General features: G+C 39.7%; 3 protein-coding genes and 1 pseudogene across 5 annotated transcripts; 2 read left to right on the top strand and 2 right to left on the bottom strand.

The window, feature by feature from the left end:
- Positions 1 to 9,336: 9,336 nt before the first annotated feature.
- Positions 9,337 to 39,524, bottom strand: MRPS31 (mitochondrial ribosomal protein S31). 2 transcript variants are annotated; one of them, XM_027591169.2, is made up of 7 exons: positions 39,322 to 39,524; positions 35,222 to 35,506; positions 25,994 to 26,152; positions 25,084 to 25,221; positions 21,946 to 22,025; positions 19,539 to 19,682; positions 9,337 to 9,637 (listed from the first exon to the last, which is right to left on the bottom strand). In XM_027591169.2, exons 1-7 carry the CDS (start codon positions 39,444 to 39,446, stop codon positions 9,408 to 9,410), a joined length of 1,161 nt encoding a protein of 386 aa, XP_027446970.2. In that variant the 5' UTR covers positions 39,447 to 39,524; the 3' UTR covers positions 9,337 to 9,407. The 2 variants fall into 2 exon arrangements, with proteins under 2 accessions (XP_027446970.2, XP_027446971.2); XM_027591170.2 differs by lacking the exon at positions 25,994 to 26,152.
- Positions 35,530 to 36,653, top strand: LOC113920817 (annotated as a pseudogene).
- A 33,308-nt stretch (positions 39,525 to 72,832) lies between the features above and the next one.
- Positions 72,833 to 99,840, top strand: SLC25A15 (solute carrier family 25 member 15). Of its 2 annotated transcripts, none has more exons than XM_027590612.2 (7): positions 72,833 to 73,014; positions 75,780 to 75,903; positions 88,073 to 88,331; positions 92,321 to 92,458; positions 95,272 to 95,441; positions 96,356 to 96,514; positions 97,615 to 99,840. In XM_027590612.2, exons 2-7 carry the CDS (start codon positions 75,849 to 75,851, stop codon positions 97,737 to 97,739), a joined length of 906 nt encoding a protein of 301 aa, XP_027446413.2. In that variant the 5' UTR covers positions 72,833 to 73,014; positions 75,780 to 75,848; the 3' UTR covers positions 97,740 to 99,840. The 2 variants fall into 2 exon arrangements, with proteins under 2 accessions (XP_027446413.2, XP_027446414.2); XM_027590613.2 differs by lacking the exon at positions 72,833 to 73,014 and adding an exon at positions 73,418 to 73,559.
- Positions 99,841 to 101,378: 1,538 nt separating this feature from the next.
- Positions 101,379 to 243,210, bottom strand: LOC113920286 (phosphatidylinositol 3,4,5-trisphosphate 3-phosphatase TPTE2-like). Its single transcript, XM_035726869.1, has 24 exons — positions 243,021 to 243,210; positions 242,090 to 242,185; positions 237,720 to 237,770; positions 231,010 to 231,066; positions 221,638 to 221,691; positions 219,762 to 219,815; positions 219,053 to 219,106; positions 218,348 to 218,401; positions 217,648 to 217,698; positions 176,200 to 176,361; positions 174,817 to 174,936; positions 172,732 to 172,831; positions 172,527 to 172,590; positions 171,738 to 171,802; positions 156,728 to 156,788; positions 155,842 to 155,923; positions 155,650 to 155,738; positions 117,679 to 117,740; positions 116,289 to 116,369; positions 112,908 to 113,013; positions 107,370 to 107,461; positions 104,546 to 104,641; positions 103,057 to 103,127; positions 101,379 to 101,556 (listed from the first exon to the last, which is right to left on the bottom strand). Exons 2-24 carry the CDS (start codon positions 242,146 to 242,148, stop codon positions 101,442 to 101,444), a joined length of 1,800 nt encoding a protein of 599 aa, XP_035582762.1. The 5' UTR covers positions 242,149 to 242,185; positions 243,021 to 243,210; the 3' UTR covers positions 101,379 to 101,441.
- Between the last annotated feature and the right edge of the window lie 45,148 nt (positions 243,211 to 288,358).

Here is a 288,358-nt window from a genome sequence, read left to right as displayed (position 1 = left end):
GGTCATGATCTCAGGGTCGTGAGATCAAGCCCCACGTTGGACTCTGCACTGAATGCAGAGCCTGCTTAAGATTCTGTCTCCCTCTCTGCCCCCCCCAGCCCACCCGGTTCCTGCTTTCTCTCTCTCTCTCTCAGAAAAAAAAATTGGTAAAGGTAAACCACTATCAGATACACGAAATGCTCCCTTTTAGGGATACTGTGCCAGAGACCATGACTAAGTGTTTTCACATTCTGTACTACATTCAACAGGAGCACCCATATTTCATTCTCCATAAAGATGCTACTGAGATCTTGGAAAACATTAGTCCTTCCATTCTTGTACAGCGAACAGGATTTGTTTAAGAGGCTCTAAAGCACAAGCATATTCTAGCAGCTGTCTGCTTTTCCTAATACAAGCTACTTCCCCTTCTCTGCCACCATTACCAATATTCTGGTTCAAGGAGATATTAAGAGACACGGTAAATTATTCACTTTTCAGAACTTGCTTAGTCCTTGAAATAATGTATTTTAGAAAGCAGGTTTGCTTCAGCCCCTTATGCCTCTGTTACTTAGAATGAAATCTTCCTAATTTAATAGTCAATTTGCATACATGTATAAATGCATGGATTTTAAAAGCAACTTTGGGATTAAGAGGATTTGGTTGTCATTATTTGCATAACTTAAAGCTGATTACTTCAAGGAATTTTGGATCAATTTTAAGAATGGTAACAAGGCAAGCATTTAAAGATAACGCATTCTTTAGAACCAAGAATCTAAGGATAATAAATACATTCTTTAAAATCAAGTCTGTAAATGGCCAGATAAAGAATGTTTTTAACATCATGCCTCAGCTGTGGACATATCATCTCTATCATCTGTCGAAACTACGGCTAAACAATGCCTGTCTTCCAGTTATTTATCCATTTCCATTCATTCCTTAATATTAGGAAATGTTGTTACATACAAAAGAATATCTGTAATATAATGTAAATAAAAATAATATAAATAATCTAAAGCATGATAATAAAATGACCACCTGCGAACCTACCATCCAACTTAAGACATTGTTAGTATTATTGAAGCTCCCTGTGTCCCTCCTCAACCACATGGTCATATCTCCTGAAATACAGTGTTGTGTTCATCATTCCCACTCTTTTCTTTAGGTTTCATCAAATTTATCGCACAAGGCAATATATTCAAAATTTGGCTTTTGAATTGTATGGACATGGTATTATATTACATGCATTCTTCTGCAACTTATTTTCCATGCAACATTGTTTCTGAAATCATCTGTGTTGATGTGTATAGCTAGCTCCATTTTAATGATTTTCACTTGGGCAGTGTTGCATTGGCATCAATAAGCCACAATCAGTCAGTTCTCTGGGTGATGGGCACTTTCTCCCCCGATTTATACCACTTCAGTTTTTTTTTCCACTTTTTTTTTTTAAGATTTTATTTATTTATTTGACAGAGAGAGACACAGCGAGAGAGGGAACACAAGCAGGGGGAGTGGGAGAGGGAGAAGCAGGCTTCCTGCCCAGCAGGGAGCCTTATGCGGGGCTCGATCCCAGGACACTGGTGGGATCATGACCTGAGCCGAAGGCAGACGCTTAACGACTGAGCCACCCAGGCGCCCCTCACATTTTTTTTTTAAGTAAGTTCTATGCCTAACGTGGGGCTTGAACTCACGACCTTGAGATCAAGAGTCACACTCTCTATTGACGGAGCCAGCCAGGTGCCCCTGCTTTGAACAGTTTTATACATGCCTCTCAGCACATATTTGCAAGGGTTTCTTTGGGCGTATACTCCAGGAGCAGGATTGATTGGTTATAAGGTTCTATAATTATATATGTAAAAAATATTTATGTACACAAAATTATATGTATTTATATTATATATTTATATATACATTTACATCTGTATAAATGTATAATTAAATGTTACATGTATAATTATGTTATATATTTACATATGTATATTATGTATTATAAATATATAATTATGTAATTCCAAAAGTGGTTGCCAGTTTACACTCCCACCAAGTGTATGAATGATATTGCCTTTTAATTGTTCACCCATGTAAAGAATATACAAATGTTATCATAATATGGTTTTAATTTGCATTTCCCTGAACATTCTTTCATATGTTTATTAAATATTTATATATTTTCTCCTATGAAATGAAATGTCTGTCTTTGTCTTTTGACTATATCCTTTCAGCTGGTTTATTTCCCTCTATTTGATTTTTAGGAGTTCTTTACATATTATATATACAAATTATTTGGTGATTATATGTAAAGCATTTATCTTCATGTTTGCTGCTTATCTTTGCACTCTTGGCACTGCCTTTTTAAATTAAAAGTTCTAAATTTGGGGGCACCTGGGTGGCTCAGTCAGTTAACATTTGAGCTTCCAAGTATTTGGTCAAAACCACTTGTGGCACTCAAGATGTAGATAGCATACCTAATCAACTGTAATGTTTGTAAGAATATTAGTAGTATAGGGTGATTGCTGGTGCACTTTGTAAGTTATTGTAAGAAACAGATGACCTCCAGAGAACAAAATTGCCTGCCTTATAAGCACAAGAGTTCAGAAATTTGGGGCCATCAGAAGCAGCATAGGAATCTTAAGTTTTACCATTAGAAGGTCTGTTAAAGGGGCACCTGGGTGGCTCAGTCGTTAAGCATCTGCCTTCGGCTCAGGTCATGATCCAGGGTCCTGGGATCGAGCCCCGCATCGGGCTCCCTGCTCAGTGGGGAGCTTGCTTCCCCTGCTTGTGTTCCCTCTCTCGCTGTGTGTCTCTCTCTGTCAAATAAACAAATAAAATCTTAGAAAATAATAATAAAGTTTAAAAAATTTTTAAAAAGTTCTAAATTTTAACAAATTTATGAATCTTTTCCTTAGAGATTGTGCTTTTTGATATTTTAAATCCTTATCTATGCCAGAGCTGTAAAGATATTTTTGTTTTAAATGTTTTAAATTTTACCTTTCTCACTGAATAATTGAATTGGATTTTTCTGTATAGCATGAAGTAAAGAATTCCCTCTTTTCCTTCATATGGATAACCCATTGTCCTGACACCATTCGTGGAATATCTCTTTTCCCATTGACTGGCAATGCCAACTTTGTCATGCATCTGGTTTCCATAAACTGTTGGCTCTATTTCTGTGTTCTCTATTCTATTCCACAAATTTATTTAGCTATCCCTGTGAGCAATGGCCTGCTGTCTAGTAATTATAGCTTTATAATAAGTCTCGTTAGCTTTCAAATCGAGGCAACTCCCTCACCTCATCTTGTGTTCTTTTTCAAGAGCATTTTGGCTCTTCTTGTTGCTTCCCCCAATAATTTTATCATAAATTTGTGAAGCTCTATGAAAAACCTTGGGACTCTGAATGAAATTGCATTAAATCTATAGATAAATTTGGAAAGAATCAAATCTTTATAATATCGAGTCTTCTTAACCATGAACTTTTTATCCATCTACTTACTTAAATCTTTTTATTATTATTATTATTATTTTAACTTAAGTAGGTTCCATGCACAATGTGGGGCTCAAACTCCCAACCCTGAGATCAAGAATCTCATGCTCTACTGACTGAGCCAGCCAGGTGTCCCTTTTTTCATTACTTTTTATTTCTTACTATGTTTCATTAAACTTTTAAGAGGTTTTCTTCACAAATATCCTAAATATCTTCCATTAAGATTTTGTTCGGTTATATTTTTGATGCTACTATGAACAGTATTTTATAAATCATCCTTTATCTGTCACTGGTGTACAGAAATGCAGTTGCAAACTTGCTAAATTCTCTCCCATTCTTGTAATTTATAGATTTTTTTTTTCTACATAATCATAGACTCTAAAAACAACAATTTTGTTTCTCTCTTTCTGTATCAGTTTTCTACTGATGTCTAACAAATAACCTCAAACTTAGTGGCTTAAAACAGCATGCACATTATCTCGCAGTTTCTGTGGGTCACTTAACTGGGTCCCCTCTTCAAGGTCTCATAAGGCTGCAATCAAGGAGTCCGCTAGGCTATGTGACTTTCCAGAGCTTGGGGTCCTCTTCCAAGGTTGGTGGTAGAATTCAGTTATTTGAGGCTGTAGAACTGAGATCTCCATTTTGTTGCAGGCTGTCAAACAGGAGTTGCTTTTAGCTCCTGGAGACCCTGCAGTTCCCTGCCATGTGGCCCATTCATAGGCCTTTTCAAGACATGGCAGCTTCCTCAAAGGCAGTAGAATTCTCACCCCGTTGGCTAACAAGGAGTCTTACATGATGTAATGTAATCACAAGCGGGATTAATTTCATCACTTTTGCTATAGAGCATAACTCAATTGAGGGAGTGACTACCCCATCACCTTTGCCATATTCTATTTGCTAGAAGCAAATCTCAGGTTCTGTCCATACTCAAGGAGAGGATGTGATTCACTGAGGATTACTTTAGGATGAATTTCTAATCCTAATAGCTTTTATATATGTTTTTTCTTGCTACACTACATAGGTTAGGCCCCCAGGATAGTTTTTTTTTTTTTTTTTTTAAGATTTTTATTTGTTTATTTGAGAGAGACAGAGAGAGCATGAGCAGAGAGAGGGAGAAGCAGAATCCCCGCTGAGCTGGGAGCCTGATGCGGGGCTCAATCCCAGGACCCTGAGATCATGACCTGAGCTGAAGACAGACGCTTAACCCACTGAGCCACCCAGGTGCCCCCCTTTTTCAAGATTTTGAGAGCGAGCGAGAGAGTGAGCATGCACGTGCGTGTGTGAGCGAGGGGAGGAGCAGGGGGGAGGGAGAGTGAGAGGGGGAGATTCCCAAGCAGACTCGTGCTGAGCAGGGAGCCCAAGTGGGACTCCCAACTCATGACCCTGACATCATGACCTGAGCTGGAACCAAGAGTCAGATGCTTAACCCAGGCGTGTCTCCACCCCAACCCCCGCCAGTATAATGTTGAAAAGAAATGTGGTCTACTTACCATCTTAAAGGAAATGGCACCATGATTCACCAAAGTAAGACGTTTGCTATAGGTTTTTTGTAAATGCCATTTATCAGGTTAAGGGGGCTTTACTCCAAGTTTTCCGAGATTTTTTTAAATTATTATAAATGGCTGCTGAATTTTATCAAAACTTTTTTCTGCCCCCCCCTTTTTTTGAGAGAGAGAGAGAGAGAGCATGCGTGCACAAGCGTGGTAGGAGGAGCAAAGGGTGAGAGACTCTTAAGAAGGCTCCCATGTGGGGCTCGATTTCACGACCCTGAGATCGTGACCCGAGCCAAAACCAAGAGTCAGAAGTTTAACCAGCTGAGCTACCCAGGCACGGCTGCATTCTTTAATTCTCTTTTCTCCATTGTTAAACCTCCCTTGCATTCTAGGAATAAACTCAGTTTGACTGTGGTTTCTTTCCTATTCGTTGCTGGATTTAGTTTGCTATGTTGTTTTGCATTTTTCAAATGTCCCTTCATGATTACGATTAACCTTTGTTAATTCTAGTCTCTTGAAATTAATTTGGGGTTTGTTTGCTCTTTTTCTGTGCTTTAGAATAATTTGTATAAGATTAGAATTACTTTCCTTCTGAATGCTTAGAACTCACCTGACAAATAGTCTGAAATTATTGCTTTCTTTCTGAGTTTTTTTTTTTTTTTTTTTTTTAAAGTTACCTCTGCGCTGGAACTCCCGACCCCTGAGATCAAGAGTTGCACGCTCTACCAATTGAGCCAGTCAGGTGCCCCTTTCTGGGAAGATTTTTATTTTTTATTTTTTTATTCTTTTAAAGATTTATTTATTTGACAGAGAGAGACACAGCAAGGGAGGGAACACAAGCCGGGGGAGTGGGAGAGGGAGAAGCAGTCTTCTCGCTGAGCAGGGAGCCGATGTGGCGCTCGATCCCAGGACGCTGGGATCATGACCTGAGCTGAAGGCAGATGCTTAACGACTGAGCCACCCAGGCACCCCTCTGGGAAGATTTTTAAAATAGAGATCTGATTTCTTTAAGTTATTAAATTATCATTTAAACAAATCTCTAATAATGTCTTTCAGACTATTTTTTTCTGATATGAATATAGCCACAACCGGATTAACACTTGTCCATTTTTTCCCTTTACTTCCAAACTTCTGGTATTCCTGTTTTAGCTGTGCCTCTGCCAAACAGCATTATCACTTGACGTTTTAAAAAATTCATCCTTGGGGCACCTGGGTGGCTCAGTTAAGCGACTGCCTTTGGCTCAGGTCATCATGATCCTGGAGTCCCTGGATCGAGTCCTGCATCGGGCTCCCTGCTCAGCAGGGAGTCTGCTTCTCCCTCTGACCCTCCCCCATCTCATGCTCTCCCTCTCTCATTCTCTCTCTCTCTCAAATAAATAAATTAAATATTAAAAAAAAAAAAGACAAGACTTGGTTTGAAAAAAAAAAAATTCACCCTGGGTCCCTGGGTGGCTCAGTCGGTTAAGCATCTGCCTTCGGCTCAGGTCATGATCCCAGGGTCCTGGCATGGAGCCCCGTGTCCAGCTCTCTGCTCATCGGGGAGTCTGTTTCTCCCTCTTCTCTCCCCCCGCCCTGCTCGTGATCTCTCTCTCTCAGATAAAATCTTTAAAAATAAATAAAAATCGGGGTGCCTGGATGGCTCAGTTGAGCATCTGCCCTCAGCTCAGATCACGATCCCAGGGTCCTGGGATCAAGTCCTACATCAGGCTCCCTGCTCAGCGGGGAGTCTGCTTCTCCCTCTCCCTCTGCCCCTGCCCCCTACTCATGCTCCCTCTTTCTCAAAATCTTAAAAAAAATAACAAAAAATGCATCCTCACATATCCTATTATTGTCATATATTTTAATCACTCCTATAAGACATTTTATTATTTATAATTGACTTACATATTTACCGCTTTCTTTGCTCACTATTTCTTCTTATATTTCATACCTTAAATTTGTGATTTGTCCTTTTCGCTTAAAGCACATTTTTAGGATTGTAATGGTCAGCTGCTAGCCAATTACTTTTATCTGACAAATGTATTTAACCCTCATTTTTTTTAATTTTCTTTTTTTAAAGATTTTATTTATTTATTTATTTGAGAGAGAGAGAGAGAGAAACAGCATGAGAGAGGGTCAGAGGGAGAAGCAGGCTTCCCACCGAGCCAGAGGCCTGATGTGGGACTCGATCCCAGGACTCTGGGATCATGACCAGAGCCGAAGGCAGTCGCTTAACAGACTGAGCCACCCAGGCGTCCCACCCTCATTTTTTTTTAAAGATTTTATTTATTTGAGAGACAGAGAGAGCGAGCGAGAGAGAGAGCATGAGTGGGGGCAGGGAGGGGCAGAGGGAGAGGGAGAAGCAGGCTCCCTGCTGAGCGAGAAGTCAGATGTGGGGCTCGATCCCAGGACCCTGAGATCATGACCTGAGCCAAAGGCAGATGCTTAACCGACTGAGCCACCCTGGCACCCCCAAATCCTCGTTTTAAAGCTATTTTATGTTTTATTCCCCTCTTCCACTAGTATGACATGAGAAAAAGTAACCAAAAAGAAAGCAACAAAGCATACAAAAGGATACACAAAAAAAGCTAGTAAAAAGAAATCCAAATATATCAGTAACTATGATCAAAATAAGTGAACTAAATACTCAAAAAAGTTTAGGTGCCCCAGTGTACTAGTAAAGAATGTATTTTGTTGTTGGATGCAGCTTCTATATATGGCCAAGAGATTACTGTCTGTGACTTGATGTCTTTCATAAATCATAAAAAATCCTCACCCATCAAGAATCCACAGATAGCTTCTGACCCATTTCTTCTTTTCTCTCCTTCTGGAAATCTGATTGCACAAATGTTATATTCTTCTTTAAAAAAAAAATTTCTTTTAAGTGGTTCTCCATGCCCAACATGGGGCTTGAACTCATGACTCTGAGATGAAGAGTCAATGCTCTACCAACTGAGCCAGCCAGGTGCCTAACAAATGCTACCTTCTTGTATCAATCTTTACCTCTCTTTCATATTTTTCTGTTTTCTTCTCTGCACTATGTATGGATTAAGTAGGGTTCACCAGGCATTTTTTCTTAAGTAGGTTCAACACTCTCGACCCTGAGATCAAGACCTGAGCTTAGATCAAGAGTTGGATGCTTAATTGACTGAGCCACCCAAGTGCCCCATATGGATTTCTTTAGCTCTACTTTCGTGTCTAATCTGTTGTTACACTCCCTAAATTTTTTTTCCAAAATCTAGTCACTTTTATTGTCTCCTGCTGTATATTTTACTCTATCTTACATATAGTTCATAGTATATGATAAGCCCAATATTTGAGAGAGAGAGAGAGAGGGAATCTCAAGCAGGCTCCACACTCAGGGCAGAGACAGACACAGGGCTTGATCTCACGACCCCAAGATGATGACCTGTGCCAAAATCAAGACTCAGATGCTTAACTGAGCCACCCAGATGCCCCAAGCCCAATATTTAAAGGCTTTACGAGTCTGCTCCTGTCCAATCACACTATTTCCTCATGTGTTTTGTAATTTGAATTCTGAGTTGATGGTAGGTTCCTTCATATGATTTTCATTTGCTTATGCCAGGGGCCCAAAACACTACTAGCCTACGGCCACTGTAAACTAAATTCGTTTTTTGAGTTTTTTAGAATCTTCATTCCTTTGAGTTGTATGAATTCGAGTCACATTGCTAAGCACCATAATAGAAAATAAATAGTTCTAACTTTGGCACGAAGACCTAAAGGACTAGAGGGGTTAGAATAAGCCGTTTTTTTTTTTTTAAGATTTTATTTATTTATTTGACAGAGAGACACAGCGAGAGAGGGAACACAAGCAGGGGGAGTCGGAGAGGGAGAAGCAGGCTTCCCGTGGAGCAGAGAGCCTGATGCAGGGTTCGATCCCAGGACCCTGGGATCATGACCTGAGCCAAAGGCAGATGCTTAACAAACTGAGCCACCCAGGCGCCCTAAGCCACTTATTTCTACAAGGTTACTTCTCGTTGGTGACCCAGACTTAGACAAGGGTAGTTAATTTAGGGTGAAATATATAAAGATATATAAATATGTATATATACAAATATATAAAAATATATGTGTATAATATAGTCAGTACATACAAACCTGTCTATAAATCATATCAACTGTTACAGCGCTCTGATGTCATCAGATATGTGGCTAATAATTATATTTCAAAGAAGTATAGTCACTGAAAAGAAAGATTAGAGGAAGTTGTCTTAAACTTATTACTAACTCTAAAATATTCTTCTTAAGAATTACTAGTTGAATCTGTGAATGTTGACAACTTTTCTCCATGCAAGAATATTCTTCAGTTACCATTATATACTTTTAAGCAATTTAACATTTATACCATTCAAATCAGATGTAATAATTAACACAGCATAAGAAAACTTCTAGTAAAATTATTTTATTTAGTTATAATATCCATCACCAACAGCTTGAAATAAAAATTTTCATGGTCTTCAATTGAACTGTATGCCACTTTCTTTTAGAATGTCTTGTTTTTCATTAAAATAATTTCTAAACCACTCTATGTGTTCAATCTTCTGTTTAACACTCAGGTATGGGTTTTTGGAAAGGCCACAGGTCACCAGCTCCATGAAGTGGCGAATGGGTCCTTGTTTTGGAAAATCTTTCAGGTGTTTATCCAGAAATACATGTTCATGAAATTCTGAACCATCATCATCAAAACCTAGGAAATGAGATAAAATACATTACAATTTTGATGTAAAACCTCTATTGTAAAATTAACATTAATGAGTATTACGGTTAAAGCCATGAACTTCGGAGTTAGATCTAGGTTTGCCCACCAATTTAATAATTGTCTGATTGGGCAAATTAATTAACCTGAGCATCAGGTATAAAATGAGGCTTCATGGGGTTTCTGTAAAGATTACAAAGACACAAAACTTATAAAATTCTTGTAATACTTAGCACATTATAAATGTTCAAAGTGTAGCAGCAGTTACTGCTAATGAAAACTTCAATTCTAAAGCAACCACTAAGAAAACTATACAAAATACACTAAAAAAAATTATATAAATAAAACAAAATAGAATCTTAAAACATGTTCAAGCAGCCCACAGGAAGCCAAAGGGGGAAAAAAAGGAATGAGAAATGGAGAAAATGAACAGAAAACAAGTAATAAAATAGGTGCTTTAAGTCCTAATAAATCAGTAATTGCTTCAAATGTAAATGGTCTAAATATACCAATCAAAAGACAGAGACTGCAGAGTGAATATAAAAACACGCATCCAACTATATGCTTTCTATATGAAACTCAGTTCAAATACAACATAGGAAGGTTGAAAATAAAAGGATGGAGAAAAATATATCTTGTTAACATTAATTAAAAAAAAAGAAAGCATGAGTGGTTATATGACAGACTTCAGAGCAAAAAAAATTACTAGGGAGAAAGAAAAACATTACATAATAAAAGGGTCAATCCACCAAGAAGACATAGTGATGTGAATTACGTATGCAACGAACAATAGAGTTTCTAAATACATGAAGAAAAAAATGATAGAAATAAAAGAGAAATAGAAAAACCCATAATTATAGTGGGGATTTCAACAGTCCATTGTCAGCAATTTCAAGAACTACCAGGTAGAAAATTAGCCAAGATAAAGAAGAACTGAACAACATCAACAAACGTTATCAAACTAACGTCTAGAGAACACTCCACCAAACTATTTCAGAATACAAATTCTTTTCAAGCATTCATGGAACATTCACCTAGCTGGACCACATCCTGGGTCACAAACTGCAATACATTTAAAATAACTGGAGTAACACATAGTACATTCTCAGATCACATTGGAATCAAACTAGAAATCGGTAACAGAAAGACAATAGGAAACAGTTAAAAATTAAACAATATACTTAAAAAACACTCAGAATTGCCATGAAAATGAAAACACAACAAATCAAAATTCATGGCTAAAGCAGTGCTAAGAGGGATACATACAGTACTAAATGAATATGTAAGAGGAAAAGTCTCAAATCAATAATCTAAGTTCCCAGCTCAAGAACCTAGCAAAAGAGCAAAATAATCCTAAAGCAAGCAAAGTAAGGAAATAATAAAGATAACATCCAAAGTCAGTAAAATTGAAAATAGAAAAATAGAGAAAAATCAATGAAACCAATACCAGTTCTTTAAAAAAAAAAATCAGTGAAATCAATAAATCTCTATTAAGTCTGATAAAGAAAAAAGGACAGGAATGAAACAGGAATGAAAAGGGGGTTATCGCTATGAATCCTCAAACCATCAGAGGCATCATAAGGGAATACCGCAAACAACTATACACTAAAATACTCAACAACTTAAAAAAGGGGGAAAAAAAGGACAACTTAAAGAAAATCCACTAAAGGACCAAAATTCAAATTAAAATAAAATAGATAACTTGAATTGTCTCGTAACTATTAAAGAAAAGGATTTTGTAGTTTAAAAGGTCTCAAAATAGAAATCCCTCAGCCCAGATGGCTTCACTTGAGAATTTTATATAACACTGAAAGAAAACAAACACCAGCTTTACACAATCTCTTCTGGAAACTGGAAGAAAGAATACTCCTCACTCATTTTATAAGGCCAGTATTACCTTGTTACCAAATCAGGCAGAGACAAAAAACCTCAAAACAAATAAATTGAGAGAGAACCACGACCCATGATCTCTCATGAACTTAGAGGCGAAAACTTTAAACAAAATTAGCAAACAAACCCAACAATGTATAAAAAGATTTATATATCAAGATCAAGTGGGACTTAGACCAGGTGTGCAGGGATGGTGCAACATTTGAAAATCAATGTAATCCGCCATATCAACAGGTTGAAGAAGAAAAGTCCTGTGATACAACACCCATTTTTTTTTTTAAAGATTTTATTGATTTATTTGAGAGAGAGAGAGCACAAGAAGGGAGAGGGGCAGAGAAGGACTCCCAGACGAGCAGGGAGCCTGACTCGGGGTCCAGTCATAGGACCCTGGGATCATGACCTGAGCCAAAGGCAGACACTTAACTGACTGAGTCACCCAGGCACCCCACAACACCCATTTTTGATAAAAATTCTCACCAAGTTAGAAAAAAAGAAAAACTACTTCAACCTCATAAAGAGCATCTAAAAAAATCTATAGCCAGTATCATACTTCATGGTGAAAGACTGAAGGCTTTTTCCCTAAGTTCCTGAACACGACAACAATGTCAGCTCCTACTTACCACTTTTACTCAACACAGTACTAAAAATTTTAGCCACTGCAATGAGGGAGGAAGAAAAGGCATACAGATGGCAAAGGAAGAAACAGAACTATCCCTATTTGTAGATGACATGTTTGTCTACATAGAAAATCCCAAAGACTCTACAAAAAACACCCCTCCTAGAGCCAACTAGTCAGTTCAGTAAGGTTACATGATACAAGATCAACACAAAAAAATCAGTCATATTTCTAATTACATTTAAACTGGAAAACTCAACACACTAAGATATTCTCTCCAAACTGATCTATATGTTTAATGTACTTCCTATCAAAATCTCAGTAAAGTTTTGCCACCAACAAGTTTATGCTAAAATTTACATGGAAAGGCACAATTTGTAGAATATAACAATCTTGGAAGAGAAAAACAAAATGGGAGCAATAATGCTAAGATTTACTGAAATAGCTACACTCATCAAAAGTGTGGTATTGGCAGAGGGACAGACACCCAGATAGATGGGACAAAAGGGAGGGCCCAGAAATAGACCCTGTTAGGGACCCCCTCAAAATCGATAGGTTGAAGTCCTAACCCCAATGTGACTATATTTAGAGACAGAACCTTTAAGGAGGTAATTAAGGTTAAATGAAGTTGCAACAGTGGAGTCCTGATGGACTGGTGTCCTTATAAGAAGAGGAAGAAACACAAGGAGCACCCAGAGAAAAGATCACATGAAGACACAACAAGAAGGCAAACATCCGCAAACCACGAAGAGAGGCCTCAGGAAAAATAAAACCTGCTGGCACCTTGATCTTGGACTTCAAGCCTCCAGAACTGTCAGAAAATTAATCTGTTTAAGCCACCCAGTCTGTGGTATTTTGTGATGGCAGCCCTAGCAGAGTAATACAGACCCACACAAATGTGCCCAATTTTTTAAAAATATTTTTTCTTTGACACAGAGAGAGAGACAGAGAAGGAACACAAGCAGGCGGAGCGGCAGAGGGAAAGGCAGGCTCCCCACTGAGCAGGGAGCCCAATGCGGGGCTCAATCCCAGGACCCCGGGATCATGAGCCAAAGGCAGACACTCAACCGACTGAGCTACCCAGGCGCCCCAAATGTGCCCAAATTTTGAACAAAGGTGCAAAGACAATTCAATGAAGAAAGGATAGTCTCTGACAAATCATGCCAGAGCAAGTGGGTATCTATTGACACATACACAGAAAGAACTTCAACCTAAACCTCATACCTCAAATAAATTAACCCCAAATGGATCATTAATTTAAATGTAAAACTATAGGGGCGCCTGGGTGGCTCAGTCAGTTAAACGTCTGCTTTCGGTTCAGGTCATGATCCCAGGGTCCTGGGACTGAGCCCCGCACTGGGCTCCCTGCTCAGCAGGAAGCCTGCTTCTCCCTTTCTCACTCCCCCTGCTTGTGTTCCCTCTCTCGCTGTGTCTCTCTCTGTCAAATAAATAAAATCTTAAAAAAAAAATTAAAGATTAAAAAAAATAAATGTAAAACTATAGATCTTATAGAAAAAAACACAGCGGAGTGGCACTTGGCTGGCTCAGTCAGTAGAGCATGGGACTCCTGATCTTGGGGTTGTGAGTTCAAGCCCATGCTGGGTGTAAAGAATGCTTAAAAATAAAATCTTAAAAAAGAAAAAAAAAGCAAAAGAAAAAAAACAGGAAAATATTCTAGTTCAAAGCTGGCAAAGAACTTGACACTAAAAGTACCATCCATAAAAGGAAAAACTGGACCCCACCAAAATTAAAAACTTTTGCTCTGTGAAAGACTCTATTAAGAGGATGAAAAGAAACTACAGACTGGGAGAAAATATCTGCAAACTAAATTTTTTTTTCCTTTTCTTTTTTTTTTTAGAGAAAGAGAGCCAGGGAGGAGCACAGGGAGAGGGAGAGAGAGAGAGAATCTTAAGCAGGCTCCATGCCCAGCACAGAGCCCAACTTGGGGCTCCATCTCACAACCAAGATCAAGACCTGAGCCGCAACCAAGCGTCGGATACTTAACCAACTGAGCCGCTCAGACACCCCAATGCAAACCAAATATTCAATAAAGGTCTAGTGTCCGGAATATATTAAAAAAAACTCTCAAAGCTCTACAGTAAGAAACCATACAATCCAATTAGAGAATGGGAAAAAATAGTGCGGAGGATCATAGGGAAGGGAGGGAAACCTGAAGGGGGAGAAATCAGAGAGGGAGACGAACTATGAGACGCTACGGACCCTGGAAAACAAACTGAGGATTTCAGAGGGGAGGGGGTAACAGGGTGACTGGTATTAAGGAGGGCACATGTTGTGATGAGCACTGGGTATTATACCTAACGAATGAATCGTTGAACACTACATCAAAAACTTAATGATGTACTATACAGTGGCTAACTGAACATATTAAAAAAAAAAAGAGAATAGGCAAAAAAAAAAAAACAAGAACAGACATTTCATTGAAGATATACAGATGGCAAACACACACAAGAAAAACAAGGTCAACCTCTCTAGCCATTAGGGAAATGCAGATTAAAACCACAATGAGCTATCAATACACATCTATCAGAATGTAAACACATCTAAAAGAAAAATAGTGACAACATCAAATGCTGGTGACAATGAGAAGCTAGATGATTCACACATTGCTGGTGGGAATACAAAATGGCACAGCCACTCTAGAAAACAGTTTGGAAGTTTCTTTAAGAAACTAAACATGCAGGGGATGCCTGGGTGGCTCAGCTGGTTAAATGTCCGACTTCAGCTCATGTCATCATCTCAGAGTCCAGGGATAAAACCCAACAGGCTCCCCCCACCACCCCGTTCCGTGGGGAGTCTGCTTCTCCCTTTCTCTCTCCCTCTGCCCCTCCCCCTGCTCATACATGCGCTCTCTTTCTCTCTCTCTCAAATGAATAAATAAATAAAATCTTAAAAAAAACCACTAAAACTAAATATGCAGGGCACCTGGCTGGCTCATTTTAAAAATAAAACAACACAAAACAAACCACAAACATACTGATACATGCAACAACATGGATAAATCTCCAGCTAATTAATCAGGCTGAGTGAAAAAAAAGTTAATTCCCAAAGCTTACACACTGTATGATTCTATTTGTATATATTTCTTGAAATGAAAAAATTATAGAAATGGTGACTGAATTTAGTGATTGCCAGGGATTCAGGACTAAGAAGGGGAAGCAGTGGAAGGCAAGCAGATGTGGTCATAAAAGGGCTCTAAGGGGACTCTTTGAGGTGATGGAACTCTGTATCTTGGCTGTGGTGGTGGTCATGTGAGTCTACACATGTGATAAAATTGCACAGAACTAAATACGTATGTATAAAGGAGTACTTGTAAAGTTGGTGACATCTGAACATGTTTGAAGAATTGTATCAATGCCAATTGCCTGGTTGTAATATTGTACTATGGTTTTGGAGGAAGCAACTATTGAGAGAAAATGGGTAGAAGCGGGAGAAAATGGGTAGAAGCTATCCAGGGTATTCATTCCCTCTTCAAAGGCGAGTGAATCTACAATTATCTCAAAATAAAAGGCTTAAATGCTTTCTACTCACACTTGGAGTTAGTTTACTGAAAGAGATTTTTTTTAAATTGGACATTTAAAGATCTATACATTATTTTTATTAAAACTAAAGTAAATAAAATCAAGGTGGTGGACAAATGGCCACGTATCATATCACTCCTATGCTTCTAGACATGCCCCTTCACAATGTGATTTTGTCATTCTTCCCATAAATGGAGTCTGTTTCTCAAACCCTCAAATTCAGGGTTGGTCAAGTGACCTGCTTTGGTCAATGGGATATTACTCAGAACAGTGCAAACAAAGGCTTGAAAAGTACTTACACATCAATCCTTGCTCTTCCTTGCCATTAGGAACTCTACTACAGTCATGTGAGGAAGCCCAAGCTAGTTTGTGAGATGATGAGTGATATATAACCCAGTTACCTCCATCTCCCCTGACAAGAGTCAGCACCCACAACCAGACATGTGAGACAAGCCACTCTAGAGGGAACCACCCTCAGCTAAGCTGCCAAAACTAACCAGAAAACCCATAAATTCAGGAGCAGTTATAACTTAGTTGTTGTCTTACTAAGTTTTGGGGGTAGCATGTTATGCATCAAAAACTGATACATTTCAAAACTTATTGCACTTACACTTTTTTGGTGGCATATATATGGCTAAAGAATATTCAAGAGCCAAGACTCTGTTAACTGGGTAGTGGTAAAAACATGATTAAATTTAAAGTCAAAGCTAAAATAAAAATGTTTTATCAATCCAATATATAATAACTACTGTAAAATCTAAGTGGGAATAATGCCACTTAACTGCTCTTATAAATCTCTATGCCGGCAAAGCAAAACAGAAGGGACAAACCAGTTCTTAAAAAAAAAAAAAAACTGGAAAAAAGCTACCTCAAATTGGAAAATAATTTACATGTTTTATGTGTTAAAACAACAAACTGTAATTTTTTATATAAATGAAAAACATAACACTGGAAAGTAAAGTTGTCAACAGAGGACACGTCATTTTGTCATTTTCAGTATTACGTTCAGACACTGGCATGGCTCACCCCTAAAAATAAAACACCTTTCCCCAAAAGCATCAAAGTAAATCTTCATGAAGCTAACTATTAGAGAGAGCATGACATTTTATTAATCTTAAAATTTAAAAATAAGAAATATAGAAGAATATTATTGAACTGTTAAGGTTCCAAATTCTAATGCTAGTCTCTTAAAGTATTCTGAAGTTCCTAAGTGTATATTGAGGAGAGTGATCAAAGTGAGAAAGTTTCCACAGTTCCTTTCCTGTTTTTCATTCAGATAACAATTGCCTCAAGGAGCTGGAAATGAGATACCTCCCTTTCCCACCCCGAAGCATCAATAATATGTACAGTGTATATGGAAACTTGTCACATTTATCTCCCTAACCTGACCAAAAGACATTGTTTTTTTTCCCTTTTGTAAAAATTAAACTTTCTCAAAACCCAGGTCAAATTTAAGATAAATTTCTTTGGAGTTTGGACATTCAAGATTTTGATGAACTGTTTTATTGTTGACGACAATGTACACTAACCCTTACTTTTTGGTTACCCTATTTGGTGGTTCCTAGAAAATACATATCTTCACTAATAGTTTAAGATTTAAGATCCTTGCAGCATAGTAAAACCCTCTCATAATATTGTTGTTGTAGGAACAGGGATGATGACGGTTGATGATGCTTTACTTGTATAACCTCACTTGTTTTTCAGAAGAATCCCATAAAATAAATCCTATATTCATCCCCATCATTTCGTAGACAGGGGAAGTGAGGCTTAGTGAGATTAAGCATACAACTCATTCAAAACTTGAACCCCTAGCCACTGTTTCTCCTAAATAAAGTCACATGTTGGGGCACCTGGGTAGTTCAGTTGGTTAAGCATCTGCCTTCAGCTCAGGTCATAATCCCGGAGTTCTGGGATCAAGCCCAGCATCGGGCTCCCTGCTCAGCAGGGAGTCTGCTTCTCCCTCTGCCCCTCACCCAACTCATCATGCTCTCTCTCTCAAATAAATAATCTTAAAAAAAAAACACAACAAAGTCACATGTTATTCTACCTCAATATTGGGTTTTAGAACCATGTTTTTAATTATGAGGACTTAGAACACTCAAGTTTCATCAAATAAGGAAATCTTCCCTTAATATTCTGTATTACACTGTATTCTGTTAACTTTTTCTCCTTTTAAAATTCTGTCTTCATATAAAGGGAAATGAAACAGCATTTATTTACATGTATTATATGCCAAGAACTGTGCTGAGCAACTCAAATAACTTTGTCTTAGTTCTTACATTCTTCCAATGAGGTATCTTTAATTTTATAGATGAGGAAACTCATCTGGTTTTTTAACTTCTAGAGGTTAGTTTCCTCAAAGGCAAATGGCTAATCACCAAGAGAACTGGATCTGTACTCTGGTTTGCACAACTGAAAAATCCTTGGGCTTTTTTTCCACCTTTCTCTGATACCTACTAGAGTATGGAAAGCATAATACTTTGAGAAATATACATGTTATGTAACAGATAAAACAACACAGCATCCTTTATTACTGCATATACTGTACAAAAACACAAAATATTCAGATTTTATTAAAGGAATTATCAGTCTCCAAAGTTTTCCTATACAAAGTAATACTATATGAAGATATAAGACAAAATATTTCTGATATTTAAGCTTCCATTCCACGTATTAATCCAAACAAATGAAAGATTATAAAAAAATAAAATGTTACAGTGACATCATAATACTACAAAGGTTAAAATGTGGACTACATTTTCCTAAGACTTACTGAGGTGTTTACAATTCCTAGCTAACTGTACCATAAAAGTAAGTGAATCTAACTGAAAATACACCTAAAATGTTTAGCTAATGATAACATTTAAAAAAGCATAAAAATAAATAGCATAGTAATACTGTTTTCCTCTTGAGTGAGGAAGAAGTAACATCTCCAGAATAATCTTCAGGAAAGTAGATAATAGCATCTAATAGTTCGAAGAACCTAGGTATGCAGCCGGAGGTCCAAAAAATTTTGAAGGGCTTCTAACATTTTTGCTTTGAATAGCTTTCAACTCCAAGAACCTTTCATCTCATTAATGCAATAGTTTTATGAGTAAAAGATAACCGGCATAAAACTTTCAGAGTTGTAATGTTCTCCAAAACTGAAATATAATCTCATACCCAGGATTTAATATATAAGAAGATTTTCCAGCTAATCTGCTTAGCAATTAGTAAACTCTCATTTGCAGTCAACACTTTCATGTCACATAGAAATTCATGATGCATTTCTGCCATATAACTTTACTTCCTTTTAAAATTTTTATTATTTTTAAGTAGACTCCATGCCCAGCACAGAGCCCAACACGGGCCTGAACTCATGACCATGAGGTCAAGACCTGAGCTGAGATCGAGTTGGACACTTAGGGTTGCCTACGTGGCTCAGTTGGTTAAGTGTCTGCCTTTGGCTCAGGTCATGATCTCAGGGTCCTGGAATCGAGCCCCATGGCAGGCTCCCTGTTCAGCAGGGAATCTGCTTCTCCCTCTCCCTCTGCCCCTCCCCTCACACTCATGTTCTCTCTTAAATAAATAAGTAAAATCTTAAAAAAAAAAAAAAAAAAGAGTTGGACACTTAACCAACAGAGCCCCCAGGCGCCCCTAATTTTACTTCACTTTCCTTATCAAAAACCCAGAATTAAATGAAATCCTAACTTTAAAAAAAAAAAAAAACACCGTCAAATTTCTCTTCAGACACCACCAAGATATTTATACCAAGTTTTGAAATTCATGTAAATATCTAGACTCTATGAACACCCGCCAGATTTGATCTCCACACTGACTTTTATAAACCTCTGAAATTAAGACTTACCTGCTTCATTGTTAATTGGAAACTCCCACAGTTTGCCCTCACTCGTCCACTGGATCATCTCTGCAAAGCCATTCTGAAGGGACTGCTCATTTACTGTGGCTAACTGCTTAGCAAATTCCACTTCCCAAAGTGAAGGTGCTGTCTCTATGATAAAAACATTTCAAGTAATCACAAGTCAATGTATGTATCTTTATTTTTAAAAATTTTATCAACTCCAAATTGTTAATACATTTCCGGCCCTGAGGCTTATAAATAAACAGTATATAATGAAAGGTCACTGTCTGGGAGCTAAAACTAAAGGAAGGCGACATAAAAAGCCCACCACAATTACTGCCCGCCTTGGCTTTTGTTTTACTACACAGCTAGGCAAGCAACAAGTCTCACTGCCCCCTCTACTGGAAAGCAAAAAGGAATGTGTGTTTTGTTTAAAAACGTTTTCATGAATGTGAATATTTATTTTATTGTTTTCTTTAAGATTTTATTTATTTGAGAGAGAACACGAGAGAGAGCATGAAGGGGGAGGGGGGAGAGAGAGAGAGAACGAGCATGCACACAAGTGGGGGGAGGGGCAGAGGGAGAAGCAGACTCCCCACTGAGCAGGGAGCCCATTGTGGGGCTCGATCCCAGGACTCCAAGACCACAACCCGAGCGGAAGGCAGACGTTCAACCGACTAAGCCACCCAGGTACCCCGTGAATATTTTTTTTAAAGATTTATTTATTTGAGAGAGAGAGAGCGCGCACAAGCAAAGAAAGGGGGGAGGGAGAGAATCTTAAGCAGACTCCCCCCCAACCCCCAGCACAGAGCCCGCCAACACAGGGCTGGATCTCATGACCCTGAGAACATGACCTGAGCCAAAATCAAGAGTCAGACACTTAACCAACTGAGCCACCCAGATGCTGGGTAAATTTTTATAAATCTGTGTATTATTTTCCTTATTAGAGTATAATCACTTTATATTTTTTATAAAACTTCAGTGCTTCATTGCCAGCTAATTCCAGTTTTAAGGAAGAGGGTTTCTGATTTAAAAGAGCAAGCTGGCTCCTTCAAGAATCCAAGTGCCTCCGCTGGCTGTTCAGTAGGTGGACAATGGCAGCTGCCCTGACAATAAATGCCCTTTTTGAGGCAAGTTTAACAGCTGCCACATCAACAGGGGAGAGGTGACCCATTCCCCATGACTGCACGTTTTAGTTTGCTTTTTTTCATCTGTGTGTGTGCGCGCGCGCACATTTTGTAATTCCTTTTTTTTTTTTTAAGGTAATCTTGACAACCAACGTGGGGCTTGAACCCAATGACCCCGAGATCCAAAGTTACATGCTCTGAGGACTGAGCCAGCCAGGTGCCCCTTGTATTTCCTGTCCATTATGTAGGACAGAGAGCAGTTTTTAAGTAAGAGAAGGCGAGCTGTTCTCTTAGCTTCCCCTTTAGTTTAAATGAACAAACACTGATTGAATTAACTCCTTTCCTCTATGGACAGATATTTCATAGTTCAATTTGTTCAAAAAAAGCATTTATGATTTAAGATAACTAATTCCTATGATCTGTCAGCCACTGGCTAGGTGCTGCTGGGTATACAAAAATCAGGGAAACCCAGGCCCTAGTATCTAGGAGTTTACTGAATAGTGTGGGAAAATCAGATATTTATATAAGTAACTGATAGATTAAATGAGCCACTGGAGGCTGGCTTCGGAACTTAAATATCAATTATAAATTTATTTTTATCAAGTCTAAAAAGCTAACTTACAATCTTTGGAAATTAAAGTCACTTGTAAGCTGAAGACCATTCGTATTGAGTTTCCTCGTTTAAGTTATCAGTAAACGATACTTAATGTCAAGCAAGAGGACATGCTCGTATCTCTTTTAATTAGATTTAAAATGGTGAATATGAAAGATCTGACCTCTTACCCAAAGATGAAAGGGGTAAGTACAGGGAACAAGGACGGTGTGTTAAAAAAAAAAATTAAAAAAACCCTACAAGTCTGCTAAATGTATTTCCTGAATGCTCTTCTTCCTAGCTCCTAAACAAACACAAAATCACTTCATTAAGTTACTTCTACAAATGCTATCTCCTCTCCTAGATAGCAAGCTGCCTTAGGGCAGAATCTTTTGTAATAGCACAGTTTCAAATGGAGTGTGATGTTAATGTTCTAACCCAAATCAGTAGCCAACTGATAGCTCTGGATTCAGGAAGACGGTAGTATTTACCTCCCACTGTCTCCCAGAATGAAACATTTCAAGGGAGGAATCTGACCAAGACTAGCAATGGTAACAACTACACTCATAAGCAGGATCCAAGTCAGTGACAGGATGGATTATTAAAACACCTGACATTGTGCAATCAAAACATTAAGGACCTTTTTTGAAAGAAGGAGTGTTTCTACATCTCAGAAATAGTGTTTGTAACAAACCTGTTTCAGGTGCCTCTTCAGTAACTGCCTTAAGGTCAAAAATATTAAGTCTTTTCCCTTTGAGCATATTTTTCCTAAGACTGAAAAAGAAAAAACAATTTAATTTAATATTTTTATACATGGTGAACAAAAAATTATTTGAGAAAACAACTTTATATTAAATATTCAATGTAGAAATTAAAAATAATTCCACTGACCCACACCAGACATTTTAACTAAATTGCCACATTGTTAGAACTGATAACTAAAACTGGAACAAATGCACTTGTATTTTTGCATCATGATACAATAAAGCAGTTTAAGTAGTTTAATTTCCAAAATATTTAATTGAAAAGATTAGTTTAATTTGCCATAATTTTATGTGATCCATTTCATATTAAGGTTTTAGAAACCTCAACATTAGAAAGCTATTAAAATATGCTAAATTAAAAGTTGTTAAAGTCAACAGCTGTCTTAGTTCAAGGGCAGAAAACACTGCATGTTTAATTACAAATTATAATTATAAAAGATGGCACAGATAAATCAAAACATTCCCACTTAAAAAGCAATCATTCTGTAATTTTAACATAATGATTAACTTTCTTTACATAACATTTTAAATTAACCATTGAAATTAGTCAGATAGTTAATAGGTAACTTTTCCTTGTATATTTAAATCAACTGTTTTATGCATCAATTCACATTCATACTTGAATAAATTTACTGGCAGATTAAAAACCAGTTCAAAACTGGAGAGTGAGTTTTAAAATAATTTTGAATTCTTGGGGAGTCTGGGCGCCTCAGCTGATTAAGGGTCTGCCTTTGGCTCAGGTTATGATCCTGGGGTCCTGGGATCAAGCCCCACATCGGGCTCCCTGCTCAGTGAGGAGCCTGTTTCTCTCTCTCTCTCAAATAAATAAATAAAATCTTTAAAAAAAATTCTTTTCTGAATCAAATTACTTTTTTCCTATGAAATTACATTAACTGAAAAAATTCAAATACCATATTAAAATTAGATAAAGTAATCTCAAATCACTTAAGTTTTCCTTTAGCAGGTCCCTAAGTATTCTTAAACAAAGGTATTTATGCTCCCCAACTATTCTCAGTGCTTTTGCATCCTTCTCCCCATCTGCAGTCCCTAACTGTGCATCAGGTTAACAGGATGATGGATTAAGGTAACTCACAGTAAAGAGGGAATGATTTGGTAAAGTATGGAATTTTAGAAGGTACTAAAGAGGAAGGGAAGGGAACAGACATTTGCTGTGCATCTACTATATACAGTTGGCACATTCCTTTCCTATTTCTCAAGAAAGCCATTTAAGTTAGGCTTCAATTTCAGCATTTTATAGATGAGGAAATAGACCAACGAGGCTATAAAAGTTGCCCCAGTCCCAGAATTAGTCAGTGGCACAATGCCAAGATTCTGAGGCAGGCCAGAATGACTCCCAAGCCATGACTCCTCTCTGTCTCTTACTGATGGGATCAGCCCAGGGTATACCTCTGGTGATCAGTCTAGGCCTGGATTGTCTCAGGCTGTCCCATGACAGAGCAGGGTGAACAACTTGGTATCTCACCACTGCTTCCCCTTACTCTAGAGTCCTTCAGTCAGCTTTTTCACACAATCATTATATGCACAGAAACGACTGTCCTACTTTTTTTAGCTTCTCCCTTGCCACTTTCTAATTTCTAAGAGTTTGTTTTGTTTTGGTTTTTTTGTGAGTGAAGCAATAGAAGTTTATTAAGTGAAGATAGAGAAAAAGGTCTCAAGAGTGAGAGGGGTCCCAACAGGGTTGCCCTAACAATTTTTTTTGACACGTGTGCGGGGGTGGGGCGGTGGCTGCAGGAGAAGGAGCAGAGGGAGAGAGAGAGAGAGAATCCTAAGCAGGCTCCATCTCCCAACCCTGAGATCATGACCTGAGCCGAAATCAAAAGTCAGACACTTAACCAAATGAGCCACCCAGGTGCCCCGCCACCTTCTAATTTTCAAGGACAGCTAATATCATTAAGAATCAAACTATGATATAGCATTCTGCTGTAGTCACATGGAATCATTTCAAGGAAGACTGATTCAAATAAGACTAAAATTAAATATTCTTTTTTTTAAAGTAAGCTCTACGCCCAACACGGGGCTTGAACTCACAACCCCCAGATCGAGTTGCATGTTCTACTGACTGACCCAAGCCAGGCGCCCCTGAAATTAAATATTCTTGAGGAATCTTAAGTAAAACTCCAAGTACACATTCTATTTTATTCAATAGTATGTCATAGGTACAAAATCACTTTAAATTAGTAATTCAAAGAATCTCCCTAAGTCACTGTAACTTCTTGAACTTCCTTTGTTAACTGTTGACTATCTTTTACAATTTTCCTGTACAAATTAGTAGTTTAACTTCTGAAAGGAGCTAACTCAAGTTGCTGGGATTCTACTTAAAAGAAAATCCAAAGAATACATAACACATCAAAAATACTCCAACTCTAAATACCCCCTTCTATGAAGATCGTTAGTTTTTGTTAGAGCATACTAAATATCTGGTTCCCCCTCCCCAACTATCACTTCATGGGCTTGAAGGAGAGAAAACAGAAACTTTCTGTAAACTTTCTGTAAATACAGATAGCTTTTTGTTATAAAATAACTACATAAGGCATGGCTTAACATCTTTAAGTCTGCAAATTACCAAATTCAAATTGCCACAAATAATCTACCACCTTAAGGTATTATAATGGATCTTCCTTTCTTTTTTTGATGGTGGATTATTTCTCTAAGGTATGAATAATGATAATTATATAGACAGATATAAAGATTATATAAATATACATTGTTATGTACATATCAGAATGAAAAATAATGCTTTTCACAAAATGTTCGTTTGTTCAGAATTCAATAAGCTCCACTTACCCTAAATCAGGAGACCTCTATTCATCATTCATCATGGATAAATGGGAGGCAGGGCCCAATTTGATTAATGGTATAGAAAAGCATAAGACTGCTAAACCCAGAACACTTTTTCCTCTATAGGAAATGGTACATGGAGAGAAGACAGATATAAATGCACCTATAATGCTCAAATACCTATCAGCAATAACATGCACAGAATAAAGTAAATCTACAGAGAAACAAACAAAACCAGCAAAACCAAACAAACTGCAAAGCCTGAGTACCTTTTCTTAAGATCATCAGTCTCTTGTCCCAGGTAATTGTCAGTTCCTTCATCAAACTGAATCTGATGCACTGGTCTTGTGCTAACTCTAGCTGTGGCAGATTTGGCAACTTTCATATCTGATATTATGTTACTGACACTGAAATAAGAAAAAGGTCAAGTGTATTAGAAACTCTAGCTACAGGACAGTAATAAACTTTCTTACCCATGAAATTCATATCGTTTAATTCATATTTCACCTCCATGTACTAAAACAGCATAAAGCATTATGTTTAAATGAAAGATATGTCACATGTTAACATTCAACATTCACATGCCACAGACCACTAAGATTTATGTTTCCTTTTGAAACATAACTTTTGAAGGTGTTCTTCAGAAATGCTCATTTAAAACATAAAAGTGTCACTTATAAAAAAACTGTCACTTATGAAAAAGTATCAAACATTTGAGGTTGTATATCAACCTCAAACCTGGCATAAAGCAATGAGATGAGATGAGATGAGAGGCTGAGTGAGAAGGTGTCAGCTAAAACATAAGAGCAAAAGTGAAGGAAACAGACCTGAAGATGATCATATTGTACATAAGACCAGCAAATTATTTAACAGGAAATAATTAATCTTCTCAGAGAAACTTATTCTGTTACTTGTTTTTAGTAACATTACTGAATTTACTGTTTGTTTTTCAGGGACAAGAAATCATGTAACTTTGCAAAAGACAATTTTAACCATTCCATTGATCTTTTAAAAACTGCAATCTTACTTAAGACGTGAATCTTAAAAAAAAATTATTAATATTCCACTTATAATATTTAATATATAAATTGATACATTGTGTACATTACTAACCAGTCACATGAAAACAGCCTATTTTGAAAAACCAGCATTACCGACAGAACTATTTGATTCACTAACCTAATTTTAGCTCTTTCTCCATCTTTCTGTGCATTTGAGACTTCCTCATGCTGCTGGAGCTGCCTAAGCAGCTCTGACTTGGTTGTCTGCTTATCAAAAGGGAGAAAATCTGCAACAGCAGATGCAGCTGCTACCAACTCAGGACTCAGGGACTTGGTTCTAACAAAGAAAATGGAAAACAAGTAAGAAAAAAAAAGGCATTACTTATTATGCCATTAGTTTAATGGAAAGTAAAATGATTCTTTTTCAGAGAAAACTTTTTTGTCATTCAAAAAAAAATCCATTTCTGACAAAATCAATTATTTTTAAATATTAGGCATTTTTTTTAAGTAGGCACCATGCCCAACATGGAGCCCAAAGTGGGGCTCAAACTCACGACCCTGAGACCTGAGCCAAGATAAAGAGTTGCATGCTCAACACAACCCATTGAGCCACCCAGATGCCTTAGGTACTGGTTTTATACAAACTTTAAAATGTTAAAAGTTGAAGTTAATGGATACTTGTTGAAGCATAATACTAACTCAGAACAATATACTAAAGTAGAGGGGTAAGGAGAAGAAAAAAAAGAGTGGCGGTTATAATTTACTGGATTTTTTAATTAGATGCCAATTTATTTCAGAAACTATATACACTGCAAGCAAATATTAAAGTAGCTAAATGTATTCACATATCATGATAAATTTGTATGATGGAAAGTACTCAGCTCACGCCAATAACATGAATGAAACAATGAAAAGCTGGAAAAAAAAAAAGAGTATGCTCTATATAATTCCATTTATACCAACTTCTAGAACAGGCAAAATTAACCTAGGGTGAAAAAACCCCTAATAGTGGTTGCCTCAGGAAAACGCTACTGACGGGAAAATGGAAATGAGAAATGCTCTGTCTTGATAAGCATGTGGGCTACATGGGCATGTCGATTTGCCAAAATCCTACAGCTAAAATGTGTATGCTTCAAAGTATGTAAATTTTACCTGGGAAAAACAAAGAACCATAAATCATCATCATGATCTAGTAGGAGATGGAAAGTAGGTGAAGATATAGACAACACAAGAATGGCAAACATGTTGATTACTGAAACTGTGTGACAGGTACAAAGGGGTTCATTACATGATTGGAGCATGCATGTGTGAGTCGGGGAGGGGCAGAGGGGAAGAGAGAATGAGCTTGCCATGGGGCTCCTCACAACCCTTAGATCATGACCTGAGCCAGAATCAGGAGTGGGGTGCTGGGGTGCCTGGGTGGCTCAGTCGTTAAGTGTCTGCCTTCGGCTCAGGTCATGATCCCAGGGTCCAGGGATCGAGCCCCACATAAGGCTCCCTGCTCCACGGAAAGCCTGCTTCTCCCTCTCCCACTCCTCCTGCTTGTGTTCCCTCCCCCTCTCGCTCTGTCAAATAAATAAATAAAATCTTAAAAAAAAAAAAAAAAAAGGCATGCGCTAAACCAACTGAGGTAGCCCGGTGATGCTTAGGCTATTGAGATATGTCATCAAATTGCCAAAAATTGCCAAAAATTATGGTAATTTCTATGTCCCCTTAATAGTGTCCTTCCCCTTATTAGAATTTCTTTTCTGAAATTGTGTATGTCATACAGTTCATTTTAAATAAATTTAGGAAGTACAGAATGGTATAAAGTATGTTTTCCTGAAATAGTCTAAGTTATAGGATAGAATAGGTTGTTGTAAAAGATATTTTAACAAGTTCTCATCACCTTTTTAAAATCTATGCAGAAAGATCTTGGTATGTAAAGATTATCTTATTTCAATGATAGAAACTTCCTGACAATTTTATTAACTAGAACATTTCGGATTATAAAGCCAGAAGCTATGAATATAAAGAACACCATTGTGACAAAATGCATGGTTCTAGAAAATGAATACTCATTTATATTCTTTGTATACTCTGATCAAATACATATATGAAAATTTGAAAACAAACCTCTCAAGTAGTTTAGGAAAGTGATTTGGGATAAAGTTCAGACCTTATTCATAGGTAACAGTTTTGAAAGTAGCTCATTTCTTTTTAACTAACTATAATATTCCCTCTTTTATTCTGTTTTTCTTCCTTGGCAGTCTGATTTTAGAGCTCTCATATCTTAAAGTCCTTAAATCTTTATCCAACAACATCGGGGATTTGGGAATTTTGATTTGCGTATTAGACAACGGATCATTATGTAGAAAGTCTAATATAGTAAAACATTAACTTGGATCCCACTCACTGAGACAGCAATTCTTAGTGAGTTAATATGTAAATAATGTAGACAATTTCTTTTTATGTCTGGCACATTTTCCCATTAACTTACCCTAATTTACTGAGAAGTAGCTTTTTTTTTAAGCTTTTTCTTTTTTTTTTTTATATTTTATTTATTTATTTGACAGAGAGAGACATAGTGAGAGAGGGAACACAAGCAGGGGGAGTGGGAGAGGGAGAAGCAGGCTTCCCGCAGAGCAGGGAGCCCGATGCGGGGCTCAATCCCAGGACCCTGGGATCATGACCTGAGCCAAAGAGACGCTTAACGACTGAGCCACCCAGGCGCCCCTTTAAGCTTTTTCTTAAGGAAAATTTAAAACATAAAATCATGTAATGAACCCCTTTGTACCTGTCACACAGTTTCAGTAATCAACATGTTTGCCATTCTTGTGTTGTCTATATCTTCACCTACTTTCCATCTCCTACTAGATCATGATGATGATTTATGGTTCTTTGTTTTTCCCAGGTAAAATTTACATACTTTGAAGCATACACATTTTAGCTGTAGGATTTTGGCAAATCGACATGCCCATGTAGCCCACATGCTTATCAAGACAGAGCATTTCTCATTTCCATCTTAAAGCCCAAAATATATGCAAATCCTTTTACCTAGCAATTCCACTTCCAGGAATTATTTGTCTAAAGAAAATAAGAAGATACATACATGGAATTTGAGGGATACTACATACTCCAAATTCAAGGCCTAGGCCTGAATTTGCAAATCATCTCTCAGATATCTGCGTAGCTTTATATATAACTTTATTTCAGGCCTTTTTTTTTTTTTTTTTGAGAGAGAGCGAGCAAGCAAATGGGGGCCGGAAGGAGAGGCAGAGGGAGAAGGAACGAGAAAAATCTCAAGCAGGCTCCATGCTCAGTGCAGAGCCTGACGCAGGGCTCAATCTTACCACACCAAGATCATGACCTGAGCTGAAATCAAGAGCCAGACGCCCAGCCGACTAAGCCACTCAGGCACCCCTTTATTTCAGGTCTTTGTTCAATCATTAGTCTTCCACAATCTCTTTTAAAAAAACAGCATCTCTCCAGCCTATCTTATTTTTCTTCATCTTTCATCACCTGACATATTAATGTGTCTATGTGGTGTGAATATATATACTCTCTCCCACCCCGACTCCCTCACCATTACGTAAGGAGTAGAGACTTTTTTTTGAGACTTTTGTTTACTGTTCTACCTCCATCTCATTGGACACTGCCTGAGATATAATGACAATCTAAAGTTGCTGAATGCAGGAAGTTAACCATAGCATTATTTTATACTAATGAAAAACTAGAAATAATCTAAATTTCAACTCATAGATTCATTAATTAATAAGTAACTGAAACCTTATTGGATGATCAGAGCAAGTAGTTGCTTAGTTAAGTTAAAGTAGGAGCTAGAAATTTTGGTTATTGCTATGCTCACCAGGGGTCTTGTCAGGTTCCACAATACATTCAGACTCATGAGACTACCACAAACGTGCTTGGCCCAGTCTATTCAGAAAGATAAAGGACAGAACCACAATAGGTTGGCAGGGCAGCCTCAGGTGTCCCTCTTGGTGGCAATCCTTGCAGCACTCATATGGATGACACCTCACACGCCATCCAAAAGTTAGGACAGGAGACCCATATCATGCAGGTGCAGGAGCTGCTTCGCTTAGTGCCCCACAGGAACTTGTTATCTCGTGTAACAAGGCCACAGAGTTCCCAGGGTCCCCACAACGGACATGCAGTTACAAGAGCAACTGCACTTAAGGAAGCCCTAAGTATATATGGTGAACCATAAGGTACCGATAGTTCTCCCAATCCAAATGCAATCAATCAGGGGTCAATTTCATCATGGTACTGTTCCCTTTAGTACAACAGACATCAATAGTTACCAGGTTAACGGGTGTGGCGGATTATATTTTTAGAAAACAGAGACAACAATATTTCTGGTCCCACAAACTCTTCCAAAACCTTGCCACATCCCCATCGAGAGAGGGAATCCATGTTCCCTCCCCTTGAAACCAGGGGAAACTCTCACTGCCTCGATGAACACAATGATAGAGATGACACACTGTGACTTGTGAGCCTAGGTCATATAAGATGACCTTGTTTGGCTCTTCTTGAGATGTCTGTCTGTGGAACTCAGCTAGCAGGTTATGGAGAGGCCTTGGTTCAGTGTTCTGGCAAAGAGCCCCAAATATAGTCTCAGCCAATAGCCAGCAGCAGCTGTTGGAATGTAGGTGAGGAAACCTTCGCCTTGCGCTGGCCCTCACTAGTGCTAAGTGGGGCAGACACGGCTACCTCTACCATGTTCTGCCCAAGCTTTGGGATGGTTTGTTAACGCAGCAACACGTAACTGGGGCAGATTTTGGTGTCTGGAAGTTGGGTGCTACTGTAACAAAAAACCTAAAATGTACGGGAAAGGTTTGGGTATTAGGCAGTGGGTGGAAATGGGAAAGACCTTGAGGCAAGTATTCATGAGAGACTAGGGCCTCAAAGAGACTTAGAGCCTGAGGGCCCTCAAAGCCGCTATGAGGGAGAACTTTAGGAAAATCGTTACTGGAAGCTGCGAGAAAGGGGACTTCTGTTTAGCAACACTGTTGCTTGTAGTAATGTGGAAAATAGGAAATACACCCAGTGAATTGGGTGAGCCAGTCTAAGGAGACTTCCAGTGTAGAAGGTGCCTCCTGGCTTCTTAGTTGCCGATGATAAAATGTAAGACGGAGATAAGAAAGAACTGTACCATATAAAGGAACCAAGACTTGCTGGAGTCAAAATAAAACATTTCTCCTTCTCAGCCCCTCCAGGCAGCAAATGATGCTAAAATTTAAAAATGGCTTCTGATATGATATCAGTGATATGTGGAATTTAAAACAAGGCAGAGGATCATAGGGGAAGAGAGGAAAAAATGAAACAAGACGAAACCAGAGAAGAAGACAAACTATAAGAGAGTCTTAATCATAGGAAACAAACTGAGGGCTGCCGGAGGGGAGGGGGGTAGAGGGATGGGGTGCCTGGGTGGGGGGCATTGGGGAGGGTATGTGTTGTAATGAGCACTGGGTATTATATTAACACTTATGAATCATAGACCTATACCCCTGAAACAAATAATACATTATATGTTAATTAATTGAATTTAAATAAAATTAAAGAAAAAGAAATGGCTTCTGAACAGAGATCAAATTCAGTGCAGTGTCAGGAAAAAATGGTTTAATGATAAAGCAAAAGGCATCACTACAAAACCCTTTGTTAAAACCTTAGATTTATTTTTTTTCAAAGATTTTATTTTTAAGTAATCTCTACACCCAACCTGGTGCTTGAATTCACAACCCCAAGATCAAGAATTGCATGCTCGGGGCACCTGGGTGGCTCAGACAGTTAAGCATCTGCCTTTGACTCAGATCATGATCCCAGGGTCCTGGGATCGAGCCCTGCTTCTCCCTCTCCCTCTGCTGCTCCCCCTGCTTGTGCTCTCTCACCATCAAATAAACAATAAAATCTTAAAAAAAAAAAAAAGAATTGCATGCTCTAGCAACTGAGCCAGTCAGGCAACCCAAGATCTTAGATTTAAAATGGTGCCTCAGAGTGCCTATAAACAGACAACAGGAATTCTAAGAAACTTATGGGTGTGGTCCAACAGCCTTGCACTGGGAGCTCAAAGTAGAATAGGACTTAGGTTCCCAAACAATGCCCTAAGGCACCCTGGACCACCACAGGGAAATACAGCCATTTGTCAGTGACTGTGTAAACCACTAAGTCAAGGTGGTTCCCAGTTTTAATGTTAGACTACTCCATTTCTTTTGATGACATCATGTCTTTGTGAAGATGGTTCTCTGTCAGTTGCTATGATAAAAGGACCCCCCAAAATCAGTATGAAAAAGGAAAGTATCCAATGTTATCCAATATGATTCCCAGGCTACATCATAAAAACAATAAATTCCTTCTGGCTCACCTTCTCTTGGGACACTTGCCTTTGGAACCCAGACACCATTCAGTGAGAAAGCCCAGGCCACACAGTTCTGTACTAAGGTCTTAGCTAACAGGCAGCTTCAGCTGTCAGAGCTATGAATGAGCAAACCTTCCGAGTGAGGACAGCATTGAACAGAGATTAGCCTTCTCCACTGTGTTCTGTTCAAACTGCTTGACCCACAGAACCCATGAGCATAAAAAATAGTTGTTTTATGCCGCTAAATTTTGGGATAATTGCTATGCAGCCACCCTAACTATATCAATGGCTGCTCAATATTTATACAAATAAAAAACTAAAATCAGGTCATACGTGGAGCCATGACAGTCATCATGAATCAAAGATGATTAACCCAAATCTGTGCATCTAGGATCCCTTAAAAAAAGAGGGTGGAGAACAAAATCATTAAAACATACATTTAAAAACTTGTTTTAATTAAGTAAACTCTATGCCCAATGTGGGGTTCAAATTCATGACCCCAAGATCAAGCGTTGCATGCTCTACTGACTGAGCCAGCCAAGTGCCCCTAAAAGATATTTTTAAAAAAGATTTGTTTTTTAAAGATTTTTATTAATTTATTTGACAGAGAGAGAGCCAGTGAGAGAGGGAACACAAGCAGGGGGAGTGGGAGAGAGAGAAGCAGGTTTCCCGCTGGGCAGGGATTTATTTATTTATTTTAGAGAGAGAGAGAGAAAGCACAGAGAAGAAAGCAGAGGGAGAGGAACAAGAAGACTCCATGCTGAGCATAGAGCCCAGCGCGGGGCTCAGTCTCACGACCTCCTAGATCATGACCCCAGCCCAAACCAAGAGTCCGATGTTCAACCAACTGTGCCACCTAGGAGTCCCTAAAAGATAAAAATTTTTTTTTTAAGATTTTATTTCTTTCTTTGACAGAGAGACACAGCGAAAGAGGGAACACAAGCAGGGGGAGTGGGAGAGGGAGAAGCAGGCCTCCTGCAGAGCAGGAAGCCCGACGCGGGGCTCGATCCCAGGACCCTGGGATCATGACCTGAGCTGAAGGCAGACACTCAACCATCTGAGTCACCCAGGCGCCCCAAAACATAAATTTTTTAAAACAAATGTATCTCTTGTCAGTCATTGAGCCTTCAGCTCAGGTCATGGTCCCAGGTCCTGGGATAGAGACCCACATCGGGCTCCCCGCTCGGCGGGAAGCCTGCTTCTCCCTCTCCCACTCCCCCCGCTCTCACTGTCTCTCTCTCTGTCAAAGAAATAAATAAAATCTTCAAAAAAAAAAAAACTTTCTTTAAAATAAATAAATAAATAAATAAAACAAATGTATCTCATTCACCAATCTTTTGATGCAGGACCAAAACCCTTCTTTGAATAGAAATTCCAGCGTGTATCTTTTATATATACACTGCACTCATAGTACATCCTCCAAGAGTTCCAATTTTGGTTTCTTTAAAGTGGAAACTCAGATCAAGAATTTAAAAATGTTTACAAAGCATTCTGAGTGCAGAATTTTCTTACATTTTTCTGCTTGTCTCATTCATACCTAATTGGAAAAGAATTTTAAAAGTTTCCTTTTCTGAGTCTTTGCAAAGCATTCAATTCATTTTAACCATTTCTATAATAGATAATTAAATTATATAATTATAATAAAAACCACAGTTGGTCACAAACAGGTCTGGAAGCTTAAAAAAAAACTCTTGACAAATATATACATATATGTATATGTGTGTGTGTGTCTGTATCATCTAATTCTATATACTTTTATATTTTTGTTTTATTTTGTTTCTATAAAGGAGGAGGAAGATGGGGCACCTGGCTGGTTCAGTCAGTAGAGCATGTGACTCTTGATCTCAGGGTTGTGGGTTTGAGATCCACATTGGGTGTAGAGATTCTTAAAAATAAATAAATAAATAAATAGAGAAGAAGGAAGTACCTATGATGGGCATGCACTGAATTAGCTTATTCTCTACCACCCAATTATGCTTTCCAGGGGTAGTTTTGATACAATATAGAAACCAAGAAGTTTCATAAAAATATTGTCATTCTAAAAATAGAAATCTACATTAGCTGCTGATTCTGCTAAGAGAAGTCAGAGATGGGGATGTTTAAGCCACATACCTTATTATTTGAATCAATGACATCATCTGTGTAAGACTCACCATTATTTAAGTATCATTAAAACGAAACACTGCCATTTAAACTACAAGACAATGCTAAAATATTATTGATTGCATTTAGAATCAGTGAAATATAATACTCTTTTCACAAGCACAAGTAATTACAATATTTTGAAGAAACCACATAAGCTGAGAACACTGATAATTACTGGTCAAAGGAAGTCATAAAACAGCTGTAATCAATATGCTTAAATTCTATCCTAAGTGGAACTTTTAAAACGGAAATTTCAAAAACCAGTCCTTCCTTCAGAGACATGAGGCTACCTCCAAATCAGGATATAAACGATTTGGTAATTAACAGTTTAAAGAGGCAATTAAATGGCAGTTAATAACAGATGAATATGTAAGAAAACATGTGGAATTCTCAATTAGATCATGACTCTTTTCCTCTCTAGATTGTATGCGGATGTCCCCTTCTTATTTATTTATTTAAAAGATTTTTTCCCCCTTTTTAAAAATTTCTAAGTAGGCCCCCCGCCCAGCATGGAGCCCATCACGGGGCTTGAAGTCACGATCCTGAGATCAAGACCTGAGCTGAAATCAAAAGTCAGATGCTTAACCAACTGAGACACCCAGGCTCCCCTTAAAGATTTTATTTTTAAGTAACCTCTAAACCCAACATGGGGCTTGAACTCACAACCCCAACATCAAGAGTCACATGCTCTACCCATTGAGCCAGCCAGGTGCCTCTCTCCTTCCTATTTAAATATAGAAGGGTAACAGTATCTCTCATGTAAGTGTTAAGAGTCTCTGTGTTTATAGACTGATAGTCTACATGTAGCATCTCCCAGGTCCTCTGATTTCAATTTTTTTTTTTCCCTAAAAGAAAGAGGAGTTTCAAAAATTACTTTCAATGTAATTGAAATTCAATTCAATTTACCTCTTCTTTGGGACATCCTCCGGAGCCTTTTGAAGCCTGCCAATTGTAGCTTCCACACTCTTAAGTTGTCTTCTGCTGGATGGCCTTGCTGTTTGCACATTTACTGAGCTTAATTCAATTTTCATGCCCTTAATAATACCTAACAAGTCTTTTTTTCTATTCTCCTTTACACTCTCTTGGCTCTCTGTTTCTTTGGAAATCTCAGGTGTTGGAGCAGACTGCTCATCTTTCTTGCTATAGATCACATTGTTAGTGCCAAAATATCTTTGGGCATTATTTTTTGTCCTGGAAAGAAGCATTAAAGGAAAAAAAAAGAAAAATACAATGCAAAATAATAAAACAAGGATTCAAAACACTGCTTCTGTGTATTTTTAAAATTTTCTAATTCAAACCCTTCCCTTTTGCTTTTTATTATTATTGTCAGTGACCATAACAACAGCAATGTAATATTTATTGAATATATACTATGTGCTTCGTCTGGTGCAACATATTTACTACATTTCCTCATACCCACAACAACTCCACAAGTATTATCCCCATTCTGCAGATAAGGAAACTAGAAACCAGAGAAGTGAAGTGATTTACCCAAGGTCATGTAGCTCAGGGCTCACTAAGGCCTAAGACACACTGATGAGTCACAAATGGGTTACAGGTGTGCTGAGACTGACTGATCACCTGGTCCCTGGGGTAGCTGGGTGAAGTGCGGCGCTGCTGGTGCTCCTATCTGTTGTCTCCCTCCATTTACCTCAAGGTTTGATACAAAGATCATTTTTTATGCGTTCCATAACATTTTAAAAAGGAGACAACTTTCTGATCCACCATCTGCGGTGGAAACGTCACCAAAATGCAGATTTTCATGAAAAACCTTATGGGGAAAAACCACTCTCCAGGATGAACCCTCGGATATAACAAACTGTGAAGGCCAAGATCCAGGATAAGGAAGGAATTCCTCCTGATCAGCAGAGACTGATCTTCACTGGCAAGCAACTGCAAGATGGACCTACTTTGTCCGACACAACATTCAAAAGGAGTCCACTTTTCTTCTTTGGTTGAGACTTCCTGGTGGTGCTAAGAAAAGGAAGAAGTCTTACACCACTCCCAAGTATTACACCACTCCCAAGAAGAATAAGTATAAGAGAAAGGTTAAGTTAGCTGTCCTGAAATACTATAAAGTGGATGAGAATGGCAAAATCAGTCACCTTCATTAGAAGTGACCTTCAGATGAATGCGGTGCTGGAGTTTTTATGGCTAGCCACTTTGACAGACATTATTGTGACAAATGTTGTCTGACCTATTGCTTCAACAAAGTGGAAAACAAGTAACTCTATATGGGTTGATAAAAGACATGAACTAACATTAAAAAAAAAAAAAACAGGTTGCATGGGGTGCCTGGGTGGCTCAGTTAAACATCTGCCTTCGGCTCAGGTCATGATCCCAGTGTCCTGGGATCGAGCCTGCATCCTCCACATCGGGCTCCCTGCTCAGTGGAGAGCCTGCTTCTCCTTCTCCCTCTCCCTCTGCCCCTCCCCCCTGCTTGTGCACGCTCTCTAACCCAAATAAATAAATAAAAAATCTTAAAAAAAGAAAAAACATTAAAAAAAGAATTAAAAAGCTAATGAATGTGTGTTAGATTAGGAAAGTAAAATGTATAAAAAGTCATTCATTAAATACAATGAATATCTACTCTGTGCTGGACAGTGTACTGTGCATTGACGATACAATAGTAAATGTGAATTTCATGGTCCCTATCTTTCTGAAGCTAACAGGCTAGAACAAGTTCCTCAAACTTCAATATGCATAAGAATTACCTAGGGGACTTTAAAACAATAGGTTCTGTGTTCCCACCAAGGAATTCTGATTCAGTAGCTTTGAGGAGGGACTCAAAGTGTTTGCATTTCTAATAAGTTTCCAAGTAATGCTGATACTACCCATCAGAGGACCCCATTTGAGGAGCTATGTTACATATGTCATTTAATCCTTACAAACTTATAGGACAGGTTTTACTACTTCTGTTTTAACAGAAGAAGAAGCTGATGTCCAAAGAGGTTAAATCAGTGGGTCTTAACCTTTAGGGATCATATGAATTATGTAGGGAGCTTATTTAAAACATATTCCTGAGATTCTTAGTTGCTAAGTTTGGAATGAGGCCCAAGGACCTGCATTTGACCAAGATGCCAGGTGATTCTGATACAACTCATCTCAAGACCCCACGTCAGACCCTGGGCTCGTATGGTATCAAGTTCTCAAAGCTAGCCAATAGCAGTACCAGATTAGGGACCCTTTAATGAAAGACAAAATGGCTATTTCCAAGAATTCTGGGGGTGCCTGGGTGGCTCAGTCCGTTAAGCATCTGCCTTCAGCTCAGGTCATGATCCCAAGGTCTTGGGATCAAGTCCCACATCGGGTTCCCTGCTCAGCAGGAAGCCTGCTTCTCCCTCTGCTGCTCCCCCTGCTTCTGCGCTCGCTCTAATAAATAAATAAATAAATAAATAAATAAATAAATAATCTTAAAAAAAAACCTATCAAAAAAAGCATTCTGAAACAAACCATTTGATCTGCTTATAAAAATGTCAGAGGCTATCAAATCAGGCACTTAACAATTAGAATGCAAAACCAGCTGCGTAACTAATATCTTTATAATCAGTACACAGGACCTTCATCATATCATTCAATTTATGGTACAATTCAATTTAGGAAAATACTCTATTATTTTGCATGTGAAAGTTAAATTAATATTAAAGGTATAACAAAAGGTGGCAATCAGGAGAATGAATCTCACATATAACCTCCCATCCTTCAATGTTTCCTTCCAAGACTGCTATGGGGCCACAGAAAGTAATCTATATTTAGTACAGGAAAATCATGTATAGGCAGTAACTCCGTAACACTAAAATAATAAAACTTCGGTCATAACTTCCCACCTGGGCTTGTTTCTACTGAGAGCATCTCATCAGCACTTCAAATACAACACATCCAAAACCACATTCAAGAGCTCCCCTCTCAAAAAAAAAAAAAAAAAAGGGCTCCCTTCTCATACTATCCATTTTTCACCCTTCTGTATTGAAGGGGCTTTTTACCATAATAGATATTTTGAATTCTAAAAACTATGACATATTTTAAAAGCTTTCTCAAAGCTGCTTCTCAATCTTCTATTAACACTAATGATACACTGGTCCTCTAGGGTAGCATGCTGAAATCCTTTCTCTACCTTATCCTTATTTCATATATCACACGATATCAACTCTACCTGTGCAAATTTTCTTCTCCATCCAGCTACTTCCTCCCATCCCCATTGCTACTAACCTGCTTAGAGCTACACTTAACCATACTGGCCCCAAATCGTTCTGCATGGGCTATCTGCAGTAGAATTAAGATTCCATAATGATGAGGGTTCTCAGAGAATAAATACCAACATGAAGTATACATAACTACTTTTCTTGCCTGGCTAGTTCCAACCCTGGGTCCCCCTTTAGATTTTATCAGATTTCTTTTCCAGAAAGGACACTCTGAACCTCTCCTGCAATAGTCAGCTGTCCCGACTTGCTCACCCAGCCATTACTGGAATTAATAAAGCATTCTGTTCTACCTACACCATCTCAGCTTTACTCCACTAAACTTGAATTGCATGCTTGGCAAACTATAAGCTCGGGGATGGCAGGATTGTTGTTATTCGGGGCTTAACACCAGTATTGGTACACTGTAAATACTTTCAATAATGAACCAAAGAATAAATGGAGGCAGGAATGAGGCCGTTATAGGCTGGGGAAGTAAAAAATAAAGTAAGACCACTTTGCTACTGGAGCCTGGACAGAACGAGGGGAGGAGCGGCAAGAGGTAGGGGGCGCGGTGTGTAGCAGAGCGCTCGGGACAGCAGCCAACCCTGTAACCGTAGCTCTTGTTTCTCACTCACGTTATGACCTTGGGCAAGTCATTTTACCTTTCTGGGAGTTCCCTTTCCTCAGATTTAAAGCAACGGCCTCTAAGATCCCGCGGGCCAGAACATCGACCCCAGGAAGCCGGAGAATGATCACTGAATGCACCGGAGGGAGGCCGGGGGTTGCCTGAAGACCTGCAGGACCAACAGCGCCAAAATGCGGTACCTGACCGTTCCGTGCGGAGCACCGAGTAGCACAATCGCAGCCGCCGGGGCCTCTGAGCCTCCAGAGCATGAGGGAAAGCGGGAGAGGGGGCGAAGAGCTAGGATCGCGGAGACCCTTGGAAACATCGCCAAGACACAAACTAAACCGAGAGCACAGCGGAACACCGCGTCCCTCTGCCAAACACGTCCCTCGCTCTCTCTTCCGTTCCCCGGCCTGGCGCGTTCCTTCCCTTCAACGTTCCGGTGAGCAACAGGGGCTGGAAACTGAGTTCCGGGCTCGCCCTCGGCCCGGCCCAGTCGGCTGCCTCCAGGCGAGTCTAGTGGCCTAAGTGGAGTGGATCCCCGAGTTCAGCTAAGATGTGCTGGTTGAGGCACGACCCAGACGGGAGAGGGAGAGAGTGGAGGGAGTGATCTGCTGTGCAAATACTACTTTGGGGAGGCCAGTAAAATGAGGCGGAGAACTGACCCTACTGGTTGGTGTTTGGGGTGAGGAAGCACAGCGTTCATCACATTCTCAGAACGATCCGTGGCCACGGCGTTAAAAAAGAAAAATTACCATAGGACACGCTGCCCGATAAATTAGTATTTCTTTTCAGTCTCTGTTCTTGATGTAGAGTCAAAACATGAGACATATATGTTTCATTTTTTTTTTCAAAGATGGTTTTAGAGATAAAAATCAGCACGAGAAAGGCGTGGCTTCTTCCTGCCCTCCACGAAGGCCGTGAGCAGTGGATGAGGGGTGGTCAAACCTGGAAGTGCAGGAGCATAAACCCCGGGGAGAATGCCAGCTGATAGGTCACATGGGACCCTCTAGCTTAGAATTGCACGCTGGCAGTTGAATGCTGACATCAACTTTTCCCCTACCATTTCAAAAGACAATCGAGATTGGTGGGGAATTTTTTTGTAAACGGAAATACAGAAAAGCGTATGAGTCATAAACATGTTGAGGAAAATGACCTTAATGAATTAGTAGGGACTGAAATTTAGCCTAGTTCAACTCTCTCTCTTTTGTTTTTTAATTTTTAAATAAATTTTTTAAAGATTTATTTATTTATTTTAGAAAGACAGACAGAGAATACGAGCAGGGAAAGGGGCAGAGGGAGAGAATAGCTAAGCCGACTCCTGCTGAGTGCACAGCCAAAGACGGGACTCCATCCCGACCCATGAGATCAGGACCTCAGTCGAAACCAAGAGTACAAGGCTCAAGCGACTGAGCCACCCAGGCGCCCCCGACTCTCAAATACCTATTTCCAAAAGAGGCCTTCTCTAATTACCCTAGGTAAAATAGCCTCCTGCACCATCCAGTCATACTCTCTGACAGGGATTGCTGTTGTCTACCAATTCCCATTTGCCTCTTCCTCTGGAGTTTTATCGCCAGGTGGCCACGGCAGAAACTACATTTCCCAGTCTCCCTTGCAGACAGGTACCTCTGCATCTTATCAATAGAATGTGAATAGAAGTGATGTGCCCCTAAAAAAATGGGCACAGATTCCCCCCAAACTTTTCCTTCTTCCTCCTAGTTGGAATACAGACAAGATTACAGGAGCTGAAGCAGCTAGGGAATGGAGAGATGAAGGATTTCAGAGATGAAGATGACAGCCATCCTACCTCTGTCCCTAACCACCTCCTCCAGACAGTCACGAAGAAGGGCCGGGGGCGGGACCACTTCCTTCTAGTTTAAAGGTATTTTTGAGTTTCTTTGTGACAAGTAGTCTAGATCGTATCTTAACTAAGGTACCCTCTATGTCAAAACTTTGTTTCATTTTCTACAGAGTATCACTAAGTGAAATTTATCTCATATTTATGTGCTTTTGTTATCTCACTCTGACAGAATGTGTGTTCCATGAAGGAATGGACTTTTTCTTATTCACTGCTGCAATTCTAGTTCCTAGAACCATGCCTGTCATATGATAGATGCTCAAAAATATTTGGTGAATAAATTAATTATTTCCAAGTACAAAGGAAGAAATAGGTGCAGAGAGTTTAGGTAATTTGCCCAACTTCTTGCAGCTAATCAATGGCAGGGCTAAATTTAAACTCAGAAGCATTTAACTCTGATATTCTTGTTCATCCTGGAATACCTGAGGGTTTATGATTTTACTTATGCATAAAAGTCATGTGGGGGCACTTACTAATACACATTACTGAGTAGCTCGGAAGATCTGAATCTGAGATTCTAGCAAGCACGTCAAGTGATTCTGGTGCAGGTGGTCTTCAGACAAAACTTTGAGATACACTGCAATGACAATATGGCCTATTTAGCTATTCACAGCTCTGCATACACTTAGGATACACATAAAGAAAAAAATGTTGTAATTGGTGCAGTATTAAAAGTAATCAGACTATTACTTCTGATGAACATCAAAGTCATTATGCTCAGTGAACAGAGCCAGACCTAAGAGACCCCACACTATATGATTCTGCTTCCATAACAATGTGAAGAAAACAAAGCTAAAGGGACAGAAATCAGATAAAAAGTTACCAGGAAGTGGGGATGGAAGGAGGTGATTGAGTACGACAGAACATGAGGGAACTTTTGAACTTACTGAAATACTCTGTATCTTGATTCTGGTGGGGGGTCATGGCCTTTCACACTTGCCAAAACTCATAGACTTATACACCTAATATGTGTGAATTTTACTGTATATAAATGATATCTCAGCAAAGCTGAATTTAACAAAAAAGATAACTAAAGCAACTAGAAATTTGCAATTAGAAAAATGGCCACAAATTATACCACAGGAGGATTTCAATACATCCGAAGAAAAAGAAAAGGAAAACCTGTCCTTTGAAAAAACATAACTTGTGCAATTGTCCAAAGCAATCATTTATAAAAGCAACAAAAATGTAGCCTGAAAGTAGAAAATGTTTTCCCTTCCTTCTTCTATTCTGGCATAGACTTACTAGTCATTTTATTCTCAGTACTCCCTTGAAATGCACTTTCTAGAACAATGTGCTTTTGGCAAGAGGCAGCAAATCAACTGAAATAGGTCCTGATATATACATCAGTGACTTTGTCCTAAATGTCTCATGAAATTCTACACTAATGAACTTGACAATCCTTCTATGAACAGAAAAAGCAAAATCATTCTATATTCCAGTTATCAATTGCTGCCTAACACACCACCCCAAAACTTAGTGGCTTAAAACACTTTATTCTCTCTCACAGTTCTGTGGTTCAGTGGGCACAGCTGGGCGGTTCCCACTTAGGGTCTGTCATGTGGCTGCAGTCAATAGCAGCTGGTCTGGATCGGATGTCCCAGACGTTTTTCTCATTCACATATCTAACGGCACAGCCCAGATGGCTGGAAAAAACGGGGCCTGGCTGAGTAATATTCTCTCTCTCTCTCTCTTGCTTGCTCTCTCTCCACATGGCCTCTGAAGGGTAGCAGAATATGCCACCCTAAAATATACCACTTTGGTAATAAAGATCATTTTGAGCCGTGGACATTTAAGATGCAAATACAAGGGGTGCCTGGGTGGCTCAGTCATTAGGCACCTGCCTTCGGCTCAGGTCATTATCCCAGGGTCCTGGGATCGAGCCCCGCATCAGACTCCCTGCTCAGTAGGAAGCCTACTTCTACCTCTCCCTCTGCCTGCTGCTCCCCTTGCTTGTGTTCTCTCTCTCTAATAAATAAATAAAATCTTAAAAAAAAATTTAAGGTGCAAATACAAGTCGAGTTCTCTGCCCTCCCCCTATTTGCCTAAAAGCAGGACATAAATTTGTGAAGGTGTCTCCCTCCCCTCTCTACCAGGAAAGACAAGTTAAGCACTGGATACAACTCCAGACCCTCGTCAGCCCAGAGATGGCACTAAAGGAATCGACATAACCAACTTTACTAACTAGCCCTTAGTTTACATCAGTTCCTCCATATATTTGCCTTTTTACAATTTGCTGTCCTAGAAGCTGAAAATCCTTGCCTTGGTCTTGTCACTTCCCTGAAAATTTACCACTGTTTTGTTCAGATGCTATATAAGCCCAAATTCTAACCACCCCTTTGAATTACTCATCTCTGAAAGCTCTCATGTGTCTGTGTGGTATATGCGTTAATAAACTTCTATTTGTTTTTCTCTTGTTAACCTGTCTTTTGTTCTGTCTAATTTACAGGGTCCTAGCCATTGAACCTAAGATGGGTAGAAGGAAAAGAGATCTTTTTCCTCCCCTGCACCTCTCTATCTGGCTAGCTTGGGCTTCCTTACAGTGTGGCATCTTAGAGTATTTGAATTTTTCACATAGATACCAGCTTACCTTATAGACTTATAGTGAGTGTTCCATAAGGTCCAGGCTAACGCTGCACAGGTTTTTAGGACCTAGCACTGGAAATCACAGAGTATCATTTCCATGGCATTCCACTGTTAAAAAATGAGTTGCAAGGCCAGCCCAGCTCTAAGGAAGGGAACTATACCTCCCCTGGAATACTAGGAGGAGTGGCTCATTGGGATGACCTTTGGAGACTTGCTACCACCTCCTAGCAAACTTAATTAAGTCCATTCACTGTATCAGCCACTCTGTTGTCCTGTTTTGTCTTTTTTTTTTTAATTTCCAACCATTTGATGATAGTTCAAGAACTTCATATTTCAGTTTATATAAAATATTACAAAGAACTGTCACAAACTTTAATTTGATCACTGTGATAACAATTGAGGTAGGCAGGGCAAGGATTTTTATTTTTATTTTTTATTTCTTAAAGATTTTATTTATTTATTTGAGAGAGAGAGAGAGAGCACACAGAGGTAGAGGGAGAAGCAAACTCCCTGCTGAGCAGGGAGCCTGATGCGGGACTCTATCCAAGGACCCTGGGATCATGACCTGAGCCGAAGGCAGACGCTTAACCAACTGAGCCACCCAGGCGCCCCAGGGCAAGGATTTTTATTCCCATTGTACTAATAAGAAAAATGAGCCTCAGAGAAGTTCGCTGAGTCACCCGAAGTCACATGACTAGTAAGTGCCAGCCCACAGCCTGCTGACTCCTAACCAGGGCTTTTCACTGGTTCTCATGCCTGCTCAATGGCATGTTTGTGTTTCATTGGCATCATTCCAGCCTGAATGTCGAAGTTCACTTGACAACATCCAAGTGCTGGTGTCGGCAAAACCATGCTTCTGAGATTAGTGTGGTAAGACAAATTAAGAAAAAGGAAAGAAAGATTTAGGGAGCTATCCACTAGAGAGATTTTAATGAGACTGTATCTCAGATGAAGATTATAGGTATTTATTGTACTATTTTATTTTTAAGATTTTTTATTTATTTACTTGAGAGAGAGAGAGAATGAGAGATAGAGAGCACGAGAGGGAAGAGAGTCAGAGGGAGAAGCAGACTCCCTGCTGTGCAGGGAGCCCGATGTGGGACTCGATCCCAGGACTCCAGGACCATGACCTGAGCCGAAGGCAGTCGCTTAACCAACTGAGCCACCCAGGCGCCCATTTATTGTACTATTTAAAAGAAAGGGCTTCTTCAAACTGATTTTGATTTTGTAAAATATGAGATAACCCTTTTGAATAAAGTAGTAATAAATTTAGGGGTGCCTGGGTGGCTCAGTTGGTTAAGTGTGCCTTCAGCTCAGGTCATGATCTCAGCGTCCTTGGATAGAGCCCCGCATCAGGCCCCCCGCCCCGCTTCTTCCTCTGACCCTCCCCCCTGTTTGTGCTCTCTCCCTCTTTCTCTCTCTCTCTCAAATAAATAAATAAAATCTTTTTTAAAAAAGTAGTAATTAGGGGCTCCTGGGTGGCTCAGTTGTTAGGTGTCTGCCTTCAGCTCAGGTCATGATCCCAGGGTCCTGGGGTCGAGCCCCGCATTGGGCTCCCTATTCGGGGGGAAGCCTGCCTCTCCCTCTCCCACTCCCCCTGCTTGTGTTCCCTCTCTCGCTGTGTCTCTCTCTGTCAAATAAATAAATAAAATCTTTAAAAAAAAAGTAGCAATTAATTTGCCATGATGCAATAATGTTAGAGATGATGCCAAGGAAACCTAAAACAATACATAGACAAGTCATGAATGTTCAAAGGATTGTGAAGAAAATATTCAGGTCTCAAGTATTTATTTTTATTTATTTATTTATTATTTATTTAGAGAGCAGGGGGAGGGGCAGAGGGAGAGGGAGCAGACTCCTCACTGAACGGAGAGCCAGACACGGGGCTTGATCCCAGGACCCTGAGATCGTGACCTGAGCGGAAATCAAGAGTTGGGCGCTTAACCACTGAGTCACCCAGGCGCCCCAGGTCTCAAATATTTATATTGATGACATTGTTTAGCATTGGTTCACAATGGCAAGCAGATGTCGAAGTCAACAAAAAAAGAAAGATAAGCTGCTACATGTTAGAGAGTCAACTACATGGGTCTCCTTACTGCCTTAATACCTGGAGAAACACTGAGACAGGGCCCAGTACTATAAGCAGACAAAACTATTGGAAGTTTGCCATGTGACATAGACCACCCACAAAATTCACGTAATTAAAGAAAAATAAACTCTAACATATGGTTTTTAAACTATTTATAATTTTTCCAAGAAATTGAAAGCAAAGAAATAAAGAATAAAACAATCACACTAAAACTCTATAGCTCAGGGGGCACCTGGCTGGCTCAGTTGGTAGAGCACACAACTCCTGATCTTGGGGCTGTAAGTTCAAGTCCCACATTGGGTGTCGAGATTACTTAAAAATAAAATCTTAAACAACAACAACTCTATAGCAGGTATAATAGAGCAGAATGTGGTTGTTCTAGGATAGGCTGAGTGAAGGACCAGGCTCTGCCCAAGAAACCTTGGGCAAGTTTTCTTACCCTCTTTAGGTCTCAGATGCCTTATGTGTGGAAAGGGAATAATAATGGCACCTATCTTGAAGGTGGCTATGAGGATTAAGTGGGTTAAGGTGTGTATAAGTGCTTAGAATAGTGCCTAGCACATAGTAAGCACTATAGAAGTGTTCGCTACTCTTAGAGTAAAAATTGAAAGGTGAGTGGTAATATGCTTTGAAAATTTAAAAATCACAGAAGCTGTACAGAAGACAATTTTGTTTTTGTAGTGTTTAAATAATTGTAGACATACAGAAAGTTGCAAAAGTAGTACAAATATTTCCCAGATTACCCAAATGTTAACATTTTATCACATTTGTTTTTATCATTTTCATTATCTTACCTGTTATTTTGTCACAAAACACTTGAAAATAAGTTGCAGAGATAATTCCCTTTACCTCTAAATAATGTGGGGTATATTTCCTTAAAAAGGGACATTCTCTTATATAAGTACAGTGCAATTATAAAATTAGGAAATTAACATCGATACAATACTATAATTCAATCTATGGACCTTATTCAAATTCCACCAACTGTCACAGTGATGTCCTTTATAGCAAAAGCTAAAGAAACTTCCTCGTCCAGGTCAGAGATCACAGGTTGCTTTTAATTCCATGCCTCTTCATCTGCTTTAGCTCAGTTGAGGTCCTCAGTCCATCTTTGTCCTTCATGACCTTGGGTTGTTTTTTTTTTTAAGTTGAAGTATAGTTGACGCACAATGTTACATTTAGTTTCAGGTGTTTGACCTTGAGGTTTTTGAAGAGTTCAGGCCAGTTATTTTGTAGCACAACCTCACTATTTTTTCCTGTTTCCTAGTGATTAGACTGAAGTTATTCGTTTTTTTACCAGGAGAACCACAGAAGTGAAGTTATATTCTTCACTGTGCCCCATATCCAAAAAGCATTAGTGTTCATCTGTCCCATTACTAGTGGTGTCAAAAACGAACAGCTAGATAAGCGAAATAAGTCAATCAGAGAAAGACAAGTATTATATGATCTTACTGATAGGTAGAATTTAAGAAACAAGGCAGAGGATCATAGGGGAAGAGAGGAAAAATTGAAACAAGACGAAACCAGAGAGGGAGACAAACCATAAGAGACTCTTAATCACAGGAAACAAACCGAGGGTTGCTGGAGGGGAGGGGGGGAAGGGATGGGGTGGCTGGGTGGGGGGCATTGGGGAGGGTATGTGATATAATGAGCACTGGGTGTTATATAAGACTGATGAATCACAGACCTGTCCCCCTGAAACAAATAATACATTATATGTTAATTAATTGAATTTAAATTTTAAAAAAGAAAAAAATGAACAGCTAGATTAAGAGGTACATCGGGCAAGGTCTAGAAGGGTTGTAGGCACAGGAGCTTCTGTCCCATTGACTTGGGGTGTACCCATCCTCCTGGCACATAGATGTATTTGCCAAGTTTGAAGCTTCGGCAGAAAACCATTTTGGTTGAGGATGTTAAACTATCTAGAAGGCTAGGAAGCACTGTCCTTTATAAGGATGTCTTCTGATTTCAAATGTAGCACTCCTAGAGAACACCAAAGCCAATTTTTTCAGCAGTTACCACTCCTGGACCTAACAGTGATCTTTCGTCAGTCAACTCTTACTAGATAGTCTGGAAGAGTGTATTGTTATTGTTAAGAATTTTTTTTAAAGATTTATTTATTTATTTGAGAGAGAGAGAGAGAGCGCACACAGAGGGGCAGAGGGAGAGGGAGAGAGGCAGACACCCCACTGAGTGTGGAGCCCTACACAGGACTCAACCCTGGGACCCTGAGATCATAACCTGAGCCAAAATCATGAGTCAGAGCTTAGTTGACTGAGCCACCCAGGCACCCCTGTTGTTAAAAATTTTAATATATTTCTACATGCAGCTGCTGAAGAAAATGAAAGAATTTTAAAAATTAAGGAGAACATTGTTTCTAGCCAACTCATGGTGCTGCAGATCTCTGGAATCTATGATTCAAAGGCAGAAATCTAAAAGTAAAAATATTATTGATGTCACATTCAGTTGTATTTAAAGCAGCAGATACATTTAGTATTGGATGTTGAGAGGAGTTTTTCAAATATTCTGAATTATAGCACATCTTCGGACAAGGCCAGCCTGAGAGTTTAGGAAGGGTCATATCCTGAGGTATAGACAGGCATTCTTGGTTCTCTGAAATAGGATGGGCAGACAGGAAGGTCCAGGGTTGAGAACTGCACCTTGCTCAGGTGTCACAGTGGTGCACAAGGGAAAGGATTGGCCCAGCTACCAGAATGCAGTATTTGAAGCCTTTGCTGACAGCTATCTAGAGTACAGTATAATTATATTTATTGCCCTAACACACATGCACACACACATCCAATTATATATATATATATATATTACTCTGATTCCAAAGCACTCTATGAATAAATGATCATTTAAAATTTTTTCACTGAGTTAGAGGTGGGATTCAATGACTAATGGCTTACTAAGCTGAAAAATGATGTCGGATGTACATTAATAATAAAAATATTAGAAACAGGCAAAATTACACAAAGTTACAGAATAGCAGCAAAGATGTTAAGATAGCAGGTTAGCTTAATGGTAAAAGCAATTTCACTTCATCTTAATGCACTTCCCGTAATACTGAGTCTACCCCACATTTATTTTGTACATTATTTAACTACTATGCTGATTCGAAGAAACACCTTAGATCTAAGTAAATAATACATCTAGGGAAAAGCTAGAAATATTCTGCCAATCTCCCATTTGCTGCCGATCTGTTCATACTAGTGGACACAACAGAGCAAATAGAGATGCCACTTCTCTCTGATGGCAGGTGGGTGGAGCACAAATGTCACCACCCAAGTGAGTTTTGCAGCTTCTGTGGCTGCTTGCTTATGCATTCATTGAAGTGTTTGCTGCTTGTTTTATCCTGTTTTCCATCACACTTGCTCTGTCTATATTCACTTCATATGCAACCACATTTAATTTATATTATGAATTACTTTTCAGTCGCTAGCATCTCCTGTATATGTGATTCATTTTCCAATAAATATGCTGCTTTGTTTACTATGTACCACTATTTTCTGATACCAATACATTTATTTTTAGCTATAGATTTTATATATATATATGTATATTTAAAGATTTTATTTATTTATTTGGGAGAGAGAGAGTATGAGCCGGGAAGGGAGGGGCAGAGGGAGAGGGAGAAGCAGACCCTCTGCTAAGCAGGGAGCCCGATACGGGGCTTGATCCCAGGATCCCGGGATCATGACCTGAGCCAAAGGCAGATGCTTAACCGACTGAGCCACCCAGGTGCCCTTATATATATTTTTTTAAAGATTTACTTATGAGATAGAGAGAGAGCAGGGGGAGGGGCAAAGGGAGAGGGAGCAGACTCCCCCACCGAGCGTGGAGCTGGACACAAGGCTTGATCCTAGGACCCGAAGATCATGACCTGACCTGAAATCAAGAGTCGGATGCTCAACCAAATGAACCACCCAGGCGCTCCCATAGATCTTATATTTTATCTTCAGATTTGGTCAACATTACTGAATATCCAGATTTTATGATTTCATATGTAAATAAAAGGAAGTTATTTTATGTGCAAAATAATTCCTTCTCTAAAATCAACTCTAAATTAAATTTCAATGCTTTTGTGTAAAAGAGTGCATAAACTTTTTGCAGCAAAACTGGGAGGTACCATATATACCTGCAACACAAAAATTAATTAGTGATAATGGGGCGCGTGGGTGGGTCAGTCGGTTAAGTGTCTGACTCCTGATTTCGGCTCAGGGCATGATCTCAGGGTCGCGAGATCAAGCTCTACTTTGGACTTCACGCTGAGCATGGAATCTGCTTAAGATTCTCCCTCTCCCTCTAACCCTCGCTCCCCATTTGTACGCTCTCTCTCTCAGAAAAAAAAAAATTAAATAAATAAATAATTAGTGACAGTAACAACACTGACTGCCACTGTTGAGCACTAAACAATCTATAGCGGCTATCTCATTTACTTTTCTGAATGACATCAGGATTATCCAATGCAAGGTCATTGCATGTCACGGCGGATGGATGACAGCATGTAAGAAGTCCAAGAACAGTCAATATTTGGAAATCCAACTAGCCAGCCCACCAGTGGCCTTGGTACACTGAGGTTTGTTCCTTGTGAAATATGCCTGCAGCGTAAGTTCCCTTATCCAGCACTTTTAGCTAGTCATTTCAATTTACTTGTGACCTCACCAGCAAAAGTATCAAATTATCATGCACATTCTTCCCCAGGCAGTGCACTGGCTGAAGGCACAGAGAGGACGAATGAGGCTAGGCTAGCTGGGCTCATTTGGGGCCTAGTTAGGCACCAGGTTTCCTGATTTGGGTGGGGGATGGGGTGTGTGTGTGGCAGAATGTCAGAGGTAATATTTCCCTACCTTTTTCACAGGTGTCTCCACACCATCCACAACTGGAAATGTTTATCTTCCTCCGTAGATATAGATGTATTTCCAGGCAATCTAGGCTATAAACCTAGTCCAACAAGAGTATCAAACAGCCTGAAATAGATGTAGATACCTGGAATTAGCATAAATATGTAACACGTATTATGTGAAAGTACAGTTTTGGTCCCCTTGGAATACAGAGATGAGTAAGACTTCATCCCTGCTTCCAGGGGGCTGGTGATCTGGTCGGGGTCACAGGTTAACAGGTGATGCAACAAGATATACGAGGCAATGTGGTCGAAGTGGCATGGTCACACGCTCCTGTGGGGGTGCAGGTGGAGGAGCCTCCTGGGTCCTAGGGTAGGCTCTGCATTGGTCCCCAGTGCCCAGAGCCAAAGGGCAGCATCAGGTGGGGGTGGGGGGTGGGTAGAAGGCCTGCAGCAGCGGCCCATCTCCGGGCCGGAAGAGGAAGTGGCTTTGTGCCCTTCAGATCAGACTGTCTAGGTGCTCGCTTCTCTGCCTCAATGTTAAATGACTCATTCTCGGTCGATTTATATGTAAAATGGCTCTGGTTTTTAAGTTTCTCAAAGAGCAGGATCACGTCATTCTAACGTGTGTTGCACAGCCTAAGACACAGCAAATGATTTCTGGAGCTGATAGAGATGTTTCCAGGCAGAACTGTCCTCAGCCCAAATTCTCAAGTATCTGAAAGTTCCCTGGTCACCCCACCCCCACCCCTTGCCTTTTCATACTCATGCTCTGCCCCTGGGGCCTGCCTCTATGCCTCCCGATGCTTCTCAGAGCCTCCCTGCTTTGGGCCTCACCCAGGCCTGGCACCCTTGCCAGATCTTCTCTAGAAATTAGGCTTCTCCTCCCCTCACCTGCCTGTCAAACTGCCTCTCTCTCTCTTTCTCTCTTTCTCTTGGGGCACCTGGGTGGCTCAGTCGTTAAGCTTCTGCCTTCGGCTTAGGTCATGGTCCCAGAGTCCGGGGATCGAGCCCCACATTGGGCTCCCTGCTCAGCGGGAAGCCTGCTTCTCCCTCTGCCACTCCCCCTGCTTGTGTTCCCTCTCTCGCTATCTCTCTCTGTCCAATAAATAAATAAAATCTTAAAAAAAACAAACAAACAACAAACTGCCTCTCTCTCATCTATTCACCAGGAGGACGGCTGGATAATTCAACTAACTTAGGCTAACGTGCGCAAAAGCCCAAATTGCTGGCTTATTTAACATTTATTTAACAAGCCATTGCAAGAAAATCTGGTTTTTAAAAGAAGAGCTTTTAAAAATTCCAATAACCAAAGACTATAGCTCCAGTTGAGATTGTTTTGTTTTTGCTTTCCTGGCCCTCTTAAATGATGCCCTGGGGAAACCGCTTCTCTGCCTAAGAGTCAACTCGCTTTGCCCCTGGGATGTATTTGTAAGGCTCAAGTGCCCCCTGGAGGCAGAAATAATCCCATGTTACATAAAACATTTATACCATGGTATTGGGGGGGGCGGTATGTGGTGTTCCTATAGTGTGTGTGTGGGGTGTATGTGTGTGATATGTAGTATGTGTGTGGGGGTGTGGGGGGTTTGGGAGTATATGTATGGTGTGTGTGTGTAATAGGGTATGTGTGGTGTAGTGTGTGGTCTGTGTGTGTGTGTATGTGGTATGCAGTGTATGTGTGGTATAGTGTGTGTGTGTGTGTGTGTGTGTGTGTGTGTGTGTGGTGTGTGTATGTGGTATATAGTGTATGTGTGATATAGTGTGTGTGTGGTGTGTGGTCTGTGGTGTGTGTATGTAGTATGTAGGGTATGTGTGGTGTGATGCACAGTATGTGTGTGTGTGCATGTGCATTCCTGCCAAAAGACTACAAATGATCGGAACCTGATCTGGGGGTTCCCTCATTCCTCTGCCCCTCATTCTAGACCCCTAGTCCAAGCCACCATTGTCCTGGGCTTTGACTATTTCAATGGTCAACTAACTGGCCCCCTTCCTGTCATTCCCACTCTCTTGCAATTTCTTCCCTACCCAGCCACCAAAGCTCTCATTAATAACTTAATTCAGACCATCTTTTTCACCTGCTTAAAATCTTAAACTGGTTCCCCATTGCACTTCGAATTTTTTCCCCCAGAGAGTAAGATTTCATTTTATTGTTACATCAATCTCACAAATCAACACAGCCAGAGGGGCGCCTGGGTGGCTCAGTCGTTAAGCGTCTGCCTTCAGCTCAGGTCATGATCTCAGGGTCCTGGGATCGAGCCCCATATCGGGCTCCCTGCTCGGCGGGAAACCTGCTTCTCCCTCTCCCACTCCCCCTGCTTGTGTTCCCTCTCTCAGTGTCTCTACCTGTCAAATAAATAAATAAAAAATCTTAAAAAAAAAATCAACACAGCCAGAAACACTGAGCAGGTAAAGCGCAGTGCAGAGTCCTGGCAACTGGAGAGAGGAATCCAGTCTGTCTCCAGGTCCCCAGCCTGGAAAGGTAATGCTATTATACAAGAGCAAGGGCAGCCGACAAACAAAGCAATCCACTCTATAGACATTCTGAGCCGAGGAATAGAAAAACTTCCCAGGCGGGTTCTGTGCAGGGCAAGGAAATGGACCTAAATGCCCTACATGCCCAGAGCTTGCCTGAGGCTCCCACCTCCTCCCCTGACCTCCCTTCCCATTGCTCACTGTAGTTCCAGCCACTCGGGTCTGCTTTCTGTTCTTCACAAACACAACCCTGCTTTGCTCTTGGACTTTCAGCTTTGGCATACAATACCCTCTTTCTTGGACTATTCTTCTCAAAGATCGTCCCATGATTGCCTCCCTCACCTCTTTCTAACTTAGCTCAACAGCCACCTTCTTAGCCATGCCACAACTGGTAAAGCCAAACTTCTCCCTCCATCGTGTTGCCCAGTTTCTTTGCCTTGCTAGCACACATCACCGTCTGAAATGATCTCCTTTCATCCACTCAACACATTCACTGAGTGCCTACAGTAGGCACTGTCTCATGCACTTGGGCTATATCAGGGTACAAACAGATAAGCTCCCTGCCTCCTGGAGCTTACAGATCTTGTCAACCCTTTTGTTTACTTATTTATTGTTGGCCTCCCCCACTAGAATACAAGCTGTCTGAGAACAGGGACCTTGGTCAGTCTTGTTCACTGCTTTATTCTCAGAGTCTAAAACTGCCTAGCACATCATTCATGGTCAATTTTTGTTAAGTGAATAAAATGTTTAGGGGTGCCTGGGTGGCTCAGTTGTTAAGCATCTGCCTTCGGCTCAGGTCATGATCCCAGGGTCCTGAGATTGAGCCCCGCATCGGGCTCCCTGCTCCATGGGAGCCCTGCTTCTCCCTCTCCCACTCCCCCTGCTTGCGTTCCCTCCCTCGCTGTGTCTCTCTCTGTCAAATAAATAAATAAAATCTTAAAAAAAAGTTTATATTTTTATTAGGGTACACAGATAACATTTTAAATTCCATCACTGTGACGAAGTTAATTCATTCAATTAGTATTTACTATAAAAATAAGGCAAACAAGAAACTGAATTACTACTTATTCCAGTGATCTATAATAACAATTGTTAGCACTTATTGACCACTTACCATATGTCAGGGTCTATAATGAGTGCTTTATATATGTTACCTCATCTTACCGACACAAAATTCCATGACACAGGCAGGATTATTCTCCCCTTTTTAAGATGAGGAATTTGGGGCTTTAAGAAGTCCACCATCACAAAGCCATCAAATGGTAGAGCCGGTCTTCAAGGACAGGACAGTCCGGCTCTAGAGTCCACGCTTTCAACCTCCTCTCTGTGCTACCTCTCCACCTGTCCACATTCATATCACAAAGAACGCCTACTCACCAGCTCCCTATCACCCTCTGAATGAACTCAACCCTCTTAGCAGGTCCTGTGGGACTCTGGAGGCCTCCAGCCCCGCTCCTTGCTAGCCTCTTCTATTACACTCATCTCTCCTGCACTGAACTCTGGGGGCTCCTAGACTGTCAAGCTTCTTTCTCCTTTCTTCTTGTGCAATTGCACAGTTTGTTTCCTCCTTTCTAACTCCCACTCACAACTCCTTCTCATACTTCAAGACTCAGCCATTATCTCCTCCAGATGCCCTTCCTGGTTCCTTGGGCTTGGTCCCGTGCCCTTTCCCTTCTGTTCCGCAGCATCCCAAACATGCCTCTGCAATACTCAGTGAACTCCTTCCCTTGCTGCAGTCCCAGCTATTTGGGAGACGAGGCTTTGCATTTCATCTCCAAATTCCCAATGTTTAGCACAAAGCTTGGAAAGGAGATTGTTGACTAACTGCATTGAATGATGGATATTCATTTGGGGATTGGCTGCATGCCGTGTTTTAGTATTTTGCACACAGAGGGCAAAGAATCCTATTATTAAGAGAGGGTTAGAATGTGGCATGTGGAAGTCTTCATTGGTGAGATCACCTGGGCATTGGGGGTAGTGGGGATGGGGATGGTACACAGAGCACCAGTTGGCAAAAACATATCTTTCCCTCATTCTCACCCCAGAAGACTATTCTAATCACCCAGCTAGAAAAATAGATGCTGGGATTTTCCCCTCAAGCCATCTGACTCCAGAGCCTGCAATAATCTCTAGGCTATGTTGCCTCAAATATACTGGACCTTCCAAAGAACGGATGCATCCCTTTATTCGTATACACTTTCAGTGGCTGTATCTGCATTTTTCCAAAATAATCAATTTTCTAAAAACACTTTTTAAATGTTAATAAATGGCTAATGTCTCGTGATGGGTGCGCAGAAAGATTAAGTAATTTACCCAAGTTCACACACTACTAATAATAGAGCAATTTGCCTCTAGATCCTGTTCTCTTAACCAATAGACTATCTTGTCTTAAAAACAACTCGGTCACTCAATTACTCATTTTATGAATATTTACTGAGTGCCACAGCATGCAAGCTATTGTTCTAGATCAGCAATTTTGATAAAACTTTTAGTGAGGGGTGCCTGGATGGCTCAGTCAGTTAACCATCGGACTCGATCTCAGCTCAGGTCTTGATCTCAGGGTTGTGAATTCAAGCCCTATTTTGGGCTCCATGGAGCCTACTTAAAAACAAACAAAGAAACAAAAAACTTTCAGTGATATTGGAATGTTCCATATCTGTCCTGCCCCATATGGGAGCCACTAGCCACATGTGGGTATTAAGTACTTAAATGTGTCTAGGGCAACTGAAGCAATGAATTTATTTTATTTCATTGTAAGCTCAAGTTAAGCAGCCACATGTAGTGATGAGCTACCAAAATGGACAGTATCATTCCAGATGCTAGGGAAACATCAATTAAGAGCAAAGATCCTTGATCTTGCCGAGTTTACATACTGGGATGAAGATAGAGGTGAGGGGAAAAGAGAAAGACAGTAAATAAGAGACGTAATACGTAAGTAAATTACATAGCTTGTGATATGCTACAGAAAATTAAAAAGTACAGCACAGTCAATAGGGGCTGACGTGCATTTTAAAATAGAGTGGTCACACCAATCTTAGAACTTTCTCATGCTTTGGTTAGGATAATTCGATCTGATCAATTCCAACTCCAATTTCTCTCCTTCTCTCCTCCCTTTCCTCTTCTGAGTTCAGCTCCTCAAAGCTGGGGAAGGAAGGGGATAGGAAAGGCAGGCTTGCCTTTGGCGCTGGCCTTGCTCTGGGTGCATCTGATGCTGGTCGTCTCTGCAGAGATGAGGGCTCTTCAGAGACTGTGCTGTGGGGTTCTCTAGGGCATAGTGTGCAGGTTTGCCTTGACCCCCTTCATGGTGGAGTGCCCCTCAGACAAGGGCAGTGGTTTCTGCTGCAGTTAGCCTACCCCCATGGCCCTTTTCAGGTGATTGATCTCTCCTTTGGCTCCTTGGGCAGCCCCCAGGCTCCTCCCCTTCCTGTAACAATATTTTCCTTCATGTGGAGCCATGGAAATGGCTGAGAGCCCTGATGTCCTTCACCAGGCCACTGTACTTTCAAACCAGCTGGATAAGCCTCTCCACCTTCAGAAATCTCTCTATGAGAAATACGCCTCAGTCCTTAGATCCATGAGACCTCTGTACTCTGGCTGCCCCCAAGACACACACCAAGCCCTCCACAGACCCCCTTATCATGCTTGACTCTGCTTGGACAGTTACTGCACTGTGGAGGATGCACTCTTGACAGCTCACAATTTGCCAGCTGGGGAGAGAGCCAAACATATTCCCTTCAATTTAAAAAATAATTTTTATCATCGAAGTGTAGTTGACATACAATGTTATATTAGTTCCAGGCATACAACATAGAGATTTGGCAACGTTATACATCACACAACACTCACCGTGGTTAAGTGTGGTCACCATCTGTCACCATACAACGTTATTACCACATTATTGACTATATTTCCTATGCTGTACTTTTCATCTCCGTGACTTATTTATTTTATAAAACTGGAAGTTTGTACCTCTCAAACCCCTTCCCCTATTTCTCCCACCCTCCCTCTTCAATCTTTTGGTGACCAGATGATTTTGTGAAGGGGAGGATAGGCATCTTGATAAGAGCCCTGAACTCTCCCTGCCTTTTACAGTCTGCCTAGGTCTAATGCAAACATGTCCCTGCCACCTAATCAGTTTCTCTCCCACTGCATTCTGTGACAGTGGAGCCTGGAGAAGGAGGGCTGGGCTCATGGATGAGAAGGCAGCAGGCTGTGCCATCCCTGTTTAACCCTACAAGGAGGTGTGGTTGTCCACTCGTGGCAGCTCTGTCTGGAATGTATGGGGCTTACCACCACTTCCCTTAAGCTTTGAGTCTTAGTGCCAGTTTAGGATGAGAGGAATCAGCCTCCTCTTACACTTTCTGGTGTTAAATCACAAATATAATTGTTAACAGGGACAAGTGGGTGGCTCGGTCGATTAAGTGCCCAACTCTTGATCTCAGCTCAGGTCTTGATCTCAGGTTTGTGAGTTCAAGCCCTGTGTTGGGTTCCACGCTGGGTGTGGATCCTACTTTTAAAAAAAACTTAAAAAATAAAAACCAGTGCAATGTTTTAAAAAAGATTTTATTTATTTATTTGACAGAGGGAGACACAGTGAGAGCGGGGACACAAGCAGGGGGAGTGGGAGAGGGAGAAGCAGGCTTCTCGCCAAGCAGGGAGCCCAATGCAGGGCTTGATCCCAGGACCCTGGGATCATGACCTGAGCTGAAGGCAGACACTTAATGACCGAGCCACCCAGGCACCCCAACAAGTGCAATTTTAAACCATATATTAAATGATCGGTCTACATCACATCCCTGGGGGTACAATATAAAGACTTCCTTTTTTGGTTGTCTTGTTTGGTTCACTAAAAGGGATCCTCCCCAAGAGAATAAACTTCAAATCTCCCACTGACCACAGTGACCAAAATATATAAGAGAAGAAGAAAGATCTAAGAGCCGTAGGGTTTAGTCTAGCATCATAGTTGCCAAGACAACTGTTCTGCCACAATTTGTGTCACCTGACCTGCTGCTTCATAGTGATCAAAGGAGGAACTGTTCCTCCTGATTTTATGGAGAAGTTATACATTAAGTACCCCCTCCCCCAAAGAGCAATTGTTCAAGCTGAATAAGTGCTCATTGACTCTGAAAATTTGAAGGGCTATATCTGATTGGTGTCAGATGTGAACGTAAGAAATGAAAAGAACCTGAAGGAGAAAATTTATTCATGTATTTCTGATAAGTTTGCACTTCTAAGAAAATAGGACCAATTATAAATAGATTTTGCAGCTTCTAATAAGCACAAAAGAAAAAAGAAGGCAAAGAGAACTGGCCTTTACAATTCGTATTTTAAAAAACATTTATAAAATGCTTGTAATGCTTATTATGATGAATTTGGTAAGTGTAAAAGATGTGCAAAGTTGGTAATGCTTTTATTTGTTTTACCATTGGACAGATTATTGTTCATTCTGGCTCTCAAGCCATATTTTATAACTATTTTCAAAAATGGTTTTGATCTTGCATCTAAAGGGAAGCCTCATCCAAGAATGGGGATGTGGCTCTAAGAATTAGTAACTGAATACTTTCATATCTAAAGCAAATTAGCCTTTAGAAAACTCTCCGTTGCAGATAGGCCCAGTCGTGGGGAAAGAAGACCATAGACACCCACAATGTTCATACCGGTTAATTGTAAGACAATGATGCAATCCAACAAATTTATTGCAATGATTCTTTTTTTTTAAAGATTTTATTTATTTATTTGAGAAAGAGAGAGAGCACATGAGCAGGGGGGAGGGGCAGAGGGAGAGGGAGAAGCAGACGCCTCGCTGAGCAGGGAGCCCAAAGTGGGGCTTGATCCCAGGGCCTCGAGTTCATGACCTGAGCCGAAGGCAGACGCCTAATGACTGAGCCACCCAGGTGTCCCTTGTCTGTTCTTCTTATCACTTAAAAAAAATAGATAAAAGTAATATGATGATATTTGAGGAATATACTATTTTCTCTTCGTTTTTTTTTAAAGATTTTATTTATTTATTTGAGAAAGAGAGCACAGGAGTAGGTGGGCGGAGCAGAGGGAGAGGGAGAAGCAGACGCCTCACTGAGCAGGGAGCCCAGCGTGGGGCTGGATCCCAGGACCTCGAGATCATGACCTGAGCCAAAGACAGATGCTTAACCAACTGAGCCACCCAATCGCCCTCAGTGATTCATTTTTTTAAAAAGATTTCATTTATTTATTTTAGAAAGAGAGAATGTGCACCCACTAGAGGGAGGCAGAGGGGCAGAGGGAGAGGAAGAGAATCTCAAGCAGACAGTTATGGGAAAGAAGACTGTAGATACCTATAATGTTCATACTGATAAATTGTAAGACAACAATGCAATCCAACAAGTTTATTGCGATGACTCATTCTTTTTTAAGAGTTTATTTATTTGAGAGAGAGAGCACTTGTGCACCAGAGTGGTGGGGTTGGGGGTTGGGTGGGTGAGGGGCTGTAGACAAGGGAAAGAATCTCAAGCAGACTCTGAGCACAGAGCCGGAAGGAGGGCTCCATCTCATGACCCTGAGATTATGACCTGAGCTGAAATTAAGAGTTTGACACTTAGCGGACTGAGCTACCCAGGCACCCCTCACAATGATTCATTTTGATAGCACCTAAAACCCACCATGGGCAAAGCTGGGGCCAGGGGAGGAGTAAGTCACAGTTCTTGTGCCTTAGCAGGATATACAGTGTAGATTCTGTGACAGGGGCCCTGAGGGCTCAGCAGGTGGCTCCTCCCACCCACCCAGCGGAATCCTCCAGCACTCCTGCTTTATTACCGCCCCTCGCCCCCTGCAGAGCCAGACTGCTACAGTTCCCCAAATGAGTTGTACCTTTGCACATGCAGTCTTCTCTGTTTAAAAAAAAGCCCAAATTGGAACCATTTGATCCGCCCCCCCACAGCAAACCCAGACTTAATTACAGTTTCAACTTATCCCAGGAATGTGATCTTTTAACAGTCAATATGAAATTTCCTGATCAGCACTAGTGAAGTTATCTCCATGATAAACCCTGCTGTTCTCTTTCCCTATAAAAGAAGCTGACCTGGCCTGAAACAATCCTTTCTCTTCTTTTGCAAATAACGTCTTGTTCCATCCTCCTTCCTCTGAAAACTTTCCATTTTGCACAGCTCCTCTCAGCTTCCCTCTACTTGCTAGATGGAATGCTGCCCAATTCATGAATTACTTAATAAAGCCAATTAGATCATCAAATTCACTTGGTCGAATTTTGTTTTGTAAACATCCCTGATGGGAATGCTCAGCCTGCCCGGAGTGGACATGTGTCGTGTTTTCTGGCTGCTTGGCGTTGTTTTAAAGCCCTGCCTACATTTAGGGAGTTTCCTACCCAGTGATTCCTTCAAGACAAGCCAGAAATCTCATGTTCCCAGCCCCCTCTGCAGATCGGGGTACAGGTACATGACCCAGGCTCCTTCTATCAGCTGCCTCTATGTGATTTATCAATTTGGAAATGAGCAATACAAGGCAGTGGACACGGTGTGGCAGGGACTTCTCAGGCAAGGCTGGTAACAAAGGTGCCCAGCTTTGAAAGAGCAGCAGTTACGATGCAGAGGCCCTGGTACGAAAGGGACAGTGGTAAATACTATAACATCTAGAAGCTCTGAAGGAGTTGCAGCATGGTTTCCATGGCTCAACAGTTCTGCAGTGGGCTTTGGGACCATTGCAAGAAGTGTTTCAGGGTGTTCCATCTCCTCATTCAGAGAATGCGAAAGTCACCCAGCATCCTTGTAATCTTTTGTTTTTGTGCTCCAGAGCTGGCTTCTACTGATTGCAACTAAGAGTTCTCAGGCTTTCCTCCTCATAAGAAAGGGCCACTTGTCTTAGAAAACCCACCCTGATATGTGGGCCCCTGGGGGCTAAAACTCGCTTTTCTGTCCTTTATTCATTCCCTTCTCTGGGATGCCACACTACCCACATCCCTCTTGCTGCAGGTCCTCACCAAATTTTAGTTATTTGTTTCTTCCTACTTTACTTGGACTGAAGTTTCTCTGAGGCTAGCCATTGTGTCTTTCATTTCTGTATTTCCACATTTAGTGTGGGTTAATGCAGAGCCGAACAGTGCTAAATGAAAGTTTGTTATTGATAGGAAGCAGTGAACAGACATGTTTAGGAGAACTATGGATCATGAAAAGGCTTTTGAGGTGCCTGTGTCTAATATAGGTCTTGGTAAATAGCAGGGGGATTTCAACAGGCAGAAATGGTTGGGACTGTCCAATTGCAGTCCATATTGACATGCAATCTGCTTTTTATTTTACTTATTTATTTTTTTAAATTTTTATTGTTATGTTAATCACCATACATCATTAGTTTTTAATATAGTGTTCCATGATTCATTGTTTGTGCATAATACCCAGTGCTCCACGCAGAACGTGCCCTCCTTAATACCCATCACCAGGCTAACCCATGCCCCCACCCCCTCCCCTCTAGAACCCTCAGTTTGTTTTTCAGAGTCCATCATCTCTCATGGTTCGTCTCCCCCTCCGATTTCCCCCCCTTCATTCTTCCCCTCCTGCTATCTTCTTTTTTTTTCTTAACATATATTGCATTATTTGTTTCAGAGGTACAGATCTGTGATTCAACAGTCTTCCACAATTCACAGCGCTCACCATAGCACATACCCTCCCCAATGTCTATCACCCAGCCAACCCCTCGCTCCCACCCCCCAGCATCCCAGCAACCCTCAGTTTGTTTCCTGAGATTAAGAATTCCTCATATCAGTGAGGTCATATGATACATGTCTTTCTCTGATTGACTTATTTCACTCAGCATAACACCCTCCAGTTCCATCCACATTGTTGCAAATGGCAGGATCTCATTCCTTTTGATGGCTGCGTAATATTCCATTGTGTATATATACCACCTCTTCTGTATCCATTCATCTGTTGATGGACATCTTGGCTCTTTCCACAGTTTGGCTATTGTGGACATTGCTGCTATAAATATTGGGGTGCACATACCCCTTCGGATCCCTACATTTGTATTTTTGGGGTAAATACCCAGTAGTGCAATTGCTGGATTGTATGGTAGCTCTATTTTCAACTGTTTGAGGAACCTCCATACTGTTTTCCAGAGTGGTTGCACCAGTTTGCATTCCCACCAACAGTGTAGGAGGGTTCCCCTTTCTCCACATCCCCGCCAACATCTGTCGTTTCCTGACTTGTTAATTTTAGCCATTCTGACTGGTGTGAGGTGGTATCTCATTGAGGTTTTGATTTGGATTTCCCTGATGCCGAGCAACGTTGAGCACTTTTTCATGTGTCTGTTGGCCATTTGGATGTCTTCTTTGGAAAAATGTCTGCTCATGTCTTCTGCCCATTTCTTGATTGGATTATTTGTTCTTTGGGTTTTGAGTTTGATAAGTTCTTTATAGATTTTGGATACTAGCCCTTTATCTGATATGTCATTTGCAAATATCTTCTCCCATTCTGTCGGTTGTCTTTTGGTTTTGTGGACTATTTCTTTTGCTGTGCAAAAGCTTTTTATCTTGATGAAATCCCAATAGTTCATTTTTGCCCTTGCTTCCCTTGCCTTTGGCGATGTTTCTAGGAAGAAGTTGCTGCGGCTGAGGTCGAAGAGGTTGCTGCCTATGTTCTCCTTTAGGATTTTGGTGGACTCCTGTCTCACGTTTAGGTCTTTCAACCATTTGGAGTCTATTTTTGTGTGTGGTGTAAGGAAATGGTCCAGTTTCATTCTTCTGCATGTGGCTGTCCAATTTTCCCAACACCATTTGTTGAAGAGACTTTTTTTCCATCGGACATTCTTTCCTGCTTTGTCAAAGATTGATTGACTATAGAGGTGAGGGTCCATTTCTGGGCTCTCTATTCTGTTCCATTGATCTATGTGTCTGTTTTCGTACCAGTACCGTATGGTCTTGATGATGACAGCTTTGTAATAGAGCTGGAAGTCCGGAATTGTGATGCCGCCAGCTTTGCTTTTCTTTTTCAACATTCCTCTGGTTATTCGGGGTCTTTTCTGGTTCCATACAAATTTTAAGATTATTTGTTCCATTTCTTTGAAAAAAGTGGATGGTATTTTGATGGGGATTGCATTGAATGTGTAGATTGCTCTAGGTAGCATTGACATCTTCACAATGTTTGTTCTTCCAATCCATGAGCATGGAACGTTTTTCCATTTCTTTGTGTCTTCCTCAATTTCTTTCATGAGTATTTTATAGTTTTCTGAGTACAGATCCTTTGCCCCTTTGGTTAGATTTATTCCTAGGTATCTTATGGTTTTGGGTGCAATTGTAAGTGGGATTGACTACTTAATTTCTCTCTTTTCTGTCTTGTTGTTGGTGTATAGGAATGCCACTGATTTCTGTGCATTGATTTTATATACTGCCACTTTACTGAATTCCTGTATGAGTTCTAGCAGTTTTGGGGTGGAGTCTTTAGGGTTTTCCACATAAAGTATCATATCATCTGCAAAGAATGAGAGTTTGACTTCCTCCTTGCCAATTTGGATGCCTTTGATTTTTTTTTGTTGTCTGATTGCTGTGGCTAGGACTTCTAATACTATGTTGAATAGCAGTGGTGATAGTGGACATCCCTGCTGCATTCCTGACCTCAGGGGGAAAGCTCTCAGTTTTTCCCCATTGAGAATGATATTCACTGTAGGTTTTTCATAGATGGCTTTTATGATATTGAGGTAGGTACCCTCTATCCCTATACTCTGAAGAGTTTTGATCAAGAAAGGATGCTGTACTTTGTCAAATGCTTTCTCTGCATCTATTGAGAGGATCATATGATACTTGTTCTTTCTTTTGTTAATATATTGTATCACGTTGATTGATTTCCAGATGTTGAATCAACCTTGCAGCCCAGGGATAAATCCCACTTGGTCATGGTGAATAATCCTTTTAATGTACTGTTGGATCCTACTGGCTAGTATTTTGGTGAGAATTTTTGCATCCATGTTCATCAACAATATTGGTCTGTAATTCTCCTCTTTGTTGGGGTCTTTGTCTGTTTTGGGGATCAACGTAATGGTGACCTCATAAAATGAGTTTGGAAGTTTTCCTTCCATTTATATTTTGTGGAACAGTTTCAGGAGAATAGGTATTAATTCTTCTTTAAATGTTTGGTAGAATTCCCCTGGGAAGCCATCTGGCCCTGGGCTTTTGTTTGTTGGGAGATTTTTGAGGACTGCTTCAATTTCCTTAGTGGTTATAGGTCTGTTCAGGTTTTCTATTTCTTCCTGGTTCAGTTTTGGTAGTTGCTACATCTCTAGGATGCATCTCTAAGAAATGCATCCATTTCTTCCAGGTTATCTAATTTGCTGGCATAGAGTTGCTCATAATATGTTCTTGTAATTGTATTTCTTTAGTGTTGGTTGTGATCTCTCCTCTTTCATTCATGATTTTGTTGATTTGGGTCATTTCTCTTTTCTTTTTGATCAGTCTGGCCAGGGGTTTATCAATCTTGTTAATTCTTTCAAAGAATCAGCTCCTAGTTTCACTGATCTGTTCTACTGTTCTTTTGGTTTCTATTTCATGGATTTCTGCTCTGATCTTTATTATTTCTCTTCTCCTGCTGGGTTTAGGCTTTATTTGCTGTTTTTTCTCTAGCTCCTTTAGGTGTAGGGTTAGGTTGTGTATTTGAGACCTTTCTTGTTTCTTGAGAAAGGCTTGTATTGCTATATACTTTCCTCTCAGGACTGCCTTTGCTGTATCCCAAAGATTTTGAACAGTTGTGTTTTCATTTTCATTGGTTTCCATGAATTTTTTTAATTCTTCTTTAATTTCCTGGTTGACCCATTCATTCTTCAGTAGGATGCTCTTTAGCCTCCATGTATTTGAGTTCTTTCCGACTTTCCTCTTGTGACTGAGTTCTAGTTTCAAAGCATTGTGGTCTGAAAATATGCAGGGAATAATCCCAATCTTTTGGTACAGGTTGAGACCTGATTTGTGACCTAGGATGTGATCTATTCTGGAGAATGTTCCATGGGCACTAGAGAAGAATGTGTATTCCGTTGCTTTGGGATGGAGTGTTCTGAATATGTCTGTGAAGTCCATTTGGTGCAGTGTGTCATTTAAAGTCTTTATTTCCTTGTTGATCTTTTGCTTAGATGATCTGTCCATTTCAGTTAGGGGGGTGTTAAAGTCCCCCACTATTATTGTATTGTTGTCAATGTGTTTCTTTGCTTTTGTTATTAATTGCCTTATATAATTTGGCTGCTCCCATGTTAGGGGCATAGGTATTTACAATTGTTAGATCTTCTTGTTGGATAGACCCTTTAAGTAGGATATAGTGTCCTTCCTCATCTCTTATTACAGTCTTTGTTTTAAAATCTAATTTGTCTGATATAAGGATTGCCACCCCAGCTTTCTTTTGGTGTCCATTAGCATGGTAAATGGTTTTCCACCCCTTCACTTTCAATGTGGGGATGTCTTTGGGTCTAAAATGAGTCTTTTGCAGACAGCATATCAATGGGTCTTGTTTTTTAATCCAATCTGATAGCCTGTGTCTTTTGATTGGGGCATTTAGCCCATTTACATTCAGGGTAACTATTGAAAGATATGAATTTAGTGCCATTGTATTGCCTGTAAAGTGACTGTTACTGTATATTGTCTGTATTCCTTTCTGGTCCATGCTGCTTTTAGGCTCTCTCTTTGCTTAGAGGACCTGTATTCAGTATTTCTTGGAGGGCTGGTTTTGTGTTTGCAAATTCCTTTAGTTTTTGTTTGTCCTGGAAGATTTTTATCTCTCCTTCTATTTTCAATGACAACCTCGCTGGATATAGTATTCTTGGCTGCATATTTTTCTCGTTTAGTGCTCTGAATATATCATGCCAGTCCTTTCTGGCCTGCCAGGTCTCTGTGGATAGGTCTGTTGCCAATCTAATGTTTCTACCATTATAGGTTACATATCTCTTCTCCCGAGCTGCTTTCAGGATTTTCTCTTTGTCTCTGAGACTCGTAAGTTTTACTATTAGATGTTGGGGTGTTGACCTATTTTTATTGATTTTGAGAGGGGTTCTCTGTGCCTCCTGGATTTTGATGCCTGTTTCCTTCCCCACATTAGGGAAGTTCTCTGCTATAATTTGCTCCAATATACCTCTGCCCCTCTCTCTCTTTCTTCTTCTTCTGGGATCCCAATTATTCTAATGTTTCATCTTATCGTATCGTTTATCTCTCGAATTCTGCCCTCATGATCCAGTAGTTGTTTATCTCTCTTTTTCTCAGCTTCTTTATTTTCCATCATTTGGTCTTCTATATCACTGATTCTCTCTTCTGCCTCATTTATTCCAGCAGTTAGTGCCCCCATTTTTTATTGCACTTCATTAATAGCCTTTTTGATTTCGACTTGGTTAGATTTGTTCTTTTATTTCTCTAGAAAGGGTTTCTCTAATAACTTCCATGCGTTTTTCAAGCCCAGGTAGTATCTTTAAAATCATGATTCTGAACTCTAGGCCCGACATCACACTAATGTCCATATTGAGTAGGTCCCTGGCAGACGGTACTACCTCTTGTTCTTTTTGTTGAGGTTATTTTTTTCATCTTGTCATTTTGTCCAGAGGAGAATAGATGAATGAGAGAACAAAATGCTAACAGGTTAACAACGTCCCCAGATAATATATTCTAATCAAAGCAGAAAAGACCTGAAACCAGGGGAAAAGAAAGGGAAAGAAAGCAAAAAGAAAGAAAAAAGAAAGAGAAAAAGATAAAAACAAACAAAAACAGAACAAAACAAAACAAAAAAACAGAATATGATCAAATATGATCAGGCTCGTGCATACATCAGTGCCACACACTAGATTTTGGGTGTATTTTAGTCTGTTGGAAGAAAGTGCCTCCTAAAATTTTAATGAAAGAAAGACTTATATATGTACAATATAAGGGTTGATATGATGAAGGGTTGGAATATGAGTGTAAAGATGAAAATTATAAAAAATTTTAAAAAAGGAATTGATAAGATATTTGAAAAAAGAAAGAAGAGGATTAAAAAAAAGGAAAGAAAGAAAGAAAAAAAAGGGGGGGAGAAAATGTGATCAGGCAGGAGACTAGAACAAAACCATACACTAGAGATTTAGTGTATATTTTGATATGTTAGAAGAAACTGTATCTCAAAATTTTAAAGAGAGAACAACTTATATATGTATCTGCCAAAAATAAGGGTAACTACTATGAAGGGATAGAATATGGATTAGAATATGACTCTAAAGATGAAAAATAAAAAATGTTTTTTAAAAAAGGGATTGATACGATGTTGGTTGAAAAAGGCAAAAATAAAAAAAAGTTAAAAAAATTAACTTTGAAAGACTAATGAAACATGGTAAAAAAGCCATGAATTCTATGTGCAGTATTCCCCTAGCGCTGGAGTTCTCCCGTTCTCCTTGATCGGTAAACTTGGTCTTGGCTGGCTGTATGTGCTGATCTTCTGGGGGAGGGGCCTGTTGCCGTGGTTCCCAAATGTCTTTCCCGGCGAGGAATTGCCCCGCCCTTGTCGGTCCGGGCTAAGCAAGCTGCTCGGGTTTGCTCTCGGGAGCTTTTGTTCCCTGCAAGCTTTCCGTACTGCTTTGGAGGATGACAGTGAAAATGGCGGCCTCCCAATCTCCCCTCCCAAGGAGCCAAGAACTCAGGGCCTCGCTCCTCAGTGCGCCCCCAGAGAAAAGCAGTCACTCCCGTCTCCCCGGTCACCAGCCGCACTCCGTGCTCACCCGGCCTGTGACCCAGCATTTCTATCTCTGGCACCTGACCCTGTGTGGAGTCTCCAAACCCAGCAGATCCCTGCGGTGCACTCCCGCGCCGCTTCTCCCGGGGGAGGGAGGAGAGTCTCCCCGGCTCTGTCACTTGTTGGGTCCCTGCTGGAGGCGCAGTGGCCCGACTGGGCCGCGGATCACAGTTTATGGCCACCCCGAGCTGGGAGCCCGTGCCTCGGCTCCATCTCGGCAGCCGGCTTCCCTACTCCGACACCTGGGAGCTCTGCTGCACTCAGGCACCCCTGGTCTTTCTGTGACCCCGAGGGTCCTGAGACCACACTGTCCCGCGAGGGTTCCACCCCCCGCTTAGCCACTGGAGCGACGTCCCTCTGCGGAGCCGACTTCTAAAAGTTCCGATTTTGTGCTCCGTGGCTCTAGCACTTGCCAGAAGCAGCCGACGGAGGCCCCCTCCCCCACCGTCTATCCTACCAAATATCTCCTCGGATTCACTTCTCCGCACGTCCTATCTTCCAGAAAGAGTTCGCTTCTCTGTTCAGAGAATTGTTGCTACTCTTTTCTTCGATCTCCTGTTGAGTTCGTAGGTGTTCAGAATGGTTTGATCCCTATCTAGCTGAATTCCTGAGACCAGATGAAATCCAGGTCTCCTACTCCTCTGCCATCTTGCTCCGCCCCCCTACTTACTTATTTTTAAAGGATTTTATTTATTTGAGAGAGAGAGAGAGCGCAAGCAGGTGGAGGGGCAGAGGGAGAGGGAGAAGCAGATTCCCTGCTGAGCAGGAAGCCCAACATGGGGATGGAGCCAAAGGCAGATGCTTAACTGACTAAGCCACCCAGGCACCCTATAATCTGCTTTTTAAAAATGACTATATCTCTAAGCCTTTTCCCATATGCTTAATATGCTGTAGGGGACATTCCTGATTACCTAACAAAACCTTACTTCCCCCACATCCCCCCTCCAGGTCTGCAGTGATGTCTCAGGAAAGGTGGGCCTCTGCTACAGTCCCAATGGGATAAGTCATCATTGGTCAAAACCAGGGGTCAATAAACCACAACCTGCTAGCCAGAGCTAGCCTCCCATTTCTTTTTGTATGGCCACGAGCCATACAAAATGTTTGTTTTTTTTTTAACAGTTTTAAAATTCTGAAAAAATAAAAATTAAAATATTTTGTGACAGGTAAAAATTATATAAAATTCAAATTTCAACACTCATAGATAAAAGGTTTTTTTTTTAGGATTTTATTTATTTATTTGACAGAGAGAGAGAGAGCATAAGTAGGCGGAGTGGCAGGCAGAGGGAGAGGGAGAAGCAGACTCTCCACTGAGCAGGGAGCAGGACGTGGGCCTCGATCCCAGGACCCCAGGATCATGACCTGAGCCGAAGGTAGACGCTTAACCGACTGAGCCACCCAGGCACCCCGTCATAGATAAAAGTTTTATTGGAACACAGCCACCTTACCGCTTTACTGTGTCTGTGGCTGCTTTTGTTTACAACAGCGGAGCTGAGATGTGACAGAGATTGCATGCCCTGCAAAATATTTACTAAAATATTTACTAGCTGGTTGGTCTTTTTCAGGAGTTTGCTGACCCCTGTTCTACACCAAATATGGTAACTCCATTCTCTTCCCAGTGTTTATGTTTGGGCAAGCATGAGACTCAGTTCTGGGCTATTGAAATACAAGGGGAAGCTTGACAGAGGGCTTCTGGGAAAGATTTTTCTGTGTGTGATAACTTCCTTCTTGGCCTTGGATGTTACATGTGAGGATGTGATAGAGCTGTGGCAGCCACTTTGTGATCATGAGGGAAAAGTCAAGAGAATCATAGAGAAGCTGACCCAGAGACTTTTGGGCTGTTAAATTAACCAACCCAGGAACTTCCTATTTCTAGATTTCTTTTTATATTCAAAATAAATATATTAATAGTTGTGAATCCTGTTATTTGCAGCCAAATATATCCTAAAGCATATGATTTAAGAAAATGATTTTAAAAATTATGTCATAGTATTTCCTCTTATTGATCCATTAAATTTTATCCATTTGTGGGCATTTCTTCTAAGTCTTTGCTATTATAAATTATGTGTTTAAAAATATATGTTACAAATTCAAATCTAAGGCTCATGAAATATACATCTCAGGTGATTTTTTTTCTTTTTTCTTGCTTGTAGCATTAAAAAGCTGTCAAGGAAAAGACAAAAGAAAATGCCCCCCTTTAACACATTGTCTTAACAACTCTTTCATGGGATACAAAATTCTCCCTTATTCCACATAGATAACAAAAATCCAAAAGCATGTTTATTTCAAATACAAACTCTACCAGATTCCAAAAAAGATTTGAGAGAGTTTTCAGTAAAGGTTACATCAGCAGCCAACAATATTCAATGTGAGTTGTGTAATCAAAGCATTTTTTTCTTCTTTCTAATTAATTAAAATTACCATTGAATCAGAGATGATTTATGTTTTGAATTATTTACAACTCCAATTAACACTTTGTTAAGACACATCCACATGGTATTAGGGCCAAAATGCTTCAAGTGATGAAATTATTTCTCCTTTTGGTATCATTAACTAGCACATTGTGAAATACTGTTGAAGTAGCAAAGTCTCCCTTTTTCATGTTAGCCACTCTGTCTCCCCACCTCTGACCTACGTCACACCTGCCCCTCCATCACATAGTCAACTGCAATTATGTCCCTGGATTGCGTAGCCCCAAGTGTAGCAAACTGCCTGGAGCAGAGAGGTCAGGGCATTGACTTGCTTGCTGTTTGGAACTCAGATCTGAAATGCCATTGGGTTAACCTACCCACATTGAGAGCAGTAATGCAGGATTCTGAAGTCCTGTTCTCCAGGCCATTGGATACCTGGGGAATTACCCTTAGAGCAAAGTTTGAGTGGATGCCAAGCAGGTGATTTTCCAATTAGTTCTCTGAGCTTCTGTGAAATGTTAAGCTTTTTTTTTTTTTTTAAATTTTTTAAATTTATTTATTAGAGAGAGAGAGAGAATGAGAGATAGCACGAGAGGGAAGAGGGTCTGAGGGAGAAGCAGACTCCCTGCTGAGCAGGGAGCCCGATGTGGGACTCGATCCCGGGACTCCAAGATCATGACCTGAGCCGAAGGCAGTCGCTTAACCAACTGAGCCACCCAGGCGCCCCAAATGTTAAGCTTTTTAACATCTTATGTTTCTCCATTCCTAATGCGAAGATAACAGAAAGAGCCACTCCTGGGAGGGATTTTAAGCTGGTGAGGTGAATTTATACAATGTGAAGGGACGTCTGTTTCAGGAGAAAGAACTGGTTCCTGCAACCCTCTTGCTTTTAAAAGGAAGCCTTCTGGGAGGTTAGGGACATGAACTTCAGAAGTGAACAGAGCTCTGTGGAGTTCCAGCTCTTTCATGAGTACCTATATAACTTTGGGCAGGTGATTTGGGCTCTGAGCCTCCGATCCTTTACCAGCATCATTGGCGCCAGCGAGGGTGCAAGGCACCAGGACATGGCAAGCAAGACAACAGGACAGAGGCCAATGGAGGAGAGTTTTTGCAAAAAAGGTAACTTTGTAAATTAGGGGTTAAATATTTGCACAAATGTTTCCTGGTTATTTCTGAGTTTATGAATAAACTGAGGCTGAGGCTGTTGAGAGGTGAAGGAGAGAAGAAATGTAGCAGGAGTGGTGAGAGTCTGGAGCAGCCCTTGTGAGATAGGGGAAGAGGCTCAAGGACAACAACACAAAGAAGGAGGTGGCTGGCCCTCAGCGAGGGGGCACAACAGTGAACTGGAGTAGTGCCTGCCCTCACGGGGGTGGATGGCCCTAGCTGGCTCCCAGAGCAGCAGTGGCCCACGTGGTGGATTGCCCCAGCAGGATCACGGAGAGCAGAGGCCGTGATGCCATTGCATGAAGGCTGGGGTTTGAAAAGGTTAAATGGCTCACTAAAGGTCACCCAGATTTTTACACAAGCATCCTGGCTCCAACTCCAGTACTCTTTCCAGTCTGTGACCGCAGACTGGGTCTGTCCTTAATGAGGTTTCTTTTGAGCCTCATGTTTCTAGCTTGCTAAAGCCACTGGACCAGGGGATATTCAAAGTCCATTAGTCCGCTATGATGTAACCGTAGGTTTTGCTCCTGAGTCTGCTTCCCACCAGTTGGGTCGTTGGGTCACAAGTCACGTTGGGCAAGTATTTCAAGCTCCTTGGCTTGTTTCTGTAATTAAGTTTCAGAAACTTGACATTTAAAGTGCTGAATCTGTGAAGAGGCAGTTTTGGTGAATGCCCCCATTTATCAGGAGCTCTGATGCCTTCACAGCACCTCCTACCTCCGGAAGGTCTATTCAGTTGGGCAGTCACGTTAAGCACTAACACACGTCAGGTGGAATATTTAAGTCTCCCCCTCTCCCCATCACTTAAATGGCATTGTCAGTAGTCCAACACCACAATCAAACAGGGCAAAAACAAATTGTAAAAGGAAAAAATAGCATGGTTTAAGGAAGAAAATGCAGTGTAGAAAATGAAAATAAGTGCATGAAAAAGAAATCCGAAGGCCATGACTGAGTTATGTTAAGTAGCTGTCAGTAATAATTGACTAAGATCTTTCCAATTTAGTAGGTGTTAGCTCTTTGTCTTAGGAACTAGAGAAAATTCCTTTACCTGCGGCAGTATACAAGATTCTTTGAATAGTGCTTTTTAATAAAATGCCACAGAGCCACAGAAATAGCCTATAACTCATTAGCAACTAAAAGATGAGAGAAGCCAGATTTAGAGCCAGTTTTCATCGGTGGGTGTAACCTTCTCGAATGTTATGATTTCCTTGCGGTAGGCAAAATGGGAAATGTTTTTGTGGGTTTTTTTTTTTCTGATGCGAATGCATTTTGCATCACTACGTCTCCAGTACTTTTGTAGTCTTAATATAAAATTGAGGCTTTGAGTCCCGGCAAAGATTCATCAGCCTAAAGACTTCAGCGGGTCCTCCTGACACCCCCAACCCCCTGCCCTGAGTTCTAACTGGGGTCGAGCCTCCCAGGAGTCCTCCGGGAACCTGGAAGAAGGGAACCAGCTCGGAGGCCCTAGCTCCCCGCCCTCCCGCGCCCCGGCTCCCGGGCCGGGGGTGGCGGGGCCTGCGCGGGCCGAGCGCGCCGCCTCAGCCGCGGACTTCCGCTTCCCTCCCGCGCCGGGTCGGCGCGGCCCGCCCCCAGGCGCAGGGGAGCTCTCTGGGTCTCCGGGGCCGCCGCCCTTTGCGCTCCCGCGCGGGAGGGCGGGGCGGAGGGCCGGCCAGCGGCCGACGTGGGTGTTAACCGGCTGCCCAGGCCGCGGAGGCAGAGCCGAGAGCCCGCGGCGGAGCCCGAGCAGGACGCGCGGCCAGCTGGCGCGGCGGTGAGCGCAGCCCCAGCCGGCGCTCCGGGCTGCAGGGAGCCCGCGCGGGGGGCTGGGGGGAGCCGGGTGCGAGCAGCCGGCCGGGGCTCTGGGGTCTGCGGCCCGGCACGCCGTACACGTGCCCAGGGAACTGCGGGCGCAGCGGCCGGGGCGAGCCAGAGACTCGCGGGCTCCGCGGCCTCCTTCCCGTAGTGTTCACCTGCTGGGAAGGTTGGCCTCTTTGCCCCCTCGGAGTTGCATCAGGCCTCTGGGCACCGCGCCGCCGCTGCCCGGGGCGGGGGCGTTTATGAATGGGAGACTCTTGCAGGTTGTTGGGATAGAGTCAGGGAAAGTTGGAAGCAGTCTCCCTAGTAGCGGCCCCTGTGCTCACCAGGATCCGGAGCCCCGGAGCAGGAGCGCCTGGCCGGCGTCTTAGCGGCCAGACGGGCTGGCATCGCCGCGCCCTGTGTCCCGGTTCTAGTAATCGGCGGGCGGGCGGGAGGGCGGCCGCCTGCTGCGCCAGCTTGAGCCTGAAGCTGAAATCTTCCCGCAGTTCGCGTTACCAGGTGGAGAATGCGGCCTCAGAACGTTCCTCTGGTCGAGAAATTCATTTTCTTAGGAAACAAGGCTGCGTGGTTCGCGAGGTTGTTTGTCTCTCCTGGGGTCGGACCCACGTGTACTTGCAAGAGGGGTAAAGGGACACCAAAAAGATTCAGTTTTTCAACTGGCTCAGGAATGAGTAACTCCTGCTTGACCAGTCTTGCCTCCTCCAAGCCATATGTTTTTTTTTTTTTAAGACTTCTTGAAGCCGCCTTCTTAAGCTACTCAATAATTTGAATCAGTTGCCCACACGTTCTGAGTTAATCTGTTAGTTCCCATCACTGTGTAGTATTCTAATACTATGAGCGTTACTTGTGGGATTTGATGTGTTTAAGTTTGGCTTACCTGAAGGGGTTAAATTCACACTGATGACAGTACGATCTATGCCTTTCATATAAACTAAAAAAAAATACCCACACCTAAAGAACGCGTGGAGACACCACATTGGTTGGGCCCTATGTGACTACCCACTTGCCTCCATTTTTCCTTTAAAAGGCAAGGTTGGATGTTTTTTTTTTTTTGTGGTCAGGTTGGAATGGCCTGGAATTAAGTATTGGTTGGTAGGTACAGACTCAAAAGGCAAGACTTGAGTTGAATCCACTGACTACTTGTGTGACCTTGGAGAAGCTCTTGCCTTCTGGCCTCAGTTTTCCATCTGGTAAAGGAGATTGGATTAGGACCCTTCTCTAGGTACAGGATGGCCACGACCTTATCAACTGTAGTTATTGATGCTGCCTCTCCAGTCCTATCAGTAACATAAAATGCATGTCTTTTCTGTTTAACTTAGTTGCTTTTTCAAGTCCAGTACTGTGCTTTTGTGTTTGCTGGTTTTACAATTTTTTTTTGTAAAGAAAGCAAGATTCTTGGTGTCTGGTCATTCGCAACATGGATCAAGTGGTTAAAAAGCTTCTTAGTGGATAAAATTATTTTATGCTGACGTTTAGGTTGACATTGGGATTCATTAGTGATCCAGCTGGCCCACCACCCTCTGAGAGGTGGTCTGACTCGGGGCACAAAGGTCTTTAGTGTGATGAATAAAATTTTTTCCTTGTTGTTCGCGGATAAGTCACTTACATAGTTTGAAAACCACACAGAATTGGTTAACTTGATATTCTGTGTTAATGAACCACCTTTCCTTTTTAAAAATCTGTATAAAGTCCATTCCTCTGTAATAGTTGATTTTTGTTTAAAGGTAGAGGAGTAGACTCTAGTTTTCCCAAACTTTTTAGGCTCTAGCCCAAACATGCTGAATCAAGATCACTAAGGAGAGAGGCCTGGTTATTTGAATATTTAACAGGTGCCCCAGTGATTCTTATCAAACAAATTTAGGACACAGTGGACCAGGTGTTGCTTTTCAAAATGTGATTGGTGGTCAGTCATTATCAGCCTCATCTGGGAGCTTGTCACGACTGGCAGGGTTTCTGGTCCCACCTGAGGCCTAGCACATCAGAATCTGTATTTTAACAAGGTCCCCAGGTGTTTTGTGTATACGGTTATGGTTGAGAAGGTCTGGAGATGACTTTGATGACAATTACTAATGTTTGGTGCTATGCTCTTTAGTTCTAAGAACATCTGTCCCATGTGACTTTGTGATTGCCTTTGTATTATGATAATACTTCTATTATTCACCTTATATATAGGACTCCAGTTTTAGGGGCCCGAGGGCCCACCCTGCTGGTGACAGAGCAGGCACTCAGACCCACTCGTGTCACTTTGCAAAGCACCTAATCCATTCCTTTCCAGACCTACTGTTTTGTGACCTCCTCTTAGGGACTCAGCCCAGGCTGCTGTCTGAATTTAGAACTGAGCCTAGTTGACTGATAGTTCCACTCAGGCCTCTGAAAAACTAGTTTGATATGGCTTGGGTGTCTGTGGTATTTGGCATTCATTTGTAAGCTTTTCAGAAAAGTCGTTGAAATGCTCCCTACAAGGGCTGTAGCTTTGATACTCGGGGAAGGTTTTTGACTTGTGAGTTTTTTATGGGGAGATGGTGGGTGGGGAGAAGGGGAGGCCAGTCGGCTAAGCTGCGTTGGCACCTTTACCGCCCCCCCCCCCCGCTTTTTTTTTTTTCCCGGAGAACCGGTCTCTCAGCTCCCAGAGGTCGAGGTCCCAGTAACTAGGCAGCAGTTCTAGAGAAAGGAAGGCTGCAGAGGCCTCACTGATGGTGAGCTCTTGTCTCCTTTCAGGGACATGAGACACCCGTCATAAGCTCAGAGAGTTGCCTTCCACGGAGACCAGCAGAGGAGTAGGCGAACATGAAGTCCAGTCCTGCTATCCAAGCTGCCATTGACCTCACGGCGGGAGCTGCAGGTAATTCCAGGGGAAACCCCATCCTGTATTCTTCAATACCTGCTACAAGTGAGATCCAGTGAAAGGATGGTGAAAATATCACCTTTGTCCCTCCAGAGGCAACATGCTTTCACCTTGGAGTAATGGAAGTATAATACTGTCTTCTAAGAACAGCAGAAGGTAGAGTAGTTCCCTTATAGTAAAACTTTATGAGTCAGGGTGCAGGGTGGGAATGTCCTCACTTTACAGCTGGAAAACTGCACAGCGCAGAGCTGAAGTCCCTTGTCCATTGTCGCACAGCTGGGATGTGCAGGTGACGTGGGATTTTACTCCAAGCCTGGCGGTCTTCAGAGCCCTTGTAGTCCACAGTCACACTTCCAGGGAAGTCCTATTTACTGTCCTTATCACTGCCAAGGCAAGAAAGGAGGACAGCCTTTAGTAAATGAGCCTGATACTTGATGGTTTCTAAAGCCCTGAAAGGGAAGGAGAGGCTCTAGGATTTGCCAGGGAATGGTGGTCTGGGCAGGGGCTGAGACCCAGGGCAGACTGCGGCCTCACAGGGCACAAGTAAATCCTCCTGGGCAGTGCTTGCAACACACAGGTCACTCTTTGGAAAGATTAACGTTACTCAGCCTGAGGTCAGTAATTGGAAGTGTATGGGTGGTTGACTTGGTTCTCTGGGTTCCTGTGTTATTTTAGAGCCAGAGGAGTGCTGGAATGCTCCTATTGCCCAGATGAAAACCCTGGTTTACCCTTGCCCCGTACACTGATTCTTATAATGGGTTGCAGCTCCTGGGAGTGGAGAGGTCAGAGGGGTGAGTTGCCCATTGTCCTCTTACCCAGTGGGACCTCCCGGGTCACCAGATCAGGTGCGGCCACAGGGCCACCACCTGTCATAGTATCATTCCCTTAATGGTGAAAAAGAAGTTGCAGTTTAGAGAACAAAGTATTTTCTCATGAACCAAAGGTTGACCAGGTAGGCTAATGAGAAAGGCTACAGATGGGGCATTACAGATTGATAAAAAGTATAGGCATCAGCCCTCAGGTGAGAGACCACGGGACTGTCCTGGCCCAGGAGGAGGGAAACCTAAGGGCTGCCTAGGTATTTCCCCACTGGCTTTGCCTGCTGAGTACCCTGGGTCAGTCCCATCCCAGCTGCAGCCCCTAGGCCCTATGAACCACCCCCCATGCCACATTGGGATGACACTGACCATGGGAACGGTGGACCCATTTGCTTGCCTCTGCAGTCCTGCGAATGCTCTGTGCTCAGAGTTTGTCTCTCCCATAGGATGGTATTTAACCACAGGAGAGAGTCTCAGCTTTTGGAATTAAATGTCCATCAGTCAGTCTGCCAAAGATGTAGACTCTGTTGTGATAGAATTTTCTTTTTCCTAGAAAGGCATTTCTGTGTGGACAGGTATTTGGATGCCACATATGTGCTCTACAGTGAATTTTAAAGATACAGATTGCAATTGTATTGTTGGGAGTCTGGTGTGTACGGCTTTTGCTGGTGGACATGCTTTTTTACAATAGTATTCACATGTTTTGGGCCCATCTACATACGGCATTTAATTCTCTTGATAACTAGTTAGGATTTCTTCCTGCACTGGTCACAGAGGGTCACCCCTCACTGATGTAGCATTGCCCTGCAGCGTCTAACTTTGGAGGACAACAGGCCCCTTTGCAGGGGTCTGTGCTTTAAGCCAAGCAAGGGGCTCCTCGGCTGGCAGAGGAGCCTCCTGTTAGTGACCTGAGAACTTCTGGGAGGTGCATGGAATGCAAACAGAAAGCCATAGCTCCACTTTGGATGGGTCTCAGTCTCCCAGTGATGGCGCTAGAAGGGCCTTCAGAGACCTTTGGCTCTAACGCTCACTGTATATGTAGAAAGGAGACCCGGAGAGGGCGAGTGATTTGCTCATGATTGCACGGATAGATGGTGTCAAGGCAGGGCTAGGCTGTTGGTTGTTTGGTTCCTTGACTGGCCCTGTTGTTGTCTTTGTTTTAATACTCCATAATGGGCCAACAGCACTCCTAGGGGTGGAGGTTAGTCTCAAGGCTCTGTTGCCACTGTCTGGATCGGGACATTGGGCCATCAAGGCCTGAGGTGATCTAGGTGTAGCATACATGTGTTCTTTTCCATGTCCCTTCTTTTCTTTGAAACAAACCTCCCCATCCAGCAGGTTTGTGGTCTAGTTCATCTACTATAAAGTTCTGGGAAGCTGTCACTGCCTGTCTGCTAGTATAGGAGAAATTCCAGGAAAGAAATTCCAGAAATTCCAAGCAGCTAGGATGGGGGAGACTTTGCAGAAGATAGGTCATTGGATAATGTTGAAATGAGGCAGCATGGAGCTCAGAAGATAAATTGCCTTCATGAGGAACGTTGGTCTCTCTTTAAGATACAGTAGTTTGACCACTATAACCCACTCCCTGCTTTGACTGCTCGGTTGCTCTATGCCTTAACTAGCCTAGCTTCTCAGTGTGACCTAGACCATTGACATTTATCCTCTCATGCCAAAATTCGTGTTTCTCTTGGCCATCTGGATGTCTTCTTTGGAAAAACATCTATTCAGGTCATCTGCCCATTTTTTACTTAGAATGTTTGGGGTTTTTTTTTGTTGTTTTTCTTTTGGGTGTTGAGTTATAGAAGTTCTTTATATATTTTGAATATTAACCCCTTATCAGATACATCATTTGCAGATATCCTCTTTCGTTCAGGAGGTTGTCTTTTTGTTTTGTTGATGGTTTCCTTCACTGTGCAAAAGGTTTTTATTTTAGTGTAGTCCCAATAGTTTATTTTTGCTTTTGTTTCCCTCACTTTAGGAGACCTATCTAGAAAATTGTTTCTAGGCCAGTGTCAAAGGGCTTACTGCCTATATATTCTTCTAGCAGTTTTATTGTTTCGGATCTCACCTTTAGGTCTTCGATCCACTTTGAATTTATTTTTGTGTATGGTGAAAGTAGCCCAGTTTCATTCTTTCGCATGTAGCTGTCCAGTTTTCCCAGCACCATTTATAGAGGAGACCGTTTTTTCCCCATTGCATATGGTTGCCTTCTTTGTTGTGGAGTAATTGACCCTATAAGTGTGGGTCTATTTCTGGGCTCTTTATTCTGTTCTTTTGATCTGTGTGTCTCTTTTTGTGGCAGTACCATACTGTTTTGATTATTACAGCTTTGTAGTATCTTTTTTTTGAAAGGAAAAGGTTTAATATAAAGATTCAAGATTAACATCAGCATAAATGCTAAAATTACCCTTCTCTTGATAAGAGTCCAACTTTTGCCTTTTTCTTTCTAACTTCTCCTGCCATCTTTTTCCCTGTGTTTCTCTGTTACTTTCACCCCACCTCTTCATGTCCATGGTTATATTGACTGATTCGCTCCCTCTCCCCAGTAGTTTATGCTTGATCTTAGCCAGAAGGCCGAGAAGTAATCCCCAGTGGTTTAGAAAGTATACTCCTACACAAGTTACGATGATTAGCATGAATTTTAACACACCCTTTAACTTTACCAACATCTAGATAGTATCTGTAACTTTTTTTTCGTCTATTCCCCAAGTACACTGTTAGCTGTTCATCTTCCTGGGTAGAAATGTGGCATTTTATTTTCCTGTTTTCCTTGTGGATTTTCTGGTGCGGGAGAAAGATAATCTATATGGTGTCTATGTGTTTATAGTCACCCTAGATTGCTAAAGTATATCCTCCAGTAATTCTTTCAAAAGGCATATGCAAGAAATAAACTGTGAGTTCTTTGGTATCAAAAAATGTCTTTGTTTTACCTTCAAAATAAAATGCCCCTTTGGCTGGATGTAGGATTCTAGGTTTAAAAACCTTTGCCTGCAGAACTTTTATGATACTACCCCATTTACTTCTAGCATCCAGGGTATCCAATAAGTCTGCTGTCAATCTGATTCTTGTTCCTCTGTACGTTCTCTCTCCTCTTTCTGGAAGACTTTGATTTTTTTTTTTTTTTTAATCCTTGGAATTCCCAGATTTCTAGGAGTAAGTCTCTTTTCATCAGTCTTACTAGGTACTTGGTAAGCACTGACAATCTCAAGACCTGAATCTTTCTTTAGCTCTGGAAAGTTTTCTTCAGTCATTTCCTTAATTATTTCCTCTGCTCCATTCCCTTTATTATCTTTTTCTGGAATTCCTGTCAAGTAGATGTTGGAGTTTCTGGGTCTATCCTCTGTCCCTGGATCTTTCTTTATGATTCGTTTGAACAATTGCATTGTATCCTTAGAGCATTCCTCAAGTCGATCTTCTAGATCATACCTTGTCTCTTCAGGTATGTCTCTTCTGCTATTCAGAGCATCTATTGAGTTATTTCCAAGACCTCTGGATGGTAATTTTTAATATTTCTAATCTCCTCTTGTATCTCTCTGAAGTTACTAATTACACTTCTTCTAAAGTTCTGTTTCTTACGTTGTCTGTTTCTTTAGATGTTGGCTCCTCTGCAGAGTTTTGTGTCTGTTTTTCTTAAAAATGTGGTGATTCCTGATGAAGTACTGAAATTTGTATATAAATGCCTTTTCTGCTTACCAGAACTTACCTCTAGTGACTTTGAGGGATAGGCCAAACACAAGATCAGACAGACTGTCCCAACTCCTTGATTTATGAGCATAGCTGTTTCTTCTTTATTCTGGGGTTTTTGTTCCATCCAAGGTTTCACCAATTTTTTCTTCTCAGAGTCCCAAGCCACATAATTACAGCCAATTTCTTTAAGTCCACTTGAGGCCTCTCTTTTCTCAGTCTGGGAGGCAGTCTTTACATGTTCTATTTCAGAGTCCTCTCCTTCTTCCCACGATAAAACTACTTCCATTTCTCACTCTGGACTTTCTTCATCCTCTGGCTCAGAATCTTCTACCTCTTTAATTAAAATTAAAAGCCTCTCTCCCCCCCACCTCCCTTCGGGAAGCCTCTCCCCCCGCCCCCCTTCGGCAAACCTCTCCCCCCTCCCCCCCTTAGGCATGCCCCCCCCCCCCCCCCCCCGCAAGCCTCTCCTCCCTCCTCTTCTAGCTCTGAGGCATCTTCCTCTTGAGGGTTTGTTTTTTCTTCCTCCTGAGTCTCTTAAGCTCTTCACCTTCTCTGGCTCAACAACCTTTACCTCTTTAACAAATAGTTCAAACCATCACCGGTTTCCTCCCCAGTTCCATGCTTTGAATCTACTAGTTTTATCTACTTTTTGTCGAATTTATATCTTCCTCCTTTCTGTTTTCATTTTGTGGGAGAGTATCTTTCAGTAATTCTTTCATAAATGATTTCTGGCTGGTAAATTTGATGAGGCTTTGCATATTTGAAAAAGTCCTTCATGCTTTAATGCTTAAATGCTAATTTAACTTGGTATAGAAATTAGGTTCAAAATCATTTTCCCTTAGAATGTTAAAGACATTATTCCATGGCTTACTAATGTTCAGTGTTGCTGATGAAAAGTCTGCTGCCAACCCGAGTATTGCTCCTTCATCCTCTCTGGAGGTTTGTAGAATGCTCACTTTATTCTTTAAATTCAGGGGGATTTTTTCCTCTCTTCTTTCTTTGACCAGTTCATCCTCTGCAATCTCTCTGTTCTCTCCTGTTCCTTCTATAGGATGCTGCATCTCTGTATCCATCAACTGTATTGCTTATGGCTTCCTCCACACTTCCCATGACTTTGTGATTTTGTGATTCATCATGGGACAATTCCTTATTTTGGTTTGTATTGTACTCTTTAGCTTCATCTAATTTGCTAGTTATTTCTTTTCTTTTAAAAGTCAAAATTTCAATATCCTCAACTATTTTAGACTGTGCTTCTTCTGTTTCCTTAATCCTATTTTTTGTGCGACTAAATCTTTTATTTATTGCCACTCCTACTGGAGTTCTTTGGATTTTTCATTACTTCTAAAATTTCCTTCAGGTTATTTTTTTTTTTTTTAAGATTTTAAATTATTTACTTGAGAGAGAGAATGAGCACAAGTGAGTGCAAACAGCAGGGGAGAGGCAAGAGGGACGGAGGGAGAGGGAGAAGCAGACTCAGAGGGAGAAGCAGAGACAGAAGCAGAAGCAGGGAGCCCTACTTGGGGCTCTATCCCAGGACCCTGAGATCACGACCTGAGCTGAGGATAGATGGTTAACTGACTGAGCCACCCAGGCGCCCCTCCTTCAAGTCATTTTTAAGAAATTTCCTTATCTCTTCAACCGCTAAGTCCAGATTTTCCATCAGGCCTTTAAACTTCATCACGATAACTATTGACATGTCTTTGCCTTTTAATTATAATACCTGAGCCGCCATCTGGTCAGTTTCTAGCAACTGAATTCTTTCCTGATGGTGATATTTTCTTATTTCTTTGCAAAAGTCTAGTAATTTCTTTCTTTTTCTTTTTTTTTTATTAAAGATTTTATTTTTAAGTAATCTTTACACCCAATGTGGGGCTTGAACTCACAACCCTGAGATCAAGAGTTGTATGCTCTTCTGACAGCCAGCCAGGCACACCAAGTCTACACACAAGACATTGTGGATATGTATTGAAAATGGAGTGTTTTATTTTCCTGAGGAATTTTTGTTTTTGCAGGCCTGCTAGACTCTCCCAAACTAAAAAATCTTGGAAAAAAAAAAATACACACACGCACACATAAATAATCCAGTGAGGGTGATTCACCTGGAAGGAAGGTCTCTGCAGAGCAGGATTTTGTCTTCTGCATAGCAGTGTCTCAGTGCCTGGACAAGGGATCCAGGCTGAGGACACACACACATGCCAAGGGCTTTGTAGTATATCTAGAAATCTGGGATTGTAATACCTCCAGCTTTGTTGTTCTTTCTCAAGATTACTCAGGGATGTTTGTGGTTCCATACAAATTTTAGGATTATTCTGGTTCTGTGAAAAATGCTGGTGGCATTTTGGTAGGGATTGCATTGAATCTGTTGATTTGCTTTGGGTAACATGGACATTTTAACAATGTTTGTTCTTCCAATCCACGAGCATAGTACGTTTTTCCATTTGTGTTGTCTTCAGTTTCTTTCTCATTGCTGTATAATTTTCAGAGTACAGGTCTTTTACCTCCTTGGTTAAGTTTATTCCTAAGTATTTTATTCTTTTTGGTGCAATTATAAGTGGGATTGTTTTCTTAATTTCTCTTTCTGCTACTTTGTTATTAGTATATAAGAAATGCAACAGATTTCTGTATATTTTGTATCCTACAAATTCATTTATCAGTTTTAATTTTTTTTGGTGAAGTCTTTAAAGTTTTCTTTATTTTAAGTAGACTCCATGCCCACTGTGGAGCATAATGCAGTGCTTGAACTCATGACCCTGAGATCAAGACCTGAGCTGAGATCAAGAGTTGGATGCTTAACCAACTGAGCTACCCAGGTGCCCCTAAGGTTTTCTATATGTGCTATCATGTCCTGTGCAGGTAGTGACAGCATAACTTCTTCCTTACCAATTTGAATGCCTTTTATTTCTCATGTGATTGCTGTGGCTAGGACTTCTATTACTATGTTAACTAAGTGGTGAGTATGGACATCTCTGTCTTGTTTCTGATCATAGAGGAAAAGCGGTCAGCTTTTCACCATTGAAGATGATGTTAGCTGTGGGTTTTTCATAGATGGCCTTTATTATGTTGAGGTATGTTCACTCTAAATCTACTTTGTTGAGAGTTTTTTTTCACGAGTGGATGTTGTGTTTTGTCAAATGCTTCTCTGCATTTATTGAGATGATCATATGGTTTTTATCCTCTTGCTAATATGTATGGTGCTCCCATTGATTGATTTCAGAATATTGAAACCACCCTTGCATCCCTGGAATAAAGCCTACTTGATCTTGCTGAAGGATTATTTTTTCTGTATTGTTGAATGCTATTAGCTAATATTTTGTTGGGGATTTTTGCATCTATGTTCGTCAGAGGCATTAGCTTGTAGTTTTCTTTTTTGTAGTGTCTTTGTCTGCTTTTGATGTCAGGGTAGTGCTGGCCTCCTAGAATGAATTTGGAAGTTTTCCTTTTCTATTTTTTGGAATATTTTGAGAAGGATAGGTATTAACTCTTCTTTGTGTTTGATAGAATTCACCTTTGAATCCCTCTGGTCCTGGAATTTTATTTGTTGGGAGTTTTTTTTTTTTAAATTACTGATTCAGTGTCCTTACTAGTGATTGGTCTGTTCAAACTTTTTTTTTTAAGATTTTATTTATTTACTTAGCACAAGCAGGGGGATCAGCAGGCAGAGGGAGAGGGAGAAGCAGGCTCCCTGCTGAGGGGCTCGATCCCAAGACCCTGGGATCATGACCTGAGTCACCCAGGTGCCCCTCTGTTCAAATTTTCTATTTGTGATTCTAGATGTTTCTAGGCATTTATCCATTCCTTAGAGGTTGTCTAATTTGTTGTGATGTAATTTTTCATAATCTTATAATCCTTTGTATTTTTGTGATGTCCGCTTTTTCTTTTTTATCTTTTATGGTTTTTTGTCTTTCATATGTCTGCTCTGATCTTTCTTTCTACCTTTGGGCTTTGTTTTTCTTATAGCTCTTTTTGGTATAAGGTTAAGTGGTTTGAGATTTTTCTTGTTTCTTAAGTTAGGCCTATATTGCTGTAAATTTTCCTCCTAGAACTACTTTTGCTATACCTCCAAGATTTTGGGGCATTGTGTTTTCATTTTCATTTGTCTCCATGAATTTTTTGATTTCCCCTTTGATTTCTTGGTTGACCCATTTAGTGTTTAGTAGCATGTTATTTAACTTCCATGTATTTGTTCTTTATGGTTTTTTTCTTGTGATTGATTTCTTGTTTCATACTGTTGTCAAAAAGATGCTTGATATGATTTCAGTCGTCTTATATTAATTGAGATTTATTTTGTGGCCTAACATATAGTATATTCTGGAGGATGTTCCATGTGCATTTGACATGAATGTGTAATCTGTTTATGGATGGAATGTTCTATATGTATCTGTTATGTTCATCTGGTCTAATGTGTTGTTCAAATCTACTGTTTCCTTGTTAATTTTCTGTCTGGGTGATCTGTTGATGTATGTGGAGTATTAAAGTCCCCTACTATTACTGTATTACTGTCAATTTTTCCCTTTGTGTCTGTTAATTGCTTTATGTATTTAGGTGCTCCTATGTTGGTGCATAGATATTTATAATATCCTCTTGTTTTCTGGTTGGATTGATCCCTTTATCATTATGTAGTGCCCTTCTTTGTCTCTTGCTAAAGTGTTTATTTTATGGTCTATTTTATGTAAGTATTGCCACCCCAGCTTTTTTTTTTTTTCCTTTGCATGTTAAATGTTTTTCCAGCCCTTCACTTTCAGTGCATGTGTTTTTAGGTCTGAAGTGAATCTGTTGTGGGCAGCATGTAGATAGGTTTTGCTTTTTTTTTTTTTTTAATCCATTCAGTCACTTTTTTTTTCTTTTTCTTTTCTTTCTCTTCTTTTTAAATGCCATGCCCCATGTGGGGCTTGAACTCATGACCTGTAGATCAAGGGTTGTATTTTCTACTGACTGAGCCAGCCAGGCGCCACCCCCCCACCCCTTTATCTTTTGATTGGCGCATTATGTCCATCAAGGGCCTTTTTTGATTGGAATATTTTGAAAATGATATGCCTCCCTGTGCTGTTAAACAGAACATTTATTGAGTGCCTCCATCGGGTTTGAGGTTCTCCATTCTGCATGGGTGGACAAGGTGATCCTGGACTTTCTGGTGAAGGGTCTGCTTCTTGGTCATTAGCTCTGCCCTCCCCATTTTCACCACTGACACCATCCCTGCCCTGATAGATTTCCTTAACACCTTGTCATTTTCTGACATAACTATTTTGAGCGTAGAAAACCCACAACACTGGCCTTGGTAAAATGTAGAGTGCATCATGGTCTAAGCCCCTCTCCTGCAGAATAAAGTGCAGGGCCTTTTGGGACACCTATGAAAGAATGCAGAACTATTTCCATTTTTCGGTCAAGGAGAATGAGATGATCAGAGGTCTGTGCTCTAAGCAAGTGGAGAAATTCATAGTTATTCATAGCTTCATGGATACTTGATGTGTATCTGAGGACCTGCTAGGTCTCAGTGGCTGGTGCTGGTGTTCAGAATAGTCATCACCCACTTAAGGGGGGCCTGGACAGTATGGTTTATGATAAATTACATGGGAGTCAGTTACCTCCATAGATGAAAGGAGAGAATTGTAGTTAGCATTTGAAAATGCACTAGCCTCCTACCTTCTCTCTGTTGGAAATGCGACTGTTACAGATATGCAACAAATGCATATATTAACAACTGGACTATTCAAAATAAAATATGGAAAAGGGTTAAAATATGGAAAAGTTCGAGTTAAAATTGTAATGCTCTGAATGAAATGCTTTATTCAGTTTATCTGCATCTAGGTTACCTAAATTATGTACTCTCTTTAAAAATGTTGACATTCACTTTTTCTTTCGGAATAAGTATTTTTATATAATTAGGGTCCTATTTTATTCCTATAAGTACCTGAGAGAAAATAACTATAATTGTAGTAACATCTTATTGAATTATATTCCACTAATTCAGAACTGGGGATAATTTGGCAAGACAAAGTGGAAATGTATCATTACTTCCCTAGAAGAAATGAACTTTCCTAGAAGAAAGTAGGGAAGGATCCCAGATATACTTGTGATTGCTTAAAAGAAGAACTCACAGTTTTCAGACTCCTTGAAAGTGTCTGTTAATCTGCTAGTAATTACATGGGAGTTATTCAAAACAGCCCCTCTTCTGTCTCTACTCTGCACGATTAGTCAGAATAACTGTAATGTCAAAGTTATGAAATCGCATTTCTTAAATATTTATGTAAGCCTTCAACTTTTTTTTTTTTAAAGATTTTATTTATTATTTGAGAGAGAGAATGAGAGGGGGGAGGGTCAGAGGGAGAAGCAGACTCCCTGCTGAGCAGGGAGCCCGATGTGGGACTTGATCCCGGGACTCCGGGATCATGACCTGAGCCGAAGGCAGTTGCTGAACCAACTGAGCCACCCAGGCGCCCTCAACTTTTTTTTTTTTTTAAAGATTTTATTGGAGCAAGAGAGAGAGTGTGTGAGCAGGGCAGGACCAGGGGGTGAAGGACAAGCAGACTCCATGCTGTGCACAGAGCCTGACACTGGGCTCGATCTCAGGACCTGGCCATCATGACCTGAGCCCAAATCAAGAGTCTGATGCTTGACCGACTGAGCCATCCAGGGCCCCCAGCCTTCTCTTCAATTTTGATGAATCTTTAAAAACCTAATCCAATGGTTAGGTTTCCTGACACAGGCAGGGGATGTCTGAGATACAGTGATCTCTGAGGCCCAGGAAAGGTGGATGCATTAACCAGTGGCATTTCCCAAATGCTGACCCAGTCCAGGGTCTGGGGATATGACAGGGTGGTTGCAGTTCATTCTTTTCCTTACGTTCAGACATTTTATTGGTCATCTACAGGAGTTTAGATTTTGCTGTTTTCTAAACTCTTAACAATATAAAAGCATAAAAATACATGATTGATGCTAAGCAAAGGTAAGTTTCAGTGCATTTTCTATTCAAATACAAATCATTAATTGGTAGAGTCCAAATGAAGATTTTCCGTAGGGTCAAATTTTAGCTCTTTAGGGATTAGCCAGGCTCTTTGTCATCTTTATCTGTTGCCTCTTTCCCTGTTTTTCTGATAGTCATCTGTACTGCTGGGCATTAGGCAGAGAGGAGGGATTCACTCCTGCCAGACTTCTCCCCCTCCTTTTGGTATGGCTGCACACACACAGAGTACCTGCTCTTCATGAGCCATTCATGCAGCAGCTGTTATCTTAAGCCTTCTCATCCATTTTTATTTAATCCTCATGCTAACCAGATGAGGAACCAAGGCTCCAAAGTTAATATCGCTTGTCCAGAATCTCACAGCAGAGCCAGGCTTCAAGCCCGGGTCCATCTGACCCCATTGCCAACACCCCAGAACACACGCCACACCTTTGCGTCCTCTGGTTTTGACTGTTGAACACATGTCTGTCTCTCCCACCGAGGGCAGGCTCCTTCAGGGCCGGAGCTGGGTGCCAGGCACGCTGGAGACCCTCTGTTGTTGATCGGACTGGGCTTGAAGGTTTGGGAGGGGGAGAGGTTGAAGTGAACTGCAACAGAAGGCAAGCCCTGGGGGAGGCTGCTTATCTCTCATTTCCGCGGGTGTCTGAGACTGCGTTCTAAAACAGTACACTGGTGCTGGAGAAGACTTCTGTCCTGGTTTTAGGGGGCACGGCATGTGTACTGACTGGGCAGCCCTTTGACACCTTGAAAGTGAAGATGCAGACATTCCCCGACCTGTACCGGGGCCTCACCGACTGCTGCCTGAAGACCTACTCCCAGGTGGGCTTCCGCGGCTTCTACAAGGGGACCAGCCCAGCGCTGATCGCCAACATCGCCGAGAACTCTGTCCTCTTCATGTGCTATGGCTTCTGCCAACAGGTGGTGCGGAAAGTGGTTGGATTGGAAAAGCAGGCGAGGCTGAGGTGAGTTGTGGGCACTAATGCTTTTTCCATTTGTTTAAAAAGACAACACTGTTGCATTCATTCAGTCAAGATTTTTATGATAATCTCCCCCTTTATGGGAAGAATGTTTTCCTTTTTTAGAATAACCACTTCCTCTCTGATCGTGAAGTCATATACCGTCATCATATAAAACTTGGAAAACAGGTATTCTGCAGAAGGATTGCCTGTGTTGAGAATACGTGTTGGTATTCTCCAGGAAGATGCTTTTCAGATACTACTTCTCCTGTGGGCACAAGGGCTGGACTGGAGCCATAGATGCAACTTGTGAGCCGAGTTTCGGGTTCCACTTCATCAGCAAAATGCAGAGGATTGGAAGAAGCTGCCTGAGCCAGATAGGTTTGAGAGAAACTTAGAATTTTAGGAAGAGTTGGAAGCATCTGTGAAGATGGAGATGAACCTACTCTTTGGTCAAGTCTGCCCAAACATTAGACTTTGGCTTGTGCTTAATCCCTTGGATGTTTGTTTACACAGAGACTATAAAGAATTCAGGAACCACTGGGATGTGTAGCCCTTCCTTTTTTCAACGTTGATTTATTTTAAATCATTTAAAATTGTATCAGTTTCATGGTTGCAAAGGGCAGATAGCCATATGGGTCGTTTGGAATTGGAATCCCCATTGTAACTCAGGTCCCACCTGACTAAGGTAGGCCCCTTTTGTACAGAAATGTTCTCTGGAGGTACCTAGCAGTCTCAAAGGTGTGCCCTTTTATAGGCAAGAGTTTTGTCTTCATGGATGGAACTTGTTTTTTGAAGGTTTGGGACTGGATGAAATCACACAGGGAGTAGCATCTGTAGAGAGCCACGCACTGATTCTAGGACCTTCCAGCCCAGAAGGGTCGCAAAGAAGAGGAGGAAGTAAAGAAGCAGGAGACAACCCAGAAGAATGTGGGGTCTCATGATAGAGACTGGACAGAACACTGTAGCGACTGTCGCTCTCCCCCCGGGGGGAGACTTTGGGAGGAGACCAGAGGTTTAGGTCCCCTGCAGCATTCCTAGAGGAGGACGCCTTGTGGAGAAGACAGAGACAGCAAGCAGCCACATGAGGTCCTGGAGGAAGTCCTGCAGCCAAGAAGCCATCCTGTTTCACGTGACCTAACCCCGCACCCTGCTCGTTTTTGGGCTTGGTGAGGTGGCAGCCGGCTGCATCTTCATCCCGCAGAGCAGTGTTTGCTTATTACCTGGCAAGGAAATGCTACCTTGGAGTTTACAGAGCTGGGACACCCTCGGCTGTCCTGTTTTGTTTAGCCCTCATCATGGTCGTGGGAGAACAGCAAAGCCTGTGCTGTTCTCTGTTTGAGAGATGGGGACTCTGACATGCAGAAAAATACTGGCTTAGGATCCTATTATTTGAGTTTACAGCCTAGAGTGGACCCACAGCCATGTCTTCCGAGTCCCTGCCCAGTACTCCTTCTGTAAGACCAGAGTCGGGGCTCTGGACTATGTGGTAGGGGTCGGGTCTAGAGGAAAGTGTGATAAGTAGAGGCGGAGAAAGGAAAGCAGTGCTTGGAAGAACCTGCCGTGAATTTCAGCCATAATACCGTAAATATTTGCCTGTCCTTGGTTTGAACACCACCCCGAGTAGGGTTCTCCTTTGACCTTTGGCCACGTGAGGTCTTAACACAGCAGGAGTGTTCAGGTACATGTTTGTTGAATGGGTGACAAGCAGTTGATTCTTCAAATTCTATCCTATGCCTCCTGGGGTTTCAGTTCCGGGTCCAAATGCCTCTACTGCAGGTGCAGCCTGGGGCCCCGCACACCTCATTGAGTGCCCTGGTAGAGGAGAGTATTTATGAGAGAGCCAAAGTCCACTGCAAGTCTGATTTGGCCTTGTTGTTGCACCAGAACAACTTGCTTGTATTCCTTCAGGCGGCCGACTCATTACTGCATCTTAGGTTGAATAGATGTCCATGTCGAGTGATGTCACCTTTGTTCCAGCAAAGTTGGCAACTCTGGTTACTGACCCTAACTGACTGTTGCTGGTCAGCGCGTTGATGGAGAGTCCCTGAGGGAGACAGAGTATGGATCTGCAGGCTGGCTGGAAGACCGCAGAAACCACTTTAAGCTTTGGTTTTGACAACTGCTAAGTAGGTGTGAACCATGTTGGACAGTTTCCATACACTAGAAGCCAAGTGCAAGTATAGTCGTATGTCTGGCTCTCGCCAGGTAATGGTCTGATACCTGATTCTCTAAAATGAAAAGCAAGTCCAGACTGCAAGCAGCGTCTTCCCCCTGGAAGAAAGCCTCGCTCCCAGGCAACTCTTCTGCGACCTGAGTGTGTAGCATGCCCCAGGCCTGGGCCCCTGGCCTCCATCTGCCCAGTGGCACTGAGACCAGGTCACCAGGGAATAGAAGGTTGGGGCTTAGATTGGAGGTGGCCCCTGATTTTATGCTCCTGTCTGACCTCGGTTTGTGTTTAACGGAACTCTGCGACAGCTGAATATGCCAGGTCTGTTAGGCTTTTGCTCACGGTTTGGGGAAAACCTGTGAGGGGTTCCCACTACCCAGGGCAGCCAGGTGAGTGGGTTACCTGTGGTGTCCCGGTGGTTAGGTGACAGCGGGCTGCTGGCGTTGGACAGGTGAGAGTCAGGGAGCCAGTCGTCCTGTGAGCAGCTGGGTCCTTCCTGCCCGACCCCAGGTGCCCGCCGAGCTCCTGTGACAGAATACTGTCTGGGTTGGAAGGGATCTTATTTTCCGACCCTCGTGAACGCTCGGAGAATTCCTGACAACTGATTTCTCAGACTTTGCCCTGTATTTTTGAACTCTGATGGGCCCTCACTTTCACAGCCCTGCTGGTGGCTGGTGGTACCAGACACTTCTGAGGTGAGATGAATACTTCGGGTTTTTGTGTTGATGTGCATTTGTTCCTTCATTTCGATTTCCAACGTAGCCATTTTACCTCCAGCCATCGAGCTTGCTGATGGGCACTGCCCTCACCCTCCCCCTCTTCCAGCATCGCGTGCTCCTGGCGCCCTCTGTGGCTGAGGTCAGGAGGTCGTCAGTGGAGCTGGGAAGTCTTTCTGCAATGAGCAGCTTTTTGGTTAAAAATTTATCTGGGGCTTTCATCTACAACAACAGTTATGTTATACACGTGGCTGCTCCAGGTTGGATTTTGGGCACGCACAGATGGCTCCAGAACCTTGTTTTATGAAACTTAGTGGCAGATACACTGAAGTATTGATGATCTGTGTCTTTGGGGTGGTGGGAGTTTAGGTAATTTTTTCCTCCATCTTTTTTTTTTTTTTTTTTTTGGTTTTGTTTTGTATATCCCTATGTCTTAGTTCAGGCTGCTGTAACAAGGTACTATCAGCTGGTGGCCTAGACAAACGTTTATTTCTCACAGTTTGGGAAACTGGAAAGTCCAAGATCATGGTGCTGGTTGTTGGTGTCTGGTGAGGGTCTATTTCCTGGTTTACACAGGGACACCTCCTTGCTGTGTCCTCAAAGGGTGGAGAGAGATCGGTGGTCTCTTAAGACAGTAATCCCATCATGGGGGAAGTTCTACCCTCACGACCTCATCTAAACCTAATTACCTCCCACAGGTCCCCTCCAAATACCATCATTTTTTGGGGGGGAGCTAAGGCTTCAGCATAGAGCTTTAGGGATGGGGGATACATTCTATGTACATTCTGTACATAGCACTCTGACTAATAAAAGGGGCATGGATTTTGCTGTCAGGCAGACCCGGGTTTGAATCCTAACATTACCACGTAGTAGTGGTGTGACTTTGGGTGCATTATGTATTCTATGTATTGTTTTTCCACATGAAAAATGGGGTGTTGGTGTTGGCCTCACAGAGCTTTGGGATCCTTAGATGAAACTGTGTGCAAGTTCCCAGTGGGCACTCAGGAAAGTGTTCCTCTCCTTTGATGCTTGCTCTCCCTTACCAGCGAGTGCTTTGCATGGTGAGTGAATGAATGTGTAACCGGCCTCCTGTGCTGGTTCCCTTCCAGTGACCTGCAGAACGCGGCCGCGGGTTCCTTCGCCTCTGCCTTTGCTGCCCTGGTGCTCTGCCCCACCGAGCTTGTCAAGTGCCGGCTGCAGACCATGTATGAGATGGAGTCATCAGGAAAGATAGCCAGAAGCCAGAAGTAAGCACTGCTTGGGCACAAACGTCGGGGCTCTGTTGCCTTGGCGCACTGAGTATTTGTCAATTTTATATTATACTTAAAACTACGTGGCAGAGAAGGAGATTTATCTACTCCAAAATACTGTGTTTTTTAGAACCCTTTCCCCTACCAGGCAGAGGATAGCTTTCTGAATGAACTTTCTGATGGTTGGATCCACCCCTGCTCCCACAACAGAACACTGTATGCGGATATTCAATACCTGGGAAGCGGGGGGTGGGGGGCTCGTTGAATGTGGGAGGCATGGTCCCCAGCTGTGTTGGAGGCACATAGCAGACAGCTTTGGAGCCATGTCTGAGAGCTGAGCCTTTGTAAGTGCCAATTTGGGTTCCAAGATGAATATTTGATGCCCATTCCCAGATTTCACGTGGGCTGATCAGCCCAGATCCCAGGGTGACTTCCTTACCTCCCTCCCCGATCCTTCACATGTCCCCACAGAGGGCTGGGGTTCTGAGAACACTCCTCAGAGCCCTCGTGAGCTACTCTGTAACCATCAAAACACTCAGCCTTGAAAACAGATTCTAGTTACATGAGAGTATGTCATATGCAGTATGATTTATTTAGATTGTAAAGCAATTTATTGTCTATTACTCTCAATACTTATTTATCTTAACATCTGGCCGACTAAAGCTCTTTGTCACTGTGTCTGTAAATCTGATGGGAAAAATCAGATAAATTGACCATTTACAGAATTAGTCTCCTCCCGGTGAGGATGGGGTCTCTAATAGCGCTCTGTATCTTGCACCCTTGAGATCCATTACAACCAGTTTGAATCTGTTATTTATAGCCTAGAGGTCCAAAAGCATGTCTTTAAAACTTTTTGTTGAAATAAGTGTACACACAGAAATTGTAAGTGGGGGTTCTAATAGTCTTTAAACAAACACTATTGTAACCAGTGCCCAGATTAAGAGGTAGAACATGAACAGCACCCACAAAGTTGCTCTCATATCCCTTAGAAGTAGGTGATGGGTATTAAAGAGGGCACGTGTTATACACAGTGAATCATAGAACACTACATCAAAAACTGATGATGTATGGCGATTAACAACATAATAAAAGAAAAAAGTAGTTTAAGGTATTTTTAAAAAATTTTTAAATTTAAATTCAATTTAGTTAACATATAATGTATTATTAGTTCCAGGGGTAGAATTTAGTGATTCATCACTTACATACAACACCCAGTGCTCATTACATCAAGCACCCTCCTTAATGCCCATCACCTAGTTACCCCATCCCCCTACCCACTTCCCCCCCAGCAACCTTCTGTTTGTTTCCTAAGGTATTTTTAAAGAAAGTAATTGTTGGCTCCAAAAACTTAAGCGAATGGACACCTTGCACAAAAGTAAATATTGGCTGACTACATTTTAGGTGTGGCTGTGCCCACCCAGGGGTATATGGTAGCCTGGGGTTAAGACTGGGGTAGCCTGGTGCTGTTTGTTTTTCTGACAGATAAAGCCTGCCATGGTTCACACCATCAGGAAGAGGGGTCTACATAGAAAGTGTCCTGCATTCCAGCTGCTACAGGGCTCTCATCATCTTGAAATAAAAATTCTTGCATACCTACTTTCTAAGAACTAAATTCTCGGTGCTTCTTGCCCTATAGAATTTCTAAGAATTTCCTTTGTCTTGCCTTCAAGTAACATCTATTCCCTTGCTCATTCCCTGCACTAACACAAAACAAAATACACCCTAAGCACGTGAACAGATTCCTTCCATACACACCAGTTCAAAAGAAAGATTGAGGAGGGTAGGCATTGAGGGAGGTAGAGGACTGAGCAAATACAAGGCCATTTTTTATTCTTGCTGAGCTTGGACAGCTCCTTCTTGTAATTTCTCTTATTTGTTATTGGAAGGAAGTGGGTATTGGCTCTTTTACATCTTGGATAATGACATCTGGAATGTATGAATGCACTTTTTTTTTCCCCAAATGAACTGAAAAAAGAATTTGTTTATTGAGGGCAAGAGGATGCAAGCAGTTTAAAAATCAAGAGCTTGTCTGGCTTTCCCTGACTTTTCTTTCTCTGCTTGTCAGATGGTTGGATTTTATTTGTACATTTTCTGAGGGTCCCGATCTGCTCATGGAATCCTTTATACAGGGGGAAGCTGTGGGGCAGATTCCTGAAGACCCCTTCCCCCTCCCTGCCCTCGGGAGAACTGTCATTGGGCAGGAGTGTTGCTCAGTGCCATCTACTTCTTTCCCTTCTGTTTCATGTGTACCACAAAACAGACATTGCCTGCAGTGGTGAGCCTAGCAGTTAGTGAAAAGCAGCTCTGGGAGCCCGCTCTGCCGTGTTGGCACTGGTCCAGGTCCTTCATTGTTTTGTCCACAGCCAGAGGAGGGCTTTCTGATTTTCCAAAATTCCAGGGACCTCCTTTTCCGGGAGTATTCCCAGGGCTTCCTTTGCTTAGTGGCACACTTGGGAAAGGTGAACATGGTTCCATTTGGGGTTCTGGCGTGGTCTGCTGAAATCTTGGCCGGACGTGCGGCCGGCACACGCAGCTCTGTATGAATGTGCACTTGAATAATGTGTCATCGCTGTTGGGTAGTTCAGGTGAGAACAGCTGTCCGAAAATAATAATTGTATCTGTGCTTCTCTGAGATTTCCTCCCTGCAGAAGCCTCTTATTCTCAGAATTTGGGTCGCTCAGTTTCTAGAATCAGCTGTTCCCTGCCTGCCCAGGGCTGAGCCAGGCCTGCCACCGGGCTGGGAGCGCTGCCCTCCCCCCCCCCCCCCCCCCCCCGCCACCACCACCCTAAGCACAGCTCCCTCTTTGCAGCACCGTCTGGTCCGTGGTGAAGAGCGTCCTCAGGAAGGACGGCCCCTTGGGCTTCTACCACGGCCTCTCCAGCACCTTACTCCGAGAGGTGCCCGGCTATTTCTTCTTCTTTGGCGGTTACGAACTGAGCAGGTCATTCTTTGCCTCAGGGAGATCGAAGGATGAACTAGGTAAGCGTGCGCTGGGGTTTCTGGAGGCTGGAAAGGACTTTGGCACCTTCCTCAGGGTGTACTCATGTCCTCACCACGGGGCTGAGGCTGTGCATCCCAAACTTCTTCACTAGAATAACGTTTTAGGGGAGAATGCAGAAATTGCTTTCCTGTGGGAAATCTCCAATAGCAGTGTAAATCGCCTGTAGAGCATTTTGCAATAAGCATAAAACTTGGTAATAAAGTTTGATAGTGTTTTCAGAGCACTGAAAACTGTCGTTCTTTCTAGCTTGTCCTGTGTAGCTGCTTGACACAGCCATGTCCATGTTTGGCTTCCATGAATGATTACTTTTTTGTTCTCAAACCCATCCCTTCAGTGTTTTGGACTTATTCTGGGGTTAGGCAAGCTCCCAGGTTTAAGTATCGTGTTTAATAAGACAACTTTGGTTTTCATGGTAAAGGAAGAATCAGGGCTGTGGGGCATTAAAATAATGAAAAACTTCAAACTGAGAGGGTTGGAAGAAACGTGACCTGTGTTTCATTGGGCACTGTTCTCCTTCCCCATGGGGCGGGGGCAGGGGGGTGTTGCCATGTTGCTGGGGGCCTGCTGGTTCCGTGTGGGCCAGCCCTCTGGAGGGCAGGCTAGGTGGGAGCCCACAGTGCCACAGTGACTGGCACCAATGTGGTCCTCCCGTGATGAGGGGCAGACCCAGAGTGCCACATGGGTCTTTGTGCCCGCTGAGCAGGGAGCCCGAAGGGGGCTTGATTCCTGAGGTCATGACCTGAGCTGAAGGCAGACGCCTTACTGACTGAGCCACCCAGGCGCCCCAAGGATCAGCATTTTTGTTCCCATCTACCTGCTGCCACTCCTACACTGACCTCTGGAAATGCTGTTCTTGAGACAAAAACCGCTGTTTGCTCATGTCCCTGTCCAGGCCCTGTCCCTCTGATGTTAAGCGGTGGAGTTGGTGGAATCTGCCTCTGGCTTGCTGTTTACCCAGTGGATTGCGTCAAATCCAGAATTCAAGTTCTTTCCATGTCTGGAAAACAGGCAGGATTTATCGGAACCTTCATAAGCATTGTGAAAAATGAAGGTGAGTCTGCTCATTGCAGAAACGGAGTGGCTGTGTACGGACTGCTCATTTCGCTGTAAGCCTCGTTGAGGTTGATCACGTGTGCATGGTTGCTCTCTCCCCCAGTCTCCTGTCCCTTTTCTAGCACAGTTTCCCGCTTCCAAACCCCTTCTTTAGCTTCTTTCCATTCTCAAGAACATTTGATGTTGTTCCTCACTCCTGGGCCAGGATTTTTTGTTCTAAATAGCCTGGAGGGAACTTTAAAAATACAGACTGTGCCTAAGGGCACAAATGCTTTGAAGTCAGCACCACTTGTTTTATATAATATAGGTCGTATCAGAAAATGATCTCTAACAGAGCCACCAAGGGATTTAAAAGAACGTGCAGCAAGTCCTTAATGCTAAGACTTCCTGAAGGTGATTGGCTCTGAATTTTGAGAGTTATGCAGGAGGGATAAAGATTTTCTAGATGATGTTCGTATAAAGCCAGGATCGTGCCACTGGTGAATAAAGACCTGTCCTTCCAGCATCCACTATACATCTTCCACCTTGGGATGTGAACTTCTCGGCCTTGATTTTGAGAGAGAGCACAGTCGCAGGGTGTGGAAACAGTTTAGTTCATACCCCAAGTTGCATGACACTTCATAGTTTCACAAAGTACTTAGGCCTCCCTCGTCCACTTGGATCTTCATAACCGCCTTGGGCAGTGCCAGCAGTAGACACGGGACTCTGACTCTGCTTTTGGCCCGATGCCTCATGGTCTTTGCCTTCCCAGGTGACCCTGCAAGGCTGCCGCCCCCTCTGGTCCTGGGGTTGCTTCTGTCTGCCCAGGTGGGGCCTCCGCTCTGCCCGGTCCGCTTGCCAGGAGTGAACCGGGCCTGGGATTAGCGTGCGGTACCTACGCATCACCCAGCTTTGCTGGAAGACCTGATGCCTGTCCTCGTTTCCATTAGTCTCTTTCATTCCCATTCATCCAGGGAAACCTGGAAAAAGTCCTCCCAGCACTTGTTGGCGTTCAGTGTGTTGTCTGGATTTGTAGGTGTCCAGCCCTGTGCTCTGAGGCTTCACAGGGTCTCTCTGAGGAGGGGCGTCTTCAGTCTTTGATCACTTTTTGTCTTCTAGGAATAACGGCCTTATATTCTGGGCTGAAACCTACTATGATTCGAGCATTCCCTGCCAATGGGGCGCTCTTTTTGGCCTATGAATATAGCAGGAAGCTGATGATGAGCCAGTTTGAAGCCTACTGAAGTGTCCTGGTGAACCGAGATCCAAGTTCAGGCGTTTGACGACTACAGTTCATCTCAGGGTTTCATGGAGTACAAGACCAATGTGGAATTATTTTGGTTTCGTAGGAATTTTGTTTTGTTTTTTGGTCTTCCCTTATTCTACCCTAAATCTTACACTTTGTGGAAAGGGCCTCCATTTTATATCCTAAAATTTCTGCCCATATTTGTACTGAAGTAGAAAAGTTGCTGCTCTTGTCCTTGGTGGGACATTAGGGGTGAGCTGCCAGCCCTGCACACAGTCTGAAAGGCTAAATATAGTTTTGTCAGGGCTTTAGCATAAACCTGTATGTGTCCATGCAGATTGGATGGTCACATGTTGAATTCTCAGATCTCACCAGAAAACCTCAGACGTAACCATGTTTCATGAAGCTGGCTATGAATGATTCCTCATTCTAGATGTAGGTTCTCTTTTAAAATCTTAGTACATGCACTACACTAAGTTGTTTTTCTGTGGTGCTTGAAAACTAAAATATCCATGTAGATTTTGTAGAGGAGAACATACTTGCATACTGGTGTGGCTTCCATGTGAACGATTTAAGTTAGGAGTAAGCCTCTTGGATTTTCCCAAGATGTTCTACTGTTAAAATAGTGCCATTCATTTCCTTGGTGGGATCATCTTCTGCACCGGACGCACTGTCAGTAGCACGCACCTCACCTGCGCCAGCTTCCCTTCTCCCAAAGAACTTCCCCTCTGCTGGGCTTTAGCTTGAGGGAGAGGCTGAGGGGAGGGGGCTCTGCTGCTGTGCTTTGTGAAGACCTGTGACTGACAACAGCCCTTAGCTGCTTCTGTCTCTGGGTCCTGGCCCGGGTAGGATTCCAGAGTATTTCTTTGGACCGTCTATGGGCTGTTGATCCACTTTGGACCACTCACTTATTGCCTCCCCCGATCAGAAACCCTTCCCGGGAGCAGAGTGCCAAAGCCAAGAGAAGCCCTTGTTCCCTGTCTGGTGCCTGAAGGACAGTGCTCGTGGGCACAGTCCTCTCTCTGATGGAACTGGCCAGAACCTAGTGCTTGTCCTCCACAGTGAGTGATGTTGGGGCTGACCCTTTAAGTTTACCTTGGGATCCATGATTGCCATGTTTCTTACAGTGTTGGAGCCTTTTACATTTGGTACTGGCAGTCCATGGATTTTCATGATTGTATAAAGTGGCAGACTTTATAAAGCGAGGAAACAAGCAAAGTAATTTTATTAAGCTACACCATATGTATGCACTAACAACCACCATAAAACCCCAGGCCCACCTGGTGTAAGGGGGTCCTTTCTTGTCCCCACTTAGGTAAGCCTCCTCCTTCCATGCTGCTCCAAGACCAGCACGGGCTCTCTCAGAAACAGGTGTCCGTAAGCAGCCTGTTAGGCTAGAAGCGAGCAGGCTGACACTGCCAATGTCTGTCCCGTGTGCGTGTCTGTCCTTGTTGGCACACTGTAAGCCTTGCGTGAACCCTCTGGTTTCCTGAAGCTTTTTGTTCTCTGCAGAGCCTCTGTGCTAACTCTAGCCATGCACCAGAAGCAAGAGGGTCAGGGAAGCGAGCTGCTGACCCCCGGGGGCTGCTGCAGACTTTTGGGGAGGGGGGTGCTCGGGGTTGTGCCTCATGGACTCCAGAGCAATGGCTGGTCTGCCATCTGCTTTTTCTTTGAAAGAGAATCATGTTTTCTACCTTTTCTCTCCATTCTTAAATGGTCAGTAGCTACTGAGTGGTGCTTCATCTGGACAGGCCTGGACTGAAGCAAAAGAGAAAATGGGGACTGGCTTCCAGCAGGAAGTGAACTACTTCGGAATCCCTGAGCCCAGCCCAGTTAGGCTCGTCGGTAGTGGACCTTCTCACGTTGTCCTTTAAAGATTTAACTACCTGCAATAGCAACAGTCCGAGGCAAGTAAAAGTAGGAGTAAGGAATGAAACCTAAATCAGGGGAATTTTTTTTTCATTCTGTTTGCTTAATTCATGGTTTGGTATTTGGACACAATTGGTACCATTTCAGCTCTGTACTCCAGACAAAAACTGTAACTTGAAATCATGTTTAAAGCAATTCTGTTCTATCATCATTAAATTATTTACCTAATATTTGAGTATTTGATGAGTTGTTTTAAGTACTTTACATGTTAAGAGCCATTCCTGGGGCGCCTGGGTGGCTCAGTCGGTTAAGCGACTGCCTTCGGCTCAGGTCATGATCTCGGATTCCCGGGATCGAGTCCCGCATCGGGCTCCCTGCTCAGCAGGGAGTCTGCTTCTCCCTCTGACCCAACCCCCTCTCATGCTGTCTCTCTCTCTCATTCTCTCTCTCAAATAAATAAATAAAATCTTTAAAAAAAAAAAAAACACCATTCCTGTCAGGAATGTTTTGAGTTATGTAGAGTAATATTTCAAGGTGGTTTTATTGCAGTGAGGATTGTGTTTTGTCGGCAATATTCCTGATGTAAAATAATTTCACTCTGACAAACATGTGTTCTTTATGTACACTGCAGTTGTGAAAGTTGGCCCACTAGCATCATTCTCTCTCTGCCTGGTTATGTGTGTGATGAGACTGATGTGGCAGGATGCTGTTCTGTTTTTAAAAATAAACTTCCAATTAAATTTTGGATAATTCTGCTCCAGGGTGGTCAGTTCTATTTGATAAAACCACTATCATTCAGATGTATTATGATGTAAAATTCTCGAGTTGTTCAAGGAAGTATTTACATCAGGTTCTAAGGAGGCAATCCCCATAAATTCTCTTTATATGAGCAAAACGCACAAGGGTGGCACCACAACACGTGTTCCTGTAACACAAATTACAGCAAGTAATGTAGTCAGATCTTCGCCTAAAAAGCCTGTAGGTAGATGGGCTGTTGCACAGGCAGCTGGGACCCTTTGAGGGGAAAAGAGCACCTGTATCCAGGCCATGTCCATAAGTAAGGACAAGTAAGATACAATGACATGAAGGTACTTAGAATAAAATAGCAGCCAGTACCAAAGAGAATAGGATTCCCTGTGGACATAGGACTAACCAGTGTTTATAATGAAAAGATGATCTTTCTTCACAGTGTTCCCTAACTTTAAATGAAGTTGGCTGGGAGCAGGGTCAGTGAGGGGAGGGGGTTGGATTTTTAAATAATCTAGATTTCTCTAGGCAGACCTTTCCTTTGACTTCACTGTGATGTTACAAAGAAAAATAATCTACAGTAACGTCTGCTTATGTTTACCAAGACTCTCTTGTCCTCCCCAAGAACAGTGTGTGTAATGAAGCTTGTAACAATCTCTGGGCTTAAAACAAGCTTTGGTGCCAATCTGATGTTTATTAACTAGCTTATACATCAAGTAGAGGAAGAAAATAGAAATGACCTTTCTAATCTGAAATTACAAATGTGAAAGTAGGGAATACTTATCCAAAAATACATAATAAGCCTCACACAATATTGTGAGGGATCATTTTAAATGTTATCTTCAGACTCTTAAATTTGGAACACAGTACTCAAACAGTAGTTCTCTCAACCCTGACCTAACTCCTTCAGAAAATAAAAAGCACCACTGACATTTTACTTTGTATATATTTAAGGTTTCTCAAAAACATATGTACATAAATGTAAATATAAGCATACCAGCAAGGAAGTGGGTTTAGAAGACATAAATATGTGGCAGGGATTGCGAAGAACATGATTCTGTCCTAGAAAGGGAACTACACTTGATCAGGTATCAGCTACGACTTCATCAAAATATACCTCGACTGCAAACTCTGGACGGTAAATTTTCCATGTTTTTTGTTTATGGGGATTATCCAATTCATTTCTTGGAAGATAAAGCCTAGAAAAGAAGAAACATCGTTTCAAGCACAGAAGGTCAACCACGGTTGGTCTCAGCCCCTTCTCCTGCATCTCCGTTAGCTTCCCAGGAGCCAAGTCCCCCCCGGCCCCCAATCCCACCTTGACTAGCGAACAAAATCTTAATCATCAGTAACAACATGTCACTGATTCTTCTCACATTGCCTTTTATGGAATTAGTGACATTTGTCTTGAATAAAGCAAATTGCCATATGAAATCAGACTGGATGTGTATTAAAACCAAGTACTAAAATACCGAGTGTCTCTTAGAACATTGGCATATTTGGCTAATTAACCACCTTATAACAAAACTGCTGTACCTAGTAGTAGGGAAACCTAGTAACCTATAAAAGTGAGGAGAAAAGTGATCTAATGTGTTGCCTCTCCAACATGATCATGGTGTTGTAAAGGAAAAATGGTGCCCCTTAGCAAGAACTACCCCGGAGCAGTAGCACCAAATGAAGTTCTACCCAGCTGTCTCCTGAGGGACTTTCTTCATGTTATGAGTCAAAGTTTGTTTACACCCAGGGAAAAACTGGGAAAAATTTTCCATCAAACCCAAAGTTCACTCCATTAAATATGTGTATTAGAAGTATGTAGAACAGATGTTCCATTTACTGTTGCCTTACTGGACTTGAGGTATGATGAGATGTTCAGATTTGAAGAAAAGGCTAGGATTATATGTAATGAGAACTGTCAGTTCATGCCATGTACAATCATAACTACTTCAAAACTTTTAAAAATATTTTTCCCTTTTTGTATTGGATGATGGATGGTATGATGATATCAATACATCTCAGATTCTCAGCACTGAACAAATACTCCTTAAAGTACTAGAGAACTAGAATTCTAGAGAACTTCTAGACTCAGGAATGAATTTCCAGATAGGGAAGAAGTTTCCTTGGAATAGTAATCTTCAGTTAATTACTTTTTTAAAAAAAGTTTTTGCAATTTGGTCACTAGAAAATCAATGTAAAAAAAATAAATGGGAGACAATGATTTTTTTTAAAGCTGTCTTCATTGATGCTTACTGTGTCTTATAACTTCTGCCCTAGATCTAAGTATGTCAGTCACCTTTAAGCTAGCTGAAGCCTTCCTTGAGGATGCCTTCCTTTTTGGCATAGAATTTGGTGGGTGGTTGGTCATCAGTAGATTAACACATATGGAGGACTTGCCATAGGGTAACTGAGCAGACTCACGCTAAACTTGCATGGGAGGGATTTATTACCACACTCAAGATCTGATTAGAATATGTTTCAACTTATGTGACATAGTCCTATGGCATGAACTTTGAGGATAATGCCACAGTGGTTCTCAAGAATAGCCCTATATTTTACATAACCAGATTAAGAGGTGGAAGGCAATGAAGAATGGGAGACTTGAGGATTTCTTGGTTTCTATAAATTGAGGTTAGGAGTCCCTTTCTGCCTTACACAGACCTTGGAGATTAAACTGTTTCTACTGGATTATATCAGAGCCATACCTGTTATTTTGTATAAAAGATGTATGGAACCAAAAGAAAAATGGGCAGTTGTCATAGTATTTAGGAAGATCCTAAAATTAAAAAAAAAAGTTATTTTTCATAATAAAAATGATACTAAAAACTAATTCCAAAGGGATTAAATTTCTATATTTGTCAAACAATTGGAGCCATGAAACACCCAGCACTTAACAGTCTATATAACCTTTCACAACACAAAGGAGGAGCCTTTAAGAAATGGCTGTTTCTTGCTCTTGCTGTTTCTATCAAAATTTCAGGAAATACCATTTTTTCTATATTTATAAACTCAGACAGTAGTCCTCTAATCTAGTTTCCATAGTGCTGGCCAGAGACCGATGCCAGTTTATGTCCAAAGACATTGTCCATTTCTACAAGGAGCAGTTACATGGATAATCAACTGTCAGTAATGATAAGAATACCTACACATGAAAGTGTTTTCATCTCGTGGCCCTTGAAAAATCACAAAACTACCAACACTGCCTGTACCAGTGCTTCTGCTCAGAGACCACTGACTGAGAGAGAGTTCAGACCGGCTTCAGAATCAAAGGGTAGCCGTCTGGTAAGGGGACGATCCAGGTCACTTGCTTCCACCAAGATACCATTTCACTATCAAACAGATTCTCCCACAACAGGGAGCAAGGAGGGGGTGAAGGAGGGCACAGGATACACACTCTAAATCGATCAACATTGTTAATTGTTGGCAGTTCTGCTTGATGATTTTAATAGGAAAACAAAACTACTGAGTCTTAGAAATTTGTTACATACAGAATAACACTTGTACACTTTGTGACTGCTCAGAAATTACTCATGATATTCAGAGTAATGACCAAAGTAAATATCCTCATTTTTCATAAGGTAAATATTGGATTAAAAATGCTACTTAAAATGAATTATATATCAATTCAAAGGAAAGTCAAATCTCCCTCATTTTAAAGTACTTTATAAATTATGGGGAGCAATATGTTTTAAAGATACAAAACAAAAATGTGATCACTACTCTGCAGTAAACATACCTTGGTATTTTTTTCTTATTTGAAAATATATGCAAATTGTACATCGTAAGTTTTTGATGTAGTGTTCAACGATTCATTAGTTGCATATAACACCCAGTGCTCATCACAGCCCGTGCCCTCTTAATGCCCATCACCTGGCTAGCCCATCCTCCAGCCCCACTCCCCTCTGAAAACCTTAGTTTGTTTCCCGGAGTCCAGAGTCTCTCATGGTTCCTCTCCCTCTCTGATTTGCAAGTTGTATAGAATTTAGAAAAAATAACTGAGCAAAAATCTCTTTGCCTATGTTCCCTTTAAAAATTTTGTTACAGACCTGACTTGTTTTTCTCCCCCTCCCTGGCTAGGGGTTGACATCTCCTATTCTATTCCTTGCCAGGAATTGTAGTCAAGCAAAGCCTAAGTCAGAATCATTCAAAAGGCCAGACGAGAACACTGGCACAGGTTGTTTCTTGATTACTCACCGAAGAAGAGAGAAACTGCACTTTCACATCATCATACAGAGGTGGGCAGTTGGATAGATGAATTATGACGCTGTCTGTTTCAACGTCATGAAGGATCTGTGAATGATCACATGGAATTCAGATCTATAATCCCAGCCAATGGGTGAATAAGAGTGAAGTTCAGTTTGCTTATTGAGGTTTCCTGGATTTATCAAGTACACTTGGTCTCATAGTATAGTCATTACACATATAAATAAATGTGAATTCTGTAAAGTTGCAATACTGTTTACATTTTTAAAAGCCAACATGTTTGGAGATTATGGTACTGCACTGTTGAAATATTCAGTTTTCTATTAGAATTTAAACATTGTTGAATGCGTGTCATTTGATTTTCATATGCTAGGACACACTAAGAAGCTCAGTTTTAAAGCTGGCATTCACATTCAAAAAACAATACATAATTGGTCATGTTTTATCAAAAAGGTGTTTGCTGATGGGATCATAGGCCTTGTCCATAGCCGACTACTGGATGGAGTGATCAAATATCGGCCAAGTTTCTGGGATGAAGGACTTTGAAGCTATACTGAGTATTTCTTTGTTACTGATTTACCCTTGTATAATAGTGGCACCCACAATGAGAAAAGTCTGTACTAGTCCTTGTGCAAAATACAAAAAGAATGTGCAGACTCAGGTTATGCTTCAGGGAGCTGTACACATAAGAAACAATAGTAGAATGGCACAGATTACATGTCAGGCTGGATAATGAAGACTGTGTGTGGTTGTGTGCTTTGGGGAGGTTAATGAGCAGCACAGAATAAGAAAGCTTCACAGAGGGGCGCCTGGGTGGCTCAGTCATTAAGCGTCTGCCTTGGCTCAGGTCATGATCCCAGGGTCCTGGGATGGAGCCCCATGCCCTGTGTCAGGCTCCCTGCTCAGCAGGAAGCCTGCTTCTCCCTCTCCCACTCCCCCTGCTTGTGTTCCCTCTCTCGCTGTGTCACATAAATAAAATCATAAAAAAAAATGCTTCACAGAGGAGTGAAATGGAGTTGGGATTGGAAGGATCTGTATACATGAGGAGCACTGAAAAGAGAATCCTGTGCAGACAGGGTGGTGTGGGGAGGGAGAGGAAAGACCACCGAACACATGAAATGGGAGTGTTGTGTTCCAAGGGCCAGAGGGTACCCAATCTACTTGGAATGGATTCTGCGGGTCAAGTTACTGATGGAAATAAGCTCAGGTCTCAGGTAGGATAGGGAAATATCTTAAAGGTTCAAGAGCCAAGAAATAGAAAAGTTGTTGAAGCGTGTGTGTGTGTGTGTGTGTGTGTGTGTGTTGGAGGGGGCATGTCCTATGTGATAACGTGGCCTATAGTTATCACCTATAACACTTATTTAGTGATTATAGCTCACAAGGCAACTTCACATGTATTATCTAATCGAATCCTCACAATACTTGAGATGTGATCTTTATTCTACAGATATACTGAGCCAAAGATATTAACTGGCTTTGACTACAGGCACGCAGTGCGTTCTTCTCCTCTACTTACAGCTTTTCACAGGAGGAGCAGAGAAATACCTGCATATTGCAGATCTCTCTACACTGTATTATATGAGGAGAAGGAAAAGGTAGGGAGACCACTGTAGAGATCTGGGCATGAGCAAATGAGGTGCTGGACTAGGCGGTGGCAATGGGAACAGAAAGGAATGGAGAGAATGGAGATTCCACAGGTATAATCAACAGGAATTGGTGACTGGATGAGGGGACACGGCAAAGAGAGAATCAAAGATACTACATTTTAAGGCCTGAGTGAGAGAATTCTGGTGTCATTTGCAGGAGCAGAGGAAAATCTCATCTGACCAATTTGGATTGACAAATGTGGTTACATTGTTGGGGCAGAGGCAAATGTGGTTATGTTGTAGCTCCTGCACCTACCACACGAGGTGGATGCTCATAAACATGTGCAGAGTGGATGAAAGAAAAAAAATAGTTTAAAGCAGGGGAACGGATGAGCAGAACCAAGAGTAGAGTATGTGCAGAGATAAGAACAGAAAGTCGAGGATCAGGTCTGGGTGAGTGCCTTCCGTGGGGCAAAAGGGAAGGAGTGGGGTTGGAAAAGTAATAGGAGAAGAAAGACAAAACCCTGAGAGAGGATTTTGAGGGTTTATATTTCTTAGATCCAGGAAGGTTTCTTATTGCTTTAGAATAGGTAGGTAGTCTAAGACACTTCTTCAGCATTTAAGAAAACACACTATCAGGTCCCATTGCTTTGGGCAAAGAGATATGTATGTCCCTCATCTGACCACTCTTGTGTTACTTCTCACAGTGCAGTCCCATAGGACATCTGAGGTAGAATCACTTGGGACATTGCTAACTCTAGAGATTCCTGGACCCCATTCCAGATTTCTTGAATCATACTTTTGGGGTACAGTCTAGGTATCTGCATCTTTACAGGCTCCTAGGTGATTCCCATGCACACTAAAATTTCAGAATCAGTGCCATATTATAAAATGACCAAGAAGAAGACAATATGCTTAAAAAATGACCAGATACGTGAATTTAAAATTCTGATAGATTCCTGGGAACATGCTTGGCATGTATGGAAAAGTGAAAGGCAAAGCAACACTCTGAACTGAAAATATATTCTGGAAAATGCCCTGAAAAAACTATCTTGAATAATGAGTTTGAGCGCTGACTTGCATCCAAACCCAGGGACACCAAGTTGGATGGTAACCAGAAAACAACAGAGTCTTTCTTTGTGGTTACTGATGGTTTGAGGAGGTCAACATGCTGGTTTGACATTGAGATTTGAAACAAACACCAGAATTTTCAGTTTACATGCTCTTACCCGACAGTTTTTGGAAGCAGAACAGAAAAAGATGATCTTGTGCTGCATTATTATTTGTACTTTTAGATCATTTCCATTGCCTCTTCCAATACCTGAAGGAAATAAAAGTAGGCTCGTTAGAGCAAAGAGCAAAATGTCTCACCAATTAACATTATGGATTAAAGAGAAAATTATGACAGCTAACAGTGTGTCAATATTGAATCATTTGGGTCTTGCTTGGATTCCGTCTTCAAAAAACAAAGTGTTGAGCCCAACTTTGTCTCCTAAAGCACAATTTATAAGGCTGGAGGGGGGGGGGGGGAAAGACATACAGTTCAGCTCCTAGGACTTAGAATTTCATCTCTTCACCTTTCTAGAAAAAAAACTAGGGTAGGTAACTTGCAACCTTTCCTGCTAATGTGTTGCTTGCTTCAGACATCTGATAATGTTTCTTAAATAGTCTAAATCCCTCTTGCCCTCATCTAACTCCAGTTCCTCGGGCAGTCTCTAAGAAAATATTGGACAGCTGTATCCAAACATTCCTGTGGCATTCAGGACACATCTATAGACAAATGGTTTCTTGCTCTGTATTCCATTCAAATGACCCCCTTCTTTTAGTAGTTCTTAAAGGGCTGGTTTCTCAAACCTTCAATTAATTCTTACTGCTTTTCTTTTAACCACGAATGTCACAAATATGCACAGAAGGTACAGAATTAAAAAAATATTCTAACAAAGTCATATATTATTCGTTCTGGATATTCATACTATATTTGCATTGTTTTCACTAACACATTATAAATTTATATGAAGCACCATCATTTCTTAGGCTTACTTCCCCCATCCCATTCCAGTTGTAGAACTCCTTTCCACTGATGTCCACCAGAAATCAGTGAAATGTAGAACTAAATTCAAATACTTATCATATGACAGGAAAGGGCATTGATTTATAAGCTGAATTCGCACACATTTAAAACTTTTAAAATAAAGCATATTTACACAATATAAAAGGTAAAAAAGACATGAGGTGAAGAGTCTGTCTCACCCACCCCCACATGTTTATTTCTCCAGCTCCAAATGGATAACTAATATTTTTGTGCACATATAATCAAATATGAATACTCTCCCAGAGATTTTTATATATGTATGCACACACAAATATGAATACATATTATCTCCCACTTCTGTTTTACAGAAACTGTTGAATACCCTAACACTGTCCTGTACCTTGCATTTTTTTAAGTACATGTCAAAAATTTTATTTAACTCATGAATAAAAAAACAGTAAAATATTACAGCTGATTCAAAGTAAACTACAAGCCACTGAGAAAAACAGTATGGAGTTTCCTCACAAAATTAGAAATAGAATTACCATATGGTCCAGTAATTTTGCTACTAGGTATTTACCCAAGGAATATTAAAACACTAATTTGAAGAGATATATACACCCTTATGTTTATTGCAGCATTATTTACAATAGCCAATATATGGAGGCATTCCAAATGTGTATCAGTAGATGAATAGGTAAGGAAGATGTAGTGCAGATGTGTACACACACACACACACACACACACACACACACACTGGAATATTATTCACCCATAAAAAATGTGATTTTGCCATTTGTGACAGTGTGGATGGACCTACAGTGTATTACGCTAAGTGAAATAAGCCAGACAAAAAAGGACAAATACCATGTGGTTTTGCTTATATGTGGAATCTAAACAATAAAACAAAAAAATGAACAAACAAAAAGTAGAACCAGACCTGTAAATACAGAGGACAAACTGATGGTTGCCAGATGGAAGGCAGGTGGGGAGATGCACAAAATAGGTGAAGGAGAGCGGGAGATACAGGCTGCCAGTCGTGGAAGGAATAAGTCATGGGGTTAAAAGGCCCAGCATAGGAAATACAGTGAGTGATACTGTAATAGTGATGTATGGTGATGGGCGGTAGCTACACCTGTGAGCATAACATAACGTATAGACTTGTCGAATCACTAGGTTATATATCTAAAATGAATGTAATATTTTGTGTCAAGTATACTTCAATAAAGAAATAGTTTATAAAAATCAGGGGGAGACATGTAGAAGTCCAAGAATTGTTACTATAAAAGAATTGCAACCAAAAAAAAAAAAAAAAACAAAAAAGAAGAAGAAAGCCACTGTTGCTGGAGCTGATTTATGAATGGACAGAGAGGTGGGGGATAAAATCAGAGAAATGGATGATGAGGGATGGACAGGGTGTGCTGAGACATGCCAGAGACATTTTAGTTCAAGTCAACTCAACAGAGATTTACCGAGCTCCAACTATGGGTCATGATCTAGGGGATTCAAAGATGAATGAGTAACGGTCTCTGTTCTCATGCAACTCGCAATATAGAGTATATCACCTGACAGACTAAGTAAATAATAGTGTTATAAATACTACACCTAATATAAGCAAATGGGTGATTACAGGTTGCCTTCTCCCAGAAGTGGACCCTGAGCCAACCCTTTGGGTGCTAGTGATTTATAAACGAAGTGCTCCTAGGAAGATTCAGCTTGATCCATGGGGAATTCTTGAGTGCAAATTATACTGCAGAATTTGTCACACTTTGAAGCAATGGAGTTGAGTTCTTGTACAGCTGCTAGTCGTTGCCTATGGGCTGCCCAACAGGGTGGGGCCACTCTCAGGGATTTGGGGTTCCATATAAGTGAGTTGGCTCCAGTGGTAATTCTCCAAAGATTATAGCAAAGGGGGTGGAGGCTGAGGGGTGGGATCACAGAGCTGGTGGAAAAGGATCCAAGGGGATCTTGACGGGGCACCAAGAGTCTCCGACCCCAAGGGCTGACAGAACTTCTTAGCCTAGAGGGTACAGCTTGATGGACTAGCTAAAAAGGCGATAAGAGGATAATAAGTAAAATTTTTAAAAAAAGAATGAAAGAAAAAGGCTGGTGTCATTAGCTTTGGCCTGATTATTTACATGGGTGCAAAAAGAATGGTAAGTTACCAGACAACCCTTCTTAAATTGGCTCTGCAAGCCTGGACCCACATGGTACTGAACAACTGCTAAGATCACAACTCTGTCTGGAAGTCCTCATGAGGAATCTCAAACGGGACTCTTATAACCTACTTTATGTTAGCCCGAGACTAGCAAACCAAACCCATGAAACTCCCACTCCTCCCCTGCAGTACTCGTCCATTTGGGTTAGCTCCTCTGTTCTCCACATCTGCACCTTACAGTCTGAACTAAACAATGTTTCTACAGAGTTTATATAAAATTTAAAATATTAACAGAGAAGTCACAGTCTTAGGATATAATATCAGACTGAGAAACATACGAAATTCTAGAACTTACTAAAAACATTTTTAAGCTTAGAATTTTGAGAAACAGTTCCCATTCTCACTCTTCATGTTAGAAAAATATATTAAAACTCCATTGGACTAAGTGCCTATTTGCCTGTCTGGAATAGTTTAATACTCACAGGGATTTGTATAGATACTGTTGGTCCCATTGTTAACAAAGAGGAAATTGAGCAGAGTATACACTGAGATACAGGATTGGCTCTCACGCCGCTGAGTTGGTTTTATGGTTGGGTTTCTATTTCTCAGTGGGAGAAACTGCTCCAGTGGCTGTGTTTTTTCTGGTCTAGAATAAAGTGGTCTACTCTTTTTGCAGGACCCCACTGAATGTGGAAAGGGAACAGGGCAAAACATGGCTGACCACTACCTTCTGACACCTGTTGGACAAGCCTGGCTCTGCCCTGGAGAAGTGTGACAGCAGCTAGAATTCTGAGTGAGGTCAACCATTAGGACCCACGACAACCCTGTCCCTGCTAATTCACACACAGCTGATGAGACAGTCATAATGGACTCTCTAGAGGACTTTGCAGTCTGCAACGCCTTTTCACAAACAGTTGCTCATTTATATACACAGGCAGCCTTCTGCCAGAATGGGCTGTATTTCAAGGGTCTGACTGCACAATGCTTGTTTGGAAACCTAGACTAAAATTTCCCACAGAAACAATGCCCCTGGGTTGACATTTGTTTTCACAAGCCAGAAACCTATGCAATCTGTTTGTGGTAATCCATTAAAATTCCTCACCACCACCTATTGTGTGTGTGGTGGGGAGGAAGGGATATAAAAATAATTTGAAAAAGGCATTTCATACTTTAACTAATTTTTTTGACTATGCAGTTTATATATATATATATATGTATGTGTGTGTATATATATATATACACACACACACATATATTTATTTATTTAAAGGATTCTTCTATTTCTGAATAATTGGATGACATGTTAAAAAAAATATATCTAGATCTTACTTTGTGTGACTCCCCAGAAGGCTAAAAACACTAGGCTGTCTGGATGGATACCAATGTCCTGGCACCATACCGCCCCTGAGAGACCCGGCACCTCTGCATGGTCCATAGTCTGACTTTGGGGAGTCAGAGCATCGCTCCCTGCTGTGCCTCAGGCAGTGAGAGGGAGGCCCCAGACTGTGCCCATTGAGGTAGCCCTGCTCTGCCGCCTCCCCTGTGCGCTCTGCAGGAAGCAAGGTGGGTGATGGAGAATTAGAGACTTGAGGGTGGTTCCTTCTCTCCCCTTCCGTTTCCTTCCTCAAGTCCCAGAGATGGATGATCTAATTTTCCTGCCTCCCCGGGTGACGGTGGATCCCAGTCTCTCTCCTGACATTCTCGAAGCAGATGAACAGTCAGCTCTTTTAAACTTTCTAAGGATTTTTACTCCTGGTAATAACTAGTAAGAGCTAGGAGGCTGAAAGATGCCCCCCCCCCCCCCCCCCCCCCGGCCGAGAGTCCAGATTTCTCCCAACCCCCTTTCTGTGTTCACGTCGATTCTGGTAGGGAAGACTGGGTGCTGTCCCCTAGGAAGCTGCCTTTGACCCCCAAGTGGGCAGGGCCCAGTCTGTCTGGGCCCCACCACTGTGGTCAGCTCTTTATGTATGCGCTCTCCTTCCTCGCCCTCTTAAGGGCAGAGAAACACGAGCTGGCCCAAAGCAGGCACTGGGTAGTTATTCGTAAAAAAGAATTTGTGGCAGCAAAATTCATTTGCTGTTTGGGTATCTAAGACATCTTTGGGTATTTAAGACGTCTTAAGACATCTTGAGTTGCGGGGGTGAGGGAACTAAGGGTGGAGGAGGGAGCACAGAGGGAGAGACCAGGGCGATGAGAGGGAAAAAGGGCTTCTGAAAGGGGCATGTGAGAAAATGATACAGGGCTGCCACGATGAGCCCTGCATTAGAGGTGGACACGAGGAAAAGATGGTCTCCAGGGCTCATGAGCCCCTTCCTCTCTTTTCCATCAGAGGTGCTATTCTGAAAAGCCCACCTTGGGCTGAGGCCAAGGCAGCAAGGGAAGGGGATGGAGCCCCGCAGACTGGTGAAGAGAGGACATCTAAGGGCTGCTGGGCTCTTCCAGGGGGGAGGGGTTCACACAGGAGCATGCATAAAAGGACAGCCATGAGTTGGGATTGTCGGTAGAGACAGGAGCAAGCCTGAAGAGTCAGAACATTGCCCTCCTGCCCAATTCTCCAATTACACATAAAGCACTTACCATGAATTGAATAAATAACGATTTTTTTTATCTTGAGTGTTTTTCTTGGAGGGAGAGTCATGTTGTAGATATTTTTCACATCTGCAAAATATCCAACATATCTATTCTGCAAAACAACAGAAGCCTCAATTTAAGCGGAGATGAAAAGTCTACAGTCAGCATTCCTGATTTTTTTTTTCACATGGAATTTAGGGAGAATCATTAAACATTTATTGAGTGCCATTATACAACTAGGCATGTTTATGTTTGTTGCCTCATGACTGAATATCTCCCTTAGAAGAAAAATACTGAACTCGGGGGCACCTGGGTGGCTCAGTTGTTGGGCATCTGCTTTTGGCTCGCGTCATGGTCCCACGGTCCCAGCCCTGCATTGGATTCCCCGCTTGGCAGGAAGCCTGCTTCTCCCTCTGCCCCTCCCCCCTGCTTGTGTTTCCTCTCTTGCTGTGTCTCTCTGTCAAATGAATAAATAAAATCTTAAAAAAAAAAAGTGGAAGAGTTCTGGTACTGAATCAACTGGACTTTTTCCCCCCACCCAATGGGAAGTGTTAATAAAATTAACTGCCATACTTTCCATTGGAAAGGGCCAGTCAAAAGAAAGGCTCGTGCAAGTTCTTAACTTGGGGATGGATGAAATGTAATCCACAGAGCAGGCCGCAAAACAGTCAAAATATGACAGTATCTGTGATGAACGCCCCCCCCCCCCGCCCCGCCCCATGGGGGGAACTCTGTCCTGGGGCCTTGCCAACCCAGCACTCACACCTGAGGCCAAGTCCTTGTCTTGTTAGTCGAGTGAATCGGAAGAGAGTCCATTGTAGCCTATGCTGTACCAGTATGTACCAGTTCTGGGCTGGAGTTAGAGAAACTGCAGGGTGCACAAGGGGGTGCAGATATACAGGGAGAATCCTTGAAGGAGTTCCTTCTAACAGCCCCTCGGCTCCTGCCACAAGATTCTCTACGTTCCACCGAAGACTTGTAACCCACCAGGGCCCTCAAGCTGCTTCTGCCCCCACTCTTCCTTCTACAGCCTCAGACAACAAGGCTTTGGAGCAGAAGTTAGCACAACGAACATGTGTCTAGTAAGCATTCCCTACTCACAAAGGCGATACTGTGTGAGACACTTTGGGAGGCAAATGGTGCTAAGATGGGTAGGACATGGACCTTGACTGCAAAAGGGGTAGAGAAGTCACCCCTTCAAACGGCTAGAGAATTGTGAGAACTTAGTCTCCCCGAAAAACACAAAGGGCTGTAAGAACTGAAAAAGCGAGAGACTCTCTGTGTTCAAAGGGAATGTGGCTCCTGGAAAGGGGCCTCCACGAGCAGTGGCATGTGGATATAAAGTATGGACAGGGTGGGAAACCCTGAACAGTCCAAATGTGTCGGTGTGTGGGACATGGGGGGCACATAGTGCAAGAAATGGTTGGAAAAGTCACATTGTAGAAGACCTTGAGGGCCACCGGCAGTCAGAAACCAGTACGGTCTTGAGCATGGAAAGGGCATGATTTCCCTGAGTACAGCTAGGCTTCAGTAAGTTCGTTTATGACTTTTAGCCTATGGCCTTTGACTTTCTTTTTTCTTCCTTTTTCACTTGGGGGTGGCAGAAAAGTATCAGTGGATAAGGCTGCGTTCTTTTGTCCCAAACTAACTAAACGTCTAGCGTCAGCAGTTACAATGTGCTGCTAACGAAGGCCAAGGGTATCTAACTGGCTCCCAGCACTTAACTCCAAACTTTCAGTCACAGCCACATCCATGTCTACTTAAAGGTTCCTAATCGGCTCTCACTTCAGCTTGAGGAGCAATACAGAAAAGGCAATGTAGAGAAGCTGTGCACAGGGTGGGAAATAATGGGCTTCAGAGTCTGACAGAGCTGGATTTGAGTTCTTGGTTCAACAAGTTAGTTTCCCTGAACCTCAGTTTCCCAATCTGTAAAATAGGAACCATAATGGTGCCCACTCCGAGTTTTTGAGAACATTAAATGAGATAATGAATATAATACCCCAAGCATGGCTTTACAACAAAGTCTAGAATGTTGTGAACTCTATAGGATAACTACTCCAGTTTCTGCAATAAACAAATCACAAGGAATGAAAGAGAGAGGTGGGAAACCTATCAACTAAAAGAGACTGAAGAAATCTAGCAACCAAATGAAATGTGTGGCCCTTGCTTGGATCCTGATTGAAACAAACTAAATTTTAGAAACATTTAAGGTAATGATGGAAATTGGATATTATTAAGATACCATTAAGGTATAATATTTTTATTTTTATTTACTTTTATTTTTTAAAGATTTATTTATTTGTTTTAGAGGGAGGGAGGGGCAGAAGGAGAGGGAGAGAGAGAATCTCAAGCAGACTCCCCATTGAATGTAGAGCCCATTGTGGGGCTCAACCTCATGACCCTGAGATTATGATCCTGAGCTGAAATCAAGAGTCAGACACTTAACCAACTGAGCCACCCAGGTGCCCCTTAAGATATAATATTTTTAGATATGATCAATGGTTTTAAGGTGTCCCCCTCCCCGCTGAGAGTCTATGTGAGATGTCACGCTAAAATACTTGTGAGATAAAATCATCTGATGACTGGGATTTCCTCCACAGTAGACGGTTCTGTGGAGAAGGGAGGTATGTGTGTGAGGAGAGTGGGGAGGGAATGAATGAAACATGATAAATCGATGGTTGAAGTGGTGTGAGGACTCTAAGGGGGCTCATTATAGGATTGTCTCAACTTTTTATGTTTGAAATTACTCATAAAACATTTTTAAAAAGGATAAAATAGGGTAACTGCATGTATTTCACATGGCTTTTCTGAGTATTAAATGAGATAATATATGTCAAAGTACAATAGTGTCTGGAACAGAATAGGTTTTTGAAAGATTTTAATTTCCCCTTTTTCTTTCAAAGTACAGCAGCCCCCTCCTCTGTCTCTTTCTCTGACTCCCTTTCTCTCTCTCTCTCTCTCTCTCTCTCTCTCACACACACACACACACACACACACACACACACACACGCGCGCGCGCGCGCGCGATGTCCTACAAGAGGTGAACTGTCCTAGTAGGGTTTGTGAAAGACTCCAGTTCCTCTCAGAGGGGAATCAAAGGATGGTGACTTTCCATAATCTTCGAGTCTGGAATCTTAGAAATTAGACCTTCCTACTTTGGGAAGGGAATCAACTCTTGAACTCTGTAAGCAGTGGCCAATGTAAAACGGACAGCAGTTTCCCCGGGGGGACTCAGAGGCGTGGCTCTTGGGTCCTGGGAGGGATCCAGGCCAGTCACAGGCACCAGAGTGGAGCTGCCCCTTCACCAGAGGCAAAGAGTCCAAAACGGAACCGAATAATAGGTACCAAACTCCCCCAAAGAACCCCCTTTTAAGAAAGACAACTTACCTGAGAAGGAGTTTCAACTCCCTGAAATTTAGTGCTGGTGCTTTTATCTGTTCGCCGTTCTCCAAAATAATAAAGGCTCTCCTACAGAAAAGGGGGCAATGCAGTCATGGTTCATCTGCACTTTCTTTTTCCTGTGTAAGGCATTCTTAAAGGTTCTAAGGGTACATTATTTCCTTAAGTCCGCAGCCTTTGGGCAGAGGCTGCTCAAACTGAAATTAACAGCAAAAAAAGTCATTTCAAGGCTTTTTACACACACACACCTGAAACCAAAGTTTCACAAAACAATAATGACCTTTTGATATTTTCTATTCTAATCTAGTACATTTTATTTTAAAAAACGCTAGTCATAACCTAATAAGTTGACTTTACACCTCCACGGATAGATTGGACCCAGTTTGAAAAACACTGTATGGGAACATCCATTTTCCTAACCTGTGTGTTACAATTAGGAACAAAGCAGATGTTGGCACCAGAGGGTGGGGCACTGTAGACAACCCGAAGCTTCTCTTCTCAGACTGCAGGCCAAGTAGGGAGCAGAGCTGCTGGGCACGTCCGTTCAGTGGGAGCTTCTCAGCTCGATCATGGCAGAAAGAAGACTGAGAACCCCACTTTAAGAACGGAAATAGCCTACCCTGTCTCTGCAGAAATTTTCAGAGAGCACAGCCTCCAACAGACCCCACAGATATTGACTACAAAAGGTTCATAACATCCAATAACTTTGTTATGCATTGGAAAATGTACCTTTTAACTACCTAGTGCTTCTAAGGATGTTGGAGGTCCTTTGGAGAACTTACCAAACCAGTCTTGATATTATTCTTGCGAGGAAGGAGACCGTCCCCTATCTGGGGGCGTAAGAATGGGGCCGGGATGAAAAGGTGTAAGAAGCATTATGACTGTGGAGTTGTTCTCCACTTGGACAGCTTGACCTTACCCCACTTTAATCCTGTCCCTATTAGGCTCTATCTTCATTTAAAATGTTGGTATTACTGTAGACATCATGGATTTTTTTTGCATTAATTTTGATTTAAAAAAATACTGCATTAGATTATTTCTCTGAATTACTGAAAATTTTGGCATTCCCTTAAATTTTGTGCCTAAGATAAGTGTCTCATGGACCTCAACCTAGTCCCGGCCTAGAGTAAGAAGCACCTAGGTCAGTTACTAACCAGTGCAAATTAAACAAGGAAATATGGTAGATAAACTAACTAGAATTTAAATAAAATTTTGAAAAAAATAAAGTATCAAAACCAGGCTTTCTAATAAGTGCATCTCCAATTACAACTTCTCTAAGTACCATGACTCAGAGAATCATCTTAACATCCTACCAGTGAGGTTTCAGAACTATCAAATTCAATCAGCACAAGATCGTCTGTAGTAACATCTTTCATACCTCTGCAGTTATAAATATTTCACTGGCAATAAGGTAGGCACAAATCATAGTTCCAGTTCTTCCTGGAAAAGAAAAGAAGTTAGTCCATGAGCCACTGTTCATGGCAGTACTTGGTATAAAGATGCTGTCAGAAGTATTCAAAGAGCTCATTTTGCATCGATTTTCTTTCACTCTGGAAGTGCTTGTTCAAAAGATTTTAATTCAGGAATAGCCAAAGCTGTTTCACTGCTCTGAGGTTGAACCTGGAATTCTGTCCTGTGTGCACAAAGACACAGGTGCACATGTATATTGTTCTTGAATCACTACTGCTGGGGATTGCCGGAACGGGCAGAGGCAGTGAGGTCTACTCTAGGACTCAAGAGCTAAAGAGCTACTTACCAATTAAGAATTATTTACACACCCTGTTTTACTAACTAACATAAGTAAAAGTACCTATAAAAGATAAAACATGATCAGAACCCAAAACATGACACAGCATTTATAACACCCATTTTTCCTTCTATTTTTGAGTCTTTAAGTGTGTTACAAAACATACATGAAGGGCGCCTGGGTGGCTCAGTTGGTTAAGCATCTGCCTTCAGCTCAGGTCATGATCCTGGAGTCCCGGGATCGAGTCCCACATCGGGCTCCCTGCTCAGCGGGGAGTCTGCTTCTCCCTCTGACCCTCTTCCCTCTCGTGCTCTCTATCTCTCATTCTCTCTCTCTCTCAAATAAATAAATAAAATCTTATAAAAAAACACTCCTCTGCTGAGGTCATCTTAAAAAAAAAACATACATGAAAGAGAACAGTATAACAAAGCCCATATATATTTCCCAGAGTATATTATATTGCTGTACTTGTTTCTCTCCTCTTCCCTCCCTCCCTGTTTTTCTTCCTCTCTTCTTCTACAGCATTTCATTCCTTAAACTTTTTTTTTGAGTAGGTTCCACACCCAGCACAGAGCCCAGTGCAGGACTTGAACCCATGACCCTGAGATCAAGATCTGAGCTGAGACCAAGAGTTGGACACTTAACCAACCGAGCCACCCAGGTGCCCCCTATAGCATTTTAAAGCAAACCCTTGATTTCATGTCATTTCATCCTCAAAGTTTATGTCTTATTCTAATTTATATTTTTGCCCTGCTATACAAAATTTGACTTAAAAAATATGGTGCATCTTTTATTTCTACAGTTATCTGTAGCTTTTGTCTTAGCCAGTGTATGCTGAATTTACTTGGTGTAATTTCAAGCTTACCCTTTTAACTTCAGATACATTCGATTTTCTATTCTATCCCCTTTTTTTCCCAACAAACAGCTAAACTTATTTTGCAACCCATAGTTTGAAAAACATTCTAAGCCAAGTACTTCCAAAAAAGACTTTTTACCACCTCAATCTGTGATATATAAAGGCTTCTTGCTAATGGAAATCGTGACTATTAACAACCCAGCTCTCAGTGGTATAGACTGTTAACATTTCAATTCTGTCTGGAGGACATCTCTGGGTCTCTATAACTGGTACTTTCCCATCTGAAAAACATTTTTGCAGATTCTATGTCCTTGTGGCTGTAACCAGTCACAGACACAGTAGATGTCCTATCATCCAGTCAAGTCAGGTACAGCAGGGAATCATAAAAATGGTACATACTTACCTTCAATATTTTATCTTAACTTAAAACGTAAATGTATACTTATTCACTAAATTTCTGATATTAGACAAAGGTTTTAACTTTTTAAGTATGAGTCTCCCAGTTGGAGTTCTTTCTTAGAAAGGCCAGGTCCATGGTATAAACCACTGCATCATCTATAATTTCTAGTTTCAGATTTTTTTTTTTTTAGAGCAATCTAGGTGAAGAAACTTCTTAGATTTTACTACTGGGATTTTTCTCCCCATGTTTTATATTAGTCTTCCTTGCATTTAATTCAGCTGCAATTTTGGTTGTAGCCACTCAACTTCTTTGAATCTTCTTAAAACATTCAACTAAGGGCTCATAAAATTTTAACATTCTTTTCACTCTGACATTTTACAGATCTATATAATATTTGATTATTTGACATAAGTATGATAACAAGTAGAACTGGCAGACACTGGTGGAAGCAGAAACACATAGGCACACTAAATTGAAGCTTACTAGCTGCAAGTTTCCAACATGCCAGTGGACACCACAGGTGTGTTTATAGAGGGAATAGAGAACATCAGAATATTCACCCAGTTGGTTAGATGGAAGTCTGTAAGAGAGCTCTTGTTATCCTGAAGTCAGAAAAGGCATCTTGCATCTCTAAATAAAATATAGTTCTGGCTTTCATAATTATAACTCACACTTGGATAATACTTTGCAGATCTCAGAATCTTTACAACAACTTCGTGGGGTAAATACCCTGCATAAAGAGGGAGAAACTGAGGTTCTACGGATTTAAGCAACTTTCACATCATCAAAGACATCTTAATGCCAGTTTACATGATCTTTTATATCAATCCTTAAACTTTATTATTTCTCAGGTGTGTCTATCATCCTCCCCACAATGCACAATTTATAGTCCAATTCTTGAATCTGTAAGCAGAGACTTAGGTAATTTTCCTGACATGAGAGTGGTAGCGTGTATACATGTGTGAGTGTGCATGTATGTTTGTCCCTTAGAGTTGCTTAAAGCACCTAAAATGTAACTAAAAGAGGGGAATTCCAGTCCAAGGTGGTGACACAGGAAGATCCCAAAGGGGAGATCTCCTCCTCCATGGAAACAATCCAATTCATACCTGCTTTGGCTCCAGACAACCTGCCAGAGAACCCCTGCATGGAGCACCCCAGGGTACTGACTTGCACCCTCTTCAGCTTCAACTGTCCTCTCAGGGCACCCTCTGGAGATCCCCAGGACTGCCCTGGTCTGCACACTCACTTCAGCTATAGCTGCCTGTTAGGGCATCCCCTGTGAAAAGCACCCTAGGACCCCCTGGCCTGCATGCCACCTTAAGTCCACCCACCCAACCAGGGTGCCCCTTGCATGAAGTGCCCTGGAACCTCCAGCCTCTTCCTCAGCTCCAGCCACCCCATCAGGGTACCTTCTGTGGGGACAGTGCCAGGATCCCTCTAATTGCACCTACTTCAGCTTCAGCCATTCTGCAAAGCACCCTCTGCGTGGAGAGCCCAGGGACTCCCTGGACGGTACTCATTTCAGTTTCAGCCACTCTGACAGGATGTCCTCTGTGCAGAGAGCCCAGGGGCCACCCTGGCCAGGGCCTACTACAACTCTGGCCATCCTACCAGGAAAACCCAGCATGGAGTGTTCTGGGACCCACAGCCCAGGCCATCCACAGCTCCAGTCAGCCAAAGTCACGAGGTACACACTGTCTACACAGGGGATGACCATACACAAGACCATTCCTTCAAAGTTTAGAAGAAGTAGCTGATCTGCCTAAGTCATGAAAACAAACACAGGAAGTCAAGTACAATAAGGAGACAGAGGAATATGCTCTACACAAAAGAGTAAGAAAAAACCTCAGAAAAGAACCAAATGAAACAGAGATAAACAATATACCTGATAAAGAGTTTAAAGTCATGATCATAAAGATGCTTATTGGACTGGAGAGAGGAATGGAAGAACTCAGTGAGAACGTCAACAAAGAGATAGAAAACATGAAAAAGTACCAACTAGAGTTGAAGAACACAGTAATTGAAATGAAAACACACTAGAGGAATCAACAGTAGATTAGCAGATGCAGGAGAACAAATCATCAACCAAAAAGACATGGTAATGGAAAACACACAAGCTGAACAGCAAATAAAAGAACTAAAAAAAAAAAAAAAAGAGTAAGTTAAGGGATCCCTTCAACAACATCAAGAAAACAAATATTCCCATTATAGGGGTCCCAGGAGGAGAGCAGAAAGGGGCAGAAAACTTATTTGAAGAAATAATAGCTGAAAACTTCCCTAACCTGAGGAAGGAAACAGACAACCAGGTTCGGGAAGCACAGAGAGTTCTAAACAAGATGAGCCCAAGGTGGTCCAAATCAAAATACATAATAATTAAAATGTCAAAGGTTAAAGATAGAGAATTTAAAAGTGGCAAGAAAGAAGCAAAAAGTTACATACAAGGGAAATCCCCTCAGGCAATATATTGGCTGATTTTTCAGCAGGTCAGAAAGGAATGGCATGATACATTCAAAGAGCTGAGTGAAAAAAAACCTACAACCAAGAATATTCTACCCAGCAAGGCTATCCTCAGAGTTGAAGGAGAAATAGAAGTTTCTCAGGCAAAGGTAAAGGAGTTCATCACTACTAAACCAGCCTTACAAGATATATTAAAGGGACTTCTTTAAGTGGAAAAGAAAAAAGCAATAATTAGAAGAAAACTGTAAGAAGATGTAAATGTGACAACATATACATAAAACATGGAAGGGGAGTAAAAACGTTCTTTTAGAATGTGTTTGAACTTAGGTGACCATCAGCTTAATACAGACTGTTACATACTTGGGATGTTATATACAAACCTCATGGCAACTGTGACCCCAAAACCTATAATAGATACACAAAAAATAAAGACAAAGAAAGCTAAGCATAACACTAAAAAGTCATAATCACAAGGAAAGAGAACAAGAGAAGAAGAAAGGAATAGAGAAGTACTACAAAGATCAACCAGAAAATAATTTTTAAAATGGCAATAAGTTCACACCTATCAATAATTATTTAAATTTTTAAAAAAGATTTTATTTATTTGAGAGAGAGAGAGAGAGAGAGAGCACATGAGCAGTGGGAAAGGGAGAAGCAGCCTCCCTGCTGAGCAGGGAGCCTGATGTGGGGCTTGATCCCAGGACCCTGAGATCATGTCCTGAGCCGAAGGCAGACGCTTCACCGACTGAGCCACCCAGGCACCCCTCAATAATTATTTTAAATATAAATGACTTAAGTACTCCAATCAAAGACATAGGGTGACAGAATGAAAAAACAAGATCCATATCTATGCTTCCTACGAGAGACTCAGTTCGGACCTACATAGACATAAATTGGAAATCAAAGGATGGTAAAAGGTATTTCATGCAAATGGAAATTGAAAAAAACAACAACAACGCTGGAGTGGTAATTCTTAAATCAGACAAAAGAGACATTAATACAAACACTGTAACAAGACACACAAGAAAGGGCATTACTTAAGGATAAATGGATCAATCCAACAAGAGGATATAACAATTGTAAATATCTATGCACCCAATATTGGAGCACCTGAATAGATAAACCAAATATTAACAGACATAAAGGGATAAACTAAGAGTAATACAATACTAGTAGGAGACTTTTACACCCCAATTACATCAAAGGAGAGATTATCCAGGGAGAAAATGCATTAGAAAACTATCTTTGAATGACATATTAGACCAAATGGACATAACAGATATATATATATATATATATAGACGATTCCATCCAAAATCAACAGAATACATATTCTTTTCAAATACATATGGAAAATTCTCCAGGATAGATCCCATGTTAGACCACAAAATAAACCTCAATAAATTTAAGAAGACTGAAATCACATCATGCACCCTTGGACCACATTGTTACAAAACTAGAACTCAATCACAAGAAAAAGTGGAAAAAACCAAACATATAGAGGCTAAATAACACGTTAGTAAATAACCAATGGGTCAATGAAGAAATCAAAAGGGAAATAAAAAAATTCATGGAGACAGCAAAAGCTGTCTGAGGGAAGTTTATAGTAATACAAACACCTCCAGAAATAAGAAAAATCTAAAATAACCTAACCTTATGCCTTAAAAGAGTTAGAAAAAGAACAAGCTTAAAGCTAGTAGAAGGGCGCCTGGGTGGCTCAGTTGGTTAAGCGACTGCCTTCGGCTCAGGTCATGATCCTGGAGTCCCGGGATCGAGTCCCACATCGGGCTCTCTGCTCGGCAGGGAGTCTGCTTCTCCCTCTGACCCTCTTCCCTCTCGTGCTTTCTATCTCTCATTCTCTCTCTCTCTGAAATAAATAAATAAAATCTTTAAAAAAAAAAAAAAATGTTAAAGCTAGTAGAAGAAAGGAGGTAATAAAGATTAGAGCAAAAATAAATAGACACTAAAAATAAATAGAAAAGATCAATGAAACAGAGCTGGTTCTTTGAAAGGATAAACAAAATTGAGAAAACTTTAGCTAGACATATCAAGAAAAAAGAGAAAGGACCCAAATAAATAAAATCAGAAGCAAAAGAGAGGTAACAACTAACACCACAGAGATACAAAGGATTATAAGAGAGTACTACAAAAAAATTATATGCCAACAAATTAATCAGTCTAGAAGAAATGGAAAAAATCCTAGAAACGTACAATCTTCCAAACTGAATGAGGAAGAAACAGAAAATCTGAACAGACCAATTATAAATAACAAAATTGAATTGGAAATCAAAAACTACCACCAAACTAAAGTCCAGAACCAGATGGATGCACAGGTGAATTCCACTAGCCATTTAAAGAAGAGTTAATACCTATTATCCTCGATCTATTAAAAAAATAGTAGAGGAAGGGAACCTTCCAAATATATACTTTAAGGCAAGCATTACCCTGATACCAAAACCAGACAAACAATACAAAAAAAAAAAAAAAAAAAAGAAAAGAAAAGAAAAGAAAGAAAGAAAGAAAAGAAAACTACAGGCCAATATCTCTGATGAACTTGGATGCAAAGATCCTCAACAAAATATTAGCAAACCATATTCAACAATATATCAAAAAGATAATTCACCACAATCAAGTTGGATTTATTCTGGGGATGCAAGGATGGTTCAATATTTGCAAATCAACCAACATGATACACTACATCAACAAAGAATGAAAATCATATGATCGTCTCAGTAGATGTAGAAAAAGCATTTGACAAAATTTAACATTCATTCATGATAAAAACTCTCAACAAAGTGGGTTTAGAGGAAACATACCTCAACATAATAAAGGCCATATCTGAACAACTCACAGCTGACATACTTAACAGTAAAAAACTGAGAGCTTTTCCTCTAATAGGAACAAGACAAGGATGTCCACTCTTGCCACTTTTGTTCAGCATAGTACTGGAAGTCCTAGCCATAGCAATCAGACAGAATGGAGATAAAAGTTATCCAAATTGGTAAGGATAAAGTAAAACTGTCATTATTTGTAGATGACATGATACTATGTACAGAAAATCCTGAAGATTTCAAACTATTAGAGCTGGGGCGCCTGGGTTGCTCAGTTGGTTAAGCAACCAACTCTTAGTTTTGGCTCAGGTAATGGTCCTGGGGTTGTGAGACTGAGCCCTGCATTGAGCTCCACGCTTAGCGCAGAGTTCGCTTCAGATTCTTTCCCTCCCTCTGCCCCTCTTCCCACCGATGCAAGTGCTCATGCTGTTTCTGTCTCTTTCTCTCTCTCTAAACAAATAAAATCTTTAAAAAAAACTATTAGAACTGATAAATTTAGTAAGGTCATGGGATACAAAATTAATACACAGAAATCGGTTGTGCTTGTATACAATAACAAAGTAGCAGAAAGAGAAATTTAGAAAACAATTTTATTTATAATTGCATCAAAAATAATAAAAAACCTAGGAATAAACTTAACCAAGGAGGTGAAAGATCTATACTCTGAAAACTATAAAATACTGATGAAAGAAATTGAAGACACCACAAATGGAAAGATATTCTATACTCATAGATTGGAAGAACTAATATTGTTAAAATGTCCATAGTATCCAAAGCAACCTACGGATTTAATGCAATCCCTATCCAAATACTAACAACATTTTTCACAGAACTAGAACAAAGAATTCTAAAATTTGTATGGAACCAAATGACCTTAAATAGTCAAAGCAATCTTGAGATAGGACAAAGCTGGAGTTATCACAATTTCAGATTTCAAGATATACTACAAAACTGTAGCAATCAGGACAGCATGGTACTGGCACAAAAGTAGACACATAGATCAATAGAACGGATTAGAGAGCCCAGAAATAAACCCATGCTTATTGGGTCAATTAATTAATGACAAAGGAGATAAAAATTATACAATGGGGAAAAGGCAGTCTCTTAATAAATGGTGCTGGGAAAACTGGACAGCTACAGGCAAAAGAATGAAACTGGACCACTTACACCATACACAAAAGTAAACTCAAAACGGATTAAAGACCTAAATGTGAGACCTGAAACCATAACACTCCTAGAAGAAAACCTAGACAGTAAGCCCTTTGACATTACCCTTAAGCAACATTTCTCTACATCTGTCTCCTAGGCAAGGGAAACAAAAGCAAAAATAAATTATTGGGACTAAACCAAAATAAAAAGGTTTTCCATAGTGAAGGAAAACATTAACAAATTGAAAACACAACCTACTGAACAGGAGAAGATACTTGCAAATGATATATCTGATAAGGAATTAATACCCAAAATACATTAAGAAGTTATACAACTCAACACCAAAAAACCCCAAACAATCCAATGAAACAATGAGTAGAGGACCTGAATGGACATTTTTCCAAGACAACATACCAGATGGCCAACGACAAATGAAAAGATGCTCAGCATCACTAATCATCAAGGAGATGCAAATCAAAACTGCCATGAGATATCACCTTACACCTGTCAGAATGGCTAGAAGAAAAAAGACAAAATATATAACAAGTGTCGGCAAGAATATGGAGAAAAAGGAATCCTTGTGCACTCTTGGTGAGAATGTAAGTTGGTGCATCCACTGTGAAAAACAGTATGGATGTTCCTCAAAAAATTAAAAAATAGAATTATCATATGATCCAGTAATGCAAAATTTGAAAAGGTATCTGCTCCCCTGTGTTTATTGCAACATTATTTCCAAAAGCCAAGCAACTCAAGTTTCCATCCATAGATAATGGAAAAAGAGGTGGTATATACATAGAATGTAGTATTACTTGGCCATAAAAAAAGAAGATCTTGCCATTTGCAACAACACGGATGGATCTAGAGCATATTATTCTTGGTTAAATAAGTCAGACAGAAAGACAAATACCATATCATTTCACTTATATATGGAATCTAAAAAACAAATAAATAAATGAACATAAAGTAGAAGCTGACTCATAAATACAGAGAACTAAATAATGGCTCCCAGAAAGGAAGGGGTAAGGGGATGGGCAAAATGGGTGAAATGGGAATAGGAAGTACAGATTTCCACTTACGGAATGAACAAGTCATGGGATAAAGGTTGCAGCCCAGGGAACATAACCCACGGTACCATAATAGCATTGTATGGTGACAGACGGGAGCTACACTTGTAAACATAGCATAACACATACCTTTGCTGAAATCAGTATGTTGTACACTTGAAACTAATGTAATGTGTATCAACTATACTTCAACTAAAAAAAAAGGAAAGAATCTAAAGTAATCTCTTATTCAAGAAATTCAGGCCAAAATAGCCTTTTTATCAGTTTGATACAATGCTTCATTTGATACAATTTTCTCAAATAAAGATATACTTTGTAGCATCCTTGAAACAACTATGAAAGAGCTAGAGAAGCTTAGACATTCACCTCTATTATTTCAATAAAAACATGCTCATTGCATACTTACTAGAAAAAGACTAAGAAAAGAGAAGTCTGCTGCTAAAAACTGGTAGTATATGGGTCATCTGGCTGGCTCAGTCAGTGGAGCATACAACTCTTGATCTCAGGGTTGTGAGCTCAAGCCCCACGTTGTATATAGAGATGACTTAAAAATAAAATCTTTTAAAAATTGAAAGTATATGGCTGAGGGATAATAATAATGGCCATTATTATTGAGCTTTTATAACCTCTTGCCTGCTACTCTTCACTATTCATCTAATCCCCACAATATAATTAGGCGTTTGGTACAGTCATCATTACATTTTACATATTAGAAAATAAAGGCAGGGAGATTTTAAGTAATTCATGCAATGACAATTATTTAATAGCATAGTTGGGATTTGAACACAGATATCTTATTTCAAAGCCTATGCTTTTCATTGTTATGTTTTGATAACCGGAACTTTTCAACTTTTTTTTTAAACGTTCAAACAGAAAAAAAATCTAATTGAAAAGACTAACCATTGGTAAAAGACATCTGTAAAAGAGAGCTAAATAATCTATCAAAGTTCTCAGTTAATTCTAGTCCTTTGGTCCAGTGGACTTACATCCTAGAAAGCTTAAAATTCCTGAATAAATAAACTTACCAAAGGGATTGCTCAACACCATTGAATATTCTCTATGGTGAAGAATATGAAAGGTGGTGTAACACAGCACTGATTTCATCTCCTTTGAAAATCAGGAGGTGGTACATTTCCCAAACTGGCAGCCATTAACTTTGGGGTTAATTCAGGCAAAATGTTAATGCGGATATACTTAAAAGGATTGGTTATATACACATAGATGAAGAAAAGCCATTATTACTCAGGTCAAACATGACTCTTCTAAGTTCTGGTAGATTTCATTTATTTCTTTGATATTTTCATGATACACTTTATACTTTCCGTATACCTGTATTCTCATGGTCTGAGATCTCATGTATCTCTCCTTGTATGACATCTGCTCAAGTGTCATTTTATTGGTAAGACTTCCTTGACCATTTACATACATATCAAATTAGCAACCGCTCCCCCACGTCATATTCTTCTTACCCTCTTTTTTTCTATTGCATGAATCGCCAACTAATACTTATTTTTTTCTTTGTAAACAATAGACTGTGGTCTCCATGGGAGCAGTGCACCCGTGTGCTTTGTACTTTGTACTTTCACATACCCTGCGTTACACAGTATCTGGTGTTAACCACATGAATGAATGAATGATTATCTGGCCTTTCAATTTATCATGACATCCAGTCCCATGACCACTGCTTTTTCTCATTTTGCTTTCACTTCCTCATCCATCTAGATGCATGGTGGACAATTTCACTATTGGTTCTACCAATACTGAAAAACCATTGCCAATAACATTGTCTCTTATGTTTCTGGGCCCTTTTGCTTTATCTACTCTGTAAAAGTCTAACACTGGGTCGGTTCAAGCACCAACTTCCTCATTCCCTACACCAGAAATGTAGAGACACTGGAGATGCAGAGACCTGCTGGAGAAAAATCACACAACTTTTCATACTGGTAGCATAAAAGAACAGTCTAACACTTAAGCTGGGCCCTCAATATGACTAAGATACCTCTCTCCATATGTTGCTTGTCAGTTCCTTTTCCTGGTTCCCTTAGAATCTGGCTGAAACTTTCCCAATATTCCTTAAGTCTCCAACTCCAACCACCTTCCTGAAGTCTCTCAGTTTGTGTCATTTCTTTCTTCAGAGAAGCAAGACCTCCCTTAACTTTTTGTCTCTCTGAGTCCCCACCATAAGCTTCCTACAACTACATATATCCTTACCATCTTCCCATGAATCTCACTTACAAGGAGTTTCTCATCTTTTTATTTAAATTCCAGTTAGTTAACATGCAGTGTAATATTAGTTTCAGGTGTACAATATAGTGATTCAACACTTCCATACATCACCCAGTGCTCATCACAACAAGTGCCCTCCTTAATCCCCATCACCTATTTCCCCCAACCCTCCACCCACCTCCCCCCTGGTAACAATCAGTTTGTTCTCTATAGTTAAGAGTCTGTTTCTTGGTTTGCCTTTTTTTTTTTCCCTTTGCGCATCTGTTTTGTTTCTTAAATTCCACGTATGTGTGAAATCATATGCCATTTGTTTTTCTCTGACTTATTTCACTTAGCATAATACTCTCTACCTCCATTCATGTCATTGCAAATGGAGGAATTTCTCCTCTTAATTCAGCAAGATCCTCCAGTTGGTCTCTGGATCCCATCCCCTTCTCCTGATTTAGTGTCTTGACACTATCAGTCCCCACTTTTCTGTATCTTTAAACACTTCCTCCTCTGACTCCCTCCCCATGGTAAATAACTGTATTCAGGTCCTTTCACCTTATTTTATAAATAACACTCTATCAGCCCAAATGCCCAAACAACTAACCTCTCTGTCCTTTCACAGCCAAGCTTCTTGAATCCCTAGCCTACACTTGCTAATGCCACTCTTTCCTCATCAATGATTCTGGTGCTGGATGTCCCTAGATTCCATTTTAATAATTATAATAACTACCATTTATTCACTGTCTACTAGGTGGCAGGTGCTTTGCCAAACATTCTAATACGTATTATCTAATTTTAGTTTCATAACAATCTTCTGAAGTAGGTAATTGCAATTCCCATTGTACAGTTGGGAAAACTGAGACTTACAATGGTTATTAACTCACCCAAATGGGTTAGTAATGGTCCAAGGATTTAAATTAAGAGTTTAATGCTAATTATTCCACTATTACCCACTGCATAAGAATATACACACTTAGAGAAACACTGTTCTACAACATTTATATGTTTATTGTGGCTTTTCAATTTTATTTCAAAATACTTTTGTACAGTAACTATTTCTTTTTATCTTTTCAAAGTTGATATGTATAAATTTACGAAATCAATGTATCTATCTTGGTCTTGAGCTCTTTCATATCCCACTGATGTGACCTGCAGGTCACTTCACTCCTCTTGTTTTTTCAGTATTTCTTCACTGTACCTGGATTGCTGTTTTTGGAGTTTCCTTTACTGCCCCCCCCTTTTTTTTCTTCATTTCAGATATTTTGTCATTTATCTGGCAAATCTGGCAGGTTGGTTACTCTTCTACTATTTTCTCATAAGTGAAAAATATTTATTCTAAGAAACATGGAAATTTGAAGGCCTTTCTTTACTTTAAAAGCATACTGAAAATATTCAATCTGAGTACTATTTGCAGTAGAGTTCAAGAAATCTAACAAAGATGATTGAAAGTTAAAAAAAGACTATTTCTAAGTCAAGGTGGTGGTTTAAGCACCAGTGATGGACTGAAAAACCTCTGCCTCTATTTAAAACACATGGAGATGACAGAGAAAATCATTTGAGTTCATTGCTGAATCCAAAAATAAAAAGGAAAACTCAGAGGATCAGAAATAGAGAAGAGAATCAAGTTGGTAAGTAGGAGTTGAAGCCAAGAAATCTCAAAAGAAACTATTATAGGGGGAAAAGGTGTGAAAGGATCCACAGAACACAGGAAAGGAGATAAAAAGAACAGAAGAATTGTTGTAAATATAAAATACATAATTGAATGCCATAAATAAGTCCAAATATGTCAGCAGTCACAGATAATAAATACATCGAAAATGGAGTTACTGAGATTACATTTTCAATGATGCAGCTATGTGTTGTTGTAAGAGACATACTTAAGCCAAAACGACACAGAAAATGATGAAAAATTCATAACCCATTAAGATGATATAAAATCATGCATTTGCATGTTCCTAACAATATGCTATGAAATATAAAAAGCCAAAGTTGGTAGAATTAAAAGGAACCAGCATACTTAAAATCATGGGGGAAATTATTAATATACTTCACTCAAATTCTGACATAAGAAAACAGTAAATATAAAGATTTGAGTAATACAATTCACAAGATTGATTTGATGAATAGACAGATCTCTCTGCATCTCAAAATTAGAGAATATACATTATGTTCTAGGTATGAGATTTCTCATTTTAATTTCAAATGGATCATATATTACACCACAAAGTCTCAACAAATTCCAAAGACCCAATATTGTTGAAGTTAACACAGCAGGCCTGAGACTGCCTTCTAGAGGCCAGTCTGGAAGTTTGGCCTTGGCCAGTATCTAGAAAATTGGATTTGGGGAGGATTCCCACACTATTACCTGGTAAGACTGGCTCACTGAACCTAAGAGCATTTATGCAAACAATATGGTTTTCTGCTGAACACCTGCTTTCCTCCCGGGAATGTGGAATTTCAGTGCATCTTAGGCAGAAGATGTCTACTAACCAACCTCCAGTAAAAACCCTGGGCACGTGATCTCTAAGGAGCTTCCCTGGTAGGAAACATTTCACCCGTGTTGTCACAACTCACTGCTGAAGGAATTAATCACATCCTCTGTGACTCCACTGAAGAAGGCACTTGGAAGCTTGTGTCTGGTTTCTTCTGGACTTTGCCGCATGTACCTTTTCCTTTTGCTGATTTTCCCTTGTATCCGTTTACTGTAAGAACTCACAGCCATGAATAGGACTATATGTTGAGTCCTGTGAGTCCTCTGGAGAATCACTGAATCCGGGATGGGTCTTAGGGACGCCTGACACAGTTGATGGCAAAAGTGGGATTTACTAAAATGACTGACTCACTGAAATATGACAAAAGCATTGTCTGGGAAAAGGAAGGATGAAGGAATATGGGCATGACACATCTTTGGTGCTTGGGTAGTTATGGGGTAACCAGCAGTGTGAAACAGCAGCTCAGCTGTTCTTGTGAGAGGAAAAAGTTATCTATGGAATTAAAAACGAATAGATTCAACCATATATGAACTGGCTTGCTGGTTCCCCTGGCTGATTTTGGCCATGCTGGCTAAAGGGAGAGAAAAGTGCAACCCAGATGATGCCCTTTGGTTTTTCTCCTCTTCCTCTAAGTAAAAGGAGAAAGGGCCCAAACATTCCTAAAGGTGAGCTTTGAGGGAGCCCAAAATGCTAAAAGTTCACATTGTTCTTTCCTCCAAGTTGGAAGAAAAATGGTTAAATCAGTGCCCAGGGGAAGCCAAGCTTTAGATAAACCAGAGGGGGAAAAAATTAAAGGGGAAAAACACTCGAAACTATTACTGAGCAATCATCTAGACAGATGCTTCTCAAACTTAAATGATATACAGGGCATCTGAGAATCATATTAAAGTGTGGATTCTAATTTAGTAGGTCTGAGGTAGATATGAAGATTTTGCTAGTCCCTGGACCACAATTTGATTCTAGATCACAATCTCTGAACAAATTCAAAAATCAAAAATATAAACATAGCTAAAACTCCTAAATACTAGGGAATTAAAAATAAATAATTTTTAAATAATCTAGATGTTTAAAAACCACTTCTGTATTATCTCTGCATTTAAAAACCAGAAGATTTTTAGGAGAATTAGTAGAATCATGAATTATTTAAAACTAAAAAACAAAAAAAGCAGTACCTATAAAGCAACTGGAAGTCAGCTAAAGCAGTATTAACAGGAAAAGTCACAGACTTTAAATGCATAGATCATACGGTTAAAAAGTTAAAAAAAATTTTTAGGATTTTATCCATTAATTTGACAGAGAGCATGCACGAGTGGGGGGAGGGGCAGAGGGAGAGGGAGAAGCAGAATCTCTGCTGAGCAGGGGTCCAGACTCAGGGCTCCATCCCAGGACCCCAAGATCAAGATCTGAGCCAAAGGCAGATGCCTAACCAACTGAGCCACCCAGGTGCCCCCCAAAATTAAAATTTAATTAGCCAAATTTTCAATTCAAGAAAGTAAAAGCAAATAAATATACTAAAATCAAGTAAAAAATGAAATAAATATTAAAACAGAAATGAAACAGAAAACAAAATAGACATGATTGATAACATTAAACACCAGTGGTTTTTTTCCTCAAGAAACTAAGACACAAATCTCTTATAAAAGTGATTTTTAGGGGCGCCTGTGTGGCTTAGTTGGTTAAGTGTCTGCCTTTGGCTCAGGTCATGATCTCAGGGTCCTGGGATTGAGCCCCACATTGGGTTCCCTGCTCAGCGGGGAGCCTGCTTCTCCCTCTGCCTCTGCCATTCACCTGCTTGTATTCTCCCACTCTCTCTGTCAAATAAATAAAATCTTTAAAACAAAACAAAACAAACACCTGATTTTTAGAAAAGGAGAGGAGGGACAAATATTAGAAATAAAACAGGGGTCAAAATTACTATATAGCAGAAGTTCAAAAACAGTGTAAGAATAACTTTAATAAGTCAATCATTTTAAAAACTTAAATGAAAACAGGGGCACCTGAGTGATTCAGCTGGTGGAGCATATAACTCTTGATTTTGGCTCAGGTCACGATCTCAGGGTTGTGAAATGGAGATCCAGGTTAAGCTCCTTGCTCAGCGGGGAGTCTGCTGGAGATTCTCTCTCCCTCTGGGTCTGCCCCACCCCCCCACCCCCATGCTCTCTCCCGCTCTCTAAAATAAACCTTAAAAATACTTAAATGAAAATATCAATTTAAAAAATTGATTCAAAAAGGGAAAACCTGAATAAAACAACATTGCATTAAAAATTATATTTAGTCTGTCTTTCTTACCACCTCCCTCCAAAAGAACAAGATGACATTGTTGCCAAATCTATAAGAAATATTTTCTGTCTTTTATAAATTCTTTTAGATAATGGTAAAAAAGGGAAAAATTTGCAGCTCATTTACTAGCACTAATATAATAGATTCCCAAATTGCAAAAATATAAGAAAAGATAACTTTATACCAATGTCACTTAGGAATATAGATGTTAAAACTTGAAGTATTTGCAAAGTGAATCCAGCAGTAGAAAAAATACATATCAATATGAAGTTCCATTTATCTCGGAAATGCAAGAATAATCTTATATCAGAAATCTATATTAATGTAATATATCATATTTACAGATTAAGAGAGACATACCTTGTAATCATCTCCATAAGTGCAGGAAAAAAAATTTACTAAAATTCAGTATATATTCACAGTTTTAAGAACCAAGTAAAACTAAGAACTTCTTTTTTTACTTTTTTTTTTTTTTTAGAGAGAGAGAGAGAGAAGGCACATGTGAGTGGGATGCAGAGGGGCAGAGGGAGAGAGAGAATCTTAAGTGGACTCTACACCCAGCACAAAGCCTGACAGAGGGGTTCAATCTCACAAACTTGAGATCATGACTTGAGCCAAAATCAAGAGTTGGACATTTAACTCACTGAGCCACCCAGGAGCCCTGGAAACCTTCTTCACTTGATGGAGGGAACCTACCAAAATACCTACCAGGGGTAAGTGTCCTCCATTTTTTCAAAGTTTGCATTATGCCACTTCACTTTTATGAAAAACCCATGTCAGCACCTGTTTTTGCTAAGTGAAAGCAATCTGAAGAGGATTTTCACTTTTATGAAGAAAAGGAATAAAGCAAAAATACTGTTCAGCATTTATTTTGCAACGAGTATTTATGGAGGCAGCACACACTCTGAGCAGTGAGAGTGATACCGCCACACTCCTACCCTGGGAAATACACTTAGCATCTCAGCATCAAGCCACTGTAGCTTTGAACTGTGTCTGTGAGCATCTGTGGTTTATCTTGATTTATTTTGTGCATCCATTAGCAAGATGTGTCCTAAGATACCAGAAAAGGCTAAGATGGGTTATTTTTTCAGGTCTGGGAATGCTCTAAAATTTTTCCATATAAATTAATGGTAATTGCTTCTTTATTTCACACCATTTTGGCTTACAAAAATTTTCACAGGAATGCTCTACTTTCAGATAGCAGGAAACCTGTACATCATATTAATGTTGAAATGTTGTTAGCACTCCCTTTAAAGCCAGGAACTAAATAAAATGTCCATTATCCTCTGTTCCTATTTAACACCGTACTATAGGGCTTAGCCAGTGCAGTAAGAAAAAGAAATCAAATATATTGGGATAAAAACAGAAGAAACAAAACTTTCCTTACTTGCAGATTAGAAAAATCCAGGTAAATCTACAGGCTAGAACCTAAAATTAATGAGAGTTCAGGTAAATTGCCAGATACAAATCCAACATAAAAAAATCAATAGCTAAATGGAGGAGGCAAGTTGAAATCTTTAGCATAATTGCTACAGGGGAGAAAGGAATTATATTGTAAAATTTCAATCAAACTAAAATAAAATGTCAGTAAGGATACAGAAGATTTGAATAAAACAATTTAAAAATGACCTAACAGATACAGAGCACTGTTCACAACAATGCTTAATACACTTCCAGTTGCACGGAAAAGATTTGATAAAATTGACCAAATTGTGGACCACAAGGCAAGTATAAACAAATTTCTAAGAACTAAAAAAAATACATAATATATTCTCTGACCATAATGCAATACAAGCAGAAATCAACTCCTAAAAGATAATTACAAAATACTCATATGTTTAGAAATAAGAAAGTATACTTCTACATAATACATGGGTCAAAGAACTAACCACAATGGAAAATAGAAAACATTTTGAACTAAATAATGATAAAAATACTACATATAAAAATTTGTGGGATGAAGCTAAAAAATTCTTAGAGGGAAAATATAGCCTGAAATACCAAATAGAAAAGAAAAAATTGAAAACCTATGAGTTAATCATTCCTCTAAAGAAGTTTTTTAAAAAGAACAAATTAAACCAAAGAAAGTGGAAGAAAGGAAACACTAAATATAATAGTAATTAATGAACTAGGAAACAAACAAGAGAAACAATCAAGCCAAAAAAACTTGGTACTTTAAAATGACTAATAAAATTGACAAATCTCTGGTGAGACTAATCAAAAGAAAACAAGAAAATAATGTAAGAATGAAAAAGGGACCACCATGACAGACATTAGAATACAATGATATTTTGAACAATGTGATGCCAAGACATGTGAAAATTTAGATAAAATGGACAAGTGCTTGGAAAAATACACCCTACCAAAAATGGGTAGAATAAATAAAACTGTAAATAATTCTATATCTAATAAAGAAACTGAACCACAATTTAAAAACTTCCCCACAAAGAAAATGAGGCCAAATCCCCACACTGAGGCCAATGTGGCTTCACTACAGAATTCCACATTATATTTAAGGAAAAACACGTCAACTTACACAATCTCATTGAGAGAATTTTAAAAAAGAGGAAACACAACCCAATTCTGGTTTATGAAGCCAAAATTTGAAAAGAATATCATGAGAAAAGAAAAATTATACCCAGTCATACTTATGACATGGATACAAAAATTCTTAAGGTTAAATTTTAATTAATTAAAATTAAATATCCAGCAATTTATGAAAAACAATAGAGCACAACAAAATTGTGTCTATTCTAGGAATATAAGGATAATCCACCAATGCAATCAATCATACTAATAGAATAAAGGTAAAAATTATATCATCTTAAGGACTCAAAAACCTTTTGATAAAATTTAACATCCACTGATGATAAAAACTTAGCAAATTAAAGAAATTTCTTAATCTGATAGTATCTAAAATACACAAGGGGTGCCTGGGTGGCTCAGTCAGTTGAGTGTCCAACTCTTTCTGCTCAAGTCTTGATCTCAGGGTCGTGAGATTGAGCCCTGCATGGGGCTCTACAGAGTCTGCTTGTCCCTCTCCTTCCCCCTCTAACCACCCCCCCCACTTGTGTGTATGCTCTCTTTTGCAAATGAACAAATTAAATAAATAAAATACACACATACACACACCCTAAAGTAATTGGTGAGAGACTTGAAAGCTTTTCTTTTTAAAGCAGGAACGGAACAAGGATGACTGCTATCACCATTTCTAATTCAACACTGGACCAAAGGTTTGAGCCAGTGCTAGAAAAAAAAAATTGAAGTGGAAGAAATGCAACTGATTATTCTCATATGAGGTAAGCATGTACCATAACATCCAAAAGAATTTACAGATAAACTGGACTAAGAAAGTTTGGTGAGGTTGCTAATTGTAAGTTTAATAAAACAAATTGCATGCCAGAGCAACAGTAAACATTTAGAAAATAAAAATTTTCAAGGGATATCATTTATAATAGTATCAAAAATATCTAGGAATAAATCTAACCAAAAATATATAAGCTTTCTCTTTTTTAAGTTTATTTTTTAGTAATCTCTATACCCAACATGGGGCTGGAAAAGAACCCCACAAACATAGTGATTCAAAGGGACCCATGCACCCCAGTGTTTATAACAGCAATGTCCACAATAGTCAAAATATGGAAAGAGCCCAGATGTCCATCAACAGATGAATGGATAAAGATGATGTGGTATATATACACAATGGAATATTACTTAGCCATCAAAAAGAATGAAATCTTGCCATTTGCAACAATGTGGATGGAACTAGAGGGTATCATGCCAAGTAAAATAAGTCAATCAGAGAAGACAAATACCATATGATTTCACTCATATGTGGAATTGAAGAAACAAAGCAGATAAACGTATGGGAAGGAAAAAAAAAGAGAGGAAAGCAAACTATAAGAGACTTTTTTTTAAAGATTTTATTTATTTATTTGACAGAGAGAGAGATAGTGAGAACAGAAACACAAGCAGGGGCAGTGGGGGAGCGAGAAGCAGGCTTCTTGCTGAGCAGGGAGCCCAATCTGGGGCTTGATCCCAGGACCCTGGGATCATGACCTGAGCTGAAGGCAGACACTTAATGACTGAACCACCCAGGTGCGCCCCATAAGAGACTCTTAAGAGTAGAGAACAAACTGAGGGTTGATGGAGGGAGGTAGGTGGGGTATGGGCTAAATGGGTGATGGATATTAAGGAGGGCACTTGTTATGATGAACACTGGGAGTTATATGTAAGTGATGAGTCACAAAATTCTACTCCTAAAGCCAATATTACACTATATGTTAACTAACTAGAATTTAAATACAATTTTGAGAAAAAACAAAACCCCAAACAATTGTGAAAAAGAACAAGAGGGCTCCTTTGACTGAAAATCAGGACTTATTAGAAAACTATGGTAAATTAGATAGTTGTGTGACAGGCACACAGATAGATGAAAGATCAATGAACAGAATAGAAAGTTCAGAAACTGAACCATGCCCCTTGGCATTAAAGAAATAAAAGTCCTTCCAATCAGTATGCTGAAACAATTAGATAACCATAGGGAAAAAGATGAAACTTTACCCTTGCATCACACACACACAAAAATCAATTCCAAATGGATATCATGGGAGAATGTCTTCTTAAACTCAGGGAAAGATTTCTTAATTGGGTTACAAAAACACTAACCTTATAAAGAGAAAGAATGATATACACTACATTAGAACTAAGAATGTCTGTTAACCAAAAGATACTCATAAAACACAAAAAGGCAAAATACAGAGCAGAAAATGTTTCTTGCAATACATATAACAAGTAACAGAGTTGAAATCCAGAATACGTAAAGAACTCCTACAATTCGATTGGGAAAAAAACCCAAAAATTCAGGAGAAAAAATGGGTCAGGAGAAAAATGGGCAAGGAAACTAAAGAGTTACTTCATAACAAAGGATATCCAAGTGGCTAATAAGCCTGTGATGAAAACTTTCCCAATTTTATTAGTAATAATAGAAATGCAAATTAAATCCATAATGAGATTCAACTAAACACCCACACACACCCAGTGGCTAAAAATAAAAAGACTAAGAATTCTAATTCTTGGTAAAGATATGGAACACATGGAAATTTCAAACAATGCCAATGGAGTGTAAATTGGTACAACTGGTTTTGGACATCATCTATTCAAGTTTGAGATTCATTATCCTAAACACGAACGTTATATTCCAAGGTACATACTCAATAGAAATGTGAGAACATGTGCAACAAGGAACATATATTTATAATAGCAACATTATCTATAGTAGTAAAAACTGGAAACAATCCAAATGTAATATTAAAAACCAGCTTCCATTTGTAGCAGCAATATGTCTAGGAATGAATTTAACAAAGATATGCAAGACCATATGAAACATTGCGTGTCAACTATACTAAAAAAAATATGCAAGACATTATGAAGTATAAATTCTTATTGAAAAATAACCAAACACTTCCAAGAAAGATTGCAGAGTAGGATGTTCCTAGGTTCAATTTGTCCCACAGATACACCTAGATAACACTCACATCAGTGCAAATAAACCAGAAAATGACCTGAATACTGGTAGAGCAGACTCTTCACAACTAAATGTAGAGAACAGGCCACATTGAAGAGGGTACGAAGGGAAGAGATGCAGTTTGGAGCCAAACTGACCCTCAGGACTGTCTGTGGGAGGATAGGACACCACTGGTGTGGACAGGACAGAGAAGGAGACCCCACAGCAGGCACCCCAGGCATGGGGGATCTACACTGGGAAGATGAATCCCCATAATATTTGGCTTTGAAAACCAAAGGAGCCTAACTTCATTAGTTCTTACAATCAGTAGGCTTAACTCCTGGAACTTTAAAAATCAGCTGGCCAGGCTCAGGGAAATCCTGAGGACTATAAGAAACTGAGTTCCCACCCTTAAAGAGACAGCACAATAGCCCAGCTAAGATACAGCATGGAAGCAGCAGTTTGAAAAACACTTGAGATACGTGGGAGGGAGATTTATTTACTAATCTTAGAGCCTGTGCTGGAGGGGCAGGGATCTTCAGGAGACTTTTCCAAGAACAAAAGAGCTGGCAGGTACTGTTTTGCTCCCCAGCCCCCCAGTCTAGATATACAACATCTGGGGAACCAGTGTAACACAAACACTCTCCATTTTGCTTACTAACAGTGCACTCCACCCTGGAGCTCTTCTGCAGATCCACCCCTCCAGCCTGCCTTGAAAGCAAGTTTTGGGGGACTATAGGTCCCCTCTAGCAGAGGGCTGACATGGACCTTGCTAGCACCACATGCCCCACCCTGCATTCTTCTGCAGACCCACCTCCTCCAACACACACTTGTTGGATGTCCATCCAAAGTGGTGTCACAGGGGCGCCTGGGTGCCTCAGTCAGTTAAGCGTCTGCCTTAGGCTCAGGTCATGATCCCAGGGTCCTGGGATCGAGCACTGTATCAGGCATCAGGCTTTCTGCTCAGCAGGGAGTCTGCTTCTCCCTCTCCTCCCCTCATTCATGCTTGAGCTCTCTCCCCCGCCCCTCTGAAATAAATAAAACCTTAGGGAAAAAAAACTAAACAAACTAAAAACAAAGTGGTGCCACAGCTGTGGCAGTGGGCAAGCAGTCCTGACAGGGGCCAGCACCACTCCAAAGTGACTCCTGCCCCAGAGAGAGGGAAAGTAGACCCCATACACCAGCAGTTTGACTTAGCCCCAGCAGTGGGCTGGGGGCAGACATGGGGTCTGACTTTTAGTACTGTCCACCAATAAAAGCTTTTCAGGGGAAAACATAGGGTAAGTGCCTACAGTTTGGTGCTACTGCATCTCTGGTAAATACCTGGTCTGACTAAAATCAAGTCCAAGGAGGCTCCAGACAGGCCCACTAACAACACAGGAACAAAACCTGCCCACAACAGGCAAAGATGACTTGTAGATGACTGGACTGAAGGAAAAAGTGGCAAAGACACAACCATAGGGCACACACAACACACATGGGAGACACCCCTGAAGTACCAGGTTCTGGTAAACAGGGAACACTGCACTTCAGGGTACTACAGGACTTCTTCTTCATAAGGCCACTACTTTCAAGAGCAAGAGACATAGCTGATTTCCTAACACATAGAAACAGACAGATAAGAAGAAGAGACAGAAGAATATGCCCCAAATGAAAGAACAGGACAAAAATCACAGCAAGAGAGCTAAATGCAACAGAGATAAGTAACATGTCCAATAGAAAATTTAAAGTAATGGCCATAAAGATACTGGACTTGAGAAAAGAGTGTAGGAACTCAGTGAGACCCTCAACAAAGAGATAGGAAACATAAAAAAGAACCAACCAGAGATGAAGAACTCAATAACTGAAATTAAAATACATTAGATGGAATAAATAATATATTAGAGGAAGAAGAATGGATCAGCGACCTGGAGGACTGAGTAATGGAAAGCAATCAAGCTGAACAGAATGAAGAAAAAGGACTAGTGAAAAAATGAGATTATATTAAGGGAACGCAGCAATACCATCAAGCATAATAACATTCACATTATAGGGATGCCAGAAAGAAGAGAGAGAGAAAAGGGGGCAGAAAATTTGATGAAATAATAGCTGAGAAATTCCCCAATTCTGAAAAGGACACAGAAATCCAGGTCCAGAAGGCACAGAGAACCCCCAACAAACTCAATCCAAGGATATCCATACCAAGATATACAATAATTAAAATGGCAAAAAGTAGTGATAAAGAGAGAATTTTAAAAGCAGCAAGAAAAAAGGAAACAGTTACATACAGGGACCTCCCCCCCCCCCAAATATCACCTGGTTTTTCAGCAGAAACGTTGCAGGACAGAAGAGAGGGTCATGATATATTTAAAGTGCTGGAAGGAAAAGACATGTAGCCAAGAATACTCTATCCAGCAAGGCTATCATTCAGACTAGAAGGAGAGATGAAGAGTTTTCCAGACAAATAAAAGATAAAGGAATTCATGGCCAGTAAACCAGCCCTACAAGAAATGCTAAAGGGTACTCTTTGAGTGGAAAGGAAAGAACACAAGTAGGAGTAAGAAAAGTAGGAAGCACAAAAGCAGTAAAAAATAAGTGCATCTATAAAAATCTCTCAAAGGATTCACAAAATAAAAGAATGTAGAGTATGATACAGTGTACGTAAACCATGGGAGGGGAGAGGAGTAAAAATTTAGTGCTTTTAGAATGACAAACTTAAGTGACCATAAGCTTAATATAGACTGCTATATGCATAAAATGTTATATATGAATATAATGATAACCACAAATCAAAAACCAATACAGATATACAAAAAACAAAGAGAACGGAATCCAAGTATATCACTAAAGAAAGCAAACTAACCATGAGAGAAGAGAGTAACAGAAGAAGGGAAAAGAGAACCACAAAAACAACCAACAGAAAAACCCCAAGTAACCAAATGGCAATAAATACACATCTATCAATAATTACTTTCAATTTAAATGGACTAAATGCTCTAATCAAAAGACATAGGGTGACAAAATGGATAAAAAAGCAAGGCCCATCTATGTACTGCTTACAAGAGACTCATGTCAGAACTAAAAATATAGGCACAATGAAAGTAAAGGGACGGGGAGGAGCCCAAGATGGCGGAAGAGTAGGAGATCTTAGTTTCGTCTGGTCCCAGGAATTCAGTTAGTAGCTATCAAATCATTCTGAACACCTGGGATTTCAACCAGAGATCTAAAAAAGAATAGCTGCAACTCTACAAACAGAAAAGCAACCACTTTCTGCAAGATAGAACGTACAGAGAAGTGAATCCGAGGCAATAGATGGGAAGATAAACCATGGGTGCGGGGAGCGTCTGTCAGCCATCATCCAGAAAGTGACATAGCAGCAGAGTGCAAAATCAGAACTTTTAGAAGTCTGCTCTGGTGAGGGACGCCCTGGCCAGAAAGGGACTCAAGTGGCTAAGTGGGGGCAGAACTCTAGGTGGGACAGTGAGGTTTCAGGACCCTCGCGGTCACAGGAAGACTGGGGATGCCTGAGTGCCACAGAGCTCCCAGGCATCAGAGCGGGGAAGCTGGCTGCAATCACCAAGCCCAGGAGTGGGCTCTCAGCCCTGGGATTGCCATAAACCACCAACAGAGGAGCGGTCCAGTGACTGCTCTCCGAGCAGGGGCCCAAGATGTGGCAGAATCAGTGAAACCCCAGGAGGAGTGGCACAGGTGCGAGCCATAGGAATCTGCAAGGTTTGGAGACTCAAAACAGCGTCCTATGCCTGAGATAGAAATGCTTGGTCACGGGCTGGGTGAACATGGAGTGCAGAGGCCAGGGAGACAGGAGTAATTGACTGCTTTTCCCTGAGGGTGCACTGAGTAGTGGGGCCATAAGCTCTTGGCTCCAGGCTGGAGATTGGGAGACTGCCATTTTCATTCTCATCCTCTAAAGCTGCAGAGAGCCTTGAGGGAACAAAAGCCATAAAGAGCAAACCAGAGTAGGTTATTTAGCCTGGACCCCTAGCAATCCCTTGGGCAAAGACACTTGAGAATCAAAGCAACAGGCCCCTCCCCTAGAAGATCAGCAAGAACATCCAGCCAAGACGAAGTTTACCTATCAATGAGAACTGCAAAACTCCAGCTCTAGGGCAATACCATGACCAAGTGGGATTTATTCATGGGCTGCAAGGTTGGTTCAACATCCGCAAATCAATGTGATATACTACATTAATAAAAGAAAGGACAACAACAATATGATCCTCTCAATAAATGCAGAAAAAGCATTTGACAAACTACAGCATCCTTTCTTGATTAAACCTCTTCACAGTATAGGGATAGAGGGTACATACCTCAATATAATAAAAGCCATCTACAAAAAATCCCACATTGAACATCATTCTCAATGGAGAAAAACTGAGAGCTTTTCCCCTAAGGTCAGGAACACAGCAGGGACGTCCACTCTCACCACTGCTGTTCAACATAGTACTAGAAGTCCTAGCCACAGCAATCAGACAACAAAAAGAAATAAAAGGCATCCGAATCGGCAAAGAAGAAGTCAAACTCTCACTCTTTGCATATGGCATGATACTCTATATGGAAAACCCAAAAAACTCTGCCCCAAAATTGCTAGAACACATACAGGAATTCAGCAATATGGCAGGATATAAAATCATGCACAGAAATCAGTTGCAATTCTATACACTAACAATGAGACAGAAGAAAGAGAAAATAAGGAGTTGATCCCATTTACAATTATCTCCCAAACCATAAGATACCTGGGAATAAACCTCACCAAAGAGGCAAAGGATCTGTACTCAGAAAACAATAGAACACTCATGAAAGAAATTGAGGAAGACACAAAGAAATGGAAAAACATTCCATACTCATGGATTGGAAGAACAAATATTGCTACAATGTCTATGCTAGAGGGACTGGGAAAGATGGCGGAGGAGTAGGGGACCCTATTTCAATGGGTCCCCGGAATTGAGCTGGATATCTAGCAGACCATTCTAAGCACCCACGAAACCAGCCTGAGATGTAAGAAGATCTGGATCTCTACAAACAGAATATCGCAGGCGGTTGGTTTCGAGGTACGAAGTGGGGAGCCATGATTCCATGGGCAGATATCAGAGGATAAACAGCAGCGGGAGGGTGCCTGGCCATGGGGATCCTACACCGCTGGTGAGTGACAGCCTCCCGCGCTGGTGATGGGGCACAGACTCACAGACCAGTAGTGGCGGGGAAAGGACTTTAGGGCAGCCCCTGGGGCGGAAACCCAGAGTGGCGGGGTCGCGCGTGTGATCTGGGGGCGGCTGGCGGTTTTAGAAGCAGAAAGGGCAGAAAAGTGCTCCAAACTGGAGGCAGGAGTGGGGGCGGTACGGAGGGGCACACAACCCAGGCCACTGCAGTTTATATCAGCACAGACTGAAACGGAGACAGTGTGGCCTGGAGAGCTCACTGAAGAACAGACTGCGGTCTCTCTGCTCTGAGGCAGAGGGTTGGAAATGGTCTCTTCTGCTCTGACTCGCAGAAGAGACGCGGAAAGCCGCCAGGGAAAGCTGCCAGAGAACAAAAGCCCCCAAAACTCATTCCCGCTGAGCCCAGCCCCCACCACAGGGGGGGCAGGGCAACTCCGCCCAAACAGGGTTGCCTGAGTAACAGTGCAGCAGCCCCCTCCTGCAGAAGACAGGCTGGGAAAACAAGAGGCCAGCAACCCTAAGGTCCCTAGAAAACAGGTGCATCTTGCTTGGGTTCTGGTCAATAATTTGGACTCTATACATTCCCTCAACCACCCATCAACAGAATGACTAGGAGGAGGAGCCCCCAAAATAGAAAAGACTCAGAGATTATGACTTATGCCACAGATTTACAAATGGACGCAGATATAACCAAGATGTCGGAGATGGAATTCAGGCTAGCAATTCTGAAGACAATGGCTAGAATGGAGAAATCAATTAGGGCAACATAGAATCTCTAAGGGTAGAAATGAAAGCTGAACTGGCAGAACTTAAAAATGCTATCAATGAGATCCAATCCAATCTAGATAATCTAACAGCTAGGGTAAGTGAGCAGAAGAACGAATAAGCGCCCTGGAAGACAATATAACAGATAAAAAGGGAAAAGAGGAGGCCAGGGAAAAACAACTCAAAATCCATGAAAATAGAATCAGAGAAATAAGTGACACCATGAAGCATTCCAATGTCAGAATAATTGGAATCCCGGAGGAAGTGGAGAGAGAGGACTAGAAGATGTATTTGAGCAAATCGTAGCTGAGAACTTCCCCAATCTGGGGAATGAAACAAACATTCGCGTCCTAGAGGCAGAGAAGACCCCTCCCAAGATCAAGGAAAACAGGCCAACACCCCAGCATGTAATAGTAAAACTTGCAAATCTTAGAACCAAGGAAAACATCTTAAGGGCAGTTAGGGGGAAGAGATTTCTTATGTTCAGTCAGACTTATCCACAGAGACCTGGCAAGCCAGAAAGGCCTGGCAAGACATATTCAGGGTAATAAATGAGAAGAACATGCAGCCAGGAATACATTATCCGGCAAGGCTTTCATTTACAATGGATGGAGAGATGCAGAGCTTCCACGACCGGCAGAAACTGAAAGAATATGTGACCACTAAGCCGGCCCTGCAAGAAATATTAAGGGGGGTTCTATAAAAGGAGAAAGACCCCAAGAGTGATATACAACAGAAATTTACAGGGACAATCTATAAAAACAACGTCTTCACAGGCAACATGATGACAATTAATTCATATCTTTCAATAATCACTCTCAACATGAATGGCCTAAATGCTCCCATAAGACAGCACAGGGTTGCAGATTGGGTAAAAAGACAGGACCCATCCATATGCTGCCTACAAGAGACTCATTTTGAAGCTAAAGATACATCCAGACTGAAAGTGAAGGGATGGAGATCCATCTTCCATGCCAGCGGACCTCAAAAGAAAGCTGGGGTAGCAATTTTTATATCAGACAAATTAGATTTTAAACTAAAGTCTGTAATTAGAGACACAGAAGGACACTATATCATTCTTAAAGGGTCTATCCAACAAGAAGATCTAACAATTGTAAATATCTACACCCCAACATGGAAGCAGCCAACTACATAAGCCAACTGTTAACCAAAATAAAGAGTCAAATAATGTTAATTGTAGGAGACCTCAATACTCCACTCTCAGCAATGGACAGATGATCTAAGCAGAAAATCAACAAGGAAACAAGAGCTTTGAATGATACACTGGATCATATGGACCTCATAGATATTTACAGAACATTCCACCCTAAAACAACAGAATACTCATTCTTCTGGAGCGCACATGGAACTTTCTCCAGAATAGACCACATACTGGGTCACAAATCAGGTCTCAACCAATACCAAAAGATTGAGATTATTCCCTGCATATTCTCAGACCACAATGCTTTAAAACTGGAACTCAGTCACAAGAAAAAAACTGGCAGAAATTCAAACTCTTGGAAGCTAAAGACCACTCTGCTCAAGAATGTTTGGGTCAACCAGGAAATCAAAGAAGAACTTAAACAATTCATGGAAATCAATGAGAACAAAAACACATCGGTCCAAAACCTATGGGATACTGCAAAGGCGGTCCTCAGGGGGAAACACATAGCCATCCAAGCCTTACTAAAAAAAATAGAAAAATCCCAAATTCACCAACTAACTCTACACCTTAAAGAACTAGAGAAAAAGCAACAAACGATGCCTAAGCCACCCATTAGAAGAGAAATAATTAAAATTAAAACAGAGATCAATGAATTAGAAACCAGAAACACATTAGATCAGATCAACGAAACTAGAAGTTGGTTCTTTGAAAGAATTAATAAGATCGATAAACCACTGACCAGACTTATCCAAAAGAAAAGAGAAAGGACCCAAATTAATAAAATTATGAATGAAAGGGGAGAGATCACGGCTAACACCAAGAAAATAGAAACAACTATTAGAAATTATTATCAACAACTATATGCCAATAAACTGAGCGATCTGGATGAAATGGATGCCTTCCTGGAAACCTATAAGCTGCCAAGACTGAAACAGGAAGAAATTGACAACCTGAATAGGCCAATAACCAGTAACGAGATTGAAGCAGTGATCAAAAACCTCCCCCAAAACAAGAGCCCAGGGCCTGATGGATTCCCTGGGGAATTCTACCAAACTTTCAAAGAAGAAATAATACCTATTCTCTTGAAGCTGTTTCAAAAAATAGAAACAGAAAGAAAGCTTCCAAACTCATTCTATGAGGCCAGCATTACCTTAATTCCCAAACCAGGCAAAGACCCCACCAAAAAGGAGAATTTCAGACCGATATCCCTGATGAATATGGATTCCAAAATCCTCAACAAAATCCTAGCTAATAGGGTCCAACCATACATTAAAAGGATCATCTACCACGACCAAGTGGGATTTATCCCTGGGATGCAAGGGTGGTTCAACATTCGCAAATCAATCAACATGATAGAACACATTAATAAGAGGAAGGAGAAGAACCATATGGTCCTCTCAATTGATGCAGAAAAAGCATTTGACAAAATACAACATCCTTTCCTGATTAAAACTCTTTAGAGTATAGGGATAGAGGGAACATTCCTCAAGTTCATAAAATCCACCTATGAAAAACCCACAGCGAATATCATCCTCAATGGGGAAAAGCTGAGAGCCTTTCCCTTAAGATCAGGAACATGTCAAGGATGCCCACTCTCTCCACTATTGTTCAACATAGTACTAGAAATCCTAGCAACAGCAATCAGAAAACAAAAAGAAATAAAAGGTATTCAAATTGGCAAAGAAAAAGTCAAACTCTCTCTTTTCACAGATGACGTGATACTTTAAGTGGAAAACCCAAAAGACTCCACCCATAAATTGCTAGAACTCATACAGCAATTCAGTAATGTGGCAGGATACAAAATCAATGCACAGAAATCAGTTGCTTTCTTATACACTAACAATGCAACTGTAGAAAGAGAAATTAGAGAAACGATTCCATTTACAATAGCACCAAAAACCATAAGATACGTTGGAATAAACCTAACCAAAGAGGTAAAGGATCTATACTCTAGGAACTACAGAACACTCATGAAAGACATTGAAGAAGACACAAAAAGATGGAAAAATATTCCATGCTCATGGATAGGAAGAATAAGCATTGTTAAAATGTCTATGCTGCCCAGAGCAATCTATATCTTCAATGCCATCCTGATCAAAATTCCAATGACATTTTTCAAAGTGCTGGAACAAACAATCCTAAAATTTGTATGGAATCAGAAAAGACCCCGAATCACCAAGGAAATGTTGAAAAAGAAAAACAAAGCTGGGGGCATCACGTTGCCTGATTTCAAGCTATATCACAAAGCTGTGATCACCAAGACAGCATGATACTGGCACAAAAACAGACATATAGACCAATGGAACAGAATAGAGAACACAGATATGGACCCTCAACTCTCTGGTCAAATAATTTTTGACAAAGCAGGAAAAAACAAGCAATGGAAAAGACAGTCTCTTCAATAAATGGTGCTGGGAAAATTGGACAGCCACATGCAGAAAAATGAAACTCAACCATTCTCTAACACCATTCACAAAGATAAACTCAAAATGGATGAAAGACCTCAATGTGAGACAGGAATCCATCAAAATCCTAGAGGAGAACATAGGCAATAACCTCTCTGACATCGGCCACAGCAACTTCTTTCAAGATACATCTCCAAAAGCTACTGAAACAAAAGCAAAAATGAACTTTTGGGACTTCATCAAGATAAAAAGCTTCTGCACAGCAAAGGAAACAGTTAACAAAACAAAGAGGCAACCCACAGAATGGGAGAAGATATTTGCAAATGACACTACAGATAAAGGGCTGCTATCCAAGATCTATAAAGAACTTCTCAAACTCAACATCCAAAAAATAAATAATCAAGTCAAAAAGTGGGCAGAAGATATGAAAAGACACTTCTCTGAAGAAGACACACAAATGGCTAACAGACACATGAGAAAATGTTCATCATCATTAGCCATCAGGGAAATTCAAATCAAAACCACACTGAGATACCACCTTACACCAGTTAGAATGGCAAAAATGGATAGGGAAAGAAACAACAAATGTTGGAGAGGTTGTGGAGAAAGGGGAACCCTCTTACACTGTTGGTGGGAATGCAAGTTGGTACAGCCACTTTGGAAAACAGTGTGGAGGTGCCTCAAAAATTTAAAAATAGAGCTACCCTCTGACCCAGGAATTGCACTCCTGGGCATTTACCCCAAAGACACAGATGTAGTGAAAAGAAGGGCCATATGCACCCCAATGTTCATAGCAGCAATGTCTGCAATAGCCAGACTGTGGAAAGAGCCGAGATGCCCTTCAACAGATGAATGGATAAAGAAGATGTGGTCCATATATACAATGGAATATTACTCAGCCATCAGAAAGGCTGAATCCCCAACTTTTACATCAACATGGATGGGACTGGAGGAGATTATGCTAAGTGAAATAAGTCAAGCAGAGAAAGTAAATTATCATATGGTTTCACTTATTTGTGTAACATAAGGAATAGCATGGAGGACACTAGGAGAAGGAAGGGAAAAATGAGGCAGGGGAATTGGAGGGAGAGATGAACCATGAGAGACTATGGACTCTGAGAAACAGGGTTTTGTGGGGGGGATTGGTTAGCCCAGTGATGGGTATTAAGGAGGGCATGTACTGCATGGAGCACTGGGTGTTATATGAAAACAATGGATCGTGGATCACCCATCAAAAACTAATGATGTATTGTATGGTGACTAACATAATAAAATTAAAAAAAAAATGTCTATGCTACCTAGTGCAATCTACACATTCAATGCAATCCCTATCAAAATACCATCAACTTTTTTCACAGAGCTGGAACAAAGAATCCTAAAATGTGTATGGAACCAGAAAAGACCCCAAATAGCCAAAGGAATGTTCAAAAAGAAAACCAAAACTGGTGGCATCACAATTCTGGACTTTAAGGTCTATTACAAAGCTGTCATCATCAAGAAAGTATGGTACTGACACAAAAACAGACACATAGATCAATGGAACAGAACAGAGAACCCAGAAATGGACCCTCAACTCTATGGTCAACTAATCTTCGACAAAACAGGTTGGGAAAATTGGACAGCCACATGCAGAAGAATGAAACTGGACTATTTCCTTATACCATACACAAAAATAGACTCAAAATGGATGAAAGACCTAAATGTGAGACAGGAATCCATCAAAATCCTAGAGAAGAACATAGGCAGCAACCTCTTTGACCTCAGCCATAGCAATTTTCTTGCTAGACACATCTCCAAAGGCAAAGGAAACAAAGGCAAAAATGAACTATTGGGTCTTTATCAAAATAAAAAGCTTTTGCACAGCAAAGGAAACAGTAGACAAAACCAAAAGACAAATGGGAGAATGAGAGAAGATCCTTGCAAATGACATGTCAGATAAAGGGCTAGTGTCCAAAATCTATAAAGAACTTATCAAACTCAACACCCAAAGAACAAACAATCCAATCAAGAAATGGGCAGAAGAAATGAACAGACACTTCTCCAAAGACAACATACAAATGGCCAATAGACACATGAAACAATGCTCAACATCACTCGGCATCAGGGAAATCCAAATCAAGACCACAATGAGATACCACCTCACCAGTCAGAATGGCTAAATTTAACAAGTCAGGAAACAAGGGATGTTGGTAAGGATGTGGAGAAAGGGGAACCCTCTTACACTGTTGGTGGGAATGCAAGCTGGTACAACCACTCCGAAAAATAGTATGAAGGAGGGTATGTGCTATGGCGAGTGCTGTGAATTGTGCAAGACTGTTGAATCACAGATCTGTACCTCTGAAACAAATAATGCAATATATGTTAAGAAAAAAAAAGAAGAAGAAGACAGCAGGAGGGGAAGAATGAAGGGGGGAAAAACGGAGGGGGAGACCAACCATGAGAGACGATGGACTCTGAAAAACAAACTGAAGGTTCTAGAGGGGAAGGGGGGTGAGAAGATGGGTGAGCCTGGTGATGGGTATTAAAGAGGGCACATTCTGCGTGGAGCACTGGGTGTTATGCACAAACAATGAATCATGGAACACTACATCCAAAACTAATGATGTAATGTATGGTGATTAACATAACAATAAAAAATAAAAAAAATAGTATGGAGCTTCCTCAAAAAGTTGAAAATAGAGCTATCCTACAACCCAGCAATTGCACTACTGGGTATTTACCCTAAAGATACAAATTAGTGTTCTGAAGGGGCACCTGCACTCAATTATAGCAGTAATGTCCACAATAGCCAAACTATGGAAAGAGCCCAGATGAATGGATAAAGAAGAGGTGGTATATATATACGATGGAATACTACTCAACCATCAAAAAATGAAATCTTGCCATTTGCAATGACATGGATGGAACTAGAGAGTATTATGCTAAGCGAAATAAGTCAATCAGAGAAAGACAACTATCATATGATCTTGCTGATATGTGGAATTTAAGAAATAAGACGGGATCATAGGAGAAGAGAGGAAAAAATAAAAAACGAAACCAGAGACGTAATCATAGGAAACAAAATGAGGGTTGCTGGAGGGGAGCGAGGTGGGGGATGGGGTAACTGGGTGATAGACATTAAGTAGGGCACATGATGTAATGAGCACTGGGTATTATATAAGACTGATGAATCACTGATCTCTACCTCTGAAACCAATAATACATTATATGTTACTTAATTGACTTTAAATGAAAAATAAAATAAAATATCACTAAAATTTTTCTGCATGCATATGGAAAAAATATTATGGAAAGAAGATCCAGGTGGATAAGTGATTAAAAAAACACACACAACTACAATATGTGAAGAACTTACTAAGTATACTACTATGCACTTTATGTAGTTATAAAATTTATTCCTCAAAACAAAAAAATGAAAAAAGAAAGTGAAGGGACAGAAAAGCATTTATCATGCAAATGGAAGTGAAAAGAAAGCTGGGGTAGCAATACTTATATTGGACAAAATAGACTTTAAAACAAAAACTGTAACAAGAGACAAAGGAGGGCACTACATAATCATAAAGGGAAAAATCCAACACGAAGATAGAACAATTGTAAATATTTATGCATCCAACATGGGAGCACCCAAATACATAAAGCAGTTAATAACAAACATAAAGAAAGTAATCAATAGTAATATGATAATAGTAGGGGACTTTACCGCCCCACTTACACCAATGGACAGATAATCCAAACAGACGATCAGGAAGGGAAGAATGGCTTTGGACACATTGGACCAGATGGATCTAACAGATATATTTAGAACATTCTCCCCTAAAACAGTGGAAAACACATTATTTGCAAATGCACATGGAACATTCTCTGGATAGGTCTCATGGTAGGCCACAAAACAAGTCTCAATAAATTTTAAAAGACTGAAGTCATAGCATGCTTCTTTTCTGACCATGTTATGAAACTAAAAATCGACTACAGGAAGAAATCTGGAAAGAGCACAACACAAATACATGGAAGTTAAATAACATGCTACTAAACAATGAATGGGTCAACCAAAACTCAAAGAGGAAATCAAGAAATACATGGGGAAAAACCAAAATGAAACAGTATGGAGGTTCCTCAGAATTCCTTAAAATTCTGTAGGTTCCTTAAAAATAAAATTACCATGTGATCCAGTAATTTTGCTACTTGGCATTTACTGAAAGAACATGAAAACACTAATTAAAAAAATATATGCACCCCTATGGTCATTGTAGCAGTATTTGCAATAGCCAAGGTATGCAAGTAATCCAAGTCCCCCATCAAAGGAAGAGGTGATATATATATCTGTATATGTGTGTACACACACACACACACAATGGAATACTAGCCATAAAAGGATGAGGCTTTTACCATTTGTGACAACATGGATGGACCTAGAGGGTGTTTTGTTAAGTGAAATAAGTCAGAGAAAGGTAAATATCATATTATTTCAGTTATATGTGGATTCTAAAAAACAAAAGACAGAAACAGACATATAAATACAGAAAGCAAAGTGGTGGTGCCAAAGGGAAGAAGGTGAGGGTTTGGATAAAGTGGGTGAAGGGGAGTAGGAGATACAGGCTTCCAGTTACAGAATAAGTCAAGGGGATGAAAGGTACAGCACAGGGAACAGAGTCAATGGTATTGTCATTGAAGATAATGGAAAGCATTGCATAGTGACAGATGGTAGCTACGCTTGTTGGGAGCGTAATATAATGTATAGACTTGTCAAATCACTATGTTGCACACATGAAACTAATGTCACATTGTGTATCAACTATGCTTTAATAAAAAATGTTTTAAATAAAAAAATTTCAGTAGTGTGGCATAAAGAACTCAGAGACCATCTCAAACTTCGATTAAAATTTTGTACGTGACTGAGAAGGGATTATAAATCAACAGGGAATAAATGAGCTTGTGATAGATGGTGTTAGGACAATTGTATATCCATATGGAAAAAAAAAAACCTCCCTCCCCAAATCCCAATTAAAGACCTAAATGTAAAAAACAAAACTTTAATATCTTATAAAGTATAATACCTTCACTACTTCAGTATGCAGGCTGGATTTCTTAAACATGACAAAAAGCACAAACCACACACACATACACGTGCAGAAAGACTAATAAATTTCACTCCATTCAAAATGATAAATACTTCTATATGACAAAATAAATCATAATCAAGTTAAAAGACAACATGTAGGAGTTGATAGTTGTAATATAAACTACTAACAGAAACAACAGCATGCACCTTTTACAGCTGACTAAAATGTATGTACACACGCACCCCACATCTCCTTCATCCATTCATCTATTGATGGACATTTGGGTTGCTTCTATAACTTGGCCATTGTAAATAACGCTGCAGTGAACATAGGGGTGCATAGATCTTTTCAAATTAGTATTTTCATTCCAACATTGCATGTCAACTATACTAAAAAAAAACAACATCCAGTTTAAAGTAGTCCCAAAAATCAATAATAAAATAATGTGCAGGCACCAACCAGCAAGAAGGGAGCAAAACCAGTATGAATGAAAACTTGAAAAAGGAGGCTACTCTGGTGCATACCAGCTGGCTGAATACCAACCTGCCAAACAATCCTAAAGGAAAGTCAATGCAAGACATGCAAACACAGGATAATTGAAGTCCCTTCTCAGAAAAAATTTAAAAAAGAAATTAGAAATGAAGGTTATCCTTCAAGCAGGCAATTAGATTTAATTAAAAGGAAACTAAAGTTAATTGCTTGGATTATAATACTTTACGTTGAGCCATGTGAAATGACCATATTTGTAAATAAAAGATAGTCAAAAACTGGCAATTCCTATGGTTCTATTTCTATAGCCTTCATTTATACACGGTATTGCAAATTGCATGTCCAGAATATTTCAACCTGTAGAGGTAAAGATAGAAACTACCTACTAGTTCATGGGCTTGAAACTAGTTTTCAGGTAACACTAAAACTTGATTTGACTCGATTATATGTGGTAGTTTTAAAGTATTGTGTTTTCCTGGAAAAACTGTTTTATAACCCACCAAAAATGTAATTCTTGGTCAAAAACTGAAATATGCTTAGATGATTATTAAAAGCCTAAAGCTGAATGAGAGAAAAATCTAACTCAATTTAAATTGAATGAGTTTACACTTTTTTTTCCATTTTACCTCACAAAAATCAATTTGTTTGTATCTGTACACTATAAAAATTCCACTATAAGTTTTGGGTTTTGCAATAGCAATGCTGTTGGCTCCTTAACTTTAAAAGGTTCTCACAAAGTTTAAGAACAATCTTAAATAAAAGTGCTCTGACAGTTTTTAAAATTAGACATTTTTATTTCATATTTTGGCAAATCAAAAATGAAGAAACTCAAGTAGTCAATAAACAAGAAAAAATATGCTCAACCTTCCTTAGTTTTGTTATTCCTATTTTCTTCCCTTTAGTATTTACCTTCCACCCTCCCTCCTTACTCTTTCCTTCCCTTCTTTCAGTCTTGAAGCTAACATCAAAAAATGTTAACAACTATTTTTTTAAAGATTTATTCATTTATTTGAGAGATAAGAGAGAGAGAGAGAGCGCACGCAGGGTGGGGTCAGAGGTGCAGAGGAAGAGAGAAACTCAAGCCGACTCTGCCCTGAGCACAGAGCCTGGTGAGGGACTCCATCTCATGACCCTGAGATCACAAGCTGAGCTGAAACCAGGAGTCAGATACTTACCCACTGCGCCACCTAGGAGCCCCCCGCCAAAAAAAAAATTTAACAACCATTAATACTAATAGCAGTATGTATCTTGTTCTTGTACTTTAGTGTATTAATATGTATTTAGAAAAAGAGAAATTAAAAAAATATTTTTACCTTTGCCTCCCTTACAGTGAATCACTATGACGTTTTCGTCATCTTGAGCCATCCACTTATCTACTTCCTTGGTGAATGCCACCATCTCACTGATTTTAAATGTAAAATTTTTAGTTGAATTAAAATTCATCCAAAAAATCAAGCCCACTATATTTAGCTTTCTTTTGACAGCCATCTTGGCATAAAACTTACCTTAGAGTGGGGACGTTGTGATCATCAATCATGATTCGCTGGACCCTGTAATGGAAGTACTTAGGATCATAAGCTCCTTCACCTAAAATAAATGATACACTGGTCATATATCTATGCCTAATAAATATAGCAAATGATAAAGTTATGAAGAAGTTATACTTTTTTATTATAAATTCCTTATCCACCTTTAAAAAGAGCTTTCTGACTGGTTCTTGCTGCTTTAAGAATATTAAGGGTCTGAAAAATAGAGATAGTAGTGGTTTGTCCATCTTGAATAACCTAAACCCAACTTATTTGGGTTTAACAGGTCTTACTTTTAATTTTCTAGCAGGCTACTCATCATATTATCATAGGGTAGACAGATACCACAGAGCAGAAGTAAATGTGGCCAACCAGAATGCTTGCCTCCTGAAAATGTCCGTTTAATATACAGGAAGAGGAAAAGACAAAACAGAGTAGGAAGCGGGGATATAATCGCTTTTCTACAGGGTTTTGCTTTTTAGCATATTTTCCCTTGTTTATTGACTATTTAGAATTTTTTCATTTGGGTTTTGCTCTCCTCACACCCCACTCCTAGTGAGTTGTCTTCAAAACACAAGCTGACAGGAAAAACAGAAGTATTTTTCCTAAACCTAATACCACTAGAGCAGATTCAACCAAATTGGCTATGCCTCAACTTAAGCCTCCTGCCTCCCTCACAGGGCATTTATACTATTGAGATAAAAATATTGAGATATTTTTTTCCTACAAAACAGAACCAGTGCAAGATAGAGTTTTTTAAACTCACTTCCCATCACCCACCAAATACTTATGATTAAATGAAATGTAAAGACTGAATCATCCTGTTTTAAATCAATAGTAGCAAAATATCTGGCCATGCACATACTGCATAGATTGTAGACTTGATAGTGGTCTTGATGTTTGGTATCTAGGAACCGCACAACTTCCTAGAAAAAATAGACACATATCTTACATAAATCCACGTGGTGTATATAAGCCATTCCTTAGGAGTAAGCCAAAATGGTCATTACCTTTTATTCAGCTGTCCCACACTTAGCACCTTTTAGGGGAGATTTAGGGAATATAAGAGTATGTACATTCCAAGTCCTATCTCATCCACTGATGGTTTTCAAATAGCCCACAATGTTGTGCTTGACTACTCTGATTAACCTCTACTATAAATACACATTGCTTAAAGCTATCAGAGGCAGTTAACTAGCCTTAAGTAAATTTGTGAAAATTATGATTTCACAGTAATATATGATTCTTATCTAGATCTATTTTCTGAATATAGGTTTTTATTTATATTTTTTAATTTTTAAAAAAGATTTATTTTATTTATTTTTATTTTTTTTAAACATTTCATTTATTCATTTGCAAGAGAGACAGAGAGAGAACAAGCAGGGGGAGAGGCAGAGGGAGAGGGAGAAGCAGACTCCCTGCAGAGCAAGGAGCCCAATGTGGGACTCGATCCCAGGACCCTGGGATCATGACCTGAGCCGAAGGTGGACGCTTAACCATCTGAACCACCCAGGCACCCAAGATTTATTTATTTTAGAAAAAAGAGAGAGAGCATGAGTAGGGGGAAGAGGAGAGGGAGTGAGAATCTTCAGCAGACTCCCCCTGAGCGTGGAGCCTGATGTGGGGCTCCATTTCACAACCCTGAGATCATGACCTAAGCCAAAACCAAGAATTGCAGGCTCCACCAACTGAGCCACCCAGGTGCCCCAATAGATAGGTTTTTTAGATAATGACCTGGATATTATAGTCTACCTATGCAATATTTAAATGAATAAATGATGCAAAAATGTGTGGTATGATTGTGTGTGTATATATGCATGATAGAAAAAGATAAATACATTATATTAAATTTTAGTTAAGTGGTGGCAATATGGAGACTTTTTTGGATTATCTTTGCATATTTTCTAAAATGAATACATATGTGTGTATGTGCATATACATATATATACACACACAAATATGCATATATGCATAACTTTTCAAATAAGAAATAGTGATCTAAAATACAGTTATAATCACCATACTAATACAATATTTCCAACAAATTTATACATTTGAAACACACACACACGTGCATTGTCTGTTTACAACAAAATGACTGTAAAAACGGTAAAAAATTGCTGAGTATAGTACCCTGAGCAATGTTTACTAGCTTCATATTGAGAAAAAGAAAAGATATCAAAATGACCACTTGATTAAATAGTCAGGAGGAAATAGTAAGTCAAAAAGATAAACACTCTGAGTCTGCATAAGGCTGGAATGGAGGAATAAATAGACTCGTACACATCAAGATTTCATGAGATCCTTTGCACATTTTAGTCCAGATGGATTGAGGGATCAGATATAAAAAAAACACAAATAACTCTAAGAAGTTTAAGTGAACATCAATTCTTTTTGATTAAAGAAATCAAATCAATGGAAGATCAACAGATTTAGTTTTGACTTTATAAAAATTTGAAATTTCCTTTTAAAAAAATGCCACAGTACAACAAACAAATAACAGAGAATAATTTTCAGTAAAATTGAGTGAATGGGGACTATGTCTAGTATTATCTATAAACTAGTTATACTAGTATAAACTAGTAACTCATAACAATTTAAATAGTACTCCCTCAACCTGTGGGTAAGGGGGCCTAGGACATAAATATATTCATAAAAGAGAAAATCTAATTGCATAACCACCTATATAGATAAATGTTCAGCCTCACCAATAGAGAAATCTAAACAACAACAAAATCCCATTTTCACCCATGAAATTAGCCCTCTCCTTTTCTTTTTTTTTTTAAAGATTTATTTATTTGAGAGAGAGAGAAAGAGAGATAGAAAGCACGAGAGGGAAGAGGGTCAGAGGGAGAAGCAGACTCCCCGCTGAGCAGGGAGCCCGATGTGGGACTCGATCCAGGGACTCCAGGATCATGACCTGAGCCGAAGGCAGTCGCTTAACCAACTGAGCCACCCAGGCGCCCCAGCCCTCTCCTTTTCAAATGAGAAAATCCAATGCTCACAAAGATTGCATGAAAATAAAACTTTTGATTTATTGCTAACATAATCCCTTGGATTTGGCAATATATATTGAGAACCCTAAAAATACTCATACTCCATAACCAGGTACTTTTACTCCTAGAAATCTATTCAGAAAAGGCTTTATGCCTTTGAGCCTCTGATGCTGCATTATTAATATTGATGACACCTAAATATCCAACATTCAAGGTTGATTATAGCACTAATGAAGTATCACGCAACCATTAGAATACTGTCTTGCCCTTCATTCTCTCAATAAGTAAACATTTCACAGAGGCTAATTTATGTGCAACCTTCTTTAGTATACCCACACTTAAGGATAGTCATCATTTGCTTTTTTATGAAAAAATATACCTGGGTGGTTATGCTTCAGGGATTTAAAAAATCACCTCCTATTTCTCTGTATGTCTAAAAAAAATGTCTCAAGGATTTGGATTTTCTCCAAGAGTCCATCTTTGACTCAATACAAAGATAACTTACTGCTGTGTTTTCTGATCTATATAGCTTACCCGAAGACTACAAATCTCTCTTAAACTAACTAGCTGAATAGAGACAAAAAGCATCTAAAATAAAGTTCAGCTCTGCCAATAAACTACATTTTTGGGGACCAGATGGATAGTTTTTGTCCTCAACCAGAATAAAGAATATGCAATTGTACCAAAGTCACTGCCCATTGTAGTTCACAGTGTCAGGGGTGGGGGTTCCCTTAATTACTGTGTCTGCCTCTCTCTTGCTGTTCTCTATGTGGTTTCTTTATCTTTTGTTATGCAGAAGCTGTTCAGTCATCCCTCAGTTCTTCAGGAGGAACTATTCCATTAATATTTGTAGATTTGGTGTGGCCTTGGAGAAGGTGAGTTTAAGGTCTTCCTACATCACCACTGTGGAATGGAATCTCAGTGTTCCTTATCAGCTGCTCTATAATGACCTTACCTGGGGTATCTGGAGTAACTCCTATCTGCTCCGCATGTTTTCATCCTTTATTAGGTTAGCCTGGGTGTGTTCTTATATGATGGTAAAAGGCAAGAGCTAGAGTGGAATCTTATAAGCGTTTTTGCAATTGCCTGCTTTATGTCATTCTGTTGACTAAATCAGTTCATGTGATAGAGCCCAGTAGGGAAGGATAAAGTATTTGGATCATTCATGAAATCATTCTACCTTATTCTAAGGCAAGGAAACTTTTCTATGCAAGCAAAAAAAAAAATTACAAACAATAACTAGTATATATTCATAGTCTTGAGACTTGGGGAGTCAAAATCAATTTGTAAATGTTCAAAAAGGTCTTAAGGAGGAGAGTGTGAAACATATCCTACCTAGGGTATGTTATTTATAAGTAAGACATGATTCTACTACTCCCTTGACCAATTTTGAAAGGTTGTCCAAACTTCTATTTAATGTGGAAACTACTTTATTCATTCCATGATGGGAATAGTAATGGAGTAATTTGACCAGGGTCCATTGGATGGATTATGGCACTTCGGGACAGCCATCCTCAAATTGCCAGAATCCATCTCTAGGGATAGAGCATCTTTTGCCAGTATTACTTTTCAGTAGGTTGAGCTGAGAACGGTGAGTTAATTACAACTTGTCTAAATTGATTCATTTTTCTCTGTAGATTTGGTGGTGATAAATATAAATTTAGCAACACTTAATATTGGCTAGGGTGTTAAAAACCCACAAACTTCATTTAACATGTAAGTCAAAGCAAAGATATTATTCTTGTCTTCTAGAGTGTTCTGTAGACCACTGAGGTGGTTTTTTTCAGTTCTTAACGCTTATCTCCTTGAGATATTGACAAAGTTTCTTAATCTGGTAAAAAATAGCTACAAAAAGCCTCTAGAAAACATCATTCTAATAGTAGAATTTCTAATTCTTTCCATTTAAGTTTGGGAACAAGCAAAGAGTGTTCTTACTACTATTCAACTTTACAGTGGAGGTCCTAGACAATTCAATAAAGAAAAAAAATAAAAAGTATACAAAGTTAAGAAAGTAGTAACTTTACATGATTATATACATAAAAAGCCCAAGGAATATACAACTTATTAAAATGAATTATGAATTAATTTTTTGTGATCATTTATTCATTCCAGTGTTTTATTTTTAATTCCAGTATCGTTAATACAGTGTTATATTAGTTTCAGGTGTACAAAATAGTGATTCAACAGTTCCATATATTACTCAGTGCTCATCAAGATGAGTGTACTCTTAATATTCTTTCTTCTTCATCTATTTCACCCATCCCCCACTCACCTTCCCTCTGGTAACAACCTGTGTATTCTCTATAATTAAGAGTCTGGTTTTTTATTTGACTCTTTTTTTCCCTTTGTTCATTTGTTTTGTTTCTTAAATTCTACATAACTAAAATCATATGGTAATTGTCTTTCTCTGGCTTATTTTGTTTCACATTATAGTCTCTAGATCCATTCCTGTTGCAAATGGCAAGATTTCATTTTTTATGGTTGACTAATATTCCTTTGAAAAAATATATATGACATCTTTTTTATCCATCTATTGATGGATGCTTGAATTGCTTCCATAGTTTGGCCATTGCAAATAATCCTGCAATAAACATAAAGGGTGCATATATCATTTTGAATTCGTGTCTTTGTTTTCTTTGGGTAAATACCCAGTAGTGTCATTCCTGGATCACAGAATATGTCTATTGTTTTATTTTTTGAGTAATTTACACACTGTTTTCCACAGTGATTGCACCCAATTTGCATTCCCAGCAGCAGTGCACAAGGGTTCCTTTTTGCTTCATCCTCACCAACACCTGTGGTTTCTTGTGTTGTTGATTTTAGTCATTTGGACAGCTGTGAGGTGATATCTTATTGTGGTTTTGATTTGCATTTCCCTGATGATGAGTGATGTTGAGCATCTTTTGATGTGTCTGTTTAATGTATGAGTTTATGAAGTGTACTGAATATATATACAAAAATCAATTATATTGCCATATATCAGCAGCCAATAAGAAAATAAAATATTAAAATACCATCTAAAATAATATCAAAGATACTTCTGGGGAAGATGGCAGATTAGGAGGACCTTAAGCTCATCTCCTTGCACAGATAAAACTAAGTAATGCATCAGTGTAAATAACGCAAAAAATGACATAGAGACTCCAGAACAAACTCCACAACTAAATGTAGAGAAGAGGCCACATCAAAGAGGGTAGTAAGGGCAGAGACATGATCTGGAGCTAAAGAGACCCATACAACTGTCTTCAGGAGGCAAGTGTGCTGCAGGCATGGAGAGGGGAAAGAAACAAACCCTCACATCAGGGAGCCCATATAGGGAAGACAAACCCCATAATATTTGGCTTTGAAAACCAGAGGAGCCAAATTTTGTGAGTTCTTACAACCAGTGGGGCTTAAGACCTGGAATTTCAAAATTCAGGAGGTTCAGCTTTAGGAGAGTCATTGGATGAGAGGAATCTGGGTCCCTGCCCTTAAAGAGATAGCAAAAGAAATAGTCCTGCTGAGATACAGCACAGCAGCTGCAGTTTGTAAAATGTCTGGGGTATATGGGAGAGAGAGTAGTTTATTCATTTCAGAGCAAGACCCAGTGGGACAGAGATTGCTAGGAGACTCCTCCAGCAACAAAAGAGCTGGCAGGTGCCATTCCCTGCCCCCTTCCCCCATCATAAACAAATGGCCACCTGCAGGACCAACACAGCTCTGATAATCACCACCTAACTTGCTAACATCACCGTCCCCTCGGAACCCCAGGCACACTGTCCCCTCCAATATGCTCTTTGCCAGAGCCCATCCAGATTGGTGCCACAAGCCTGGAAGTATGCAAACTCCAACAGGGGCCAGTATCACTCCAAAGTCACTCCTGCCCTGAGGAGAGGGAAAGATAACCATAGACAAGAATCAAACAGCAGACCTAGCAGTAGGCTGGAGGCAGACAACTGGTCTGATTGCTGACCTGGCCCATCAACGAAAGCACTTCAGGGGACAAACAGCCAAAGCACCCTAGTTTGGTGCTACTGCATCTCTGGCAAATGCCTGGTCTGGCTTAACTGAAGCCCAAGGTGGCCCCAGTCTGGTGACTAACACCACAGAGAACAAACACTGTCCACAACAGGCAAAGAGAATCACTGCAGATGACTGAAGGAAAAAGTAGCCAAGACACATCAGCAGGGTGCACAAAACACACATAGGAGACACTCCTGAAGTACCAGGTTCTGGTGATCAGGGGACACTAAACTGCAGGACACTAAATAACCTTTTCTTCATAAGGTCATTATTTTCAAGAGCAGGACATGTAGCTGCTCTGTAACATACAGAAACAGACAGAGTAGGACAAAGTGAGGAGACAGAGGAATATGTCCCAAATGAAAGAACAGGACAAAATCACAGCAAGACACCTAAGCAAAATGGAGATAAGTAATATGCTCAATGCAGAATTTAAAGTAATGGTCATAAAGATACTCAGTAAACTCAAGAAAAGAGTGGAGGACATCAGTGAGACCCTTAAAACAAAGAGGTAAAATAAAACCATCAAAGATGAAGAACACAATAAACGGAATTAAAAATATACTAGATGGAATAAAGAGTAGGCTAGAGGAAGAAGAAGAAATCAGCTACCTGGAGGACAAAGTAATTTAAAGTAATCAAGCTGAACAGGTAAGAGGAAAAAATTATGCAAAGTGAGAATAAACATAGGGAACTCAGTGATTCCATCAAGCATAATAACATTCACATTACAGGGATCACAGAAGGAGAAGAGACGGGAAAGGGGGTAGAAAACTTATTTGAAGAAATTACACTGAAAACCTTTCAAATCTGTGGAGGAAACAGAAACCCAGATCCAGGAGACATAGAGATCCCCCCAACAAAATCAACCCAAGGAGGTCCACACAAAGACACATAGTAATTAAAATGGCAAACAATGCAACTGTAGAAAGAGAAATTAGAGAATCGATTCCATTTACAATAGCACCAAAACTATAAAATACCTCGGAATAAACCTAACCAAAGAGGTAAAGGATCTATACTCTAGGAACTACAGAACACTCATGAAAGACATTGAAGAAGACACAAAAAGATGGAAAAAACTTTCCATGCTCATGGATCAGAAGAATAAACATTGTTAAAATGTCTATGCTGCCCAGAGCAATCTATACCTTCAACGCCATCCCAATCAAAATACCAATGGCATTTTTCAAAGTGCTGGAACAAACAATCCTAAAATTTGTATGGAATCCAAAAAGACCCTGAATTGCCAAGGAAATGCTGAAAAAGAAAAACAAAGCTGGGGGCATCACGTTGCCTGATTTCAAGCTGTATTACAAAGCAGTGATCACCAAGACAGCCGGGTACTGGCACAAAAACAGACATATAGACCAATGGAACAGAATAGAGAGCCCAGATATGGACCCTCAACTCTATGGTCAAATAATCTTCGACAAAGCAGGAAAAAATATGCAATGGAAAAAAGACAGTCTCTTCAATAAATGGTGCTGGGAAAATTGGACAGCTATATACAGAAGAATGAACCTCGACCATTCCCTTCCACCATACACAAAGATAAACTCAAAATGGATGAAAGACCTCAATGTGAGACAGGAATCCATCAAAATCCTAGAGGAGAACATAGGCAGTAACCTCTCCGACATCGGCCACAGCAACTTCTTTCAAGATACATCTCCAAAGGCAAGGGAAACAAAAGCAAAAATGAACTTTTGGGACTTCATCAAGATGAAAAGCTTCTGCACAGCAAAGGAAACAGTCAACAAAACAAAGAGGCAATCCACAGAATGGGAGAAGACATTTGCAAATGACACTACGGACAAAGTGCTGATTTCCAAGATCTATAAAGAACTTCTCAAACTCAACACCCAAAAAAACAAACAAGTCAAAAAATGGGCGGAAGACATGAACAGACACTTCTCAAAAGAAGACAAATGGCTAACAGACACATGAAAAAATGTGCATCATCATTAGCCATCAGGGAAATTCAAATCAAAGCCACATTGAGATACCACCTTACATCAGTTAGAATGGCAAAAATTGACAAGGCAAGAAACAACAAATGTTGGAGAGGTTGTGGAGAAAAAGGAACCGTCTTACACCGTTGGTGGGAATGCAAGTTGGTACAGCCACTTTGGAAAACAGTGTGGAGGTGCCTCAAAAAATTAAAAATAGAGCTACCCTATGACCCAGCAATTGCACTACTGAGTATTTAACCCAAAGACACAGATGTAGTGAAAAGAAAGGCCATATGCACCCCAATGTTCATAGCAGCAATGTCCACAATGACCAAACTGTGGAAACAGCTGAGATGCCCTTCAACAGATGAATGGATAAAGAAGATGTGGTCCATATATACAAAGGAATATTACTCAGCCATCAGACAGGATGAATACCTAACTTTTACATCAACATGATGGGACTGGAGGAGATTATGCTAAGTGAAATAAGTCAAGCAGAGAAAGTCAATTATCATATGGTTTCACTTATTTGTGGAACATGAGGAATAGCATGGCGGATATTAGGAGAAGGAAGGGAAAAATGAAGGGGGGGGAATTGGAGGGGGAGACGAACCACGAGAGACTATGGACTCCGAGAAACAAACTGAGGGTTTTAGCGGGGGGGTGGGGGGATGGGTTAGCCCAGTGATGGGTATTAAGGAGGGCACGTACTGCATGGAGCACTGGGTGTTATATGCAAACAATGAATCATGGTTCACTACATCAAAAAGCAATGATGTACTGTATGGTGACTAACATAACATAAAATTAAATTAAATTTAAAAAATAATAATAAAAAATAAAATAGCAAAAAGTAGTGATAACGAGAGAATTTTAAAAGTAGCAAGAGAAAAGAAAGCAATTATATATAAGGGAAACCCCATTAGGTTATGAGTTGACTTTTTAGCAGAAACTCTGCAGACCAGAAGAGAATGGCATGATATATTCAAAGTGCGGGAAGGAAAAAATCAGCAGCCAAGAATACTCTATCCAGCAAGGTTATCCAGCAAGGAGGGATAGAGTTTCCAAGACAAAAAAAAATTAAAGAAATTCATCACCACTAAATGAACCCTACAAAAAAATGCAAAAGGGGACTTTTGTAGAAGACCATAAATAGGAGTAAGAAAAGTAGGAAGCACAAAAGCAATTACAATAAGTATATCTATAAAAATCAGTGAGGATACTCAGAAAATAAAAGTAAATTATGGCACCATATACCTAAAATGTGGTGAGGAAAGGAGTAAAGAATGCATTCAAACTTAAGTGACCATCAACTCAATATGGTCTGTTATATGCAGAAGATGTTACAGATAAACCTAATGGTAACCACAAATCAAAAACTGGTAATAGATATGCAAAGAATAAAGAGAAAGGAATCCAAATATATCACTAAAGAAAGCCAACTAATTGTGAGAGAAGAGAGCGAAGGAAGAAAGGAACAGAGAACTACAAAAACAACCATAAAACAAGTAACAAAATGACAAATATACATCCATCAATAATTACTTTGAATGTAAATGGACTAACTGTTCCAAGCAAAAGATATAAGGTGATGGAATGGAAAAAAAAAAACAAACAAACACCCAAGACCCATCTATATGCTGCCTACAAGAGACTCACTGCAAACCTAAATACACATGCACACTGAAAGTGAAGGGATGGAGAATGCATGCAAATGGATGTGAAAAGAAATCTGGGGTAGCAATACTTATGTCAAACAAAAAAGAGTTTAAAACATTGTACCATATGAATTATATGGTTTTGTTTTAGTTCCATATTACTTATAAATATATATTACCTCTATTTATCTCTTACAAACAGGAAAATATAAAATTTATCCCCTTTGAATAATAGTTTTTTATATGTAATATAGTATATGCCATAAAATAATATATATAATATAGCATGCAATATAATACATATTATATAAAATAACATATAACATACATGTTATATGATTATATGGAAACTAGTATATGTAATATACATATTTATATATACATATTTTATAATTATATATAAATTATCTAATTTATAATTTATAAATTTATAGAATTTGTAACTTATAATTACATAATGTATAAACTAAAATATACACTTATATAAACTATATACTGTATATATTAAACAAATTTGATTATAGGTACATGTTAATATATACATGTTATAATTATAGTATATATAACTATAGTTATATAACTATGTATAAATACACATGTATTATTCTAAAGGGAAAAGGTTATATTTTTCTGTTTCTTTTAAAAAAGATGAATTTTATATGCTATAAATGAAATGTATATTTATATATAATACATAACATATACTAAATATATTGTATTAACTCCATAATTTATATATGTAATTATATATCCTATATTGTGTAGTATAATATATATTATATATAAATACACATATGTTATTCTAAGGGGAAAATTTTATATTTTTGTGTTTCTAAGAGATGAATATACATATATATATATGCAATATATATTTATAAATAGAATAAAATATACTACATATAATTTATATGTAATTGTATATTATATAAAAGTATATACTATGCAATATATATTTAATATATATTTAAACATGTACTATTCTAAGAGGGAAATATACTAATATAGTAATATCAATTTATTATATATTTATAACTATTATTTAATATATGATATATACTGTAGTGCAGTATATATAATATACATTATATATAATTGTATACATATTATTCCAAGGGGGAAATGTTTTATTTTTCTGTTTGTATAAGAGATGAATACAGTGGATACTTTTTTTCAGTTGGTAATGATTGAGTTAATCTCTGTCAAGGCAGTTTCTTTCTAAGTACATATATTCCTTGACTTACCACAGGGTTAGGTCCCAACAAACCCATTTTAGGTTGAAAATATTAAAAGTCAAAAATGCATTTAATACTCCTAACCTACCCAACATCATAGCTTAGCCTAGCCTACCTTAATTGTGCTCAAAACACTTACATTAGCCTATAGTTGGACAAAATCATCTAATAGGAAGCCTATTTTGTAATAAAGTGTTGAATGTCTCTTGTAATGTATTGAATACTGTACTGAGTGGGAAAAACCAGAATGGCTGTAAAGACACAATGGTTGTCAGGGTATCAACTGTTCACCCGCATGATCACGGGGCTGACTGGGAACTGCAGCTGTTGAAAATATTGCACCACATATCACTAGCCTGGGAAAAGATCAAAATTCAACTTCAAAGTATGAGGTTTACTGAATGCTTATCACTTTAATACTGTTGTAAAGTCAAGCAATTTTTTATTTTTTAAATTTAAGTTAGTTAACCTATGTGTGGTATTGGTTTCAGGAATAGAATTTAGTGATTCATCACTTATAGATAACACCCAGTGCTTATCCGAACAAGAGCCCTCTTTATTTATTTATTTATTTATTTTTAAGAGCCCTCTTTAATATTCATCACCCATTTAGCCCATCCCCCACCCCACAACCCCTCCAGCAACCCTCAGTTTGTTCTTTTAACTATAGAGTCTCTTATAGTTTACCTCTCTCTCTTTTTATTTTATTTTTCCTTCCCTTTCCCTATGTTCATCTGCTTTGTTTCTTAAATTCCACATATAAGTGAAATCATATATTTGTCTTTCTCTGACTTATTTCACTTAGCATAATACACTCTAGTTCTATGCACGTTGTTGCAAATGGCAAGATTTCATTATTTTTGATGACTGAGTAATATTCCTGTGTGTGTGTGTGTGTGTGTGTGTGTGTGTGTGTGTGTGTGTGTGTGTGTGTGTGTGTATCTCACATCTTCTTTATCCACTCATCAGTCAATGGACCAAATCATGGAAAGAATCCAAAAGCCAAACTTTTTAACTGGAGACCGTCTGTAAGAATTGGTCCTTCTGAAGTTTTAGAAACTAAGCTGAAATACCAGGTTAAGCACAGTCCAAGAAATCTGTTCAAACTAAAATTCTTCTATTTTTGTGGTGCTTGAGAAAAAGACTTCATGATTTATGAGAAAATGTGTTTTATCTTGGAAATTATGTTCAAACTTTAGCTTACTATTTTGTGGAATGAATACTTATTAAGTGGACATGAGATCATCTCAAAAGAACTAAGCAGGTTCACAGGTCTTCTTGTTTTGAACATTTGTGAATATTACACATTTCTTTTTAATATATTCTAGAGTATGCAATGGTCAATAGAATGAAATATACCATTGTACTGGAAGAATTAACGTATCACTTTAGTGACATACTTGAACTAAATGACTAAAGGTTTAGGGGTGCATAGAAACCACAATAATTTGTGTAACATTTTGAAGTGCATTAAGTATTTTTTACCATGACTTTTCAACAGCCAGTATTCTTTCTTTGTTATCACACAAAGCATAATGACTACTAAAAATGCAATATTTTTAATTCACATATTATAAGTCATGTGAGTTATACAACCTCCCTGTCAAAATTACTGGCTGCCAAATATATGTTTCTTCAGCTGTATCTTTTGATTTTTTAAAAAATTTCTGTAAAATAGATGTTATAGAATGTAACACCTTTGATGTCTTTGTGAAGTGGTGTACAATTGTATGATTCCTGTATGTAAATGGAATGCTTGGGCTTTTTGTTTTTAAATAAAGATTTTATTTACTTATTTGAGAGAGAGAGAGAGTGTGTGTGCAAGCACTAGCAGGGGTAGGGGCAGAGGGAGAAGCAGACTCCCCACTGAACAGGGAGCCCAACACAGGGCTTGATCCCAGGATCCCAAGATCATGATTTGAGCTGATGACAGCCGCTTAACCAACTGAGCCATCCAGGTGCCCCTGAATGCTTAGGCTTTTAATCAGAATTTTAGATAGCAGTAAATATTAAAGTTATAACAAGTAATATGTAAATGTTGTAAGAACTGCACAACACTGAATGAATCTCAGATTTTGGGCATAAAAAGTCAAAAAAGATGTATTATATGATTCCACTTACGTGAAATTCAAGAAAAAGTAAAACTAATCTGTGTAATAGATGTTAGAATAATAATTACCTCCAGTGTGTTGGGATATTGACTGAAAAAGAGAAATATTCTATATATTGATAGGGGTGTTGGTTACATACATATATACCTCAAAATAACTTCATCAAGATCCACTTAAGATTAGTGCAATTTACAGTATTTGTTATGCTTCAACAAAAGCATAATTATATGCGCATGTTTATATGTGGACTTAAATATAGACATAAACGTATATGTACATAATTACATCATATTGGTTTAATAATATAAATTGCACTAATACACAACCACACACATATGCAAACTTCTTAAACGATGGTTTTTAACTGGAATTTCATATTAAATATCATTTTGTTTGAATTATAATTTAATTATGGTAAAAAAATTAGATTTAGCCAGATGGATTCAGTTTAGATGATCTCATTTGTGTTGGCAACAACCAAAGCATCATTGTCAGGAGTCAGTGAAATATATATCTTCTTCTATCAGGCCTGATCAGGGTGTTGACCTTTGCCACATCAATGTCATAGAGCTTCTTCACAGCCTGTTTGATCTGGTGCTTGTTGGCTTTGACATCCACAGTGAACACAAGTGTGTTATTGTTTCTATTTTCTTCATGGCTGACTCAGTAGGGGAATTGATGATGGCATAGTGGTCAACCTTGCTTGTTTCTCCTGGGGGCTTTCTTTTGAGGATATTTGGGCTGCCTTCAGAGACACAGTGCCTTGGGCTGTCGAAATGTAGGTGACCTGTGGATCTTTTTTTGGTGACTGTGGATGCATTTCAGCACCACTTTCTTGGTCTTCAAATCCTTTGCCTTGGCTTCAGCTTTGGGAGGGGCAAGGACTTCCTTCTTTGTCTTTGTTGCCATCTTCATGAAAGGGTGAAATGATTTAATCCACATTATATAAAGCAGTATGCCTCCACTATAACTTAGGACCTCAACCTAAAAACATGTATTTTTTTAAAGAATTCCCAACCTTCTCTCCTATGATAAGACTATAAAAATGGCCACAATTTGTTGCAATTCCTGCTATCAAGATATGCAGTCTGTTCTACTCCTTGAATCTGGACTGAATTGTAATTTGCTTTGTACCACAGAATGAGGTAGAAGCCATATTATACTAGTTTTGAACCTGGACCATTAGGGGCTCTGTATTCTTTTGTTTGCTGCTTGTGGGATCTTTGCCACTGCCACCATGTGAACAAGCCTGAATTAGCCTGTTGGAACATGAGACACCACATGGAGCCACCCAACCATTTATTTATTTATTTATTTATTTATTTATTTATTTATTTATTTATTATTTATATTTTATTTTTAAAGATGTTGCTTCTTTATTTAGAGCACATGTATGTGAGTGAGCAGGGGGAGGGGCAAAGGATGAGGGAGAAAAACCTCAAGCTGACTTTGTGCTGAGTGTGTGGAGTCCAACACAGGGCTCAATCTCATGACCCTGAGATCATGATCTGAACCAAAAGCAAGAGTTGGATGCTCAACCAACTGAGCCACCTGGGCACCCCTCCAACCATACCATTTTAGACTAGCCAATCCTCAGAAGACAAGTAGCTGCCCACAGATGTATGCATTAGCCCAGCTGTGATTAGTCAAATTTGTCCCTGATCAGCAGAACCACCCAGTTAAGCCCAATCCAAATTCATAAACCACATTATCATGAACTAAGTAAATGGTTGGTGCTATAAGTTGCTAAGTTTTTCGGTGGTTCATTACACAGCAAAAACTAATTGCTACCAATCCATTATAATTCTTTACCTGAGAGTGAATTTTTGAAACACTGCCATCTCTGGGCCAATATTAAACTTATGACTCCACAGTCTATGTTTACTGAGAATTGTGAGCATTTGTTAAATACCCTTACCTTAATGGGATTCCTATAGAAAGACTCCTTTCCTGAAGATGGGAATGACATAGCAATAATACGCTCTGGAAGTCAAAATAGTCACTATTATGAATGTCATTATAAATGTGAAACAATATATGAGAAATTAACTTATATATAACCAGACTCCTTTTTCATAGAAAAGAACTTTCTGGATTGAGAATGACAGGGGGGAAAAAAGCTACCTCTCAGGATAATCCAGATAACATATTAAATTATCAGATATAATGACCATTAAACTCACATAGTGTTCTTAAGACTCAACTGGTTCCAGCCATATGGGACAGATTTTGTGTTGACCAGTGGTGAGAATTTATTTCCTATTTAAACACCAAAGAAAAATGAGAGATCTGGGCTCCAGCAATGGTGGAAACTCTCAGGGTGCCTTCCAGTGCTCCTGCCTCAGAAAACTGAGACCCCTTATTCTCTAGGGTTTTAGGAAGAAAACAGGTCTCTTTGAAATCGTTGCAACCCAGAAAAACTACTAGAACTCAAATTCCAAACCAAACAAAGGGAGCCAACTGGAAATCCATTCAGTTTCCTGTACAGTAACCAAGCAGCCCTGATTTGAGAGGACAATGCAGATTTTCCACTGTCAGGGATAAACTACAAATACGTTGTGCTACCATATGGCTCATGTCTTCATGGATAAAGAATGCTTTGAAAGAACATGGCTCAGACAAAGCAAGAACAAAATTCGCATAGTTACTCACACACCAGAAAGATTTGAAGTTAATATAAGTAAATCAACAGTTAAACTTTACAAACCAGTAACATAAGTGAGGTCTAAGTCAAATCCATCCTTCTTGTATCGCCGTTTGTTTCCTGAAACCTAAGAGTTTAAAACAATCATTAATTTGTAAGATGAAAAATTGACATAAAAATAAAGAATATTATATAGATATCTATAACCCTTGTCAGTATTTCCTGAAACAAACATTTTCTGAATCATAAACATATTTTGCCTGCTTACCATCCTTCTGGCCAGCTTTTCAAGATGTCTCTTTTGATGAGCCAGATGAAAAACTCTTATCAGAATGATAAGTCGTAGAGGTCGAAATAAAATTGTCAATCTAACAGTAAAAAGATTCATTTTTGCTTTAGAAATAGGATTTTGTCAATATGGACCAAGCCTAGAGCTGTAGTTCTTAACCAGGGGTGATTTTGTACACACACAAACCCCACCAAGCCTCCTACCCGCCCACCTATGGGATACTTGGCAATGTCTGGGGTTATTTTTGGTTATCACACTGTGTATGAGGGTGTGCTACTTGTATCTAGTGGGTAGAAGCCAGGAATGCTACTAAACACCAATGCACAGGACAGCCCTTATAACAAAGAACTATCTGATCCAAAGTACCAATAGTGCTGAGATTGAGAAACTCTGGTAGAGAGAAATAGTTATATGATAGAATTTGTGGACTGAACTCTTGTGTTTTAAGATGAGTATTTTTCAATCATTTTCCCATCAAAAGTTTCTCCCATCAAAACGGTTCTTGTTCACCTTTGTTTTTCCCATCAGTAACAGAGGCTCACTACAGCTGCTAACACATACCAGGCAGGCAGCAGATTGAGACACTTCCCGAGTGTGCTAGCTGGTGTCTCTCCGACCATCAGAAAAAAACATGATGGCAGAGAACTGATGGTTTGCATATGTGCTTCTCTAACTTGAGTGTGCATATGATTCAGTAGGTCTAGAGTGGGGCCTGAGGTGTTTTTCCTCTTGCATTTCTAGCAAGTTCTTAGGTGATACTGATGTTGCCAGTCAGAGGGCCATATTGGATCCAGTTATTTTAAAACAACTCCAAAAGCCTATCATATAACATCAAATTTTGTTGGGACCTGAATTAAGTCCTAAGCTGTTGGAGTACAGAAAGGAGCAAGCTGTTGGACTAATGAGTGAGCTACCCAACATCTATATCCCAATACACATCTGTTCCTTTTCTTCATTGCCGCAGTAGCAAGAGGAAAAGCGGGGGTAATCATCAGTCTCTCATACACATTTTAGTTTCCTGATACCTAAACAGTTCTAACTTTGCCTCAGCTTTCTTCATTTCAGCTATACTGCAAAATTCCACTTCCATAGTGCTACCTTTGTCACCTTGTTTTCTGTTCCATTTGCTCTTTCTTAGAGAATCATCATTGGAGTCACCCAAATTTTGCATATGCTTAAACCAATACCCTCTTGATTACAGGAAAAACCCAGGAATTTCATGTGTAAGGAACTTGTGATTGAAGCTCAGTGGGAATTCAGTGGGAATTTTTTTAAATTTAAATTCAATTAGCCAGCATATAATACATCATTAGTTTTTGATGTAATGTTCAATGATTCAATAACTGCATTTAACACCAAGAGCTCATCACATCACATGCCCTCCTTAATGCCCATCAGGAGCATCACAATGCCTGACTTCAAGCTATATTACAAAGTTGTGACCATCAAGACAGCATGGTAGTGGCACTAAAACAGACACATAGATCAATGGAACAGAATAGAGAGCCCAGATATGGACCCTCAATTCTATGGTCAACTAATCTTTGACAAAGGAGGAAAGAATAGCCAATGGAAAAAAGACAGTCTCTTCAATAAGTGGTGCCGGGAAAATTGGACAACCACATGCAAAATGAAAATGGACCACCATACACAAAGATAAACTCAAAATGGATGAGAGACCTATAAGTGAGACAGGAATTCATCAAAATCCTAGAGGAGAACACAGGCAGTAACCTCTTTGACCGCAGTGGGAATTTCAAAATGTAGAGAAGTTAAAGTGAGTACAAGAGGCAAAGTCCCAAGTTTCTTCTTTAGAGGCTCCATGTTCTTTATTCAGGTAAAAGTACTTAATCTGTACACCCTTCACTCTTCCCTAAACACAACCATCCTTTAGTTTCCAAGTATGTGGAAATTTGTCTATTTCATTTTTGCAGCTTATTTGGCTCAGAATCAGCACATTCAGACTTAGAAAGATTATGCAAAAGGAAAACTACAGAAAAGGCCCCCCCAAAAAACAAAAGAAAAAAATTAAAACTTTAAGGGAAATAAATATATATTTCTTACCTGGGGATAGTTTGAAGAGACTTAAAGTCATAAAACATATAAATCATATCAACCAGTAGAGTCACTACAATAATGACAGAATCTAAGTAGTTAAGTATATCAGAAAAATATTGTTGTATCCTGTAGTATAAAACAAAAAATATTAGTGTATGCTCTCCCAACGAATAAATAGGGATATTTTAAGAACACAAATTATTTGACTCATCCCATTAAGAATTCTACTTTAATGGATTCTTTAAAATGCATACTAGACTAGACTAAGGGGGAAAACATCCAAACTATATCTTATTTTGTACATACAAATGACAAAAGCATCAATATGGTAACTTAAGTATGGTAAGAGATAGAACCAAACCACTGAATAAGAAGCAAGCAATACCTTCATGTATTGGGTGACAAAGGTGGGCTGTTTGGCAGTACTACTGAGCAATGGAAGCTAAATGTGTCACAGCTTTAGAGCAACTGGGCTGTGAGGAATGTGCAAGAGGAACACAAGGTCCAGTAATTTGGCTTGCAAATTCTGGCTTTGCGCCTACAGTAGAATCACAGTAGGCTGGAATTTCCTCCTGTGAAAGCTGAACTTCCATCCACTTTGCCTTCCTCCCCAACACTGGCTCCTTCAGCCAGGAGCACTGGTGCTCCAAGGAACCCTTCTTCCAATTCTAGGGTAGCCCCTCTCAGGCTCTGAGTAGCCTGGGGGTAAAAACTGTCCTTGGTTCTGAAGTATGAGGATAGAAGTTCAGCAGGAGAGGAGACAAGTAGCCTTCTGAAATGCTCTGGATGAAATGAGGCTGGGGAATTAGTCCCTGACTCCATCGCTGACATCTTCCAGGGCTTGGCTCACTTCATCCACATTTTCACAAAGCCAGCAAGTAAAGAAAATCAGCTGCTGCCTCACCACCAAGCTTCATTGATGGGATGAGCATGCTCAGATCTTTTATGTACTTTAACATAAATTTTTATTTTAACTGAGGTAGGGGGTTGTTCATGATCTATTATCTAGTACTGATACACTGTCAGCTTTTATTTAGATTCAACTCTTGGTGAGATTTATATTTATACCTCACCCACATTGTCCTCTTAATTATGTGCATGCAGACACAATAGGTGCCTGGCCCCACTTTGCAAACCCTTTAAGCTTTACCTGTTGAAGGATCTATAATACATTGCTGGAAACTAGAGTGCCAGTTGCAACAATAATATTAAAGCCCAATCTAGTAGAAATTGGAATTTGGATTGTTTTCTTGTTGACCATGCCTCCGAGGAAAATTATTTTGATTAAGAGGGACACATTTGTTGGGTTGACTTGGTAATTATTTGGGGATGCTTCTCATAGCAGTACAAAATAGCTTTACATGCTTTTAAAAAATTAATCAAACTTACCCTTCTACATATACTCGAAGAAGAACATCCACGAAAAAAAATAAACCAATAACTAAAGAAATTGAACGATACTCCAAAGGAATATACATTGTGCTCTCAGTGACAAGTAGGTCTGTAATGATGAGGGACAGATCCACAAAAATCAGTAAAATTCCAAATATTCTACAACAAAAAAATAGAACAAAGATAAAGTGGTTTTCACTCCTAAAGTTAGAGTACATTTAGGTCAATGATATGATACCAAAATGTCACATAGGATTAAATTGTCCACTGGTAGGGAATACTGTGTTGCCTTAGAATATCAAAACAATTACTAAGTTTTCACCCAATGGAAGCAGTTGTTAGAGAATTAAAATTCCCATACCACCATTTCATGTCATCATGCCCTTTTATAAAAGACACATCAGATTAATACTCTAAGATAGCACAGGCAACCTGAATTAAAGTTACATGTCTCCACTTGTAAACTCTTCTTAAATCTGAGAATTTTTTAAGGGGCTTCTACCTATTTCTCATAACAAATAAGACCTCATTCATATTGATAACTTTTACAAATTTAGCAATAAAAACCAAGTGAGAGCAGGACTAACATAAGCCCTTAAAAGACCACTTTGACTAGTAAGATGTTTTATCAGTAAGATTATATATTAATAGATGCTTCTAGCACAGTGCTGGGCACATGAGAAGGAATTCAATTCCATAAATATATACATGATTGAACTCTAAAGTACCTCCTAAGCCTTTCTTTCATATATTCTAAACACGTTCTTCATAAACTGATTACACTACTTGTATAATCTTGGAAGATAAATTCATTAGTCTTCAAAATACTTTCTTGAGTGATTCAAAAAGATGGCAGAGGAGTAGGGGAACCTATTTCAACCAGTCCCCTGAATTGAGCTGTATATCTACCAGAACATTCTGAACACCCACAAAATCAGCCTGAGATGTAAGAAGATCTATCTGGATCTCTACAAACAGAATATCCCTGGTGGTTGGTTTTGAGGTATGAAGCAAGGAGCTGTGATTCCACAGGCAGATATTGGAAGATAAATGGAAGGAGGAGAGAGCCTCAGGGATCCTGCACCACTGGTGCCTGAAAGCCTCATGCACTGGGGACCTGGCACAGACTCGCAGACTGGTAGCAGCAGGGAAAGACTTTAGGACAGCCCCCCAGACTGAAACCTGGAGCTGCGGGGGCACGCATATGAACTGGGGGCAGCTGGTTATTTTAGAAGCACAAAGGGCAGAGACGTGCCTGACCTTGAGGCAAGGACTGAGAGTGCTGCTGTGGGGCACACAACCCAGGTCGCTGTGATGTTTAGGAACAGACAGAAATGGAGACAGTGTGGCCTGGAGAGCTCACTGAAGAATAGACTGTGATCTATCTGTTCTGAGACAGAGGGTTGGAAACGGTCTCTTCTGCTCTGACTCTTGGAAGAGATGCAGAAATCTGCCAGGGAAAGCCACCAGAGAACAAAAGTCCCCCAAAACTGGTTTTCACTGAGCCCATCCCCCACCACAGGGGGCAGGGCAACTCTGCCCAAACAGGGTTGACTGAGTAGCAGCGTGGCAGGCCCCTCCCCCAGAAAATAGGCTAGAAGAACAAGAGGCCAACAACCCTAAGGTTGTGGGGAGAGAGAGAGAGAGAGAGAGGACTAGAAGATATATTTGAGCAAATTGTAACTGAGAACTTCCCTAATCTGGGGAATGAAACAAACATTCGCGTCCTAGAGGCAGAGAGGACCCCTCTCAAGATCAAGGAGAACAAACAAACATCCCAGCATGCAATAGTAAAACTCGCAAATCTTAGAACCCAGGAAACCATCCTAAGGGCATTTAGGGGGAAGAGATTCCTTATGTTCAGAGAGAGGAATATCAGAATAATGTCAGACCTGTCCACAGAGACCTGGCAAGCCAGAAAGGCCTGGCAAGACATATTCAGGGTACTAAATGAGAAGAACATGCAGCCAAGAATACTTTATCTGACAAGGCTGTCATTTAGAATGGATGGAGAGATACAGAGCTTCCAGGACCGGCAGAAACTGAAAGAATATGTGACCACCGCGCAGGCCCTGCAAGAAATATTAAGGGGGGTTCTATAAAAGAAGAAAGACCCCAAGAGTGATATACAACAAAAATTTACAAGGACAATCTATAGAAACAAGGACTTCACAGGCAACATGATGACAATAAATTCATATCTTTCAATAATCACTCTCAATGTAAATGGTCTAAATGCTCCCATAAAATGGCACAGGGTTGCAGGTTGAATAAAAAGACAGAACCCATCCATATGCTTTCTACAAGAGACTCATTTTGAACCTAAAGATACATCCAGATTGAAAGTGAAGGGATGGAAAACCATCTTTCATGCCAACAGACCTCAAAAGAAAGCTGGGGTAACAATTCTTATATCAGACAAATTAGATTTTAAGCTAAAGACTGTAGTTAGAGATACAGAAGGACACTGTATCATTCTTAAAGGGTCTATCCAACAAGAAGATCTAACAATTGTAAATATCTATGCCCCCAACATGGGAGCAGCCAACTACATAAGCCAACTGTTAACCAAAATAAAGAGTCATACTGATAATAATACATTAATAGTAGGAGACCTCAACACTCCACTCTCAGCAATAGACAGATCATCTAAGCAGAAAATCAACAAGGAAACAAGAGCTTTGAATGACACACTGGACCAGATGGACCTCATAGATATATACAGAACATTCCACCCTAAAACAACAGAATACTTATTCTTCTTGAATGCACATGGAACTTTCTCCAGAATAGACCACATACTGGGTCACAAATCAGGTCTCAACCAATACCAAAAGACTGAGATTTTCCCCTGCATATTCTTAGATCATAATGCTTTGAAGCTAGAACTCAATCACAAGAAAAAAATTGGAAGAAATTCAAACACTTGGAAGCTAAAGACCACTCTGCTTAAAGAATGTTTGGGTCAACCAGAAAATCAAAGAACTTAAACAACATGGAAACCCGTGAGAACAAAAACACATCGGTCCAAAACCTATGGGATACTGCAAAGGTGGTCCTCAGGGGGAAATACATAGCCATCCAAGCCTCACTCAAAAAAATAGAAAAATCCTGAATTCACCAACTAACTTTACACCTTAAAGTACTGGAGAAAAAACAACAAATGATGCCTAAGCCACGCATTAGAAGAGAAATAATTAAGATTAGAGCAGAGATCAATGAATTAGAAACCAGAAACACAGTAGATCAGATGAATGAAACTAGAAGCTGTTTCTTTGAAAGAATTAATAAGACAGATAAACCACGGGCCAGACTTATCCAAAAGAAATGAGAAAGGATCCAAATTAATAAAATTTTGAATGAAAGGGGAGAGATCACAACTAACACCAAAGAAATAGAAACAATTATTAGAAATTATTGTCAAAAACTAAATGCCAATAAATTAAGCAACCTGGAAGAAATGGATGCCTTCCTGGAAACGTACAAACTACCAGGACTGAAACAGGAAGAAACTGACAACCTGAATAGACCAATAACCAGTAGCCAGATTGAAGCACTGATCAAAAACCTCCCAAAAAATGAGAGTCCAGGGCCTGATGGATTCCCTGGGGAATTCTACCAAACAGTCAAAGAAGAAATAATACCTATTCTCCTGAAGCTGTTTTAAGAAATAGAAACAGAAGGAAAGCTTCCAGACTCATTCTATAAGGCCAGCATTACCTTGATCCCCAAACCAGGCAAAGACCACATCAAAAAGGAGAATTTCAGACAATATCCCTGACAAATATGGACGCCAAAATTCTCATCAAAATCTTAGCTAATAGGATCCAACAATGCATTACAAGGATTATCCACCATGACCGAGTGGGATTTATTCCTGGGATGCAAGCGTGGTTCAACATTCACAATCAATGTGATAGAACACATTAATAAGAGACTAGAACCATATGATCCATTGCAGAAAAAGCATTTGACAAAATACAGCATCCTTTCCGGATTAAAACTCTGCAGAGTATAGGGATAGAGAGAACATTCCTCAAGTTCATAAAATCCATCTATGAAAAACCCACAGCAGATATCATTCTCAATGGGGAAAGCTGAGAGCCTTTCCCTTAAGATCAGGAACACGACAAGGATGCCCACTCTTGCCACTATTGTTCAACATAGTACTAGAAGTCCTAGCAACAGCATCAGACAACAAAAAGAAATAAAAGGTATTCAAATTGGCAAAGAAGAAGTCAAACTCTCTCTCTTCGCAGAAGATGTGATACTTTATGTGGAAAACCCAAAAGACTCCACCCCCAAATTACTAGAACTCATACAGCAATTCAGTAATGTGGCAGGATACAAAGTCAATGCACAGAAATCAGTTGCTTTCTTATACACTAACAATGTAACTGTAGAAAGAGAAATTAGAGAATCGATTCCATTTACAATAGCACCAAATCCATAAGATACCTTGGAATAAACCTAACCAAAGAGGTAAAGGATCTATACTCTAGGAACTACAGAACACTCATGAAAGACATTGAAGAAGACACAAAAAGATGGAAAAAACTTTCCATGCTCATGGATCAGAAGAATAAACATTGTTAAAATGTCTATGCTGCCCAGAGCAATCTATACCTTCAACGCCATCCCAATCAAAATACCAATGGCATTTTTCAAAGTGCTGGAACAAACAATCCTAAAATTTGTATGGAATCCAAAAAGACCCTGAATTGCCAAGGAAATGCTGAAAAAGAAAAACAAAGCTGGGGGCATCACGTTGCCTGATTTCAAGCTGTATTACAAAGCAGTGATCACCAAGACAGCCGGGTACTGGCACAAAAACAGACATATAGACCAATGGAACAGAATAGAGAGCCCAGATATGGACCCTCAACTCTATGGTCAAATAATCTTCGACAAAGCAGGAAAAAATATGCAATGGAAAAAAGACAGTCTCTTCAATAAATGGTGCTGGGAAAATTGGACAGCTATATACAGAAGAATGAACCTCGACCATTCCCTTCCACCATACACAAAGATAAACTCAAAATGGATGAAAGACCTCAATGTGAGACAGGAATCCATCAAAATCCTAGAGGAGAACATAGGCAGTAACCTCTCCGACATCGGCCACAGCAACTTCTTTCAAGATACATCTCCAAAGGCAAGGGAAACAAAAGCAAAAATGAACTTTTGGGACTTCATCAAGATGAAAAGCTTCTGCACAGCAAAGGAAACAGTCAACAAAACAAAGAGGCAATCCACAGAATGGGAGAAGACATTTGCAAATGACACTACGGACAAAGTGCTGATTTCCAAGATCTATAAAGAACTTCTCAAACTCAACACCCAAAAAAACAAACAAGTCAAAAAATGGGCGGAAGACATGAACAGACACTTCTCAAAAGAAGACAAATGGCTAACAGACACATGAAAAAATGTGCATCATCATTAGCCATCAGGGAAATTCAAATCAAAGCCACATTGAGATACCACCTTACATCAGTTAGAATGGCAAAAATTGACAAGGCAAGAAACAACAAATGTTGGAGAGGTTGTGGAGAAAAAGGAACCGTCTTACACCGTTGGTGGGAATGCAAGTTGGTACAGCCACTTTGGAAAACAGTGTGGAGGTGCCTCAAAAAATTAAAAATAGAGCTACCCTATGACCCAGCAATTGCACTACTGAGTATTTAACCCAAAGACACAGATGTAGTGAAAAGAAAGGCCATATGCACCCCAATGTTCATAGCAGCAATGTCCACAATGACCAAACTGTGGAAACAGCTGAGATGCCCTTCAACAGATGAATGGATAAAGAAGATGTGGTCCATATATACAAAGGAATATTACTCAGCCATCAGACAGGATGAATACCTAACTTTTACATCAACATGATGGGACTGGAGGAGATTATGCTAAGTGAAATAAGTCAAGCAGAGAAAGTCAATTATCATATGGTTTCACTTATTTGTGGAACATAAGGAATAGAAGGGAAGATATTAGAAGGAAGGGAAAAATGAAGGGGGGGGGGATTGGAGGGGGAGATGAACCATGAGAGACTATGGACTCCGAGAAACAAACTGAGGGTTTTAGAGGGGAGGGGGTGGGGGGATGGGTTAGCCCAGTGATGGGTATTAAGGAGGGCATGTATTGCATGGAGCACTGGGTGTTATACGCAAACAATGAATCATGGTTCACTACATCAAAAAGCAATGATGTACTGTATGGTGACTAACATAACTTAATAAAAAAATAAAAATTAAAATACTTTCTTATAATGGCAATGCAAATTAAAATATTATAAATTTATTTTAAATTCTAAATAATTTTTGTACTATATGGTGACTGAACATAATAAAAAATAAATTGAAATTTAAATTTTAAATAATATTAAAAGGAAGCAAGTATTTTGTGTGACTCTGTATCATAGCTTGAAATCTTACTGTCGTGTAGAGAAGAAGCCTAAGTAGAATGCTTCCAGAATTAAGGAGTACTTCTGGACAAATAAAGTGTTTAATAAAAACTGTTAAAGAATTTTAAAAAGCATGCTTCATTAATTTTACTTTTACAGGTAGAAAAAACTTACTAATATGCTATTATTATCAGGCTTAGATACCATTTCTTTGCAATTCTTAATGTTCAGCTTAACCTAAAATTTCAAGACAAATTATGTTACATTAAATGGGGCACAAGGGCTATTTAGCAACATACTGACAGTGGAAATATTCCCTGCCAGGTCCTTTAACATTAAAAAATATTAAACAATATGTGTAATTATCTCCTTTTCTAGGATCTCACATACCTGAATGTGAGTGACGATGTAAGTGAGTACACAATTCTCTTAATCATGCTGCTGCAAAAAGAAGTAAAAATTAAATTCCAGAGTTTTCAAGTTTATCACAGATTTCTTCTGATATAGAATATGAATTTAGCCAATAAAAAAGGACTTCATAAATACAGTTTGAAAGAAAGTTCTTCAGAATTTGCAAAACAAAATGTTTTTTACCAAGATTTTCAATGTCCTGCTTCATGATTTTTTTTAACTTTCATATGTAGAATAAATGCAAATAAAACTCTAAACTATGTTTAGTAATATTTCCATTGCCCGTAAAGCCCCAGTCCCAAGTTTACAGTATTGTTAAAGTTGGGATCATCAACTAAAGCAAGATAACATGGAGACAGAAAGGCATGGTAGAAGAGATCAATGTTCTATCTCTCCCATTAATGAGCTGTGGGATTCTGTGCAAGTGATCAAACCTTGGCCAGACCTGTTTCCATAGCAGTAAAATAAAAGACTTCAGGGATGGATAGAGAGTAAATGATACTCTTGTCTTATAATATTCATCTCTTGAAAAAAGACACCCAGGAACACAACACTTAATCATTAATGAGAGTCACATTGGGGTGGCAAGTGCACTTTGGAGATACAGAATTTTAGTAAGACACATTTCAAAGGAGAAACACCCTAGAGACTGGGCTCCTTCCATTAATAGGAGGAGGAGCCTATTTGATGGAGCCTCCAGCTATGCCTCCTTTTATTCTATGCCTGGGGACAAGGTAACTACTGGGGAGCAAATTATTGCCATGCTGAAGCCTACAACACAGGGCCCAAATTCCACCCCAACTGGCATTAATGCCAGAGCAGTGTTTATAGCCTGCACCCAACACTGGACTGGACAATGGAGTGAACAGATGAATAGAACTGGGCCTTGCCAAAATTGACTACCGATGAATGCTATTAGGCTAACCTGAGATATAAGAGCTCCCCATTCCCTAAAATTTCTCCCCCCCACCTCCACTCACCACGTCTGCCCAGTCTTAGGAAGCTGAGGCTAATGTGGACACATGACTAATTGGCCAAAAGAGGGGAATTGCCCTGAGGCTGCCATTTTTTAAAACACGCCCTTCTGATCCCACACAGACTGGATCTCTGGGTCGTGAAGAAATTTTATAATAAATCTGAATTTACTTGACAAAGTGACCATACAGAACCCACACCTGACAGAATCATGAGGCACAAAGGGGAGGCTTTAACTTCCCTATCTTTTTCAAAACTACTCCAAGTAAATATACAGTTGAGATTTTTTTTTAAAAATAGTGTGTTAAGAGTGCAGCCTCAAACAACGTGTGTGGAGTTTTCTGGGAAAGAACTGTGACTCAGTAATTCCATATCCAGGAGAAGCATTATTAATATTTGAAAGGAAGAGAAAAACACCCTCCAACATGCCACGACTCAAACCATGACAGCCATGTGCCTTTCCTAAAAGCAATTACTCAAAGAAGTGCCAACTGAGCAATGAGTCAAAATGAAGAACTCAGGAATAAGGAAGATGCCTTATAGAGACAAGGTGTTAAGAAATCATAAATATTCAGAACTAAGTCTAAATAATCATTGTTAACATAGCCTGCAATGTAAACAAATGATTCTAAAACCAAGGATAAATAACATCAAATTCTCCATAATAGTATGGCTTTAATATTGCAGGTTTTCAGGGGAATTCTGGGAAGATGGTGGAGTAGGAGGATCCTAAGTTCACCTTGGGCACACCAAGATAATAGCCATATTAGTGTAACTAACCCAGAAAATGACTGGCAGAAGAGACCTTCCACAGTTCATTGTAGAAAGGAGGCCACATTGAAAAGGGTAGGTGGGGTGGAGATGCAGTGGGGAACAAAACTCCTGCTGAGACTAACCACAAACAAGAGGGACCCCACAAGCATGGAAAAGGGAGAGGAGCAGACTCCACAGCAGGTACCCCAGACACGGGGACCTGCAATGGGAAGATGAGCCCCATAACATTTGGCTTTGAAAGCCAGTGGGGCTTAACTTAGTGAGTTTGTACAACCAGCAAGGCTTAACTCAGGGTACTTTAAAAATCAGTGGGCTTAGTTCTAAGAGAGCCAGAGGGCAATAGGAAACTGAGTCCCTGCCCTTAAGGAGCCAGAATAACCAACAATCGCACTGAGATAAGCATAGAAGCAGCAATTTGAAAAATACCTGGGATATAGTGAAGGAGATTTATTTATTAATCTCAGAGTATGTGCTGGAGAGCAGTGATCTTTAGAAGACTTCTCCAAGAACAAAAGAGCTGGTGGGACCATTTGCCCCCTCCTCAACCTAGATAGCTTGGCACTCATGGGAACTAGTGAGAACACTTTACACCTACCTTGCTAACACCATGTACCCTGCCCCCATGTTCTTCTGTGGATCTGCCACATCCAACATGCCCCACTCATAGGGGCTTCCTTCAAAGTGATACCTGCCCTGAGAAGAGGGGAAGATAACTATACACACCAGGGCTGTTGCAGTCCCAGTAGCTGAACCTTATAACTGGTAGTGCAGAGTACCCTGTCAATTGATGCATGTGCCACCTGAGCAGACAGACAGGGGGCAGGCATCTGATCTGATTGCTGGCCCCATCCACCAACAAAAACATCCTGGGGGGGCAGCACAGGGATACAGAGCAATAGTTTGGGGTCACTGCAGTTCTGGCAGATGGATTGGGGGCAGGTATCTAGTTAGTCTGCAGGTCCCACCCACCAACCAAAGCCTCTCAGGGTAGAACACAGGGAGAATGGCCTGAGTTCGGTGTGACTGCAGCCCCAGCAAATGAGTGAAGGGCAGGCATCTTGTCTGACTGCGGATACCACCCAACTGCAAGTCTACAGCAGCCCCAGACTGGACCCTCAACAGCAGAGTGACCAAACTCTGCCCACAACAGGCAAAGTAGGCCATTGTAGCCAACTGGACCGAAGGAAAATGAGGCTCAGCCTCCAGCAGTAAAGTATATGGAATCCACATAGGAGAAACCCTTGAAGTGCCTGTTTCTGATAAACAGGGACCACAGAACTTCTTCTTAAGGCTGCTACTTTCAAAGTCAGGAGACATAATTGACTTTCCTAATACATAAAATAAACACAGAGAGTTAGTTAAAGTGAGGAAACAGAAGAATGTGTCCTAAATGACAGGACAAAACCAGAGCAAAAGAGCTAAAATGAGACAGAGATAAGCAATATGCCTGATTAAAAAAACTCAAAGTAATGATCATAAAGATACTTACTAGATTTAAAAAAAAGAGTGGAGGACCTCAGGGAGACCTTCAAAAAAAGAGCTATAAAATATAAAAAAGAACCGATCAGAGGTAAAGAACTCAATAACTGAAATTAAAAATATGCTAGAGGGAAAAATAGTAGATTAGAGGAGGCAGAAGAATCAATCAGCAAGCTGGAACATAGAGTAACAGAAAGCAACAAAGCTGAGCAACAACAACACAAAAGAATAAAAAATGTGAATAGGCTAGGAACTCAGCAAAATCATCAAGCATAATAACACTCACATTACAGAGATCCCAAAAGGAGAAGAGAAAGAACAGGGGGCAGAAAATTTGAAGAAATAGCAACTGAAAACTTCCCAAATCTGGGCATGGAAACAGACATCCAGATCCAGGAGGCACAGAGAGCCCCCAATAAAATTAATACATAGAGGTCTACACCAAGACACATAACATTTAAATGGAAAAAGGTAGTGATAAAGAGATTTTTTTTTAAAGCAGCCAGTGAAAATAAAGCAGTTACATAAAAGGGAAACCGCATAAGGCTATCAGATGATTTTTCAGCAGAAACTCTGTAAGCCTGAAGAAAGTAGCATAATATATTCAAAGTGCTGAAAGGAAAAACCTGCACTCAAGAACACTCTACTCAGCAACGCTGTCATTCAGAATAGAAGGAGCGATGCATAGTTTCCCAAACAAAAGTGAAAGGAGTTCATTACTACTAAACCAGTCTTAGAAAAGAAGTTAAAGGAAATTCTTTCTGTGGAAAGAAAAGGCCATTATCAAGAGTAAGAAAATTATGAAAGGAATATATTTCACATGTAAATACAAACATAGTAAGTAGTAAATTAATTACTTATAAAGCCAGTATGGAGGTTAAAGCAAAAAGTAGTAAAATCAATTATATCTATAAAAATCAGTAAAGGGATTCACAAAATAAAAGGATGTAAAGTATGACATCACATACATAAAACGTGAGGGGGGTGTGTAAAAATCTAGTGCTTTTAGAAAGGGTTCAAATTTAAGCAACCATCAATTTAATGTAGATTGCTATATGCATGCATGATGTTATACATGGGGACGCCTGGGTGGCTCACTCAGTTAAACGGCTTCCTTCGGCTCAGGTCATGATCCCAGGGTCCTGGGATCAAGTCCCGCATTGGCCTCCTTGCTCAGCAGGAAAACTGCTTCTCCCCCTGCCTGCAGCTCCCCCTGCTTGTACTCTCACTCACTCTCTCTCGCCCACTCTCTCTAACAAATAAATAAATAAAATCTTTAAAAAAAAAAAAGATGTTATACATGAACCTAATGATAACCACAAATCAAAAACCTGTAATTATGCAAAAAATAAAGAGAAAGGAATCCAAACATATCACATATCACTAAATGAATCATCAAGCCACAAGGGAAGAGAGCAAGAGAAGAACTACAAAAACAACTATAAAACAAGTAACAAAGGGGTGTCTGGGTGGCTCAGTCGGTTAAGCATCTGCCTTTGGCTCAGATCATGATCTCAGCGTCCTGGGATTGAGCCCCGTGTCTGGCTCCCTGCTCTGCAGGGAGTCTGCTTCTCCCTCTCCCCTGCCCCTGCTCATGTTCTCTCTCATTACCTCTCTTGCTCTCTCTCAAATATGTAAATAAAATCTTAAAAAAAGTAACAAAACGGAAGTACATACCTAATAATAATTACTTAGAATGTAAATGGACTAATTGCTCCAATAAAAAGACACAGGGTGACTGAATGGATAAGAACAAGACCTATCTATAAATGCTGCCTACAAGAGACTCATTTCAGATCAAAGACATGCAGATTGAAAGTGAGGGGATGGAAAAACATTTACCATGAAAATGGAAGCAAAAGGCTGTGATAGCAATACTTATATCAGAAAAACAGACTTTAAACAAAGACTGTAACAAGAGACAGAGACATAAACGTAAAGGGAACAAACCAACAAGAAGGCATAATTGTGTGCACCCAAATATAACCATTAGGTGCTCAACCTGGGAACACCTAAATCCATAAAGCCACTATTAACAGACATAAAGGAAGAAATTGAGAGTAATAACATAACAGTAGGGGACTTTAACACCCCACTTACATCAATGGATAGATCATCCAGACAGAAAATTAACAAGGAAATGGTTTTTGAATGACACATTGGACCAGATGGACCTAACACATATATTCAGAACATTCCATCCTAGAACAGTAGCATATATATTCTTTTTGAGTGCACATGGAACATTCTCCAGAATAAATCACATGTTAGACCAGAAATCAAGTCTCCACAGATTCAAAAGGATTGGAATCATATCATGCATCTTTTCCAACTACAATGGTATTAAACTAGAAATCGAAGAAAAAATCTAGAAAGAACACAAATAACTAAATAACATGCTACTAAACAATGAATGAGTCAACCAAGAAATCAAAGAGGAAAAAAAATACATGGGGACAAATGAAAATGAAAACACAATGGTCCAAAATCTTTGGGATGTAACAAAAGCTGTTCCAAGAGGACAGATTATATCAATACAGGCCTACCTCAATTAGCAAGAAATATTTCAGGCAAACAACCTAACCTTACCACCTAAAGGAACTGGAAAAAGGACAGTAGAAGGAAGGAAATAGCAAAGGTTAGAGCAGAAATAAGTGAAATGGAGACTTAAAAACAATAGAACAGATCAATGAAACCAGGAGCTGGTTCTTTGAAGGATCAACAAAATTGATAAACCTTTAGCCAAACTCAAAGAGAAAGAGCAAGAGTGAGAAAGAATGTGAGAGAGTGAGTGCACACAAATAAATTCAGAAATGAAGGAAGGGAGATAACAACCAACACCACAAAAATACAAAGGTTTATAAGAGAATATCATGAAAAATTATATGTGAACAAATTGGACAACACAGAAGAAATGGATAAATCCTAGAAACATAGAACCTCCCCAAACTGAATCAGGAAGACATAGAACATTTGAACAGACCAATTACTAGCATGAAATTGATCCAGTAATTGAAAGTACTTCTGATAAACAAAAGTCCAGGACCAGATGGATTCACAGGTGAATTCTCTTAAACCTTTAAAGAAGAGTTAATACCTATTCTTCTCAAATTATTCCAAAAATAGAAGAGGTAGTAAAGCTTCTAAATTCATTCTATGAGGCAAGCATTACCCTGATACCAAAACCAGATAGACACTACAAAAAAAGAATTATAGGCCACTATCACTGATGAACATAGATGCAAAAATCCTCAACAAAATGCTAACAAACCAAATCCAACAATACATTAAAAAAAACTTTTCACCCAGATCAAGTAGGCTTTATTCCAGGGATGCAAGAGTGGTTCAATATTTGCAATTCAATCAATGTGATACAACACATCAACCAGAGAAAGGATAAAACATATATGATCATTTCAATCCATGCAGAAAAGGCACTTGACAAAGTACAGCATCCATTCATGATAAAAAAAAAAAAGAAAACTCAACAAAGCAGGTTTAGAGGGAACATACCTCAATATAATAGAGGCCATACATGACAAACCCACAACTAACCTCATACTCAATGGTGAAAGACTGGGTGACTTTCCCCGAAGGTCAGGAACAAAACAAGGATGTCCACTCTCACCGCTTTTGTTCAACATAGTACTGAAAGTCCTAGCCACAGCAGTCAGACAAGAAAAAGAAATAAAAGTCATCTAAATTGGGAAGGGGAAGGTTAAAGAGTCTCTATTTACAGATGACCTAATACTATATATAGAAAACCCTGAATACTACACCAAAAAACTCCTAGAACTGATAAATGAAGTCAGTAAGGTCCCAGAATACCAAATTAACATACAGAAGTCTGTTGCACCTCTATACACTAATAAAGTAGTCGAAAAATTAAGAAAACAATCCCATTTACAACTGCATGAAAAGGAGTAATATACCTGGGAATAAACTTAACCAAGGAGCTTGAAGAAATGTACTCTGAAAACTATAAAACACTAATGAAGATAGTTGAAAATGACACAAACAAATGGGAAGATATTCCATGCTTGTGGATTGAGAAGAAAAATATTATTAAAATAACCATACTACCCAAAGCAATCTACACATTTAAGGCAATCCCTATCAATATACCTAAAGCATTTTTCACAGAACTAGAACAAAGAATCTTAAACATTTGTACAGAACCACAAGAGAACTCAAATAGCCTAAGCAGTCTTGACAAAGAACAGCAAAGCTGGAAGTATTACAATCCCAGATTTCAAGATATACTACAAAGTTACAGTAATCACAACAGTATAGTACTGGCACAAAAACAGACACAAAGACAAATGGAACAGAATAGAGAGCCCAGAAATAAATGCAGGCTTTTGTGGTTAATTAGTCTACAGCAAAGGAGGCCAGAATACACAATGGGGAAAAGGTTGTCTCTTTAAAAAATGGTGTTGGGAAAACTGGACAGCTACATGCAAAGGAGTGAAACTGGGCCACTTTCTTACACCATACACACAAATAAACTCACAATAGGTTAAGATGTAAATGTGAGACCTCAATCATAAAATTTGTAGAAGAAAACAGAGGCAGTAATTTCTTTGCCATCAAACACAGCAACATTTTTCTAGATATATCTTCTAAGGTGAGGGAAACAAAAGCAAAATTAAATTATTGGGACTGCATCAAAATAAAAAAACTTTTGCACCATGAAGGAAACAATCAAGCAAATTAAAATACAACCTACGGAATGTGAAAGGATATTTGCAAATGACATATCTGATAAAGGATTATCCAAAATATGTAAAGAACTTATACAACGCAACACTAAAAACCCCAAATGATCCAATTTAAAAATGAGCAGATGAACAGACATTTCTCTAAAAATAAAAGACATATAGATGGCCAAGAGACACATGAAAAGATCCTCAACATCACTCATTATTAGAGAAATGCAAATCAAATCTACAATGAGATATCTCCTCACATCTGTCAGATTTTGTTGCCAAAATCAACAATACAAGAAATGACAGGAATTGCTGAGGATGGGGAGAAAAAGGGAACCCTGAAGCACTGTAGGTGGCAATACCAACTGGTGCAGTCACTGTGGAAAACAGATGGAAGTTCTTCAAAAATCAAAAATAGAATTACCATATGAACCAGTAATTCCACAGTAGGGTATTTGCCCCCCAAACAGGAAAACATGAATTCGAAGGATATACACACCACTATGTTTATTACAGCATTATTTGCAATAGCCAAATTATGAAACCAGCCTATATATATATAAATATATAGTGGAATATTGTTCAGCCATAGAAATGAAAATTTGCCATTTGCAACAACATGGATAGGTCTACTACATATGTTCACTCCTATGTGGAATTTAAGAAGCAAAACAAATGGACAAAGAAATAAAGAGACAAAAAAACAGACACTTAAACTGATGGTTACCATAGGAGAAATAGGTGAGGTTGGGTAAAATAGGTGAAGGGGGTGAAAGAGCACACTTACCATGATGAGCACTGAGTAATGTATAAAATTGTTGACTCACTATATTGTACACCTGAAACTAATAAACACTGTATGTTCATTATACTGGAATTAAAAAATAAAAGTTGTTCCTGCAGCAGTCATTGGTAGGCCAAAGCTCAAGACATCCACTGGCATTTCCATCTACCATATGATCCCAGTGCAGCTCGGTTGACAGAATGCATGGGTGGACTGTTGAAACAATTTCGACAAGAAACCCCTTCACTGGCCTTTTGGACATATCACCTGTCAACAGTTATATGGATATTAAATATATACATTCCAATTGTGCCGATACTCTATTTACTCAAGGGCCCCTGATGTCACCCTTAGAATACAAGTAGACAGCAGGCAGGAAGGATGCTCTTTGCTGCAGATAGGGACACAAGGTAACATTTTACTGCCCTTGCCACAAGATCTATCTATAGGAGAACCTGTAATTAAGTAGCCCTGGAAATGGCAAACAAGTGCACCGTGTTTTTGGTTCTCAGCCATGTAGGATAGGGATAGAACATGCCCTAACCATCACCACTCCTCTGAAAACAATGAAGATACGTAACCCTAGGCCTCTCACAAAAAGGGACACTGTCATAATTGCCCTATGGAGCATTGTTATAACCCCACTATCCTTTTCAGGTTTGCCCCGCCATGTCGCAGAAGAGGAGAAAATGATTTGGTACTGTCAGTCTGGAGCTAAACTGCAGCCGGGGGTGGGGTTATCTCAACACCACCGCCTCCTGCATTCTATTAGATGATTGTGACTTGCCTTTTCTAGTGCCCACTCAGCATCTTACTTTTTGCCCTTAGATTCTGCATAGGCAACCTATTTACCAAAGGGGCCCTGACCACAACTTCTCTATAGAACAAGACCAGCTGTTGGGTGTATAGTGAACTTCCCCTAGGAGCGACTATGGGCCTCCTCTGACAAATCTAAGCTGCCAACCTCAGCACTTGGGAATGCTTCTATACTTGGTGTAACACCTTCAGGTCCCTACCTGGACTGACTCATATTTACTAGGTATCCAGGCTCCCTGCCCAGGAAGACACAAAGAGCAAAATTTTCCAATTGATATGGGAAAAGATAAATAAGACTCTGCCAATAGAATATACCATTTGGGATGGCTTGGGATGATTAAATGCAACCGACGTACACATTATGGGAGTGGCCCCGTTGTGCATAGAGAGACACAACAGGACCACAAATGCCACAGGTCATAATGTAGGATAGATACCCACACAACAAAGCAATTACCCTGCACTCATCACTGCTGGTACCTGGCTATGGAAACAATAAGCATCCATTCCTGTGGGTGCCTTCCCCTCTCTGTGGGGATGGCCTTGGGCATGTGATACACATGGCTGGCCCTACTTACCCTATAACTAAACTAGGAACTGAACCTGGGGGTGCCTCTACCTGCCAGGCCATATGCTCACCCATTTATAGGAGAAGCCTACCAATTGGGAGGTGGTCAGGGCCTGACATAGAAACAGCAGAACATTTTGGTTGTTCTAACCCCTGTCCATTCTCTCGCCTTCTGTGACCCACCACTGACACAGAATGGCAGGTAGAGGCTTTAGCCAAACACATGACTAACCACCTTTAATTCCACCCATAAGGCAATCATCCTCCTTACTGGAGAGAGTTTCCAATTGAGACAAGCAGTTCTGCAAAATAGAATGGCTCCTGACATGTGCTGTCATCAAGACAGATTGCTGCATGTATGTACCTGACTATTCCCACATTTTCCAAGTCATGGCTAGTTTAAACACACATGTTAAAGCTACTGATTCCCTGGCTACTGACCCTGCTAGTGCTTTCTTCCTGGGAGAATGCTTTTTTGTAGTTTCTTAGTTATTTGTGTTCCCCTATCATTTGAATGTTGTGGCTTATACTGTTGCTGTGGGATTTGGTTGCAGTGCACTTCGGCACAACTGGCTCCAGGAACATCATGGAAGAGAGGCATGCAAAGCATGTACAGGCCATTCACGGTGTCTTGGGATGGAGTGTATGGTACATGCTGGATAGCTAGTTCATACAAGCATACCCCAAATGCCCCTGTTAATTACTTAAGAATGTAGAGATCCTGTCCTCCCTCTATATTCCCATCAAGCAGAATATGCAGAAAAACATACTGTTGAGTGTTCAAGGTCAATAGTTCTGGGGCGTCTCCCTTCTAATGAAGGGTGTCCAGGTGGCAGGCCTTGCTCTCCTTGGAAATGCTGGCCATGCAAGGAGGGGAAGGGCCACTGAGAGTTGGTAGAGTAAGGTGCTAGGATATAAAAACTTGTTGTACATAGCTCCTAGTAGTGGATGCTTTATCCAGTTGGCTACTGCTGGACTCCCTGTACTTAAGTTCCCCCAATAAACCTTTGTTTCAATCATTGTCTCGGGGTCTTTTCTTTGGCCTCACTAGACGACCACCGATCCTAGACTAAGAGTCTGTTGGGGTATATACCTAGTAGTACAATGCTGGGTCATAGAGTAGCTCTATTTTTAACGTCTTGAGGCACCTCCATACTGTTTTTCAGAGTGGCTGTACCAGCTTGCATTCCCACCAACAGTGTAAGAGGTTTCCCCTTTCTCCACATCCTCGCCAACACTTGTTGTTTCCTGTCTTGTTAATTTTTGCCGTTCTAACTCATGTAAGGTGGTATCTCACTGTGGTTTTGATTTGTATTTCCCTGATGGTTAGTGATGTTGAAAATTTTTTCATGTGTCCGTTAGCCATTTGTATGTCTTCTTTGGAGAAGTGTCTGTTCATGTCTTCTGCCCATTTCTTGACTGGATTATTTGTTTCTTGGGTATTGAGTGAAAAGAAGGGGCACATTCACCCCAATATTCATAGCAGCAATGTCCACAATAGCCAAACTGTGGAAGGAGCTGAGATGTCCTTCAACAGATGAATGGATAAAGATGATGTAGTTCATATATACAATGGAATATTACTCAGCCATCAGAAAGGATGAATACCCACCATTTGCATTGACATGGATGGGACTGGAGGGGATTATGCTAAGTGAAATAAGTCAAGCAGAGAAAGACAATTATATGGTTTCACTCACATGTGAAAGATAAGGAATAGTGTGGAGGACCACAGGGGAAGGGAGGAAAAACTGAATGGGAAGAAATCAGAGAGGAAAACAAACCATGAGAGACTCTGGACTGCAGGAAACAAACTGAGGGTTACAGAAGGGAGGGGGGTGGGAGGATGGGGTAACCGGGTGATGGGTATTAAGGAGGGCACCTGTGGTGATGAGCACCGGGTGTTAGAGGCAACTAATGAATCGTCGAACACTACATCAAAAACTTACGATGTACTATATGCTGGCTAACTGAACATAATAATTAAAAAAAAACAAAAGTCTGTTGGGGTGTGGCTGCACACCAGCTAGTTTCATCTAATGTTTGGCCTGGCCCTTACCAACAAGCATGTGGACTAATTGATATAAACCTGAGAAACCAGGCTGGTAAGTCTGAATAATTATACTAAATTCTTCAGCAAACTTATGGAGGTCTTCAGTCACTTTAAGAAACTTTAACTATGGTTCTCAATTTGGCCTTAGTCCAGGGAATGTGGGAAACTTGAGGCTTATTCAGGTACTCACAAGACTTAACTTTAAAGAGGCAGGTTTTAATAGTTTCCAGAGAGGAGGAGTGGGGATAGATTAGGAGCAAAAGGCAAGTTCTGTAGAGAGAATAAATGGAAAGTGGCCCCAGAGGGGCCTGAGCACAAGGTGGCTTCTAGTGTCTGCAGCAGGGAGGTGGGTGGGGGAAGGCCTCAGAAGCCATTTTGACTCCTTTCAATTGTTTGTTTGCTTCAGTTAATGTAGAAATAGTATTATAAGCAACTAATGAATCGTTGAACACTACAACAAAAACTTATGATGTACTCTATGTTGGCTAACTGAACATAAAATCTTTGTAAAAAACGAAAACAAAAACAAACCAAAGAAATAGTATTTTACAAAGAGGCAAACAGGATCCTGAATACATCTGGAAGCCTCAAGGTACCATTTAAAAGAGGTATCCCATTCAGTTTTTTGTTTTGGAGCCATGGCTTTCTAACTTAATTTTGAGTAAAGTCAAGTCTGGGGAGATCGAAATTTCTTATAAGGCCACTGAAGTTATAAATTATTTTTGGTTAGGTCAGTCCACTTAGTTATAAATGCACATGTGAAGGGACCATAGTTTTAAAACAAAGCCAGCAGAGTCCCAGTAGTGGTGGAGGAGGGGGAAGGAGGCAGCCCTCAGAGCATTTTGATGACTGGGATCCCATTTCTTAGAGGTTTTTCTTTAGAGCAATGAGAAAAATTCCTAAACAGCAGTTTCAATAGAAGCAGCATGGTTCTAGAAGGAATCAGAGGAAAAGCCAGCAAAGTTCCAGTAGGAAAAATGTGGTTCCAAAAAGAAGTCTGACGAAAGGCTAGCACAGTTCAGTAGGAACAGTCTGATCCCAAACAGGAGTCAGACTAAAGGCTAGTGTAGTTCCAACAGGGCACAGTTCCAGATGGAATGGTCCAATCCCCAAAGGGGGTCAGACCAAAGGCCAACAAAGTTCAAAATGGCACAGTTCCAACAGGAACAGTCTGGTTCTGAAAAAGAGTTGGACCAAAGGCCAAATGAGTACTCTCAAATAAAAAAAACCCAAAAAACAAAAAACACACGACCTTAAAACAGATCCCGAATAAAGTCTGAAGAGCTTGAACACAAAGTGTAGAGCTCAAAATCCAGGAGAAAACTTACCCTCAAAACCCAGGGTGGGTGAGAAAGCAGTGAGCACAACTGGCTCTGTGGGTACCAGTACCTGTTTGCTCACCAGTCTCAGAGCTGTTGGGGGTCTTCTCTGGATCCCACTTCTGATCACCAAGTAATGTTAACCTTAAAAATAAAACTGCCATCAGGGAAATACAAATCAAAACCACAATGAGATACCACCTCACACCAGTCAGAATGGCTAAAATTAACAAGTCAGGAAACGACAGGTGTTGGCGAGGATGTAGAGAAAGGGGAACTCTCCTACACTGTTGGTGGGAATGCAAGCTGGTGCAGCCACTCTGGAAAACAGTATGGAGTTTCCTCAAGAAGTTAAAAATAGAGCAACCCTACAACCCAGTAATTGCACTAGTAGGTATTTATCCAAAGGATACAAATATAGTGATTCGAAGGAGCACCTGCACCCCAATGTTTATAGCAGCAAGGTCCACAATAGCCAAACTATGGAAAGAGCCCAGATGTCCATCAACAGATGAATGGATGAAGAAGATGTGGCATATATATGCAATGGAATAATATTCAGCCATCAAAAAGAATGAAATCTTGCCATTGCAATGATGTGGATGGTACTAGAGGTATCAAGTTAAGCGAAATAAGTCAGTTAGAGAAAGACAGATATCATATGATTTCACTCATATGTGGAATTTAAGAAACAAAACAGATGAGCATAGGGGAAAGGAAGGAAAAATAGATGAAAACAGAGAGGAAGACAAACCATAAGAGACTCTTAAACTCTAGAAAACAAACTAAGGATTGTTGGAGGGGAGGGGGGTGGGGGGATGGGGTAACTGGGTAATGGGCATTAAGGAGGGCACTTGATATAATGAGCATTGGGTGTTATAGGCAACTGATGAATCATCACTGAACTCTACCTCTGAAACTAACAATACACTAGATGTTAATTAAATTGAATTTAAATTAAAAAAATATTTAAAAAAAATAATAAAACTGCCAGTTATTTTACCAGCAAAAATGAGTTTATTCAGGAATTGGCTCTGTGGGTACTGGCACCTGTTTGCTCACCAGCCTCAGAGCTGTTGAGGGTCTTCTCTGGATCCCATTTTTGATCACCAAGTACAAATAAACTTAAATATTTTTAAAAAAAGAAAAAAATAAAATTGCCAGTTATTTTACCAGCAAAAATGGGTTCACTTGGGAAGAGCAGAGAATTGCAATCCAGGACAAGCAAGTTATGGCAAAACCACAAAGGAGAGAAACACTCTTTTATAGAGGAAAGGGGGAAGTTGGAAGGGGCTGTTATAAACTAAAAGTAAACTGTAAACTGGGAGGTTGTAAACAGTACAAGTAAAAGTAAAACAATAAACTGGGAGGTTGAAGTATAGTGGCTTTTCATTGGTTGAGTTGTGACTATCTCTCATTGGCTGGGCTGTAGTAGTACTGATTTGCAAAGTCTCTTTCTGTTGGATTTGCAATTGACAGCAAGTGTTAGAGTACGAGAGCTCCGCCTGCCAAACCTCCCAAGTCCATTTTAGTGAGATTTCCCTTTATTAATTTTCACAATGTAAAAAATATTTTTAAACAAAATTTAACACCCATTCATAATAAAAACTTTCAGTGAAGAGCAAATAGAAGAAACTTCCTTAACCTGACAAGTGCCATTTACAAAAAGAACCTATGGCTAATAGCAATCTTAATGATGAAAGACTGAATTTTTTCAGTGATAAGTGATAAGAATTTAGGATGTAAGTTCACACTTTCTTTTATTCAAGATTTTATTGGAGGCCCTAGTCAGTGCAATAAGGCAAGGAAAGGAAGTAACAGAAATACAGATTAAGAAAGGGAGAAATTACACTCTGTATTTGCAGATGATATGCTTGTTCTACCAAGAAAGTCCCAAGGAATCTACATCAAAGCTAATGGAACTAATACGTGAATTTAATAAAGGTACCAAATAAAGGCCGATATACAAAATTCAATTATATTTCTGTAGATGAGCAATGAACAATTGAAAAATAGAAATGTAAGCAACTGTACCATTTATATTAGCACCAAGACCCATGAAATACTTTGGTATAAATTATCAAAATATGTGCAGGATTTGCATGCTGAAAATTATAAAACATGATGAAAGAAAATATCATCCAAATAAGAAATGTATCATGTTCATAGATTAGAAGATTCAATATTGATGTCAATTCTCCTCAAACCAATTTACAGATTCAACACAATCTTAATAAAATGAATCACAGCATTATTTTTTGTAGATACTGACAACCTGATTCTAAAATTTATATGGAAAGGCAGAGTGATACCACTACCTGATTTAAACACTTACTCTAAAGCTAAATAAGACAATGTGGTATAAAGGAAAGAAGAGACACGCAGAACAGTAGAACAAAATAGAGTCCAGAAATAGACCCTGTATATGGCCAATTGATTTTCAACAAAGATGCAAAGGCAATTCTATGGAGAAAAGGGAATCTTACAAGAAACCATAGTGGGATTACTGGACATATGTTTGCAAAAAGAATGCTCTTCCACCTGTATCACACAACATACACACAAATGAACTCAAAATGTATCCATATACCTAAATGTAAAACCTAAAACTATGAAACTTCTAGAAGAAAACAGAAAATATTTGTCACCTTGGATTAGGAAAAGATTTCTTATAACACCAAAACCCCAATCATGAAAGAAAAAATTAGATTTCCTCAAAATTTAAAATTTCCACTGTGCAAAAGACACTATTAAAAGAATGAAAAGACAAGCTACAGATTGGGAGAAAATACTTGTAAAACATTCATCTGATAAAAAACTTGTATCCAGCATATATCAAGAACTCTCAAAATTCAACAATAAGGAAAAAAATTTAAAAACAGGCAAGATGAGATTGGGTATGTTCAGGGTGGTATTACTTAAAACCTAAAAAAGAAAAAGCATTTAAAATTTTAAATAATTTACTCTAAATGTTGGAAAATATTAGCAATAGAACAACTTACAAAATAATAGATATTGGAGACCAGAGGGAAAATTGATTAAAACTATTAAATAAACTAATTTTTGACTTAATAATGATGCTGCCATATAGTTACATGAATTTGTTCCATGAATATATCACATTAATAAAGTTTAACTTCTCCCTTCTTTAAAAAAATAAAAAATTAAAATAAAATAAAAACAGGCAAGAGATTGGGACAGACATTTCATCAAAATAATCTATAGTAAATAAGCATAAGAAAAGATGCTTAACATCATTGGTCATTATGAAAATGCAATTTTAAGTCTCAGTGAGATATCTCCACTCATCTATTTGTTGTCTCAAAAAACTAAACAAAATGGATGGACAAACCAAGTACAAGTGAGGATACAGAGCAACCAGAACCCTCGTACATGTGAAATGGTAGCCTTTTTGGAAACTATTTCTATGAAACATACTCTTTACAAGATTTAGCAATTCTATTGCTCAGCATTAACCAAAGATAAAATGAAACTTATGTCCACACAAAGACTTGCTTGCAAATGTTCATAGCCACATTATTCATAATAGGCCAAAATGGAAATAATCCAAATGTCCAGCAATCAGTGAATGGATAAGAAAATACGGTATATTCAAATAATGGAATACAAGTCAGGAATAAAATGGAATGCAATACTGATACATGTATTAATATGGATAAATCTCCAATGCATTATTCTACATGTAAGAAGCCAATTTCAATTGGCTATAATTCCACTCAAATCTATTAAATGACATTCTGTAAAAGGTAAAACTGTAAGAGAAAACAGATCAGTGATTGCCACAGGCTGAGGTTGTGGAAGGGGCTGAACACAAAGGGAATTGAGAAATTTTAAGGAGATGATACAATTGTTCTTATCATGACTATGGTGGTGGTTACATGAATATTAGTCAAACCTCACAGAACTGCCACACAATGCATAAAATTCATTATATATAAATTGTACCTTAAGTTAAAAAACATGTTTTAGTGTGTTGTAAATTATACCTTAATGTGTGAAAAGTGTGCCAAATGATGGAATAAAATAGATTCTGGAAGCAGTCAGTATGTAAAGATTCATAATATAATAGGGATTTAAAAAATCAATGAAAAAAATTTTTTCAATAATGGGTTAATTAATTCAACCAAACTCATTGAATGCCTACTATGGGCCATGGTACTGCTTTAGGCACTGGAAAGACAGCAGTTAAAATAGAAAAAAAAAAAATTATTCCTTTATGGTGCTTGTATTCTTATTGTAAAGATAACCATAAATACAATAAATAAGTAAACAGCATATTAAGTTATAAGGTGATAAGTGCAATAAAGATCATTAAAATAGGCAAAGACAATGGAGGGTGATGCAGTTTTAATGTTGAAAAACTAGTAGTCACTCAGGAGAAAAACAGATTCCGACACTTCATACCTTAATACAAAATAAATTCTGGGAAGATGTTCTTTTTAAATGTGGAAAATAAATTCAAAACATAGAAGAAATTTTGATATATTAAAATCTTGGGTAGAGGCTTTCAAGCTCTAAAGGCATGAATCATAAAGACATGTACAGATATATTCTATTGCATAAAGATTAGAAACTTCTGTATAGTGATAAAATCTTTAAAAAATGTATATGTATAATAAAAAATATCAGTAGCCTCATAAACATTTTTGTTGACACAGAATTCTACTTCTGAGAACTTATCATAAAGAAATAATAATATACAGAGATTTGGTCTTAAAAATATTCATTTTTTGCAACAGTAAAGTGTTGTAAACAATATCCAGCAATATCTATTTAAACAAGTTATATCAATAAAACTAAAAGGCAGCCTATGGAATGGGAGAAGATATTTGCAAATGACATATCTGATAAAGGGTTAGTATCCAAAATCTAATAAAGTACTTACCAAACTCACACCCCAAAAACAAATAATCCAATTAAGAAATGGACAGAAGATATGAATAGACACTTTTCCAAAGAAGACATCCAGATGGCTAACAGATACATGAAAAGATGCTCAACATCACTCATCATCAGGGAAATGCACATCAAAACCACAGTGAGATATCACCTCACACCAGTCACAATGGTTAAACTTAACAACTCAGGAAATAACAGATGTTGGGAAGGAAGTGGGAAAAGGGAACACTCTTGCATGGTTGGTGGGAATGCAAACTGGTGCAGTCACTCTGGAAAACAGTATGGAGGTTCCTCAAAAAGTTAAAAATGGAACTACCTCAGGATCCAGCAATTGTACTACTAGGTATTTACCCAAAGGGTAAAAAATACAGATTCCAAGGGGTACATGCACCCCGATGTTTATAGCAGCATTATCAACAATAGCCAAAATATGGTGAGAGCTCAAATGTCCATCGACTGATGAGTGGATAAAGATGATGTGGTATGTATGTACAATGGAATATGACTCAGCCTTCAAAAAAATGAAATCTTGCCATTTGCAATGATGTGGATGGAACTAGAGTGTATTATGCTAAGTGAAATAAGTCAGCCAGAGAAAGATGAATACCATATGATCTCACTCATATATGGAATGTAAGAAACAAAACAGATGAACATAGAGGAAGGGGAAAAAGAAAAAAAGGAGAGAGGGAAACAAACCATAAAAGACAATGATAGAGAACAAACTGAGGGTTGATGGAGGGAGGTGGGTGGGGAATGAGCTAGATGGGTAATGGGTATTAAAGAGGGCACTTGTTGTGATGAGCACTGGGTTTGCATGTAAGTGATGAATCACTGAATTCTACTCCAGAAACCAACATTGCACTGTATGTTCACTAAAATTTAAATTAAAAAAAATAATGTCAATAAATTTAGAATCATGAAAAAAATAAGTTATGGCACATTTGTGCCGTGACATTATATAGCAGTTAAAAATTGAAAAATAAATAAACTCAGCTATTGGCAGGACCTCAGGCAGCAGTAAAAAATTTGAAATTTTATTTTTTTAATTTAATTTAATTTTATTATGTTATGTTAGTCACCATACATCATTAGTTTTTGATGTGGTGATCCACGATTCATTGTTTATGTATAACACCCAGTGCTCCATGCAGTACGTGCCCTCTTTAATACCCATCACCGGCTAGCCCATCCCCCCCTCCCCAGAACCCTCAGTTTGTTTCTCGGAGTCCATAGTCTCTCATGGTTCGTCTCCCCCTCCAATTTCCCCCCCTTCATTTTTCCCTTCCTTCTCCTGATGTCCTCCATGGTATTCCTTATGTTCCACAAATAAGTGAAACCACATGATAATTGACTTTCTCTGCTTGACTTATTTCACTTAGCATAATCTCAAAAATATATAATGTTGTAAATGCATATGTATATGTTATTAACCTGGAAATATATTCATGATACAGCACTAAGAAACACATTTATTTTATTCTTAATTTTTTTACATTTTTTATTACATTGTTAGTCACCATACAGTACTTCATTAGTTTTTGATGTAGTGTTCCATGATTCATTATTTGCATATAACACCCAGTGCTCATTGCAATACATGCCCTCCTTAATACCCATCACCAGGCTAACCCATCTCTCCACCCCCCTCCCCTCTGAAACTCTCAGTTTGTTTCCCAGTGTCCATAGTCTCTCATGGTTCGTCTTCCCCTCCGATTTCCCCCCCTTCATTTTTCCCTTCCTTCTCCTAATGTCCTTCACGCTATTCCTCATGTTCCACATAAATATTTTTTATGCTAAGTGAAATAAGTCAAGCAGAGAAACAATTTTAAAAATATAAGCATGGTAAAAATAAACTATTGGAACTACATCAAAATAAAAAGCTTCTGCACAGCAAAGGAAACAATCAGTAAAACCAAAAGGCAACCTATGGAATGGGAGAAAATATTTATAAATGACATATCCGATAAAGGGTTAGTATCCAAAATATGTAAAGAATTTATAACTGAACACCAAAAAAAACAAATAATCCAATTTAAAAAATGGGCAGGAGACATGAACATTCTCCAAAAAAGACATACAGATGGCCAACAGACACATGAAAAGATGCTTAACATCACTAACCACCAGGAAAATGCAAATCAAAACTACAATGAGATAGCACCTCACACCTATCAGAATGGCTAAAATCAACAACGCAAGAAGCAAGCAGTGTTGGCGAGGATGTGGAGGAAAAGGAACCCTTGTGTGCTACTGGTGGGAATGCAACTGGTGTAGCCACTGTGAGAAACAGGATGGAGGTTTCTCAAAAAATTAAAGAAGGAGAGGGCGGAGCAAGATGGCGGAGGAGTAGGAGACCTAGATTTTGTCTGGTCTCAGGAATTCAACTGAATAGGGATCAAACCATTCTGAACACCTACGAACTCAACAGGAGATCGAACAGGAGAGTAGCAACAACTCTCTGAACAGAGAAGCGACCACTTACTGGAAGGTAGGACGTGCGGAGAAGTGAATCCGAGGCGATATTCGGGAGGATAGACGGCGGGGGAGGGGCCTCCGCCGGCCGCTTCTGGCAAGTGCTAGAGCCGCAGAGCACAAAATCGGACCTTTTAAAAGTTGGCTCGGCGGAGGGACGTCGCTGCAGTGGCTAAGCGGGGGGTGGAATCCTCCCGGGACAGTGTGGTCTCAGGACCCTTGGGGTCACAGAGAGACCGGGGGTGCCTGAGTGCGGCAGAGCTCCCAGGTGTCGGGGCGGGGAAGCCGGCTGCAGATACGGAGCAGAGTCGCGGGCTCTCAGCTCGGGGTTGCCATAAACTGTGATCTGCGGCCCAGTCGGGGCACGGCTCCCCCAGCAAGGACCCAACAAGCAGCAGATCCGGGGAGACTCCCCTTCCTTCCCGGGGAGGAGCGGTGCGGGAACGCACTGCAGGGATCTGCTGGATTTGGAGACTCCGAGCGGGGTCGGGTGCCAGAGATAGCAACGCTCGATCACAGGCCGGGTAAGCACGGAGTGCGGCCAGAGACCGGGGACACGGGAGTGACTGCTTTTCTCTGGGGGCGCACTGAGGAGTGGGGCCCCGAGTTCTCGGCTCCTCCGGGCGGAGACTGGGAGGCCGCCATTTTCGCCCTGCTCCTCCAAAGCTGTACCGAGAGCTTGCAGGGAACAAAAGCTCCTGAGAGCAAACTGGAGCAGCTTCCTTAGCCTGGACCGACAAGGGCGGGGCAATTCTGCCTCCGGCAAAGACATTTGGAAACCACAGCAACAGGCCCCTCCCCCAGAAGATCAACACAAACAGCCAGCAAGCCAAGACCAAGTTGATCGATCAAGGAGAATAGGAGAACTCCAGCGCTAGGGGAATACTGCACATAGATTCATGGCTTCTTTTTTTTTTTTTTTTTTTTTTTTTACCATGATTCATTATTTCATCAAAGTTAATTTTTGTTGACTTTTTTTTATTTTTCTTTTTCCCTTTTTCAACCAACATCTTATAAATCCCTTTAAAAAAAAAAAATTTTATTTTTTTTTCATTTTTAGAGTCATATTTTATCCCTTCATAGTAGTTATCCTTGTTTTTGCCATATATATATAAGTTGTTCTCTCTTTAAAATTTTGAGGTACAGTTTCTTCTAACAGATCAAAATATACCCTAAACCACTAGTGTATGGCTTTGTTCTAGTCTCCTGCCTAATCACATTCTCTCCCTTTTTCCTTTTTTTTTTTTTCCTTAAATCTCCTTTCTTTTTTCAAACAACTTATCTTACCAAGTCCTTTTATAAAATCTTTTATAATTTTCATCTTTACAGTCATCTTCCATCCCTTCATTGTATCAACCCTTATTTTGTACATATATGTCTTTCTTCCTTTAAAATTTTAGGAGGCACTTTTTTCTAACAGACCAAAATACGCCCAAAATCTAGTGTGTGGCACTGATCTATGCACTAGCCTGATCATATTTGATCATATTCTGCCTTTTTTGAATTGTTTTGTTTTTGTTTTTATCTTTTTTCTTTTTTTTTTCTTTTTCTCTTTCTTTTTTCTTTCTTTCCCTTTCTTTTCCCCTGGTTTCAGGTCTTTTCTGATTTGTATACAGTATATTTGCTGGGGACGTTGTAAACCTGTTAGCCTTTTGTTCTCTCATTCATCTATTCTCCTCTGGACAAAATGACAAGACGAAAGAAATCACCTCAGCAAAAAGAACAAGAGGTAGTACCGTCAGCCAGGGACCTACTCAATACGGACATTAGTACGATGTCGGACCTAGAGTTCAGAATCATGACTTTAAAGATACTAGCTGGGCTTGAAAAAAGCGTGGAAGTTATTAGAGAAACCCTTTCTGGAGAAATAAAAGAACTAAAATCTAACCAAATCGAAATCAAAAAGGCTATTGATGAGGTGCAATCAAAAATGGGGGCACTAAATGCTAGGATAAATGAGGCAGAAGAGAGAATCAGCGATATAGAAGACCAAATGATAGAAAATAAAGAGGCTGAGAAAAAGAGAGAGAAACAACTACAGGATCACGAGGGCAGAATTCGAGAGATAAGTGATACAATAAGACGAAACAACATTAGAATAATTGGGATCCCAGAAGAAGAAGAGAGAGAGAGAGGGGCAGAAGGTATATTGGAGCAAATTATAGCAGAGAACTTCCCTAATGTGAGGAAGGAAACAGGCATTAAAATCCAGGAGGCACAGAGAACCCCTCTCAAAATCAATAAAAATAGGTCAACACCCCGACATCTAATAGTAAAACTTACGAGTCTCAGAGACAAAGAGAAAATCCTGAAAGCAGCTCGGGAGAAGAGATATGTAACCTACAATGGTAGAAACATTAGATTGGCAACAGACCTATCCACAGAGACCTGGCAGGCCAGAAAGGACTGGCAAGATATCTTCAGAGCACTAAACGAGAAAAATATGCAGCCAAGAATACTATATCCAGCTAGGCTATCATTGAAAATAGAAGGAGAGATCAAAAGCTTCCAGAACAAACAAAAACTAAAGGAATTTGCAAACACGAAACCAGCCCTCCAAGAAATATTGAGAGGGGTCCTCTAAGCAAAGAGAGAACCTAAAAGCAGCAAAGAGCAGAAACGAACACAGACAACAGACAGTTAACAGTCACCTTACAGGTAATACAATGGCACTAAATTCATACCTTTCAATAGTTACCCTGAATGTAAATGGGCTAAATGCCCCAATCAAAAGACACAGGCTATCAGATTGGATTAAAAAACAAGACCCATCAATATGCTGTCTGCAAGAGACTCATTTTACACCCAAAGACACCCCCAGATTGAAAGTGAGGGGGTGGAAAACCATTTACCATGCTAATGGACACCAAAAGAAAGCTGGGGTGGCAATCCTTATATCAGACAAACTAGATTTTAAAACAAGGACTGTAATAAGAGATGAGGAAGGACACTATATCCTACTTAAAGGGTCTATCCAACAAGAAGATCTAACAATTGTAAATATCTATGCCCCGAACATGGGAGCAGCCAATTATATAAGGCAATTAATAACAAAAGCAAAGAAACACATTGACAACAATACAATAATAGTGGGGGACTTTAACACCCCCCTGACTGAAATGGACAGATCATCTAAGCAAAAGATCAACAAGGAAATAAAGACTTTAAATGACACACTGGACCAAATGGACTTCACAGACATATTCAGAACATTCCATCCCAAAGCAACGGAATACACATTCTTCTCTAGTGCCCATGGAACATTTTCCAGAATTGATCACATCCTAGGTCACAAATCAGGTCTCAATAGGTACCAAAAGATTGGGATCATTCCCTGCATATTTTCAGACCACAATGCTTTGAAACTAGAACTCAACCACAAGAGGAAAGTCGGAAAGAACTCAAATACATGGAGGCTAAAGAGCATCCTACTAAAGAATGAATGGGTCAACCAAGAAATTAAAGAAGAATTAAAAAAATTCCTGGAAACCAATGAAAATGAAAACACAACTGTTCAAAATCTTTGGGATACAGCAAAGGCAGTCCTGAGAGGAAAGTATATAGCAATACAAGCCTTTCTCAAGAAACAGGAAAGGTCTCAAATACACAACCTAACCCTACACCTAAAGGAGCTGGAGAAAGAACAGCAAAGAAAGCCTAAACCCAGCAGGAGAAGAGAAATCATAAAGATCAGAGCAGAAATCAATGAACTAGAAACCAAAAGAACAGTAGAACAGATCAACGAAACTAGGAGCTGGTTCTTTGAAAGAATTAACAAGATTGATAAACCCCTGGCCAGACTGATCAAAAAGAAAAGAGAAATGACCCAAATCAACAAAATCATGAATGAAAGAGGAGAGATCACAACCAACACCAAAGAAATACAAACAATTATAAGAACATATTATGAGCAACTCTATGCCAGCAAATTAGATAACCTGGAAGAAATGGGTGCATTCCTAGAGATGTATCAACTACCAAAATTGAACCAGGAAGAAATAGAAAACCTGAACAGACCTATAACCACTAAGGAAATTGAAACAGTCATCAAAAATCTCCCAAGAAACAAAAGCCCAGGGCCAGATGGCTTCCCAGGGGAATTCTATCAGACATTTCAAGAAGAATTAATACCTATTCTCCTGAAACTGTTCCAAAAAATAGAAATGGAAGGGAAACTTCCAAACTCATTTTATGCGGCCAGCATTACCTTGATCCCAAAACCAGACAAAGACCCCATCAAAAAAGAGAATTACAGACCAATATCCTTGATGAACATGGATGCAAAAATTCTCACCAAAATACTAGCCAATAGGATCCAACAGTACATTAAAAGGATTATTCACCACGACCAAGTGGGATTTATCCCTGGGCTGCAAGGCTGGTTCAACATCCGCAAATCAATCAACGTGATACAACACATTAACAAAAGAAAGAACAAGAATCATATGATCCTCTCAATAGATGCAGAAAAAGCATTTGACAAAGTACAACATCCTTTCTTGATCAAAACTCTTCAGAGTATAGGGATAGAGGGTACATACCTCAATATCATAAAAGCCATCTACGAAAAACCTACAGCGAATATCATTCTCAATGGGGAAAGGCTGAGAGCTTTTCCCCTAAGGTCAGGAACGCGGCAGGGATGTCCACTCTCACCACTGCTATTCAACATAGTATTAGAAGTCCTAGCTACAGCAATCAGACAACAAAAAGAAATCAAAGGCATCCAAATCGGCAAAGAGGAAGTCAAACTCTCACTCTTTGCAGATGATATGATACTTTATGTGGAAAACCCAAAAGACTCCACCCCAAAACTGCTAGAACTCATACAGGAATTCAGTAAAGTAGCAGGATATAAAATCAATGCACAGAAATCAGTGGCATTCCTATACACCAACAACAAGACAGAAGAGAGACAAATCAAGGAGTCTATCCCATTTACAATTGCACCCAAAACCATTAGATACCTAGGAATAAATCTAACCAAAGAGGCAAAGGATCTGTACTCAGAAAACTATAAAATACTCAGGAAAGAAATTGAAGAAGACACAAAGAAATGGAAAAACGTTCCATGCTCATGGATTGGGAGAATCAACATTGTGAAGATGTCAATGCTACCTAGAGCAATCTACACATTCAATGCAATCCCCATCAAAATACCATCCACTTTTTTCAAAGAAATGGAACAAATAATCCTAAAATTTGTATGGAACCAGAAGAGACCCAGAATAGCCAGAGGAATACTGAAAAAGAAAAGCAAAGCTGGCGGCATCACAATTCCAGACTTCCAGCTCTATTACAAAGCTGTCATCATCAAGACAGTATGGTACTGGCACAAAAACAGACACATAGATCAATGGAACAGAATTGAGAGCCCAGAAATGGACCCTCAACTCTATGGTCAACTTATTTTTGACAAAGCAGGAAAGAATGTCCAATGGCAAAAAGACAGTCTCTTCAACAAATGGTGTTGGGAAAATTGGACAGCCACATGCAGAAGAATGAAACTGGACCATTTCCTTACACCACACACAAAAATAGACTCCAAATGGTTGAAAGACCTAAACGTGAGACAGGAGTCCATCCAAATCCTAAAGGAGAACACAGGTAGCAACCTTTTCGACCTTAGCCGCAGCAACTTCTTCCTAGAAACATCGCCAAAGGCACGGGAAGCCAGGGCAAAAATGAACTATTGGGATTTCATCAAGATAAAAAGCTTCTGCACAGCAAAAGAAACAGTCCACAAAACCAAAAGACAACCGACAGAATGGGAGAAAATATTTGCAAATGACATATCAGATAAAGGGCTAGTATCCAAAATCTATAAAGAACTTATCAAACTCAACACCCAAAGAACAAATAATCCAATCAAGAAATGGGCAGAAGACATGAACAGACATTTCTCCAAAGAAGACATCCAAATGGCCAACAGGCACATGAAAAAGTGCTCAACATCGCTTGGCATCAGGGAAATCCAAATCAAAACCTCAATGAGATACCACCTCACACCCGTCAGAATGGCTAAAATTAACAAGTCAGGGAACGACAGATGTTGGCGGGGATGTGGAGAAAGGGGAACCCTCCTACACTGTTGGTGGGAATGCAAGCTGGTGCAACCCCTCTGGAAAACAGTATGGAGGTTCCTCAAACAGTTGAAATTAGAGCTACCGTTCGATCCAGCAATTGCACTACTGGGTATTTACCACAAAGATACAAATGTAGGGACCCGAAGGGGTACGTGTACCCCAATGTTTATAGCAGCAATGTCCACCATAGCCAAACTGTGGAAAGAGCCAAGATGCCCATCGACAGACGAATGGATAAAGAAGATGTGGTATATATACACAATGGAATATTATGCAGCCATCAAAAGGAATGAGATCTTGCCATTTGCAACGACGTGGATGGAACTGGAGGGTGTTATGCTGAGTGAAATAAGTCAATCAGAGAAAGACATGTATCATATGACCTCACTGATATGAGGAATTCTTAATCTCAGGAAAGAAACTGAGTGTTACTGGAGTGGTTGGGGGTGGGAGGGATGGGGTGGCTGGGTGATAGATATTGGGGAGGGTATGTGCTACGGTGAGCGCTGTGAATTGTGCAAGACTGTTGAATCACAGATCTGTACTTCTGAAACAAATAATGCAACATATTTTGAGAAAAAAGAAAAAGAAGAAGATAACAGGAGAGGAAGAAAAGGGGAGTATGTCAGAGGGGGAGACGAACCATGAGTGATGATGGACTCTGAAAAACAAACTGAGGGTTCTAGAGGGGAGGGGGGTGGGGGGATGGGTTAGCCTGGTGATGGGCATTGAGGAGGGCACGTTCTGCATGGAGCACTGGGTGTTATGAACAAACAATGAATCATGGAACACTGCACCAAAAACTAATGATGTAATATATGGTGATTAACATAACAATAAAAAATTAAAAAAAAAAAAAATTAAAGAAGGAACTACCCTACGATCTAGTAATCACACTATTTGGTATTTACCCAAAGAATATGGAACACTAATTTGAAAAGATATATGCACCCCTATGTTTATTATAGCAGTAATTATAATAGCCAAGATATGGAAGCAGCCCAAGTGTCCATTGATAGATGAATGGCTGAAAATGTGTGTGTGCACGTGTGCGTGTGCACACGCACGCACACCCACACACCCACATGCAGGAATATTATTCAGCCATAAAAAATGAAATCGTGCCATTTGCAACAACATGGATGGAGCTACAGAGTATAATGCTAAATGAAATAAATCAGAGAAAGACAAATACCGTATGATTTCACTCATATGTGGAATTTAAGAAACAAACAAACAAATAAAGAGGAAAAAGAGACAAACCAAAAAAAGATTCATAAGTGTAGAGAACAGACAGAGGGTTATCAGAGGAGAGGTTAGTGGGAAAATGAATGACATAGGTGAACGGGATTAAGAGTACACTTATCATGATGAGCACTGAATAATGTATAGATAGAATTGTTGAATCACTATATTGTACACCTGAAATATAATACTGTATGTTAACTATACTGGAATCAAAATTAAAAACTTAATAAAAAAAGGATGTAAGCATGATACTTTATCCATAAAAAATGTTTAAGGAAACTAAAATAATAGGTATCAGAAAATAAGAATGACTATTTATGGGTGGAGTTATTGTCTGTATTTTCTGATTTTCCTAATAGAACTTTTGTTATTTTTGGCTTTTAGCATAAAATTTATTTATGGTACTTTAGTTTTGAAAACACTTTCACGCCTATTATTTTACTTTTATTATTAGTTTTTAATTATGCAATACCCAGTAAATAGGTACTGTAGATAGAAATATTACCAGTTTACAGATGAATGATCTAAAGTTTAAAGAGATTTAGTGAGTTGCCAAGTGCCAAGTAAGTCTTAGATGCCAAAGCCAAGCATTAATTTCAGCTCTTACTCCAAATCTCAACTCCCTTGCCGGAAACACCAGTGTTTCTCACAGAGACTAATGCAAATACTACCAGTATCTATGTAGTAAGTGTTTGCAATTTAAAAAACAAAACCAACAAAACCCCACTTTATTTTGTTTGGAGGGGGTAAGAAGGAAATGCTTGCTCTGCTCAGTCTATCCAAATTTTGCCCTTCTTTGCTCGTTTGTTTCTTAAATTCCGCATGTGAGTGAAATCATATGGTATTTGTCTTTCTCTGGCTGACTTACATTGCTTAGCATTATACTCTAGCTCCAACCATGTTGTTCAAATGGCAAGATTTCATTCTTTTAGTATGGCTGAATAATATTCCACTGCATACACACACACACACACACACACACACACACACACACACACACACACACCACATCTTCCTTATCCATTCTTCAATACACGGACACTTGGGCTGCTTCCAGAATTTGGCTTATAGTAAATAAGGCGGCTATAAACATAGGGGTGCATGTATCCCTTTGAATTAGTGTTTTCGTATTCTTTGGGTAAATACCCAGTAGTGCAATTGCAGGATCATAGGATAGGTCTATTTTTAACTTTTTGAGAAACCTCCATACTGTTTTCCCCAATGGCTGTAAACAGACTCTTAACTATAGAGAACAAACTCATGGTTACCAGAAGGGAGGTGGATGGGGGAATGGGTTAAATAGGTGATGGGGATAAAAGGTGCACTTGTCATGATGAGCACCGGGTAATGTATAGAATTGTTGAATCACTACATTGTACACCTGAAACTAATATAACACTGTATGTTAACTATACTGGAATTAAAAACTAAACAAACAAACAAACAAAACAAATTTTGCTCCAGTCCTGGGCAGCCTCATTGCAGAAAATATATAGCTAATGTGCAGACCTATAATTTAATTAAGTAGCAGAGTGAACTTTTTATTGATGGCCTATGATAAAAAGTCATAGAAAATGGAAATTAATTCATGGATAATTCGGAGAACTGTTTGGATTCATTTGTCTCCTCTTTATTTTCCATATGATCTTTTTCTAGACAGCAAAAAAATTCCAACAGTGACCAGTAAATTTCCTCTTCAGAACTACTCACTCTCCAACATTGGCACAAGCTGCGGAATGGTTAAATAAGTGGCAAAGAGAAAAGAAGAAAAATCTCATGAATATTTCTGCAATTCAGACACATGTGATTTTAAGAATATATTGTTTCCTTGCCATGAATATACGGTAAAAATGCCTTCAGGTCACTGCAATAGGAAGTACTCTCAGGGAGATTACTCAGACACAAGTCAAAATTAATAAAATCCCAATGAGCATGAAGAGGCCCTTAATCAGAAAAATGTGTTCACTTTTTTTCTCAGTCCCATTTGCTCATAGACAAAATCCACAAAACTGGGAACCAGAATATATCCAGAAGAAAAATGAGGAAAGAACACAACGAAGGATTAAGTAGCATTCTGCAATCCTGTTTAAAAAATTTGCTTTAAAATTATTATCTATTAAGAGCATTTTCACATGTTTAAACTAGAAGAACATTTATTTGTGAAAATGTGGAAATATTTTTTTCAAGCATGGTACTCACCTGCAAGTTCTAGTCATTATTGTGTGCCCTCCCTCTCAAACATTTTGATACCTTTCCACAGTTTTTCTCTTTGCCTCAGTACAAGCTCTACCTTTGCAAAGATAAGAGATCCACTGATGGTCCCCTTCCTCCAAATTTCAAACTGACTTACTCATATGAATTGAGAAAGACAATGTCTTCATCATCATCATCATCATCATGGAACCTGGAGAGTCGTTCCATTATACTTTAACCACCAACAAATGCAAAAACATGTCGTTAGAGATTTGCTACATGTAACAGCAATGTGAAAATTTATTTGAACAAAAAAATTCCTTGAATCTAAAGGATATAGTAAACATGACTTTGCTCACTGGATGACCTAAATATTTAGAAAGAATTTTAGACTCATTGTCCAGAAAACTCTGTATTCTCATGGGTACTTCCAAGATTGAATTTTGCAAATCTCTCTAGCTTTCTCTCCCCCACCCACCTCCCCCCCATCTCCCTCCTCCCACCCCTCTCCTTTCTCTGTCTCTCCTTCCCCCACCCCCCGCCCCCAGTCTCTTTATCTCCTGTCTCTCTGTCTTCTGCATCTGTCTTCCTCTGTGTCCCTCTGTCTTTCTTTGGCTCTCTCTATACGTAGAGAGATCAATGTATATATAGCACTGACCCAAATAAATGACATCAGTAGTGCTTAATGCATCATCATTGAAAGCTGAAATATATTAAAGCAAATACTTCTGATGTTACTTTATTCAGGTCAGTGTGAAGGATTAAAAATGTACATGGAACCAAGTGATTTCAAATACTTTTTTTTGGTTGAAATTAGATACATTTGCTCTACAATATATAAACTGATTGAACTCTTAAAAATATGTCAATTAATTATTTAGAACCTCAGTCCCTCCACCACCTTCTACTCTTCACCTATCATGGATATCTTTTCCTTGGATAGGATTTAAATAATTTTTGGAGACAAGGACTCCATAACTAATTGTATCTCACAAACTTTAGTATCCCTCTTCCTCTCCCTCTATATATTTATATCTCACCTTTCATTGGTGGCTGTAACACAGGTTACTTTTTTCAACACATTTGAATCATAGCTACAGGATTAAAAAAAATAGTAAGACTCCATGTCTTTCTACACTGATTTCTAAATGCAAATTAGCTACAATTACTCTACAATTTATAATGTAGTTGACCTGAAAAAATTACATCTTAATCGGCTCATTGAAGCCTAGTATTTAATTTTTCCCTAGAAATGAACTTTGTTTGTAATGAAAATCTTAGTCCTGTGGAAAAAATTAATAAATCAGGTTTATGTACACTTCTTTTAATTACCAAGTGTAATACCATTTGGTGGTTAAATTTATTTCAAATTCAACTGAGTTTGTAGATACTCATCTTGCTTGCCCTTGTAATCTTCTGTCTTCTCAAGTCCCTGCAGCACCTATTAACCCCCTCATAGAAGTCTTTTCTGCACCTCAGAGAGGGTCAGGTAACTGCCAACCTGAGGCAGGGGCTGCCCTCAGTGGGATGGTGGGTTTGGGGCACCAAGCTCACATGGTGACAGCACTCTGGGAGGTGAGAGACATATCCAGGGTCTACTAGATCCATTTTTTTCTGCTGAGGGTTCCTCTGCTCCCTATCCACCACTGATTCCTCCTCGCTCCAAATTCAATCCTGCTTTCTCTTGGCCCACCATCTTAGGGAGTACGTAGAGTCTCATACTTGGACACTCTGGTAGTTTCATAAGTGTTTTGGATGCTACTAAAGGTAACAGACTATTTCCTTTTATGATCTGTTCTTTTTCCCCCAAAGAGATCCAAAAGAGAAAGAAAGTTACATACCGAAGCTTACAAAGACTTTAGATAAAGTGCCAAAGAAACTCTATTGCCATGAATACTTTCCTGAATGAATTTCACAATCTCCTTAACTCCCTTCCTCTATCTCCGTATGTTTATATCCCACCTTTCCTCAAATGGTCAAACACAAGTCAGTTTTTTCACCTGACTTGGGTCATTCCTAAAGGATTAAAAATGCACACTTTAAGACTTTACATGTCTCTCTAGACTTGTTTTTAGATGAAAATTAGCTACAACTATGCTACAATTTGCAATCTAGTTGACCTAAAAAATAACCAGTCATTTGAAACCTGGCATTTAATTTTTCCCTACAAATGAGGCTTTCTACCCTTATAGTGAGAATCTTAGTCCTGTGGGAAAAAAACTTAATGAATCAAATTTGTGTACATTTCTTCACTCCTGAACCTTCTCCCTGTTCCAAAATAGATTTATCTCCTCTTTGTTCCATTTTAGTAGAGTCTCATACATTGAGCATTATGATAGTTTCCTAGGGGTTTTGGTGGCCACCAACCAAGGGTGACAAACATACAAGGAATAAGATGCATCCCTCTTATGACCTGTTCCTCTTTTATCCAACTCCACCCAAACCAGACAGAAAGTTACATATGCCACAGTAAGATTTAGAAACGGTGTCCAAGACACTAAAGGTCATGAATGCTCCTGAAAATGAATCTCCAAAATCTCAATCTCTCTCTTTCTCCCTCCCTCCCTCTTTTGTACATATATTTATATGTGTATAGTTTTGTTTATATCTCACATTTCCTTGGTGGTTCCATCAGAAGTTCCTGTTGTTAATTCACTCAAGGCAGTACTAAGGGATTAAAACGGGACATAGTTACCCACCTCCCTTCCAGCAACACTCACTTTGATCCCTATAGCTATGAGTCTCATATGGTTTGTCTCCCTGTTTTCCTCCCCTTCCCCCATGTTCACCTGTTTTGTTTCTTAAATTCCACATGAGTGAAATCATATGGTATTTGTCTTTCTCTGACTGACTTATTTCGCTTAGCAAAATATTCTTTAGTTCCATCCATGTCATTGCAAATGGCAAGATTTCATTCTTTTTGATGGTTGAATACACACACACACACACACACACACACACACACACACACACACACACACCCCACATTTTCTTTATCCATTCATCTGTTGATGGACATCTGGACTCTCCATAGTTTGGCTATTGTGGACATTGCTGCTATAAACATTGGGGTGCATGTACCCCTTCAAATCACTATGTTTATATCCTTAGGATAAATACCTACTAGTGCAATTGCTGGGTTATAGGGTAGCCATATTTTTGGCTGCACCAGTTTGCATTCCCACCAACAGTGTAAGAGGGTTCCCCTTTCTCCACATCCTCTCCAACATCTGTTGTTTCCTGACTTGTTAATTTTAGCAATTCTGACTGGTGTGAAGTGATATCTTATTGTGGTTTTGATTTGTGTTTCCCTGATGCTGAGTGATGTTGAGCATTTTTTCCATGTGTCTGTTGGACATTTGTATGTCTTCTTTGTAGAAATGTCTGTTCATGTCTTCTGTGCATTTCTTGACCAGGTATTTTGGGTTTTGGGTGTTAAGTTTGGTAAGTTCTTCATAGATTTTTGGATACTAGCCCTTTATCTGACAAGACATTTGCAACTATCTTCTACCATTAGGTTGCCTTTTAGTTTTGTTGGTGGTTTCCTTTGTCGTGCAAAAGCTTCTTATCTTGATGAGGTCCCAATAGTTCATTTTGCCTACATCCTTCTTCCCACCTAATTTCCTGCTTCTCCAGTCCCTCCTTCACTCCCTTCTCACCTCTCATGCTTGCCTTCCTTGCCCTCAGATAGTGTCAAGTAACTGGCAGGTCTGAGGCAGGGGCTCCCTCCATGTGACTGTGGGTTTGGGGCAGTAGCCTCACATGGTAGCAAAGCTCTGGAGGGCGAAATATCCGTTTGATTAGCTCCTCTCTTTCTGCTGAGGGCTCTTCTGTCCCTTGTCTACTGCTACCTCCTCCTTGTCTTAAATAGCATTCTGTCCCATCTTCACCCAGTCTAGCAAGTCTCATACACAGGCATTCTGGAAATCTCCAAAAGGTTTTGGCTGGTCGTCACTAGGAGCAAGAAGGATCCTCCTATGACCTCTTCCTCTTTAACTCGACTAGATCCAAAAAAGAAAGTTGCCTAGAGGTGCTACAGTGACAAGATTCAGAAACAAAGACTCTGTATTGTCCTAAGTGCTCCTAAGAATGCATTTGGAAACTTCATCCCTTTCATTCACTTTATTTATGTTTGTGTGTGTCTTTGTGTGTCTGTGTCGATATATAAATACATATATTCATATATGTCCATATAAACATATATTTATACTTATTCATTTATATCTCACATTTTACTGGTGTTTTCATAGCTGTCTGATTTCAGTTCAGTCAGGGCAATTCTAAAGGATAAAGAGGCACATAGTCAGACACCACATGTAATGCTAGACTGACTTTTTTCCATTTAAATACCTACAACTGCTCTATACTTACAACTGCACTATACTTATGGTCAACCTTTAAACATTCATGTACATAACACCTAAATGAACCAGGTAGGTCATTTTTTATTAGAAATGAGGCTTTATTTAAGATGTAATGACTTAGGCCTACAAATAAATAATGCATCAATCTGTAAGAAGTTCTATACTGTCACCCTAATCCCAGTATGTAACAGGCTTTTCTGGTAGAATTTATTTCAAATTTAATTTCAGTTTGGAGGCAACTATCCCTCTTATCCATTTAAATTCCTGGTTCTCAGGGCCTTCTCTCTTCTCCTTACTTTCATTAAGGGTTTGCCTGCTATTAAGGGAAACAAACATACTCAAGGGAAGAAGCATTCCTCTTATGGCTTCCTCTTTCATTCAACTAAAAAAAAAAAAAAAAAAAAGTTACCTACATATACTACAGTAGGAAGCAGTTTGAAGACACGCTATTGCCAGGGATGCTCCTGAGAGTGACTTCTACAAATCTCAATCTCTCTTTATTGTTTTATGTGTGTATGGGTTGAGATTATATGTGTAATTTTAAACTTATGCATTCATATCTCACATTTCATTGGTGAATTCCTCATAGGTTTCCAATGCCAATTCATTCTGGGCAGGGCTAAAGAATCAGAAAGGCACATAGTCAGGCACCACATGTAATGCTAGAATGACTTTCTTTCCATTTAAATACCTACAATTGCTCTATACTTATGAACTGGTCAATCCTTAAAAATTCATGTACATAACACCTAAATGAACCAGGTAGGTCATTTTTTTTATTAGAAATGAGGCTTTATATAAGATGCTAATGACTTAAGCCTATAAATAATTAATGCATCAATCTGTAAGAAGTTCTATACTGTCACCCTAATCCCAGTATGTAACAGGCTTTTCTGGTAGAATTTATTTCAAATTCAACTTCAGTTTGGAGGCACCCATTCCTCTTATCCATTTAAATTCCTGGTTCTCAGGGCCTTCTCTCTTCTTACTTTCATCTAAGGGTTTGGCTGCTACTAAAGGAGACAAACCTACTTAGGGGAAAAGCATTCCTCTTATGACTTCTATTATTCAACTAAATCTTGAAAAAAAAAAAAAGACAGTTACCTACATATACTACAGTGAGGACTTAGAAGCAGTATTGAAGACTCTCTATTGCCAGGGATGCTCCTGAGAGTGACTATTACAAATCTCAATCTCTCTCTTTATTGTTTTATGTGTGTATGGGTTGAGATTATACGTGTAATTTTAAACTTATGCATTCATATCTCACATTTCATTGGAGAATTCCTCATAGGTTTCCAATGCCAATTCATTCTGGGCAGGGCTAAAGAATCAGAAAGGCACATAGTCAGGCACCACATGTAATGCTAGAATGACTTTCTTTCCATTTAAATACCTACAATTGCTCTATACTTATGAACTGGTCAATCCTTAAAAGTTCATGTACATAACACCTAAATGAACCAGGTAGGTCATTTTTTTTATTAGAAATGAGGCTTTATATAAGATGCTAATGACTTAAGCCTATAAATAATTAATGCATCAATCTGTAAGAAGTTCTATACTGTCACCCTAATCCCAGTATGTAACAGGCTTTTCTGGTAGAATTTATTTCAAATTCAACTTCAGTTTGGAGGCACTCATTCCTCTTATCCATTTAAATTCCTGGTTCTCAGGGCCTTCTCTCTTCTTACTTTCATCTAAGAGTTTGGCTGCTACTAAAGGAGACAAACCTACTTAGGGGAAAAGCATTCCTCTTATGACTTCTATTATTCAACTAAATCTTAAAAAAAAAAAAAAAAAAGACAGTTACCTACATATACTACAGTGAGGACTTAGAAGCAGTATTGGAGACTCTCTATTGCCAGGGATGCTCCTGAGAGTGACTATTACAAATCTCAATCTCTCTCTGTATTGTTTTATGTGTGTATGGGTTGAGATTATACGTGTAATTTTAAACTTATGCATTCATATCTCACATTTCATTGGAGAATTCCTCATAGGTTTCCAATGCCAATTCATTCTGGGCAGGGCTAAAGAATCAGAAAGGCACATAGTCAGGCACCACATGTAATGCTAGAATGACTTTCTTTCCATTTAAATACCTACAATTGCTCTATACTTATGAACTGGTCAATCCTTAAAAGTTCATGTACATAACACCTAAATGAACCAGGTAGGTCATTTTTTTTATTAGAAATGAGGCTTTATATAAGATGCTAATGACTTAAGCCTATAAATAATTAATGCATCAATCTGTAAGAAGTTCTATACTGTCACCCTAATCCCAGTATGTAACAGGCTTTTCTGGTAGAATTTATTTCAAATTCAACTTCAGTTTGGAGGCACCCATTCCTCTTATCCATTTAAATTCCTGGTTCTCAGGGCCTTCTCTCTTCTTACTTTCATCTAAGGGTTTGGCTGCTACTAAAGGAGACAAACCTACTTAGGGGAAAAGCATTCCTCTTATGACTTCTATTATTCAACTAAATCTTAAAAAAAAAAAAAAAAGACAGTTACCTACATATACTACAGTGAGGACTTAGAAGCAGTATTGAAGACTCTCTATTGCCAGGGATGCTCCTGAGAGTGACTATTACAAATCTCAATCTCTCTATTGTTTTATGTGTGTATGTGTTGGGATTATACACATAATTTTAAATTTATGCATTCATATCTCACATTTCATTGGTGAATTCCTCATAGGTTTCCAAAGTCAATTCATTCTGGGCAATTCAATCCCATTCACAGTGGGATTAGGGTGACAGTATAGAACTTCTTACAGATTGATGCATTATTTATTTGTAGGCCTAAGCCATTTCATCTTAAAGAAAGGTCTAAAGAATCAAAAAGGTACATCATCAGACACCATGTGTAATTCTAGATATACTTTTTTTCCATTCAAATAGCTAAAATTAATCTATGATATGAATCGGTTGATTTTTAAAAATCCAAGTGCAAATCAATAACCTGGAACATAGTGGGTCAGTTTATTATTAGACATGAGGTTTATATGGTAGTAATGATTATCTTATGTCCATGAGTAGTTAACACACCAAGATTTAGGTACAGTGTTCTTTATTGTTACCCTAACCCAATGTGTAACTACCTTTGGTGGTGGAATTTATTTGAATTTAACTTTAGTTTGTAGGTTTATAGGTACATAACCCTTTGACCTAATTTCATGACTGGCGATTCCCTCCATCAGCTGCTTACTCTTCATGCTTCATGGAGGTCTTTCCTGCCCCTCCAAGAGGGTCAAATAACTAACAACCTGAGACAGAGGCTCCCTCCAGTATGATGGTGGGTTTGGGATTGGAGGATCAGCTTAATACAGTAGCAGAACTCCAGAGGGTCATGGACACATCCAGTGTATTACCTCCATTCTTTTCTGCTGAGGGCCCCACTGCTCTGTCTACTGCTAACTCCTCTTTGTTTCAAATACCATTCTGTTCTTTCTTGGCCCACCCTAGTGGAGTCTCATATATAGGCAGTCTGATAATTTCCTAAGAGTTTGGCTGCTACTCACTAAGGGTAACAAACATACTGAGAGGAAGAAACATCCCTTTCATGACTTGCTCCTCTTTTATTTAAGTGAATCTGAAAAAGATAAACGGTTACCTATAGATGTTAGCATGAGAAGACTTAGAAACAGTGTCAGACACTCTGTCTTGCTTTGGATGTTCCTGAGAGTTAATTTCACAAATTTCAATCTTTATTTCTTTGTGTTGTATTTCTGTGTGGGTCCATGTGTATAAGTATATATGTGTTTATGTTGATAGGAGTATGTATATGTATATATGTACTTATTTTTATATATATTTATATATATATATTTATGCTTTTCAGTCTCACATTTCATTGCTGCCTTCCTCATAAGATTCTGGTGTCAATTCATAATGGTTTGGGCTAAAGGATTAAAAATGTACATGGTCAGATACCACACATAATTCTAGATTTACTTTTTTTTTTGTCCAAACAATTATAATTACTCTAGGCTTATGAACTGGTTGATCTTTAAAAATTCATGTATCAGTAAATTGAACCTGGTATATCATTTTTTATTAGAGATAAGGCATTAGACTTCTGGGCAAGGTAGTGTAATGTTAGGATCCTATGCTCACCTCATTCCATGCATACACCTAGATGACACCTACATCAGTATAAATAACCCCCAAAATAACCCAAGAGTGGCAGAACAGACTCTCCACTCCTAAATATAGAGAAGAAACCACATCAAAGAAGGTAGAAAGGGTGGAGACACAGTCAGGAGCTAAATGGACCCACAAGACTCCCCACAGAGGTGAGGGATGTGGTGGGCACAGAGAGGGTAGAGGAGAAGACCTCACACCAGGCACCCCAGGCATGGAAAACAAGCACAGGGAAGACAAATTGCCATAACATTAGGCTTTGAAAACCAGAGAGGATCAACTTCACCAGTTCTTACAATCAGTGAGACTTATTGCCTGGAAATTTAAAAATCAGTGGGCTCAGCTCTGGGAGAGCTGGAGGACAATATGAAACTAAATACCTGCCGTTAAAGAGACAGCACAACAAACAGCTCCCTGAGATAGGGCACTGACCCAGCAGTTTGAAAAACACCTGGGGTATGCTGGAGTGGTGGGGGGGGTGGGAGGGATGGGGTAACTGGGTGATAGACATTGGGGAGGGTATGTGCTATGATGAGCGCTGTGAATTGTGCAAGACTGTTGAATCACAGACCTGTACCTCTGAAACAAATAATACAATATATGTTAAAAAAAAAAAAGAAGAAGAAGAAGAAGATAGCAGGAGGGGAAGAATGAAGCGGGGGGAAATCGGAGGGGGAGATGAGCCATGAGAGATGATGGACTCTGAAAAACAAACTGAGGGTTCTAGAGGGGAGGGGGTGGGGGGATGGGTTAGCCTGGTGATGGGTATTAAAGAGGGCACATTCTGCATGGAGCACTGGGTGTTATACACAAACAATGAATCATGGAACACTACATCAAAAACTAATGATGTAATGTATGGTGATTAACATAACAATAAAAAATAAAAATAATACATTAGAGGGAATAAGTACTAGAGGAAGAAAAATGAATCAGCAACGTGGAGGACAGAGTAATGCAGAGCAATCAAGCTGAACATGAGAAAGGAAAAAAAATAATAAAAATGAGACTATATTAAGGTAACTCATTTTATGCCATCATCAAACATAATAAGATTCACATTATAGGGATTCCAAAGAAGAGAGATAAAAGGGGGAAGAAAATTTATTTGAAGAAATAAAGTGGAAACTTCCCTAACCTGGGGGAAGAAACAGAAATCCAGATCTGAGGCAGAGAGAGCCCCCAACAATATCAACCCAAGGAGGTCCACACCAAGACACTGGCAAAAAATTATGATAAAGAGAATTTTTTAAAAAGATTTATTTATTTGAGAGAAGGAGAGCACAAGCAAGTGGAGTGGCAGGCAGGGGGAGAGGGAGAAGCAGGCTCCCCACTGAGCAGAAAGCTCGATGTGGGGCTCAATCCCAGGACCCTGGGATCATGACTGAGATGAAAACAGACACTTAACTGACTGAGACACCCAGGTGCCCCAAAGAGAATTTTTAAAGCAGAAAGAGAAAAGTAAACAGTTACATACAAAAGAAACCCCATAAGGCTAATAAATTAGTTTTCAGCAGAAATTTTGTAGGCTGAAGAGAGTGGTTGGTATATTCAACGTGCTGAGAGAAAAAAACCTGCAACCAAGAATACTCTATCTGGCAAGGCTTTCATTCAGAACAGAAGGAGAAATCAAGAGTTTCCTAAACAAACAAAAGTTAAACCAATTCATCATCACTAAACCAACCTTACAAGAAATTTAAAGGTGACTCTAAGTGAAAAGAAGAGATCATAAGCAGGACTAAGAGAAGTAGGAAGCACAAAAGCAATAACACTAAGTATATCTATAAAAATCAGTCAAGGGATTCACAAAATAAAAGATGTAAAGTATGACACCACCTAAAATGTGGGGGGAGGAGTAAAAATTTAATACTTTTAGAATGGGTTCAAATTTAAGCAACCATCAACTTAATATAGGCTGCTATATGCATAAGATGTTATATGTAAAACTAATGGAGCCACAAATCAAAAACTGGTAATAGATATGTAAAAAAATAAAGAGAGGAATCCAAGTATATCACTAAAGAAAGCCAACTAACCATCAAAGAAAAGAGGAAGAGAAGAAAGGAACAGAAGAACTACAAAAACAACCATAAAACCAGTAACAAAATGGCAATAAGTACATACCTACCAATAATTACTTTGAATGTAAACAGAGGAAATGCTCCAGCCAAAAGATATAGGGTGATGGAACGGATAAAAAAGCAAGACTCATTTATTTGCTGCCTGCAAAAGACACATGTCAGAACTAAAGACACATGCAGATTCAAAGTGAAGGGATGGAAAAGCATTTATCATACAAATGGAAGTGGAAAGAAGGCTGGGATAGCAATACTTATACCAGACAAAATAGATGCTAAAACAAGGAGCGTAACAAGAGACAAAGAAGGACACTATATAATAATCATAAAGAGGACAATTCAACAAAAAGGTATAACAATTGCAAATATGTATGCATCCAACATGGGAGCACCCAAATACACAAAGCAGTTCATAATAAACATAAAATAATTGATAGTAATACAATAATAGTAGGGGACTTTACCACCCCACTTACATCAATGGACAGATCATCCAAACAGAGAATCAACAAGGAAACAGTGGCTTTATTTTTTTTAAGTTATTATCTATCTATCTATCTATCTATCTATCTATCTATCTATCTATCTATCATCTATCTATTTATTTATAGAGCACAAGAAGGGGGAGGGACAAAGGGAAAGAGAGAATCTCAAGCAGACACCATGCTGAGCATGGAGCCCAATGCAGGGCTCAGTCTCACAACCTGAGATCATGACCTGAGCCGAAATTAAGTTGGATACTTAACTGGCTGAGCCACCCAGGTGCCCCAGAAACAGTGGCTTTAAATGACACATTGGACCAGATGGATCTAACAGATATATTCAGAACATTTCATCTTAAAACAGCAGAATACACCTTCTCAATTGCACATACAACATTCTCCAGAATCGATCACAGATTAGGCCATAAAACAAGTCTCAACAAATTAAAAAAAGATTGGAAGCATATCATGCATCTTTTCTGACCACAACACTATAAAACTAGAAGTCAACAACAAGAACAAATCTGGAAAGAACACAAATACATGGAGATTAAATAACATGCTACTAAACAATGAATGGGTCAACCAAAAAAAAAAAATCAAAAAGGAAATCAAGAAAACATGGAGACAAAGAAAATAAGAATACAGTGGTCCAAAATCTTTGTGATGAAACAAAAAACAGTTGTAAGAAGTTTATAGCAATACAGGCCTACCTCAAGAAGCAAGAAAAATCTCAAACAACCTAACCTGACACCTAAAGGAGCTAGAAAAAGAACACAACCCCAAACCAGTAGAAGGAAAGAAATGATAAAGATTAGAACAGAAATAAACAAAACAAACTAAAACAATGAAACAGATCAATGAAATCTGGGGTTTTTTTTTTTAAGATCAACAAAATTGATAAAACTTTAGCCCAACTCAGGAAAAAAAAAAAAAAAGAAGAGAAGACTCAAACAAAATAATAAATAAAACATGAGAAATAACAACCAACACCACAAAAATACAAAGGATTATAAGAGATTATGAAAATATAAATATAATGCCAACAAATTGGACAACCCAGAAGAACTAGATATATTCCTAGAATATATAAAGAACATATAATATTCTAAAACTGAACAAGAAATGGAAAATTTGAATAGACTAATTACCAGCAATGAAATTGACTCAGTAATCAAAATCTTCCAACAAACAAAAGTCCAGGCCCATATATCTTCACAGGTGACTCCAATGAAACATTAAAGAAGAATTAACAACTATTCTCCTCAAACTATTCCAAAAAAATAGAAGAGGAACAAAAGTTTTCAAATTCATTTTAGAAGGCCAGCCTTACCTTACCTTGATACCAAAACCACATAAAGACACTACAAAAAAAGAACTACAGGCCAATATCTCTGATGAATACAGATGCAAAAATCCTCAACAAAATATTAGCAAACTGAATGCAACAATACATTAATAAAATCATTCATCCCAATCAACTGTTATTTATTCTAGGTCTGCAAAAGCAGTTCAATATTTGCAAACTAATGTGATATACAAGAGAAAGAATAAAAACCATATGATTATTTCCATAGATGCAGAAAAAGCATTTGACAAAGTACAACATTCATGATAAAAAGACTCAACAAAGTAGGTTTAGAGGGAACATACTTCAATATAATAGAGACCATATATGAAAAACCCACAGCTAACATCATACTCAATGGTAAAAACCTGAGAGCTTTCCCCCTAAGATCAAGAACAAGACAATGCAGTCCACTCTCACCATTTTTATTCAACATAGTTTTGGAAGTCCTAGCCACTGCAATTAGACAAGAAAAAGAAATAAAAGCATCCAAACTCATAAGGAAGAAATTAAACTGTCACTATTTGCAGATTACATGACACTGTATATAGAAACCCTAAAATTTCCAACAAGACACTACAAGAATTGGGGCCTGGGTGGCTCAGTTGTTAAGCAGCTGCCTTCGGCTCAGGTCAGGATCCCAGGGTCCTGGGATTGAGCCCCACTTTGGGCTCCCTGCTCAGCGGGAAGCCTGCTTCTCCCTCTCCCACTCCCCCTTCTTGTGTTCCCTCTCTCGCTGTCTCTCCCTCTGTCAAATAAATAAATAAAATCTTTAAAAAAAAAGACACTACAAGAATTGATAAATGAATTCAGTAAGGTTGCAGGACACAAAATCAATATATAGAAATCCATTGCATTTGTGTACACTAATAATGAAGTAGCAAAAAGATAAATTAAGAAAACAGTCCCATTTACAATAGCACACACACAAAAAAAACACCTAGAAATAAACTTAGCTAAGGAGACAGAAGACCTACATTCTGAAAACTATAAAACACTGATAAAAGAAATAGAAGAGGACACAAACAAATGGAAAAATAGTCCATGCTCAGGGATTGGGAGAATATTGTTAAAATGTCTATACTACCCAAAGCAACCTACAGAGTCAATGCAATTCCTATGAAATTACCAGTATTTTTTACAGAACTAGACCACAGAATCCTAAAATTCATGTGGAACCACAAAATACCCACAAATAACCAAAGCAACCTTGAAAAAGAATAAAACTGGAAGTATCACAATCCCAGATTTCAAGATATACTACAAAGCTACAGTAACCAAGCCATTACAGTGCTGGCATAAAAATAGATACATAGATCAGTGGAACAGAATGGAGAGGCCAGAAATAAGCCCGTGATTATATAGTCAAATTAATCTTCAACAAGGAGGCAAGAATATGGAATGAGAAAAAGACAGTCTCTTCAGGAAATGGTGTTTGGAAAACTCGACAGTTACCTGCAAGGGAAACTGGATCACTTTCTTACTCCACACATAAAAATAAACTCAAAATAGATAAAGGACATAAATGTGAGACCTGAAACCATAAAAAGGGGACAAGCAGTAAATTTTGACATTTGGCTGTAGCAAAACCTTTCTAGATATGTCTCCTGAGTCAAGGGGAACAAAAGCAAAAATAAACTGTTGGGACTACATCAAAATAAAAAGCAAAATATAAAGCACAGCAAAGGAAATAACCAACAAAACTAAAAGACAACCTACTGAATGGGAGAAGATATTTGCAAGTGACCTATCCAATAAAGGGTTAGTATCCAAAATATGTAAAGAACTTTTACAACCCAACACCAAAAACCAAATAATCCAATTTAAAAATGGGGCAGGAGACATGAACAGACATTTCTCCAAAGAAGATATCCAGATGGCCAACAGGCATATGAAAAGATGCTCAACATCACTCATCATCAGGGAAATGCAAATCAAAACTACAATGAGATATCACCTTGCACCTCTCAGAGGGCTAAAACCAAGTGTCCGTTGATGAATGGATAAAGAAGATGTGGTATGCATGCATATATGTAAACACACATACACACAAACTCACCCTTACAAATGAATATTACTCAATTATAGAAAACAGTGAAATCTTGCCATTTGCAACAACACGGATGGAGCTAGAGAGTATATTGCTAAGTGAAATAAATCAGACAAAGACAAATACCATATGATTTCACTCATATGTAGAATTTAAGAAACAAAACCAACAAAGAAAAAACAAAAACAAAAAACCCCAAACTTCTAAAAAAATTTATTTAAATTCAATCAACATTAGGTAGAGTTCAGTGATTCATCAGTTGCATATAACACCCAGTGCTCATCACATCACGTGCCCTCCTTAATGCCCATCATCTAGTTACCCCATCCCCTCACCCACCTCCCCTCCAGCAACCCTCAGTTTGTTCCCTATAGTTAAGAGTCTCTCATGGTTTGTCTCCCTCTCTGATTTTGTCTTATTTTATTTTTCCCCTCCCTTCCCTTATAATTCTGTTTTGTTTCTTAAATTCCACATATAAGTTAAATCATAATTTTCTTTCTCTGATTGACTTATTTCCCTTAGCATAATATCCTCTATTTCCATCAATATCATTGCAAAGGGTAAGATTTCATTTTTTTCGATGGCTGAGTAATATTCCATTGTATATATATCACATTTTCTTTATCCATTCATTTATCGATGGACACGAAAAAAATGCTCATCACTCGGCATCAGGGAAATACAAATAAAACCACAATGAAATACCACCTCACACCAGTCAGAATGGCTAAAATTAACAAGTTAGGAAACAACAGATGTTGGCAAGGATGCGGAGAAAGGGGAACCCTCGCTGTTGGTGGGAATGCAAGCTGGTGCAGCCATTCTGGAAGACAGTATGGAGGTTCCTCAAAAAGTTAAAACAAACAAACAAAAAATAGACTCTTAACTAGGTTACCAGAGGGGAGGTGGGTGGGGGGATGGATGAAACAGATGAAGGAGGATTAAGAGCACACTTATTGTGACAAGCACTGAGTAATGTATAGAGTTGTTGAATCACTGTTGTACACCTGAAACTAATATAATGCTGTATGTTAATCATACTGGAATTAAAAATTTTTTTAAAGGAGTAAGATTTCATATGGTGGTAAGTAATATCTTAGGACTGTGAAAAGAGTGAGCATCAAGGTTTAAGTAATGTTCTTTACCTGTCCCTAATCCCAATATATAAGAGCCTTTTGTGGTGGCATTTATTTCAATTTAACTTCAGTTTGTAATGTACACATCCCTCTTACTCCATCTAAATTCCTTATTCTCAAGTCCTTCCATCACCTCCTTATTTTCACCCATCGTGGTCACCTTTCCTGCCCCTCAGACAGAGTCAAGCACTGCAGGTCTGAGGCAGTGGCTCTATCCACTATGATAGTGGGTCTGAGTTTGAGGGCTATCTCACATGGTGGCAGAGCTCTTGAGGGTGTGGGGCAGGCCCAGTGTCTATTAGCTCTGTTATTTTCCACTAAGGCCTCTTCTGTTCCCAGTCTACTGCCATTATTCTCCTGGCTCCAAATAGGAATCTCTCCTCACTTGTCACATATTATAAGTTGAATATTGTCTCACCAAAATGGATATGTTGAAATCCTATCCCCTGTAACTCAGCATGTGACCTTATTGGAAATATGGTTGCTATAGGTGTAATTAAGACATAGTCATACTGGTTTAGGGTGGGCTCCTAATCCAGTATGACTGGTGTGCTTATACAAAGGAAAAATTTAGACACAGACACACATACTTCACCCATGTAGAGATTAAGGTACAGATTGGAGCAATGATTCTACATACCATGGAACAGCAAAGATTGACAGCAATCACTAAAAGCTGGGAAAGAGGCATGGAATAGATTCTTGCTCACAGCCCTCAGAAGGAAAGAACCCTACTGACACCCTGATATCAACTTTTAGCCTCTAAGACTGAGACAATAAAATTCTGTTGTTTAAACTATTCAGTTTTGTGATATTTTGTTACAGCAGCCCTAGCAAACTAATACAGCCCATTCTAGTAGAATCTCATACAACAATCTGGTAGTTTTCTAAGAGTTTTGGCTGTTGGTATACCACTCATATAGGAAGTCCTGTTCCTCTTCTATCCAACTAGATAAAAAATATGTTACATATAAAAGTTGACACTGTCAACATTTTAGAGTGTCCCAGAAACTCTGCATTGACTATCTCTGGTGTGTCTTTACATATGTTTATCTAATCCTTTCACTGGTGACTTCCTTAACAGCTACTGAGGTCAATTCATTCCAATCAGAACTAAAGGATAAAATGTATCTGATCAAAAACCATGTGACATCTTACATACTTTTTTCACACAAATTATCTTCAATTTATCTACAACTGATAATGTGGTTGAATACTAAAAAATTCTCATGTAATTTGGCTATTTGGAAAGAAGTATTTCATTTTCCCCTAGAAATGCTGCATTATATGATAGAAACAAAATTCTTAGACCTGTAAAAGAATCCTTAATGGATCAAGATTTTAAAACATTTCTTGACTACTGAACCTAACCCCAATGTGTATCTGCTTTTGCACTTGCATTTATTTCAAATTCAACTATAGTTTGTAGGTACTTGTCCTTCTTACCCCATCTAATTTTCTGATTCCAAGTCCCTCTATCACCTCTTTACTCTTCATGCTTCATGGATGTTTTCCTTGCTCCTCAGATATGGCCAACTAACTTTAGGCCTGGGGCTGGGACTCCATCCAATATGATGGTGGGTTTGGGTTTAGGGCAACTAGCCTCATATGGGGGCAGAGACCGGAAGGGTGATGGAAAGATCTTGGGTCTATTAGCTCCTTTATTTTTCACCGAGGGCTCCTCTGCTCCTGTCCACTGTTTTGCTTTTTGCTTCCAAGTAGTCTCCTCCCTTGGCTCATACAAGTAGAATGTCACACACAGACACTCTGATGGCTTCCCAAGCATTTTGACCGGTAGTACCTAAAGCTCATGAACAGACCCATAGTAAATGTTCTCCCTCTTTGATTTGTTCCTTCTTTTCCATCTAGATCCCAAACAGGAAAAGTTACATACAGAAACTGACAGGCTATCTGAACAAGCTGCATTGCCACTGATGTTCCCAAGTGGTTTTCCCACTCAGATGACAGAAAAATCAACTCACCTATGGTCGATATTGTGGCCAGAGGACACCGAAGAGGGCATTGGAGCATTGTTATTTCTGCCAAAGGGAAAAAATACACAAAAAATAAAGTCAGACAACATGGAAGGAAATCATGCTCTTTCCTGAGGAGAGGTGACAGAACCTGAAGCAACAGCTTTGAATTACCACAGTGTAAGCCAGCTTCTGGTGTGTGTGTGTGTGTGTGTGTGTGTGTGTGTGTGTGTGCACGCATGCACACATGTGCATGTGTGTGTACATGCATATGCATGTGCATATTTACTGGAAATAGTAAGAAGCAAGTAAGAGAGAAGTTGCAATGATGATTAAATTTTCCTTGCTTCTTTCCCAATTTTTCTACCATTCCAGTAACTGTTGAATAAATTTGGGGAGAGAGAGACAGAAACATGAGAGTGTAGGGATGGGGAGGTACATCCAGGTAACAGTTGATGAAAGGATATAAAGAGAATGGAAAGAAAATGCCAGAACAATGAGAATTTCAATGGCAAGGCTAGTCCCTAGTCAGTATTTGGTAGGGCAGAAAGAAGTAGCTAGATTAGAATCTGCCTAAATTTTGTTTTGTTTTGAAAGTAGAGCACATCAACAGAATGACTTTTCTTCCTGTTAATCCTTTAAAAACATTTTTATTAAGATAAAATTGACATACATTATTAGTTTCAAGTGTACAACATGATTTGATATTTGTATATATTACAAAATGATCACCACAATAAGTCTAAGTTAACATCTGTCACCATACTTACAGAATTTTTTCTTGTGATGAGGACTTTTAAGATTTACTCTCCTAGAAACTTTCATATATGCAATACAGTATTATTAACTATAGTCACCATGTTGTATATTACATCCCCATAACCTATTTTATAACTAGTAAGTTGTATCTTTGGACCCCCATCACCCAAGTAGAAGAAACATTCAGTGAATTCAAATACAGGGCAGTGGAATTCATCTAATCAGAGAGCAAAAAAAGAAAAGAATAAAAAAGTGAAGCTAAAACAACAATCAAAAATCTTAGGGGCACAGCAAAAGCAGTACTAAGAAGAAAATAAATAGCAATACAAAACTACCTCAAGAAACAAGAGAAGCTCAAATACAAAATATACCCTTATATCTAAAGAATCTAGAAAAAGAATAAAAGAAGCCCAACATGAGTAGAAAGAAGGCAATAAAAAAGATCAGAGCAGAAATAAATGGCATAGAGACTAGTGTGTGTGTGTGTGTGTGTGTGTGTGTGTGTGTGTGTGTGTGTGTGTGTGTATCAGTGAAACAAAGGGTTGGTTTTTTTGAAAAGATCAATGAAATGGACAAACCTTAGCCACCCTCATTAAGAAAAAAAGGACCCAAATAAATAAAATCAAACAAAAGAGGAAAACTGACACCACTGAAAAACAAAGAATTATATGAAAATACTATGAGAAATTATATGCCAACAGATTAGGCAACCCAGAAGAAATGGATAAATTCCTAGAAACATACAATTTTCCAAAACTGAATTGGAATGAAATATAAATCTGAATAGGTGATTACTAGGAATGAAATTGAATTGGTAATCAAAAAATTCCCCCCAAATAAAAGCCCAGGCCAACATGGATTCACAGGTGTATTCCACCAAACATTTAAAGGAGAGTGAATACCTATTCTCAAATCATTCCAAAAATAGAGGAGGAAGGAAAACTTACAAATTCATAATATCAGGCAGGAATTACCCTGATACCAAAACCAGACAAAGACACCACAAAGAAAACTACAGGCCAATGTCACTGATGAACATAGATGCAAAAATCCTAAACAAAATATTAGCAAAATCACATTCAACAATACATTAAAAGGATCGTTCACCACGAGTTAGTGAGATTTATTCCAGGGATGCAAGGATGATTCAATATTCATAATCAATCAATGTGATACACCAAGTCAACAAAATGAAGGATAAAAACTATATGATTATCTCATTAGATGCAGAAAAAGCATTTGACAAAATTCAACATCGATTCATGATAAAAACTCTCAACAAATTTGGCTTAGAGGGTATATACCTTAACACAATAAAGGCCATATATGAAAAGCCCACAGCTGACATTATACTCAATGGTGAAAAAAAGAGCATTTTCTCTGAGATCAGGAACAAGTCAAGCATGTCCACTCTTGCCACTTTCATTCAACATAGTAGTGGAAGTCCTAGCCACAGCAATCAGATGAAAGAAAGAGAAAGCAAAGAAGGAAAACAAAGAAAAGAAAACAAAGAAATAAGTGGCATCCATATTGGTAAGGAAGAATTTAAACTCACTATTTGCAGATGACATAATACTATTCATAGAATCCCTAGAGACTATTAGAAGTAATAAATGAAGTCAGTAAAGATGCAGGATACAAATTAATACCCAGAAATAGGTAGATTTTCTACAGACTAATAAAGAAGTAGCAGAAAAAGAAATTTAGAAAACAGTCCCATTTATAAGTGCACCAAAAATAAAATACTTAGGAATAAATTTAACCAAGGAGATGGAATACCTGTACTCTAAAACTATAAAACATTGATAAGATAAATTGAAGGCAACACAAACAAACGGAAAGCTATCCTGCACTCATGGATTAGAAGAATTAATCTTGTTAAAATGTCCATTTTAAAATGTCCACAAAGCAATCAATAGATTCAATGCAATCCCTATCAAAATACAAACTGCATTTTTCCAGAACTAGAAACAACAATCCTAAAATTTGTATGGAACAACAAAAGACACTGAATAGCCAAAGTGACATTGAGAAAGAACAACAAAACTGGAGGTATTATAATCCAAGATTTCAAGATATACTACAAAGCTGTAGTAATCAAGACAGTATTGTGCTGGCACAAAAACAGAAACAAATCAATGTAACAGAATAGAGAGCCCAAAAATAAACACACACTTATGGGGTCAATTAAACTACAACTAAGGAAGCAAGAATAAACAATGAGAAAAAGACAGTCTCTTCAAATGGTGCTGGGGAAACTGGACAGCGACATGCAAAAGAATGAAACTGGACCACTTTCTTACAAGTCACAAAAATAAACTCACAAGGGATTAAAGATCTAAATGTGAGACCAAGCACTGGGTGTTATATGCAACTAATGAGTCAATGAACATTACATCAAAAACCAATGATGAACTATATGTTGGCTAATTGAATTTAAATTGAAAAAATAAATATGATGTAAAAAATAAATGTGAGACAAGAAACTACAAAAATCCTAGAAGAGAATAAAGACAGTAATTTCTGTTAACACTGGCCATAGCAACATTTTTCTAAATATCTGTCCTCCGGCAAGAGAAACAACAGCAAAAATAAACCACTGGAACTACACTAATATAAAAAGCTTTTGCACAGCAAGGGAAACTATCAATAAATCAAAAAGGCAACCTACTGCATGGAAGAAGATATTTGTAATTGATATGTCCAATGAGTTAATATCCAAAATGTATAACTAACTTATACAACTCAACTCCCCAAAACAAAAATGGGCAGAAAACCTGAATAGACATTTTTCTGAAGAAGACAGATGGCCAACAGACATGAAAAGATGCTCAACATCACTCACCATCAGGGAAATGCAAATCAAAACTACAATGAGATATTACCTCACACCTGTCAAAATGAACAGCTAAAATCAAGACATAAGAAATGTTGGCAAGGATGTGGAGAAAAATGTAATCCTCATGCACTATTGGTGGGAATATAAACTGGTACAGCCACTGTGGAAAATGGTATGGAGGTTCCTCAAAAAATTAAAAATAGAACTGCCATATGATCTAGTAATTCCACTACTGGGTATTTACCCAAAGAATATGAAAACACTAATTTAATTCAAAAAGATACACAACCCCTATGTTTTTTGCAGCATTATTTACAATAACCAAAAGTATGGAAACAACCTAAGTGTCCATTGATAGATGAATGGATAAAGAGGGGAGATACACATACACATACACACACACACACACACACACACACACACACACACACACACACAATGGAATATTATTCGGTCATATGAAAGAATGAAATCTTGCCATTTGCAACAACATGGATGGATCTAGAGGGTATAATGCTAAGTGAAGTAAGTCAGTCAGAGAAAGATAAATACCATATGATTTCACTTATATGTGGAATTTAAGATACAAAACAAATGAACAAGGGAAAAAAGAGACAAAACAAAAAAAGACCCTTAAATAGAAAATAAACTGATGGTTACCTGAGGGCAGGTGGGAGGGGGTCAGGTGAAATAGGTGAAGGGGATTAAAGAGTACATTTATCATGATGAACACTGAGTAATGTATAGAATCGTTGAATCACTATATTGTATACCTGAAACTATCAGATTTCAGTCTGCTAATTATACTGAAATTTTACAAAATTTTAAGGGAAAATTATGGGTAATTTGAAGAAGTATTTGTAGTCATTAGTTGGCCTTTTATCTTCCATGTAATATTTGTCTAGACAGCAAAAAATTTCCAATGGTGACCAGTTAATTTCCTCTTCAGCACTGCTCATTCTCCAACATTGACATTAAGGGGTTGAATAACTGGCCAGGAGAGAAGCAGAAAAATCTCATGACTATTTCTGTTCAGACATATGTGATTTTTAAAGTGTATTCTTTCCTTGGCTTGAGTACATAATAAAAATGCCTTCAGATCAGAGCAATAGCAAGTATTCTCAGTCAGATTACTTAGAAACAAGTCAAAATGAACTCAGTGAGTAAAAATTTAATCAGCAAAACATGTTAACATTCTATTAGTATCATTAATGAAAGGAGCACAATTGAAGATTAAGTAGTATTCTACATTTCTCTATTTTAAAAGACTGATAGGGCGCCTGGGTGGCTCAGTTGGTTAAGCAACTGCCTTCGGCTCAGGTCATGATCCCGGAGTCCTGGGATCAGTCCCACATGGGACTCCCACTCAGCGGGGAGCCTGCTTCTCCCTCTGACCCTCTCCCCTCTCATGCTGTTTCTCTCTCTCTCTCTCTCTCTCAAATAAATAAATAAAATCTTAAAAAAAAAAAAGACTGATAAAATTACTCTCAAAGATATAGTCACATTTTCAACCTAGATCATTTAAGTGTGATAAATGGAAAAAGATTTTAAAACATGGTGCTTTTCTGCAAATTAAAATGAACTATTATATATCCTTTCTCCCCACACACTAATATCTTTCCATAGTTTTCCATTTTCTTCCTGCCTCAGGATAGGCTATCTCCCCCAAAATAAGAGATCCATCTGTATCTCCCTCCCCCCAGACTTCAACCGGACTTACTCACATGAAAATCAATGTCTTCATCACCATCACTGTGGCTAGAGAGGTGGTCTAGCTTATTTTAAACACCAACAAATGGAAAAACTTCTCATTAGAGATTTCCTACATGGAGCTGTGATGTGACCAATTTATCTGATCAACAAGAATATACTGAATCTGAAAATTATAGTAAACATGATCTAGCTCACAGCAAATCCTAACTTTTTAGAATTTTAGATCCTTGTCCAGAAAATTCTATACCATCATGGATATTTCAGACTGAATTTCTCCACCCCCTCCAATATATACCTTACCTTTCATTGGTGGATTCATTAGAGATTCTAGATATAAATTCATTTGGATCATTTCTAAAGAATTAAAAACATCTATAATCAGACCCCAGTGACTTCACAGCCAAACTTTTTTGAACTTAGAAGTAGTCATCAATTTATAAACTGGTTGAATTCTAAAAATAAAACTTTGCGAATTAGTTATTTGGAAACCAGTATTTCAAATTTTCATTAGAAACAGGGCTTTATATAGTTGTATTGAAAATATCAGGCTGTCAAAAGTACAATTTTTTACTGCTAGACTCAACTCTCCTAAGGAACTGCACTGAGGTTGAATTTACTTCAAAATACAACTGCAGTTTGTAGATAGACAGCCTTTCAGCTTCTTATTTCCTGATTATCAAGTTACTTCACTATATCCTTATTCTTCATGTGTCACATAAGTCTTTTATGTTCCTCAGTTTGGTTCAAAAACTGCATGCTTGAGGCAGGGGCTTCCTCCAATATGATGGTGGGTTTACGTTTGGGACACCAGCTTTAGATGGTTGCAAAGCTCTGGAGGGTAAGGGGACAGACCGAGGTCTATTAGCTCCATCCTTTTTTAAAGATTTTATTTATTTATTTATTTATCAGACAGAGAGAGAGAGAGCACAAGCAGGGTGGTGGGGAGGTAGAGAGGCAGAGGGAGAAGCAGGCTTCCCACTGAGCAAGGAGCCTGATGCAGGACTCGATCCCAAGACACTGGAATCATGACTGGAGCCAAAGGCAGATGCTTAACTGACTAAGCCACCCAAGGGTCCCAGCTCCATTCTTTTCTGTTGAGAGCTCCACTGCTCCCTGTCCACTGCCACCTCTCCTTGCTCAAATAATAGGATCCTCTCTTCACCTGGTCCACTTAAGCAGCATCTCACCACAGACATTATGAGAGTTTCCTAAGAGCTTTGGTTACTGGTTACTAAGAGTCCCAAACAAAATTTAAGTAGAAAGTCTTGTTTTTATGACTTGTTCTTTTTTCTACTTAAACCCCAAAAGAAAGACAGTTACCAACAGAAGCTTACAATCTCTTATGGAAACCTCTTATTGCCACCAAGGCTATTACCTTTTGGTACACAGATCAGTCAAGTCAACTTACCCCTTGTCATCACTGTTGTCAGAGGATCCTAAAGAGGAATCCATAACTTTGCTAAAGAGTAAAAAAAAAAAAAAAAAAAAAAAAAATACAAAAAATAAAGTCAGGCATTTTGGAAAGCAATCGGGTTCTTTTTCCTGACAGAATTTTGGGACATAAAAAGTAAAATCATGAGGAAACAGGACAGAAACAGTTTCAGTACAGCAATGGGACCTCTGAGACAGCCCCTTGGCTCTGTGTTTGTCCACTGGAAAGAGAACGAGAGATTTAAGGGAGGTATAGTTTTCACAATTAAACCTCCTTTCTTCTCCATTTTGTCAACCATTCATACATTTGGCAATCAATTTGGGAAATGTGAATGATCTGACCATAGGGACAGGGAGGTGGATCCAGATAATAGGTAGCAAAGGACACAGAAATAAAGAAAATGCCAGAACAATAAATATTCCAGGGTCAAGGGCTAGTCCCTGGTCACCATTTAGTAGAGAAGAAATAAGAAGATAGGTCAAGAATGGCCTAAATAATGTTTAAAAGATTCTTCTGAACTGAAACTAGAACAAGTGTTCAGAATGATTTTTCTCTCAAATCATCACAAAGAGGTATCTGGTTAAAATATGCAAAGTCAAGACTTCCTGCCACCAAACCACTGAGTTGGATAATTTAATCTCTCTACTATTTAATTTCCTCACCTGTAAAATAAGACACATTGAAAATGCACTTTGCATTTGTCTACTTCATAAAATCATGCTGAATGTTCATCATTTCACAAACATTGGTTTTTAGGCAGCCTGTCCTCTTCACCAAATGTTATACCAAAAATATCAATGTGACAAATATAAAAAAAAATCAGTGACAACAATATAAACAGATACATATTTAAATTTCAAAAACACTTCAAGATTCTCAAAGTACTATATTTCCATAATTTCCTGGGAAATTTTGGATTCCTATCCATAGGACAGTCTTCCTCCCGAAACTACAGAAATTAAACTGAAGTATGGTTTAAAAAACTAACAACACAAACCCTAGGAGCCTCCAGAGGAACAAAAGCTGTCCCTTAATTGGTAGACAGACAGGAAAAGGCTGCTATGGGCAGTCTTCAGGGCCTGGGTTGGAGGGAAAATTTTAAGTTCCATTCTTGCCTTTCCCCTGAGTTGCTTGGAGACAGTCACTGCCATTCTTAGTAGGAACTATCCAGAAGTAGTTAGGATAAAATTTGAGTAGCATTAGGTTAGTTAATGAAAATGGAAGGACTGAAGAGCAATCCTTGGGCCTTTACCTCTCCCCTATCTCCAAAGCCCAAGTGAACAACCTAGAAGCCTACCTTCTCCAGTGCTGCTTTTGCCCAGGACCTTAAAGGTGACATACCCTGGCCAGAGAAATTACCTGGCTCACAGTGTTTCACTATTCTGCAGACTCTCTGTCCCCAGGCTATCACCTCCCCTCATGTTAAATTTACTGAGATAAACATACCTTAGGTCCTAGCTTTCAACAAGGGTGACTTATATTAACTTGCTCAACCCAGGATACTTTTGAAAATTGAAAGGACAAGCTATTAATAATTATGCTTTGATAACAGCCACAGATTGAAATTGTCCCAAGCAAATCTTCAGCCCTTCCCTAATATAAGTTACCGGGGCAGGGGGGTGGGCAATGGCCACAAGGAATGTGAGCTCACAAATCAAAATAATTAGATATCTGAGGAGTACAATCACTGAAAAAGAAATACAACAAATTGAACAACATATACCATCTGAAACAGAACCATTGGATCATAGTGACCAAGATTTTTAAGTAAGCATTAGAAATACCTTAAAGATACAAGGGAAGAAGTTAATAAGTAAAATGAGAATAAGAAATCCTAAGGAAAAACCCAAGAAAAGTAAGTCAGTCAGAGAAAGACAAATACCATATGATTTCACTCACATGTGGAATTTAAGAAACAAAGTAGGGGGAAGGGGAAGGAAAAATAAGATGAAAATTGAGAGGGAGGCAAACCATAAGAGAGGATGAACTCTAGTAAACAAACTGGGGGTTCCTGGAGGGGCGATAGGTGGAGGGAAGGGATAATTGGGTGATGGACATTAAGGAAGGCACTTGATGTAATGAGCACTGGGTGTTAAAACTGATGAATCACTAAATTCTACCTCTGAAACTAAAACAAAACAAAACAAAACAAAACAAACAAACAAAAAAAGACTGAGACCAGGAAAGGTCTAATAAAATACCTGAAGGCATACGATGAATGAAGGACATCAGTGAGGGTCTTTGTAAGGCCAGGATTCTACCCTCTGCTTATACATTCATTAAAAGGAACTTCTAAATACACACACACACACACACACACACACACACACACACACACACACACACAAGAGGATACCTTAAATGTAAAAGTCTAATTGTTGAAATAAGGAAACATTTCATGGGATAAATGGTAGTTTGGATACATGTGGAAAGTAAATTAATATGGAGTTGGAAGACAAGGTTGAGAGACTCTCCCAGAAAATAGTAGAAAAAAAATTGAACATACAAAAGAAAAGCCAGTTAATATAAAGGATAAAAACAGATCTCTAATACCTGGATTATAGACATCTAAGAAAAAATTTAAAAAATATTTGAAAAATAAATTTCTCAAAATTAAGGAAAAATATCACAAAAGTGATGCTTCATCTAACAAACATTTAAATGGTATTTACTAAGTGCCAGGCATTGTCCTGATGCTTCACAAATATTTCAACTGGTCCTCATTACAACTCTTGCCAGAGAAACTATTATTATTTATTTTAACCAATTCAGAGACCTTGAATAGTCATAGGTCTCTAACATCCATCATGCTGATTTGTAAGCCACTCATCACTAATAAAAAATCTGTGACCTTCCCTGCGGTAATTAACAGCAATCCTTTCACATATTTTTTCACATATTGATTGAGGCAGGACAACTAAAGCCCTTGTAGTGGCCATCTCAAAATGGTCACACACACCACCCCCCACTCCCCATGGACAGAGCAGCCCCAGTAGGGCATCCAGCTGTCCCAGAGGAGAAGCTTAAAGTGACTGACTCAGCAAAGGAAACAGTCAACAAAACTAAAAGACAACCTACAGAATGGGAGAAGATATTTGCAAATGTCTTATCAGATAAGGGGCTAGTACCCAAAATCTATGAAGAACTTATCAACCTCAACACCCAAAAACAAAAAATCCCATCAAGAAATGGGCAGAAGACATGAACTGACATTTCTCCAAAGAAGACATTCAAATGGCCAACAGACACATGAAAAAAGGCTCAACATCACTCAGCATCAGGGAAATCCAAATCAAAACCACAATGAAATACCACCTCACACCAGTCAGAATGGCTAAAAATTAGTAAGTCAGGAAACAACAGATGTTGGCAAGGATGTGGAGAAAGGGGAACCCTCTGAACACTGTTGCTGGGAATGCAAACTGGTGCAGCCACTCTGGAAAACAGTATGGAAGTTCCTCAAAAAGTTTAAAAAACAACTACCCTATGACCCAGCAATTGCACTAGTAGGTATTCATCCAAAGGATTTAAAGGGACACATGCACCCCAATGTTTATAGCAGCAATGTCCACAACAGCCAAAATATGGAAAGAGCCCAGATGTCCATCAACAGATGAATGGATAAAGAGGTGTATACAAACAAACACACACACACACACACACACACACACACACACACACACACACACAGTGGAATATTACTCAGCCACCAAAAAGCATGAAATCTTGCCAATTGCAATGACATGGATGGAAGTAGAGGGTATTATGCTAAGTGAAATAAGTCAGTCAGAAAAAGCCAATTATCTTACTTCACTCATACGTGTAATTTAAGAAACAAAACAGATGAACATAAGGGAAGGGAAGGAAAAATAAGATGAAAACAGGGAGGGAGACAAACCATAATAGACTCTTAACTCTAGAAAACAAACAGGGTTGCTGGAGGGGAGGTAGGTCAGGGGATAAAATAGGTGGGGGGATGGGGTAACTGGGTGGTGGGCATAAAGGAGGGCACTTGATGGAATGAACACTAGGTGTCATATGCAACTGATGAATCACTAAATTCTACCTCTGAAACTAATAATACACTACGTGTTAATTAAATTGAATTTAAATTTTTAAAAAAGTGACTGTGACTGGCACATGCATATTATTACCGGCATACTGCCTAAGCTGTAGTATTTTAAGGAAATTATAAGCATAAAACAAGGTCTTTAAATTGTGAGTTTGCCAAATTTCATTTACATACAGTTTACATTATGAAAGAAGGTATACATATATTCCCTATTCTATTAACCAAGGCTGAGAATGATGCTTACAATTTAGTAAATTTGAGTCTTATCACTTACTTACTACTTTTTTGATGCATGAACCAGAGATATAAAGGGTTCCTCTTTAATTTCTGCATGGTATTGTCTTGTGGTTGTATTTAATCTACAATTAATCTAGAAAAAAAAAGGCACATATGAATTTTTTATTCAGTATTTTTAAAACACATAGGATATTTGCCCAATTAGAAAGAAAGTCATACATAGAACTTATTAGGCATGGATCAGCATTTCTAAAGTCTTGAATCCACGAACTTCTAAAATCTACAATACCGTACAATTTTATCAATCCTGTGAAATGTGCATTTTGTATTTTCCCCTCAGTATTTTATTTTGGGTCGAGAAATAGAAGAAAAGTTTTTTGAATGTTCAGGAAAAGTTTAGCCAAAGACAGGACACTTTAAAGATTGCTCTCTTGCTGCATATGATGAAACAAATGAAACAAAATTCATTTCAAACCAGTTTTACATCATCATAGGGATTTATGATATTTCCATCCTAAAATATTCTGTAGCATAAATCAAAGGGATAAGAAAGCAAAGATGCATCCTTCAACACTTCACAGAACACTTTGTGTCATGCAAGAAAACCGGAAGTCACTGGAGAATAAGATATTTTCAAAAAGTACATTGCCAAGTTATCAAGGAGGCAGCCTGAAATGTGCCACAAGGCCTAAATTCTGGGCAAAGAGAGAAAAATGGAAACAAATTGAAAAATATTTTCATAAATAGATCAATTTGTACATAAATGTTGATTTTGAATTTTGGGTTTGAGGGCCAACCACCTGTAAATTCCCTACCTTCATACCACCTCATAGGCAGTGGGAGTAGGAATCCCAAAGTTCTGAGGTTGCTACCTTCTGTTCCAGAGGTGGCCAGGAAAACCAGGGTGGACCAAGGTGGAGCCACATATTTAAGGATAGTTCTTCCCTACAAACCTCGGATCTGCTTACCTGCAGTCAGGGCTGCTTCTGCGGGGCCACAACAGAAGGGTGGTGGACGCAGAAGGACTATGATCTTGTTACTTGAATACAACTTTTCCTAAGTGGGATCAAACATTACTAGAGATACTAATAGCAGTGTTCTTTCCTGCTGCCTTCCAGGACAATGCCTTTCACTTCTTTTCCTTTTTTATTTTTAATTTCCCCAAACCAAGCCTGTTAAGTCAACTCTTGCCCCAACTTCTGGCCAGCAACAAGGTTACAGCTATTTGGTCCTATATTGGCCTAGTGCACCCCTACCCCCTACGCACACATCCCCACCCCACAACCCCTCCATCTCTGGTACTCTGAGGGTGAGGAGGTTCTGGGAAATCCCCGGGAAGAAACAAACATTTATTAATGCTCCCCACAGCTGAGCACAAGGCAAAACTTCCTGTCTGTGGCCACGAAGGCCCCCATCCTGCCCCCTGCCCCCACCCCCCAGCCCTCCCTCTAAAACATTATATTCTTCTCAATCTCAGTGAGGATGAAAGGCAACGTTAGCCAACATAAACGGCAGAGTATAAGATGCCCTTGTCCAGAGACCCTCCACCCCTAGGTCTTTACCTGGTGCTGGTAACAAGCCAGTACTGGAATAAGAACTCCGTGTCCATGGCAACCCCAAACAACAGATTCCAGGTGGTCCTGAGATAGTAGTAGAGTGGGGAATACACTGAACTTGATTCCAGGCTATAGGGTCTTAAAAATAGATGCAGTTCTCCTTAAAGATGGGAGATGGGGGAGCACCAGGATCAAAGATACTGGGATAATAATCTCAGAGCCGATTGTCCCACCTTCTACCTCTTATTTTGCAAGAAAGAGAATGATCAGAGGGCCGAATGTTTTCTGGCTAATACTAAATTTGACTAAAATAGGCAAGGTTGATACAGGACTCAGGACAAAAATTATATATGCAAGCTATCATTTCATGGGATTGAGAGGAAGCAATCAAATATTAGTTTTAAACTTAAAATACACCCATTTTCCTTTTAGAGTAAACCTGAGAAGGTGGAAACAAATGTCAAAGAAAGGAAAACAAATATGGAAAGAAGGTTTTAAAAAGTATAGGTGAAACAATAGAACGTTCTGTATGAAAATTACAATATAAGAATTACCCCAAAAAGAAATAAGAAATACCTGTTTGACAGTCTGTATTGGTACATGTTCTGAGGCTGAATAAATGGTCACAGTTGAAGTCATGGAAAAGAAATTAAGGTCATATTTATTTAATATTTCTGTAAGTACTTAGCAAGATACAAGAATGAATAAAACATGGTCACTGACTTCAATATCACGTTGATGACCTCCAGGCCAGACCATTTTGAAATACACCCAGAGCATTCTGTTCTCTGTTAGAAAGACCTGCCCTAAACAGAAACTACTTTACCAGAGTCTTGTCTGACCTAAAGGAAAGACAAGAAGACAACCTTAGCCCCTTCTAGCCTTCCTGTCTCCCATAAGAGGATGAAAAAGAGGCTAAGAAACTAATTTGAAGGTCCCAGTACTTGCTTCTTTCCGTGTCTTAATATTTTATTGAAAACCGGGCTTTTAAAATAACTGCACTGATCTTTCCCTTTCCCCAGGGTTTATTGTTGTTTATTTCGTGACTTTTCTGAATTCTGATTAGAAATTTCTAATTCAAAATTCTGTAAAGTCTCCATTCTTTGTAAAGTGCAGCCACTGAAGTCAGCTTGATTAGCATAATGGTCAGCTAGTAAATGTACAGATTCCCTCAGATGCCTGGAACCGGTAAGTCTCTCAGTAGACACAAAGAAGCTTCATGTACTGCTTGAGCGTGCCTTCCACACAGCCAGGCAGGTTACAACTCCACCATAACCTACATTTTCTTCTTGTGCAAAACCTCAAGATTGGCCAGAGATAAGAAAGACCTGAAAAGACCTAAAATTTTCAAGTGTGCAAAATCCTGGACATGAGTACAGCCCTAGATGTGCAGATGGCCTTTAGAGTCCCAGGAATATGCTGCAGCTTTTCAAACTCCCTATGGATATCGCATTACACAGCTTTTTCTTTTGCCCCAACTATTATCTATACCTCAGGCAGCCATGATGTTCAACAGTTGTCTCTGATTCACTGATTTCAACAAATGTCCCCAAGGCAAAGGCTGGGTAAGCTCCAAGTCAGGCCACATGAAGACAGTCTTGTGAGTGGGGTCTTGCAGGGACCCACTAGCTAGGTCAAACAGCGACATTTTTCTGGGAATAGACCTTTGAATAGCTCTAATCCCCTTCTGTCCCCTCCATTGGCACCCAGGAGACTGGTTTTCACCATGATTGCAGGATGTTGGTCTTCAAGGCTACCATGGAGCTGGGTTAAGTGTGACATGAATGGCGTAAGTTAGAACATCACAAAGTTCTCTGTCCTCACCAAAATCCAGCCTATGTTCTTAAATAAATGCTCCCCAGCTTGCTGTAAGCCTTTGGTTAATTTCCAGAGTTCTGGAAAAGATGATTCTGACCATTTTTGCCAACATTCTTGCTATTTATATAAAGGAAAGAATTTTTGGAGATCTCTATTTTGCCATTTTCACTGGCATTAATTCTAAAAATACTTTTAAATATATTGCTAAATTTAAAAAAAGGTAAGGGAAGTACTAAATGATCACAGGCACACAAACACACACATACATACATGCATATATACACACTCTGGTACTGAAACTAAAGTGGTAAATGACACAGAAGCCTGGAATGCCTTGGAAGTGTGCCAAACCAAAAAATCTAGAGTTTTGTTGGTTAATATTGTGGCTGCCTGAAGTGCTAAATAGGAAGTAGGCAAACAATAGGCTAACCAAAATGTTCTGAAGGGAGGGAGGGAGGGAGGGAGGGAGGGAGGGAGAGAGGGAGGGAGGGAGGAAAGTATGTCAAGAAAGGACTTTGAAAAGCTCTAACATATTCCTGGGAATCTAGAGTTTTGTTGGTTACCTAAGTAATAGGATGTGAATTCGACAAAGTGGTGAGCTGAATCTGAGACCTACATGTAAATCCAGGCAGCCAGACTGGCTATATATTTAGTGGAAGAAAAAAGAAACTTGAAAAAAACCTATATGCTAACAGAGTGACCAACAAGCAAATCAGTGTCTCTGTTGGCATTGGGTTTAAAAATATTAATAATTTTAATAGTCTCCCTAATGTTTTGTAACCAGCTTTATGCTCTTCCTGGGATTTGAATTGATGCCACACTCACAGTCCAAGAAACCTCAATCCAATCAATTAAATTGAAGTGGCTCCTGATTGGTAGTGACACTAGCACCCAGCAGAAACCAAGGCAAATCATCTCAATTTAGATCCCTCAGGATTCCTAAACCTAAAGTTCAGCCAAATATGAGCTCTTAACACAATCTAGCAAACATGTGAGGAATCATACTCTCATGAACAGAAGTCAACAGAAATTACAAAAAGAAAAAAAATGGAAAGAATACAGATATTAAAGTAAGAAACTTTATTCTCAGGAAATATGTTTAAAAGTATGGTATACACAACTAATGAGTCATTGAACATTATATCAAAAACTAATGATGCAATATATGTTGGCTAATTGAATTTAAATAAAAAAATAAATAAAAGTATGTTTGAAGTGCAAGATAGAGATCAACACTACCTGGAACAAAAAGAAGGGCCACTGGCCTGCTTTGGAACTTCAAAATTGATTTTTTGAAGGGGACGATGCTAGAGCTTGGACTTGAAGGACAGTAGATAAGAAGCCAGGAGGAAAAAAGTGGTGAGAAAATTCCAGACAGAAAAATCATAAAAAACAATTACATGGAAGCCCTGAACAGCATGGGGACTTTGAGGAAACTGTAAACATTATCTGTTACTGACATAAATAACATGCAGAGCAGGGAGTAGCAGAAGTTGCAAAAATAGCCCTGTACACCATATTAAGAAGTACAGGCTTTATATGCCAGCAAAATTGGACACTAGAAGAACTGGATAAATTCCTAGACACTTAGAATCTTCCAAAACTGAACCAGGAAGTAATTGGGCTGTTCAGACTTTTTATTTCTAGCAATGAAATTGAATCAGTAATCCAAAAATTCCCAAACAAAAGTCCAGCACTTTTGTTTGATGTAGTCCAACACTGCATCAGATGAATTCATAGGTGAATTCTACCAAATATTTTTAAAAGAGTTAGTACCTATCCTCTTCAATATATTTAAAAAAAATAGAGGAAGGAAACTTTCCAAATGTTGTCTACGAGGCCAGCATTACCCTGATATCAAAACCAGACAAAGACACTACAAAAAAAGAAAACTACAGGCCAATATCTCTGGTGAACAGAGATGAAAAATTCTCAACAAAATATTAGCAAACAACATTTAGTAATACATTAAAAAGATCATTCACCACCATCAAGTGAGATTTATTCTAGGGACACAAGGATGGTTCAATATTCACAAATCAGTATGATACATATCAATAAAGGATAAAACGTCATGTCATCTCATAGGATTTTGTCAAATGCTTTTTCTGTACCAACTCCTGTCTATGAAAAAACTCGACAAAGTGGATTTATAGAAAACACACCTCAATTTTATAAAGGCCATAAATGAAAACCCACAGCTAACATGATACTCAATGATGAAAAACAGAGCTTTCCCTCTAAGATCGGGAACAAGAAAAGGATGTCCATTCTTACCACTTTTATTCAACATAGTTCTGGAAGTGCTAGCCACAGCAATCAGACAAGAAATACAAGGCATCCAAATAGGTAAGGAAGAAGTCAAACTGTCACTTTTTGCAAATGACATAATACTATATATAGAAAATCCTAGACTCCACCAAAAAACTATTCGAATAAATGAATTTAGTAAAGTATCAGGACATGAAATAAATGTACAGAAATTAGTTGTGCTTCTATACACTAATAATGAAGTACCAGAAAATTAACAATTCCACTTATAATCGCACCAAAAAGAATAAAATAGCTAGGAATAAACTTAACCAAGGAGATGGAAGACCTGTACTCTGAAAACTATAAAACATTGATAAAAAACATTGAAGATTCAACAGTCTTACACAATTCCTGTACCTCTGAAACAAATAATATGTTATATGTTAAAAAAAAAAAGATAGTAGGAAGGGAAAAATGAAGGGGGGGAATCGGAGGGGGAGATGAACCATGAGAGACTATGGACTCTGAGAAACAAACTGAGGGTTCTAGAAGGGAGGGGGGGTGAGGGGATGGGTTAGCCTGGTGATGGGTATTAAGGAGGGCACGTACTGCTTGGAGCACTGGGTGTTATACACAAACAATGAATCATGGAACACTACATCAAAAACTAATGATGTATGTATGGTGATTAATATAACAAAATAAAAAAATTGAAGATGACACAAACAAATGGAAAGATAGTTCATGCTCAATGTTTAAAGAAAAAAAAACAAGATTAATTTCTCCAAAGATTTTTTAAAGTAATCTCTACACCCAGCGTGGGGCTCGAACTCACAACCCCAAGATCAAGAGTCACATGCTCTACGAACTGAGCCAGCCAGGCACCCCCAAAAATTTTAATCTTGTTAAAATGTCCACACTACCCAAAGAAGTTTACAGATTCAATGCAATCCCTCTTAAAATACCAATAGCATTTTTCACAGAACTAGAACAAAGAATCCTAAAATTTGTATAGAGCCCAAAAGACCCTGAATAGCAAAGGAATCCTGAGAAAGAAGAATAAAGCTGGTATCATAATCCCAGATTTTGGGATATATTATGAAGCTGTAATAATCAAAACATTATGGTACTGGTACAAAAATAGACACACAGATCAATGAAACAGAATAGAGAGCCCAGAAATAAATCCACACTTATAGGGTCAACTAAACTAGGACAAAGGAAGCAAGAATATGCAATGGGGAAAAGAGAGTCTCTTCAATAAATGGTGCTAAGAAAACTGGACAGCTACAGGCAAAAGAATGAAACTGCACCACTTTATTACCCCACACACAAAATAAACTCAAAATGGACTAAAGACCCAAATGTGAGACGTGAAACCATAAAACTCCTAGAAGAGAGCACAGGCAGTAATTTCTTTGACATCAGCTGTAACAACATTTTTCTAGATAGGTCTCCTCACGCTAGAGAAACAACAGCAAAATTCAACTATTGGGACTACACTAAAATAAAAAGCACAGCAAAAGAAACCATCAACAAATTGAAAATTGAAAAGACAACCTACTGAATGGGAGAAGATATTTGCAAATGATATATTTAATAAGGAGTTAATAACAAAAATGTATATAAAACTTCTAGAACTCAACACCAAAAAAATATCCAATTTTAAAAATGGGCAGAAGACTTGAATAGACATTTTTTCAAAGAAGACTCACACATGGCCAACAGACACATGAAAAGATGTTCAACATCACTCATCAAGGAAATGAAAATCAAAACCATAAAGAGATATCACGTTACACTTTTCAGAATGACTAAAATCAAAAACATAAGAAACAAGTGTCGGTGAAGATGTGGAGAAAAAGGAACTCTTGTGCACTTTTGGTGGTAATGTAATTCGGTGCAGCCACTCTGGAAAATAGTATGAGGTTCCTCAAAAAATAGAAAAATGCAAATACCATATGATCCAGTAATTCCACTACTGGATATTTACCCAATGAAAACAAATTTAAAACAAATTTAAAAAGATACTGCACCCCTATGTTTATTGCAACGTTATTAACATTATTTATCATGACAAATATGGAAACAATCCAATTGTCCATCAATAGATGAATGGATAAAGAAGAGGTGGAATATTACTCAGCCATAAAAAGTATGAAATCTTGTCATTGGCAACAACATGGATGGACCTAGAGAGGATTATGCTAAGTGAAATAAGTCAGACACAAATAGACAAATACCATATGATTTCACTTATATGTGGAATCTAAAAAACAAAATAATTAAACAAAAAGCAGAATCAGACCCATAAATACAGAGCACAAACTGATAGTTACCAGAGGAGAGGGGAGTGGGGGGATGAGCAAATTGACTGAAGGGGAGTGGGAAATACAAGCTTCTAGCTATGAAATGAATAAGTCATGGGGGATAAAAGGTAGAGCATAGGGAATATAGTCAATGGTATTGTAATAATGTCATATGGGGACAGATGGTAGCTATGCCTGTGAGAATAGCACAGCGTATAGACTTGGCCAATCACTATGTTGTATAACTGAAACTAATGTAACATTGTATGTCAACTGTACTTCAATTAAAAAAAAAGAAGCACATTCTCTGACATGGGCCATAGCAACTTCTTTCTAGATAGGTCTCCTGAGGCAAAGGAAACAAAAGCAAAAATTAACTACTGGAACTACATCAACTTAAAAAGCTTCTGTACAGCAAAGGAAACAATCAGCAAAACTAAAAGGCAACCTACGGAATGGAAGAAGATATTTGCAAACGACATATGCGATAAAGGGTTAGTATCCAAAAGATACAAAGAACTGACACAACACCCCCCAAAATGAGTAATCCAATTAAAAAATAGGCAGAAGACATGAATAGACATTTTTCCAAAGACAACCTACAGCTAGCCAACAAAAACATGAAAAGATACTCAACATGACTTATCAGGAAAGCTACAATATCACCTCACACCTATCAGAATGACTAAAATCAACAACACAAGAAACAACAGATGTTGGCAAGGATATGGAGAAAGGGAAACCCTCTTACATTGTTGGTAGGACTGCAAACTGGTGCAACTACTCTGGAAAACAGTATGGAGGTTCCTCAAAAAATTAAAAATAGAAGTACCATATGATCCAGCAATTTCACTACTAGGTATTTACTCAAAGAATATAAAAATACCAATTCAAGGGATACATGCACCCCCATGTTTATAGGTTTATACCAGTATTATCTACTATAGCGAAATTATGGAAATAGCTGAAGTGTCCACCGATTGATGAATGGAAAGAAGATGTGATTTTATATATATATATACATATATAGAGAGAGAGTTAGAGATGATATATCTCCATAATGGAATATTACTTGGCTATAAAAAATAATGCAATCTTGCCATTTGCAACAACATGGATGGAGCTACAAAGTATTATGCTAAGTGAAATAAGTCAGCCAGAGAAAGACAAATACTGGGGGGCAGAGCAAGATGGCGGAGGAGTGGGAGACCTGGATTTCGTCTGGTCTCAGGAATTCAGCTGGATAGGGATCAAACCATTCTGAACACCTAGGAACTCAACAGGAGATCGAAGATGAGAAGAGCAACAACTCTCTTAACAGAAAGTGACCACTTACTGGAAAGGACGTGCGGAGAAGTGAATCTGAGGCGATATTCGGGAGGATAGATGGCGGGGGAGGGGGCCTCCGTCGGCCGCTTCTGGCAAGTGATAGAGCTGCGGGGCACAAAATCGGATCTTTTAGAAGTCGGCTCCGCTGAGGGACGTCACTCCAGTGGCTAAGCTGGGGGTGGAACCCTCGCAGGACAGTGTGGTCTCAGGACCCTCGGGGTCACAGAAAGACCGGGGGTGCCTGAGTGCAGCAGAGCTCCCAGGTATCAGAGCAGGGAAGCTGGCTGCAGAGACGGAGCCGAGGCGCAGGCTCTCAGCTTGGGGTTGCCATAAACCGTGTTCCGCAGCACAGCTGGGCAACTGCTCCTCCATCAGGGACCCAACAAGTGGCAGATGTGGGGAGACTTCCCTCCCTCCCCCGGGAGGAGCGGCGCGGGAGCGCACCTCGGGGATCTGCTGGGTTTGGAGACTCCAGACAGGGTCAGGTGCCAGAGATAGAAACGCTCGGTCACAGGCCGGGTGAGCACAGAGTGCGGCCAGGGACCGGGGAGACGGGAGTGACTGACTGCTTTTCTCTGGGGGTGCACTGAGGAGCAGGGCCCCAAGTTCTTGGCTTCTCTGGATGGAGATTGGGAGACCACCATTTTCACTCTCATCCTCCGAAGCTGTACCAAGAGCTTGCAGGGAACAAAAGCTCCCGAGAGCAAACCCGAGCAGATTACTTAGCCGGGACCAACAGGGGCGAGGCAATTCCGCCTCCGGCAAAGACATTTGGGAACCACGGCAACAGGCCCCTCCCCCAGAATTTCAGCACAAACAGCCAGCCAAGACCAAGTTTACCCATCAATAAGAACGGCCGAACTCCAGCGCTAGGGGAATACTGCACATAGAATTCATGGCTTTTTTACCATGATTCTTTAGTTTTTCAAAGTTAATTTTTTTTACCTGTTTTTTCTTTTTTTGAATTTTTCTTTTTCCCTTTTTCAACCAACATCTTATCAATCCCTTTTTTAAAAAAACATTTTTATTTTTCATTTTTAGAGTCATATTATATCCCTTCACAGTAGTTACCCTTATTTTTGGCATATATATATAAGTTGTTCTCTCTTTAAAATTTTGAGATACAGTTCCTTCTAACAGATCAAAATATACTGTTAAAATATATAATATATATATATATTAAATATACTAAATCACTAGTGTATGGCTTTGTTCTAGTCTCCTGCCTGATCACATTCTCTCCCTTTTTTTTTCTTTTTTTTTTTAAATCTTCTTTCTTTTTTCAAACAACTTATCAATTCCTTTTATAAAATCTTTTATAATTTTCATCTTTACAGTCATCTTCCATCCTTTCATTGTCTCAACCCTTATATTGTACATATATAAGTCTTTCTTTAAAATTTTAGGAGGCACTTTCTTCTAACAGACCAAAATACACCCAAAATCTAGTGTGTGGCACTGATCTATGCACTAGCCTGAGCATATTTGATCATATTCTGTTTTTTTTTATTTGTTCTGTTTTTGTTTTTCTCCTTTTCTTTTTCTCTTTTTTTCTCTTTCTTTCCCTTTCTTTTCCCCTGGTTTCAGGTCTTTTCTGATTTGTTTAGAGTATATTCACTGGGGACATTGTTAATCTGTTAGCATTTTGTTCCCTCATTCATCTATTCTCCTCTGGACAAAATGACAAGATGAAAAAAATCACCTCAGCAAAAAGAACAAGAGGTAGTACTGTCTGCCAGGGACCTACCCAATACGGACATTACTACGATGTCAGACCTAGAGTTCAGAATCATGATTTTAAAGATACTAGCGGGGCTTGAAAAAAGCATGGAAGTTATTAGAGACACCCTTCCTGGAGAAATAAAAAAACTAAAATCTAACCAAATCGAAATCAAAAAGGCTATTAATGAGGTGCAATCAAAAATGGGGGCACTAACTCCTAGGATAAATGAGGCAGAAGAGAGAATTAGTGATATAGAAGACCAAATGATGGAAAATAAAGAAGCTGAGAAAAAGAGAGATAAACAACTACTGGATCACGAGGGCAGAATTCGAGAGATAAACGATACGATAAGATGAAACAACATTAGAATAATTGGGATCCCAGAAGAAGAAAGAGAGAGGGGCAGAAGGTATATTGGAGCAAATTATAGCAGAGAACTTCCCTAATGTGGGGAAGGAAATAGGCATCAAAATCCAGGAGGCACAGAGAACCTCTCTCAAAATCAATAAAAATAGGTCAACACCCCAACATCTAATAGTAAAACTTACGAGTCTCAGAGACAAAGAGAAAATCTTGAAAGCAGCTCGGGAGAAGAGATATGTAACCTATAATGGTAGAAGCATTAGATTGGCAACAGACCTATCCACAGAGACCTGGCAGGCCAGAAAGGACTGGCATGGTATCTTCAGAGCACTAAACGAGAAAAATATGCAGCCAAGAATACTATATCCAGCGAGGCTGTCATTGAAAATAGGAGAGATAAAAAGTTTCCAGGACAAACAAAAACTAAAGGAATTTGCAAACATGAAACCAGCCCTCCAAGAAATATTGAAAGGGGTCCTCTAAGCAAAGAGAGAGCCTAAAAGCAGCATAGACCACAAAGGAACACAGACAATATACAGTAACAGTCACCTTACAGGCAATACAATGGCACTAAATTCGTATCTTTCAATAGTTACCCTGAATGTAAATGGGCTCAATGCCCCAATCAAAAGACACAGGCTATCAGATTGGATTAAAAAACAAGACCCATCGATATGCTGTCTGCAAGAGACTCATTTTAGACCCAAAGACACCCCCACATTGAAAGTGAGGGGGTGGAAAACCATTTACCATGCTAATGGACACCAAAAGAAAGCTGGGGTGGCAATCCTTATATCAGACAAATTAGATTTTAAAACAAAGACTGTACGAAGAGATGAGGAAGGACACTATATCCTACTTAAAGGGTCTATCCAACAAGAAGATCTAACAATTGTAAATATCTATGCCCCTAACATGGAAGCAGCCAATTATATAAGGCAATTAATAACAAAAGCAAAGAAACACATTGACAACAATACAATAATAGTGGGGGACTTTAACACCCCCCTGACTGAAATGGACAGATCATCTAAGCAAAAGATCAACAAGGAAATAAAGACTTTAAATGACACACTGCACCAAATGGACTTCACAGACATATTCAGAACATTCCATCCCAAAGCAATGGAATACACATTCTTCTCTAGTGCCCATGGAACATTCTCCAGAATAGATCACATCCTAGGTCACAAATCAGGTCTCAACCGGTACCAAAAGATTGGGATTATTCCTTGCATATTTTCAGACCACAGTGCTTTGAAACTAGAACTCAATCACAAGAGGAAAGTAGGAAAGAACTCAAATACATGGAGGCTAAAGAGCATCCTACTAAAGAATGAATGGGTCCACCAGGAAATTAAAGAAGAATTTAAAAAATTCATGGAAACCAATGAAAATGAAAACAAAACTGTTCAAAATCTTTGGGATACAGCAAAGGCAGTCCTGAGAGGAAAGTATATAGCAATACAAGCCTTTCTCAAGAAACAAGAAAGGTCTCAAATACACAACCTAACCCTACACCTAAAGGAGCTAGAGAAAAAATAGCAAATAAAGTCTAAACCCAGCAGGAGAAGAGAAATAATAAAGATCAGAGCAGAAATCCATGAAATAGAAACCAAAGAACAGTAGAATAGATCAACAAAACTAGGAGCTGGTTCTTTGAAAGAATTAACAAGATTGATAAAGCCCTGGCCAGACTTATCAAAAAGAAAAGAGAAAGGACCCAAATCAACAAAATCATGAATGAAAGAGGAGAGATCACAACCAACACCAAAGAAATACAAACAATTATAAGAACATATTATGAGCAACTCTATGCCAGCAAATTAGATAACCTGGAAGAAATGGATGCATTCCTAGAGATGTATTGACAACCAAAATTGAACCAGGAAGAAATAGAAAACCTGAACAGACCTATAACCACTAAGGAAATTGAAGCAGTCATCAAAAATCTGCCAACAAACAAAAACCCAGGGCCAGATGGCTTCCCAGGGGAATTCTATCAAACATTTAAACAAGAATTAATACCTGAAACTGTTCCAAAAAATAGAAATGGAAGGAAAACTTCCAAACTCATTTTATGAGGCCACCACTGCCTTGATCCCAAAACCAGACAAAGACCCCATCAAAGAGAATTACAGACCAATATCCTTGATGAACATGGATGCAAAAATTCTCACCAAAATACTAGCCAATAGGATCCAACAGTACATTAAAAGGATTATTCACCACGACCAAGTGGGATTTATCCCTGGGCTTCAAGGTTGGTTCAACATCCACAAATCAATCAACGGGATGCAATACATTAACAAAAGAAAGAACAAGAATCTGATGATCCTCTCAATAGATGCAGAAAAAGCATTTGACAAAGTACAGCATCCTTTCTTGATCAAAACTTCAGAGTATAGGGATAGAGGGTACATACCTCAATATCATAAAAGCCATCTATGAAAAACCTACAGCGAATATCATTCTCAATGGAGAAAAGCTGAGAGCTTTCCCCCTAAGGTCAGGAACGCGGCAGGGATGTCCACTATCACCACTGCTATTCAACATAGTATTAGAAGTCCTAGCCACACCAATCAGACAACAAAAAGAAATCAAAGGCATCCAAATTGGCAAAGAGGAAGTTAAACTCTCACTCTTTGCAGATGATATGATACTTTATGTGAAAAACCCAAAAGACTCCACCCCAAAACTGCTAGAACTCATACAGGAATTCAGTAAAGTGGCAGGATATAAAATCAATGCATAGAAATCAGTGGCATTCCTATACACCACCACCAAGACAGAAAAGAGACAAATTAAGGAGTCGATCCCATTTACAATTGCACCCAAAACCGTAAGATACCTAGGAATGAATTTAACAAAAGAGGCAAAGGATCTGTACTCAGAAAACTATAAAATACTCATGAAAGAAATGGAGGAAGATACAAAGAAATGGAAAAACATTCCATGCTCATGGATTGGAAGAACAAACATTGTGAAGATGTCAATGCTACCTAGAGCCATCTACACATTCAATGCAATCCCCACCAAAATACCATCCACTTTTTTTCAAAGAAATGGAACAAATAATCCTAAAATTTGTATGGAACCCGAAGAGACCCCGAATAGCCAGAGGAATGTTGAAAAAGAAAAGCAAAGCCGGTGGCATCACAATTCCGGACTTCCAGCTCTATTACAAAGCTGTCATCATCAAGACCATACGGTACTGGTACGAAAACAGACACATAGATCAATGGAACAGAATAGAGAGCCCAGAAATGGAACCTCAACTCTATGGTCAACTAATCTTCAATAAAGCAGGAAAGAATGTCCAATGGAAAAAAGACAGTCTCTTCAACAAATGGTGTTGGGAAAATTGGACAGCCACATGCAGAAGAATGAAACTGGACCATTTCCTTACACCACACACAAAAATAGACTCCAAATGTTTGAAAGACCTAGATGTGAGACAGGAGTCCATCAAAATCCTAAAGAAGAACACAGGCAGGAAACTCTTTGACCTCAGCCGCAGCAACTTCTTCCTAGAAACATCGCCAAAGGCAAGGGAAGCAAGGGCAAAAATGAACTATTGGGATTTCATCAAGATAAAAAGCTTTTGCACAGCAAAAGAAACAGTTCACAAAACCAAAAGACAACCGACAGAATGGGAGAAAATATTTGCAAATGACATATCAGATAAAGGGCTAGTATCCAAAATCTATAAAGAACTTATCAAACTCAACACCCAAAGAACAAATAATCCAATCAAGAAATGGGCAGAAGACATGAACAGACGTTTTTCCAAAGAAGACATCCAAATGGCCAACAGACACATGAAAAAGTGCTCAACATCGCTCGGCATCAGGGCAATCCAAATCAAAACCTCAATGAGATACCACCTCACACCAGTCAGAATGGCTAAAATTAACAAGTCAGGAAACGACAGATGTTGGTGGGGATGTGGAGAAAGGGGAACCCTCCTACACTGTTGGTGGGAATGCAAGCTGGTGCAACCACTCTGGAAAACAGTATGGAGGTTCCTCAAACAGTTGAAAATAGAGCTACCATACGATCCAGCAACTGCACTACTGGGTATTTACCACAAAGATACAAATGTAGGGATCTGAAGGGGTACATGCACCCCAATGTTTATAGCAGCAATGTCCACAATAGCCAAACTGTGGAAAGAGCCAAGATGTCCATCGACAAATGAATGGATACAGAAGAGGTGGTATATATACACAATGGAATATTATGCAGCCATCAAAAGGAATGAGATCTTGCCATGTGCAATGACATGGATGGAACTGGAGGGTGTTATGCTGAGTGAAATAAGTCAATCAGAGAAAGACATGTATCATATGACCTCACTGATATGAGGAATTCTTAATCTCAGGAAACTAACTGAAGTTTGCTGGAGTGGTGGGGGGTGGGAGGGATGGGGTGGCTGGGTGATAGACATTGGGGAGGGTATGTGCTATGGTGAGCGCTGTGAATTGTGCAAGACTGTTGAATCACAGATCTGTACCTCTGAAACAAATAATGCAATATATGTTAAGAAAAAAAAATAGAAGATAGCAGGAAGGGAAGAATCGGAGGGGGAGATGAACCATGAGAGACGATGGACTCTGAAAAACAAACTGAGGGTTCTAGGGGGGAGGGGGGTCGGGGGATGGGTTAGCCTGGTGATGGGTATTAAAGAGGGCACGTTCTGCGTGGAACACTGGGTGTTATGCACAAACAATGAATCATGGAACACTACATGAAAAACTAATGATGTAATGTATGGTGATTAACATAACAATAAAAAATTAAAAAAAGACAAATACCATATGATTTCACTCGTATCTGGAATTTAAGAAACAAATGAGCAAAAGGGAAAAGGGGAGAGGGAGAGAGAGGGAGAGAGAGAGAGAGAGAGAGAGAGAGAGAGAGAGAGAGAGAGGCAGGCAAAGAGAACAAATATGGCTACCAGAGGGAGAGTGGGTGGGGGAATGGGTGAAATAGGTGATTAAGGAGGGCACTCGTTGTGATGAATACTGGGTATTGTATGGAAGTGTTAAATTACTACATTGCATACCTGGAACTAATATAACACTGTTAACTAGAATTTAAATAAAAAAAGAGGTACAGACTTTAATAGGCAATAAGGGGTCAGCTGAAGGATTTTAAGCAGGGGCATTTCATGATCATTTTGTTTTAGGTAGGTTGTCTAGCAATAGTGAGGGAAAGAATTTAGGAGGGACAACACTGAAGGATTAGAGATCTAACAGTAGGCTACTACACAGCTTAGGTGAGAGACACTTAGGGTTGAAAAACCTCGGGTGGTAGTAAGGATTGAGAGGAGACACAGACTTGAGAAATAGACAAAAATCTGTAAAACTTGTGATGACTATTTATGTGGAAGATGAAGGGGAAATGCCTCCCTTGTTTATTCCCTAGGTGCTCCGTCTTGATACTGGAAATAAGGAAGAATAGGTTGGTGGCAGAGAAAGATAATGGGTTCAGTTTTGAAGGTTTTAGGTTTGGGGTACTTGTAGAAAACCAAGGCTGGGGATGTTTAGCAAGCAATTAAAGCGTCAAGCTCAGAGCAGTCAGCACTGACAACTAACCACTTGAGTGGATAACTCGCCTAAGGAGACTGTAGGGGAAAAAAAAAGCAGCAGCCATGGTAGTACCTCAGGTTTTCCTGAAATTCAGGAAAAGCTTGATGCTTTTTGGAATAAGACAGTTTTTAAGCAAAAACAATTATGCAGAAAAATTTAAAGCAATTCCCATAATATCAAAATATTGAGAACTACCTTAATGTCAAAGAAAAATAGAATGGTTAATATGTCATATCTACCTCAGAGAATATCAGTTCTTTTAAGTAATGTGTAGGAAAAGTTTACATAAACATAATGTTTATGATTAAATGTTAAGTTTTTTTTTTAACCTTTACTTAAAATGTATGTATTGTGTAAATACTGTAACAATATGTATAGCCAAGCCTGGAAAAACACAAATATATTAGAAGTAATTTAAAAAAAAAAGTAATTTTTTCAAATTATTCAGAGTTCTCCCTATAATATTTGTATATTGGGAAAACAACTGTTAAAAACACCCTTTCCCACAATGAGATAACACCTCACACAGTAGAATGGTTATAACAAAGGGAAACAGATGATATCTAGGTTGACAATGATAGGAGAAACTGAAACTCCCATACATTGCTGGTGGGGATGTAAAATGGTGCAGCCACTTTGGAAAACAGTTTGGCAGTCCCTCAAAAGGTTAAACAGAGAGTTACCACATGACCCAGCAATTGCTAGGTATATACCCAAAAGAAATGAAAACATAGATCCACACAAAGACTTGTATGTGAATGTTCATAGTGAAATCATAATGGCCCAAAAGTAGAAACAACCCAAATGTTGATCAACTGATGATTATTTAAAATGTGGGGTTTCCATACAATGTAACATTATTCAACAATAGAAAGGAATGAAGTACTGACATGTGCTACAAGTTGGATGAACTTTGAAGATGACATGCTACGTGAAGGAAACCAGGTTGTAGGATTCCATTTATATGAAATGCCCAGAATAGGCATACCCATAGAGATGGAAAGTAGATTAGAGGTTGCCCAGGTCTTGGGTGTCAGGTGGGGAGAAGAATAACAGGTATGGGGTTTCTTTTTGGAGTGAAGAAACCCAAAATTAGATTGTGATGATGATCGTGCAACTCTGTAAATATACTAAAATCCATTGAACTGCATACTTTAAAAGGGTGAGTCATAGGGTATGCGAGTTCTAGCTCAGTAAAAGCTTTTTATTTTTATTTTTCAAATTTTATTTAAACTCAATTAACATATAGTGTATTAGTTTCAGACATAGAGTTTAGTGATTCATCATCTGCATATAACACTCAATGCTCATTCCATCAAGTGCCTTCCTTAATGCCCATCACCCAGTTACCCCACCCCCCCACCTCCCTTCCAGCAACCCTCACTTTGTTTTCTAGAGTTTAGAGTCTCCTATGGTTTGTCAATAAAAACTTTTAAAAAATATCTCATTTCCATCCACCCCCAGGGGAGACAAACACTGAAACACATCCTCTTTCATACCACATCTCATGCACGGCAGGCCCTCCGTAAGGGCAGAATCTATCAAATGGAAAACGAAGTCAGTGGCCTCTGATTTTCTACCTTGGTACACAGTCTACCCCCCACCCCAGGTCCCATCTGCTGCAGGTGTCACCTCAGCCTCAGGAAATATGGTCCTGAAGTCTGTAGGGCATGTAGCCTTGTCTCTGACCTTAACCCTAGGGTTCCTACACACCTTTCCTGCTGGCCTCACCCGGCACCAGGGAGATTCATGGGAGATTAGCTTTTCCGGAAGCAAGCCCCAGCAGGACTGCGTCCTAATACAGATCCTCCACATTCTGGACATGGGTGCTGCAAGGGGAGTTTGGGATACTTACCCCTCAAGGGGGGGGGGTGTGAATTTGGGGGGTTCCGAGGCTGAGTGAGGTCTCAGTGTTCTTCTGACTAGGTCGGACTTCTCTCAGGGAGGGAGGAGGCTGTTCCCCAAGCCCCTGCAGCAACTGCAGCAAGCCCTCAACTCTGGCACTGTCTAAAGCACCTTTCATGTTCGTTCCCTGTCTTACCACGACTGCTTGATCTGCATTAACAGACAGATGAAAGCTGGGCCTTAGATTCCCGGCTCACCCAAGTCCCAACAGCCAGGACCCAGTGGGGTTCAACAAACAGTAGTCAATATTATTCTACCTTATTTTACTATATCCCTGGAGTTCCAGCGCAGAGGGGTTCCACACCCTGGGGGTCCAGTTCCTGGGCAGGCTTCGGAGAACCATCTGAAGCCGAGAAGTGCAAGAGCCCCAGAGTGCCCCAGTTTTGACGAAGCAATGGGAAAAGGCCCCAGAAGGTGCAGGCTGAAAGGACCCTCAGGCATCCAGAAAGCCTGCTTGACCCTGATCTGGGAGGCTATGTGCCTAACTCTTGTCTCGCCGAAGCGATGGTGGTAGAATTCAGCACCCTCAGGTGAAGTCTGTGAAAACCTCCACCAGGAAGCTGGAGGAGGGCGCCCATAAAGCAGGGCTCCTGACATTGGCCCCTCCCCAAAGCATGCTGGGCCAGGCCTCCTTCCAGAGAGCCCTCCTGTGGTTTATTAACTCTCCCAGACAGTCAGTAAGTGCCAGTTACGTGTGCAGCTCCAGATGCTGGGGGCAGGGCAGTGAGTGGGCAAGACAGAGAACCAAGCCAAAAGTCACAACACAGTGTGACGGAGAAAGGAAGGGACAAGGAAGGTCTCCCAGAGGGACACCTCTTTCACAATAAAAGGAAGGAAAGGGGAAAGATGGGGTGGGATGTGAAACTCATTGAAGGTTTGTTGATGAAAAGCTCCCATCTGATGGCTTATGGTTCTTCTGTGAAATGGGGGCTCCAACCCATCTATTAGGGGAACAAAAACTGGGGGAAAGTGGAAAATATTTGAAATGGCCTTGAGTAGGAAGGAGGAGGGGTTGACTGAGGAGATAATGTGACCTGCAGAGGCAGGAAGCTTTGTAGTGGGTTCACAGGGGCTAAGCACAGTGCCTAGCACATTGAAGGTAATCAACATCAATGTAGTAAATGAAATAGTGAATGAATAAATGATTTTCACTTGGTGTTGGAGCAGGTCACTAGTGGTAACCATGAGTTTATGGTAGCACCAGTATCCTTATGGGCGTGCTTTTATCAACTTGACCTGAACCACTTCGCAGTTGGCAGATCTGGAAGAAGCAGAGTTGGGATTTTGCCAGGTGGGAAGGATGAAAAAGGAATGACAGAGGTATTTGGGATATCTGGTAAGTGATAAACCTTGAAATCTACCACAGAGGGAGGAAATAAGGACAAGAAGTTGCTGATGGTGGGTGGGTGGAAAGGTTAATAAAAAGGGGTGGGTGGAAAGGTTAATAAATTGAAGATCCTGACAAGGTTGACAACACTGCTATCTAAAGCCAGTCCTTATCCAGACTTTTCAGTTACACAAGTCAATATATTCTCTTTTGTGTTTAGGCCACTGAAGTGTATTTAAATCACTTACATCCAGATTATTCCTCATAATACCAGAAGATTCTCTATCCCTGGCTCCTGCTTCTGAGCCAATTCGCTAAATGAATATCAGCTTTTCCGTACCTCAGTTTCTTTTTTTGTCAAAGGGGATGAATGAAACATAGAGTTGTAAGATTAAATAGATGATAAATTTAGGGGTGCCTGGGTGGCTCAGTCAGTTGAGCATCTGACTCTTGGTTTCAGCTCAGGTCATGATCTCATACTTGTGAAATCAAGCCCCGCATCAGGCTCTGCACTCAGCATGGAGTCAACTTCAGATTCTCCCCCTCCCTCCCACTCACTCTCTCCCAAATAAATAAATGAATAAAATCTTAATAAATAAATAAGTAGATGACACATTTAAAAACATGCATTTGTTCCACAACACGGAGATGCAAAAATCATATTAATTTTTCCAAAAGAAAGTAAATCTGGCTCTATACCCACAAGTACTGTGATAAGAAGACACCCAATATTATTGTGACTGGTGGTCCTTTTCCTTCTACACTTCCAGGACCTCCCCACGGGGGTTAAGCCCCAACTGGCAACAGTGACAACTTGCCTGATAATAGATCCTTTATCTGTTGCCCTGCCCTGCTTTGCCTTCCTTCTCTCTCTTTTCCACTCCCCAACTGGTGTTTTGAATCCTTGTTCCAAGGCCTACTTCTGTGGGAATCTAAACTAAAACAGTCCATTCTTTTTCATTTTGGCCACTGAGGAGGGGTGATTAGGGGGCAAATATGTCTTAAAAGCCTCTTAGGGGAGGAGGTAATCATGAAAAAAGGTTGTGAAACATTGGCTTAGATACGTGATTCATCTCAAATTTATTTTTTTGTACAGGGTAAGGTATGCTTCCAGTTTCATTTTTTTCCTTTTGCATATGTTTATCCATTTTAAATAGCATTTGTTGAAAAGACATTTTTCCCCATTGAATTACCTTAGGACCATTGTCAAAAATAATCTGCTATATATGTATGGGTCTCTTTCTGGACTTTATTCTGCACCATTGACTTCTTTGTCTGTTATGCCTAAACCTTCTCTATAAGAAGTCTTAAATAGTATAATCTTCTAGGTCTTTTGTTTTCTGAGACTGGTTTGGCTATTCTTAATGCTTTGCATTTCCATATTAATTTTAGAACGAGCTTATTGTTTTCTACAAAAAGCACCCCCTTTTTTTAGGATTATTTGTTCCAGCTCTTTGAAAAATGTCATTGGAATTTTGATAGGGATGGATTGAAGGTATAGATTGCTCTGGACAGCATAGACATTTTAACTATGTTTATTCTTCTGATCCATGAGCATGGAATATTTTTCCATCTTTTTGTGTCTTCTTCAATGTCTTTCATGAGTGTTCTGTAGTTCTTAGAGTATAGAGCCTTTACCTCTTTGGTTAGGTGTATTCCAAGTTATCTTACACTTTTTGGTGCTATTGTAAATGGAATCATTTCTCTAATTTCTCTTTCTACAGTTGCGTTGTTAGTGTATAAGAAAGCAACTGATTTCTGTGCATTGATTTTGTATCCTGCCACATTACTGAATTGCTGTATGAGTTCTAGTAATTTGGGGGTGGAGTCTTTTGGGTTTTCCACATAAAGTATCATGTCATCTGCGAAAAGAGAGAGTTTGACTTCTTCTTTGCCAATTTGAATACTTTTTATTTCTTTTTGTTGTCTGATTGCTGTTGCTAGGACTTCTAGTACTATGTTGAACAATAGTGGCACGAGTGGGCATCCTTGATGTGTTCCTGATCTTAAGGGAAAGGCTCTCAGCTTTTCCCCATTGAGGATGATATTCGCTGTGGGTTTTTCATAGATGGATTTTATGAACTTGAGGAATGTTCCCTCTATCCCTATACTCTGAAGAGTTTTAATCAGGAAAGGATGTTGTATTTTGTCAAATGCTTTTTCTGCATCAATTGAGAGGACCATATGGTTCTTCTCTCTCCTCTTATTAATGTGTTCTATCACATTCATTGATTTGCAAATGTTGAACCACGCTTGCATCCCGGGGGTAAATCCCACTTGGTCGTGGTAGATGATCCTTTTAATGTATTGTTGGATCCTATTAGCTACGATTTTGTTGAGGATTTTGGAATCCATATTCATCAGGGATATCGGTCTGAAATTCTCCTTTTTGGTGGGGTCTTTGCCTGGTTTGGGAATTAAGGTAATGCTGGCCTCACAGAAGGAGTTTGGAAGTTTCCCTTCTGTTTCTATTTTTTGAAACAGCTTCAGTAGAATAGGTATTATTTCTTTATGAAAGTTTGGTAGAATTCCCCAGGGAATCCATCAGGCCCTGGGCTCTTGTTTTTGGGGAGGTTTTTGATCACTACTTCAATCTCGTTACTGGTTATTGGCCTATTCAGGTTGTCAATTTCTTCCTGTTTCAGTCTTGGCAGCTTATTGGTTTCCAGGAAGGCATCCATTTCATCCAGATCGCTCAGTTTATTGGCATATAGTTGTTGATAATAATTTCTAAGAATTGTTTCTATTTCCCTGGTGTTAGTCATGATCTCTCCCCTTTCATTCATAATTTTATTAATTTGGGTCCTTTCTCTTTTCTTTTGGATAAGTCTGGTCAGTGGTTTATCGATCTTATTAATTCTTTCAAAGAACCAACTTCTAGTTTTGCTGATCTGATCTACTGTGTTTCTGGTTTCTAATTCATTGCTCTCTGCTCTAATTTTAATTATTTCTCTTCTAATGTGTGGCTTAGGCATCGTTTGTTGCTTTTTCTCTAGTTCTTTAAGGTGTAGAGTTAGTTGGTGAATTTGGGATTTTTCTATTTTTTGGAGTGAGGCTTGGATGGCTATGTATTTCTCCTTAGGACCGCCTTTGCAGTATCCCATAGGTTTTGGACTGATATGTTTTCATTTTCATTGATTTCCATGAATTGTTTAAGTTCTTCTTTGATTTTCTGGTTGACCCAAACATTCTTGAGCAGAATGGTCTTTAGCTTCCAAGAGTTTGAATTTCTGCCAAATTTTTTCTTGTGATTGAGTTCCAGTTTTAAAGCACTGTGGTCTGAGAATATGCAAGGAATAATCTCAATCTTTTGGTATCAGTTGAGACCTGATTTGTGACCCAGTATGTGGTCTATTCTGGAGAAAGTTCCATGTGCGCTCGAGAAGAATGAGTACTCTGTTGTTTTAGGGTGGAATGTTCTATATATATCTATGAGGTCCATCTGGTCCAGTGTATCATTCAAAGCTCTTGTTTCCTTGTTGATTTTCTGCTTAGATCATCTGTCCATTGCTGAAAGTGGAGTATTGGGGTCTCCTACAATTAACGTTTTGTTATCAATATGACTCTTTATTTTGGTTAACAGTTGGCTTATGTAGATGGCTGCTCCCATGTTGGGGCCATAGATATTTACAATTGTTAGATCTTCTTGTTGGATAGACCCTTTAAGACTGATCTAGTGTCCTTCTGTGTCTCTAATTACAGACTTTAGTTTAAAATCTAATTTGTCTGATATAAGAATTGCTACCCAAGCTTTCTTTTGAGGTCCACTGGCATGGAAGATGGATCTCCATCCCTTCACTTTCAGTCTGGATATATCTTTGGGTTCAAAATGAGTCTCTTGTAGACGGCATATGGATGGGTCCTATCTTTTTATCCAATCTGCAACCCTGTGCTGTTTTATGGGAGCATTTAGGACATTCACATTGAGAGTGATTATTGAAAGATATGAATTTATTCTCATCATGTTGCCTGTGAAGACGTTGTTTTTATAGATTGTCCCTATAAATTTCTGTTGTATATCACTCTTGGGATCTTTCTCCTTTTATAGAACCCCCCTTAATATTTCTTGCAGGACTGGCTTAGTGGTCACATATTCTTTCAGTTTCTGCTGGTCTTGGCAGCTCTGCATCTCTCCATCCATTCTAAATGACAGCCTTGCCAGATAAAGTATTCTTGGCTGCATGTTCTTCTCATTTAGTTACCCTGAATATGTCTTGCCAGGCCTTTCTGGCTTGCCAGGTCTCTGTGGATAGGTCTGAAGTTATTCTGATGTTCCTCCCTCTGTACGTAAGGAATCTCTTCCCCCTAACTGCCCTTAAGATGGTTTCCTTGGTTCTAAGATTTGCGAGTTTTACTATTACATGCTGGGGTGTTGGCCTGTTTTCCTTGATCTGGGAGGGGTCTTGTCTGCCTCTAGGATGCGAATGTTTGTTTCATTCCCCAGATTAGGGAAGTTCTCAGCTATGATTTGCTCAAATACATCTTCTAGTCTTCTCTTTCTCTCCACTCCCTCTGGGATTCCAATTATTCTGACATTGGAACGCTTCATGGTGTCACTTATTTCTCTGATTCTATTTTCATGGCTTCTGAGTTGTTTTTCCCAGGCCTCCTCTTTTCCCTTTTTATCTATTGTATTGTCTTCCAGGTCGCTTATTCGTTCTTCTGCCTCACTTACCCTAGCTGTTGGATTATCTAGATTGGATTGGATCTCATTGACAGCATTTTTAAGTTCTGCCAATTCAGCTTTCATTTCTGCCCTTAGAGACTCTATGTTGCCATTAATTGATTTCTCCATTCTAGCCACTGTCTTCACAATTGCTAGCCTGAATTCCATCTCTGACATCTTGATTATATCTGCATCCATTTGTAAATCTGCAGCATAAATCATAATCTCTGAGTCTTTTCTATTTTGGGGGCTCCTCCTCCTAGTCATTCTGTTGATGGGTGGTTGAGGGAATGTATAGAGTCCAAATTATTGACCAGAACCCAGGCAAGATGCACCTGTTTTCTAGGGACCTTAGGGTTGCTGGCCTCTTGTTTTCCCAGCCTGTCTTCTGGGGGAGGGGGCTGCCGCACTGTTACTCAGGCAACCCTGTTTGGGCGGAGTTGCCCTGCCCCCCTGTGGCGGGGGATGGGCTCAGCAGGAATCAGTTTTGGGGGCTTTTGTTCTCTGGCAGCTTTCCCTGGCATCTTCCCAAGTCTCTTCCGCGTCTCTTCCACGAGTCAGAGCAGAAGAGACCATTTCCAACCCTCTGCCTCAGAGCAGAGAGATCGCAGTCTGTTCTTCAGTGAGCTCTCCAGGCCACACCGTCTCCGTTTCTGTCTGTGCTTCTATAAACTACAGTCCTGGGTTGTGTGCCCCTCCGCAGCACCCCCAGTCCTGCCTCCAGGTCGGGGCACGTCTCTGCCCTTTGGGCTTCTAAAACTGCCAGCCGCCCCCAGTTTGCACACGTGACCCCGCCGCTCTGGGTTTCCACCCGGGGAGCTGCCCTAAAGGCCTTTCCCAACAGCTACCGGTCTGCGCGTCTGTGCCTTGTCCCCAGCGCGCGAGGGTGTCGCTCACAGGCGGTGTAGGATCCCCATGGCCAGGCACCCTCCCGCTGCTGTTTATCCTCTGATATCTGCCCGCGGAATCACGGCTCCCCACTTGTACCTCGAAACCAACCGCCTGCGATATTCTGTTTGTAGAGATCCAGATCTTCTTACATCTCAGGCTGGTTTCATGGGTGCTCACAGTGGTCTGCTAGATATCCAGCTCAATTTTGGGGACCAGTTGAGATAGGGTCCCCTACTCCTCTGCCATCTTTTCCCCCCTCGTATTTCTATAAAATACAGCAAAGATGATTTTAAACTTTAAGTTTTTTGAATCCCCATATGAAAGCATTGTAATTCACTTACCTCTTTTTTATGCTCCCAGACTTATCACTCTATCATCTTCATTGTTCTTTTATCAATATAAATGTATCTATTCACATCAATGTTTAAGTTCTAATATTGCTTAAAGTTAAAATATTAAAACATAAATATTTTTATTGAAGCATATCATATGATAATATTCCTAATAGTCATTAAATTTTGCCTTTATGAAAAACCAGTAGGTATCACACTTAAATAAGCGTACAGAAGTAGAGTGTACATGGAGCTTATGTAGCAACTGTATTCATTTCTTTATTTTATTTTTTTCTTCTGTTTCCCTTTTTAATGCATATCCTTATATACTGGTGCTTTGTTTCTGTAGGAGATTTCTCAAAAGTAGGATTTCAAGATCAAAGAATATATTCATCTAAGCTAGGAGTATAACAATAAAATAAACATCCATAAACCCAAGACTTCACATAGAATGAAAGCATTTCTCATCCTGGGGAAGCTACTAGATCAGCCTCCCTGATCCATCCCTCTTGCCTTTCCATAGAGGTGACCACCTATCCGACCATTATGTTCATAACTCCCTTGCTTTTCTTTATAGTCTAGATAGATAGGTGACAGAGATTTACTTAAACAATATATTATTTTCTTATGTTTCATTTTAAGCTTTATAAAAATGGATATCATTATGAAATAATATTTACCTTGAAGCATATCTTGATTACTAAAAAACACACAATAAATATTAGTTAAATTAACTTATACTGGTATTGCTTGCATAATTTAAAAAAAATGTTATTCTATGAAATATCTAAATAACATTCCATGTTAATAAATATCAGTGGCTCTTTGATTTAAAAATGTTGAAAGGCTAATTGTAAATGTTTTTCATATATCCACATTATTTTCCAGTGGCATTGACCTGTTCAGATATTTAGAAATAGGTCATTTGGGCAAGAAAAACTTGCTGAACTCTGAAAAGTACAAAGTAGTCACAATGGGAGGTTTTTGAACCTGGAGAATGAAGGATAATTTTCCATAAATGATTTTTCACAAGTGTGGTTCTTATATTCATAAGACATTTTAATTGCTGTATTACCAATTTGCCTCACTAGATGGAGATACAAGGCATAGTAATTAACACTTCAAAAGGAAAAATAACCCCTGATATCAAGAAATTATTTGTAGAAGAGAAACTATCACTTATAAGATGTCACATTAGAGGATATGATCTTCCATATAACGAATTATCAGCCCCAGGGGGAAACATTTGCTGGGATTTGACAATGAAGAGTTACTAGTTAATAACAGTTTATCAGTCAACTGAGTAGACTCCTTTATTTACTCACCCATCCATTTGTTCATCTTTTTCGTTCGTTGACCAAGCATTTACCAAGCACCTAGTATGCCCAACACTGCTAGGCATTGAGGATATACAAATAAGGAGGACATCATCCCAGTCCTTGGGGAGCTCACAACCTCAGTCAAATAGGGCAGATAAGTGTATAAACTACCAGTGAGAATACATCTGGGGCCGAACTATTGAATGGGTTAACATGAGCTTCAGTGGTGGCATCAAGAAACAAATCGTTCGTATTGAGTCAGAACAGATGCCTGGGATGTGTTTTAAGGGATGAATAATTAAGAGACAATCAAAGATGAAGAGAAGAATAAAGTAATAGTCTAGGCAAAACTTGGTGAAGGCCTGAATCAAGTGGGTGTGTATGGGCATAGAAAGGAGGAGAAAAAATGTGTAAGATGTGGAGGCGGCAGAATAAGTTGGACCTTATAGCTAGATGATTGCAAGGATCAGGGTGGGCAGAAGAAGCTTCCTAGATGGTTTAAAACGAGTGCTGTGGAGGTCAGGATAAAAATTCAGCATGATTGTGAGAAACGGAAAATAAATTTAATAAAGCACATTTACTCATATCTTAAATTGTAAACTGCCTCCCCACCCTTTCCCTCTCCTTGAGATCTCACTGCGTTCTGTTTGCTCTGGCGTGTGAACCTATCTTCCTGCCAAGTGAGTCAGTCTCAGATTTGCGCTGACATGTATTAAATTTCCTGTAAAAGTAACAAACTAGTATGTCACATCTCTCTCTCTCTCTCTCTCTCTCTCTCTCTCTCACACACACACACACACACACACACACACACACACACACACACGCCACAAGCACGCACTGTACACATTCAAGCACACACATGGACAAGTACATAGAAAACATATAGTGTCATTTGTAGAAAAATAAAAAAACAAAAGATATGAAATGACTATTCATACAGCAGAAAAGCAACCTTACACTCATAACAAACCCCAAGAAACTATGATTGTTATTACCCTCAAGTGTCCTTCAATCCTGGGGTAGAATATGAGCCTTACTGCAGGTATTTAAATCACAATACATATTCACCTATTTAGAATCATTTTCTAAGTCGTTTTTTCGGTTCTATTTTTTTTTTTTTTTAAGTAGGCTCCATGCCCAGCGTGGAGCCCAATGTGGGGCTTAAACTCACGACCCTGAGATCAAAACCTGAGCTGAGATCAAGAGTTGGATGCTTAACTGACTGAGCCACCCAGGCGCCCCTCAGTTCTATTATTTTATGCAAAAGATTAGAAATCTGGAATTGTATATTTTTGTTTTCAGTCTTTTAATTTCCACTGTAAACTCAGCTTTGGTTTCATTTAACATCCATGTGTTTCATTGTATCCCTCCATAACACAGAGTATAATCATACGTACGTACCCACTGAGCATGTGACTCTGAGAAGCGGACCTGCCATGACCCCATAAATCAGCTCAGACAGCTCTGGAGCCACCTAGAGGGGGAGAGAAAGGGAAGAGGGCTGAAGTCACCAAGAGCTCCTGCCCTCAGGGCACAGTGGATCAAGGGCCAGAGAAAAATTAAACTTCAAAAGTTCTGACTTGCTAATGAAACTTCTGTGATTTTTAATTTTCACAGTGGTACAGCAGAAAGAATTTCAATGTGTAGAGTGAGTCCCATGTGTATAGTGAATCTCATCAGGGATTCTCCCAGCCTCCCCATGCAACCCTTCATCTCTATCCATATCATCTCTGCCTATGGCTGTACCCTTATCTACACTCAAATTCACTTCTGTATCTTCTCATCTTCCTGCCACCTCATCCCAATGATACGAGTAGAGTGGACCAAAGAAGATTGGGAGTCACCGCAGCCAATGCCAGATGACTAGAACGAGCTCAGCAAGGACACACTCCACCTACCATTACAGTATATTTCTGGGAACATTTACAAAGGGTTCAAGTCACGTTGTTTAAGATGTAACATAAGAGGTTTATATCAAAAGGTCTTGGTTCATAAGTGTCCTTGGAGGAGTGGTTGGTTCTAGGACTGGGGTAGGAGAAATCTAATGAAGCCGGGAAAACCTTGTGTCCAAAAATAAAGACTGAAAACAACACCACCCCATGATGACAAGGCATGACAAAGAATGCAGGAGCTAACCTAAAGGAGTTTCCAATGGTCAAAGGTGGAAAAATTGGGACAACAAAATAATGACAGTATTGGGTTATAACCTACAAAATAAAATAAATACCCACAAGTCCATACATATCAATATAAATACATTACAAAATTACTACTAGGTGAACATCACAATAATATTTGTTGCAGGCAAGATCTATCCCCCGATAGAAACTAAAATCTGTGAGGGTAAGTTTGAGGAAAAACAAGATTTCAGCATAGTCTCAATGTATCTCCTCAAGGTTATTTATCATATATAAATGGAAAAATAGTAAGTTGACAGTGAAGAAAACTGACAGTGGAGACACCATCTCAATCAAGTGACCAAGGTTAACATCACCAGTAATAAAACATAGAAACATCATGTGCTTTCTGAAAAGATACACGAGAAGGGCACCACTTTACCTCTGTGGTGTTGTCACCAAAAATATATAACCTCGCTCTAATTGTGAGAAAACATCAGACAAACCCCAAATGAGGGACATTCTACAAAATACTTGACCGGTATTCTCCAAAAAGGTCAAGGTCATGGAAGACAAAGTCCAAGAAACTCTCCCAGATTGGAAGAAACTAAAGAGCCATAACCATTAAATGCAGTGTGAGATTCAGGATTAGATTCCAGAATGACAGACAAAAAGACACTAGCAGAAGACATACAGATGGCTAATGGACACATGAAAAGATGCTCAACATCACTCAGCATCAGGGAAACACAAATCAAAACCACAATGACATACCACCTCACACCAGTCAGAATGGCTAAAATTAGCAAGTCAGGAAATAACAGATGGTGAGGATGGGGAGAAAGGGGAACCCTCTTACACTGTTGTTGGGAATGCAAACCGGTGCAGCCACTCTGGAACACAGAATGGAGTTCCTCAAAAAGTTAAAAATAGAGCTACCCTGCAACCCAGCAATTGCACTATTAGGTATTTATCCAAAGGATACAAAAATAATGATTCAAAGGGGCACATGCACCCCAAAGTTTATAGCAGCAATGTCCACAATAGCCAAAATATGGAAAGAGCCCACATGTCCATCAACAGATGAATGGATAAAGAAGATATGGTATATATACAGTGGAATATTACTCAGCCACCAAAAAGAATGAAATCTTGTCATTTGCAACGACATGGATGGAACTAGAAGGTATTACGCTAAGTGAACTTAAGTCATCCAGAGAAAGACAAATATCATATGATTTCACTCATGTGTGGAATTTAAGAAACAAAACAGATGAACATAGGGGAAGGGAAGGAAAAATACAATAAAGTAAAAACAGAGAGGGAGGCAAACCATAAGAGACTCAGCTCTAGAAAACAAACTGAGGGTTGCTGATGGAGAGGTGGGTGGAGGGATGGGGTAACTGGGTGATGGGCATTAAGGAGGGCACTTGATATAATGAGCACTGGGTGTTATATGCAACTGATAATTCACTAAATGCTATCCCTGAAATTAACAATGCATAATATGTTAACTAAATTGAATTTGAATAAAATAATTTTTAAAGAAGGACACTAGTGGGAAAACAGATGAAATTCAAATAAGGTTTGTAGTTTAATTAATAGTAGTGTAACAATGCTAATTTTCTGGTTTCGATAATTGAACTATGGTTGTATAATTGTTAACATCAAGGGAAGCTGGATGAAGGGTATACTTGAACTCTATGTACTATTTTTAAATTTTTCTATAAATCTGAAGTTATTTAAAATTAGAAGTTTTATTTTTTAAGAGCTTAGTCCAAAGTCCACTCTCACCTTTATTAGTTCTATGACCTTCCTGGGCCCCATTTTCCTTACTAAACAGGAACTAAAGATGGCTGACCCCCAAGTCCATTCTAGAGAACTATCCTGGGCCCGATTTTCCTTACTAAACAGGAACTAAAGATGGCTGACCCCCAAGTCCATTCTAGAGAACTATCCTGGGCCCCATTTTCCTTTACTAAACAGGAAATAAAAATGGCTGACCCCCAAGTCCATTCTAGAGAACTATCCTGGGCCCCATTTTCCTTACTAAACAGGAAGTAAAAATGGCTGACCCCCAAGTCCATTCTAGAGAACTATCCTGGGCCCCATTTTCCTTACTAAACAGGAAATAAAGATGGCTGACCCCCAAGTCCATTCTAGAGAACTATAGAGTTGCTTTCGTATGCTTCTAACCCACAAGGTTGCCTTCCTTTCCTTCTGCAGACCAAATGACCATTGACCAGTAGTTGTTGAAAGGAAGAATCTTGAAAACAGTCATGAAATGATAATTGCAGGTCATCTATCTCTGCAGTTCAAGTTTCCAATTTAAGGCAGAATAATACAGCACTTGAGAATTGTTCTTAGCTTGTTAGGGGTCAGAAGCTGCTTTAATAGATATGCCAAGAGGAAACTTACTGGCCTAAAAGAATTACTAAGAAAGAGATTTTAGTCTAGAAGAACACATAAAACATAAAGAGGTTGTTTTTTTTTTTTTTTTCCCAGTTAAAGAGAACTGGAATTATGAGGGGCCATTTTGTTTCAAAATTTCCTTAATGTCATCATTGTCTTTTCAGAATTAAAAATACATCTGAAAAAAAAATTCTTGTACTTGTAATGGATAAGCCTATTGTTGAAACTCACCACCTCTCTAATCCTAGCATCTAGGGAGAATGTCCCAGGAATGCTTTGGCAGTTAAAAAATAAATCAGCTTGGCAGAGTTCATTTCCCTTGACACCCTCCCACACACCCACAGACACATTTCTCTTGACCACTACGGACATTCCATGCTCTCTTTTTCCAACAGTATCCGCCTCCCTGTTCTAATTTTCCTGTGGGCCCTTCATCCCTGCAGATACAGGACATCTAATTCAAGCATGATTCTGAGCTCAACGATACAATGCCTCAAACTAGAGAGATCCCCTTTTCATGATTATTTCCAAGTTCAGCCAGGTTTTCTTTCGTTGTTAACAATCAGAAATGTTCATCCTCTTTATTTACCCACCTTTTTCTCTCATTTCAAAGTTCCACTCATCAAGGTTCTCCTTCAATGCAACAAAAAAGTGTTTTTGTTTGTTTGTTTATTCCTTTTAAAGATTTTATTTTAAGTAGTCTCTACACCCAACATGGGCCTCAAAATCACAACCCCGAGACCAAGAGTTGCATGCTCCACTGACTGAGACAGCTCCAAACAAGTGGTTTTTAATTCTTTGCCCCATGTGGTACATTTTCTAAGTGTTATAGGAAGTTGAGTTTATTTTATAAAGTTTCTGCAATCAAATCTCTGTGGAGTAGAAATCACCCAGAAAACTCACCAGAAGCCCATTTAGAATGAAAACTAGCCAGACCTTTCCATGGGCCTTACCCGATGGAGCGCTCACAACCATTTGCCCCAAGGAAAGCACATGCTTTCAGAATTACTCAGCAGTAATGAAATTACATGTTGGTGGTAATGGTGTTAAGTCAGTGCTTGTTGGGATTACATGACCCCTTTTCAGTTGCTTAGAGCTCCACTCACTCCATTCATAGTAGTCCTCTATTCAAAGGCGGCTCCTTTGCCACCAGTCCTGGTTCTACCATGGGGTGGCTTTAATCCCTGGCTGGATTAATCCACATATCTGAAGGATTTATCCCTCTGAACACCAAAATAAAAATATTATTTAAACTGTCCTCTATAGAGTGTTCATGTATTTAGGGCACCTGGGTGGCTCAGTTGGTTAAGTGTCTGACTTCGGCTCTGGTCATGATCTCAGGGTCCTGGGATTGAGTCCCAAGTCAGGTTCCACACTCAGCAGGGAGTCTAGTTTTCCCTCTCCCTCTGCCCCTCCCCCACTTGTGCTCTCTCACTCTCTCTCTGAAATAAATGAATAAACCTTTAAAAAAATAATATTATACCTTAATGATACCTTAATAATATCCAATTTCTGGGACACCTGGGTGGCTCAGTCAGTTAAGCATTTGCCTTCAGCTCAGGTCATGATCTCAGGGTCGTAGGATCGAGCCCCATGTCGGGCTCCCTGCTCAGCAGGGAGTCTGCTTCTCCCTCTCCCTCTGTCCCTCTCCATGCTCTTGCTCTCTCTAACTCACACTCTTTCTCTCAAATAAATAAGATCTTTAAAAAATAATAATAATATCCAATTTCCATCATTACCTTAAATGTTTCTAAAATTTAGTTTGTTTCAATCAGAATCCAAACAAGGGCCATACATTTCATTTGGTTGCTAGATCTCTTCAGTCTCTTTTAGTTGATAGGTTTCCCACCTCTCTCTTTTATTCCTTGTAATTTGTTTATTGTAGAAACTGGAGTAGTTATCCTATAGAGTTCACAACATTCTAGACTTTGTTGTAAAGCCATCCTAGGGGTATTATATTCATTATCTCATTTAATGTTCTCAAAAACTCGGAGTGGGCACCATTATGGTTCCCATTTTACAGATTGGGAAACTGAGGTTCAGGGAAACTAACTTGCTGAACCAAGAACTCAAATCCAGCTCTGTCAGACTCTGAAGCCCATTATTTCCCACCCTGTGCACAGCTTCTCTACATTGCCTTTTCTGTATTGCTCCTCAAGCTGAAGTGAGAGCCGGTTAGGAACCCTTAAGTAGACATGGATGTGGCTGTGACTGAAAGTTTGGAGTTAAGTGCTGGGAGTCAGTTAGATACCCTTGGCCTTTGTTAGCAGCACATTGTAACTGCTGATGCTAGACATTTAGTTTGGGACAAAAGAACGCAGCCTTATCCACTGATACTTTTCTGTCATCCCCAAGCAAAAAGGAAGAAAAAAAAAGTCAAAGGCCATAGGCTAAAAGTCATAAATGAACTTACTGAAGCCTATCTGTACTCAGGGAAATCATGCCCTTTCCATGCTCAAGACCGTACTGGTTTCTGACTGCCAGTGGCAACAAATCTAAATGTTTAACCTATCATATAAATAAACAGAATCTTAAAAAAAAGAATGTTCATGTATTTACCCATCCTTGCATTTAAAATAGAGTATACTGCATATAATTTAATATTTCTGGATGAGCCCTATTGTACAATGTGATGCCCTATGGCTAGGGGAAAGTATCATCTGATTTATGTTCCTAGGTTATACTTTTAGTTTTTCTTTTTCTCCTTTACTGTCAAGGTGTCAGCCTACTCACAGTTACCAAGGTGCCGGCCTGAGTACTTTTCAGCTACTTCTAATCTGATGTTGGTTTAGGAATGAAATATCGGGGATCTTAACATGGCTTGTAAAATAAGAGTCTGTAGAGCCAGAGGGAGACATAACCTCTTACATTATTAACATATATGAGCTTTGAGGGCACCTGGGTGGCTCAGTTGGTTAAGCGACTGCCTTCAGCTCGGGTCGTGATCCTGGAGTCCCGGGATCGAGTCCCGCATCGGGCTCCCTGCTCAGCGGGGAGTCTGCTTCTCCCTCTGACCCTCTTCCCTCTCGTGCTCTCCATCTCTCATTCTCTCTCTCTCTCAAATAAATAAATAAAATCTTTAAAAAAAAACACATATGAGCTTTGAGTACGATTCAGAAGTGAAGGAAGCTAGAAAGAAAATAAAATGACACATTGGACTTGATTATTGAAAATGTCTCCTTTGAACCCCCAAGCTACAAAAATATAAGATTATAACATTCTTGGGGTGCCTGGGTGGTACAGTCAGTTAAGCATCCTACTTTTGGTTTCAGCTCAAGTCATGGTCTCAGGGTTGTGAGATGGAGCCCCATGTAGGGCTCCACGAGTCTGCTTGAGATTCTCTCTCCCTCTCCCTTTGCCCCTCCCCCTAAAATAAATAAATAAATCTTTGAAAAATAACATTATTTCATGGAGGTATATTTCATGTACAATAAAATGCATAGATCTTCAGTGTATAGTTTAGTAAGTGTTGACACATGTATATATACCCATATGACTCCATTACTCAAAGCAAGATGTAGAGCATTTTCATCACCCCGGACGCTCCCTTGTGCCCTTTCAAGCCTGTCTCTCTTCCTTTCACCACACATACATACACAGAGGCAGCAGATGTTCTGATTTCTATTGCTACAGATGCCTTTGCCTGCCCTTGAACTTCACATGAATGGAATTATACAATATATACTCCTGTATCTGGCGTCTTTAGTTCACTATAATGTTTTGCAGGTCCCCGTTGTTGCATGTATTTGTGGTTCATTCGTTTTTATTGTTGAGTAGTAGTCCGTTGCCCAAATATAGCACAATTTGTTTATCCATTCTTCTGTTGATGGAATTTGGAATTCTAGTTTGGAGTTCTAATAAATGAAGCCTTATGAATTTTTAAGTATAAGTGTTTTTGAGGACATATGTTTTTATTTCTCTTGGGTAAATACTTAAGAATGGAATTTTTAAAATAGGTCCCATCTTACCATTTATTTTTGTAATGACATATATACATATTCATTCCTTACATGTTATCCCTTGGTTTTCAACCTTAGAATTAACCTATATACAAAGCAAGTGAAATGTAACTGTAGTTCTAGAATAAAGAGTGGAGAAATGAGCATGGTAGGTCAAAGGAACAGCACATGCAAAGGCCTCAAGGAGGCAAATATTTGATGTACTTGAGGATCTGACTGAAGGGCATGTGGCTGGAGCATAATGTTTGAAGGAAATAGCGGTCGGATATGAAGCTGGGGAGGATGGCTGTGGTCAGATCATGCAGGGTTTAATAGGCTGCTTTTAAGCATGCTAGATTTTATCTTAAGTGCATGCAACCAATGATTTTAGGAAACGAAGTAATATGGTCCCTTGTTCTCTGTGGAGGAGATGGAAGTATAGAGGGAGAAGAAAATGGAGTTCTAGCAGTAAAGTTCAGGGGAGATGGACATGGCCTTAGGCTATAGATGGAGAAATACGGGCATATGTGAGACATATTTTGGAAGTAAAATTTGAGCTCATGGCGTCCACCAAATGAATTACCATGTGAAAAACTGAGCAAAATTTAAATAAATTTCCAAGCACCATTTTTGAAATCTTAAATTTATCTTTTTTTTTTTTTTTTTTGGTGTGGGCTGATTTTCTGTGAGTCATTAAAAGGTATTGCCAGGACAGATAAAAGAAATGAGACTAAGGAGAAAAGGTAAATAAAAAGCCTTCTCTCCATGTTAATAAGCTTTTCCCAACCTTCTGATAGTTATGTATTTTTCAAAGTAGGTCAGCTGTTCATTTATATCCGAAGCACTTGGGAGTGATTGTTTTAAGTGTGCATTCCTGGGTTCTACCCTAGACCCGTTGAATCTCATTCTCAAGGAGGCTAGGGATGGGGATTTGCATTTTAAACTAATTCCCCAGAAGATTATGAAGCACTGCTCTATGCTTCTCCAAAGCAGTAACAACCATCATTCCATACTAGCCTCAATCCCTTTTGCTGTTGGATGAATTGGATATATGAGGTCTTGATGAGTCCAAACTTTTACACTGTAATATTAGAGAACATCTCAAATAATTGAAGGGAAATACTGAGAAGTTAACACTCAGAGTCGCTTTTCCCAGCATAGACTATCTAAAAATGCTACTGCAAAACAAACAAAAAACCAAATATGCTAAAAAAAATCTAAATATGCAAAAGGCATATTTTTTAAATATTTATTTATTTATTTAATTTGCTTTCTAAGAGCATTATTCCAATACTTTTTTTATTATCATGTTCAATTAGCCAGCATATAGAACATCATAAGTTTTTGATGTAGTGTTCAACGATATTTATTTATTTTAGATAGAGAAAGAGAGAGAGAGTGTGTGCACGAGTGGGAGGGGCAGATTGAGGGGGAGAGAGAATCTCAAGCAGATTGCACACTGAGCGTGGAGCCCCACGGATGGCTCAACGGGGGCGGGGGGCGGGTGGGGAGTACGATCTCACAACCATGAGATCACGACCATGACATCACAACCTGAGCTGAAACCAAGAGTCAGACATTAACCGACTGCACCACCCAGGCACCCCTGCAAAAGCATATTTTTAAAAGCTACATAGGGATAAAACTAAGGCAACTAGTTAGAGGACCAGAAAGGAGTAGAAAACAAATCCAAAGGAAAAGCTAATGTTTGTGCTGGTCCTGGTGGCTGGATTATCCCAGGGAACCAGGGGACAAAGCCTAAGAATTGAGCAGGTGGAAGTCAAACTGTACCTCCACATAAAGTTAGGGCAAAGAGGACATCTCAGTGAATGAACCTGATCATCCACCATACTACTTTTCACTGTGAGTCTGTTAGGAGGGAATATTGTGAATAAATTAGCTGTGAGCCCTTCTGGGGGTAAGCCTCGTTAGACACCACTCCGGAAGTCACACATCAGGGAGGCAGGTATAACACAGTGGCTAAGAATGTGAGCCAGGGGTATGATTTTGACTCCATCATTTTCTCAATGTGACCTTGGACGAGCTCTTTAACCCCCTTGGGTCTCGGTGTCCTTGTCTGGAGACACATAACTCACAAAATTGGTGTAAAGATTAAATTATGTAATACATGTCGAGTGCCTTCACCAGTATGTCACATATAGCAAATTCTCAACAAACACTAGTTGGGATTACATGCGCTGGTGCGCTCACAGCAAATGCAAAGCAGACTAGTCTCCTTGGACTTAACCTTTTAATGTCCAAATCACACCCATTTAGCTCAAGTGTTTGGAAATACAATGGTCCCTATTTCTGGTATAAACATTGGCAAGTTATTTCTTTAACATCCTAGAACACCGTAAGTATGAATAGTATATGGTCTCACAGCTACTTCTCATAGATGTGCAATTCCACACGTTAATTTCAGGGCCTGGTTCATTCCAACTGGATCTAGTCCCTCCTTCTTGTCCTCCACTCTCATCTCCTGCCATTGGCCCATCACTGACAGCTCTGGAGATACTGCCTCAGCATGGCTTCTAACCCATCCAAAATGCAATCATTCTCCAGTCCTGCTGTTGCTATTTCTTACCAGATTGACTTCTTTCATGCTTTCCAACATTCTGCTTTGCCAAGGCTGTATAACTTCTTCAGAAGGTCAACAAACAGCTGTTGATTTTTTTAAAAAATTTTTTATTGGGCGCCTGGGTGGCTCAGTTGGTTAAGCGACTGCCTTCGGCTCAGGTCATGATCCTGGAGTCCCGGGATCGAGTTCCACATCGGGCTCCCTGCTCGGCAGGGAGTCTGCTTCTCCCTCTGGCCCTCTTCCCTCTCGTGCTCTCTATCTCTCATTCTCTCTCTCTCTAAAAAAAATAAAATCTTTAAAAAAAAAAAAAAAAAAAAAAAAAAAAAAAAATTTTTTATTATTATGTTATGTTAATCACCATACATTATATCATTACTTAAGTGATTACAAAAACAATAAATGTTTTTGATGTAGTGTTCCGTGATTCATTGTTTGTGCATAACACCCAGTGCTCCGTGCAGAATGTGCCCTCTTTAATACCCTCACCAGGCTAACCCATCCCCCCAACTCCCTCCCCTCTAGAACCCTGAGTTTGTTTCTGAGTCCATCGTCTCTCATGGTTCATCTTCCCCTCTGATTTCCCCCCCTTCATTCTTCCCCTCCAGCTGTCGATTTTTATAGTCACCACACCCTCTCAAACTCTAGAAAACAGTCAAATTCCCTAAAAGCAAATTTTGTATTTTAAAATTGTTTTTAAATGGAAAAAAATCCTCTTCTTTCACTTGAGCTATGTCATATTGGTTCATTAATCTTAAACCAAGTAATAGGACTTTGGATAGGTTATGCTAGCACTATAAGTGCATCCTGCATTATATGTATCTAGTAATTACTCACCAATGTCATAGGCTGGAAAGGAACATTCCAAAATGAAAAGTGGTATTAGGGATCTGGACATCCTTTTTCTTCTTCAAAAGTTTCCTTTAGTCTTAAACTAGATTTTAAATATATGGAAATTAATTTAAAATTACTCCTTAATGAATTTCCTCTTTTAACTCATCTAACTTTCAAACAATCATTATTTATGAATATCAACTCATGAATCCTCGGAACCAACTGAGTTTTAAAAAGTTAAGTCAAGCAAACAACCTTGTCATACTGTTACTTTTTACAACTGTAAGCAAGGTACCCATAGCAAGTTCCTGCTACCCCTCGTATTTTGAAAGGAATTTTTCCTATAAAATCCCATACTGGAAATTTACATCTTTTTTCCGACATGCAAAAACCAAAGTTTAATCTAATGAATAAGGGTGACAAGTTACTGATTGAGAACACAACACAAAAGCAACAGAAGAACTGTCTTTTAATAACAAATGGCTCAAAACAGCCAAAGTCCAACCTACATAAAACATTGCTCTGCCTTAATCTGCTTGAACAAGAAGTTCCAGTTGGAAAACATTTACTGTGTGGATTGTGCTAGAAGGACAGGAACATCTGGACTCTGCAGTGGTAGAGTAGAAACAGATGATGACTTCATGGAAGGAGAATTGTGGCTCTTCGACTACCGAGAACTGCTCATCCTGTGTTTTTCCCTAGTTTTCCTAATATACATGAAAATAGATTTAGGAAAACAAGAAAACTTGACTCTATCTCATTAGCTTCAAAAATGCTTTATTTTTCTAGAACACTCTAAAGAAATTATACATTTGTATCACAGGGTGCCATAGCAATAAAGAATTGAATGTCAATCAAAATGTCATTAACATCATATTCTTAGGGTACCTGAGTGGCTCAGTCGGTTGAGCGTCTGGCTCTTGATTTCAGCTCAGGTCATGATCTCAGGATCGTGAGATCGAGCCCCGGGTCAGGCTCTACACTCAGCGGGGTGTCTGCTTCTCTTCCCTCCCCTGCCCCCTCAAATAAATAAATCTTAAAATCTTAAAAAGAAACCACATTCTTATCTTTATACCATGAATATTTCATTGGATTTTGAAAGCCAGCTAGTGCTTTATTTGCTATCTCCCACCACCCTCACCCCACCTTAAATAAAAGGCAAACAGCGACAGTGCAGTTTATTGTGTATTGTGTATATATGAACTTTGGAGCCTGACTGTCTCTGGGTTCAAATCCTGACTCAGACGCTCACCAACTGTGCCCTTCAGCAAACAAGTTACTCAACTTCTTTGTACCTCACTTTCTTCATCTGTAAACTGAGAATAATATGTTCTAGAGTTGACGTAAGAATGAAATGAATTAATTCAATACACATAAGCACCTAAACAATGCCAGCACATAGTAGGCACTCATTAAATGTTAGCTATTTTTATTTTATTAAAATCTTGCTGCAGACCTTTCTTGAGACTGATGATTTCTAGATGATGAAGTTACTATCCTTCTTGTCAGTGTCCAGTGTGATAGGAAGTCATGTGCTGCCTCAGGGACCAGTGGAAAGGACTGGCCAACAGTGATTCTTCCTCAGCGGGAGCCATGGTGTGTAACCTTGAGCAGGTCCTTACTCTGGGAGCTTCCCACGGTCATGCAAATTCAGCGAGTTGCCTTACACCTATGCACCTCGGCTACTACAGAGTTCACACAGTAAGCAGTTCCTGACTGGAAAGATGCATATCTATAAGATCCTCTGGGAAATTACTCATAGCTAGCCCTTCTTTTCTAAGTTTCCACAAGTTACAGCCATCAACAAAGCTCTTCAGATAAACCAGATAAGGAAACAAGACCCATCGGTTCTGAAAGCTTGGTGAAACCAATTTTGAAGACTAAATTCACATCTAGGCCAGTTTGGTGCCTGAAGGATGTCTTCCTCTGGTTTCTGCTTCCTCTAAGCCCAGGATTCCTGCCTTCAGGGGTCTCACGGGTTATGTAAATGAGTGAAGCAAGGTAATAGGGAGTGTTAGGAACTGTGAATAACTGGATTGTAGAGGCTCTATTAAAAGGATTCTAATTTAAGCTTTTTAAGGCCAAAGTCAATCCTCAGGCAACCAGACCTCAGCTTTTGTTTTTTTTGTTGTTTTTTTTTAATTGGTATACCTAGCCAAAAGGGGTGTACATTAACTGGTACTTAGTCTTTTTATTTACCGTAGTCTATGCAGTTTTTTGCTCTACTACTCTCACTATATTCTATATGTAGTATTTGAAATCATTCAGTGCCCGGAGTTAAGCCCCACCAGTTGTAAAAACTCGAGAAGCCCCACTGGTTTTCAAAACCAAATATTATGGAGACTCATCTTCCCAGGGCCGGTGCCCCCATTGTCTGAGTACCTGGTGTGGGGTCTGCTCCTCTCCTGTCTCTGTGCTTGTGGGGTCCCTCCTGTTTGTGGTTAGTCTTACCAGGAGTTTTGGTCCCGACCACATCTCCACCCCCACCTACACTTTTCTTTTTTTTTTTAAAGATTTCATTTATTTGTCAGAGAGACAGAGAGAGCGCACAAGCAGGGGGAGCGGCAGGCAGAAGGAGAAGCAGCCTTCTCGCTGATGTGGGACTCACTGCCAGGACCAGAGCATCATGACCTGGGCCGAAGGCAGACGTTTAACCAACTGAGCCACGCAGGTACCCCTCCCACCTACACTTTTCATATGTGGCCTCCTCTCTATGATGAACTGTGGAAAGTCTGTTCTGCCTGTCTTCAGGTCATTTTCAGAATTAGTTGCTCTGATGTGGCTATTATCTCACTGTGTCCATGGGACAAGGTGAACTCAGGATCCTCCTGTTAGGTAGAAGCTAGACCTGAGCAGTGGAAGGAATGCCCCAGGGTAGAGTCCCAAAACCTTGAAGGGGAATACTAGAGACAGGAGCTGGAGACAAGGACAGTGATAAATAAGCTACACATTAGAAGCCAGTGGACACAACATCCAGACCTTGTGGCTTTCCAAGATCTTGGAGCTGACAGATCAAGAACCTCAGGTGTGGAGCATGCACTCTCCTCTTCCACCTCTAGGGTAACCCCTAGACTCATTATAATACATTTGCATTGTGAGTACAGCCCCACCCTATAGAGAATGGCTGCCATGACAGCTCTTTTTTTTTTTTTTTTAATTTTATTTATTTGACAGAGAGAGGGCACAAGCAGGCGGAGCAGCAGAGGGAGAGGGAGAAGCAGGCTCCCCACTGAGCAGGAAGCCTGACATGGGGCTCGATCCCAGGACCCTGGGACCATGACCTGAGCCAATGGCAGACGCTTAACCGACTGAGCCACCCAGGTGCCCCTGCCATGACAGTTCTGATACAAACCTTGTAGGGTCAAAAACTCCCCTTCCACCCTGTAGGAGGAGTCCCCCCAGTGATTGGAAGCAGCCCTACAGACCACCCCACTGTGTGGTCACAGCTCCTCCCAGCCCAGAGAGACACAACAAATATCCAATCCCCAAACGACCTAGGGCCTATGCCACCTGGGTGGAACCTGCCCACTCTCCCATCTCGAGAGTATACTTCCGCTTTAATAAACTCTTTGTGCTTGCTACTTTCCTTCTGGCTGTCTTTATTTGAGCATGGATCCCCATGTAGATCTTTTCATGGGGAATCCAAGGACCGAGACCTCCATTCACATAATGCAGACTCTCCCACCAGTAACACTCCTACTCCGTCATCTTCCCAGAACCCCCCAAGAGGTTTAGTCAGGATTGGCCTTCCTCCTCCTGCGCTAACAACGATGCTAACACCACACATGTCTTGCAGTTGTCTGCAACAAGACACTATTCAGGGATATGGCTAGGTGCTCCTAGGAGCTAATTAAAGCTCTATCCAGTGGAGTAACTGGAGTCATTCAACATTCCTTTAGCAGGTATTTATGGAGTGCCTACTCTGATCATACCCAAACATCACAAAGGCAACCAGGCAGGTTTTTCCATTTTTCAGCCCCGATTTTACTAAAAGGATTTGGATTTAGCAAATCATGCCATCACTTTCCTTTCTTATTTCTTTAGATAAACTGCTGCCTTCGCATTCATCAGAAGCAAAACATTTTTTCCTCATTACTTATAAGTACAATCACAGCAAATCTGTTGCTAATCTTGCCATTTCCAAGCCTGCTCTAAAGTTGTTCTGAACTCTGTCCAAGTTGCCTCAGCCAGTGTACATGAAGCCCCAGATACTCTGTTCAACCATATGCAGAGGATTATAAGGCTTTTCTTCCTTATGGGGTTTGCAATCTAAAATGACCACCTGTGCGGCGCCTGGGTGGCTCTGTCGGTTAAGTGTCTGCCTTGGGCTCAGGTCATGATCCCAGGGTCCTGGGATTGAGCCCTGAGTCGGGCTCCTGGCTCGGCTGGGAGTCTGCTTCTCCCTCTCCCTCTGCCTGCCCCCCGTTCATGCTCTCTCTTTCTCTCTCTGTATCTCTGTGTCTCAAATGAATAAATAAAAATCTTTAAAATAAATAAATAAATAAATAATAAAATGACCACCTGTGACTCTGGTAGACATAAAATGAATGCACAGAACTGTACTTGCAACACAAAAACACAAAATACACAGAGCTGGGTTTGCAATGGTAAAGCTTGGTTGTCATAGCAGAGCTGCGGCTGTTACTTTCGTCCCATTCACATCTTTTGTTTGAATTTAAGTGGTTCCTCTCATCATTTTAGAGCTGAGGAAACTGAAGCCTGACCAGTTAAATGCTCTGCAAAGTTCCCTCAGAGCCAAGAGTAAACTAAGGCTCCTGGCGGATAGGTTGTTCTCTGTGGCGCACATGGATAGCTTCCGCCTTTCTTCATTGAGTAACAAGGGCCCAACTCTGGACCATCCAGAGAGCGTTTTGGGAACATACGACATTAGGAATATCATGTTAAATGTGAGATGATGATGAGTATTCTTTTTGTTCAATTTAATAAATTTGAGCAGAATCTGTGTGCCAGCCACCACCCTGGGCTCTCAGGTAACAAAGCTGATTTTCTTGAGGAAGACAAACATATGAGAAACAAATCCCGCTATGTTATCAGAGCTCAAGGGGGTGGGGGGCATAGAGGAAGTTCCTGGGAATCTCTGCCTGGGAATATCAGGGAGGACCTATGTAGGAGTTCACCAGATGGACAAAGCATAGAAGGGCATCTGTGTATCAAGAATAGCATTGCAAAGTCTAGGAAATGAGAGTTGTGGCTTCTTTAAGGAACTGCACACAATGTATAGGATATTTGTGTCAATGTAGGAAATCTGTGCCAGATCTTGAAGTGTCTTCTGTACCACGCTAAGAAGTTTGGATGATTTCTGCAGACAGTTGGAAGTCACTAAAGAGGACTTCCTAAGGGGAGTATCATGGTCAGATTTGCATTTTAAAAAGGGCAAGACAGAGGTTGGGGAATTTTAGAAAATTAATGAAATGGTACAAGCAAGAAATTATAAGGCAGTGAAATAGGGCTAGAATAAGCAGGGATAACACTGATATAGTTTTTGATGACCTTCTGGATGCAGGAAGCTGGTTAAAGAAAAGAGTTCAGTCGTTCCTACATTTCTGACCTGAGAAGAGGAGTCAGCTGGGTGATGGAGCAGTTTGGGGAGAAAAATGGCTGTTGGCATCCAGTTTGGGATGACCATTCTGGAGGTAGGAGCACAGCCAAGAGCTGGAAATACATGTTTGAGAATTTTCATCTTCTGGTTGGTTGTTGAAGCCCTGAGTGTGGGTAAGGCTGTCCGGAAAAGTGTGGAAAGTGAAAAATGTAAAGTAACAAGGACAATACCAGGAGGACCAATATTTAAGAGTAAGAAGAAGAAAAGAAGCTGATGAAGGGAAATAAGAAGTGGTCTGAAAATGGGAGGCCACCCAGGAGAGCATGTGGTCATGGAAGCACAGGGAAGCAAGTGTCAAATGTCCCCAAGGGGTCAAGTGGGACACCACCTGAAAAGGAGACAATGAATTTAGAAACAAGAAAGTCATGTATTTGTTCAAATCGGTGAATATGCACTAAGCACCTATTAGGTACACATGCTTTTCAAGGCACTGAGATGAATAAATAGAAAATAAAAATCCCTGCGTCTAGTCTTATTTCTAGTGAAGGACACAGGCAATGAACAAAAACAATATGTGAAATTTTAATAGGTTGTATAAGTACTAGGCAGAAAAGTAAAACAGGTAAGGAGGTCCAGAGTTGGGTCTGGGAGAGGTGTGGATGCAGTGTAGAATAGAGTGGTTAAAATGGTTTTGGGAAAAAGTGCAAAGACCTTGTCAGAAGAGTGATTTTTATTGCAATTGGTTTCAATCTCATGAGAGTAAACACCGACCGGCAACAAATTAAAGAGGGAATGGGAAGGAAAGAAAGAAAGAGTTGATGAAAGAGTAGGAAATGGAGTGAATAGGTCCTTCAAGAAGTCTGCTTCTCTGGGGCAGAGATGAGGTGCTTAACACGGGTAGAAGGAACAGAGGCAACATAGTCAAAGAAGGGTCTAGAAACAGAGAGGTGAGGAAGTAGGGCTGCAAAGTTGCACAACTCCAGAGGACACCATTCACTTTGTGGGACTGTCTGTGAGGCTATTGCTCCCTTGTGTTGTGAAATGGGGTGTTCCAACTCACCTCCCCCATTAACTCCAATTTTGCTATGAATTAGGGAGCAAGAACACCTATTTTCAGAAGAGAGAGCACAGGGGTATCCTGGAAGATTTCAACTGGTTGGGACACAGATTATAAAGAAATAAAAATGTAAAATGTATCAAAAGAGCTGGTGTCCATAGAAATGAAATTTGAATCTAGGGACAAAAAATGGTGGCCAAGTGGCACTGAGAGCTTGGAGGACAGTTGGGTCACACACTGGGCCCTTCATTCACATCATCTCACTTAATGTTACCAACAGTCTGTCAGAAGAGATTATTCTTGCTTTATGGATGAGAAAACTGAAGCCCGCAGCACTGAGGTACCATGCAGAAGTTCACACAGCTGGGAGGTGACAGTACCAAGATTCCAGAGACACTGAACTTTCCCCTGCAACATGCTGC

This window comes from Zalophus californianus, chromosome 3, assembly GCF_009762305.2.
Source record: "Zalophus californianus isolate mZalCal1 chromosome 3, mZalCal1.pri.v2, whole genome shotgun sequence".
Lineage (NCBI taxonomy): Eukaryota > Metazoa > Chordata > Mammalia > Carnivora > Otariidae > Zalophus > Zalophus californianus.
Note: the sequence above shows the minus strand (reverse complement) of the source record. Positions and strands in the feature narration are given on the sequence as shown.

Coding starts and splice junctions, on each gene's coding strand:
- MRPS31 (XM_027591169.2), bottom strand. CDS start 39,446: ATGTTTCCAAGGGTCTCCGCGATCCTAGCTCTTCGCCCCCTCTCCCGC. Junction 22,026..25,083: donor ACTGATGATCTTAAGAAAAG/GTACTCAGGCTT, acceptor TTTCTTTTTCAG/TCTTAGGAAAAATATGCTCA. Junction 9,638..19,538: donor TCCAATTAACAATGAAGCAG/GTAAGTCTTAAT, acceptor CTCATTTCCTAG/GTTTTGATGATGATGGTTCA.
- SLC25A15 (XM_027590612.2), top strand. CDS start 75,849: ATGAAGTCCAGTCCTGCTATCCAAGCTGCCATTGACCTCACGGCGGGA. Junction 88,332..92,320: donor GAAAAGCAGGCGAGGCTGAG/GTGAGTTGTGGG, acceptor GTTCCCTTCCAG/TGACCTGCAGAACGCGGCCG. Junction 92,459..95,271: donor AAGATAGCCAGAAGCCAGAA/GTAAGCACTGCT, acceptor CCCTCTTTGCAG/CACCGTCTGGTCCGTGGTGA.
- LOC113920286 (XM_035726869.1), bottom strand. CDS start 242,148: ATGCAGAAATTAAAGAGGAACCCTTTATATCTCTGGTTCATGCATCAA. Junction 221,692..231,009: donor GGCCACAATATCGACCATAG/GTGAGTTGATTT, acceptor TTAATCCTTTAG/CCCAAACCATTATGAATTGA. Junction 217,699..218,347: donor GAGGAATTCACCAATGAAAT/GTGAGATATGAA, acceptor TTTATCCTTTAG/AATTGCCCTGACTGAACTGA.